This window comes from Chiloscyllium punctatum, chromosome 37, assembly GCF_047496795.1.
Source record: "Chiloscyllium punctatum isolate Juve2018m chromosome 37, sChiPun1.3, whole genome shotgun sequence".
NCBI classification, from domain to species: Eukaryota; Metazoa; Chordata; class Chondrichthyes; order Orectolobiformes; family Hemiscylliidae; genus Chiloscyllium; species Chiloscyllium punctatum.
This window is the reverse complement of record NC_092775.1, coordinates 41,003,699-41,227,022: the sequence shown is the minus strand read 5'-3', so window position 1 is coordinate 41,227,022 and position 223,324 is coordinate 41,003,699. Positions and strand designations below refer to the sequence as shown.

The following is a 223,324-nucleotide window of genomic DNA, read 5'->3' as shown; positions in this document are numbered from 1 at the left end:
AGATATATTGTGAATGCATGCATTTACTGAAATTCACGAGTCTGTGCTTGTGTATTTCCATATATCTTAGTGATATAATAAAATAGCACCCTCTGTTGACAGGCTGAGTTTGCACATGTGAAAAACAAGTTCTCTGGGCATGCACTACTTCTATCATGTGGTGACATCATCACATGCATGCATACACATGTACCTTCGCTTTCATGGTGGCATCATTGGACACACATACCTTTATTTGATGTGTTTTTTGAACTTTTCTCTTGGAAGCTCCATCAAGAGTCAGAAGCCATTGTACATTGCTAAATTAACCAAGAATTATTTCAGTTGTGAATATTTGAGTAATTTTTATTGTGCAGAACAGTTTGAAAGTCAACCTGAAAATTATGTGACAGAGCAGAGGATAATCTCCTGATCAACCAGGACATTGTGATAGCTACAGTACGGTAATCTCCCATTGTTAAACGAAACCATATACAAGCTCTTGCTATGAGCTCTACACCTTGGTAAACTTCTTCCTCACTTGTCAGTGATGAATTTTTACTGTTTATTTAGGAACCCTAACTTTGAATGCTATTTGTGAGAGGCTGCATGTTTCTTAGACTGGTGTGCTCCTTTGTTGTGAATATAAGTTCTTGGGCTTACATTGTCATTCTTTTCCCTTTCTGCTGCTATCTCCTTCTATTGTCTCAGCTCCTCTATCTCTAATGCTTGTGCCACAAGCTCAAAGTTATTTGCAAGATTTCTGACTACATTTAAACCTGTAATCAAAGGAAAATGATATGTTAAATCTGAAATAGAAGTAGAGTTAATGCAAATGTTCTGATAGCATCTATAGGGGAAAAAAAACAGACTAATATTTCAGAGGAAGAGCCTAAACCATCAAGGATAATGGTCTGTTCCTACTTAGTTCACTCTTTTACATCTCATGTCACCCTCATTCTGCAATATGTTGTGATTTACAAGCTGCATTTGTTGAAATTGTGCACCTTTTGCTATTGTCCTCTTTCCTCACCACAATCCTGCCGTTGTACAATTAATGTTTCAGATATCCAACAACTGGAACTTGTCTAGCCAGTGATGCAGAATAACAAAGGCCCAAAGGAATAAAAGACTACTGCAAGAGTTGTCAACACTCAGTTTAATACTGATCGCCCCAGCTAAGATTCTGACACCATATGTACTTTATGGGGTATCACAGAGGCAAGATCTGCATGAGGTAAATCACGAGGCCTAAATGGACTGCAGTCCTGTCAGGAGAAAGGTTGTCACAGGTGTCAGCTTCTGAAAAGGTGAGGTTGCCCATGAGTTCTGCTGCATTGGATTCTGAGAAGTCACGATGTAGTCGTAGGTTGATGGGCACGGACCCAAAAATGCTTAGTCCAATGGATGGCCTGCTAGAAAAGCTGCTGTCACAGTAAAGGTGCACTGAGGTTCTGGCTCCAGCTTGGCTTAGGGCTTCACACAGAGCTTGAAGTCTATCATTTCCAATAGTGAAATGGAGAGCATGCATGAACCCAACCATGATTGGGTACCCGATGGCCAATGTCTCAGCTTCTACTACATAAGCAGACATCACTTAACATCCAAGTGTTTTTGTGGATGCTCAGACTGAGGTTATTAATTCTCAGCTTATAGCCATGCAGGATCAGATTACTGTCACAATGGCTGCAGATACCAAACTAATAGCTCCATGTGTTGTTGCAGTTTGCTTTCCAGAGACTTCAATGTGGGCTGTGAAGTCATTGTCATATTGAAATTCAACATGATCAATAACCGGTATGTCTTTCACAGCAGCATGTATACATTCTCCATGTCTTGACTCTGAAATATTGTGTTCCTATCCCAGGAGAAGACAATGCATTCAGGACAAACTGCAGAAGCCGGAAGAGTTAAGATCTACATCTGTCATTTGCAGTTGTGCAGAAGAAAGCATTTGCATTTCAAAAGAACCTTTCACAACATTCCAAAGTGCACACAGTTGAGTATCAATATTGTCACCATTGAGATGTGGGGTAATTAAAATATATTTATTACAGGGTATTTTATTTAAGATTTACAATTATGTCTCCATGATGAAATTCATGTCCAATACTAGCTGTTGTGTTATAACTAAATGGCACTTTCTCACTAGAATTCTGTTACCTCTGAACTTGCCACAGTTTCACTGACAAATAATATTGCATGAGAAGTAATACTTCAGTATCAGTTGCTACATATTTGGGCTTTCAACTGGTAAAACAAGTGGAAGAATTTAACTTGACCACCATTTTGTTTAATAGTCAAGATTTGCAAAACAAATTGCAATTAGAATTCCCTTCTTTGTGTGTTTCAGTACAGTTCTTAAGTTTGGCATGATGTTGTGAGGGATACATTGAGGGAGGGAGAAGCATTTAACTTAGCTTATTCAGCAACAGCATAATGTTTCATTTATTTAGTTTTAATGTCTTTAATACAGCAGCCCAAGAGCCATATGATTTCTCACAAAAAGCATGAAAAGTTCTAAATGCTACAAATGCAATGAAAAGATAGATAAACTTTCAATTGTGTATTACAGGTAGCTGAGAGAGTGCTGGCTTGTTGTGGTAAAATGCATTTAAGTTGTAGAGCTATGCATGTTGGTCATAGAGGCTCCAATGTTCCTTTCATTACATCTGATTAGGAAAGTCTCCCCTTTTTTGCTATGTGCCATTGGCATGTGATGGAATGAATTGCAGGTTTTTGGCCACATTCTGAAGCTGAGATACTATCCACAGCATTACAAGATTTCCCATTAAATATGTACTGTAAGTCTTCATATCTAAAAGAAATTACTGTTTTACAGATTGTGACTGTGAATAGTTTTTCTCTTTTCTGGACTCTCTGGGTGGAAGGTCCGACATGGAATGGCTCAGTAGTTAGCACTGGTGCCTCACAGCACCAGAGACCTGGATTCAATTCCAGCCTCGGGTGACTGTCTGTGTGGAGTTTGCTCATTCTCCCCGTGTCTGTGTGGGTTTCTGCCAGGTGCTCCAGTTTCCTCCCAGAGTCCAAAAACATGCAAGTTAGGAGGATTGGCCATACTAAATTGACCATATTGTGCAGTCTAGGTGGGGTGAGCCATGGGAAATACAGGGGTGGGAGTGGATAGGATGCTCATTGGAAGATCAGTGCAAACTCAATGTGCTGAATGGACTGCTTCCACACCGTAGAGATTCTGTTTCTCCTATGAAAGATCTAAAGATCACTTGAAATACATTATGTGGGTAAGGAACACTCGTAGAATTCACCGTATAAATGAAAGTGCATGTGCAAGTTCACCAAGCTAGCTCTCTGGGTAGGACATGTGGTTTGTACATCTGAAACCAGACTTCTGGTGAATACTTGATGCAGTAGGAAAATCCCAGGTTGACAGCGGAAATACTTTTAGTAATGTTCTCAGAACATGCCTGAGGAGGTCAAAATTCCCACTGATTCATCCCTTCTGGCTTATGACCAGTCAGAATAAAGGCGATTCATTTCGGAAGGCACTGAAGACATATGAGATGTTGATGGAAACATTTAGAAGTGAAGTTGGGATATCAGAAAGAATGCACATACCTCCAAAGAACTCATCTGTCTGACCCTTCCAGCATCGCCCTACCTGCATGTGGCAGCGTATGCAGATTACATGTTGCACTTACCAGCCATTTGGGAATCTTTGGAACTGGAGTAGAAGTAAATCACTCTTCATCTTGAAGGACTGCCTAAGAAAGAGCCGTGTGTGATGATACCATCACGATGGAACTGTATATCTGGAAAAAAGATTGGATGATCATACACATGAACTCATGCTGATGAGGCCAATAAAAGGAGAACGCCTTTTGATTAACTGACTGAGCTGAATGGAATGCTTAGTTATCTACTCTCCCACTTGTCTGCTCTTTGAGGTGGTTGATGTTCATCATCTGCAATGTTTGGTAGTCGAGAAGTATGACGCTGGAAAAGCACAGCAGGTCAGGGAGCATCCAAGGAGCAGGAGAATTAGTGGTTCAGGCATAAGCCCTTCATTAGGCTCTGATCTCCAGCATCTGCAGTACTCACTATTCTCTTAACTATGGTCGGTAGTGCTCAGGAAGGTATAGAGATGACTGCTATCCAGAAAGTACTTCTCCAAAAGAGACAAGTTACCTCAGACAATTTAGTTGTGGTTGAGTTCCCAACTCAGAATTTCTCTCCTTACATTTGCTCTCTGCTTTTGACGTGACTTGCCTTCAAATGAAGTTATGCTATTTTTTAATTTGGTTGTGTCATATCAAGTAATCCTTGGTGAGCTCTTCCCAGAACTGAAAATAAATATTAAAATAAGTTAAGCCTTCAGCATCTCTTTGTAGACTTTTCCTTGTTCACCATGAGAACACACCCTTGACTCAAATTCTCCATAGTTTTTTTTAAGCAAAAGTCAAGCGTTTTCTCTAAATCACCAGCCTAACTCATTTGTGACTGTCTCAGTGTAGTGTGAATATGTGGTGTTCCCACATGGGTGGACTCTTCAGTATTTACTGATATTTTGATATCTTTTCCTACTATCTGATCTTCAGAAACTTTTGAGGACAGCTGAAGAGAAAGTGGTTGAATTTCTTAGCATTGGTTGAATCTCTCAAATGTTCATGGAAAATGTATCCGTGAGAGTCCTACAATATAATTGGAATATTGTTGGTAAAGACTGCTATTACTGCACAAGTCCAAGGGATGGAGCTGTGAACGAAATTGCAGAATCTGAAAAAAATGTGAATAGCTAAATAACATTTTGACTGTATTTGCCCCTCACTGTTGTTGCCTTGTTAGTAAACAAATGAGCTACATCTAAAGACTGCAGCTAGTAAACATACACTAAAAAGTAGAGCTAGACCTTTTCAGAATAAAATTAAGAAACATATATCTATAGACTAAAGATGACAGAAGTTGAAATTCTCTTTTAAAGAAGGCAATTGATGCTTGATCAATTACATTAGATTCCCTACGGTGTGGAAACAGGTCCTTTGGTCCCACCGACCCTCCAAAGAGTAACCCAACCAGACCCATTTCCCTCTAACTAATGGGCAATTGAGCATGGCCAATTCACCTAACCTGCACATCTTTGGATTGGAGGAGGAAACCCATGCGGACACAGGGAGAATGTGCAAACTCCACACAGACAGTTGTCTGACCCTGGAATTGAACCTAGGTCCCTGGTGCTGTGAGGCAGCAGTGCTAACCACTGAGCCACCATGCCACCTGTCAATTTTATATTTGAAATTGATATATTTCAGGCATGAAGAGGTATTTAAGGATGTCATCAAAGGTAGAGTTAGGTTGTAAGTCAGCCATGGTCTCATTTAATGGCAGAATAGACTTGAGTGACTATATGGAGAAAGTGAGGATTGCAGATGCTGGAGATCAGAGTCAAAAAGTGTGGCTGTAGAAAAGCACAGTCGGTCAGACAGCATCCAAGGAGCAGGAGACTCCTGATGAAGAACTTATGCCTGGAACGTTGACTCTCCTGCTCCTCGGATGCTGCCTGATTGGCTGTGCTTTTCTGTTGCCACACTTTTTGAGTGGCTATGTAGCCTAGACCTTGTGAGCAATGTTCCCTTTAAGATCTGCAGTATGTAAGCTGCTGCTGTGAAGGAGCCTCAGAGAAACTTAGAAGGAACTCTGCTTGTACGTCACAAAATGCCACTGACCACCACTCAGACCTCACACCCCGCCTCCCTGATCTCTCAACAGACAGTTGACTACCACTTTCATTTCTGACTGCCTCTACTCCCAATCCAACCCTCAGCTCTCCACCCCAGCACTCAAGTAGACTGGAAATCACCCTTCCCAAACTCAGACCCCAACTCCCTGGATCTAACATTCCCCCAACAACTGGCCCTAAGTGTAAAACTATCACCTCTAACACCCAGAGACCTAACTGACACCAAATCCCACTCCTGGGCTTTAAATATATAATAATATAGCAATAATCCAAACATGCTGCTACATTATATAGCACTGACGCAGAGCTCTTATCTGCCTCTCTCCTGCTTCAAACCCAAAACACGCCCATCTCTACAAGCTAGGAAATGCTTACATCCCAGCATCAGTCCCAGAAGCAACTCAATCCTGGATAGTTTCCTTAAATCTACTCTGCCAGATTATTTTTCACTATTTCATTCAGACATTCCCTGAAAATTGATCCTATTATCCCACTAATTATTTTAGAAACTATATATGCAAAATATAAGGTATTTGGGAGCATAGAAAACTATTTGATGTATTCAGTTTACACAAATTCCATGGGTAAATATTAAAATTCTGTAAATTCTGCCACTGTTGCTTTAGGAATATTGTTCCTTTCCCTATCTGAAAAATAAATCTAGAAGTGCTATTATTTGCCCTGTAACACCTAATGTCTTCTTCTTCTTCTTGGATATTAGAGCATTTTAAAGGTGTCAGTTGCATAGAATGTGTCACTTGAAGCCAGAACATTATTCTATAGTTTCATTATCCCATTGGGAACATGATTTTATTTCTAACATTAAACTTGCTTCAAGGATGTGAAACTTGTATTGATGTACATCTGCCCTCTAATGCTATGCTCAATGTTTATACTTACTTGAATCTTATCTATTTATTTCATTGTTTTGAAGATATATTATGTCTCCTCTCATTCATTTTTCCTCTGGCAAAAATAAATTCAGGCCATTTGAATCTCTTTGGAAATTAATCTTGTAAGACCTGGACTCATCCTGATTGTTCTTCACTGAATAGTTTCTTAATATACCTCTTTCTCTCTTTGATGTAGGGTCACCAAAAGTGCACATCCAGGATTGTACCTTTAAGCTAAAAAATCTCAGGTATCACAATTTACAAAAAGCAGTAATGTGAAGTCAAAAATTGTGGATTTTGCCCTTTGGGTAAGAACCTTGAGTCGAATGGGTGTTATAAATCTGCACTGCATGGGAAACTGTCACCCAGCACTGATATTTCCTAAATTTGCAAAGGCTGAGCTTGTCATTGAGTTCAGGATGGTGGACAGACTCTGGAAACTGGAGAAACAACAGATGGCCCTCCAGCTTGGAAGAAAATAAAATCTGCATATCGGCTAAGAGAGAGAGAAAGAAAAGGCAGCTTTTCTCCAAATTCTTACATTTTTAAATTCAACAATAGAATCAACAGCTGGGTGACCATTGTGGAGGTATTGCTGCCTGCAGCAGAAGCCAGGTAAGCAGGGAGGGGGCTTCAAAGTCTTCCTACAGCATTGTCTCCCTGGTGTTCTGCTAGTAGGTGACCTCCATGCGGATGGCAAGTAGGATTTAAGGATCCTTTAAGCCAATTTCTGCCCCGAGAGAGGAGGAGACAAAATGTGAAACACAAAAAGAATCCCCCTCCCCAACATTGTTTCATTTGCTGTTCTATTACTCATTGACACATCAACAGTAGCCTATTACACTAGCCAAACTCCTCCCAGCATCCACAACCCAAATCCTGCCTGCAATCCTAGCCAGTTCACTCCTTTGATGGAGTGATAGCAATTTAATCTATTTGATATTGCACAGTGCGATGTTCTTTGATTGTGACTTAATAGGATTTAATTGTGCTCGCAATGGGAGATTTATTCAATATTTATGGTTTGTTTCAAATTTATACATTACTTTACACTTGAGTTTGCTGAGCACTTACATAACATTATATAAAATGTATGACACAAAATTTGTTGATGCTGATGTTAATATTGAACGTGTTTCCTCAGTCCATCCAGCAAATCTCGTCCTTAGACAGTGTCTTTCGATTTCCTTTTCTATCATGTGTTCATCTTGTTTCTGTTTGAAAACATCTAAGCTGTTGTCTTACACATATCCAGCAGTAATGAGTTCCTCAATCTAACCATTCTTAGTAAATACATTTGTCTTTACTTCCTTATTGGATTTATTAGTAATTATCTGGTCTTAATGGCCCTGAGTTGTGAATTGTCCATCAACTGGAAATGTTCTCTCTATATCTACCATGTTCAACATATTCCTAATTTTAAAATATCCAACCATTCACTCAAGTTTTGTTTTCTTATGTGAAAACATAGCTCCATCTTTCCTTGATATTTGTAACCTTCTCGCTCTGCTTTGTTTCATTCTTTCCCCATCTTGTATATGCCTCATTCACGGACTATCTCCACATCCCTTGATACCATCAATCTTCAGAAATCTATTGATTTCTGTCAGAATGGGTTCAATGATTGTGCTTTCACTGCCCTATGAAATTCCAAAAGTTCACCACCCTGAGTAAAAGAATTCTTCTTCGTTACAGACTATAATAGCTGGCTCTCATCCTGAGAATAAAATATGTCTCCCGGCTTTAGACTCACCAGCTAGGAGAAATATCCCATTTATATCCACCCTGTCATGCCCTGTAAGAATTATGTAAATTTAAATGTAGTAATCCCACATTCTTCAAAACTCTAAAGAACACAGATTAAGCTTCTTAATCCATCCTAATGACTTTTCTAACTTGCTTTTATTGGTTTATTCATCTATCTCCCCAGATGCTTTTGCCCTTCTATCAGTTAGTTGCTTCCTTGAAGGTTGAGAGGATGACCTATTGGTATCATTGCTGGACTGTTGATCTAGAGACCCAAATAATGTTCAGGGGACCAAGGTTCAAACCCTGCCATGGCAGACGGTGGAATTTTCTCTCAACTTAAATCTGGAATTAAGAGTCCAATGATAACCATGAGTCCATTACCAATTGTTAGGGAGGAGAAAAATAGCCTCTGGATCACTAATGATGGTTAGGGAAGAAAACTGCCATCCTTATCTGGTCTGGCCTATGTGACTCCAGACCCACGACAATGTGGTTGACTCTTAAGTGCCCTCTGGGCAATTAAGGTTGAGCGATAAATGCATCCACATCCTGTGAAAGAGTGAGAAAAATGTTTCTTTCTAAAGTTACTAATTCATCCATCTGTAGGTTCAGCTGCCACTTTAACTACCCAGTTTGTAAGTTTTAAATAAAAATGTTTTCAGGGTTTTCTCATGTTGTCTTGCGCAATGCATTCATTTACCAAATAGCTTAAGAATATATGTTTGGGAAAATAGTCATTTGGATTGTTTAGGTGAGCTGTTTAGTTCACAATTGAATTGAGTTTTCAGGCATTACAATCATTTCCCTGGGCGGGACTGGTCTTCGAGAATAATATGCGAATTAGTGAAGAAATTAGGATATTTCTGCAGCGGGCCATGTGGTTGCCAGGTTACCGGGTAAAGTCTGTTGAAAACTGTGATCCTTCTGGGAGAGTGTAAATATTGGAAACATCAGAAACGATCAGGAATTATACAAATATCCATTATTACTGTTATTTGCATCCTTAGCAGATGGTTTGTTACACTTCACTAATGTGTCCCATTATGCTTCAGTTTTCTAAACACGTTCGGAAACGATTTCTTTCGCGACATATAGGTTCTTCAGTGTTGAAAGGGTTAATAACCCGCTGATTCGTCACCGAGGGGGCAGATCTACACCAAATGTTATCGAGTGCATGTCACACCCCTATGCATCGTGGTGTGAGGAAAACTTCAGATCATAAATGGAATGATCATTCCGGATTCAAACCTCACTTCAGTAAGTACAGTGTGAGGCATATATCATTGAATAAACGAGCTATGGAAGGAGTTGTGTGAATCTGTCAGCTGCAAATACTCCCTTTGCAGGGGAAGCCGGGTTTATATGTAGCATCAGATCACACAGACACCAGGGAATCATCAGTGCTCCAACAGGTAGAATTGTTTTTGTACCGGAAATTACCCCCAGATTAATAGTAGTTGATTTTTTAAGGGAATAAATTATATGTTTGTAATGGGGTGCAACTATTTTATATATGTAGCAAGTAGCTTTTTTGAAGACAATATTGCAAAAGAATCAAATAAGGAAAAAGAATTGAAACTTTGAATCGAAATGATTATTTCGCATGTAATCTGATTTTTTTTTGTGTACTTTCCAATGTCTTTATGGTAAGAAAAATGACACAAGAACAGTGAAAGTACTTTGTTTCTAAGATGTCGATAGGATGTTGGTACTGTATTTGCATGTTTAAATGAGCGAAATAATGATTTGATGTTGAGCTTTATGGCGTTAGAATTTTCACACGTGTGGTTTTAAATCTGTAATCTCCCTGGCAGCAAACATTTTGTCTTTTCAGTTGTAGAAGTTATGTTTACCAAACAAATTTACCTGAATCTCATCCGAATTACTGTTGGATCAATGGTTCGTGACACACTTGTGACTATTACTTCTTTCCTCTTTCTTAGACTTTAAATAATTTGACTTTTCTCTATTTCATCAAAATGGTGCTCACACAAAAGGCTATCTAAAGTGAGAAATATTTATTAACTAGAACTCTTGACCTATTGAGTGACTTTTTTTCTCAATGTTAAGAGAGGCTGACCAGTGTTGAGTATAGATAAAATCAGATCAAATAATATTTGTCACAATAAATGCTTAATCCTTGTCTTGAAAAGACAATTAAAATTTAGAGTGAAAATAGAAGTTTTATTCAACAAAATGCTTGCAAAGTTATTATTCTATATTTCCCTTGTTAAAATTGAAACTGCTTAAGGATTAATTACACCCTGCCTTATACTTATAAGGCTGTTCCTTTTGACTCATGGCATTTTCCTTTTACAGCTTCCAAATTATGTAATATTGAGATTGGAGCAGCATCCTCATGTTCACTTCAGTTTATAATGCAGGGAGATTGATTGCAGGTGTCAAGTATACTAGACTTGGGAGTTCAGTGAGGTTGTGTATTAGAGTGGAGCCTCATAAAATCATCCCTACATTTCTCAAGTGCATTATCAATTTAGGTTTTACAGCATTCTCAAGATGTGCACTAGACACTTTACAAACATTGAAATGTTTTTGGTCACTATACTGGCTGAGACTGAGTATCTGTGTAGGTTTGTATGCATAGATGTACAGAGCTGTCACTGAGTTAGGAGGAAGGATTCACAGTCAAACCAAATTCTGTGGATTAGGGTGGTGGGATGGATGAGGGAGATTTGGGAATATATAGCAGCATTCCCAATTTTATGAAGTCCTAAAGTCTTTTACCCTCAAATATTTTTGTGTAGTCATTGTACTGTGTAAAATTATAAACTAGATGTTCTGATCTAGAAACAATTGTGTTGCAACAGATTTAGGTAACAGTATCGTTACTTAGTAGCCTGCTTATAAAAAGATATGCTCCAATGTGATAATGAACAGTGGTAATTTTGATTTAACTTGCTCAGCAGGATGACAATGACATCAGGGATGCCCATTCTATACTTAAAGCATTTTACGCTCAACCTGAAGGAAAATTCTATGGCATACTTAATGGAGAAAATGGCTACCTTCAACACATGAGTTTTTCAATTATGTTCTTCATTCAAATGATAACGAGAAAAATCAAAGCCACTTTGGACAATTATTCTGTTTTGCATCAAGTGAATATTTACAGAGTGAAAAATAAGTCAAATTCTTTGTAAGTTTGACTTTTAGCATGGGTTTGTTTATATATAATTAAGATCCACATGTAGGAACATGCTTTAGCTAGAAGCAATAGTCCTATGGTTAGGGAGTTTATTGTATAATGTATAAGCTTTGTTGTTAGTAATCTGTACAGAAAACGTTTGAAATGCAGGTGTTTTTGTAGATTCTGAAATGGAGCATTTCCTTAAATAACTTACTAACCATTTTTAGCTATACGTCTGGAAATGTAATAAGTCAAATTCCCATTAATGTAGTAAAAGCTGAGATGTGAGATCTGTACAATGGTGCCTGAGGAAACAGTAAATGTGAGAAACAGATCTGTTGCCCTTCCCCTTGCTCCTGCTGTAAAACAGTCATTGTGATTAGAGCTTTAGGGAAGTTTTCCAGTAATAAAATGATAAGAGCGTTTAGTGACTATATTATTAGTAAGTACTGTGGCAGATAATGTCCTTTACAAATGTTCACATGCCTCGATTGAAAACACTTACTGATTTATTGTAAGTTTTTTTTAATCTTCCAAAAGTCACTATATATCATAAAAAACCTCAAAGATTCAATATAGCCATACAGGTTACCAGTCAGTCTGCTGCTCTTATCAGTGACCTGTACTTACATAATGTGAGGCTATGTATTGGTGCAGAAAATTGTAAACCAGTGCTTTGCAGTGCTCCACATATTTATAAACCTCCAAATTATTTCTCCTTTCCTGAATGTAATTTATGCCAGGAATTGATTTCAGTAACCCCAAATTCCTTTGCTGACCAGATCCTTTTTGTGTGGGGTTAGCTAGTGAGTATTGAAGGTGGTTAGAATGGAGGTGGAGCAGAGAATAGTGCAGTTGAGCCAGATGTCATATCCATTTCTGGAAGGTGTGTGCACATACTTTCTAGCGGGGGCATCTGATAATTTTCCATGTTCTAAGACAGCAATACTGATTATGGTTATTGTACTTGAGTGTAGATCAGCTTAAGTTGTCTTCCATTTGAATCATTGTTGCACCATACAGCATACTTATGTGATAAAACAGCGCTGGACATGTTTTTAAAAAAAAACAACTTTCTAACATATAAACACTCAAGGAAAGCCCTAGTTTTCCATTTTGAACTGCTTTATTTGGGATGCCTTACTGTTAGAAGAAAGATTGTTGCTTGTTAGTGGAATTGGTAGAAAAAAGCAATCAAAATGAGAATGATTAACCTGAATTTAAAAAGCAACATTTTACTGAAAGCAAGTCTTTTTGTTCACAGTAAGTACTTTGTTTTGCTTTATTGCATCTCAATTTTTTTGATATCATGAATTTCAAACAGTATGTACCTCTCCATGGAGTGAAGTTATAAAATGTCATACAAGTATCATCTCATGATATACACCAGTGAAGTATAACCATTTATCTTAATGCCAATGGTAGCAGTAACAGTTTGTATGCAGCTAGATATCTTTTCAGTAGGTCTTGTTTTCTGCTCCAAGCATGTACAATTTAGCAAAATCAGTTACTTTTTTGATGAAACTTTCTATAATGTTTACAAATTTGCTTGAAAATGATCTTTTAATGGGAATTATTTTTGTAGGAAGTTTTTCATGAGTTTTATTTGAATAATTCTGACACATCACAATTCCAATGAAATAATTATACCTTTTTACATTGTAACATAAATAGAATGTAAAGCTTTATTGCTATACAATACCAATCTGAGTGTAAAGAAATAACATTCCTTACTCCTATGCAAATAAGGAATCCAATTTAATAAATCGGATGATTTTCAATATAAGAACAGATTGGTCTACTTTTCATGTTTATCCTCTTATCTAATCAATTTTAATCCCATAGTCTTAACTAGTTCCACTTGCCCTGTCCCCAGTTCTGGATAACCTTTCTAACCTATTTTAAAATTTTGATCTGGTTTCTGCTTCAACCACTATCTCTGGTGATATATTTCACATAATCTCACAACACTAATGTAAGGAAATATTTCTTCTGAAGAATATCTAATATTGAATAGGTTTGAAGATAGTTCTACATTCAAACTGGACTACTTAATCACTGGAAACTGGCTTAAGAACGCAAATAATATTTTCAGTCAATAAAAGCAATGAAAAATTAAAAACAAGCATGGAAAGAGAAGTTATTAATCATAATATTAATGATTATGCAACAATTGAGTTGTAAGAACCAAAGTGAGCCAAGTTCTTGAAAGCCATGTAGAGATTCTTAATTTATTAAATTGGAGCAACATCAAAGCATCTGAATACTTGAGAGAGAATAAGATGTTCATTCACTATTGTGGAAGAGGTCTCGGTCAGTTTTCCTCAGCCAAATGTCCTTAACAAATGGGCATTATTGTCAATAGGGAAATGTAAGAAATACCACTTATTAATTCTTAATTATGGATATATGAGTAGACCAGGAAAATATGAGAACAAAGTTTTATATTCCAATGTTGAACAGCCGAACAAGCAGAACACAAAGGTTTGCAACAATTAGAATCATACATATGGACTGACTTTTGACCCTCAATAAGTAATGATAAATAAACTGTTGATACATTTGCTATTCAACCAGCAGTACTGCTGAAAATATTTTTATGATAATCATTGATCTATAAAGTTGAAAATGTCATTTTTATGAGTTCTTTTGGTGCATTATATTTTGCTGTTTTTAACTTTTATCCGTGTCATTTTAAAAGATGCGTTGTATTAAGTGATCGACATGCTAGTGAACCAAGGCCCAGAATGAAATTATATTACCAGTTGTCATGTACAGTTCAGAAGCATGCAGACAATGATATTTCCTAAAAATGTGTTCATTTTCGACTAATGCGCGTCTATGATTTTCCACATTCCATAGGCTCTCCGTTCCACTCAAATGAGCTATCCTGCCATGTTTTAAGTATCAACTATTTATTTTAAGTAGAATAGTTTAGCAATTATTTACCAGCCAACTTCTGGTAAACTGAAAAAGGGCACAAATACTCAATAGTGAAGACAATAAATTAAAAAGGACCTCCCCTCCCAATTCACTGTGGTTGAAATCTGTACCCCACTTATTACTTTACGAACTGGATATGCTAGTGAGCCAAGAACCAGGACAACACCACATGACCAACTGCCATCAAGGAGAAACATGCAAAGAGAGGACAAGTGAGAACACACATCTGGTGCAGGTGGGATGTGAACACAGAGGTAAGGATATTACCAGTACACCACAAAATCCCATTTAATGGTAGAAAGGAATGCATACATTGGTACTGGAAATTGCAAGTTGCAGACTGATCTGTTGAAAAGATAAGACTTATTTAAGTGAACTGAATCCACACTACTTAATTTGTAGTTATTGTATAATGCCAATAACACAAGAAATATGACAATCTGTAATCTTAATTCACAGGAAATATATCTTATAGGCAAGACTCTTAATGAATTATAAGTAAGCTTCATGTTCTAACAACAAAGTGCATTATGGTTTGTGGTAAAATCTGAACACAGAGATTAAGGCTGGTGATTGAAGGGTTGTTCCTTAAGAAAACGTTTTCAAACAAAGGATGAAACAAAATAGAGGGAGGGTTTGGACAGAAAATTACTGAATGTAATACAGGGGGTATTGAGGTAATTGTACACACCAAAAGGAAGATTCAAAAAAGTGTAAAAACAGTTTCAGTTATCATCGATTCGGCTCTTAAATTGCTGAATAGCATATCATGTAATGTATTTACTACAGTATTTCTGTATTACAATGATCCATGTTAATATACAAATACACTTTTCCTGAAGTATCAATACATTATTGGCTCAGTTTCAAAAAGCATTTAGGTTTCCTTTTAATTGGGCACGTCTTACAGAGTTTGTAGTGCAGCTGCAGTCCTTTTAAGAAATCAAAGGAGAAACTAACAATGTATTGTAAGATTTTCGTGACTGTGAAGCAAGTAACTGCTGAGAAACAGATACAAAGTGAATTGACATAAGGAAACAACTCAAGGTATTCATAAATCAATAAATATACTGGCGCTACACATTTCTATGCTCTGTATGATTGATGTCATTGAGAGAACCGGCCTAACACTCCACATTAAATGATAAACTACTTTTCAGTAGGAGCAGAAATTTTAAATATTAACAGCAATGGAACTGGTTAATAAAAAGCTGGAAGACAAAATTCAGCTGGTTGAAAGTGTTTTTTTTCTTGTGGACAAAATCTTTTGAAATGTTAGGAGAAATCAACTTTAAAGCTGCAGGAGAATATTACAGGCCAGAAATGAAATGAAGAGTTCAGATGATGTGATAAAGTGAAAATCAGCATCAACTTAAGCCCAACCAAGAGTACAGCATCATTTGGAGGGGAATTCCAGTCTTGGAACACTACAGAGACTTCTCCTGAGCTGAGAGGGATCAATTGATTTAACACTGAGGGTGATTTTGAGACAGTGGAAGGTAATCTGGGACAATTATGGTACTGAGAAATGGGTGTTCAAAGACATCCAATGGTAATTCCTAGGAAGAATCTCAGATAAGAGAACAGAAGGTTAGGAACAGTGGAGAGGCCAGTATCTGGTATATTAAGAGAGATTCTCCGTTCTGGTACTATGAGAATAGCAAGATTTAGAACCTGATGAATGAAACAGGACCCAAATTACCTTGGCACTTTACGTCTGTCTGGGTCCTCTCCACCATGCTCCTGCCTGCCAACTTTAAGTCCTGAATTTTATAACCTCTTTGCTCCATCATGTACTGTCCTGCCATATTCCAGTTTTGCAAGCTATATCTTCTTTGTGTCACCAGTCGACAGGGTTGTTAAGAAAGTGTTTAGCATGCTTGCCTTCATTGCTCAGATCTTTGAGTGAAGAAGTTGGGACATTACGTTGAGGTTGTACAGGACGTTAGTGAGGCCTGGTCTGGAGTACTTTGTGCAGTTCTTGTTGCCCTGTTTTAGGAAGGATATTAGTAAACTGGAGAGGGTTCAGAAAAACAAAATTACCAGGGTGTTGCTGGGAGTGGAGGGTTTGAGGTATAAAAAATAGACTGGAAAGGCTGGGTAAAACTGAAAGAACTGCAGATGCTGTAAATCAGAGACAAAAATAGAAATTGCTAGAAAAGCTTAGCATTTGAAGCTACAGTATTTATATGGCTAGTCTAGTTCAGTTTCTGATCAATGGTAACCCCCAGGATGTTGTTAGTGTGTAATTCATAATGGTGATGTTATTGAATGTCAAAAAGTGGTTAGATTCTCTTTTGTTGGAGATGGTCATTGCCTTGTACCTATGTGGTGTAATGCTACATGTCGCTTATCAGCCTAAATCTGGATATTGTCTGAATCCTGCTGCATTTGGCTGTGGACTGGTCCATTGTTTGAAGAATGTTGAATGGTGCTGAATGTTATGCAATCATTGGTAAACATCCCCACTTCTGATGGAAGGAAGTCATTGATGAAGCAGATGAAGATGGGCCTAGGACATTACTCCTGGAGCTGACATGACTAACCTCCAACAATGACAAGCTTGTTTCTTTGTGCCAAGTAAGACTCCAGAGTATTTTTCCCTGATTCCCATTGACTCTAGTTTTGCTAGAGCCTCTTGATGTCACACTTGATCAAATGTGGCCCTGATGTCAAGGGCAGTCAGTCACACCTCACCTCTGGAATTTAGCTATTTTATCCATTCTTGAAACAAAGCTATAATGAGGTTAGGAGCTGAGTAGCCTTGGCAGAACCCAAACTGAGCATTAGTGGCCAGGTTTATATAAGCAAATGCTGCTTGTTTGCAGTGTTGATGACACTTGCATCACATTACCGATGAACAAGAGTAAACCGATGGGTTAGTAATTGGTGGGTTGAGTATGTCTTGCTTTTTTTTTAACAGGACATACCTGGGCAATTTTCCACATTGCCATATAGAGGTCAGTGAAGTAGCTGTATTGAAACAGCAAGTTCTGCATTATCACAGAAATGTTATCAGGGCCCATACCCGTTACAGTACCTAGTACTTCTAGTCATTTCTATGCATCATGTGGAGTGAATTGTATTGATTGAAGACTGGCAACCTTAATACTGAAGACCTCTGAAGGAGGCCAAGATGGATCATCCATTCAGGACTTCTGGCTGAAAATTTTTACGAATGCTTCAACCTTGTCTTTTGCTGGGTTTTCTTATTATTGAGGATGAGGCTATTTGTGGAGTGTCCTCTTGTTTAATTTCCACCACCATTTGTGACTAGATGTGGGAGGACTGCAGAGCTTAGATCTGATCCCGTTGGTGGTGGAGAAATTGCTTAGCTCTGTTTATTAGTTGCTACTTATATGTTTGGCTGACAAGTAGTCTTGTTTTGTCGCTTCACCAGATTGACACCTCATTTTCGAGTCTGCCTGGTGCTACTCCTAGCATGCCATTCTGCACTTTTCATTAAACCAGGATGGTAATGGTAAAGTGGCGGATATGCCAGACCATGAAGTTGCAGATTGTGTTTAAGTACAGTTAAATTCTAGCTGATGGCTCACAGTGCCTAATAGGTGTCCAGTCTTGATTTGCTGGTCTGTTCCAAGTCTGTCCCCTTTAAGATGGTGATCGTGTCACACAACACAATGAATGGTATTGTCAGTGTGAAGATGGAACTTGGTCTGCACGAGGACTGCGGTGGCCACTCTTAGCAATTCTGTTATGGACAGATGCATCTGCAGCAGGCCAGATGGTGAAGGTAAGGTCAAGTATGTTTTTCCATCTTGTTGGTTCCCTCACCAGCTGCAAGCAGATCCAATTGAGCAACTCTGTACTTTAGGACCTGACCTGACCAGTACTGATACATTAGGGTGATGGTATGTGGTAATCAGCAGGAGGTTTCCTTGTCCATGTTAGACTTGATGTCATGAGACTTCATGGCAGCCAGAGCTAATGTTATGGGAACTCCTAGGGAATACTCCCTCTAATTTTTTTTTAGCGCACAACTTCAACTTCCAAAACTCGAAATCAATACATCGGCAAGTCAATTGGCATGTATGGAACTTCGGAGCAACTCCCTCTTGACCTAATGTCACTGTGCTGGCATTTCTGCTGTGTCTGTCCTGTCAGTGGGGCAGGCCAAATGCAAGGATGGTGATGGTGTTGTCTGAGGCATTGTGTAAGGTATGAATCAGTGAATTGCTGTGAGCTCGTTCTCCCAATTTTGGCGAACTCCCCCAAGATATCAGTGAGAAGTACTTTGTAGGATTGACGTTTTGCCATTTTCATTTCCAGTGCTTCATCAATGCCAGTTTCATTCATTTTTTTCCCCCTTTTGTGCATTTCAGAGAGCAGTTAAGAGTTAAGCAGATTGCACACTTCTCTCGTTGCAAAGGTTGATTATACCTGTGTGTTTTACAAGATTGTACACACTCATTTAAGGGTGAGTGTTGTCTAATGCTCAATTAACTTTCTATCTGCCTCTGTGCAAACATGTCCACTCCACCTCTGCAGACAAAAAAAGAAATCATTCTGCCTTCTGTGAATGTGCTGGCAGTTACCTTCGTTCTAAATGTGCACATGAAATTTGGTAGAAGATGGTATGTGGATCGTGCTCCTGAGCGTATAATCCAGGCTCCACTTGAAAGTCAACATTGCTGTCCACTCTTCATTATGCCTTTTGTATACCTGTCCGTGACACCCCAACAGCTTTGAGGCTTCACATGTTACTGTACAACCCTTTTATTTGACAATCAATATTTTGATTGTCTATTTTGTCCCATGCATTGGTATGCCCACTGTCATTACCCACTGTCCATTGTGAAGTGAGAGTGGTCGCCCCTTTAAAAAATCACCTCTCATGCACTACCTGTGCCTTTCTATCTTATATTAGATCTCACCAATATACTTCGAGTTGAGCCCCATTCACTCTTATTTTCCCCCAGCAGGACACCTCCAATCCCCATGCTTGAGTTTCCCACTTTCTCTGAACCAGCATTGACTGTCCCTGATAGCCCTATTGATGTCTACTGCCAAATCCCAGGACTGACTTATGAGGACAGTCCCAACGAGCATGATCCAATCCCTTGCCCCTCAGCTCCTTGATGGAAGTAGGGGAAGTTGAATAGGCTGGGGTATTTTCTTTGGAGCATTGGAGGCTGAGGGGTGACCTTTTGGAGGTTTTAAAATCATGAGGGGCACGGATAGAGTGAACAATCAAGATCCTTTCCCCGGGCTAAGGGAGTCCAAAATTAGAGGGCATAGGTTTCAGGTGAGAAGGGATAGATTCAAAAAGGAAGTAAGGGGCAACGTTTTTACACAGTGATGCATAAGTGGAACGAACTGCCAGAAAAAGTGATGGAGGCTAATACAATTACAATATTAACAGGCATCTGGATGTATAAACATGAAGTGTTTAGAGGGATATCGGCCAATTGCTGGCAAATGGGACTCAATTAATTTAGGATATCTGGTCGACATGGATGAGTTAGATCAAATGTCTGTTTCTATGCCGTACAACTTTATGATTCTATGACCTGTACTCCTTGGACAGGTAGGGCTTGACCTGGAGCAAATGACTGTGACTGAAGCTCCAGATTAGAAAGACACCGATTCCTAGGACCTGATCACACCAAGTGCCTGAGTGACTGTGGCCAATCCATTGACTGAGCTCGGATGATGCCCCTGACTGAATGTTGCCATGCACCCTGATTGACCATAGCCCCCCCTTCAGACATGGCTATTTGGTCAAAGCATGCAATGTGTTTGCTGCATAAGTTGCTGGCATATGCTGTAGGTGTGCTGTGAATCACACAGTGCCATACACCATCATGTCCACCCATTTGACTTCAGTGCTGGCTGCCATGACAAACTGCCCGGGTTTGTCTGTCTCAAGAAAGTTTAGTATGAAATGCTCTAAAAGGTATGACCGAAATTGTATGAGCATCCAAGTAAGCTCAACGTGAGTGGGAGCCAAGAATGTGAGCTAAGAGCCCTGACATGTATCCTGCACAGATGCATGAGATGGGTTTGTGTTCCTGCATGCAAAGTGAATGGACAGGAACATTGCACAATAAAGTGTTAGTGAGCTCCAAAGTGCAGTAGTGAATTGTTGAAATCCAAGACTGGCTAAACTGATGTGGTGAGGTGGTTGTTTCGCTGCTGTTGACATCCATGAACAGTGGTTGGAGGTGCTTGATGCTCATGGAGTGTAATGTTGGTTAACATGGAGTTCTAGAGAAACAACTACTGAACTTCATCCATCAGGTAGCCACTCTGACTTTTACCTCAGGCATTGGCAACACTTAGTTCTTCACTGCATAGGAGAATGTGAGCTACATTTAAATAAGGTAAGAATTGCAAATAATGAGATGCAGATATATGAGAAATAAGATCATAATGCTTACTGGTGAGATTCTCATAAGCTGCTGAAACTTTAAGGGGAAAATCAAACATTTTTCTCAACATTGTGGATGAGACTTTTTCATGCTTATCACATTCTCACAAATTTCTCACATCATACGACAGCTGAGAAGATTCTATCCATGGAAAAATGCCGATAGAAGTGTCTGCTCAGTTCCGTGTGTCTGCACACATGAACACGTGATGCCAAGGTTACCACTTCACACTTGCTGTACACGATATTTGTGCCAAACCTGCTCTCTGATATGACAATGTGACATCTAAAAGGAACAGCAAAGATAAGCACAATTCAAATGGATGTTGTTCAGATTGCAGAGAGGGCAAATAATTCTGCAACAGCTAAAGAATTCAAGATATTGGAGAAAAAAATTAGGAGTTGGAGAAACTGAGGAAAACATAGCATATGTTTGGAAAGTGAATACATCAATGGAAGTTGTCAGAATGGATGTTAGGTATTTCTGAACTCTGAATCCCTGGGCTAATGCAAGCAGAAAAATTCGGCATTGCAGATGTCAAGGCCAGCTACAGATGCTGTACGAGGTTTACAAAGACGAGTTATTTTGTAATGTGACAGAAGATACAATTTTATTTAAAAATTAAATTATATATACTTTATGCCTTCATTTGCACATCTTCTGGAGACTGGTTGAAAGAGACAATGTTGTGTTTTTGCATTGACCCTGTTGAATTCAAAGACGAAGATGGCCCTAATTTCTGTGCACTGTTAACAAGATTGCCCAAGAACACATTCATTATTGAAATGTTGTAAGTCAACTTCCCATAAGGCATCTTCCAGCCAACAACCTAAGATAAACTCCTGTGTAGACAGTGCAGAAAAAAACCCTTGAGGCCTTCTATTGTTTACTTTGATTATTTCCACCAGACTTTCCTTATTCCAAAGTTAAAAATCACACAACACCAGGTTATAGTCCAACAGGTTTAATTGGAAGCACACTAGCTTTCGGAGCGACGCTCCTTCATCAGGTGATTGTGGAGGGCTCGACCGTAACACAGAATTTATAGCAAAAATTTGCAGTGTGATGTAACTGAAATTATACATTGAAGAATTGATTGTCTGTTAAGCCTTTCATCTGTTAGAATACAGTATTGATCTACACATGAAAGAAGTGAAACTATCACTGTATTCTAACAGATGAAAGGCTTAACAGACAATCAATTCTTCAATGTATAATTTCAGTTACATCACACTGCAAATTTTTGCTATAAATTCTGTGTTACGGTCGAGCCCTCCACAATCACCTGATGAAGGAGCGTCGCTCCGAAAGCTAGTGTGCTTCCAATTAAACCTGTTGGACTATAACCTGGTGTTGTGTGATTTTTAACTTTGTACACCCCAGTCCAACACTGGCATCTCTGAATCATTCCTTATTCCATGTATCTATGTCCCTGATCCCATCCTCTATCCTGCTTTGGATCTAACTTCCATGCTCTAACCCCTCCCCATTGCCACCATACTCCCCATCCCTGACTCATCTTTGGACCTGCACCTCTGTTCTTCTGCTCCTCTCGTGCTGCAGTTTAACACAGAAAACTGTTGACCTCAGGCACAGCTGCACAAAGCTGCCCACCCATCTTTAAATGAATGTGTACCAGGTATTAAGGAATTCTTATGTCATAATTTGAAAGTAGGATATAATTACCGAATGTTTTAATATAATCAGTATTCAAATCATGGCATGCAAATGTTAAGATCTTGCCAAAGAATGGCATTAGGACTAACCATTCATTGATTTCTACATTTGAACCCCCCATTAGGAATCAAAATATCAGTTCCTATCTAGTTATGTAAGTATGCAGTCCTGTTTCTTGTTCATACAGGTGCTGCAAATTTGCCTATTGAAGTTCAAGTCATACATGTATTCGGATTAGTTCAAGTGGTAAGTTTACTCGCTGAGCTGGAAGCCATGTTTTCAGAAGTTTCGTCACCATACTAGGTAACATCATCAGTGAGCCTCCAGTGAAGCACTGGTTTTATGTCCCGTTATGTGTCTTGGTTTCTTAAGGTGGGTGATATCATTTCCATTTCTTTTTCTCAGAGGATGGTAGATAGGGTGCAAATCAATGTGTTTATTAATGAGTTCTAGTTAGAATGCCAGGCCTCTAGGAATTCCCATGCTTGTCTCTGTTTAGCTTGTCCTACGATGGATGCATTGTCCCAGTCAGAGTGGTGTCCCTTTCTCATCTATATGTAAGGATACTAGTGGTAGTGGTCATGTCTTTTGGTGGCTAGTTGGTGTTCATGTATCCTGGTGGCTAGTTTTCTGCCTGTTTGTCTGATGTAGTGTTTGTTAAAGTCCTTGCATTGTAATTTGTAAATAACATTCATTTTGCTGGTTGTTTATATAGAGTCCTTTAGGCTTATTAGCCACTGTTTAAGTGCGTTGGTAGGTTTGTGGGTTACCATGATGCCAAGGGATTTGAGTAGTCTGGAAGTCATTTCAGAAATGCCATTGATGTAAGATAATGTGGCTAGAGTTTCTGGGCACCTTGTATCTGCTTATTTGGGTTTTTTGTTGAAAAATCGGCGGACTGTGTTTATTGAGTACCTGTCCTTCTTCCTGAATATGCTATATAGGTATTTTTCTTTCAGCTGTTCATAGTTCCTGGGTGTGGCAGTGTGTTGTGGCTCATTAAAGTAATGCCCTGATGCATCTCAGTCTGTGGGTATTGAGATAATTGCTTCTGTAGTTAAATATTTGGTCTGTGTATGTTGGTTTTCTATAGACGCTGGTTTGAACCTTTCCATTAACTGTTCATTCTACTGTGACATTGAGGAATGTGAGTTTGTTATTGTTCTCTTCCTCTTTTGTGAATTTTATGCCATTAGGATATTGTTGATGGTGTTGTAGGTTTCCTCTAATTTGTTCTGTTTTGTAATCACGAAGGTGTCATCTACGTAGCAGACCCAAAGTTTGGGCTGGATAGTTGGGAGGGCTGTTTGGTCGAATCTCTGCCTTACTGCTTCTGCTAAGAAGTCTGATATTGGTGATCCCATGGATGTTCCGTTGATTTGTTTGTAGGTCTTGTTATTGAATGTGAAGTGGGTGGTGACGCACAGGTCTACTAGCTTGAGGATGTTGGCTTTGCTGATGACGTTGATGCTGTCTGGTGTTTGTGTCCTTGGTTCCTCTAGTAGTACAGTCAGTGTTTCTTTGGCCAGGTTAGTGTTAATTGATTGTGAACAGGGCTGTTATGTCAAAGAGACCATTATTTCAACCTCTTCTATCTTGGTGTCTTTGGTGTTCAGGAATTCTTTGGTGGATTGATGGAGTGGCATGAATCTCCTACTAGGTATTTCAGTTTTCAGTGTAGTTCCTTGTCTTCTGGTCTCCTTTTGACATAACAGCTCTGTTCACAATCAATTAACACAAACCTGGCCAAAGAACACTTACTGCACTACTAGAGGAACCAAGGACACAAACACCAGACAGCATCAATGTCATCAGCAAAGGCAACATCCTCAAGCTAGTGGACCTGTGCCTCATCACTCACTTCATATTCGATAACAAGACCTACAAACAAATCAACGGAACACCCACGTGATCACCAATATAAGGTTTCCTAGCAGAAGCAGTAATGCAGAGACTTGAACAATAGCCCTCCCAACTATCCAAAACAAACTTTGGGTCCACTATATGGATGACACAAAACGGAACAAATTAGAGGAAACCTACACCAACGCCAACAATATCATTACTGGCATAAAATTCACAAGAGGAGAAGAACAACAACAAACTCTCATTCTTAGATGTCACAGTAGAATGAACAGTTAATGGAAAATTTCAAACCAGCGTCTATAGACAAACAACACACAGACCAAATACTTAACTACAGAAGCAATCATCTCAATAATCCACAATCAGAGCTGCATCAGGACATTATTTCAATGAGCCACAACACACTGCTGCACTCAGGAACTTTGAACAGCTGAAGATAAATACCTAAACAGCATATTCAGGAAGAAAGGGTACCCAATAAACACAGGCAAAAGATGCTGGAGATTAGAGTCAAGAGTGTGGTACTGGAAAAGCACAGCAGGTCAGCAGCATCCGAGGAGCAGGAAAATCAACGTTTTGGGTTGAAGGGCTTATGCCTGAAATGTTGATTTTCCTGTTTCTCGGATGCTGCCTGACCTGCTGTGATTTTCTAGCATCACGCTCTTGACCCAATAAACACAGTCCACTGATTTCTCAACAACAAACCCAAACAAGCAGACACAATGCACCCAGAAACTCTAACCACATTACCTTACATCAAAAACATTTCTGAAATTACTTCCAGACTGCTCAGACCCCTTGGCATCATAGTGGCCCACAAACCTACCAACACACTTAAACAGCTGCTAATGGACCTAAAGGACCCTTTATAAACAACCAGCAAAACAAACATTTTTTACAAAATACCATGCAAAGACTGTAAAAAACACTACATTGGACAAACAGGCAGGAAACCAGCCACTAGGATATGTGAACACCAACCAGCCACCAAACGCCATGACCCTCTCTCACTAGTATCCTTACATATAGACAACAAAGGACACTACTCTGACTGGCACAACACATCCATCATAGGACAAGCTAAACAGAGAAATGCACGGGAATTCCTAGAGGCCTGGCATTCTAACAGGAACTCCATCAGTAAACGCATCAATTTGCACCCCATCTATCATCCTCTGAGAAAAAGACCGGAAATGATATCACCCACCTTAAGAAACCAAGACACATAAAGAGAAAGTGAGACATAAAACACTACTGCTTCACTGAAGGCTTGCTGATGATGTCACCTAGTATAGTGATGACAAGTCTGAAAACAAACCTTCCAGCTCAGTGAGCAAACTTAGAACCAGAACCTGAACCTGAACCTATGCTACAAATCTTCTCAAAAATCGCAAATTCGAATTAATGTTGCAATACTGAATACTGTTGCATTCCACTTAGTACATCTGCCAATCTCCCCTTCTAACCAATGGCTGCTATTTTCTATAATTTGCCTCTTTCTTTATTACCTATACCTTAGTGATTTAGAATCAGGAACGTTAGTGGATGGAAATCTCCATTTTCTGTTAGCAGTAAAGTTATTTATTGCAGGTGACCTATTTGAAAAATCAGATTGTATCTATAAATCTCTTTTATGTATCAATTATCAAGACTTATTAGTCAATTAAAAATTAATTCAATCTATTTCCTTCCTATATATAGGTTTTGGCTGTTTCCTGATTTTGCCATGAACGTAGAAAAGAGCTGTGTTCTTACCTCTGTAATCGTGCTGCTTCATCTGATCAGTCAAGCAGAGGGACAAGGTACTTGTCTTATAAGTATGAGAACAAATAGTTAAGCATAGTTCATGTATAAATGTATTCAGAATTGATTTATGTCAGTGGTTTTCAGATATTTGGTGATACTTTCTCTTTCTTTAAAAGCTATTCGATTTTATGACCAATTGTGTGAGCACTCAGGATGTCTATAGCTGTTTGCAATGTTTGAGTATATGAATTAGCAACAGGGATGAGCCATTCAGTCTTTCAAGCCTGCTCAACTATTCTGTTAGATCTTGGCTAATCTGGGTATTCCACTTTCCTGCTTACCCCGATAATTTATTAAGAACTTATGAACCTCTACATTAGACATATGCCTCTGCTTCTTCACAATTTGAATAGTTTCAAAGATTCACAACTCTCTTAGAGAAAAGAAGTTCCCTGGTCCTTGCCTAAAATGAATTATTTATTTAGACAGTGACCCCATCGTCTTGATTCTTCAAGAGGAAACTTCCTCTCCATATGTAACCTGCAAGTTCCAGGGAATACAATCCTAACCTGTCCAATCTTTCCTCATTAGACAACCTACCCATTTCGAGTATTACTCCAATAAACATTGTTTCCAATGCACCTTTTCATCCTTCCATTAACAAGGAGATCAATACTGTATATAGTACTGCAGATATGGTCTCACAGATTCCATGTATAACTGAAGCATAATCTTCCTGCCTTTGTACTCAATTTCCCTCACAATAAATGCAAACACTATTAATTTTCCAAACTACTCGCTTTACATGCGTATGGTCCTTTTGTGATTTGTGCACATGGATGCTCTGATACCTGTGCATCTCAGAGCTCTGCAAGCCCTTAGCATTTTAATTTTATGCTTTTTATTCTTCCTGTCAAAATGAAAAATTTCATATTTTTCATATTCTGTTCTATTGACCATATCTCTTTGCCCAGTAGTTAACCCATCTTCATCCCTTTGTAGCGTCTTCAGGTCCTTCTTACAACTTCCTTTCCTACCAAACTTCATTTCATCAGCAAATGTAATAAACATACATTTACCCCGTTATCCAAGTTGTTCATATAAATATAATCGAATTCCTGTCACACAACACTTACCATATCTTGCTAACTAGGGGATTACCCATCTAAGCCTGCTATTTTCTATTAGCTAACCAAACATGTTAGCCCCCATACTTTGAGTTTTATTGTCCATGTTAACCTTTGATATGGTACCTCTTAAAATGCATTCAGGAAATCTAAGTAGATAGAGAACATTTATTGGTGGTTCATTATCTAATAAATGGGTTAAATATGATTTGCCTACAAAACCAGGTTGACTGCCTAAATCGGAGGAGTTTTGGAAAATTAAAGCCAACTCATCCAACTATCTTATAAGTTTTCTTGTTGAAGAGCCTAAGATGAAGTTCATTAAGACTTATTTGCCTGCAATTCCAACAATTTGCTCAATACCACTTCCATTGTGATTGTAACCTTATTAAGTCACTTTCTGTCTTCTATTTCCCGATTTATAGGTATATCTGTATTTTCTGTTGCGACGATCAATAAAAAGTATCTATTTCCTCCATCTGGCATTTCCTTGTGTTGCATTATTCTCCCAGGAGCTTTCTATAGGACCAAGATTCACTTTGTTAACTTGTCTTTTTTAAACATCGACAGGAACTTTTACTGTTTGTTTTTATTGTTCGATCTACCTTTTTCACTAATTTTTCCCTCCTTATTAATTGTTTAGCCATTCATTACTGTTTTTAAAATCCCCTCCAGTCTTCTGACCTGCAGTCCTTTGGTGTTTATGCTTTACCTTTAAATTTGACACTACCCTTAACTTTTGTTTAGTTAAGAATAAGTGGTGGATCCTCCCCTTCAATTTTTTTCTTTCACATTTGAATGTAACTATTTTGTGGAACACCCAACTAAATACTTCCTCAAACTGATATGGGAATTAGAGGTACTGGTTTAATTGCATGATGCAGTTTTCCACATAATTTGACATGTATGGCATTCTTTAGAAAAAATTGCAAACTATGGACAACTCTTACAGTTACTAATCCAGGCATCTGGATGCATATGATACAAAGGAATGTGTATATATGCCATTCCATGCCCCCCCCACCCCCCCAACTCTAATATCATCTACTAAACTGGGAATTTGTCTTGCAAACGTTTCGTCCCCTGTCTAGGTGACATCCTCAGTGCTTGGGAGCCTCCTGTGAAGCGCTTCTGTGCTGTTTTCTCCGGCATTTATAGTGGCCTGTCTCTGCCACTTCCGGTTGTCAGTTCGAGCTGTCCGCTATAGTGGCCGGTATATTGGGTCCTGGACACTACTGGCCACTACAGCGGACAGCTCGAACTGACAACCGGAAGCGGCAGAGACAGGCCACTATAAATGCCAAAGAAAACAGCACAGAAGCGCTTCACAGGAGGCTCCCAAGCACTGAGGATGTCACCTAGACAGGGGACGAAACGTTTGCAAGACAAATTCCCAGCTCGGTGAACAGAACCACAACAACGAGCACCCGAGCTACAAATCTTCTCCCAAACTTTGATCATCTACAAAAATCTTGATTTTAGGTTTCAACTCATTGGTTGAAACCTAATGGCCTTCTCCAGCAAAAGGATTTCCTATATTCCTTAATAACACTATCAATCCATCTCCCTCACATAGAGTCATAGAGTCATTGAGATATACAGCATGGAAACAGACCCTTCAGTCCAACTCATCCATGCTGACCAGATAGCCTAGCCTAGTCTAGTCCCGCTGCCAGTACATGGCCCACATCCCTCCAAACCCCTCCTGTTCATATACAGATCGAGATGCCTTTTAAATGTTATAATTGCACCTGCATCCACCACTCCCTCTGGCAGCTCATTCCATACGTGTACCACCCTCTGCGAAAAAGTTGCCCCTTAGATCTCTTTTATATCTTTCCCCTCTCACCCTAAGTCTATGCCCTCTAGTCCTGGACTCCCCTACCCCAGGGAAAAGACTTTGTCTATTTATCCTATTCATGCCCCTCATGATTTTATAAACCTGTATAGCCTCTGACACTCCATGCCTCATTTGAGGAATAAAGTTACTTTTCCTTTTAAGAATAATTCCATGTAACTGACAGTTAACATGCATACCTCCCCCAACCTCTCAGCTACAGTTTTGCTTAGCCTCACAGCTGCTGTTAGAGCTACATCTAGGTCTGGTATGCTGTCAATCAGGGCTCCTTTCTTTGCATTGATCTTGAGTATTCCATTAAGGTCCATGGATGGACCCTGCAACATCAAGAAATCAGGAGAAAGTGAGGACTGCAGAAGCTGGAGATTAGAGTCGAAGAGTGTGGCGCTGGAAAAGCACAGCTGGTGCATCAGTCAGGCAGCATCCGAGGAGCAGGGGAATCGACATTTTGGGCAAAAGCCCTTCATCAGGAGGTCAATTCTCCTGCTTCTCCGATGTTGCCTGGCTGGCTGTGTTTTTCCAGCGCCACACTCTTTGACATCAAGAAATCAGCTGTCCCAAAGCTGTCCACCCTGTGACAATAGAAACGTCTCGGTCTTTGCGCATCACTCCCATCCTCACCTTCTTCCCTCTGGTCTGAAGAAGAGACATTGCCCATTCTCAATTGCCTTTTATCAATCTTGGCTATTTGACTTCCTTCACCATTCCATCTTCTATTGTGTCTGGTTTGTGAGGGTGATGGAGAAAGGGTTAGGATTTATGAAGCAGTTCAGAATCATCAGCATCTCAGCTGCCTGTCTTGCTTTGCAATTTTTTGGTTCTCAGTTTGCATTCTTACTGATACAGGAATTTAGAAATTTATTCCTTCTAAGAGAATTATTTGCATAAGGGTGTCATATGCAGTCTTTACCTTTTAATGTTTGTATCCAATGGTTGTAGTGCCCAGAGGACAGGAAGAGAGAGATCCTTTATTAAATAAACAAGATTAACATGTTTAAATTCTGTTTTTAAAAAATGGACCTTGTCAAATTCTACAAGTGGCTGCTATGCCCAGCAATTGACAGGAAGAGGTAAACTCATCACTTCCTGGAATGTGACACTTTTGGCATTCTAGCCAAGCCAGCACAAATAACTCATTGGCAACATGTTAATCTCACCCGGTTCTGACCAGCATAATGATCAAAATCCATGGCTTGATTTTGTACAAATGACTCCACTGTCACCTACTGCAAAAGCAGAATTGTTTCTGATGAGGGAGCATTAAAACCATCTTGTTATTTTTGTAACCTCTAATATTCTCTGTTAATTTGCCTTTAGATTTGTACAGTGTATCCCTTCCTGTCATTGCCTGCTTATCATTTCCAATATAAATACTTTCTGTCTTCCTTTGTTTCTACTAAGTTAACATCAGTACAAATTTGATCACTTGCTCCCAGTATTTAGTATAAAATCCTTTCCATTTCCTTAGTTTTGTGGTTTGCTTGAATACCAATCCCAGTATCATTCAGGTATTGACGATCCCACTTCCTTCAGTACTGATGGCAATGTCCCCCAAACCACAATCTACTTCTCACACACAATTTTAGGTCACGTTTTCATTTCTTGAATCTTTGCTTACCATTATAGTGAATTGTGAATTGTATAGGTAACATTCCAGACATTCTTGTTCTGCCTGTGTCATTGGTACCTACATGGATCACAATAACTGGATCCTTGTCGTCCCACTGTAAGTTCCCAGCGTGAGCAAGTGTCCTGAGCCCTGTCTCTAAGTAAGCAACAAAGTTGACTGAACTCATGCTCTTTGCTGCAGAGAATAGTGTCAATCCACCTATCTGTTCTATACTCTAATACCACTCCATTTCTTTATGCTCAAATCAGTTAAATAGCTTCTTTTAAAACACTGTCACAGTGCACAAGCTCATCTTTCATCCGTGTAAAATGAAAGAACCTCAAACATTTTGGACAATTGCAAAGGCTGAAGTTCTTGTGCTTCTGCTTTCTGGAGGCCCTTATCTGCTTCACTCCTAGTCACACCCTCTTTTTGTCACAGTTGATCAAATCAGAAGATCCTGTGCAAAGAAATGCAAATAACAGGTGTATTAGCTGGAATAGATTGTGTGAGTAGTTTTTTTTCCTTCCCTGATGTGACATGCTGTCTTTAATTCAACCTCCAGCTCAGCTTGCCACCCAAGCATGTATAATGGTTTCTGGTTAGGATCAGAGTCTTGGTCTGTCTATTACCTAACTACCTGGCCTTGAGCTAGGAACATTTTGCCAAAATATTTTTCGCCAAATTGTTCTCCTGCCTTTTTCATATGTACAGAAAAAAAACTCTCCAGGAAATTCATAAAATCCCTGCAGTGTGGAAACAGACCATTCAGCCCAACACGTCCACACCAACTCTTCAAACAGCATCCTACCCTACTCCCCTACTTATGCGGTGGCACTGTGGCTCAATGGTTAGCACTGCTGCCTCACAGCGCCAGGGATCCACATTCAATTCCAGCCTTGGGTGACTGTATGGAGTTTGCATTGTCTCCCGTGTCTGCGTGTGTTTCCACCGAGTCCTCTGGTTTCCTCCCACAATCCAAAGGTGCATGGGTGAGGTGAATTAGCCATGCTAAATTGCCCATCATGTTCAGGGATGTGCAGGTTAGGTGCATTAGTCAGGGGAAAATACAGAGTAGGGGAATGAGTCTGGGTGGGTTACTCATCGGAAGGTCAGTGTGGACTTGTTGGGCCAAAAGGCCTGTTTCCACACTGTAGGGATTCTAATTCTAAAAACTCCCCCTCTTACCCTATCCCATTAACCCTGCATTTCCCATGGTTAATCCTCCTAATCTACACATCCATGGACACTATGGGCAATTTAGCATGGCCAATTCACCAGCACATCTTTGGATCTTGGGAGGAAAGCAAAATACAAGTTTCAAAGCCATAAAGTCCTTAGCCTTTTATGTATCATTCACTGTAGGTATACAAACTTATATTGTATATGAATCATAATAGCAGACAGAGCATAAGATGTAGGAGCAGAAGTAAGTCTTTCAGTCTTGTTTCGCCATTCAACGAGATCATGGTTTATCTGACAATCCTCAACTCTACTGACTTCTCCCAATAACCCTTGATTCTCTTACTCATTAAAAATTTGTCTATCTCCAGCTTGAATATACCTAATGATCCAGCCTCAACAGTCAACTGTGGAAAAGAATTCCACAGATTCATTCCCATCTGCCAGAAGATATTCCTCCTTTTGTGTGCATTCTTACTGACACAGGAATTTAGAAATTCATTCCCAATAAGGGAATTATTTGCCTAAGGGTGTGATATCAGTCTCTTTTACTGAGATTATGCCCTCTGGTCTTAGATGTTCCCACAAGGGGCAACAATCTTCCTGCATCTATCCTGTCAAGTCTCATAAGATCCTTCTTGTTTCAATAAGGTTGCCGCTCAGACTCCTAAATTCCAATAAGTGCAGGCCCATCCTACTCAACTTCTCCGCATGATATCGTCCCTCCATATCCAATATCAGCCTAGTGAACCTTCTTTGGGCTGCCTCCAATGCCAGTGTATCTTTCCTTGAATAAGTAGCCCAAAACTGTTCACAGTATTTCGGCCATGGTTAGACAATGCCTTGGATAGTTTTAACAAAACTTCCCATATTTATACCCCATTTCATTTGAAATAAAGGCCAACATTCCATTTACCTTCCTTATTACCTGCTGAAATTGGAGGCTGGTTTTTGTAATTCATGGACAACGACTTCCAATTCCCTTTGTTGTGCAGTCTTTCTCTATTTAAATAATATTTAGTGCCTCCAATCTTGCTTCCAAAGTGCAAACATTTTCTCCATATTATATTGCATCTGCCAAGTTTTTGTTCACTCGTTTAACCTGCCAATATTTCTCTGCCAACTCTGTCATTCTCACCAACTGCAACTTTGAATGAATTAAATTGCCTTCTATTTAACAATACTCAATTTTTATTTTGCCTTATAATACAATAAGCAGAATAGTACAATATACATTATACTCCAAATTTTATAAAGTACTGCTAGAATTCTGCTTGACATAATGCTCAAGACAGATTTTAAACCTTTTATGATATTCTAGTTAGGTTAGATTAGATTCCCTACAGTGTGGAAACAGGCCCTTCAGCCCAACTAGTCCACACCGACCCTCCGGAGAGTAACCTACCCAGACTCATTCCCCCTAACTAATGCACTTAACTCCTACAGGCAATTTAGCATGATCAATTCACCTAACCTGCACATCTTTGGACTGTGGGAGGAAACTGGACCACCCAGAGGAAACCTACGCAGACATGAGGAGAATGTGCAAACTCCACACAGACAGTTGCCCAAGGCTGGAATCGAACCCGGGTCTCTGGTGCTGTGAGGCAGCAGTGCTAACCACTGAGCCATTGTGCTGCCCTCCTAGTGGGCTCAAATTTCCCAAAAAAAAAGAAATATTTTCTTAGTATACATTTGATATGTTGTCTCTCTTTACAATTCTGTTAATTTTTTACCATATCCTCCAATTACCATACAGATCAGAGCATGGAAGCACAGTATTTCAAAAGCTTCAATTGCCACATTTTGGTAAACATCAAATATTTGTGTCACACATTGATTAATTTAACGGAAGAAAATCTACAGGAAAATCTTTCCAAGCAACAAAAAATTTTAATTAATTGACTTCATTTTGTTTTAAAATACAAGTAGCCTCAATGATCTCTCAATGCCTAATTAGAGGAGAATAATGTATTGTGTGCGAATTAATACAAGGCAACTTTACTTAAATGGATCAGATAATATAGATGATAGATGATAATGTTCAGTACCAGGGGTGATTGCTGTTTTCTGAAAGAAGTTTTTAAAAAATTAAGGTCAAAAAACACATTTTATTCTGAATCCAGTTTCCTTCAGAATTTCACAACTTAACAAAGTTCAGTCAAGTGTTTAAAGTATTCTAAAGTAAAACGAGAAAATTGTACTGTTAGTCATGCTTTACTTTATTTGTCATTTTTATGGCAAATTCCAATCAAAACAGTATAAAATTTAAAGCGCAATGTATGCATGCTGCATAAGGAATGTGACTATTACCCACAGACAAAATTATTGTTAGTCTGTGTTCAGATCTTATTATGATATAAGAATTCACTGTTGGGCTCACGCTGTTATATTAACAATTTTAGTATCTTAGTGTTGAATAACATCAATTGTTCATAATATCTGTGCAATATTCTCTTGTGCCCTCCAAACCTTTTAACAGCATGACAATTTCTGTATTCATGTACAGGACAAATGTGTCTTATATGTGCAATATGAACTTCTCTTTGTGATCATCACTTTGATTCTGTCATTTGAAAGTTTAGCTGTACAGGAAATAGAAAAATGACTAGCATTTTTGTATAAAATCTATCTTATAATTGTGGATAAAAGTAAATTTAAAGTAAATACCAGTAGTTGTTAATTATTGGTTCCATTCAGTATTCATTTCAATGAGGAATGTGGCAACAAAGCACTTTTTAGATCAACTGCCCCAGCATGTGCCTTTCTTCTTGCGTTATAGTTTCAATACTACAAAGATAATACCAGAAGATGCTAATGAGGTTTATGAAGGTTGAAGCCTTCATCACAGAGCAAAATATAATGATTCCAGGCAGTCTGGTCTTGACCAGCACAGCTGTTCCACTTGGAAGTGATTTGTGGTTGTTCATCATTATCTGCAATGATAAAGATGCTTTTGTTATTTACAGTACAGTATTATATTGTAGGGGCTTTAACTTATTTCTTTAATAATAAGACATCAATTAAAATTAAAAACATCATGAATGAAGTACAGAAAATATTAGACATACATCTTACCGGAAATCAGCTGAGTATCATTTGTAAATTTCACAGAAGGTTTCTTTTTGTGAGACTCAACAATTTTCTTGCGCTATCATTGCAAATTCATCTCTATGTACCATGGTTCTATGGTGTCTGCTTATCTATGCTAGTTTGATTCTCTCACTCACAAAATGCAGGAGTACTTGTCATTGTCAGGACATCTCGGGATTATTGGCATCGGTGTTTTGAGTAAAAGACCAATGTGCACCCGGTCAAGTACTCAGTAGCAGTTTGTAACATTTCCCCAAGACCATTGGTGCCCCACATTATGGACAAGGGCCTGGAAGTCCTGCTGGATTAGCGATATGGTGGAGAGCCAACTTCTTCTCCTGAGGGCCAGCAGAGAATACCATGAACCCCCAGATCCAGCCAGCCTGGTCCAAAGTTGCCAGTTGAGCAGGTGCAGTCTCCACAGCAGTACCATAAGTCGGTCAATGACTTTTATCAGAGAAAGTGCGATTTCCTTCACCTCATGCTTGCTTTACCTCACCTTCTATTCTACATCACACTCTTTTTATGTTACTGCACCCAACTTCCACTAAGGCTTCTGTTCTTCCTCTCTCACTGTTGCATGCAAACATCTTCTCTCACTCACTCTCTGACACCCCGTCCCCCAGCATACTAACTCTGCCCTGCCTCTCACTCCTTGGGTCACTTCACCACTTTTTCCCCTGTATTACTGTGCAACCCAATTTCATCTCACCCAGCTCCATCTTTTCTTTCATTACAGGAGAAAATAGCCCTGGGAGGGGCTAAGGAGAGGGCAATCCTGATGAAGGGCTTATGCCCGAAATGTTGACTTTCCTACTCCTCAGGTGCTGCGCTTTTCCAGCGCCATACGTTTTGAACTTGCAAAGCTGCCTAACACAGTTACTGAGGTCTCAGAGGATACATTAGCCAGATTAGAGCACTTGTTCGTGAGAATGTTACTGCCACGTCTCGCAGCTGGTCACTGACATTTAAGGACTGCTGGAGACGTGGAATTTGATTAGTGCTAGGCAAGTGAGGACCCCATGGTGTCAGCGATTTGCAACTGCAATGCCTGCACTTGCAGACACCAAGCAGCAGGCAACCTGACATAAAGATTCCCTACAGTGTGGAAACCGGCCATTTGGCCCAACAAGTGCACACTGACCCTCTGAATAGTAATCCACCACAATGCACCTGACCAGCACATCTTTTGATTGTGGGAGGAAACCAGAGCACCCAGAGGAATCCCATGCAGACATGGGAGAGTGTCCAAGCTCCACACAGACAGTCGCCCAAAGCTGGAATCGAACTCAGGTCCCTGGTGCTGTGAGGCAGCAGTGCTAACCACTAAGCAACCATGCTCCCCTTAAAGTTGCAGCATTGCAGTAACACTGTTGAGACCCTGCTGCCTTGGGCATGTGATCGTCTGGCTGCCTTCATCTTCTCACCCATTGTACTCTATGCTACTTTCTCCCCACCCCCACCCTCCTCTAGCTTATCTCTCCATGCTTCAGGCTCACTGCCTTTATTTCTGATGAAGGGCTTTTGCCCGAAACGTCGATTTCGAAGCTACTTGGATGCTGCCTGAACTGCTGTGCTCTTCCAGCACCACTAATCCAGAATCTGGTTTCCAGTATCTGCAGTCATTCTTTTTACCGACATGACTGATCTCTGTATAGCTCTCCAGCTGACTTCCAATGACTCCCTGGACTGGTTACACTGGATCCAGAGGGCTGACCATGGTCCATTGCCCAGGCTATAGAGGTTTGAAGCCCCTGACTCTGGTCACCCTGAGCAGTCAACTGACTATGCTGCAGCCCCTGTACTGCCCTTGGATTACTGAGCCAGGACCCTCCTGTCTGAAGGGTATCTCCTTTGATTTGACTAAGGATGACTCCTCTTAGACTCTGAGATATGGCAAGCACATGTGAAGTACGTGTACATAGTTGGCATATGGTGTAGGTGTGATGTCACACATTGCCATACAGCAATGCGTTTACTCCCTTGACTGGTGACTGCTGATAACAATTACAAGCTGCCTGGCTTTGTGACTGAGCTGAAAGACAAAGCAACACTGCAATACTGTGAGCCTTTAAGCTCTGGCTGAGAGGGTGAAGCACAAAAAAAAGGTAAGGCAGGGATGCTGTGAGCATCAAAGTAGGCACAAATTGAGTGAGCGCTAAGAGATGTACACTGGTCCAGTCCATGAGCTGGGTGCTCTAAATGTCCTGGCAACATTCCAATGAAAGGACCCACTGCACTCTGAAGTTCTAGATTGAAGTGCAGAAGTGGATCAGAGACGTGAATGATGATTATGGTGAGATCCGTACATGTCGGGTACCAGTGTTCATAGACATGTGGTTCATGCAGTCACTGCTGATGAAATGTGCCCTGATATACTGATGCTAGATGTTCAAGATGGAGCTTTGGAGGAGCAAGCAGCGAGCTGGAGTCACCAGGTAACTGCTCTAACTTAGGAATTCTCAGCATCTAGTTTCCATTGAACACAGAATGGGAGTCTGTGTATTAACGAGCAAGATTAGATTATAATGAAGCTATTCATAATAATAATCGAAGAGAAGAAGTCTTTCCATGCTCACAAGCGAGATTCTTGGCTTGCTGATCAACACTTAATTGGAAAATGAGACATTTTGCTCTCCGTATTGAAAAGGTTCTTGCTGGATATCTCACCCAATTTCATGACTTTCCCAAAATGTCCCCACTGTTCAGGGGCTGGGAAGATTCCACCAAACAAGTATGTTCGCATTTGAAAGAAAATTAAGAGAGGAAGGTAACCATACATGTCTGCTGCTACAATGGAGTTAGTGGAGGAACAGGTCAGTACTCATATGCGGATATTGGAACTTTCTGCCCGATTTATACCAGAATGTTGATCACTGTAATTTTTAATGCAAAATCTAAGCTATTATAGGTCTGGAATAAAAACAAAGAGATCAAGAAACTCAGCAGTTCTGACTGCATCTGAAGAAAGAAAATAAGTTAATGCTTTGAGTCTAGAATGACTCCTCTTTGGAAATGCTGACTCGTCTGCATTGGAAATAAATTGTAGGGTTTCATCTGCATGACTAAAAGCAAGAGTGAAAAAGAGGATTAGAAGAAGCTTTTAAAGTATAGAGAAGTTTAAAGGCAAGGAAAGCAAAAGGTAAAGGAAGACATTTTGGCGATATGGAAGCAAGATGACTGAATGCTCTGCTGATTGTGGAAGAAGGAAAGGGAAGATTGAAAGATATTGAAAGATAAAGTTAGATAAGAATGTGTATGAATGGAATATAAGTTTGGGGGAACCTGTGATGATACTGTGGCTTTAAGAGCTTATTTTGTCCTTTTTTTTAAAAGAGAAGTTGTAAGACAGAGACACCGAGCAGTCTACCAAGACCACCTGAGTAAGCAGCTTGGAAAGCCTTAGTTTTTTTTAACAACTTGAATAGATGTGACCCGCTCTCTCAGATCCAGATTTCTGAGTTTTGTTTTTTCAGGAGCATCAGGCGCTGTTGGGGTCTCAACAGAATTGAAAGTTTCAGTAAATGTCTTCTGGCTGTTACTTTCTGTGAATTTTCTCTTGATGTCCTTTTCCTCTTGGATTAGAGATCTGCATGTGAGAATCTGTGTCTGAATTTGCCTTTTTACCAAGGGGTGTGTGCATGGGATATTACTAGTTTGGAACAGTTAATTAGTAATAGTTACTGTGTCTATTATTCAGTTAAGTTTTTCAATAGAGTTGTTATTCTATGTTTTGTTTGTATTTTAAGTATGGTGTTTAAATAAATGGTGTTGTTACTTAATGTTTGATCGGTCACATTACATTCTGGAACACAGCTCTTCACATTTGCCTTAAGATAAGAGAAAGTTAGAGTCTGAGCTACCTTCTTAAAATATTTTGAGGGATTCTGGTCTGATGCATAACAAACCTGAGTGAGCACCTGGAAGGGATCTGAGTGTGTGTGTCTCAGCTTTTGAACTTATGGCCAGGCTTAAAGTAGAGTATAATTTCTCTTACCAATACTCAGTTGAATAAAATTCTCACTTATCCAGAGCATGATGTCAGATAGACTCTCTGAGAGTAGAATATTAATTCTGATCACTCAGGTCATTCTCATCAAATCAGCATCGTTATTCTCTTATATTTTTGTTGTTAGGGTCTGACTGGTGACTTCACAGACTGGTGAAGTCACAACAAACACAAAACTGGAACATTTTAATAAGGGAGCTATCACTCTTTTACTGCTTTTCAGATCTCTATCTCAGATTTAAAATTAACAATTTTCAAATTGTTCATCATAATAACATCCACTGTATTTTCTCCCTACGGTTGCAGTCCTAAACTAGAGATTTAACTTTAACTTAGAAGGAACATCTCAGTAATATCAGGTTTTCCCAGTTCCCAGTTAATTGAGTATTCTTTCATTGAAAATTTTAAACAATTATCTTTTCCTTTTTAGCCTCCTCATCTTGCAGTTTTTCTTTTTATTTTCCCCCTCAATTTATAGCTTTTTCATTCCTGCTCTACACTTACACTACCCTCCTTCTTTCCCCTGCAACCTCCTCTCCTCCCCCTTCCCAATTTCACTCCATTTCCTTCCTCATTCCAATCATTACTCACTAATTGCCACCTATTGGTCTATTAGTAGCTCCTGAAAACCAATAAATTGCCTCTCCAGCAAATCTAAGAAGTCCCTAAAATATATTTTGTTATGGTGCCAGTTTCCAAGAAGTTGATCTGATTAAATGATATGAACAAATTATGCAACTATTTGACAACACCATGGTTGTAAAGCCATCATGCTAGAACCTGTACTTTCAATGGCCATTATAAATAGAAACATGAACTACAAAAGTGAAATATTTTTGTTGAACTCATATAAAACAGTTGGATCCCCTGAGATTATGGTTTCTAATTCTTTGGTGGAAGAAGGGTTTGAAGGCTTTGTGGAGACTTTAAAATAATTTTACTAGTGTAGCTGCAGGGTTGAGCAACTACAGGAATTATTCTCCTTCGAACCAAAAAATACAAAGGGACTTGACAGTATTGAATAAAATCATGAATAAATGTGTACATTATTATAGGCTGAATCACAACTGCTTCCAGTGGCTGAAGGTATGATTGAGAATTATACGGACCAGATTTAACTTCAAAGGTTGACTGGCAAGAAAAAACAAACTTAATGGTAAGGTCGTAGGGAGTGCTGCTGCACAAAGAGACCTTGGAGTGCAGGTTCATAGCTCCTTGAAAGTGGAGTCGCAGGAAGATAGGATAGTGAAGAAAACGTTTGGTATGCTTTCCTTTATTGGTCAGAGCATTGAGTACAGGAGTTGGGAGGTCATGTTGCAGCTGTACAGGACGTTGATGCATTTCTGATCTCCTTCCTATCGGAAATATGTTGCGAAACTTGAAAGGGTTCAGAAAAGATTTACAAGGATGTTGCCAGGGTTGGAGGATTTGAGCTATAGGGAGTGGCTGAACAGGCTGGGGGTGACCTTATAGAGGTTTACAAACTCATGAGGGCATGGGTAGGATAAATAGACAAAGTCTTTTCCCTGAGGTGAGGGAGTCCAGAATTAGACAGCATAGAATCAGGGTGAGAAGGGAAAGGTATAAAAAAGACCTAAGGGGCAACTTTTTCCTGCAGAGGGTGGTACATGTATGGAATGAGCTGCCAGAGGAAGTGGTGGAGGCTAGTAAAATTGCAACATTTAAGAGGCATTTGGATGGGCATATGAATAGGAAGGGTTTGGAGGAATATGGGCTGGGTGCTGGCAGGTGGGACTAGATTGGGTTGGGATATCTGGTTGGCATGGACGGGTTGGACCGAAGGATCCGTTTCTGTGCTGTACATCTCTATGACTCTATAAACACAACATGAGGAAAAACGTTCACAAAAAGTGTGGTTTTGGAATAGACTCCCCCACTCAACTTGCAGTAGAAGATACAAACTGGTGTTCGAAAGGAAATTGCATAAAACGTTTAAGACACAGCAGAGCAGGGAAAGATCAGTAGCAGGGAGGAGGTGGTAGGACAAAATGCATTTTTCTTAGAGAAAACTGATGCAGACTCAATACACAGATTGACCTCCTTCTGTGCTGCACCATTCTGTTCTGTTTGATCCAAACATGGGAACAGGGGATGCTAAGGACCCATCTTTTCTGTCCCTTGCTCCGCCCTCTGAAGCACTTTATCATTTTCAAATTATCTTTGTTTTTTTGCTAAGTTTTGTCATCATATCATGAATGGTGGAGCTTAATGCCCAGGCTCTGAAAACTTAGTAACTTTCACATGGGAGCAATTTACTTTGCAGCTTTCAAGTTATCCAGCCGTCCTACAAGTGCAGTGTGGAATAGGTGAATAGAATCCCAAGTTTTGCAACATGATACACTTCTGGACTCAAGACTCATCCTCATGCTTTATTAATATGTTATTCAAGTAACATTTAATCCTCACCATTTATTTACATCTTTAAACATGCTTATATATTTACTTGAAATACTTTGTTTTAATTATTTTGTTTGTACAATTAGGGAGATTGAAATTAACTGTTCTGTCTGAAGATAGACTGCAGATGAAATGGAAAGAGGTTGATGGAAACAGACAGGGGTATAAAGTACGAGTAAAACCATCTGCAGGTAAGGGGACTTTTATTTTTACTCTGGCGAAAAGTAAATTCGACATATGCATTTTTGTAGTTTTCAAATCTAAGTCTCCAGCAGTTTAGCATCTCATGCAAGTTGTTCGTGTGCAGTGAATACCCGTCAGATGTTTGAACATGGAGTGTCGAGTAGATGTGGTCATTAGTCATCTCAAATCTATCCTCACCTTATATTGATGAACGGTGGTCTTCATCTGTCTGTCCTATGCTCTTAGGTCATGGACTTCTGTTCATCTCTGTGTATGGGTAGCATACTACAGAGGATTGCCATTGCCTTGTGTGGGGTGGATGACAAGGAGACTGCCTGCCATCAGGCACATTAGAAGAATTTGCAAGCTGATAATCAATATTGTTGGCAAAGTTATGAATCTACTTTCTGCAGCCATCAAGTCCTGGTGTGGGACTCAAACCTGGACTGCACTACAAGTCAAATACAAAAAAACCAATGACTTTTGTAATTCAGGTCAATGGAGAACAATCAGGATTGGAAATATTTGCTGATATTCTCCGTCCTACCTTAGGGATGCTAAGGCCAATTATAATATTCTTTCTGTTGCCCTGACAAGATCAATTAACAACAATAACCAGTGAGTGAACTGGTGAATGGCCCTTCTGAGGTACATTTCATATTATTACAAGGAATCATGTAGGCACAATAAGATTATTAAAGTAAGATTGCATGGGGTTCAGGATGAGCTTGTTGATTGGATACAAAATTTGCCAAACAACAGGAGACAGAGTGCTGGTGGAGGGTTATTTTCAGATTGGAGGCCTGTGATCAGCGATGTTCCACAGGGCTCAGTGATGGGTCCACTTTTGTTTGTCATTTATGTAAATGATTTAAAGAATATGGTTAGTATGTTTGCGGATGACACCAAATTGGTGGTATAGAGGACAATGAAGGAGGTTATCTAAGATTACAAAGAGATCTTGATCAGTTGGCTCAAAGGGCTGAAAAGAGGCAGATAGAGTTTAATTTGGATAATGTGAGATATTGCATTTTGATAAAACAAAATTTAATACAACTTAAAGTAGGGTAGTGTTGTAGAAAGAGAGACAGGGATTCAGATACATAATTCTTTGAACTTGGCATCACATGTAGACAGGATGGTTAAGAGGGATTTAGCACACTAACCTTCATTGCTCAGGTCTTTGAGTAAAGGAGTTGTGATGTCCTGTTGAAGTTGTACAGGACATTTGTGAGGCCTCTTCTATATTACTGTGTCTAGTTCTAGTCACTTTGTTATGTTAAGAATAGTATTAAGCTGGAGATGGTTCAGAAAAGATTTGCAAGGATGATCTGGGAATGGAGAGTTTGAGTTATAAGCAGAGGCTAGGACATTTTTCACTGGAGATTAGGAGGTTGAGGAGTGACCTCTATAAAGGTTTATAAAATCACGAGGGGCATAGATAAGGTCAATGGCAGGTGTCTTTTCTTTAGGGAAGGGAGATTTCAAGACTAGGGGCATATTTTTAAGGTGAGAGGAGAAAGTTTTTTAAAAAACCATGGGGTTTTGTTTACACCGAATGGTTTGTGTTTGGAATGAATTTCGAGGTGAAGTGGTGGGCACAGGTACAGTTGCAATATTTAAAAGATATTTGGATAATTACATGAATAAGAAATATTTTGAGGGATATGGGCCAGGAGCAGGTAGGTGGGACTGGTTTAATTTGGGATTATGGTCGGCATGGACTGGTTGGACCAAAGTGTCTGTTTCCGTGCTGTATGGCTCTATGAAACTGAGCAAACTAAGATCTTTCATCTTCTTTAGTTTCCTGCCCAAAGGCAGGTTGTACCTAACACCTCCAACATGGGTACTGCAAAAGCTTGCCTAGCTGGAATGAGAAGCTATATCTTGTACTGTTGGCACCATCTGATTCACAATGGCTGTTCAGCCAACTGAACTAACCAGCCTTTCCAACCCCACCCCAATGAACCTTAGTTTGTATGACCACAGTCACTATGTTATATGAGCATCATGTAGCCTGGAGCTATAGATAGATACAAATTGGAGACTCTACTATTTCTATCAGGAAGCTGACCATGTATCTCACCTGCCTTCATTAATATACACTTTTGTCAAATGTTGGAAGTATTTGCAAGTTGTTACTCAACCTGTTCATCTGCAGCATGATGCACTTTCCTTGAGCATCCAAGTCCTGGAGTGAGACTTGAACCCAGAACTTCTAGCTCCAAGGCAGGGGCACAACCACTGCACCACATAATCTCTGCAAGAGTTTTTATATCAAGTTGAAATACCTTAATATTTTCTAAGCTTTCACTCGTTCACAAGAATGGAAAAGTTTATTTGGCAATATTTCATTATCTAGTGAAAAGAAAGCTGAATCAGTGTAGGAATTCTCCTTTCGGCAGTTTAACATTAATTTTCACTGCATTAAACTGGGAGTTTAATGCCCCCCCCAACTCCTTCCAACACTGCCACCCAGCCCCCCAACAATGCCCCCCCCATCTCCGCCCAACACAGCCATCCAGCCCCCCCAACACTGCCCGCCCAACACCGTCCAACACTGCCACCCGGTCCCCAACACCGGTCCCCCCCCAATCTCGTCCAACACTGCCACCCGGCCTCCCAACACTGCCCCGCCAACCCCGTCCAACACTGCCATCTGGCCCCCAACACCGCCCCCCCCAATCCCATCCAACACTGCCACCCGGCCCCCCAACACTGCCCCCCAACACCGTCCAACACTCCCACCCGGCCCCCAACACCGTCCCCCCCCCATTCCTGTCCAACACTGCCACCCGGCCCCCAACACCGCCCCCCCAATCCCGTCCAACACTGCCACCCAGCCCCCCAACACCGTCCCCCCAACCCCGTCCAACACTGCCACCCGGCCCCCAACACCGCCCCCCCCAAACCCATCCAACAGTGCCACCTGGCCCCCCAACACCGCCCCCCTCAACACTGCCACCCAGCCCCCAACACCGCACCCCCAACCCCATCCAACACTGCCACCCGGCCCCTCAACACCGCCCCCCTCCCTGTCCAACACTGCCACCCGGCCCCCCAACACCGCCCCCCCCCAACTCTGTCCAACACTGTCACACGGACGCCCAACATCGCCCCCCCAATCCCATCCAACACTGCCACCCGGCCCCCCAACAACACCCCACCAACACCGTCCAACACTGCCACCCGGCCCCCGACACCGCGTCCCCAAACCCATACAATACCGCCACACGGCCCCCCAATACCGCCCCTCCAACACCGCCACCCGGCCCCCCAACACCGCCCCCCAACCCTGTCCAACACCACAACCCGCCCCCCCCAACCCCGTCCAATACTGCCACCCAGCCCCCCAACACCGCTTCCAACCCCGTCCAACACTGCCACCTGGCCCCCCAACATTGCATCCAACCCCGTCCAAAACGGCCCCCAACCCCGTCCAACATTGCCACCTGGCCCCCCAATATCGCCCCCAACCCCGTCCAACACTGCCACCCGGCTCCCCCATCACTACCCCCCCAGCCCCGTCCAACACTGCCACCCGGCCCCCAACACCGGTCACCCAACCCCGTCCAACGCTGCCACCTGGCCTCCCAACACCGCACCCCCAACCCCGTTCAATACCGCCACCCGGCCCCCCAATACCGCCCCCCCCAAACCTGTCCAACACCACCCCCCCAACCCTGTCCAACACCACAACCCGGCCCCCACAACCCCGTCCAACAGTGCCACTCGGTTCCCCCATCACCGCCTACCCCAACACCGTCCAACACTGCCACCCGGCCCCCAACACTGCTTTCCTAACCTTGTCCAACACTGCCACCTGGCCCCCCAACACTGCCCCCCCAACCCGTCCAACACCGCCACTTGGCTCCCCAACACCGCGCCCCCAACCCCATCCAACACCGCCACCCGGCCCCACAAAACTACCCCCCCGGCCCCCCAACACCAACACCCCAAACCCCGTCCAACACCACCACCCGGCCCCCCAACCCCATTCAACACTGCCACCCGGCTTCCCAACACTGCCCCACCAACCCCGCCCCCCCAACCCCGTCCAACACTGTCACCCGGCGCCCCAACATCGCCCCCAACCCCGTCCAACACTGCCACCCGGCCCCCCCAACGCCACCCTCCCAACCCCGTCCAACACCGCCACCCGGTCCCCAACTCCAACACCCCCAACCCGTCCAACACCGCCTCCCGGCCCCCAACCCCATTCAACACTGCCACATGGCCCCCCAACACCGCCCCCCAATCCCATCCAACACCGCCACCCAACTCCCCAACACTGCCCCACCAACCCCATCCAACCCCGCCCCACCAACCCCATCCAACCCCACCCCCCCAACCCCATCCAACACTGTCACCCGGTGCCCCAACATCGCCCCCAACCCCGTCCAACACTGCCACCCAGCCCCCCAACACCACCCCCCAACCCGTCCAACACTGCCAACCGGCCCCCCCAACACTGCCTCCAATCCAATCCCGTCCAACACTGCCACCCGGCCCCCCAACACTGCCCCCAACCCCGTCCAACACTGCCACACGGCCCGCCCAACCCCACCCCCCAACGCCGTCCAACACCGCCACCGGGCCCCCCCACCCCGCCTCCAACCCTGTCCAACACTGCCACCCGGCCCCCCAAATCTGCCCTCCCAGCCTCGTCCAACACTGCCACCCGGCCCCCCCAACACCACCTCCAACCCCATCCAACACCGCCATCTGGCCCCCCAACATCGCCCTGAACCCTGTCCAACACTGCCACGCGGCCCCCCAACACTGCCTCCAACCCTGTCCTACACTGCCACCTGGCCCCCCAACACTACCTCCCCAACCCTGTCCAACACTGCCACCTGGCCCCCCAACACCACCTCCCCAACCCCGTCCAACACTGCCACCCAGCCCTCCAACACCACCCTCCCAACCACGTCCAACACTGCCACCTGGCCCCCCCAACACCACCCTCCCAACCACGTCCAACACTTCCACCTGGCCCCCCCCAACACCGCCCCCCAACCCTGTCCAACAATGACACCCGGCCCCCTAACAACGTTCCCCCCCCCAACACCGTCCTACACTGCCACCCGGCCCCCCCCAATACCGCCCCCCCAATCCCATCCAACACTGCCCCCCACCCGCTCCCCAACCCCGTCCAACACCGCTTTTTATGGGGTAAGTCTCCAAATAGCACACACACGCACAAACACACAGCCACACACACAACGTTTTACTGCAACGTTTTGGCAGGTTCCACGTTTGTCCTGTACACGACAATGTTGGAGAGATTATCTGGAGAAGTGGTGTTTAAGGTACACCCCTCTGTAGAACTCCAGGGAAAGTGTGTTGAGAGAGAGAGGGCAGGAGGTCAGTCATTTGGAGACGGTGCCTGTTTAATCACTGTAAACAAATGACATGATCACCGTTGGAAACACGTCTTTGATATAATGTTTCTATCGGGACCTCGAGATCTCCTTCGGATAATCCGATTTTTAGGTAATTTGTATTCGGATAATTGAGGTTCCTCTGGAGTAAGCATTGACAATGGTAAGTATAGCACTAGCATACTGTTCACTACCTTCAGTGACAGGGTCGAGCCCATTGAAACTAAAATATGAACTTCATTAGGAGGGATGGGGTTTAATATTTGTTGTCTTTAGCTTCCTTTTCAGAGCTGTATATGATCAATGGTTGGATGTTCCTCTAGTTTTGTGGTCAAAAAGAATATTTCCATCCAACAATGCTTGAATTTAAGCTGAACATTAAAAAGATGGCCTGACACTAGAGTTTTTTTTTGTGTTATCATAGCTTATTCATTTAGCATCAGCTTTAACTTCCTTCAGAGTACCAATCTGCTAGTTACAGAAAGATACAGTATTAGAAATTCTACTACTGATTTGTAGTTATATAATCTCACAATCTTTAACTTTATTATTGATTTGGGCTTCTCATCCATAATTCTGCTGCTTCCTGCTTACCCTTCAGCCCTGTGTTCACTGATATTCAATAGTAACTGATCTACCAATACAGGTGTTCATCTCACACATTTAATTCCCACTCTGTGCAATGAAAGAACAAATAACACAACTTAATGGATCAATCCAAATTTCTCACAATTCATATTAATCTCTGTTTTCAAAGTAGTTCCATGCTCTTTTTTTCTTATCTGTCTCTCCTCATCTCTGTAATCTCCTCCAACACTGCACTCGTACTTCTTCCACTTAAAATGCCCTATCATTGATCGCTGTCCCTTTAGCCAAGGTATCAGACCATGGAATTTGCTTCCTACCATTCTCCATCTTAAAGATGCTCCAGCCAAATCTTTGGCCTCAGTTTTAATGCTTCCTGCTTAGGTTCAGTGTCAGTTTGCATCTGATTATACTCCTGTGGAATGCCTTGGACATTTTAAAAGTGCTGTATAAATTCAATTCACTAATGTTTATAAATCGTTAATGAAAATAATGAGATTGCTCTTACATATAAACTGGTAAATGTAGATTTTTTGAGAATTTACAGTTTTGCTGTCTGACTAACAACTGGCTTCAGCAATTTAACTGCAAGAAACTGTCATGTGGACATAGCAATTCTTGATCAAAGTTATTGAACGGTTCAACATCAAAGTGTCTTTGAAATTGTAATGAAATTAATTGCTGTGATCAAAGAATTTTCTCAATCGGTTTTATTTTATGCACAAAAAACCCACAAAAATTGCGTTCTCAAGAATTGAACATCTTGACGCCAAGTATTCCCTGATTTTGTTAGCAAATTAATCATTGAGAAAAACAGACATTTTCTTGCTTTTCATTAAAAGAGGAATTTCATCCCATAAATATGTTCCTGAACATTTTAGTTTATAAAGCTGAAGTAGCTGTTCCATTTTTTAAACATGAAGTCAGTTACAAGTTGTATTCCTATGTATGTGAGGAGCTGCAGCATGCAAAAAGAAGCAAACCTGATTTGAATACCTTTCATATCAAGTATGTTCTCTGGCTGCTTGCCAAAATAGTACTACATGTCTGTACAGATTAGTTACTATAGAAAAGACATCAATATACTGATGGAAGAGTGCCAAAAACATTTTTAAAGTGCTTTGGCTGATTGATAAAATGGTCAAACTTTGGTTTGTTCCCTCAAGGGTTCATCTGATAGAATATCTCTACATACACTTTAACCTGCATATTTCCAAGCCATTATAAACCACTTGTTGCATGCAGTATTGTTGTGCTCACATACACTAATATTTATTTATTAAGTCTTCAAAAGTAGCAGTTACTATTCCAGATATGGCAGTTTGCAGTAGTGAACAATATCTGCCAGTTGTGGAGTCTCACAAAATAATGGCTTGTTCTCTGCTTATTTTGAATCAGTTCTTTGCTGTCTATCCCATTGGCAGCTGATAACTCAGCATGGTGCTAATTTCTCCACACTTGCATGATACTGACTTGCTGCATTTAATCCTGCAGCTTTCCACTTCATTGTTTTTCCAAACATTACTATGAAGTACCAGCTAATCAAAACTTCAACAGTGATAGATGTATACATATAAAGTTGTATACATATAAAGATCTCAATTGATCTTTCAAATTTTCCCCTCTCAGCTGATGAATAAATCATTAATGTTCCAGAATTTTTCAAATATTATCCATCACAAATTTATATTGTTGATTAAATTTGCTGTCTTGTTGTAAAAAGATAGTAAAGATGATATTTCATGCTACCACAGTTTATGCTTTTAAAGAGGCTGAAGCTGGGAAGTTGCTCTAGAATGCTATTATATCAAAATAAGGAGCCTTGATTTCATTTTAGTGATGGCAAATGCCTCAATCAGTAACCATGATGATACTTTCGCACATTTTGCCTTGTTTATTTAACAGGTACCTTAGACCGGGAAATAATCTTGAAGACAAATATAGCAAAAGCAACGGTTGTTGGCCTTTCTCCCACTCAAGAGTACACACTGCAAATATTACTATTAAATGGAACACGGGAACATCACTATGCCAAAAGGAAATTCATTTGTAAGAATGTAGTTTGCAATCTCCTATTGTGTTCTATCACTTTTCTATAGTCTGGTCAGTAGAAATATTGAAACTTTGTATACAAGAGTAAAATGAATGTAAATATATTCTTTCTTGAAGAACTAACAGTTCTTTTTTACTTATTTATGAGATGTGGGCATCCTAATTGCCCTCCAGAAGTTGGAAGTAAGCTGCCTTTTTGAAACACTGCAATCCATTTAGTCGAGGTAGACCCACAACTGTGAAGGAGGGAGTTCCAGGATTTTGACCCAGTGACACTAAAGGAACAGAGATATGTTTCCAAGTCAGGATGCTGAGTGCCTTGAAGGGGAACGTGTTGGTGGTGTTTGCATGTATCTGCTACCCTTGTCCATCCAGATAATAGTGGTCATGGGTTTGGAAGATGCTCCCCAAGGAGCCTTGGTGAATCTTGTAGGTGATACACATTGCTGCGACTGAGCATTGATGGTGGAGAGAGTGAATGTTTGTGGATGTGGTGCGAATCAAGTGAGCTGTTTTGACCTGGATGGTGTCACGCTTCTTGAGTATTGTTGGAGCTGCACTCACCCAGCATAGTGGTTAGCATTCTATCACATTACTGATTTGTGTCTTTATAAATGATGGGCAGTCTTTGAGGAGTTAGGAGGTGAATTATTCGCTGCAGGATTGCTAGCATCTTACTTACTTTTGTAGCCACAGCATTTGTATGACTAGTACAGAATAGTTTCTGGACAATGGTAACTCCCCAGGATGTTGATAGACTTTTCTCAACCAGTATTCTTTTATAGTGTAGGATTGAGCAATGGTAATTCCATTGAGTACCAAGTGACAGTTGATAGATTCTCTCTTATTGAAGATGGCATAAAGGTCACACCCTGTAGATTTTCTTTATTTTGGACTGTGGATCAAAACCAGTTGTGGAGGCTAGGAGTCATCAAAATGACAACAACTCTCTAATTCGCCACTGGGAAGGTGAACAGAGTGCATGAAAAATACAGGGCATTATCCTTCAGACTGCAACAGAGAAAGGGTCTCTCACTCTCTTTCTCTCTGGTGAAGTAAAACTTGAAAGGTAGCTAGCTATTCTCCCCAGTCAGTTGTTCTAAGCCATTGCCTTTTACCAGTGACTGAAGGACTGAACAATTAATGTGCTACTTTCTCTGTGTCTGCAGTAAAACTCTGAAGGACCTTATTAAAGAATAAGAAACTCAGAGATCAGAAGGACCTGGGAAGCAAAAGGCTACCTCATTGAATCTTATAAATTGGTGCCATTGAACTATGTTTCATCATATCTTTTCCTTTTATACCGAACAGTCATGTTTGTTTGTTTGTCTGTATGGGTAAATAGGGATTTAAGAAAGGGTTTAGAGATTCAGGTCACAGAGTTATATGTTGATAATTCATAATATTGCTTGGTTTTGATCACAATTGATTTCTTTTCAATAAATATTAGTTTCCCGTTAAATCCAAAAACCTGGTCAGAGTTTTCTGTTAACCTGAGATCACCAGACATGAAAATTCAGGACTTTGAGTAATTTAATTAATTAAATATTTAACTCGTATGATTGTCCTGGGAGTAGTAAGGCTCCAATAGCAGTGCACCTTCCTAAGTTTTTTTAATTGACTTCTTGTGGGAAGTGAGCATTGTGGCTGGCCAACATTTATGGCCTGTCCCTAGTGGCCCATGAGAAGATTGTAGTTAGCTGCTTTCTTGAACTATTACAGCCCATCTGCTGCGAGTTGACCCATAATGCCATTAGGGAGGGAATTCCAGGATTTCGACCCAGGGACAGTGATTGAACAGCAATAGATTTCCAAGTCAGGATGGTGACTGACTTGGAGGGGTATTGAAAGTAGTGGTATTCCCATGTACCTGCTGCCCTTGTACTTCAAGATGGAAGTGGTTATGAGTTTGGAAGATGCTGTCTGAGAATCTTTGGTGAATTTCTGCAGTGCATCTTGTAGATAGTATACACTGCTGCTACTGAGGGTTGATGGTGGAGGAAGTGGATGCTCGTGGATGTAGTGCCAGTCAAACTGGCTGCTTTGTCCTGGATGGTGTCAAAATTCTTGAGTGTTCTTGGAGCTGCACCGATTTGCTATTTCTAGAAACAATTACTATTGAAATAACCTCAGTATATAGGTAAAAACAATGACTGCAGATGCTGGAAACCAGACTCTGGATTAGTGGTGCTGGAAGAGCACAGCAGTTCAGGCAGCATCCGAGGAGCAGTAAAACCGATGTTTCGGGCAAAAGTCCTTCATCAGGAATAAAGGCAGTGAGCCTGAAGCATGGAGAGATAAGTGAGAGGAGGGTGGGGGTGGGGAGAAAATAGCATAGAGTACAATAGGTGAGTGGGGGAGGGGATGAAGGTGATAGGTCAGGGGGGAGGGTGGAGTGGATAGGTGGAAAAGAAGATAGGCAGGTAGTTCTTGTAGAGAGAGGAGTTTCCTCATTTCCCCTTCCCCCACCTCACCCCAGTTCCAAATTTCCAGCTCAGCACTGTCCCCATGATTTGTCCTACCTGCCTATCTTCTTTTCCACCTATCCACTCCACCCTCCCCCCCCCCCCCGCCCTATTACTTTCATCCCTCCCCCACTCACCTATTGTACTCTATGCTACTTTCTCCCCACCCCCACCCTCCTCTAGCTTATCTCTCCACCCTTCAGGCTCTCTGCCTGTATTCCTGATGAAGGGCTTTTGCCTGAAATGTCGATTTTGCTGCTCCTCGGATGCTGCCTGAACTGCTGTGCTCTTCCAGCACCACTAATCCAGACATGAGAATCTGTCAATATTGAGTTACAGTTGAAGCAGTTTGAGCATGAGAAGTGAATGAAGAAGTTAGAGCTGGCAGACGAAGTCAAACAAAAAGCAGGAAAAAAATAAGGAAAAGGAGATGAAAATGAAAAGAATGAAAATGGGATATTAAATTTCATATTGCCAAAGGAAAAAGAAGAGGAAGGGACAATTCACAAATATAAGCTTTAAACAAGCAATATAATTTTATAAACTCCTGTTACACATACGTAGACAAACAAATGGGGAACTTAGGTTATTGATCGAGACTGAAAAACTGGATAGTTAGTTCAGTGATCTTCATTTCCTGATTCTGATGTTGAGATGATCTTAGATTAGATAGCCAAGCCTTTGGTGTTCAGCTGTCTTTCTCTGGAAAATTCCACTGGTTTTTAAGTACAGACTGATTCACTTGGGAAGCGTCTCTGATTTAACAATTCAAAGATCACAGCTCACGGCAACAGTGCAGGAAAGGTAACTGGTTTTCTTCAAGACTAAACAGCAGAGAACAGGCAGCTTCTGCTCAGAAGAAAGTAGCACACCCTTCCATGTCTTTCTCTGTCTCTGTATCTCTGTAACTTGCTTCTAATTCCATCCTGTTCAGTTAGCTGAGAAGCAATGAACTTCACTTTTAAGCAAGTCCTTAGCTCCCGATTGTCAGCAATTGCCAGAGCCCATAGCCGCAAAACAGAGTTCACATAGGTATCAACTTTCTTGTTGTGAAATTATGCCGCCAACCTGGTAAATCCTTGTGTTTTGTAAAGTAATGGTTCTTTTTCCGTGCAGGCCACAGTTTTTAAAGACACAGAAATAAAAGACATGATTCTTATAAATTATAGTCCTTAAAATATCAGTAGAATATTACCACCTTCTCAAAGGCAATAAGGAATGGACAGTAAATGCTGACCCTACCAGTATTGTTTAAATTGCATTGTAAGAACATAATGGTACTGTGACACCCCAAGGACTGCAGTGATTCAATAAGACAGCTCACAGTCACCTTGCGCAAGGCGCAAGTGATGCTGGCCTTGCCAACACTATCTATATACCTTGAACAAATAATAAAACACTCTTTGTTTTACATTTTGATATTTAAAATACTCAATTTTTCTGTAACTTGGGTTAGCACTTAACATTGTTTACTTGGTCATCTTATTTTAATGTGATGCATATTATGGTTTTCATTTCAGTAAATGTTCTGAAACAACAACATTTAGAAAAAGTTCTCAAACGTAAACAAGACAAAAAGAAGATTTTAGGTATAGCAGGAGAGAATGGGACTCAATTGGACTTTAGTTTCTCTGAAAGCAATTCAACAGAGTTGCATCAAATAGAAACATTGCATGGACTACAATCAAAAAAAGGTAAGGTGACAAAATATCCTCTGTGTGTAACAAAAATGTAATAGAAATGTAGTTAAAGTAAACAAGTATGTTTATAATTTTATCATTCTGCTCTGCCACCACCCCAAAGAGGGGTACATTTTTAACTCACGGAAATAGGGTAAATGAAGTTCTGAAAAGCATTCTGATTTATTGACTGCCCCATTCCAACTAGTATCCATTCCCCATCAATTTGGTTGAGTCCTTTGAATTGGTAGCCATGGTCTTGCTGTTAGTATACTGATTGGAATCCTGTGATTTACACAGAAATTAAGATAATATTGAAATACTGTAGGGTTCTAGTTTGTGATCAGTAATTGCTGATTTTTCAAATCACTCCCAGATCCCTGGTTCTGACACTGGACTTACCTAGAAATGAGAAATTCAGGGAAAAAAAAATCTTACATTTAATTAGATAATTATATACAGTATCAAATTAAACAGAGATTAAGACATTATTAGAAGCTAAACAGCAGTTTTAACACTTTACTCAGACTTCCTACCCTTGGGGTTTCCTGTTCTATCACCATTCACCATTCCGTCCTGTCTAGCTAGGTTGGATGCTTTGGGGTCTGGGAATTTAAGCTCACCACTGGGGTAAATGTAATTTTGAAATATAACTGGCCATTCCCACTTGCCATACCCGGTATTTCAGTGAAGACTCCGGACTGTGTAGGCGATCAGGCTGAGACTGCTGATGCGGTAGGATGTGTTTTGGATTTATTGGGTGAGTGCTTGGTTTTCCTTTCTTTCTGCTGGTTTTACAAGCCAGTTTTCTGAGGCCTTGTGGTATCAATCGGGTTAGTGGTTTTTGGAGCTTGTCAGTTCTCAGGTCTGCCGGTCATTGTCGGTTGCTGTTGGTTCCCCTTGTATGGAACAGGTCTGTGTCGGTAGGTTTCGGGATTGCCATCAGGATCCCCCTTCTAGAGATAGCTGTGCAGATAGTTCTTTGGGAGACAACTTTCTCAGGTGAGATTGGGGCCTGCAATTATATTAATTTCTTGCTGTGAAATTATGCAGCCATCCTGGTAAATCCTTATGTTTTGTAAAGTAATAGTTCTTTTTCTTTGCAGGCCGCAGTTTTTAAAGACAAAAATAAAAGACATGATTGTGACAAACTACAGTCCTTAAAAATTCATCAGGATATTACCACCTTCTCAAAGGCAATTAGGGATGGACAATATAGAATTATACTAATTGCACGTCCTTTATCTTTGCCATTGTATAACTGGTGTTCCCTTTGAGGAGAGTTGGCTTCCTGACAGTTAAGAGTATGTGTGAATGTATTTTGATTGAAGTTGAATATGTAATATCTCTGTGAATGAATATTGATTGAAGTTGAACATTTCGTATCTGTCGAAGCCCCATTTAGTCTGTGTGTTGGGTAGCCTGAATTGTAAAGAGGTCACTTTCAGTCTGGAGTGCTATGTCTGGTGATTTTTCTCTTAGATCCATGGTGTGAATTTGATTTTCAGGGTGAACAAAGGTTCCAAGCAGCCACCTCTGTTACTGTTTATTTTTCCCAGAGTGTAGCCCAGCTGCCTTTTTACTTTTAAAAGTTTTTTGAAAACTCCAGGATTTTGGTGCAGCGTTTTAGATGGGAGGGAGTTTTGCTTAATCCTACAATACCAAGGACAGCTTGTGCTACACGCACTCCATATATGAGTAGTTAGTAGTGAGCACTCTACCTGGTGGTTTGTGAAGGAAGCTCTGCAGCCCCTGCTTAAAAAAATGGTTTTGATAATGTAAAGCATTTCTGTGATCAGATAGGGTATAAGAATCCATCTGATCCCACAGACTCACTGGGACCCAGTTACCCTCCCCTCTCCACCTCTGTCAGTTTCCTCAACTCTAGTTATGTAAATGACATGGGTCTTTCACTGAAGAAATTGGATAATCAACACGATCATCCTGAATATTGCTTGTCTAACATCCGTCCAGGGTTAAACATGACTCCGGGAAATCTTTGCTTGTGATTTTGCCTCAAATACTTTTGGATTGGAGAAAAAGATGTAGAATAAATCGCAGTCTTGGCTTCTTTTAAATGATTGCAGTGAAAAGTCCAGAACGGAAAAAATCATCTGATAAGACGATGGAGAATAAAATGAAAGGGAGATTGAGCATCACTGCAAATGAAAGTGGAAGAATATCGCAGGTGAAAAATACGACACAAACTTTGCCTAAAAATAAAAGAAAAATAGTCCAAGACAAACGAAAGGAAGAACCAGTATTTGAAGAATTTCCTGCCAAGGGTGAGGAATTCCTGTAACATTTATTAATGCTGAAATACATCACATCATTATAGCAATGAGGTTTCATATGATATGTGAGATAGATTTTACACACCCAAACCGGTGTGTTTGAAGTTGTACAGCACATAACATTGAGCAGGTCATTCAACAATCCTGCCACCTATTTGCCATTCTATCTGAAATGTTGGGGGAGATGTGAGCGGCACAGTGGTTAGCACTGCTGCCTCACAGCACCAGAGACCTGGGTTCAATTCCCGCCTCAGGCGACTCTCTGTGTGGAGTTTGTACATTCTCCCTGTGTCTGTGTGGGTTTCCTCCAGGTGCTCTGGTTTCTCCCACAATCCAAAAATGTGCAGGTTAGGTGAATTGGCCATGCTAAATTGCCCGCAGTGTTAGGTGAAGGGGTAAATGTAGGGGAATGGGTCTGGATGGGTTGCGCTTCGGCGGGTCGGTGTGGACTTGTTGGGCCGAAGGGCCTGTTTCCACACTGTAAGTAATCTAATCTAATCTAATCTACACATGTGGTCTTGGGGCCTCTGGCCCTTAAATGACCAGTTGAGGGTTATTTAAGGGCCTCCTCCTGACTCTGCCAGTTTTTTTTAGATTACTTACAGTGTGGAAACAGGCCCTTCGGCCCAAAAAGTCCACACCGATCCAACGAAGAGCAACCACCCAGACCCATTCACCTACATTTACCCCTTCACCGAACTCTATGGGTGACTTAGCATGGCCAATTCACCTAACCTGTACATTTTTGGACTGTGGGAGGAAGCCGGAGCACCCGGAGGAAAGCCACGCAGACACGGGGAGAATGTGCAAACTCCACATGGTGGGATAGACCCATGCCATGCAAGAAGCATTAGTTCCGGAAACTGGTGTTGGGCAAAGGTCATTGGCTGAGTTTCGACATCTGTACTTCAACACAGCTGCAGATGTGAACCCTGCTGACCCCAACCTCTATGTATGTTGATTTGCTTTTGATACAGCTTTCCAAACGTATCTTCAATTTATCATTATGAAGCTGAGAACATTTTGAGAAACACATTGCTCAGGCAAGATAAAGTTCCAAGCTTTTTCTGTTTTGTAATTTAAATATATGTTATTTCATTGAGTTGAATTTTCTGATTCATCACAGCTAATCACACATAGCATTATGAATTGAGTGGATGGGACTTTGGGCACAGAAACAATATGCCTCTATGGTCTTCTGTCTATTCATGTTACATAATGTATGTTACATAATAATGTATAAAGTTTATCAGCAAGGAGAATTCTAAACTATAAAATTATCTTCTACATATTTTTTATGTACAGATTGATATTTTTACGCTCTAAAGAAAGTGGATATGGTGTTTACTGTATCATTTCATGTTTCTGGTTTCGTCTTGTTTCGGGCTATTTTCCCAAAACCCATGATGGCTCTCCCCTAACGGGATGGCAATGTGCGATGGCTGCTCCCCTCCAAGTGACAGTTTGTCAGTTCGATTGTATGAAAGACTAAATGGGACTTAGTTTGAGTTGCCAGAAGCAGTTTTGGAACAGGGTATCTGGCTGGGTGGCAGAATGAGTAGGTCAATGGCCAGTCAGGCTATCGGCCATCTCTGTCAGTCTGATTTCAGTCTAGCCTGTCCTGTGGAGGAGCAACCTTTCACTGAAAATGTGGCAAATTGCCAATTCTATTCAAATTACATTTTTGAAAGTTTTTGAGAGGCCATCATTAACTTGTGCTGCCCTGTCCTTCAGAAACCTGTAATATATCCTACTGCTGCTTTGGAGCTCAAGGTCCTCCTGTCCATTGTCCTTAAATAACAAGCCTAGCATTTGGTCATTAATGGGCCAATTCGGGGAAAATCACAGAATAGTGATTGTTCTCCATACATTGCAAGTTTTTGATGTCATTTTGAGTAGTCATACTGAACCTGAAGACGATAAAATTGCACTGCATCTTTATAGTGAATTCTGAATTATTTTTGTAATAGTAAGCTAAATACCATTAGCAGCTCATGAATACTGAACACATTCTGATGATGTTCTTCTGTCTAGAGGTTTAATCTTTGTTAATGCTTCTTCCTGTAGTAGTGGCTGAATTGTTTCAATACATTGTTAAAATAATAACGATTGTTATGACATTGCAGGATCTCAGTTCAAGTGCCAGTTGAGTACTGCTGCTGATATCATAATTCTAATCGATGGGTCCTGGAGTATTGGCAGAGTAAACTTCCGATTGGTGCGTCAGTTTTTGATAAACTTAATTACACCTTTTCATGTTGATATGAATGGAATTAGAATTGGTAAGTACTGCACTGTTGCTTAACTTTTAATGCTCTGGTTTGGCTAGTTTTCCTCTGCCGTCTGTGCTATTTAATTAAAGGGAAGACTTAATTTACACATATAATCAGAGACAAGTAATAGTTTCAAAAGAAGGAATGTTCCCCCGAGCTTCATAAAGGTAGACTGGAAGTGATGTCTGTCATGCAAATGTAGTCCTAGTGGTCCCACTCCTCAGAGTGAATCATGATTTATGATCAGACCGAGGGGGAGGTGGCCTCGTTTAGTGTAAGAAGCACTTGATCCATCTGTTTGAAATTTCATAAAAATAATCAACAGGACGTAGTGATAACTGCTCCAGTCCAAATTTTTCCCCACCCCCAGCTGCATTCCTGTATCAAGCTGATGCTTCTCATGCTGTGTCAGTAGCTGGTTGGATGGAAATCTAGGCAACTGATGCTGCTGTAATTTTCATTGCTTTTAATACCCACCTCCATGGGCAGTAACAGTTAGCAATATGCAGACATTGCTGCTATAATGAGTTCTAAGAAACTCCTTTCACAATTATAGCACCCTTTGTTTACATTTTATTCCTGAGCTTACGCAATCTAATAATGATAAATTCTTTTCTAAACCTACAGCTATGTTCTATGCTCAAGTTTCATAGGGTAATCCATTATGACCTTTCAATCTCGTTGGAGGGGAAGGTAGCAATGTGGGATGCGGGGGAACCCAAAACAATGTTAAGCTATTAGTAATTTGTGAATTCAAAAAAATCCTCTTCTAGTCTGTGCTTAATTAATAACTGGGACTGCAGTACTGATGCTAAAGTTGTCCTCAGCAGCTTTGAGTGAGAGTAGAGAGAAAGTAGCAGGATACTTTCTCTCAGCCTTAAATTATTTAAGAATAAGTATTCAGTGAGGACAAGGTCAGATTTAACTGTAGTATCTTGCTGCATTCATTCGCAGGAAGAGTACTTAACTGAGATATTGGAGAACTACTGGCAGACATGGAATGGTATCCTAATTAGGATGCTTTCAGGAGATGGTAACTTATGAAGAAAAGACAAAATGATCTCTACGCACTGACTTGAGGCATAGGAACATTTTAAATTCCTTCAGGCAATGGTAATATAGTGGTGATGTTACTGGACTAGTAATCATGATACGTGGACTAATGACCTACAGATGCAAGTTTACAATCCCATTGTGGCAGCAAGGGAATTTAAATTTGGTTAATTTATTACATTTGCAATAAAAAAATTAGTAGCAGAAATGATGTAACTTGCAGATTACATTGAAGATTAATCTTATTCACTAATGTTCTTCAGGAAAGAGAATCTACTGTCCTTTCCCCTCTTAGTTCGATACACGATTATGTGATCTACACATGACTGACTTATATGTGACTTTCTGATCTCTGTATGACCCTGAGTCAACAGAAATGGAAACAGAAAGTTCTGGGAAAATTCAGTAGATCTGGTAGCATCTGGGATTAGAGAAACAGAGTTAAAGTTTTGAGACCAATGCCCTTTCTTTGGAATGGTTCTAATAAGTTTTTCCAGCAATCTGTTTTTATTTCAGATCTCCAGAATTCACAGTGTTTTTCTTTTATTTCAGGATCAATAAAATTGTGATAGATTCTGAACCCCTTTATGAAATGGCTAGTAAGCTACTCATTAAGGGAAAATCACAATGGCCAGTGACATCCATAAGTGTCTTATGTCTCTAAGTTAATATAGTGAGGAAAGTTGCTCTCCACCAGCTCTTGTAGGAGCTGGACAATAAACGCTGGTCCAGCCAGTGACACCCACATCCCATGAAATAATTTTTAAAATGCAAGATAGCATGTGATTGCCAGTGACATGCACCCTGATTATTCAAGATGATTATTCTTAAAACAGGATTAACTCAGTACAGTGGTGAACCAAGGACAGAGTGGGACCTGAATACTTACTCAAGCACAAATGAGGTGCTAGAAGCAGTTCAAAAAATACGCTACAAGGGAGGCAATACTTACACAGGTACATAATGGCTTATAATACAATAAAGGCAATTTGAATGCTTATTGTACATTAAATATTTGGCAAGTTACAAAAATCTTTGAAGACAAGACTTCTTTTGCTTTGGTTATGACTTTAATATCACTAATATTATTTACGCTAACACATAATAAAGGTTAGGCACTTTAGCCATCTTCAAAGCCTGAAGGGCTCTCTGCCTGTATTCCTGATGAAGGGCTTTTGCCCGAAACATCGATTTTACTGCTCCTCGGATGCTGCCTGAACTGCTGTGTTTTTCCAGCACCACTCTAATCTAGATAACTAACTTGTTTGGAATAATGTCAGCAGCATGGTTTTGATTCTTAGTCTGCTTGAGGTAGATGTGGCCCATATCTCCGTGCCCTGTGTGCCTGGAACGCAATGGCAGTACACCACCAAATAAAAATGTCCAAGAAACTAGCTCATGATGAAAAGTCAAGAGTCATTGGCCAAGGGCCTGACTTCAGGTAGCGTATCTATACCAGTACTGTCATTTGGTGCAGTATATTTTTGGGTCTTCCTCACTGTTCCTATTTAGTTGTTTCTGAAGCCTCTAGAAGTTACTTCCACCTTGAGCTCCTCTTGCGGTCTCTCACCTACATCGGCAATATCCACCACTCCAGGTGGGACACCCAGAACCTTAACTTTCTAATTGGTTCTTGCTCTTGAAAAGCCCTCCACCATCCCTATTTTAAAATATTGTGCAAGTAGGTAGGACTCAGACACCACTGGTGAGAGCCCATTGTGGTTCAAATGCCCAAGAATTGTCTAAATTGGTATGGTTTCCATTTACAGTGTGCTTGTGCACAGGTCATTACATTAGGTAATTCAACATTATCAATGCGAGCAAACCTAAAATTGCTGCCCAACTCTCTTTCATTGAGATCAGCCTCTAGGCTAATCATTGTAAATCTCCATGTTTTGTGACTCACCAGCACAATTTATCTGTAAATGACGCCAGCATCAAAATTATACTTAGGTTCAGCAGAGAATATTTGGATTAAGTGGAAGAACTATCACACCAAAGGTGTACACCAGCTGGTTAAATGAATGAGGAGATGTCTCAGTAACCTCTTGACTTGTAGTAAAGCAGTCTCTTAAAATGACAGCAAATCATTAACCTAAAATGTTAACCATACATTCATTTTCCCTACCTAAAGTGTTACCCATTTATTTCTCTGCAAAGATGCTGCCTGACTTTCCAAGTGTTCCCAACATTTTATGTTTTGGTATCGGATTTCCAAAATAGTATTTTGCTTTAATTGCTGAGCTATCTTTGTGCGATTTGCCATACTCTGTCCATTATTCTTATTCAGCTCACGAGAGCCACCTTTTCTGCCACCTGTCACAATATGAATGCTCAGCAGCACTGACCGATTTCATTTTTAAGCTGTCCTGATAGTTAACTCCATTTCGTCCTGACCTTATTGGATGCTTTAACAAGTAAATGTATTTCTTCCTTTAAGTTAGAAAAAAACTGTAAGCATCAATGATTATTACATGCCAATATCTCTCCTGGTCTCCTTTCCCTGTCAGCCTCTTCTGCTTCCATTACTGTTAATAATTTCCTGTCTTCTTGTAATGTTCACTCTCCCCTCCTTTGCCTATCTTACCATGAACATTTTTTGATGAATTTCAATCGAGACATGATGCTGAAGTCTTCTGCTGCCTTCACCTCCAATAGTTTGAACTTCTCTCACTTCCCTACAGTGGATATGTTTTCCTGTCTTTACAATTCCTATTCCCTGTGCACTTCTGTTCCTTGCTGTTTGCCCTCTCTCTATAGTTCTGATGAAAGATCGACTTGAGACATTATCCCAATCTTCCTCTCGCTAGCATTGCTATCTGACTTCCTCAATTTTTGCTATATTCTCTCGTTCTATTTCTAATGATCCTTTGTCTGATTTGATGCTGTAGTGATAAGCCCAAGTCTATGCTTTCGACTTATCAATTCTGTGCTATTAGTATTTGACACTCATGCATATATATTTATCTGTTTCAATGAATGGATTTCACAACTTTTGTTTCTTTAGCTCTTGCCTTGAATCATATTTTCAAAAACACCCTAAAACCTTCAGCTGGTGCTAGGCCAAAAACAGCAAAATATTTGATTCTGCTTACCGATGGGAAGTCACAGGATGATGTCAACTCATCAGCACAAAGCCTGAAGAATGCTGGTGTTGAAATATTTGCGATTGGTGGGTCTAAATAATTTGTAACTTGTACTGCTTGGGTAAATTTGGCATTGCATAAGTAGACTTCAATTGTATGGCACCTTACACTAACTCTGAGTGAGATTGTGGCTCATTCATCACCGCATAATCTATGATGGTCTGAAAGAAAAGCTGACTAAACAGTTTTAGAACTGTGTGACTTTTTATTTTCCATTTTTTTGACTGTTTAAGTCATCTCATACGTTTATTAAATTATGCTTTAAATTGCACAACTGACTAGCTCAAACTCTGATTTTAACTCAGAGTGGGAACTGGACGGGATGGGGCAAGGTAAGGGAGAGGCAAACCATAAGTGACATTGCAGCCAATATCGTGAAATTATACTTCCATCCGCTTGATTTTCTTTTTGCCTTGCTGGAAGAAGGATCAGATGGGTACGTCCCGCCAGGTCAAGGCAATTACCTCACACACAATGGAGTATCCCCAAGAAGAATAATATATTTGGACAGAGGTAGCTGCAAGGGTGAGTGCTTGCAGCAGCATTCCCAAGATATAGGGTCAGTGTAGCTAGGGTGTAGGCTGTTTCAAAACTGTTTTTTGCCTCTGTTAAGTTTATTTTTAGTGGTTTGTGAAATGCTGTTTTTTTTTGCCATTGTAACGTATTTTCTCTGGTGTAATATTGTTGGAGAGAAAATTTAAACTGAGGCATTATGTAATACAATAGGAGAACAGGAGATCAAGTTAAAATAGAAAGTAACCAGGCTGCTTGGGCATTTGCATCATCTGGATGAAACACAGAGTGGAAAAAATAGGTGGGGGATTGAACAGACTCTTTCTGGTCCTTTTTTCATTTAAATTACAGAATATCAGAGACTATTTTGCAGCATGTGACTTTCCCAGCGAATTGACCGGTCCTAGACTTCCTCCACATAATGCTTAATGTTCAGGCCTTAAATATTTCTTCTCATACCATAGAGACTTAACTTGGGTAGAGAGTACATCAGATGTTGTGAGCTATGGATTGAAACACCACTGAATAATTTGGATGTGAATGTGCATTTGGATTTGAATGTGCAAATTGATATTTCATTTCAGGACTGAAGGAGTATTGCATTATCGTATGAGCCACCACAGGATTGAGATATTAAACTGAGGTACTTTCTAATTCTCTAGGTGGATGTAAAATGTCTTAGGCAACTATTTGAAGAAGGTTGATGCAATCCTTACTGTATTTTGGCCAACATCAATACATAGAACAACACTAGCAACCTGCTCCTGCCCATTCAAAGGCAGACATTTGGGAATTTGTTTGTTTTAGCGAGTAACAGCAAGACACTGCAATATTGAATGATTAACTAGACACTTTCTCTTTTCCCTAAAAATGTTTGTTTTCTTTTTAGGTGTAAAAAATGCAGATGTAGCTGAGCTGAAACAAATTGCATCTGATCCGCTTGAACTTCATGTGCACAATGTACTTGAGTTTAGTCTTCTTGACTCACTTAGTAACCGACTCACAAAGATTCTTTGTGGACAGATCAAGACAAAGGCAATCAAAGTGAAAAGTAATGATTTAAATTAATTGTGTTTCTCAAAAGATATATCTTATTCTCCTTTGCTGCACAAACCTGCTGTCAATGAGATGCCTTCTGGTAAACATGAATCGCTGTAATGCTTAGATTGAGTGCAAGAATTCTACTCTGACCTTCTCATTATTCAAATCCCAATCTTAAACCCAGTGCAGCTGTCTCATTTGCATTGAAAGCTCTCAATAGGGTCTTTCAAATATCATTGCACTTCAGTATGTAAAAGGAAGTCATTACTTAATTCGAAAATATGGCCTGCAAATGACAAAATGACATGACTTCTGTGCAGTGTTCTTTGTTATTAGCAGTACAAAGTACAGAGAAGGATAGTGGCTACTTGGATTGTTAGCTCGGCAGCAAATTCTTTCATCCCAAATTCTGACAAGGGCAAGTCCTGATGCTATTCTGGATCAAGTGCCAGAGAAAGGATAAAACTTTGGTTCTGCTGGAATATCATCTTCTGCAGAAAGGGAAAGGCCATATCTTTCTGTGACAATGGGTTTTGTTGGGGCATTCCCAGGTTCTCTTTTAAATTTAATCCTTTATTTATTGCCAAACCTTTTGCTAAATTTATGGTGGTGAGAGTCTGATTCTGGCCTCCAAGAAAGCATCAAAAAGGAGATTAACTTGAAAGGGAACCTCATTCTATGGGTCTCTTACAGAATTGAAGAAGCATGTCACATTATCAATTTCTGGATATTTCAAGGCACACTTTATTGACGCACCTGCCCTGGTCATGCAGGTAGCCTTGTGTCTAAAACTTAGGGCGCAGTCTCTGGTCTAAGTCTGTGGTGGATGAGGAGGAGTGCATCTGCTGGAATATTGGGTTTCATTCAGTTTTGCACTTCACTATCCTTGGATCAAGAATGATACTTAGTGTGAAGGTTAGTATTCTTAATGCTGTGACTAGATGCATATTAAAAGTGTCATTTGGTTTTTTTCCTTTTGGCCATTCCTGATGAAGGGCTTATGCCTGAAACATCAAATCTCTTGCTCCTCAGATGCTGCTTGACCTGCTGTGCTTCTCCAGTGCCACACTTTTCGACTCTGATCTCCAGCATGTGCAGTCCTCAGTTTCTCCCGACCTTAATTTAGAGCTGTGTGACAAGCCGCTAAATAAGCTAAATTGTGAAGAGGACAAAGCATTTGACCAAGATATTCCTCGGGGTCTTTGAAATGCAAAACTGGGATAGAATAGATCTGCTATCCACTGATGTTGTCCTTTGCACTTTTGGGAATCCCATGAACAGGCCACTTTGCCAATCCTGAGATGTCACTTCTTACTTCAGGCACAACTGGCCTGTTCCCTTAGTGAGGCAGGAGGAGTTTTGAGCTGCATCATGTCATGCAGGTAATACGTTTTAAGAACTTTGGTAATATTTCAAACCTGTAATTGAATGAAGTGCAAAATCACTCACAAATGATTTAAATACTCCCATCCTCATCACAGGCAACACCAGTGTCAGACATTTATGACATTCCTACCATCTGTTGTTGCCAAATGCAAAACTGAAAGAAATATGTATTATGCAGCAGTGGATAATTTGCAATTTGCAAGTGCATTATGCGTCCATCTTGAAAGTGCTGGAATTTGTGATATTAGTGAAAAGGGACAGAACCCTGGAAGGTCTAAATTGCACTATTAATCAGGTGGGCCTGTTTGAAAATTACACACACCATAAATTAGAAAAAAAATCAATTGTTAAGTGCAGGGATTACAGGAGATTTACATAGTTGAGTGTTTCATGAAGTTATAAATAATCAGAATAGATTTGTGATGTCAGTGAGCATATAGTATAAACCATTATGTAAGAGATCACATTAAGGAACCATCAGGAGAATATCATAAAATTATATTTTTAATGCAGTTGTTTGCCCTATTAACAAATAATGTAAACACTATTTAACACCTTTTCATTGACAAGGAGAGAAGTTATTGCGGCTAATGTTAACAATTTGCCATGTATTGCTTTCAAGCATAATTTCTCTGTCAAATATTAATTGGGTAATATTCCTAGTTATGGGCTCAAAGTATTCTAAAGACACCACACTTTAGTGAGATAATTACTTATCTCCACAGTTGGGAAAAGTATTCACAGATCTATCGGATGAAGGCCAAGTTATGGCCAGAGTAATGACGAGAGGTATGCATGGCATTTATTTGAAACCGTAAACCTGCAATGCAGTGGCAACAGGTCATTCCTGATTCAACCAGTTTCTCCATATCTGTTTGTAGTTAGGGACCTTGAAATTGTTGAAAAGGAGAAGGGTGAATGAGGTTATTGTAAATGATTTAGTGTATTTTGGTTGCACAAGCATTGAAGGCAGCAGAGAAAAAAATAACGTTATAGTTTGAATTTTTTTCTGATGTTGTTTCTTATTTCTACTGTTAGGTGAAAATGAGAAGCCTGACAGTGGTACCATTTTATACCCAACTCCGACAAATCTAGTTATTTCTGATGTAACAGCCAGAAGTTTCAAGGTCAGCTGGACACATGGACCAAAGAAAGCAAAACAGTACCGTGTTGTTTATTATCCAACTAAAGGAGAAATACCAAAAGAGGTAATAACTCATATTACCTTACTGAGGATAGAGTACAGATAACAGAACTGAATAAGCTAATGTCAATAGAGGGTGATAGATTGTCAAGGGCTTTGGAAAGATCAAGTTTAGAGATGTCAAAGTAATGAGAGGAGAGGTTTCAGTAGCAAAAAGCTAAATTGGAGATTAGACATCTGATATTGCAGAAATGAAAGTAGGCAGTCTTAATGATAGGATACATAAGGTTACCAGCTCAATTTAAGGACAAATAGAATGTCAAAAAAGCAAATCATTATATATTTAGCCTGCGAATGATTGTCAGGAAGGAGAATGGTTACAACTGGGAGTATACAGAATGTTCTGTGGGATCAACAATAATGGCTATAATTTAGCCAGTGTTTGGCTAGAAGATATCATGGTTCATCCAAAACCAACTGTTAAAGAGGCAGCAACTGGACTGTATGAAGTGATGGAGAAATAAAGTAAGATGTCATCGCTGTGCTGGTGAAAGTTAACTCTATGGCTTTGGTTGATGTTAAATGTAGAGGTGGCATGTGGTTGAGAAAACAGTGAGGACCCAAAATGAATTATTGCCAAACTCCTGCAACAATGATAGGTAATGAGAAGCGAAGTCATTGTTGGAGTTCAAGAATCTCACTATATGAAATAGGCATGAAGGGAACTAAGTGAGGTGAACACAACCAAGGAGAGGTGTTGAGGCAGTTTAGTATTTGCTAACTGTGTCGAAGCTGCTGAGGGATAAGGAATAATAAAGCACTGTGGTCATTGTCGTAGAGAATATTATTTATAAATTTCATTTTAGGTAGTTTGGTGCTGTGGCATGGATTGAATCTTGATTTTGAGGGATGAAATTTACTTCAAATAAAGAGAAAACACTTTTTGAACTGAAACATACCTGAACTGAATTAGACAGCAATAGTAAAGAAAAAGAAATGGGGAATTTATGCTTTTTAAAATAAGTTATGAGATACTCAAAATTAGTTTTAAAAAACCATATGCAAACATAATTTTTTTCTGTAGATATGAGATTAATTATCCAGATGACAAATGTTTTTCTGATGAGGGTACTCATAAGCTAAGGAGCTGGCCAGCCTCTGTCTGGTCCAGTCAAATACAGGATGGTTAGATTATAGTGGGTTGAGATGGGTCATAGACATGGAACGGGGAAATAGTAACCAAATCATTAACTAGCAGCCTTCCTTGTGGTAGTACAGATCAAAATAGAACTTTACAGTCATATGTAAATGGAGATTTGAAATGACTGATAGATTTTTAATTTTGATTTGTGAAGTATTTTTGTATTTCAGGTGATCGTGGATGGAACAGTTTCATCTGTAATTCTGGAGGATTTACACTCTCTCACTGAATACCAAATGGCAGTATTTCCTATCTATGAAGATTTTGTTGGTGAAGGTCTCCGGGGCATTGGAAATACATGTATGTTATAGAAGTACTTTGAGCAAAAGAGTTCTTTTATGAGATATTATTTAGATTGTAAGTAGGGCACCATATTGATGGATGCTATCTTGCATTGAGAAGAAATTTTAAGAGATTAAGTAAAAGCAAATTCTTCATATGATCTGTAAACCACTTCAGCTTATTAATTTGAAGGCATTCTCCACATCTCCATCAGTAAGAAGACCCCTAGTTGTGAACATGGAGAAAGTGAGGACTGCAAATGCTGAAGATCAGAGTTGAAGAGTGTGGTGCTGGAAAAGCACAGTCGGTCAGGCAACATCCGAGGAGCAGCTTTTCTGGCTGTGCTTTTCCAGCACCACACTCGAGTTCTGAGTATGCCCTGATAACCTTCAGTTAAACAGAAAGATAATCGGGACAATGCACATTTTTTCATGATATCACCACTTCCCTGGAAACCAGTAGCATTAATCCTATAAATCAGACTCTTATTTTTTTTATGTCTTAGTTTATTTCTTTTTTCTTTACTTGATATTTTCTCTATATCTTTGAAAATTACTTTGAGGATGCTGGGCTGTATTGTTTACGACAATGTTGAATAAAATTAGCAGTTTTACCTTACATTTCTTTAGTAAATCTTCTATCGTTCAGCTGGGATCCATCAGAATTAAACAAGACACAAACGCCTCACGGTGCCCATAGTCTCTCCTGTCCTCATACTTAAGGATTGACCTTTCCATAAGATTTAGTATTCCCTGTGATTCTTTGTGCAGCATGTCATGCTACTTCTATTTTAATTTTCTCAGGGTGGTTATAAACTTTTGTTACAACATTTCCTTAAATCTCTTAACAATGTAAGTTGTCCCTTAAGTTGTATGAGTTTTACATTGGGGAATGCTAATGAATCCTGCAACATGATGATGTAAAACAACAGACCATGTTACTATGGGAGATGATATGCTGTTAGGCCATTCAGCAATTGAGCTTGATTACATTTGGTGGTATTCTACAGAACATAATTTTCATCCTTAACTCTTGCATTCAAATCCTGAATTACCAGTGACAGATTAGAAAGAGTTAAAGTAGTCTAACAGTCCCAATTCCTTTGATACTAAAACAGACTACATGTCCCATCTGAACTCTGTGTTTGACTATGATACATTCTTTTACAACCTATCAATAATATGCTAGCTAATTCACTGAATCCTTCTTTAACCTCCAACCAGCTAACAGCCCCCTTCTACCAAGATTAAAAATGGTTGGATGAACCTTAACACTCATTTAGGTATAATTACATCAAACTTTATACCATTGTCCAGTATCTTTAACTCTCTCTGCAATAACTCAGAGCAAGTCTCGGATTGAGTCTACAGGATTCTTAAGGGGGGAGGGTAAGCAACCAGAAGGTGTGTGGTATACATTGGTACCAATGACATAGCTAGGAAAAGGGATGAGGATCTGCAAAGCGAATATAGGGAGTTGGGTTGGAAGCTGAAAGAGCAGAGTAGTAGTCTCAGGATTGCTACCGGTGCCACGGGTTAGTGAAGCTAGGAACAGAGAGTGAGTGCAGCTGAACACGACTGGTGTAGAGGGGAAGGCATCAGATATGTGGAATTGGGTTACCTTCTGGGAAAGATAGGATTTGAGGAAAGAGAATGAGTTGCATCTGAACTGGAGGGATATCAATGTCCTGCGTGGGAGGTTTGCTACAGCTCTTTGAGAGGGTTTAAACTAGTTTAAACTAGGGCCTGGGAAATGAATATTCAAGGCTATACATGCTATCGTAAGGACAGACTAACGGGCAGAGGGGGTGGGGTGGTCCTGTTGGTAAAGGATGATATTCAGTCCCTTGCGCGGGGGGACCTAGAATTAGGGGATGTAGAAGATGTTACTACAGTTGTTATGGGGGTTTTCAACATGCAGGTAAACTGGGAGAATCAGGATGGTATTGGACCTCAAGAAAGAGACTTTGTGGAGTGCCTCCAAGATGGATTCTTAGAACAGCTGGTGCTGGAGCCTACCAGGGAGAAGGCAATTCTGGATCTGGTATTGTGCAACGAACCAGAATTGATCAGGGACCTCGAAGTGAAGGAGCCATTAGGAAGTAGTGACCATAATACAATAAGCTTCAATCTGCAATTTGAAAAGGAGAGGGTACAATCAGGAGTGACAATATTTCAGTTGAATAAAGAGAACTATGGAGCTATGAGGGAGGAGCTGGCCAAAGTTCAATGGTGCAATACCTTAGCAGGGATGACAGGGGAGGAACAATGGCAGATGTTTCTGGGTATAATGCAGAAGATGCAGGATCAGTTCATTCCAAAAAGGAAGAAAGATCCTATGAGGAGGCAGGGGTTGCCATGGCTGATGAAGGAAGTTAAGAAACATATAAAGTCAAAAGAGAAAAAGTATAACATAGCAAAGATGAGTGGGAAAACGGAGGACTGGGAAGCTTTTAAAGAACAACCGAGGATTACTAAGAAGGAAATACGCAGAGAAAAAATGACGTACGAAGGTAAACTGGCCAAAAATATAAAAGAGGATAGTAAAAGCTTTTTTAGGTATGTGAAAGGCAAAAAAATGGTTAAGACTAAAATTGGGCCCTTGAAGACAGAAACAGGGGAATATATTACAGGGAACAAAGAAATGGCAGAAGAGTTGAATTGGTACTTCAGATCTGTGTTCGCTGGGGAAGACACAAGCAATCTCCCAGAGGTTACAGTGGCTGAAGGACATGAACTGAAGGGAATTTATATTTGCCAGGAATTGGTGATTGGAGAGACTGTTAGGTCTGAAGGCTGATAAGTCCCCAGGGCATGATGGTCTACATCCCAGGGTACTGAAGGAGGTGGATCTAAAAATTGTGGATGCGTTGGTGATTATTTTCCTGAGTTTGATAGATTCGGGATCAGTTCCTGCGCATTGGAGGGTGGCTAGTGTTGTACCACTTTTTAAGAAAGGAGCGAGAGAGAAAGCAGGAAATTATAGACCAGTTAGTCTGGCCTCAGTGGTGGGAAAGATGCTGGAGTCAATTATAAAGGATGAAATTACGACACATCTGGATATCAGTAACAGGATAGGTCAGAGTCAGCATGGATTTATAAAGGGGAAATCATGCTTGACTAATCTTCTGGAATTTTTTGAGGATGTAACTCTGAAGATGGACAAGGGAGATTCAGTGGATGTAGTGTACCTGGACTTTCAGAAAGCCTTTGATAAAGTCCCACATAGGAGGTTAGTGAGCAAAATTAGGGTGCATAGTATGGGGGGGGCAAAGTACTGACTTGGATTGAAAATTGGTTGGCTGACAGGAAACAAAGAGTAGTGAGAAACGGCTCCCTTTCCGGATGGCAGGCGGTGACCAGTGGGGTACCGCAGGGATCAGTGCTGGGACCGCAGCTTTTTACAATATATGTTAATGATATAAAAGATAGTATTAATAGTAACATTAGCAAATTTGCTGATGATACAAAGCTGGGTGGCAGGGTGAAATGTGAGAAGGATGTTAGGAGATTACATGGTGACCTGGACAAGTTAGGTGAGTGGACAGATGTATGGCAGATGCAGTTTAATGTGGATAAATGTATGGTTATCCACTTTGGCAAGAACAGGAAGGCAGATTACTACCTAAATGGAGTCAAGTTAGGTAAAGGGGCAGTACAAAGAGATCTGGGTGTTTTTGTACACCAGTCAATGAAGGCAAGCATGCAGGGCAGCAGGTTGTGAAGAAAGCTAATAGCATGCTGGCCTTCATAACAAGAGGGATTGAGTATAGAAGCAAAGAGGTGCTTCTGCAGCTGTACAGGGTCCTGGTGAGACCGCACCTGGAATATTGTGTGCAGTTCTGGTCTCCAAATTTGAGGAAAGATAGTCTGGCTGGAGTGCAGTGTCGGTTCACAAGGTCAATTACTGGAATGGCGGGACTATCTTATGTTGAAAGACTGGAGCGACTGGGCTTATATACCCTTGAGTTTCGAAGACTGAGAGGGAATCTGATTGAGATGTATAAGATTATTAAAGGATTGTACACTCTGGAGGCAGGAAACATGTTTCTGCTGATGGGTGAGTCCCGAACCAGAGGACACAGCTTAAAAATACGGAGTAGGCCATTTAGGACAGAGATGAGTAGAAACTTCTTCACCCAGAGAGTGGTGGGTGTGTGGAATACTCTGCCCCAGAAGGCAGTGGAGGCCCAGTCTCTGGATTCGTTTAAGAAAGAGTTGGATAGAGCTCTCAAGGATAGTGGAATCAAGGGTTATGGAGATAAGGCAGGAACAGGATGCTGATTGAGGATGGTCAGCCATGATCATAATGAATGGTGGTGCAGGCTCGAAGGGCAGAATGGCCTACTCCTGCACCTATTGTCTATTGTCTATTGTTTGGCAGGAGGATGGAAACCAGAGCTACAGATAAGAGGATGGGGTGGCTGGTGAACCAGCAGAAACAGTGCATAGAGAACCTGTGAGGAAGGATAGAAAGTTGTTCGGGCAAAGTTGCAGCCATGGTGATGGGTTGAAGTCTGTATATTTTAACGCAGGAAGTGTCAGCAATAAGGGTGACGAATTCAGATTGATGTTCCGGGTAAAAGCCCTTCATCAGGAATGCCTGGAATGCCTTCATCTGGATGCTGCCTGGACTGGAGGGCATGTCTTCTGAAGAAAGGTTGAAGTAGCTAGGGCTTTTGTCATTGGAGTGAAGAAGGATGAGAAGTGACTTGATAGAGGTGCAAAAGATGATGAGAGGTATAGATAGAGTGGATAGCCAGAGACCTTTTCCAAGGGTGGAAATTGCTATCAGGAGGGAGCAAAATTAAAGTGATTGGAGGAAGGTTTAGGGAAGATATCAGAGGTAGGTTCTTTGCACAGAGTGGTGTGTGTGTGGAATGCACTGCCAGGGTGGTCGTAGAGTCAGACACATTTGGGACATTTTCTATGTTGGATAGGCATGTGGATGATAGTAAAATGAAGGGCATGTAGGTGAGTATGATCGTAGAGTAGGATAAATGATCGGCACAACATCGAGGGCTGAAGGGCCTGTTCTGTGCTGTACTGTTCAATGTTCTATATAAGTAAAAAAGAACCTAATGGTTTTTAATGACTAATTCTCAAAACTTTTGTATACAGGATTGTCTCCTTCGTATGATTTATTTATCAAGGATTGTACCTTGGAAATTATTGTTGCTGATATTTGTTCAAAAACAAAAGTCTGAGCATTTTTTTACCAATGCTTCATCAAAAGCATTATTTCATTTGAAATAGATGGATTAGCTCCTGCAGTAAATAAAGATTCAAAATGTCATATAGATATTTTAAATATTTAATGTTGATAAGTCATTTGAAATTTATGAAGATTACCTAATTGATTTTAATTTTGAAAATTTGTCATTTTTAGCATCTTTTCCATCACTGAATAATCTTACAATCTATGATGTTACACATGACAGTATGAGAATTAAATGGGATCCTCAAGAAGGAGCCACTCAGTATATGATCCTGTATGAGCAAGTTTCTAATGATGGAATGGATGATGGAAAAGAGGTATTTTCTTTAAAGCAATGGAGTCACTATGTTCTGCTTTTATGTTATTAGAATGTATTTCATATTTTACTTGTAAAAGTTTTTATAAAGTAAGCTCACATCTTAATGAAAATGCTCATTTAAATTAGGATCTGAACTAAGTTTGAAGTTTTGAAACTGAAATAACTCAGACTGATGAATATATATTTAGACTAGTTTCCTGGAGGGTGGAGTTTTGAGCTCAGCTTGCTGACAGAGTGGGGAGGAGGCCTTCCCATTTTGATAGATAGCAGAATTTGAAGCTAAATTATTGTGCCCTGTTTTTACACATTTACTTGTTGATGATTCACCTGTCCACGGTGGCGGTAGATTTGGAAAGAGCTCCTATTACTTTGCTTCAATCTTAATAATATCAAAGTGTGGACTTATATTATGCCTTTAATGTCGGAAAGTATCTGAAGGTATTTCACTGAAGAAATAAGATTGATCCCAATCAGTCTATGTTAGTGATACTGGTTGACAAAGGAACATTCACCATGAGATAAAGAAGACTTTGTATTCTTCCTTGTATAAATATCCATCAGTACCACACTGGAATATCATATTAAAATGGAAGGAAAGATAGGAACAGGTTTAGTGTGCAAAATCCCCGACACTTGTTCTGCTATTTAATTTAGTCATGCTGTCAACACTTCAACTCTAAATTTTAATGTTTATTTACATTTAACAACTAATTTTTAAAAAACTGTTCAAAAGAGACAAGTCTCTGTGTAAGAAAAGTAAGTTATTCTTCTTGTAGTCTTAAACAGATCTGTACATGCTCCCTGAGAGAAATTGTCGCTAGTTAATAACTTAACTAGCTTAACCTTGTTCCTCTTTGCGAGCAGAGTTTTTCACAGAGTTCAATTTCTGGGCTCTTGTAGTGTAGTGGTGGTGTCCCTACCAAAGAGCTCGGAAGCCCAGGTTTAAGTGCCACCTGTTCTGGTTGTGTGTAACAATATCCCAGAGCAGGTTGATTAGAAAATATTTATAAGTACAGAGATAGGGCTTTTGTGACACAGTGTTCCTGTCCCTATCTCCAGATCAGAAGGCCTGGTTCAAGCCCCACCTGCTCCACAGGTGAGTCCTGACATGTCTGAACAGATTGATTATAAATATCTGTAAATACAGTGCTGTTTGGTTACAGTGACCTTTTAGTGGGAGAGGAGGATCCAGTTATTGAGGTCCATGTAAGTACCACTGACCTCGGAAAAACTGGGAAAGAAAGGTTCTACATAGGCAGCAAGAGGAACCACACACCAAATTCAAAATCAAAACCTGAAATCTCCAGATTATTATTTGAGATATGTGTAAATTTCTGTAGGGTAAAGAAGATTGGGGAGATAAATCCATGGCTTAAAGTTGTGTGAGAAGTGGGTTTGAGTTCAAGAAGCACTAAGCATCAGTAGCTGGGAAGATGGGGACTCGTATGTTGAAATGGACATTACCTGAACAAGACTGGGCCAGTGTTCTAGAGAGTCCTGTAACTACTATAGGGAAGTAGAGAAGGCATAAAACCTTAAGATATATGAGAAATTAGGACATTCAGCCCATCGGGTGTACTCTGCCATTCAATCAAAGTTGATATCTTTCTCAACCCCATATTCTTGACATTTTTCTTCCTCCCCAGAATGCTTTTTCCCCCTTACTAAACAAGAAACTATCTATCTCTGTCTTAAATACATTCAATGACTTGGCCTCCATAGCCTTCTGCAGGAATGCAGTCCACAGATTCACCACCCTCTGGCTGAAGAAATACCTCCTCATCTAAAGAATCATCCCCTGACTTTGAGGCCCTAAACACTCTTACTAATGGAAATATCTTGTTCGTGTGCACTTAGTCCAGGCCTTTCAGAATTCTGTAAGTTTCAATGAGATTCCCCCCCTTACTTATAAATACCATCGAATAGAGACCCAGAGTCCTCAACGGCTGTTCATATCATAATCCCTTTATTTGCACATTCTTGTGAACCTCCTCTGGACCCCTTCCAAGACCAACACATCCTTCCTTACATGATTGATGAGGGCAGGGTAGTGAACGTCATCTTCATGGACTTCAACAAGGCCTTTGACAGTGTTCCTCATGGCAATCTAATCTTGAAGGTGAAGTCACATAAGATCCATGGTGAGCTGGTAATGTGGATACAGAGCTGGCTTGGTCATAGAAGGCAGAGAATAGTGGTGATTTTCTGACTAAAGTTTTGTGATCATTGGTGTTCCACAGGGATCAATATTGGGACCCTATTGTTTGTATTACATATAAATGATTTGGAGGAGAATGTGGGTAGTCTGATTAGTAAACTTACTGATGGAGCTGAGGATAGTGAGGAGGATTGCCAGAGGTACAGCAGGACATAGCTAGGCTGGAGACTTGGACGGTGAAATGACAGATTGAATTTTATCCAGGCAAGTGTGAGGTGACGGATTTTGGAAGATCGAATGAAGGTAAGAAATATACAGTAATTGGCAGAACTCTTAATAGCATCGATATACAGAAAGATCTAAGTGTACAGATCCACAGTTCAGTTCAGTTCAGTACAAAAACAGTTTAAGACAAATGCTGAATACAAAATGAGGTGCATTATGGCATTAAGGCATTTAACAAGCAGTGATCCATCATAACTGGCAACACACCACTGCTGAGTGAAAAATTTATCTTGCAGCCCATCAAAAGCATAAATGATAAAGCGAGATTCTTCTGATCTTGAGATAGGCCTCTCTGAACTTGTTGTCTGATTTTGCTACAAATCTTGTGATAGCCCATGTTGCTCAGACCTCGACAAGATTCCACCCATACTGCGCCACCTTCTCTTTCCTGTGACCAGTGTATTTATTTCTACATATTACTATTTCCCTCCCCCTCTGGAATGCCAGAGGAAGTTCCTCATAGGCCTCCACACAGCAGTGATGATGAAAATCAGGAAATTAGATGTATGTAGCAAGGGTTATACAATAAGGACAGGAAATCTCAGTCTATATATAGATAAAACTTATTAGCACTGTTGTTTTGGAGACAAATTCTTGCAATGTATGTAAGGTGGTTTTCCAGAACAAGACATTAAGGAACAAACTAAGGAATGGGTTTTTTAGATGTTGTATTGTGAAATGAGAGAGGAGCTTACTGATAAATTTTGATGTAAAGGAGTCTTTTGGAAAGAGTGATCCAGTTCAGTGAGAAACGAGGAGCTTATATCTGCAAATTCTTAAACATAGCACTGGGAGGCTAGGTTATGAATTTCTGCTTCCTTTCTGACAGATCGCAGAACACTGAGGGGGGGGGGGGGGTCCTTTAAACATCTAGCCTTGGGCCTCTGCTCAGGGATGGAAAGCCTGTCTCCACCCTACATCCAATGCCTTTCCAGCCCATAATTTTGTGCGTTAGGCTGGAATAATCGGTGAAAATGCATAGTTTGAAAAGCCATGGATTTATATAAGTTTGTTATATTTACGGACTACAATATTGAGTTGACTGTAGCTTCTAAAGCATGACAGAAATATCATGAATTGCTTTCAATGTTTAAAATAATAATCTGCCAGAGACTAGAGAAAGATTGTCTACTCTTTAATAATAAGTTACTCCTGTTATGTGAAAATCCATTATCCTGTTCTGTATTGACAGGTGAGAGTTGATGCTCAGGACACAGATATTGAAATAGAAGGTCTCTCTGCAAGTGCAGAGTACGTTGTAACAGCTTATGCTTTATATGGAGAGGAAACAAGTGAACCAGTAACTGCACAGCAAGCAACATGTGAGTTGAATCATGCTTGTTTTTGGTACAGCTTGTAGATTGTGTCAGTGGTTTGCACAACATTTTGTACTATCCCTGCTGTTTTGCTACATTTTCTCTTATACCTTGATGTTTTCCTGGATGCAGTTCAATGGGTAGAATATCCCATTCCAATATTCTGACAGTCCCAGGAATGGGTCTGGGCGAAGTGAAATAGTAACACTGCTGGATCACCACAAAATGTCCCTCATTCTTAGATATTAGCTTTGAGAAAATCTTTTGCAGTTCATGTAGTCAAAAGATGCACTTATCATGTGGGGAGAGTATCATTCATTTGTTTGGTGGTACAGGTCAGTGTATAAATGTTCTGCATGCATAAATGATTTTATTTGTCTCTTGGAACACACAATGTTTGACAATAATCCAATTTTTCAATTTATAACAATTGGGATCTAGGTAGTTTGATTGTTGGTTTGACAAGTTCAGTTGTTCGAGATTGAAGATTGTTTAATTGTTAAAGAAAGTGCAAGATGGAGAGATTAGCAGCAACCTGTGTGCTGACAGTGGATAGACAGTGAGCTTCCACAATCTCAGAGAAGTGTTGAGAATGCCAGGTTCTAATAAGACGTGTTTTACACAGTCCACTAAATTCCAAGATAAATTAGAGTTGATTATCAGCATTTCTACCTGCGTATGTGGGCCTTGTAATTCATACTAGTTTGGTAATGAACTTGAGACAGGAAAGTAGAGAAGAAGACATTGTGATATCATATTACAGTCATTGCTAACATACCACTGAATATAATAGACAAGATTTGGAGGGGCAGGTGTTGGAGTGGCGTGGACAAAGTTAAAATCACACAACACCAGGTTATAGTCCAACAGGTTTATTTGGAAGCACTAGCTTTTGAGGCGCTGCCTCTTCAGGTGGTTGCCTCGAAAGATAGTACTTCCAAACAAAATTGTTGGACTATAACCTGGTTTTGTGTAACTTATAACAGACAAGTTAGTCTTCCAGCATCCAGTAGAGGGAGCAGTGTGGGCTTGAAAGTCTCTACAAATTGCTATGCTGGAATGTGATAGGAATCTCATGCGCAGATCGAAAAGACCCAAGTTTACCAGGAGTTAAAGTGAAGCTGAAAGATTCACCTGATGTGCAACAGAGGGACAGTTTACAGTAAAACCTCCATTAAAGGAGAATTCTGGTGAAAAGAACAGAAATAAAACCTTCGGAGCTAACAATCATTTTGAAATGATTTCAGGAGAATTGAATATCTACTTAGAGTCATAGAGATGTACAGCATGGAAATAGACCCTTCAGTCCAACCCATCCATGCTGACCAGGTATCCCAACCCAATCTAGTCCCACCTCCCAGCACCCGGCCCATATCCCTCCAAACCCTTCCTATTCATATACCCATCCATATGCCTCTTAACTGTTGCAATTATACCAGTCTCCACTACTTCCTCTGGCAGCTCATTCCATTCATGTACCACCCTCTGTGTGAAAAAGTTGCCCCTTAGGCCTCTTTTATATCTTTCCCCTCTCAGCCTAAACCTATGCCCTCTAGTTCTGGACTCCCCCACCCCAGGGAAAAGACTTTGTCTATTTATCCTAGCCATGCCTCTCATAATTTTGTAAACCTCTATAAGGTCACCCGTCAGCCTCCAACACTCCAGTGAAAACAGCCCCAGCCTGTTCAGCCTCTCCCTATAGCTCAAATCCTCTAACCCTGGCAACATCCTTGTAAATCTTTTCTGAACCCTTTCAAGTTTCACAACATCTTTCCGATAGGAAGGAGACCAGAGTTGCATGCAATATTCCAACAGTGGCCTAACCAATGTCCGGTACAGCCGCAACATGACCTCCCAACTCCTGTACTTAGTACTCTGACCAATAAAGGAAAGCATGCCAAATGCCTTCTTCATTATCCTATCTACCTGTGACTCCACTTTCAAGGAGCAATGAACCTGCACTCCAACATCTTTGTTCAGCAGCACTCCCTAGGACCGTACCATTAAATGGTGTTCGTCCTACTAAGATTTGCTTTCCTAAAATGCAGCACCTTGCATTTGTCTGAATTAAACTCCATCTGCCACTTCTCAGCCCATTGGCCCATCTGGTCAAGATCCTGTTTTAATCTGAGGTAACTCTCTTCGCTGTCCACTACACCTCTAATTTTGGTGTCATCTGCAAACTTACTAACTATACCTCTTATGCTCGCATCCAAATCATTTATGTAAATGACAAAAAGTCATTTTAAAAGACACTGTAATGTATCTCTATCAAGTGAGTTTACCAGTCATGCTGAAATTAAGCAGGAAATATTCTACAATTTTAAAGTACAAGCTGTCTATGAAGATAAGGGGTCGGGGAGTCCAGAACTAGATGGCATAGGTTTAGGGTGAGAGGAGAAAAATATAAAAGAGACCTAAGGGACAACGTTTTCACACAGAGGGTGGTACAGGTATGGAATGAGCTACCAGAGGAAGTGGTGGAGGCTGGTACAATTGCAACATTAAAGAGGCATTTGGATGGGTATATGAATAGGAAGGGTTTGGAGGGATGTGGGCCAGGTGCTGGGAGGTGGGACTAGATTGGGTTGGGATATCTGGTCGGCATGGACGGGTTGGACCGAAGGGTCTGTTTCCATGCTATACATCTCTATGACTCTATAACATATAATCAATAGGACTTTTAGTCTTTTCACACTGGAAAGTTCTAAAATGTAATATATTGGTGGGGTGGGGGGTAATCTTTTATAAGCTACAAACTGAAAGTTCACATTTATTTTCAAAAGTTATTTCTTTTTATGGAGGTTGTACTCTTGTCTATTATCTCTTTATAGTTTGTTATGGTTTTGATTAATTATATTTAGCTTCCTTTCCCAACAGTATTGGAAAATGGATATAGAAACGTTTTTAATAGTGATGAAAATCATAGCATTTACATAATTCAGAGTCTTACCTCTTGTTTGTCACATCTGTCACATATGAAAAATGCCTATATGTTAAAAAACCTAAAACTTTTGTACTAATATCTTTTGCCAATCATGCTACCTTTTGAGCAATTATGTGAGACTACAGAAAGGGAGCAAAGAGTAAGAATCTAAAAGGCTTTGGGATTGAGTGGGAAGAGGTTTACAGAGCTATTGGAGTGAATGGCTTTTGCTGCAAACTGCAGTTAATTTTATAATGTGATATACTCACCTTAAATAATTATATAAGAAATCATTAAACTTTGCTAGGAACTGAATCATTTTGTAAATGAAATTCTTGATATAACTTGCATGGGACTTGAATTCTACCTGTTAAGGTTAGCTGTCTTGCCACTGTTTGATGGTCTCTGAGCACATTCCAACTTAGTTTATATTCTGTGGTAGTTAGAAATTTTATGCTGGAAAATAAATTCTCACAGTCCCGTGATGCAATAAAAATTAAGGTATCAGTTTATGTAGGCTGACCTTCACCTTGTTTAGTCTCCCTGTTTTGTTTGTTTTCTGGCGTCATTTCCTCCAGGTCACAGGATCCCTCTCCTTTATTCCATAATGTGTCCCAGTGTTCTTCAAAAGCTTCATTAGCAGTGGTTTTTATATTCTAGGGCTCCTGTCCCAGCATCTCTGGATTTTGGTACCGCCTCTCCTCCCCACCCCCCCGCCCACCGAAAGTGCTTCTATTCTGTAAGATTCCATCCTAGCATAGCCAGATCCTTAGGTTTCTTTTTAGTACACGTAATTATCAGGGCTAACTTCATTGCTAACACATAAATGTGTTCCTTCGCATAACACTCTTCTTATAAAACATCCAACTTACTATGAGCAATGTCACAGAAGCCCAATTATTCATTTTATTGTGTAACAATGCTGTTGTTATAAGCAGTGCTTTGGATGGTTTGCTAGTTTTTAAAAATCCTACTAGCATTTAGATAGTATCATTAGGATAGACAATATCCTGCAATGGTTTACAGAGATATAAAGAAGTTGGATACTGAGCTAAATAAGGGCAGACTGGGAGGCTTATCCAAAACTTTGATCAAAGCAGTGAATTTTAAAGAACATTAAAGGGAAAGACAGAAGTGAAGGAGATTCGGGATAAGATTCTGGTGAATATGACCCAGTCAGTGTAAGGTGTAATAGGGGATGGAGAGTTCAGTGATGCACTCAAGCTCAAGGGAGCAGAGAACACCAAAGGTCACATCCTGTGTAACCAGCGACAAGCCAAGCGTAAGACTGCTTGGGTTCAAGTCCCATCTGCTCCATGAGGTGTGTCATAACATCTCTGAATTGGTTGATTAGAAAATATCTAAAACCGCTTGGAAACTGTTAAGGCTGCAGAAGACCATCTGTTCTGTTTTTGTTGGCTTTTGAAATGTTTTTTTTATTTGTAGTTTCACTTCAAGCCCCAGCAAATGTGCGCCTCACTGAACTTCGTCACAGTAGTGTTAAAGTAAACTGGGAGACAGCTTCAAGGAAAGTGAGGGGTCATCGTATCACTTATGTGGCAGCCAATGGGAATGATCCCAAACAGGTAAAATTCATGTTAGGCCTACTCAATCATATGTGGTTAGTGCAGCATGATGTATACAAATGTCATGGATCTAGAAATTACTAAGATCTGGGTTATGTGTTAATCACACAAATAATGAATATTTGGGATGCAACACAACTGATCAGATATTGGAATGCTTTAAATTGCAGGTGGGAAGCCTTGGAATTCTTATCCGATATTAATAGTTCTTGTTACTCATTCAGTTGATGTGGACATCCTTGACTCAGCCAGTGTTTATTTCTCAACCTTAATTGCTTCTTGAAAGGTGGTAGACAAGCAGAAGGCTGGAAGAACACAGCAAGCCAGGCAGCATCAGGAAGTGGGGAAGTCAAAAGTTCAGGTGGAACCCTTCTTCAGGACCCGAAACGTTGACTTCTCCACCCCCTGATGCTGCCTGATTTGCTGTTCTTCCAGCCTCCTGCTTGTCTACCTTGGATTCCAGCATCTGCAGTTTTTTTTTGTCTCTTGAAAGGTGGTGGTGAGCTTCTTTTTGAACCACTGCACTCCATTTTGTACAAGCATATCCACAATACTATTGAGGAGAGTATTCCAGGAGTTTGCCTTGGCCACAGTGAATGAATGCTAAAATGTTGCAAGGTACATTTCATGATGATGAGTGACTTGGAACTTTCCGCTGAGGATGTTCCTGTGTATCTGCTGCTTTTGTTGTTTAGGTGGTAGAGGTCTTTGGTTTGGAAGGAATTGCCTAAGGAATCTTGGAGAATTTCTGCTGTGCCCCTTGTAGATGGTACTCAATGCTGCTACTAAGAAGGATGGAGGGATGTTTGTAGTGCAAACCAAGCAAGCTATTTTGAATTGGATTGTGTTGTGCCCCTTGCATTTGTTGGAATTGGAGTCCTCCAGCAAAATGCAAAATATTCTATCACACGCCTGACTTGTGCCTTGTAGATAGTGGACAGGCTGTGGAGATTAGAGATGAGTTACTCATTATAGATTCATAGCCTCTGACCTGCTCCTCTAGCCACAGTACTTATATAGCTGGTCCAGTTTAGTTTCTGGTCAGTGGCAATGTCCAGGGTATTTTTAATGTCTCAGTGATGGTAATACCATTGAATATTATATTTGTCATTTCTCAGTCCAAGCCTGGATATCATCCAAGTCCTGTTGTATTTTGACTTGGTCAGCTTCAGCCTCTGAGAAGTTGTGAAAGATGCTGAACATTGTACAATCATCAGTGACCATCAACACTTCTTACCTTAGGATAGAGGAAAGATGATGAAGTAGCTGAAGATGGTTGAGCCTACGATGCTACCCTGAGGAACTCCTGCAAAGATGTCCTAGGGCTGAAAGAACTGACCTCCAACAACCATAACCATTTTTCTTTATGCTGGTTGTGATTGCAACTGTTAGAGAGTTTTCCCACTAATTCCTATTGACTTTAGTTTTGCTCAGGCTCCCTGGTTCTACACTCAATCAGCTGCAGCCTTGATGTCAAAGGCAATCACTTTCGTATCATCTCTGGAATTCAGCTCTTTAGTCCATGTTTGAACTAAGGTTGTAATGAGGTCAGTAGCAGAATTCCTTCTAATTTTCTTAATGGGTCTCCCAGTTCCATGCATGGCATTGACCTCTGGAACTTGCAGTCAATGTTGTGATTACCATGCCAATGCTGAATGCCACATATGGAACCTTGGGGTGCCATGCTTGTGAACAGCTTGGAGGGAACATTGGTCAGGAGCTAAATGGCCAAATGGAACCAAAGTATCCTTAGGCAATTTGTTGCTGAACAAGTGCTGTTTGGTAGCACTGTTGATGACCCCTTCAATTACTTTGCTATTATGAACTGATGGAGAGGTAATTAGCCAAGGTGGATTTGTTCTACCCTTTGTGTTTAGGACATAACTGAGCAATTTCCTACATCGTTGGGGAGGTACTTGTGATGTAGCCATATTGGAATAACTTATTTAGGGGCTCAACACATTCTCGAGCACAGGTCTTCAGTATTGTTGCCAAAATGTTGTCAGGATTTGTAGCCTTTGTAGTATCAATTGCTTTAAGCCATTCCTTAATATCACGCAAAGTGAATTGAATTGGCTGAAAACTGGCATTTGTGATGCATGGGACCTCTGGAAGAGGCCAAGATAGATCATTGACTTTGCATTTCTGACTGAAGATTGTTGAGAATACTTCCCTGTTATCTTTGCACTGATGTGCTTGGCTCCCCCATTTTTGAGGGATGGAACATTTGCAGAGGCTTCTCCCCAGAAAGTAGTTTAATTGACCTCTACCATTTGCAACTGGTGGGACTGCAGAGCTTGGGTCTGATCCATTGGTTAAAGAATTACTTAGCTCTATTTATCACTTGGCATGTAAGTAGTTCAGTGTTGTGGCTACACAGGTTTGCTCTCTCATTTTGGGTATTGCTGATGCTGCTCCTGTCATGTCTTCACACACACTCTACATCGAACTAGGGAGATCTGCTGGCTTGATCATAATAATAAAGTGGGGATATGTCAGGCTATGAGGTTGCAGGTTGTTGCTGCTAATGGTTCACAGCAGCTCCTGGATGCTCCGTTCTGATTTGCCAAATTTGTTCAAAATCCACACAATTTAACTTGGTGGAAGTGCCATACAACACAATAGTCTCAATGTGAAGACCAGATTTCATTTTCAAAATGTGACATGAGATTTAAACAAGCAGAAGGCCCAAAGATCAAGATGCAAGTATTCTGAATGCCATTGGTATCACATCAGTACAAACAAAGAGGAAAATTAGAATAAACAAGGAAACCATGAAACCACTATTAATTGTCATAAAATCCCATCTGGCTCACTGATATGCTTTAGGGTAGGAAATCTGCCATCCTTACTTGGTCTGGCCCACATGTGACACCAGACCCATATCAGTGTGGTTAATTCTTAAGAGCCCTCTGAAATGACCACTCTTGTTCATCAAATTGCTCAAGAGATCAAAACGTTCTTATCACACTTACTACATGTTATGATCATATGGGCTAGCATTGGACTGCAGAATTCCTTTGTCTGTGTACTCCCACTTTGTATCAGCCCTCTCACTACCAAAGACACCCTTTTTATTTACTTGCTCCAACTGTTATCCTTTGCCATTGCCTCCTGTTGGTAGAGGCTGCGGAGAATTGTTTAGCTCTCTTGCTCACTGCCATCCATCACCGTCACCATGTGTTGCTGGACGTTCTGTTACCACAAGGACTGTGCAGTAGTCATTCTTATCAATGCGGTCATTCACAGATGTATATGTGCAGGCAGTTTGGTGAGGCAGAAATCAACTATGTTTTTCCCTCATTCACCTACTGCAGACACAGCCTAGCAGCTACGTCCTTTGTAACTCAACCAACTTGCTCAGTTGTACTGCTGCTGAACCACTCTTGGCAATGGGATTTGAAGACCCCCATCTAGCGTACATTCTGCTCCCTTTCCACTGTTTCCTCCAAGTTGTTCCACAAAAAACAGCATTGATTTATGAGCTGAGGTAGGTGCAGTATGTGCTAATCAGCTGGAGATTTCCTTGCCCATTTTCAATATGATGCCATGAGAATTCATTAGATCCAGAGTCAGTGGTGAGGCCAACCTATGGTTACTCCCTCCTAATTGTGTACCGCCATGTTGCCAACTCAGCTAGGTCTGTACCAGGGATGATGATGGTGGTTCTGGGACATTTTCTGTTGGGTATGATTATGGGAATATAACTGTGACAATTGCTTGACGAATCTGAGATATTCTCCCAATTTTAGTGTTAGCGATTGGTTATTAATTGGTAAGACTTTACATGATTGACAAGGCTGGGTTTGCCAAGTTTGATGCTAGGTGGTTAGAACGTTTTTGATCTCTTGAGCAATTTGATGAACAAGAGTGGTCATTTCAGAGGGCTCTTAAGAATTAACCACACTGATATGGGTCTGGTGTCACATGTGGGCCAGACCAAGTAAGGATGGCAGATTTCCTACCCTAAAGCATATCAGTGAGCCAGATGGGATTTTATGACAATTAATAGTGGTTTCATGGTCATCATGAAAATTTTAATTCCAGATTCTTTGAACTCTGATTCCACCATCTGCCACAGTGGGATTTGAACCTTGGTTGCCCAAGGCATTACCTGGGTCTCTGGATTACTAATTCATTACAATAGCTTTACACCATTCTCTTCCCCCCACCTTGGCTTTATTAATTTTCTGAACTGAGTACCTGCCAGTTCAAAATGTGAAATAACCAGCTGTAGGAGCAGGTGATATTTGATCAGTTTTTGAATCATATACTGACACATGGGTTGTTGAGAGAGCTATGGGGCATGTCTGTTGTGGATTGACAACAATTGAGTGGGAACAATGGGACATGACAACTTAGTGATATTATCGCTGGACTGTTAATCCAGGGACATAGTCAATCTTCTGAGAACCTCATTTCGAATTCTGCCATGGCAGATGGTCGAATTTGAATTCAATAAAAATCTGGAATTCAGAGTCTACTGATGACTGTGAATCCATTTTCAATTGATGGAAAAAAACCATTTGGTTTACTAATGTCCTTTAGGGAAGAAAGCTGCCATCCTTACCTTGGTTAGCCTTCATGTGACTTCAGCAATGTGGGTTATTCTTAACTGCCACCTGGGCACTTAAGGATGGGTAATAAATGCTGGCCAACAATACCCTCATTCTGTGAATGAATATAAAATAAACTGATAAGCAGAAGCCCAGATGTTCCAACCAACATAAGCATTATGATAAATGACAAATCTAAGCTTGCATTCTTTGATTCCAATCATTTCTAATATTAAACCTACTTTAATCACTCTGTATGATGATTCCTCAAGGTTCTTATTGATTATAGAGATTTCAACTTGGCATTAGCATTTTTTAAACCTGCTGCAAATGTTGGTAACTCTGACTGTCATGATGAAGTTCTGATCGTTTTAGTTTAGCATCTTTTCTGGATTTACACAATCATGCAATATTGACTTTTTTGCATAATGCTATCCCCAGTGGCATAAATAGAGGAGGATTAAAATAGCATCAGGAGGAATTAGACACGAGTGTGGAGGTTTTCAGAGAACTCATCTTTTCTAGCCAACATTCTGTCTTCTACCCATCCCAAAAATAGATGTTAAATATTGTATTGCTGATTAGATCCACAGACAGTAAATTGTCCAAACTCTCTCTTCATTCACATATGAACCTGATAATAAGCGATTTTTGTTGAGGAAAACCTGAACATGATGTCCACTTGTACACACTTCTGTCAAGGGTTTGTAGGATAGTCATCAGGGGCAAAGTCCCTGGTAGGATGATTCTTATTCTCCCCTTCTTCCTGACTGAGTGCAGATGAGAGGTTGAAGCTAGAATCTTCATAATCCATTTTGCTCAGTCATTCACTGGATAAATGCAGTTAGCTTTAATGTGCAATCTTTGTGGTTGGGTATTCAATTTTGACTTCTTTTTATTCCAGGTTGAAGTTGCTGGGGATGTTGAAAACGTACTACTGAAAAACCTAACTTCATTGACAAAATATGTAATCACTGTACTTTCTATTTATGACACTGGGACCTCTTTGCCTGTTACCATTACTGGAGAAACAAGTATGTGTTTTCATATTGGACATTCATTGCTTATAATTTTGTTTGTTTGATTTAAAAAGAACATGTTCTATTTGAATAGAAATAATATTCAAAGTGTTTTTGATCTCAGTCAAGGTTCCACCTCCATCAGATCTGAAAGTTACTGAGTTTTTAGGCACCAATTTAACGATTATGTGGAAACACGCTGCCAGCGATGTTGTTCTGTACAAAATAAAATGGATTCCCCTTAGCGGAGGAAAATTAAAAGAGGTCTGTGTGATATATTCAGTCAAATACTTTGTCAATATAGTCTGTAATTATGAAAAATTATATATGTTAACATTGTGCAACTGTGAATGCATTTAAATAATATAGGTTATAAGGTCTCATTTTTGTTGGTCATTGAATTGAAGAGCAACTTTAGAGATACAAGTGATTGACTCAAAGATCAAACCAATAGTGACATTCTTAGTATTGCACATAATGAGTAGCAACTAGGTTGCAACTGAATTCTACGAAGACAATTTTGGATATCCTGAAGCCTCTGTAGATGACAAAATATCTCGCAAAAGTTTGTGGCTGTGAAATGACTCTGTGGAGTAATAAGTGTAAAGAATTAACACATTTGTTTGAAGTTCCTCCCAAGATGAGAGTATCTGCTTTTGGGTTGGGTGAATGTTCTACAAATCAGCAACTTGCCTTTCTAACAGTTCGTAACAAAAGGCAGAAAGTCAATATTTATTTGTTTTAAGAAGTTTCTACTTTTATAGCATCATAGAAGGTGGCACAGTGGTTAGCACTGCTGCCTCACAGCGCCAGAGACCCGGGTTCAATTCCCGCCTCAGGCGACTGACTGTGTGGAGTTTGCACGTTCTCCCCGTGTCTGCGTGGGTTTCCTCCGGGTACTCCGGTTTCCTCCCACAGTCCAAAGAAGTGCAGGTCAGGTGAATTGGCCATGCTAAATTGCCCGTAGTGTTAGGTAAGGGGTAGATGTAGGGGTATGGGTGGGTTACGCTTCGGCGGGGCGGTGTGGACTTGTTGGGCCGAAGGGCCTGTTTCCACACTGTAAGTAATCTAATCTAATAGAAAGGTTATGCTAAAGAAGAAAGCTATTGAGCCTGTTAAGTTCATGTGATTCTTTGCAATAATAATTTTCTTATTCTCCATTTCCTTGTTGACTGACGTATTTTTCTCTTTAGGTCCTTATCCAATTTCCTTTCAAAAATGTCCACCATACTCTGAGGCTGTGCATTTAAGATCCTAACCACTCACTATCTGAAAGAAAAATTCCTCATGTCACCATTCCTGCTTCTTCCAATCACCTTAAAGCTGTGACCTCTGAACCTAGGCCTTTCTGTCTCGGTTTTTCCTTTCTATTCTGTCTAGACTTAATAATTTTGAATACTTTTATCAAATCTCTTCTGAACTTTAACTCCTGTAAGGAGAACAATGTCAGCTTCCCCAGTGTATCCACATACCTGAAGTCCCTCATCTAACTTCATAAAAAATGTCTACAACCTCTCTAAAGTTTTATATATTCTTCGTAAAGTGTGGTGACAAGAGTGGAGCACAGTACTCTACTTGAAGCCAAACCAGTGTTTGTTTCATCATAACTTCCTTGCTTTGGTACTCTCAAAAAGATATACTTGTGATCAATCTGTTCAGACAGGATGGGCAGGTGGAATTTGAACATAGACCTTCTGACCCATAGGTAAGGACACAACCACCGTGCCAAAAGAACCTCTTAAGATTGGTGCCCAGCTCAGGGATTGGTCTCATGGCCCTAAGATTAAGAGTCACTTGCTATACTGACTGAGCTAGCCAAACATACAATGCGCCTTGATTTATAAATTCCATCACTGTGTCTGCTCTTTTAGCAATGTTCTCTTCAGTGATTTGTACATGTTTGCTCACAGGTCCCTCTGTTGCTTCACCCACTTTAGTATTGTTTATTTTACTTAGCATCTCTCCATTTTATAAGTACAAAAATGTATCACTTCACACTTGTACGCATTAAAATTCATCAGCCACATGCCTGCCCATTCCATCTCTACATATGTATATCCACTTGGCTCACAATACTTCCAAGTTTTGAACCATCTACAACTTTTTGATTTATATCACTCAAGACTTAGTTTTTAATTTATAACAAGATACAGCATGATTATAGTACTGCCTGATTATAGTACCCCACTGTATGCCTTCCGGCAGTCTATCAACTAACTTAGTATTCTTCTTACCTTCTATTCCACCAGTTTTGTCATCGCTGGAAAACCTGGTGCATGACAATGAATTGCCTTTTGGAAGTCTCTCACTCCACATCAATGCATTACCTCATCAAGTTTCTGCGTTAATAAATGAAATCAGTTTGGTTAAACATGATTAGCTTTGAAGAAATCCATGCTGACTTTCCCCAATAAATCCTGTTAATTTTGCTCCAGACTTTCATTTCTAAATGTTCTCTTTCTCTGAATCAGTTAAACTGTCTATTCCGTAGTTGCTGGTTTACTGTTACTCAGGGCTCAAACTTGTCCAGCTGATAACACTTTACACAGATGTGGTTGGCCAGGACACCACAGCCCCTTCAGACTTTAACATCATGCATGGAAAACAATGTTTACCCAGTTAAATAACCTGCATCATATTAAGGTGAGGGTGAAAATGCCAAACTCAAAAAAAAGTGTATGAACCACAATATGAAATAAATTGTCCAAGTTCCTACAAGAATGATACTTTCTTGGCATTTAATCATTTTTCTGTTTTCTTTGTTTTTTTTCCCCCCCCAAAATGTATATATTCTCCTACCTTCCACCTTTTCAGTTTTTTTCCTTTTCTTTCTGCAACTTAATTTGCTTTGGAAGTTTCTTTTATTTCATCCAACGCTGAGAGCTGGCTCAAAGAAGCAAATGAAAATATCCCTTTAAGGGTATTGAAAATAAATCATTCAGCACTTGTAAAGTTAATCTGTTAGGCAATATGCATTAAGCATAGTAGATGCATTTATTGACACTATATCAGTTACATTTTACATAAAACAGTTGTCATCATCTTGGACTGTTCTGCATAATTTAGCTAAATTTTTATTGTTTTGTCACTAATCAATATTAATTTGTTTGTATCTTTTACTAAGCAGTGACTTTACTAATTTGTTATTAAAAGTTTATTAATAAGCAACAATAACTTGTGGGTCTTCGGTGAAAAAAGTGAAAAATTAGCAGATGCTAGGAGTGCAAAGTTAAAAAAAAATGAAAATATTAGAAATGTAGAACAGAACTGTCAGCATTTGAAATTAAGACTCCTGAGAAATGTCCCCACTGAAAATGTTCATCTGTCTTTTCTTTTTACAGTATGTAGCTGGTAAACCTGCTTTCATTATCTGCCTTGTTACTTTGCTTACAGCTTGATGTCAAAGGAAATATGGACACAACAGTGTTACAAGGTCTAGAGAAGAACGTCGAATATCAAGTATCGCTGTCTGCACTGTACAATGACACAGCAAAAAGCAATGCCATTGTTCTCCGCTATAACACATGTAGGTGGTTACCTTTAAAGAGATTGTGTTCACAGCCTAACACAAACATTCATATATTTGCTTGGATTGAAATAAATGTTGCTGTCAGCACAAAATCATTACCATGGGATCTCATTACTTTACAGAAGAATCTGTTGTTGTTTCGATAATTTAAACCATAATGCAGGGCAACATTTTATGCAATCATTTCACTAATAATTAGCTTCACTTGTCCAACATGATATTAATACAAAAATATTTGGCTACGAAAAGCTTTTGATAGCCTGAGGTAGTGAAAGGCACTATACAAATTACACCTGGCTCTTTGAGCTGAATTTTTCCAGGCTAATAGAGGCAGCTTTGGAGTTGGAGGCATGAGCATATTTGGAATCATGTGTCAGACTGGTTCCCCAATGTTTACTCATCTCCAAGCATTCTCTCAAAAGGCTAACTATTGTGTTCCAATAAAGATGGTACAGAGCCAGATCGTCAATCTTTGGGGCCAAAAGAGATTTTCCCAAAGGTGTACAGGACCCATAATGTGTCACAAATCCAAGGATGGATCAGAGTGGTTGTGTAGTGAGAGGTCTGATTGCAATGCATTTGATGTTTGAATTTATTTGTCAGTGATAATTTATAAAGGGGCTTTATTGCGAAGCAACAGATCTCCCCACTTCATGGGCATTGATTATTTGCTCTGCTTCAATGACACCCACCTCCCTGCTCCACAAGGTGCTTCCATTATGTGTTGCCACCATGTAAAGATAGCCAATGGCTGTAACCCAGTGGAGATCCAGATTGGAACTCTCGATACTGGAAACTGACCACTATCCCCAAGTGGAGTGGGCCTCTAGACACGGCTTCTTATTTGGCTAACCTTGGGCACATTATGCCTGCATCTACAATGGCTACTGTGGACTTATGATCTGCAATTCATCTCTACACTGGGAATCTGAAACCTCTGGAAAATTTCAGCCCAAATAAAGTCGGTTCTGATACAACGTGACAATTCTGTTCTCATGTGATCTCATGAAAATCGCACAATAGCTTTATCATTTAAACTAATGGGGCTGGAATCACATTATAGCAAATGCAGGTAAGGAAAGTTTGCATTCTACAAATAATGATCTAAATTCTTCAATTGCATAAACACCAATTGGCATTGAAGAAACGTGCGTTATAGTGTGAACTGATTGTAGTTTAAAAATATTCTAACAGGTCCAAGCACAGCCCTTTTTAAAGAAAAATTAGAATCCTCAAATCTGTCATCAGATTTCTGAATTTTATAGTTTTGCTAACACATTGGTGTTGCCTCACACCCCTTATGGATTTTAGAGGTGATAGAAGGCATAGGTTTAAATTTGCTAATACCTCGTGCTGAACCTACGAATTTCTGAAATATGTTCTAAAGAAGTGAAGTTCAGATTTTAGAATTTGCTGAGCTAATATAAAGTTGCTTTTGTTTAGTCTTTGAATGTGCTACAAAAAGTGCTCTAGCCCTAAGGACTGATGATGATGGTGCTAATGATTTGTATTGATTTGATTTTCTACAAAGAAATTGATTTGAACATGTCACTTTAGAGTGGATTGAAAATAATGCAGAAAACAATAGACTATAGACTTTTTTTCTGTTCCTAAATAGTTTTGCAGTTTCTGTATTATTGTCTTCAGATAACGGAATGAGTACAAGCTAGTAACCAAGAGAGCTGATCTCCTAATCATTGCTGAAAGTGTGCATGTTTTATGATCATTACCTTCAGTGGAATGTTGACTTCATCATAAACCATATCTTGGACATTGTAAAAATTATAAATGTGAATTTTACATAAGAATGGAATGTTGTAGAAGTTGTTGCTGGGCTTTGTTCTTTTGTCTATCTTGCTCAGTTTCATCTGTGAAATCAGCTCCATGAAATTTGGGAGAAAAATGAATATAAGATATTTTAGAATAATGCATAGTTTGCCCTCAATTTTCCAATTGAATTTAATTTGTTGCTCTGTGTTGCTTGTTGTTTTAGTTTCCAGAGATCCACCATCAAACCTTCTCATAGAAACCAAGACACCGACCAGCCTCCAAATCAGCTGGAGTCATTCAAGTGCAAATGTTCAACATTACAAGATATCATATATGGATGTCAAAGGTGGCCATGCTAGGGAAATGGTGAGTTACATTTACTTTTTACATCATGATGCAAATTCTGTCTAGTAGATTTCTGTCAATTTCTGTTCTGTCTCAGAACATTATCACCGTACTACTTGAAATTATTTTAAAATTTGTTTTGCTGAGATTAAAAAATGTTAAATACAAACTAGAATGATAGGACAGGATACTTGTAGTATTTATCTATCAATAAAGCAATTATTGCTATTCATGCCTCTTCTTGCCATAAAATATGAAGGTGAACCTCTTAAAGGAACTGACTAATATTTTTACGTAAATTTTTCCAATACATAATTTGATTTCTTTGAATACTATATTAGTGAATTGTCATTTCATTCCATTTACTTCATCAGAAGTTAACCCTTTCTGTAACATGAACCCTCTAAACTCTAAGCAAATGTCCATCACTTTCCTATCGCAAACTATAGTCAACAGTGCAGCCCACCTTTTACACTTTTCTTTGCTTATCTCTTTCAATATCTTTCTTTCCCTCATCATTTACCTTCTATCTTACTTCTTTTGTCTCACTTACTCTTTCCTACAAAATATGTTTCCTTCACTGTTTCCACTCCCAAAGGAATTGTTTTCCCCACAGTTTCTAACAGGATTTCTCATTCTCATTCTTTCCCCTTCCTCATCATGATGAATTTTATTTATCTCCATCCATCAGAATGTGGCTTCCTTCTCCACCTTCTCTCCAACTAATAGTTTTTAAAGTCTTCCTCACTCAAAAATATCTATGCTTCTGTATTAGTATATCAGGTCTGTGAACTTTTCTATTTGTATTTCTGTGTCTGTCTCCTTTCCCATCTTTCTGATTCCACAACAGCCCTGATGGGTGAGTGAATGGAGGACAGTAGAAGCTAAAAGTAGCATTGCCAGTGGAATGTCTCTTCCTGCTGTGAACTGTTTTGCTCAGCTGAGAAGAAAGCAAGCCTTGAAAACTCTCTCCATTTCCAATGAGGCTAATTCATCCAATTAGTAAGCTCATTGCCAACCTGTAAAGAGCAGTTTGAGATTTAGCCATGCTGGGTCAGAGACCAGGTCATAGAAGCACGTGCACAGTGAGGAGCCAGTCATAGCTGCACAATGATATTAGGTGGATCCATAAAAAGGAACATGGCTGTGAGGGGCACAGATGTAAGCACACAGGTAGCATCGGGTGTATTCAGTTTGAGGAGAGCATTGTCTTTACATCCTTGGGCACTGGATGGGGTATCACTCTCCTAGTATCTCTGGTAGTATAAGAGAAGGGGATAAGGAATCCAGACACTATTGAGAGATCATAATTACGGCATCAGCAGGAGTTGGCCTGTGGTTCTTGAATTGTAGCTGTTGTCATGTTGGGGATTTTGATTCTAAGCAGCAGAGGCTGGGAAAGGGAAAAGCCGAGGAGAGAGATAGGGTCAGCAAGGCTACGAAGGTAAACTGTAAAACTGCCTTGTCTGCTTTTGTCTCACAAAGTGGCCTCACTTGTCAGGTCATATAGGTGGTCAGATTATATCGAGAGATCAGGGATGAACAATTTCAGCAGAAAATGAATCTTAGCCAACTCTGCACGTTTGTTGGGATTTGTGTTTACAATGAGTTTAACTTTCTGTGAATGAGGTGATAGCTATTCACCACTGAACACATTTCATTGAACTGGCACTTGCCTTTGTTCAAGGTGAGGTTTCATTTTCCAAGATATAGATAGGCATGCAGGAAATATAATTCAGCATATATGAGAATGTCATCACTGAGGGTTTGTAGTCATTGACAAGATCAGTAGAGATAAATGAGCTGCTGCTGAAAGCAGTCATCTTTTGTCATGCAAATATTTAAAGATGAGATTTTGTTGAGTATGGGTGAAGCAAGAGAGACATCTATTAATATTTTTCAAAAGCTCACAGCTATGTGTCAGGCAATTAGAATGGAAGACCACATGTCTGCAATGGAAAACATTTTGTTTCCCTGTCATTATTTTCAAAGAAAAGCACATCAGATGGATTCAGTTTGTTCAACCAAATTTCCCTTTCTCCAAACCAACTGAATAATGCTTAATGTCATGAAGGAAAAAATAAAACTCCTTCTGGTTTTCATGCCACGAACCCAAATTCCGCTTATTCTTTATTTTATTTGTTCATGGGATGCCAGTGTCAATCAATGGGCAAGCGTGTATTGTTTATCTTTAATTTCCCAGAAGGCAGTTGAGTTATTTGTTGGCCAGACCAGGTAATGATGGCAGATTTCCTTCCCTACAGGACATCAAGGAAGCAGATTTGGTTTCATGGCAATCGTTAGTTGTATATTCTGAAACACATGCATGTGAGAAGAATGATAAACTGCTTCAGTTGAATTGTTCCTTGTTAGACTATCACCTTACAGTTTTCTATTCATGCTGGCATTATTAAAAAACAAAACAATACTTTTTTTAAAAAAGTATTCTAGTAGATCTCCTATGGATTACTCACTAAGGGAGATGATATTTTGTTTTTAAAGATAGGGCTGGATTTTATGAGACATTCTGGAGATAAGAATAGTGGTGACCAAGTAGAAAGTATTGATGGGGATAGTCCACCCTTGCTGATTCATCATTAGAACTATAGAACAGCATGTCTACCTGGCTGAATAAAGTAACCACCCATTCCATTTCCACTTGGCTTACAGACTTCAGATACAGATTCATATTTCTTATAAATGAATTAAGGGTTTTTACCTCAGCCACGAGACTGGACAGCGAATTCCCGACACCCACAACCCTCTAGGTGGAAAGCTTTTCCTCATGCTATTTCTAATCCTTTTATTAATTACTATTGATGCTCTGCATTAGCCAAAGTCCTGGATACATATGGTATTGGGCACTTCTCTCCACTGGGCCACCTATGAGCTAATACTATGCAGGTGCCATATGGGGAGACATCACATGTCAATACCAGATCTTGCTTCGGATCATAGTGTGTGTAAACACCTTTGAGGACGATAGCTGTTTCTTCAACTCCCTGAAAGCTATGGCGTAGCAACAGAACTATTTCCAAGGCTGACCCTTTATGTGTTGACGCAAAGGCGCCAGGATGGAGGCCAGGTTATTTATGGACTTGCCATAATTATTCACCAGCCCAAGGAAAAGCCTAATCTTTGGTATAGTTGTGTGCGCCAGGGCATTTTTGATCACTCTCACTTTATCTTCCAACATGTGTAACCCAGCCTTGCCTGGAATACACTTTTCCCCTTCTGAGGCATACACCCGCCTGGGAGAAAACATCTAAGGACAATATCCGAGTTCTTGAAGTGCTCCTTATTGGTCTTCCGTGTTTTTACAAGCTTTTGGAGTGCTGCTCCTTCATCAGGTTGTGAAGTGGAGGGCAGCGCACAGGCACAGAATTTATAGGCAGAGAGATAATTGCAAGATAATTTTAGATAATTAAGAGTGTCAAAAGCTAATACAAATGGTGTGAATGGAGTGTTGACAGGCTACATAACCAGCCTTTGCAGGTGATCAGAAGTGTCAAACAGTTTGGGTAAAATGTGAATAGAAAGTGAAGGGATGACCTATATCTGATTAATTAAAGCAGAGGGATAATTACAAGCAATCAAAAGATGATCCAGCAACCAACCAAATGGCTGGAATAAAATGATAGATATAAAAGTCACTTAACGAGGGTCTTACCAAAGTAACAAGTAATCCAAAACTGTACAACCTAATTAAGGTAGAGAGATTATAAGTTATTAAGGTTTTGGTGTCAAAACAGAACAGTAAGGAAGATTTTACAAACAGACCAGTATGGTGCGGTTAAGTGTAGCACAGCATGAATCCAAGATCATGGATGAGGCATTCTTTATGGGTATGGAACTTGGCTATCAGTTTCTGATCGGTAATTCTACATTGTCGAAGACCACTTTGGAGGACATTTATCTGAAAATCGGAGGCTGAATGTGCTTGGCCGCTGAAGTGTCCCCTGATTGGGAAGGAACACTCCTGCCTGGCGATTGTTGTGTGGTGTCTATTCATCCATTCCTCCTCATCTGAGCAGATCCTGTGTATGTGTGAACTGCTCAGAAGAGGAAGAATGTGACAGACATCTACAGATGTTGAAAGATGCCCTCATAAGAATGAGATATGATGCTCAACTCATCAATCGCCAATTCCAATGTGCCTCAGCAAAAAACTGTAACAACCTCCTCAGAAGGCAAACATGGCACACAACTGATAGAGTACCCTTCATCCATCTCATAGTGTACAGTTCCAGCATACAAATTAATTATCATATGTTACAGAATATCTGATCCTTCACTGTGTAGGATTGATTTGAAAACTAGTCAATGCATAACTCTCAATCCCAAATTGCCACTAGGCCTAACTTCAGTTGAGAGTGTTGAATGTTTGGACCCTGATTTGCTCTCTAATGCTCAATTGTTGCAATGGTTTGCCTGTCTTGTTAAATTGAAATTTGTCTTCTCATTCTTTCACCTTGATTTTGTCACTCACGCCTATTACTATTCTGGCTTTTATGCTATTCAAGTGTGGTTTGGTACAGCGAAATTATTAATATAATAATTCATAATTTACATTGATATAGTGGAAGTGGGATTTCCCTGTCAGGCACAGGGAGACCCAGAGAGCTGCCACTAATGCACTCAGAGTTTGTGGAGATGAGTGGGTAGGGTCTTGAAGCATTTGGGATCTTGCCAGATGCCAAGTTGGCAAGCCTGAATAAGGGCTATGGAGGTCAGAGTTTGAGAGGCCTGGAATGGAGAAAATGGTGGGGATGATGACACTTTTGAGACCTCTACTGTGGGCTTCGGACCTACTGCCCAATTTTATATGTCCACTTAGTCTTCAAACCTGCTGGTGGGGGAGTATCAAATCCAACTCATTTACCATTTACCATATAACACAAAATATATTGTACTGATAACATCCTGAATTTGTGATTGTTTTCAGCCCAACAAGTCTAATTGCTCGATTCACAGTTAAATGCTTCATTATTATTGTTTTAAGACATTGGTAAGTTAAAGGCTGTTGGTAATTTTATGGCTACCCTGAGAAGCAACCAGAAGGAAATAATTTTTTTAATGATTACTATTAAGCTAGGAAGTGTGATCGAGAGCAACATTTTATATCTTAATGGTACAAAGAAAATTACAATACAGGAACAGGCCCATCGGTCCTCCAAGCCTGCTCTGATCCAGATCCTCGATCTAAACCTGTCACCTATTTCCTAAGGATGTGTTCCTCTGCTCCCTGCCCATTCATGCATCTGTCTGGATACATCTGAAATGACGCTATCGTGCTTGCCTTTACCACATCCACTGGCAACGTGCTCCAGGCACCTACCACACTCTGCGTAAAGAACTTTCCACATATATCTCCCTTAAACTTTTCCTCTCTCACGTTGAACTTGTGACCCCTAGTAATTGAGTCCCTCACTCTGGGGAAAAAGCTTTTTGCTATCCACCCTGTCTATGCTTCTCATGATTTTGTAGACCTCAATCAGGTCTCCCTTCAACCTCCGTCTTTCTAATGAAAGTAATGCTAATCTGCTCAACCTCTCTTCATAGCTAGGACCCTCCATACCAGGCAACATCCTGGTGAACCTCCTCTGCACCCTCTTCAAAGTGTCCACATCCTTTTGGTAATGTGGCGACCAGAACTGTGCACAGTATTCTAAATGTGGCCGAACCAAAGTCCTATACAACTGTAACATGACCTGCAAACTCCTGTACTCAATACCCTGTCTGATGAAGGAAAGCATGCCATTTTCCTTCTTGACCACTCTATCGACCTGCTTTGCCACCTTTAGGGTATAATGGACTTCAACACCCAGATCTCTCTGTAGTCAATTTTTCCAGGATATTTCCATTTCCTGTATAGTTCACTCTTGAATTGGATCTTCCAAAATGTATCACCGCGCATTTGCCGGATTGAACTTCATCTGCCATTTCTCTGCCCAACTCTCCAATCTATCTATATTCAGCTGCATTCTCTGGAAGTCCCCTTCACAATCTGCTACTCCATCAATCTTGGTGTCATCTGCAAACTTGCTAATTAGACCACCTGGACCTTCATCCAGATCATTTATGTATATCACAAACAACAGTGGTCCCAACACGGATCCCTGTAAAACACCATTGGTCACAGTTCTCCATTTTAAGAAACTCCCTTCCACTACAACACTCTGTCTCCTGCTGCCCAGCCAGTTCTCTATCCATTTAGCTAGTACACCCTGGACCCCATACGATTTTGTTTTCTCCATCAGCCTACGATCGGAACCTTATCAAATGCCTTACTGAAGTTCATGTATATGACACCTGCAGTCCTTCCCTCAGCAATCAGCTTTGTCACTTCCTCAAAGAATTCTATTAAGTAGGTAAGACATGACCTTCCCTGCACAAAACTATGTTGCCTATCACTAATAAGCCCATTTTCTTCCAAATATAAATAGGTCCTATCCTTCAGTATCTTCTCCAGCAGCTTCCCTACCACTGACGTCAGGCTCACCAGTCTATAATTACCTGGATTATCCCTGTTACCCGCCTTAAACAAGGGGACAACTTTAGCAATTCTCTAGTCCTCCGGGACCTCACCCATGTTCAAGGATGCTGCAAAGATATCTGTTAAGGCCCCAGCTATTTCCTATCTCACTTCCCACAGTAGCATGGGATAGATCCGATCCAGACCTAAGGACTTGTCCACCTTAATGTCTTTTAGAATACACAATACTTACTCCCTCCTCATGCCAACCTGACTTAGAATAATCAAACATCTATCCCTAATCTCAACATTCTCCTCGGTCAATACTGATACAAAGTATTCATTAAGAATCTCATCCGTTTTCTCTGACTCCATGCATGACTTTCCTCCTTTGTCCGAGAATGGACCAACCCTTTCTCTAGTTACCCTGTTGCTCCTTATATATGAATGTATTTGAATATTTTATACACACAAATGAGGCAAGTGCTCTTCAGGTTCACCATTAAGAACTCTCACTTAAAAGTCAGGTTGATTTGCCTCAAATTAAAATCTAATCTCATGAGTTTTAAATATAGATTTAAATCTAAGTTTAAAAATAACATGTCTCACTTTTCTTTAGTTTAACTACATGGTTGCTATCAGAAAGTCCAGCGATTTTTTTTTATCTGCTGAGACGTTTCAATTGAATTGACAATTGAATTCAAACTTTCACACTGAGTACATCATGAGCTATGTATTACTGGAACACCATCATCATTATAAAGCTGCTTAATAGTTTTCAACAGCAATTAACACACACAAACAAAGGGAGAGGATTTGATTTCATTTTATACAGCTTTCTAAATGATCAAAACTTGAGCATTAGTTAAGTGAAAATTTTGTAATTTTTCAGATCGTACCTGTTAAGAGAAACAACATCGTAATACAGGCACTAACTGCAGACACTGTGTATGAGGTCACAGTCACTGCCGTCTATACTTCAGGTGATGACGCCAGTATATCCAGAGAGGGCAAAACCTGTAAGTATAATTGATGTAATTTGCAGTTTGTCAGCTTTCTCACCATTTTGGACACACTGAATGGTTATTAATGGAGACATTGGGGTTCTAGTCCATCAGCTGGAGAGCTGATGAAAGTCCCGCATCACCTCTTTTTCAGGGAAGGCATGCTAAATTAAGAGCTGCTCAGGTACTGACTAGGGAAGCAGTGTGTCTTGCCCAAGATTAAAGAGCCAAAATTCTATTGAGTTGCAATGTCACTGGGTGGCAGATACTGCTACTGGTACGACTCATTTCTGAGGCTAGCACCACCCGTAGATTGCAGGCCACAGATGAGTGACTGGGAGGAATTGTGGTTGTGGGGTGAGGGATGGGGGAAGAGTACATCTGCACGAAGAGTCCTCTCCGTAGCCCCCCTCCAACTCTCCAGTGTTGATTGCCTTTGAATGAAGGACACCCCCCATTTGCATGCACACGCACACGCACGCACACACACAGACACAAACGTCCCAGGTTAGGTTGTGTTTCTTAACATGGTGAGACTTATTGCCAATTAATATCAGCAGTGACAAGATTAGCCACTTAAGTCATCTTTAACTGTCCTAAGGGCCTAAATTGGTGATGAGATGGGAAGGCCTGCTGAGCATTCTGCTACAGGCTTAATCCAGTTGGAGACAGGATGTGGCGTGCTCCCTGCCACCATCCTCCCATCTGATTAATAACCACCAAATGCCCAATAGAATAGTACATTAGAGTCTATCCAATGTTTCACAATGAACAAGAACACAGTAAATTATGTATTATGCTATGTAAGGTATGGGAAGCTGCAGTCATTCCTTTCATAATAAAATAATTGGTGAACAAGACAAGCGGTTTAAGAGCCATTTTCCTGGAAATAGTGCACAAAGATACAGTTTCTACTTTACATTGTGTTTTGTTAAATCCACAACTCTGCTCTTTTCAGAATTCTTTGGCTGATTCCAAAACAATCAGATTAGCATAAAATGTGCATATATTTCCATGTTAATTTTAATATTCGTCTGTTTAATGTTCTGCTCACATTTCTACACTTTATTTGAATGCTATTTGTTATTTGATAAGGCAGAAATCAAAATAGTAAATAAGGTTAGGTTTCTAAGTTTCATACAATAAGGATAATTTGTGACACTGTGGAATACTAACATAGGAACACCTGACAGAGTTGACCTAAATCACTTTCTTCAAAAATATTCATGCATCTACTTTTAAGAAATTAGCCTTGTGAAGGGACAAAGGATTTAATACTAGATTTAAATTAAAACATGCTTTGAAATAAGTGCTGTGGCTATGCTTAAACAAAACCAAGAACTATGGATGCTGAAAATGTGTAACAAAAACAGAAATTACTAGAGAAACTCAACAAATCTATCAGGATATGTGGAGAAGAATGAGAATTAATGTTTCAGGTAGGGGGCTTCTGAGCTTCTCCAGCAATTTCTGTTTTTGTAGCTATGCTTGATTTCTTCCATTTTGTAACAATATCAGCCTGTGTAAGCATATTATTCATTGCTATACAGAACAAAAAGATAAGGGAAGAGCATAATCCAGTAAACACGGTTGAATTATTACAGAAGTGAGCAGACCAAAAGCTGACAGTTGACATTACAGGGTCTTTCTGGTTTTGAATGTGTGCTGAAAACTCTGCTTTTGAAAACTACTTTGGGTAACCAAGATGAGATTATCCTTTGTATCAAATAAAACTTTGCTCGCTTAAACCATGCAGGCTCAAGAGTGTTCATTTGTTTTTACCAGATCAAGAATGAGAATAGTAGAGAGGTGCATTTGTGACTGGTGTCCCACAGTCAAATTCCAAACTTAAATTTCCACTGACCTCAGAACAAGTGAAACCAGCAAATCCCTTTTAGCAAATAATGCCATTTGTTTAAATGTTAAAGGTCTCTAAAAGCATTCTGTGCAAATGTTTATTAATATAAAGGTTCCAAGAATTCAGTGTTCATATTAAAACCATTAACATTCAAGAAGACAGAAATTGGCACGATGAAAACGTGGCATCAGTCTGGTATGGAAATATGTTATCATAGGAGAGAAGGTTAGTTCTTGAAGGAAAGCAAATACAAGGAAGTTTGAGTACAAAATTACCAATTAAGGCCCTATGATATCAAATGCAAAAGCTTTCCTTTTATATATATGATTATTGTGTAGCTTTATTTCATTAGCAATTATATACACCATTTCATACTATATTAATTTCTATCCCTGCAGTACCATTTAATCCACCAACTAACCTGCGTATCTCAGAAGTTTGGTACAATCATTTCCGAGTTATGTGGGATAAAGCTGACACACAACCACTAGGATATGCTGTGATTTATCAGGCAGCTCCTGGTAAGTGAAGATTTACCTTAATTTTGTGGAAGGGTTCCCTCCGGAGTTAGGATTTCACCTTGAATACAGGGTTAGGATTGTGAATGGAAGTTCACTTTGCATGTGATGCCTACTTGAACTTATGAAAAAGAGTCATGTGAAATTACTTCTAATATAAGTTGTTTAGACTAGTTTCACTTTTCAACACCTTTTATTCATAAAGGGGTTGACAGAAAATAAGGGGATGAAAAACGTGCAAAATCTGTACCTCAACCTCATAAACCTGCCATGTGATTCATAACACTTCATATTTTTAATTAAAGCAAAGTACTGGAAATGCTGGAGTATTGGGAAAATGCAACAGGCTTGAAAGAAAGAGAAAGAAGAAAATAAATGTTTCAAATTGAATGGGATTTTTCTTCAAAATGAGACACCCTGGAGGCTTTTGCTGAAAAAAGTTATCTGATTCAATTGACTCATCATTCAGTTATTTTTAAAATGAGACAATTCCAGATTTCTATTACCCCAGTTTGCTTTTTGATGCATTCCTGAATGGTAGCTTTAGTGGGAGGGAATGGCCGAGTGGCATTATCGCTAGCCAAGTAATCCAGAAGCCTAGATAATGTTTTGGGACCTGAGTTTGAATCCTACCATAGCAGATAGTGGGATTTGAGTTCAATTTTTAACGAAAGTCTGAAATTAGGAATCTAATAATGACCATGAAACCATGCTGATTGTAGGGAAAACCCATCCTTGTTCACTAATGTTATTCAAGGAAGGAAACTGCCATCTTTATGTGGTATGGTTTACACGTGACTCCAGACCCACAGCAACATGATTGATTTTTAACTGCCCTCTGGGCAGTAAATGCTGGCCTAGCTAGTGATGCCCAGATCTAGTGAATGAATAAAAAAACTGTAGTTTTAAATTTGTTACTCTGCCACCTTGTTTTGTATTCTCCCAATAGTTTAGATTAGATGACTCATCAATATGTTAGATTAGATGACTCATCAAAAGAACAAAATTAAGTTTATACAATTTGTCCTCAGAGTTTAACTGTGGTTTTATTCTGCTGAATCTGAAATGTAAACTACTGATGACCAGTATGTACTGCCAGACATATGGTGGAGAAAAATGAATGCAGTACTCCAGATGTGATCTAACCAAGGCTCCACACAACTGAAACATGTCTTATCCCAGCTCCAGTGGGATAAAGGATATTATTCTATTTGCAATTTTAATTATATTTTTTAATCATGTGAATTAGCTTATTAATGAGCTGTGCACTTGAAAATCTAAATCCTATTTGCTGGGGCTACAATAATCACTATGAATAGTCACTTCCCTGACTATTTACTTCAGTTGCAGATGGAAATATTTTATGTGGTTAAATAATAGCTCCTTTAAAAAAAGGAACATGCTTGAAGATCATCCATCTGAACTATCAGAGTACTTTGATTTCAAAACACGAGGCTACTCTGAGTCTTAACTGTTATTGTGCTTGCAATCAGATCTTTGTTGTCTCATCTTTTATTGTTCAGAATTAAGCTTTGGTGTCATCTTTAATAATCAATATGGCTTTAGCTGCCAATTTCTTTAACTCATTCTTTAGTGTTACTTTGTTCGATATATTGTAGATGAGGAGAATTATGGTGTTTCTTTTGTTTACAGATCAAACCATGGAAGTGATGACAGGAGAGGATGCAGATTCAATAGTAATTAAGAATCTGCAGCCTGGCCTAGAATATAATGTTGAAGTATTTGCAGTCTATCCAAATGGCAACAGCACAACTGTTACAGGAAAAGCTACAACTTGTAAGTTCCTATGGCTTGCATACAGGGCTCTTGATAGGCAAGAAGAAATGACAAATTCACAATTATCAGAAAGTTTATATTCTATTATCAATAAATCCGTTCAATTGATAACATTCCTGCTTCTGAGCTAGAAGGTTGAGGGATCAGTCATGGCTCCAGTGATTGAGCATATAATCTAGGCTGGAAGATCAAAGGACAATTTGCATTTATTTCACGCCTTTCATGACCATTGGACAGCTCAAACGTTTCCCAGCCAATGAAGTATAATTACTGTTATGATGTCGGAAATATGGAAACAAATTAGCACACAGCATGTCCCAGAAACCGAATTTGAATATTGGATGGAATGCTAGGTGTTAACCCATCTGTTCTTCTTCAAAATAGTGCTATGGGATCTTTAACAAGTACCTAAAAGGTTAGATGCCTAAACCATTGGTTTCAAACAAAATTGGCATCTCCTGCAAATGTTTTGGATCAGTGGATACTAAAGGAATATTGCATTGTCAAAACTGAGGTGTTAAACTAGTACCTCTGCCTATGAGATGAAAATTAAAGATCCTGCTGTGCTGCTTGAAACATGAAGAGTTCTCCTGATATCTTTGTGACTTTATTAATGTAACAGAAATTCTAAGGGGACTACTGTAATGTCAGCTGTCATCAACTGAATTTACTGTGTTATCTGAATATGGGTGTTACAAGTAATTACCCAGGGCCCACCAATCTATTCCATCAGCTCTCTTGATTGGAGCAAGTTTCCGTAGCTACAAAATGTTATGAATACCACTCTTTATATATCTTCAAAGAACATCGAGGTAAATATTTTAGTTTAATTTTGACTGTGTGTGAATGAGCAAGACAAAGAAATCTAAATTCCTGATATTAATGTGAATGGCAGTTGTGCAGGAGAAAGCTGAGGCAATCAACAAGTTATCCTGACCATGGGATTGTGTAAGTAGATTTTAAACTCAGCCCTGGGGCCAAAACTGACAAGAAATGTCGGAAAGAAATTCAGGGGGTCAATACATTCGGGGAGCGAGGATGCGCTAAACTTTTTTGTGAGTTAAAAATCACACGACACCATGTTATAGTCCAACACCTTTATTTGGAAGCACTAGCTTTCGAGGCGCTGCCTCTTCATCAGGTGGTTTTGGTAGGGTTAGGGTTAGGGCTTTTGTGAGGGCTTTCTAAGCATGTTTACTTCTAACTCTACAAAGAAATCAAAAATACATAAAATCTCAAACTTTAAGTTTCTTCTCGTATTGACTCATCTTCCCACTATGTTGGTCTAATGGGAGAGCTTCTCCTACAAGCTTTTGGTTAAATCAGCAATTGAGCTTTCAAGATGAATTCCATCAGTTTACAGGTGGTACATTGTTTTTTGATCAGAAAAACAAGTTAAAATGTAAACCCTCGTAGAAGGACAAGAACACCATGACATTGACTCCCATTAGCGACTTTATCTGCCAACCATTCAAAGTTAAAATTGTCTTTCAAATATCCTAATGAATTTGAAGTGAAAGCACTTCCACTCAGAAGTTGGACTGTCATCAAGTGCCAAAGGCAGAACTGACTCCACATTGGAATAGATTGTGATTATTTCCTGCAGAAAGAGTCCTTTTGTTTCAGCTGAAAGAGAAAATGCTGGAAAATCTCAGCAGGTCTGGAGTCATACAGTCAAAGGGTCAGTTAGACTCGAAACGTCAGCTCCTTTCTCCCCTTACAGATGCTGCCAGACCTGCTGAGATTTTCCAGCATTTTCTCTTTTGGTTTCAGATTCCAGCATCCGCAGTAATTTGCTTTTATCTTTTGTTTCAGCTATTTAGATTTTGTTTTGCATTCATTATATCCTACTGGAGTTTGACAACTTGTTGCAGGTTTATTTGAATGTTTTCAGTTGCTTCAATAACTTCAGTCATAAGTCTCTCACTCAATTGCATTAAATTATTTCAACTTTGTGGCTTAAAGCTAAGGAGAAAGTTCAGGAGAGGCAGAGCTAGTAAAGTTTGAAAGTAGCAGGGAGCAGAGGAGGAAAATGCATACTGCATCATGATGTGAAATGCTGCTAGATTTTCTGGCAATCGGGCAGGTAAGTGGATGCTAGCAGGCTTTTGACCTGTATGAGTAACTGCTGGCCAGAGGCTGGTCAATCCACAATTCAGCAGCATGTTGGTGGAGATCATGTCTGCTGCTGCTAAAACGCCCTGGAATCCTGGAGAGGATCATCCTTGGAAATGAAAGTTAATGTTTGCCATATGTCTCTCAGGGTAGGGGTCTAGGGAGTGGGAAGTATGGGAGTCAGAAGCAAGAACAAAGGTGCTTCTTGAATTGAACTGAATTTGGGATCATGGCAATGTGAGAGCTGAGGTAAAATTATATAATAAATTATAAAATTATACAATAAATTATAAAATTATTTACTACTATTGCTGGAAGCCTAACATAAACAACAATTACAATTCAACTAATTCCATTTCTCATACATTTTTCAGAATACTACCATCTAGCATTGGAAGCAGCACTGTCCATTCTAACTATTTATTCTTTAAGGGCTGTTATAAGATTTTGCTAATCTCTCATGACCTAAAGCAGTTGTTTTGTTTTGCAGTGTACTTGAATGTAACTGATCTTCATACATATCAGGTCCAGTTGACCAGCATGTGTGCTAAGTGGGAAGGACACCCTCAATCCTCAACTTTCAGGATTGTCTTAGAGTCCATGAAAGGTACATTTGCTCAGAGAATTCACTGGATATATTTAAACTGAAGCTTGTAATTAACATTTTTTACTGTTTAGAATTTTTTCCAAGCAAGTTCCTTTGCCTCGTTAACTGTTTTTCTTATAAATGTAGACACACCTTTGAAAGTGGTAGCACTTGCTTCATTTGTTCACAAAGATTTGGAGTCATGGAGTCATACAGTATGGAAGCAGACCCTTTGGTCCAACTCGTTCATGCTGACCAGGTTTCCCCACACTGAACGAGTTCCATTTGCCTGCATTTTACCCATATCTCTCTAAACCTTTCCTATTCAGGTACCTGTCCAAATGTCTTTTAAACGTGTAATTGTGCCTGCCTCTATCACTTCCTCTGACAATTTGTTCTAAATACACACTATCCTCTGTGTGAAAATGTTGTCTCCTACCCGTCCGCCTCCTATGCTCCAGGCAAAATGTCCAAGCCTATTTAGCTTCTCCTTATTACTCAAATGCTCTACTTTTGATAGCAATCTTCTAAACCTTTTCTGCACCCTTTCCAATTTAATAACATCCTTCCTATAGCAGGGTGATCAGAATTGTACTCAGTACGCTTTGTGTGGTCTTACCAATGTCTTGTTGCTCAACATGATGTGGAGGAGCCAGTGTTGGACTGGGATGGACAAAGTTAAAAATCACACAACATCCGATTATAGTCCAACAGGTTTATTTGAAAGCACTAGCTTTCGAAGCGCTGCTCCTTCATCAGGTGGTTGTGACAACACGTTCTTCCAGGGGTGCAGTGATAGTTTGGCGCACCTACATCTACACTGCTGACACCTCCTCCGACTGCACCCTCAACCATAACCTCACCTCCCATCACCAAACTGTTATCTCCCAGACCATCCACAACGTCATCACCTATGTGGATCTCCCAGCAACAACCTCCAACCTCAGAGTCTGGGAACCCCACACCACCTGGTTTAACCTCCTACCCAAAATTCATAAACCTGACTGCCCCGGTTGACCCATCATCTCAGCATGCTCCTGTTCCACCAAACTTATCTCTGCATAGCTTGACAAGGTCCTGTCCCCCTTGGTTCAGGATCTCCCCAAATACGTTTGGGACACTAGTCATGCCCTTTATCTCTTCCATAACTTTCATTTCCCCGGTTCCCAATGCCTCATCTTCACCATGGACATCCAGTTCCTGTACATATCTGTCTGCCATGAGAAAAGTCTCCAAGCCCTCCATTTTTTCCTCTCCTGCTGACCCAACCAGTACCCTTCCACTGACACCCTCATCCGATTGGCTGAACCCTCAACAATTTCTCCTTCGAATCCTCCCACTCCCTCCAGACCAAAGTGGTAGCCATGTGCACCTGGATGGGCCCCAACAGTATTCCCCACCTCTTCCTCTGCTACGATGATGACTGTATCGGTGCCAACTTGTGCTCCCACAAAGAGGCTGAACACTTCATCAACTTCAGAACACCTTCCACTTCGACTTCAAGTTTACCTGGACCATCTCAGATATCTCCCTTTCCTTGATGGACCTCTCCATCCCAATTTCCGGCGACTGACTCAATACAGACATGTACTACAAACTCCAGACTCCCAGAGCTACCTGGACTACACCTGCTCCCACCCTGCCTCTTGTAAAACGTGCTATCCCTTATTCCCAACACCTCCGCCTCTGCCGCATCTGCTCCCAGGAGGACCAGTTCCACTATAGATTATCCCAGATAGCCTCCTTCTGCAATTTCCTCTGCCACATGGTCGGTGATGCCCTCCAGCACATCTCCTCTACTTCCCGCAGCTTTGCCATTGAACCCTACCCCTCCAATCATAACAAGGACAGGACCCCCCAGTCCTCACCTTTCACCCCACCAACCTCCAGATACATTGCATCATCCTGTGCCACCCAGAAACAGACCCCACCACCAGGGATATATTTCCCTCCCCATCCCTATTTGCATTCCGGACAGGCCATTCCCTCCATGACTCCCTTGTTCGGTCCATGCCACCTACCAACTCACTCTCCATTCCCGGCATGTTCTCCTGCCATCACAAGAAGTGCAGAACCTGCGCCCATACCTCTCCCCTCACCGTCATCCAATGCCCCAAAGGATCCTTCCACATCCAATACAGATTTACCTGCATTTCTCCACATGTCGTCTACTATGTCTGTTGCTCTCAATGTGGTCTCCTCTCCATTGGGGAGACAGGACGCCCACACAGAACGCTTCAGAGAACATCTCCGGGACACCTGCACCCATCAACCCCACCATCCCGTGGCTGAACACTTCAACTCCCCCTCCCACTCTGCCGAGGACATGCAGGTCCTGGGCCTCTTCCACCGCCTCTCCCTCACCACCCGATGCCAGGAGCAAGAAAGCTTCATTTTCTGCCTCGGGAACCTCCAACCCCATGGCGTCAATGTGGATTTCACCAGTTTCCTCATTTCCCCTCCCCCACCTTATCACAGTTCCAACCTTTCAGCTCAGCACAGTCCTCATGACTTGTCCCACCTGTCAATCTTCCTTCCCACCTATACATTCACCCTCCCCTCCGACCTATCACCTTGACCTCCATCTCCATCCACCTCTTGCATTCTCAGCTACCTTCCCCCTAGCCCTATCCCCTCCCATTTATCTCTCTACCCCCAAGGCTCTCAGCCTCATTCCTGACAAAGGGCTTTTGCCTGAAACATCGATTCTTCTGATCCTCGGATGCTGTCTGACCTGCTGTGCTTTTCCAGCACCAGACTCTCAACTCTGATCTCTAGCATCTGCAGTCCTCACTTTCGCCTGCTAAAAATACAAGGCAATTGAATACTCAAGCTAAAAAACTGATGCTCGGAGTGAAATTCTGATAATACAGTCACACTGCATTCCTGTTACCCAATGCTTCAATTTGAAAAGCGCCTAGCCTCTGAAGAACACACTCTCATTTGTCAGAATTAGAAACACAAAAGGCTAGAAATACTTAGCTGCACAAATGGAGAGAAAGTGGGTTAGTGTTTCCCAGTCAAGGACCCTGCATCAGAACTGAGCATAGAAAGAAATGAAATAGGGGTTTTGAGCAAGTGGAGAGGGGAATGAAGGAGCAAATAGAAGAAGTATGATAGATGTGTAACATTCAGTCACTTGGTATTTAATGTGTGTCTTTGTTATGCATATTCTGTTCTCTGTGTACGATAGTCAAGTTTAGGTGTGATTACAGACAGAAACAAAAGTAAAACCGAATCCAACAGTAAAAGGGAACATCAAGAGGTTCTTTATCCTCAAAGGTGTCCAGGAGGCGAGAGAGAGGCGGGGAAAACTGTCCCAGCTCCAGGAAAGTATGCAGAACCTGCTCCTGCTGCAGACGATGGGGGTCGATGTCACGGAGGACCTCAAGGAGGTGAAGGGCCAGCAAGCCTCGCTCTTTGCCCCGGAGGCCTCCAGGATAGTCTTCCGGTCCAGGGTCCGCTCGGTGGAGCAGGACGAGACATGCTCACGTTTCTTCTTCCAGAAGGTGCACAAAGAGAGCTCCGTGCTCAGCAGCCTGAAGGAAGAAGATGGCTCGGTAACCTCATCTCAGGCTGACGTCATGAGGATCAGCAAATCCTTCTACGCCAGCCTGTATGACTCGAAGCCAACCGACAGCGCGGCCTCCCAGTCGTTCCTGTCCTCTATCACGGAGGTCCTAGATGACGGAACACGAGAGAGGCTGGACCAGCCGCTATCTCTGGATGAACTGACCAAGGCCCTCGAGTCCTTCGAAAAGAATAAAACTCCCGGAAGCGACGGCTTACCGGTCGAGGTTTATTCCGCTCTTTGGGACTTGATCGGCCAGGACCTGCTGGAGGTGTACGTCAGTATGCTTCGGGCAGGTACCATGAGTGAATCCATGAGGAAAGGCATCATCACCCTCATCTACAAGCGGAAGGGGGAGAGGGAGGAAATTAGAAATTGGAGACTGATCTCACTGTTAAATGCAGACTACAAAATCTTGTCAAAGGTCATCGCCAACCGGGTCAGGTCTGCTCTGGGATCGGTGATCTACCCGGACCAAACCTGTGCTGTACCGGGCAGGAAGATCTCTGAGAGTCTTGCACTCCTCAGGGATACGATCGCCTACGTGCAGGACAGGGGGGTGGACACCTGCCTCATCAGCCTGGACCAGGAGAAAGCCTTTGACAGGATATCGCATACATATATGAGGGATGTCCTCTCCAAAATGGGCTTTGGGGAGGGAATCGGAAATTGGATCAGACTGCTCTACACCAACATTGTCAGTGCAGTCTCAATCAATGGGTGGGAATCAGATAGCTTCCCTGTAAGATCTGGAGTCAGGCAGGGATGCCCCCTCTCACCTGCCTTGTTTGTGTGTTGCATAGAGCCTTTTGCCGAATCCATCAGGAAGGATGCGAGCCTGAGAGGGGTGACTATTCCTGGCAGTGGGGGCCTGCAGGTTAAGGCCTCCCTGTACATGGATGACGTCGCTGTTTTCTGCTCGGATCCGCTATCCGTGCACAGACTCGTGTGCATCTGTGACCAGTTCGAACGGGCCTCGGGGGCCAAGGTAAACCGAGGCAAGAGCGAGGCCATGCTCTTCGGGAACTGGGCCGACCAATCCTCTGTCCCCTTCACCGTCAGGACTGACCACCTGAAGGTGCTGGGTATTTGGTTCGGGGGGGCTGGGGCGTGCGCCAAGACCTGGGAGGAGCAGATCAGGAAGATGAGACAGAAACTAGGCAGATGGGGGCAACGGTCGCTCTCCATCGCGGGAAAAAACCTGGTCATCAGGTGTGAGGTACTCTCAGTATTGCTATATGTGGCACAGGTCTGGCCTATCCCCAGGACCTGTGCCGCCGCAGTCACCCGGGCCATCTTCCAATTCATTTGGAGATCAAAGATGGACCGGGTCCGAAGAGACTCAATGTACAAAGACCGGTGCAATGGGGGAGAAAACACGCCCAATGCCACCCTCACCCTGATGGCCACCTTTGTGTGTGGCTGCATCAAGCTGTGCGTGGATCCCCGGTACGCAAACACCAAGTGTCACTACGTACTGAGGTTCTACCTGTCCCCGGTGTTGCGAAGGATGGGCCTGGCCTCGCTGCCGCGGAATGCTCCGAGTAGTTGGACCGTTCCGTATCACCTGTCCTTCGTGGAGAAATTTATGAGGAAAAACACCTTTGGCCACAAGTCCATCAGGAAGTGGTCAGCACGTAGTGTCCTTGAGACCCTTCGGGAAAAGGAGAGGGCGGATCCTGTCGAGCGGTTCCCTGAGCAGACTGTCAAAGCCATTTGGCAGAATGCCTCATCGCCAGAACTTTCCAACAAGCACCAAGACGTGGCTTGGCTGGTGGTGAGAAGGGCTCTGCCTGTGAGATCCTTTATGCACGCCCGCACTCTCTGCCGCACCGCCGCTGCCCTCGAAGTGGCTGCGGGGGGGACGAGACTGTCACACACCTCCTTCTGGAATGTGCCTATGCAGAGGAAGTCTGGAGAAGAATGCAGTGGTGCTTGTCGAGGTTCGTCCCGAGCAGCGCCGTGATGCGGGACTCCGTGCTCTACGGCCTGTTCCCCGGGACTCACACCGAGACGAACATTAACTGCGCTTGGAGGATCATCAACTCGGTGAAGGACGCTCTCTGGACGGTCCGAAACCTGTTGATCTTCCAGCTGAAGGAGTTGACCCCGACCGAGTGTTGCAGACTGGCACATTCCAAGGTCCAAGACTACGTGTTGAGGGACGCGCTGAAGCTTGGGGCAGCTGCCGCCAAGGCGCGGTGGGGAAAGACCACCGTGTAAGATCGGCCTGCCTAAAGAAGAACAGGGGGCCCATGTGGACGTTTTTTTGGGCTCTGCTGATGCCTCAGCCAAATATATGTACAAGATTGAAAAATGCACAGGATTGTAAATGACAAGGATAAATTCGAATCTGTGTTTGTAACATATGTATGGCATGATCAAATGTACAGACCATCAAATCATTTTATGAATAAAGTATATTTTTGAAATAAAAAAAACCGAATCCAACAGCTGGAAGCATGAAAATGAAGATATTTTAACAGTCCTGTAACAAGGTTCTTAATTACACACAGAAACTGGTGTTATTACAGTAAAAATGAGACAGCGTTCCTCCAGGACCGAGGGTGCTACATGGACAGCACAAACTACACAGTTGTATACAGTATAAAGTGCACAAGAAGTGTAAAACACACAAGTTACAGTGTAACAGAAGAATGATGAATAATAGACCTTTTCCTAGCAGCGGTCGGTAATTATGTGACAAAAGGTTTCACAATACAAAAACCAAAATGAATGGTAATGGGGATAGAAAAGAACAAAAACAGTGTCTACATCAGGTGTGAATGGCTATAAATTGTATATATAAATGAAACAATGAAGCAAAAATGAGACAAAACTGAATCATCAAACAAAAAAGAAAGTAGAGGCAGAGATTATGGGTGGAATTTTAAATTTATCTGCTGGTTGATTTGCAATTGCAAGTGAGGTTTGGTGGGGCTGGTAAGAGTGTAAGAATGTAAGATTAGATTTCCTTTTCCCTCCACCCCTCCCTGACCACTCCACAATTTTATGGTCGGACTGACAATGCCTAGGTCTGAATTCGCTCCAATTGAGGCCTTTAATGACCACTTGTGAACCATTTCCCACCAGCCACAATTTAATGTGGCTTGGTCAAAATCTTGGAACTCACTCCCTAAGAGCATTATGGATATAGTATACCAAATGGATTGTAGCAGTTCAAGAAGGCAACTCGCCACCATTTTCAATAGCTGGGTAATAAATTCTGGTCCAACTCACTATGCTGACATCCCATAAATAAATAATTTTAAAATGCCATCTGAAGGAGCCTACCATAATAACTTAATGTTGTTCAAGTCATTGTTGAGGTCAGAAGGTTTTAGAATGCTGAGGTGAAAGAGATGGTACTGCACCTTGAGCTTACATTGAACTTCACCTGAACACTGTAGCAAGCCATGGCTGCAAAGATCAGAGTGGGAGCAAGTGGAAATTTGAAATGACAAGTGACATCTTTAGCTCGTGTTGAATTTCCACAGAAGTTATCATTATAATGTCCCTGATGATATTTGTCAAAATAATATCCATCAGAAACTGAAAATTACAAGATAAACTAACTCATCAATGTTGTTGCCTTAGACAAGCAACATCTTTATCTTTAATATCCTCTCTGTTCAATTATAGGTGAAAAGACACAGGAAAACACTTTGCATGCAGGCCAAGACACATATTGTTTCAGACTACTCTTTCCCAATACTCTGTACAAGATTACTGTGTACCCACGCCTACAAGATATGGAGGGACCTGCTGCTTCAGTTCTTCAATCCACATGTAAGTTCCGTTGTTTAATAGATTTTGGCTTTTAGGTTTCATCAGTAAAAGATCCACACACAAAGAATTAATGCAGCTCACAATAGCACAGTTTCTGCCAAAATAGTTTACTTTGAGCAATATAAAGCCCATGTAGATAAGCCCAGTGACTATAGTATTAAAATATGAATTATAGAATCCATACAGTGTAGAAACAGGTCATTTGGCCCAACAAGTCTACCCTGACCCTCGGAGGAGTATCCTATCCAGACCCATTCCCCTAACTAATGCACCTAATCTACACATCCCTGAACACTATGGACAATTTAGCACAGCCAGTTCACCTAACCTGCACCTCCTTTGGACTGTGAGAGGAAACCAGAACACTCAGAGGAAACCCATGAAGACACGGAAAATGTGCAAACTCCACATTGACAGTCGCCCGAGGCTGGAATTGAACCTGGGCCCCTGGCGCCATGAGGCAGTAGTACTAACTACTGAGCCACTATGCCAACTGGCTTATTGTTTTATTAACCATTTACATTAGGTTGGCAAATTCTTCCAAAGGAGCTTTCCAAACATGCATAAGTGATCTCTTTTCAGGTTCCTCTGAAATTTCCTTGTAAATTGTCGAACTAATCTCCCAGGATATGTCCTGACAGAATTCTTCATGCGACAGTCTCCTAGTTCATATTTTGGCACTTCCATCGTTCCCATTTAAACCTTGACCTCAATTCAGTGTCGGTTTTATGAATTTTTACTTTCTGCAGAGAGGCACATAACTGGTGTACAGTTTAGGAATTGAGCTGCACATTTCCCACAACTTCCCACTGTAATTATGTCTTACCATTGACTGTATACTCATTTTTCCCTCATTTACCTTGTCCTTTTTATTGCAGCCACAGGATTAGTTACCACAGTACAACTGCCCCCTGACATAATATGGAAGTGGCAGCTGCTATGTCATCTAGCGTCCAATCCCTAGCAGGAATCGTGTAAATTTTACCTTTCTGTCCAATGGTCCTCTTGCCAGTTGTAGCTCTTCAAATCTTTGAATGGCTGAAATTAGTTGAGTATAGATCAGGAATTGAATCTTAGGTAGAAAGTTCTGTATGATCATTAATCACTTAGTTATTGGTGAATTCTCACAGGTAGAATTACATTGCAAGTGCATTTTGGTGCTGTTAAATTACACTTGAATCACAATGAATACATTTGAGTCATTCCTTTCATCTAAAGGTAGTTATATGTTCAAAGACAGCATATCCTGCATGTTTGCCGCTCATTAGGAAAAAAAATGTGCAAAGTAGGCTGATCTTTATGCTGAAATTTCTGACTTCTACGTCCACCATTAGGAGCTAGGAGTGCTATTTCATTAAATGGACTGCAGTAATATCATCAACAGTAAATCCAACTAAAATCAATTGGCATGTTAAGCAGGTAGATATGACATATAGGCTGGTGAGACTATTTGCCATTTTGCTGGTCATTGACTTATTGGAGATCAATCCTGAGGAGCATGTTCAAATGAACTTCTAATTTCCTGTTTTACAGACATCTTGAATGATTTTCACTGATGAAATCACAGGATAATTAGGTTTATCTAATGTGGTTTATTAATATCTGAATGGCAAAGCTGTGGCAGCATTTAGTGCTACCATCTTGTAGGGAGTGAATACAGATTCTGTTTAAAAGGCATTGCATCTTTGTGACAGGATGTTGTATTTTCTTTAAATTTGGTAGATATAACAGGCCATATATCATTGCTTTCACAATAACATTGAGTATGAAAGGTGCTGTAATAATTCACTGAGATTAATGTCATGATATCATGTCACCATATGCAGGTGTTTTGCTTTGAAGTTGTGGAGTAATTCTGAAGTTAACAGATTACACTCATCTGATTAATACACTCATTGTTTAATTTTCAATATAGTTTGAAGTGTAAAACCCAACTGATTTCTACTATGGTGCATAATCTTTATACCTGTAAAAAATGTGGTTAGATAAAGTTTTTTTATTAAAGCCTACTTCTTAGAATAGCTTTACTCTGTGCCCTACAGACATGTTACAACTGAATAATGCCTGCAAATCGAGAATTCCTAAGTTATTACAGATATCTTGAGTGCTGGGCTATATGAAGAAATTAAAACAAATTACAAACAATTCTCAGTTGTGTAGAGGATGGATTAGAGTTTGAGGTTGAAAAACGTGAAGAATTGTCAGATCATTTTCTGACAGAGGGCCTATTATGTTGGAGGAAAACTAGAGTCATAGAACATAGAGCATAGAAAGTACAGCACAGAACAGGCCCTTCAGCCCACAATGTTGTGCTGAAGATTATTCCTAATCTAAGATAACATGATCTAACCTACGCACCCCTCAATTCACTGCTGTCCATGTGCATGTCCAGCAGTCTCTTAATAGAGATGTACAGCACAGAAACAGACCCTTCAGTCCAAGTTGTCCATGCCGACCAGATATTCTAAATTAATCCAGTCCCATTTTCCAGCATTTGGCCCATATCCCTTTAAACCTTCCTATTCATATTCCCATCGCAATGCCTTTTAAATGTAATTGTATCAGTCTCCACCACTTCCTCTAACAGCTCATTCCATACACACACCATCCTCTGTGTGAAAAAATTGCCCCTTAGGTCACTTTTAAATCTTTCCCACCTCACCCTAAACCAATGCCCTGTAGTTCTGGCCTCCCCCACCTCAGGAAGAGACCTTATCCATAGCCCTCATGAATACAGAGTAGTATTTTTGTGTTTTGGTAGACAGACGTTCCTAAAGAATTGATAAATTCAACACTAGACTCAGCCCTGATAATCCTATTTTCCTTAATCTGTTATCAGATTCATGACCCTGGTGTAGCAGTTTGTTCAAAGCAGTAACATGGCCAATTTTCTGTCTTCCCCCTTATGTTCTGAATTCACTAAAGCAGTACCTCATTAAACACATGATGCAGCTACAGATCAGGCTGCAGTTTTGCAAGATATCAGAAAAGAATTCTGCTTGCTAATTCATCATGGAATACAGTTACAGTTCATACGAATGACCAGTATTGTTTTATTAATTATTGAATGTGTTACTGGAAGATATGAGAATGCCAAGGATTATCATTCTGTAAAACTTGCATCACTTGTGTGACTTAATTCAATGAGATTATTCAGTTGGCTAGATCGCTAGTTTGCAATGCAGAGTGATGCCAGCAGTGTAGGTTCCATTCCTGTTTTGACTGAGGTTACCATGAAGGACTCTCCTTCTCGACCTCTCTGCTCACCTGAGGCAGAGTGACCCTCAGGCTAAACTACTATCAGTCTTTAATAAGAGAGCAGCCCTTTGACTTGGTAAGAGAGTGGCAAGTTTATTTTTTTTAGTTCAATAAAATTAAGAATGAAAACATTTTGATACTTCAATGCAATTTTTACTGCTGTTTTCCAGTTGACATCGGGGAATAATAAATGGTGCCCAAAGCTTTCAAACAAATTGAATGCTACATCATGATGAAATTCAGTACCACAAATTGTTTTACTGAAATTCATGTTTGTTAGGTTTTTGCAGTAGCTGAAAAGCATGCACACAGTGAATCAAAAGTTATGTCACATGGCTGTGAAAGTATTAAAATTTCATACTCACCAATATTCGCCATTACTATTAGGAAGAAAAAAACTATAAAGACTTCTTGGAGTCAATAGTACAAAGAATATTCTGTTGAGTTGAATTTTAATGTGTGCCGCTGAAGGGATTAGATGGTACAAGCACCAGCTTGTACCTGACATTGTTCCTGGTCCTGGCCAGTTTCACTAAGGTCAGGAATAGAAATGGCCCATTATTCTTCCTGATCCATATGAAGGTCAATTAACATTGTTAAATAGCTCATTGTAGGGATGTTCAGATCTTCATAGAAGGCCACATAGGTTGCATGAAACAAGGAAAACTTTCCCAGAGAAAGTAGGGCTCGCTTGTTGGAAAATAGGTTGCTATGGCATAGCATAAATAGTGAGGAGAACCCAGTCAGTGCTCAGCCTGTACATGGATTCCATCCTCCTGGGGTATAAGCAAAGGGCACGACTGCAGACCATATTTGCATGGCAGGGGAAACTGAACACACAGAAGGCACTAGCTGTCAGTGGAAGTATGGTCACAATGGGGAGTATTTTCCTTTGAGGAAGGGAACATCACTGAATATTTGCATGAGAGAGGAGATGCATAAAGGGCTGGGAAAGGCAAAGGAAGGCTGTATCCTCAGCATAAAGTTTACCTTGACATGATGGGACACAGTGCAGCAGGAGAATGTGACTATCCGAATAGAGGGTCACTGACCCCTCTGCCCTTGTTGTCAAAGATGTCACACCTCACAGCACTGCTCACTGTGTCAGTGGCTTTCAAGGTCCTCTGACCTTGAAATTTGACACTTCTGCATCATTCCAGTGATTAGTTGCACATTTTAGTTGGATCTCACAAACAGCTGTTCACCATTGTGTCCCTTCATTCAATTTATAACAGATGCATTTTTTTAAGGACAGAGGGTGGTGTGATTTTCCCATCTTGCTAACTTACCCCAGGTCAATATTCAGTATTCAGTAACCAGTCAATATTTCCCTTCAGCTGGGAGGGCACATCTGCCTTAACTTCCATTAGGTCAGTGACCACAGCAAGTGCTCTCTCTATGTGACACTCATTCTGCTGGCAACTGTTATGATTCCTTCACTCCCTTGCAGTCAACTTGCTACAATGCTTCACTCTGACCCCCAAAGTCCATGGTTATCTGAAAGGACAAAGGCATGAAGACTTGACCACTACTCTGAGTGCCTCAGAGAGGGCGGCACAGTGGCTCAGTGGTTAGCACTGCTGCCTTACAGCCCAAAGGACCTGGGTTCAATTCCAGCCTCAAACTCTGTGTGGAGTTTGCACATTCTCCCGGTATCTGCGTGGGTTTCCTCTGCGTCTTCCGGTTTCCTCCCACAATGCAAAGATGTGCAGGTTAGGAGAATTGGCCATGCTAAATTGCCCATAGTGTTCAGGGATGTGTTCAGGGTGCATTCGTCAGGGATAAATGTAGAGTAGTAGGGTAGGGAAATGGGTCTGAGTGGGATACTCTTTGGAGGGTTGGTGTGGATTTGTTGGGCTGAATGGCCTGTTTCCACATTGTAGGGATTCTGATATAAACATCAAAGTATCCTCTCACCAAGACCATCAATGAACTGACCTCTCAAGGTGCTGTTCTAGTACCTGGACTGATCAAGTGGCATGTGTTAGTGGTCTGCTGAACTCTCGACAATGTGGTCCTTCAGCAATACATGGAGTTTGAGGATGGTGAGGCCCTGGAAGGTGACAACTCATTGGAGGAGGAGGAGAAGGTAAATGATAAAGATACAGAACATCCCATCTGCTGATGAAGATAGCCAGATCTGATGTGGGGTTCCAAGGTCATTTCAAAATGTTACAAATGTCCGAGATAATCTTATTCAGGAGTGCTTTCATTGATATTCCCATTGGGATGTATGACACTGTCAAATACCTTATGTTAACAGACACAGCCCAGAATGTGTAAACACAATAATGAAGGATGTTCATCTGCCCAGAGGTCTTATAGTCACCATTGAGAAACCCTTGATCTCCTTATCCCTCTTTCCTTGTCCTGCCATCAACAAAAGGAGTCTCACAAGACTCTTCAACCCACTGCTTCCACTAGGACATCAAAGGGAGTGGAGACGATTTGTTCAACTTGGCTCAGCTTATGGCTAAAATTTATTTGTTGGCCGTCCTCATCATAGGAGCATCTGCAGAAACTGCTAAACTGGAAGGCTCTCCCCTCCGAGATGACCCTGTGCCATTTGTGCCACTGAAGATCCATTTTACCAGAGGTCAATGTGCAGATCCTGCAGGCAGTCCAAGTGCTTTTGCGTGTTGATGTCAGTGAGGTTGGCCACTCCATTAATAGAGGACCTAATTTGCTCAAGGCCCTGAGCCAACATGGTGAATGTGAGTCGGTTGGACTCCTCCATTTTGGTCAATGATTATATACTTGCTGAATGAACTCTAACATGTGGGTGCACATGTAACAGCTGCACTGGGTAGAACCTCCTGTCCAGTTCAGGGTCTTTGCCTCTGTGTCTGTTCTCCATCCTCCAAGACAAACTGTCCACAGCTGCCTCTAGCACTCCTTCTGCTCACTAGCACTGTATACCTCAGCTAGTGCCAGCCTTTCTAATCTATCACAGTGCCACTCTTGGTGTGGATCCGTCCATTACATCAGCCCCTTTGTTCACATCGCCAAAACTTAATACTTGAATCACCCTTGGATAGTTTATCAAAAATATATGTAAAACCTTCATGGTAAAACTTCTTATTTCCACGTTTACTAATAATTTCTGTTTCTATACGAAAAATTCCTGTTCCAAATATACAAGCTTAAAAAAAACTCTCCTGTAACAAAAATAAGTTGTTACTGAAACAACACAAACACTACCTTAACCAATATAACGACAATTTTATATACCACCAATATTCAAAATATACGACTTATTTGCAGTGGCGAATCGTCTTCAGTGCCCAATGGGCGGTGGCTAAGCGTCCTCAGTGGTCAAAGGGCAGTGGCTAATTGTCGGTGGTGAATCTGCTGTGGTGAATGGTCCCATCCCGATTATTTCATGGTGACCTGTTAGCATTAAGCTTCTCACATATAAAAGAAAAGTATTAGGAATAACTTAAATGTAGATGTTTACATTTCAAATATCAAAATGAGAAATAATACCTTAAATCTTATGCAGTCCACACTGCTGAAGTATTACTGTATTTGGCTGTTGTAGGAGTAGGACCCAAATTGTGTAATATGACAAATCCATTACACTATTATTTTCAGTCAATTTTGAGAGCTGTATTCACGTTTAGTAAACTAAACACTTTACACATGGAGATCTTTCAAAAATATGCATATGTTACCATTATTTAATATACGCCATGATTCTTTTCTTGTTGCTAGTGCCACTTCCGACAAGATCTACATTTGTTTCAAGTACTGCTCCTGTGGCCTTCAAAGGTAGGATTATCATTGGTTCAAATTGTCTTTCAGCACTAAAGGAACATGAAAGTGTTATCACTAGCTTTACTTGTACAGGAGCTAGATTTAATAGCCTAGATTTTTCTCTCAAGAATGGCCATTCATTACATTTATATTTGCCATTCAACTAGTTATGAGATCTGACACTCAATTTCTGTAAACGAGAAAACTAAAAAAAAACTCTGCCTTCTACAAATCATCTAGGATCTTTGTGAATAGTGCAAGCAACTTTATCTTTAACAAATCAGACTGAGAATGGTTAATGAGTAACTCAAAATCTGACCTTGGAAGTGCAAATTGGAATATGGAATTGAATGTGAAATCAGTCACAAAAATTGAAATAAAAGGGAAACAACCTGTCTCCTTTTGAAAACATTTAATTTTACTGTACTAGACCCTAATTGCTGTTGTAGATTTTAAAAATGTGATTTTGCTTTTACGTTTTGAGTCTGTGGTTTATTTATGTTTTTTTCACATTTTTTCATGGAATATGGGTACCGCCAGCTAAGCTAGAATTTATCGCTGTCTCTAATTGCTCTTGAGAAAGGAGTGATTCGCACTAGGAGGAAGATACATGTACAGTACACGAAGGAAGGGAGTTCCAGCATTGTGACCGCCTTCATTCAATCAATCCTTCACTCTCATTAGTTCTTATTCTGTACTTAGTGTGACATTGAATTCAGCAACTCTAATTTATACTTCCTTCTCAATCCTGGCACTGTTCATTTCACAATCTTTCAATCTATCTGGTTAACGAGCTTCACAATTGATTGTCTTATTTGCTCAGGTCCCAGATGCTATTTTCCTTGCTTGCATATTGTCAGTTTGCCACACAAAATCTGAAATCCTAAACTTGCGATGGCAAAGCAACTAACTGAAAACACTGGATATAGGTTTGCTTGCTGAGCTGGAAGGTTCAATTTCAGACGTTTCGTCACCATAGTAGGTAAGATCTTTAGTGAGCCTCCGAATGAAGCACTGGTGGTGTAGCCCACTTTCTGTTTATATGTTTGAGTGTCCTAGGGTTGGTGACGTAATTTCCTGTGGTGACGTCATTTCTGGTTCTTTTTCTCAGAAGGTGGTAAATGGGATTTACCCCCAAGAAAATGTACAGGAAATGATATCACTACAGGAAATGACATCACCAATCCTAGGAAACTCAAACATATAAATAGAAAGCAGCCTATACCACCAGTGCTTCATTCGGAGTCTCACTGAAGATGTTACCTAGTATGGTGATGAAACGTCTGAAAGCAAAACTTCCAGCTCAGCGAGCAAACCTACATCCAGAATCTCAACCTGAGCTACAAATCTTCTCAAAACTCGCTAACTAGAAACACTGTTAATTGCCTTCCCATGGCATGTTCAACTATAGTCCTTCATTTAGAAACTAAAATAATTTACAGTCAAACCTGCAGCAGATAGAATTAACAGTTTGTGTTGATGCGGGTCATTCTGCCTTTAAAGAAGAAGAAATATTATCAGTCAAATTGTTTTCAACATTTTCGATAGTCTGCAAAATTAGCAATGAAATAAATGTGATTTTGCAAAAGTGGGACAGATGTTCAACCCACCGTTTAGATATCAATCTATATTTTTGCACATCAGCTGCTGTCATAAGAACGTCTCATTGAAAATCTCAAACCTGCAGCTGTACCATTCAAGTTGTGTTCAAAAGTGCTTTTTCAGCCATTTGAACCACTAGGTGGTGACGTTGCTCTTTGGAGGCCATGATTTGACTGAGCCAGAAGCTTATTATGATTCGTTTTGCTCAAATAATAGTTATCTGTTGCCAGTGATTCAGCAAATTTAGTTCTGATCAATCAACAGAAACAAATCACCAAGAAAATTAAGAAGCAATATCTTTGAAATGCCTGTTGGCTTTCCTAATGTTAATGGTACTTAATCTCCTGGGTTACAGATCATTGGAACCAACAGCTCACACTGAGAGCTGTCAGTACTTTATGGGAACTCTTTCCTGCCTTGATGTGCAGCACTTAAATATCCAAAGTGGCAAATTCACCAGGGCCATGAATCTGCCATTGGTATTAGATAAACTTTGGAAAATATATCAATGAGGAATGCCATTCAGCCTATTTTATCCCCGATCCAGGAAGACCTTATGATGCCCCAGTTGTTGTCCATTTGTGTCCTCAACAAAACTTGGGATTTTTTTCATGTCAGTCAGTAACAATTTTCTTGTGAGGAAGAACTCCTGGCCATTAGTCCCATGTTAGATGAGTTGTTATCAAATCCACACATTTACCCTGAGTTCCCACAGCTTTGAAATTGTCACCGTTACTATGTGAAAGGCCTTTGGAATCTGATGGAAGACCCAAAGTTGGGCCTCCCCACCCCCACTGGCATTTGGCATGTCACAGGTTCAAATATGTCAGGATGTACTTGTTTGAATGTATGTTAAAAGCTGTTATTGCAAAGGTAATCCTCACATTTACTTATACAGTTGCATCCATTATTTTACTGCCCCTTTGAAATTAGGCAGTGAATCAGCCTATTCCAAGAACATTAGTATCTTCATTTGAGTCCAATTCTCTCATAATGACCTTCAATGATTCAAGAATCATTATCAGCTTTAATACTTCGAGATTAATACAATCCATCCCCCTACTGTTATTTGTTTTGAGCTGTTTTAGCTTCTCAAGGATTTCCATCTCATTTGTATCAAAGCCATTAATTCTCCTTGGATTATCCTTATTGCTGCAGCAATGCTGAAATCTGCACAAACACATGCAGTGTATCTGATAATGTTAAACGTTCTCAACACCATCACCAGAATTAGACAGTGTTGAGGTCTAATTGACTTTATTTGACTTCGTACTGACTTTCAAACTGACTGACTCCTCAAAATTAAAGCTCGGTTGTTTGTTAATAAATGTATATCTGAAGCAGTTAATAGCTTTCACAATTGAAGAATGCACACTTAAAATTTATATTCCATTCCAATGATCATCCATTGAGTCTGCTCCACCATTCACTATGGTAATTGCTTATCCTCTGTCTTAAATCATACTCTTGTGCTCTCCTCATACCCCTTGACACTTTGTATCTTGCAATTTATTTCTTTATTAAGTGTATTCTGAGAGTTGGCTTCTGTAACCTTTTGTAGTAGAGGACTACAAAGGTTCACCATCCTCTGAGCGAAAAGGTTTCTCCTTGGTTGAGGCCTAAATAGCTTACTCAGCATCCTGAAAATGTGACTCCTCGTTCTAGATGCCTCCACAATATCACCAGCCCCATAGGGGAATCATTTTCCCTACATCCAGTCTGCCTGCCCTGTCAGAATTTTATGTTTCAATGAGATCACCTCTTCTCAACTCCAGTAAATACATGCCTTATGGATCCCATCTGTCTTCATAAGACAAGCTTGCCATTCCATCATTAATAGTGGAGCTCTGTACATCAGTGCGAAACATAAGGCTGGTATATGCACAACAAACTTCAGCCAGAAGTGGATAATCCATCTTGGCCTCCTCTAGAACTCCCCTGTATCATAGATATCGTTCTTCAGCCAATTTCACTCACTCCACATAACATCAAGAAACGGTTTCAGGCATTGGATACTGCAAACGTTATGGGCTCTGCCAATGTTACCCACTAGCACTGAAAACTTGTGCCCCAGAACTTGCGCTCCCCTATCCAAGCTCTTCCAGTCCAGTTACAATACTGGCATCTACCTGACAATATTGAAAATTGCACAGGTATGTCCTGTATGCAAAAAGCAGGACAAATCCATCTCAGCCAGTTATGCACCATCAGTCTGCTCTTGATCATCAGTAAAGTGATGGAGGCTGTCATCAACAGTGCTGTCAAGCAGCACCTGCTCAGCAATAACCTGCTCAGTGACGCCCAGTTTGAGTTCCACTCAGCTCCTGACTTCATTACAGCCTTGGTTCAAACATGGATAAAAGAGCCAGATTCCAGAGGGGAAATGAGAGGGACAGGCTACATTTGTTGGACTGTAGCATCAAGGAGCTCTAACAAAACTGGAGTTAGTGGAAATCAGGGGGAAAACTCTCTGGGGAAAATACACCTGGCACAAAGGAAGATGGTTGTGGTGGTTGGTCAGCTCTAGGACATCTCTGTGCGAGTTTGTCAAGGTAGTTTCCCCAATCCAACCATCCTCAGCTCCTTCATCATAAGGTCAGATTGGGAATGTTTGCTGTTGATTGCCCAATGTTCAGCACCATTCAGGACTCCTCAGATGTTTACACCCACCCCCAGTCCTAAAGAAGGGTTACACCCAAAACATTGACTTCTCCACCTTCTGATGCAGACTGGATTGTTGTGTTCTTCCAGCCTCCTGCTTGTTTATCTTGGATTCCAGCATCTGTAGGATTTTATTTCTCTCTCATAGAGTCATAGAGATGTACAGTATGGAAACTTGTCCATACTGACCAGATATCTCAACCCAATCTAGTCCCACCTGCCAGCACCTGGCCCATATCCCTCCAAACCATTCCTATTCATATACCCATCCATATGCTTTTTAAATGTTGCAATTGTACCAGCCTCCACCATCTCCTCTGGCAGCTCATTCCATACATGTACCACCTTCTCTGTGAATAATTTGCCCCTTAGGTCTCTTTTATATCTATACTCCCTCACTCTAAACCTATGCCCTCTAGTTCTGGACTCCCCCCATCCTAGGGAAAAGAATTTGTGTATTTATCCTATCTATGCCCCTCATGATTTTGTAAACCTTTATAAGGCCACCCCTCAGCCTCCGATGCTCCAGGGAAAACAGCCCCAGCCTTTTCAACCTCTCCCTGTAGCTCAAATCCTCCAACCCTGGCAACATCCTTGTAAGTCTTTTCTGAACCCTTTCAAGTTTACCAACATCTTTCCGATAGGAAGGAGACCAGAATTGCATTCAGTATTCCAACAGTGGCCTAACCAATGTCCTGTACAGCCGCAACATGACTTCCAAACTCCTGTACTCAATACTGTGACTAAAACCTCAGATATTGAAGCAGTGAATGCCCAAATGCAGCAAGTCCTGGACAATGTTCAGGCTTGAGATGATAGGTGGCAAGTGACATTCGTGTCACACAAGTGCCAAGCAATGACCACCTTCAAAAGATAGTATTTATCATCTGTTGAAAAATGTGGTGCTGGAAAAACACAGCAGGCCAGGCAGCATCCGAGGAGCAGGGGGATTGATGTTTCGGGCATAAGCCCTTCTTCAGGAATGAGGCTGGTGTGCCAAGCGGGCTGAGATAAAGGGTAAGGGGAGGGAATTTGGGGGAGGGGCGCTGGGATTAGCTTCAGGGCAGAGGAGATGACCTGGGGGGTGCAGTGAGAGAGGGACTCACTGAGATCCTTGTAGAGGGAGGAGGAGAGCTTCTTCAAGGTAGGTATCCTTGCAAGAGGATTCGCAGTAGATTAAGATCAACTAGGAGAAAGTGAGGACTGCAGATGCTGGAGTATTCTGTTCAACTCTGGTACCCCAGCATTTGCAGTCCTCAATTTCTCCTAGTTGATCTTAACCTACTGCGAATCCTCTTGCAAGGATACCTACCTTAAGAAGCTCTCCTCCTCCCTCTACAAGGATCTCAGTGAGTCCGTTTCTCACTGCACCCCCCAGGTAATCTCCTCTGCCCTGAAGCTATTCCTAGCACTCCTCCCCCAAATTCCCTCCCCCCTACCCTTTATCTCAGCCCGCTTGGCACACCAGCCTCATTCCTGAAGAAGGGTTAATGCCCGAAACGTCGATTCCCCTGTTCCTCGGATGCTGCCTGGCCTGCTGTGTTTTTCCAGCACCACATTTTTCAACTCTGGTACTCCAGCATCTGCAGTCGTCACTTTCTCCTTGTATTTATCATCCCTTGACTATCAATGGTATAACCATCACTGAGTTCACCACAATCAACATCCTGGGAATTACCATTGACCCAAAATTAAGCTGGACTTGCCATATATTGTTTACAAAAGCAGGTCAGAGGCTGGGAATCATGCAGTCAGTGTGCAGCAAGGCTGGTTGGGTCACTTTTTATTTTGTGCCTAAAACAAATGATGTTTACTTCACATGTGCTTCTTCCATAAATATCAGTCATTACATATTCACAGTTTTGCCTTTTGATTCGGTCGCCAACACACCCCTCACGTAGTCATTGTTTCAATTTAGGACCTTAGTTTTAGACTAGACTACTTCACTTCCCATTGCAGTGAAGAATTACACCATGTAAAAGGTCACCCTTCCTAAAAGGTTCCTGTACGACAAAATGACTAACTCACCATTCTAATGCTCAATTCCAAATCTAAGCGAGCTTGTTCCCTAGTTCATTCCTCAGTGCATTTGATCTTGAAAATAATCTTGTACATACAACAGGAATTTATCGATTACAGAATTATTGTTAATGTTGTTTGTCCAGTGTATATGTCGATTAAAGTCACCCATAATTACTTTAGAACCCCTGTTAACTGCAATTCCATTTTCCTGTTAAATACCATTATTGGTTGGAGGCAAGTAGAGAACTCAAAATGTTTTTTGTCTCTTGATGCTTCTTAGCTCCACACTGCTTCTGCATTTTCTGAATTGATATCCTTTCTCATTATTACATAGATTGTCCTTTACTAAAAATGGCATCTCAATTTTCCTTTATCCCTGTTTTTCCAAAAAATTGAATACTCACTTGGATACTCATTCACAGCCTTGATCACCTTGCAGTCTGTCTTCATAATTGTAGTTATATTGTAAGAGCTTTCAGGTTTTTGCATTGTTAATTTATCTATGTTTGTTCCATGCGGTCAGGTATGTAACCTTTAGATTTGTCTCCTTTAACATGTTCATCCAGTCAGTTGTTCTGTTCCTGTTCGCCCCAGCACTGGGAGTAGTCCTGAGATTCTTGCTTTTAAATTTATTTCTTAGCCCTGTCTATTTTGTTTGCAGGACATAATTTCTCATTTTTTTAATCATTGGTTTTGTCATGAACAACAAACTCTAGCTAATTATCCTCCCGCTTCAGAATGTCCTGCAGCCACTCAGTGATGTCCTTACTGCGGCACCAGGGAGGCAATGTATCCTGCTAATGTTGCATCTATGGCCCCAGAAACAAATGTCTATTGCCCTTACAATAGAACCTCTATCACTATTGATTCCGTCTGCACCTCCCCTGTGCATCTGAGCCATTCACGGTGCCATGGACTTGGGTCTCATTGCACTCACATGAGAAGCTATTGTTCCCAGCAGTATTCAAAATGGAAAATCTATTGGAGAGGGTGTGGATACCCTGAATTACATGTCTGGTGCTTTTCCACTCTTTGATGGTCTCTCACTCCCTTTCTGCTTGTGAACTATATACCTGCAGTATGATCTCCTTTCTATATCTGCAAACCACAAAGACCTCAGTCTGCGGATACTTCACAGTGACTCCAGCCACTTCTCTGGATCCAAAATATAGAATTTGATTAGTTACAGCTGGAGACACTTCCTGCACATGTGGTCACCCTGGACATTGGAAATATCACTGACCTCCCATATGACACAGCTGAAACATTCCATGTGGCTGTGCTACTCTGATGTGATTAACTGTTAAATTACTCTCCTTAGATTTACTTTCTCTAATTTCAAGAATATTGCATTTTTAACCAGGATTTTAGATAACGTTTTGTATTTTAAACACTACTTAATTCAAATGTTAAAGACTGGACGGTGAAATATTTACCTGGCCATACTTTGCAAGGTCATTACTCATATAGCACTGGCCCACAGTTCCACTGAACAAAAACATTTTTCCCCTGTTTCACTCTTGGATGTTTCAAAATTCACACCTCCTTGTACAACGTTACACCTCCAGGTTGTACCTTGAGGCAACAATAACTTTCATCTTTCTTTGTAATGTCGCTGTTTATTTTTTTCTGAATGTGGTTGATTCATAGTCCCAGCTCCAGCCCCAGTTCTCATTCCACTTTCCCTCTCACACAACCTTCAAGCTCTTGGCCCTGTCCTCTCTGTAGTGATTGTAATGAGATCAGTCAGGTGGATCTTGGAGTTTCCTGGTTGGGCCAGGTTAACAGTCCCTATCAGGGAGCTCTGACTGACAGATATCAGCAGGAGTGCCACAGGTCCTATTGATTCTGGGCCAGAAGGAACTGGAACAGTGTCAAGGATTTTCCATGTGTAAATATGAGGTGACTTGGTGATGGGATACCAGCCTCTGTGGAGTTATGTCACCATGTTGGTGTGTTGAACTCTCAGACACCTCCCCTTTAGTGCTGTTCTAATCTCGCAAATGCTCACCCCCCCTCCCTCACCCCACCATATCTGTATGTAGAATTTCCAATGCTTTTTTAAAAGCATCAAAATGAATGAAATGAATATAAAATTGCAGACAAATAACGCACAGTGGAAGGGTGGTGGGAATTTTATGGGACCTCCCTACCAGACTTGCAAATGCATGGGGAGGTTTCTGTTAAATTTGTGACAGAAGAGTTTCTGTTTTTCCCTCTCTCATTTTTATTCCCTTTTCTCATTCTACATTTGTGTCTCTTTTCTTTTTACGTCTTCCCCTCTCTTATTGTCACAGTCAATTTACCTCCCTGTCTCCAGGCTCCACTGTTTCTGATTCTTTTTCTTCTGTAAGTTTACAGTCAACAGGTTTTACTTCCCGTTGTATTGTGCATGTTTGTTCGAGCAGTGGGGAGGAGGGGAATGAAATCAGATGGGCAGCAGGCCAATGTGTAAGTCATGTATTTTGGGAAAAGTTGTTTTAAACAGGATGTAACTGTTTATATGAAGTCAGCATGGTAAAATCTCTCCAAAGTAATTTTTCATTAAAAATGAAGGCAAACTGTTACTTGTCATTCCTATTATTATTGTTCAGTAATATGAAAAGGGATGGCTTGCTTGCTGGAAATTTATGGCTGCAAAGTAAGCTTGTTAATGCAGAAACTGAATTTGAAACACTGAGGTTGTTTTTTTTAAGTAATGAAGACATTCCATTGTGATTTTGTGAAGAATTTGAAGGTTATGAAAGGATGGGAGAGATTAGACAGAAACTGCAGAGGGGAAATTGGTTTCTCCCTATAAATTCTGGGTTTAATTGAATAGGCCTCCGACATTAGGCCCTAAGCCTTAGGTCCGAGAAAGAAAAATCAGTAAAATTGGCTGTCAGATATACTGGTCTCCCTTGTGTACTTTAAAATAGAGGTCCAGCATGACAGCTACTTTCATTTCAAAATATTGTAATTTTCTTTCTGATTTTCTTCTCTCTGCAATATTTAAGGTAAGGCGGTATGCCAACAAAGCATGAATTTAAATTTTGGACCATTGGTGTCACCAAAAATAGCCCTTCATGTGGGTGTTGTGGGAGGTACATGGAGAATCTGGAGTGATCAGAGGATGGGGAGAACTGATAGGGTGGGGGGAGGGTGAAGGGAAGGGTACAGTATACAGCTGTGCACTTCTGTTCCTCCTGGCTCACATTCAGGCAAGCAACCTTTTTTAAAAAATGCTTTGTAAATTAAATATCAGACGTGCTTGTGTTTTTTCTGGCAATGATCTTGTCTATTGCCAGATTTCACTTAGAGTTCCAGCGCTGAGCCCATGTCCTGATTAGCCGTCAAATCTTGCCAGGAAGAGAATGATATCCTTGGACCTTTAAATTTATGGTTTATACAATTTTAATCATCGTCCCTCCCCTATCTGTCAAATAGGCAGGATTATAATCAGGTCATTCATTTTTACAGTCGAAAATCTAAACCCACTCACGTTAAATAAGCAAAATTGACAACGATTTGAAGGCAGTAATTGAGTTTTGTGTTTGCTGTTACCTCTACAGTGACATCATGCCAATAATTACAAAGATTCCTTTGTCTAGTATTTCTAGCAAAATTTTAAACGTGCCTTTGAAAATTCATTATAATCAATGTTTGGTTTTAATTGGCCACAAAATGGATGAAGATATCCTTCAAATCTTCAGTCTAATCCAAGTCAGCAATCTTTTTCTATATTAACCTGCTGGCTCTAGGTCAATAAAATAAACCTTCAAGCTTTTGATTTTGTAAGTGTTTTGTGACTTTGTTTAATTATGCCTGGTAGCATACCATAATTCTTCCTTTCTTCAATAGCTTGCCATGATATTACAGCCGATTTAAACTTTATAATCGATGGATCCAGGTCTGTAGGAGGAATGAATTTCAAGAAGATCATTGCATTTTTGTACGATAGCATTAGTGTTTTTGACAAAATTGGCCCAGATGGAATACAGGTAATGTTTGCTATCGGACTCCAAAATGTTCTGATTTCTTGTGCATTTCTTTTGTATATTATGTTCTCTGTTCTAAGTTTGTTCACAAGCTTCATTGAAATTGCAGTCACGTTTTCTGTATAAAGCTCTTACACTAAAATTGTTAATAGCAGGAGAACAGGAAATTGTTAGCTTATGCCCATTAAGAACAAAAATAATTAAATAGCATGTATAACTGTTTATCAACATTGCACGTCTTTTATTTCTATATCAAACACGAGAAACATAGAATTTTATTTCCAGTGCACTGATGGTTTTTACAGGTGTCGGTGAATCAGTTTAATGATCGCATGAGGAATGAAATTCAGTATGGCTCCTTTGGCAGTAAAGAGAAGTTACTGGGAGCAATCTATGACATACCTTACAGAGGAACTGATTCTAATACAGGTAAAAACACTGTAGATAGGTCACAATAATAGATCCATGACTTAAAATTGTCTGAGTTACTGTTTTGTGTACTTATAAAAATTAAATAGTTAATTATAACATTGCGTTTGAAAATCTTTGTTTTTGGAATGAGGAAATATAGAAATTTTATTTTATCATCCAGTGTCATTAGAATGATATTGTAAAGAAGGCCGTTAAGTCCATTCTGCCTGTGTCATGGAATTCACAGAGAAAAGTATGATGTAATACATTTCGGGTGGGTTAATAGGTAAGAGATTACACCATAATTCGTATGACCTTGGAAAGTGCTGAAGATCAGAGGGTGCATATCCACAAATGACTGAAGGTAGCAGGGCAGATGGGTAAGGTGATTAAGGAGGCATAAGGTATACTTGTTTTAGTAGCCAAAGCATGGAGTACAAGAGCAAGACGTTTATGCTGGAACTGTATAAAATGCTCATTAGACCTTAACTGAAGTACTGTGTACAGTTCAGGTTACCACTTTATAGGAAGGATATGATTGCACTAGAGAGGGTGCAGATGAGATTTTCCATTGTGTTGCCTGGGCTGGAGGGTGTGAGTTAGGAAGAAAATTGGATATGCTGAGGTTACTTGGAGCAGAGAAGGCAGAGAATGGACCTGACAGACATGAACAAAGTTTGAAAGGCATAGGATAGATAGGAAGGCACTTTATCCATTTGGAGAGGGGTCAATAACTCAGGGATATAGATTTAAGGTCAGAGGTCAGAAGAGAGTTGAGAAGAATTTATTTTTCATCCAGAAGGTGTTGGGAGTTTGAAACTCACTATCTGAAAGGGGATTGAGTTAGAAACTGTCAACGCTGCAGATTATTTAGATATTCTTTTACATTACAATAGCCTCCAAAACTATGGGCCAAAATTTGAAAAATGGGATCAGAGTAGTCATATCTTTGTTGACCCATGTAGACATGATGGGCTAAATGGGCTCCTTCTGTGCTGTAGATATCTGAGTGTGAGTCTTTGAGTCTGTGCTGAAGCAACCCAATTAATACTGTTTCCTGTAGACTCAAAATGTGTTTCTTCCAATGATGTATCTAACGACATTCTAAATGTTATTACTGAATCTGCTTCTATTAGGTGAGTTAATTTTGATGGTCCCAACACCTTTTATATTCCTTACATGATCTATTAAAGAACCTGACTAATTTTTTGCCAGATGCTTTTTCATTCAGGAGTACAATCATGGTACCAATCCTACACTCTGGCTGAAATATATCAGTATATCTGACAGAAAAATTAGTGTTGTATCCAGAAAGTACAATTAAAGGAATTATTTTATGCTTTTATGAATCATAGATTATGATGTGTTTAATTTTAGTAGATTTAGATAAACTGAAATTTTTACCTCGGACAGATACCCTTAATAAGTTGAGAGTCTAATCCAATGCTTTACTTTCAGAAAATGTTTTTTATTCCCATTTTGAAATTGGGAACTTGTCTCTTTTTAACCCAAATTCACTAACCTTCATTCTCTTTTAATATCTTTACTCTCTAATAGGTACCTCTGTCATATGAAAACACTTTATTTGTCTTCGCGTGTGTGACCTTCTGAGACATTGTCTTCCTTGCTCTCTTAAACTTCTTAACTTCTCATTCACATGCTATTTAATTTTCTTTTATAGTCAAAGGTAGCAGACCATCCAATGATCCTTTTTCCAAAGAAGAAACACTGAGGAGGCGCGGTGTTCACAAAATTTTGATTGTGATCACTCGTGGGACCATACTGGATGAAATACATCAAACGCTGCAGGAGTTAGGATTGAAAGGTGATGTGACAGACAACCATCACTCAGTGATGTGAATTGTGTGTACTAAGATCATGTCTGGGTTATTGATAGAAGGTAGTTCACATCCTGATGTTCAGTGAACTTTGCCAACTTTTATGAAGTATATGTATACTATATAGAGGCAAGTGTAATGGTGGACACCTCTAAAACCAAACATTCAGGTTCGCGTTTCATGTGATCTGGTAGCATCATGCTACACAGCATGATAATTATGCTCATAATTATCAGTTGTCATTAAAAATGTAAAGTTACCATACTCCTACCAAGCCATTGGGCTTCCCTCTTGTTAGAGAGGGATGGCTGGTGGTGGTTTAACCTGAAGGTCACCACACCTCAAGTGAGGGAAGAGATTGAGAAGGAAAGTCCTTCCTTGTTATCTCAGCCAATGTTGGAATTGAACTCACACTGTTGGCATCACTCTGCATCTCAAACCAGCCATCCAGCCAACTCAGCTAACTGAAGAATTATTATTCCTCCTTGAATCAGCCAATGTGAACTCAGTGTGTGTTACTAGATCCCATGTGATGTTATTTATGAGATGTATGGCATCTGATGCACGATTCCAATATTTAGTTAATTACCTGTTCTGTCCCTTTAAAGCCACTATTCAAGTAGGACGATGGTCTAAGTGGATAATGCCAAGTAATTATTGACATAGCAGGGGCACTGCTGTCAGCTTGTACATTTCAGGCTGCAGATTTCTGATGGGTTTTTTTAATCTTCATCGTTAACATTATTTTGCTTCTGTAAAATGTGTGGCACCTGGCTTGTGATAGATATTAACAATATTTGTATCCAGTTTGTTATAAATGACAAGTCATTTAATTTGTACTAAGGATAATGTAGGTAGTGCACGGTTGGCATCAGAGAATATCTGTGTCGTTAGTTATATCATTGTAAAGTTCATTTCAATGTTTTTATACAGGCTTCTTTACCTTTATTCTTGGCGTCGATGATGCTGATGAGGACAAAATTAATGAAATTGCAGTCACACCTAGCATGAGAACTGTATGGCATGTAAATGATTTTGATGATTTAAGTGCTGTTGGAAACAAATTTATCTCATCCATTTGTCAGATTGTCTCTACAAGTAAGTACTTTCCCACACTGCATGTGTGTTACCATGACAGGAGACACAAAACTTTGGAACCTTTAAGAAAGTTGAGTTCACCACTTTAAGATGATCTGTGATACATATTTAACTATTAAAGGCTTAATGCAGTTTTACTTGGCATATTCAGATTAACTTGTATCTATTCCGATATTTACAAATTGGTTCTCCGCGTGTAAAGCTTCCCATTTAATAATTCAGAGTATGTCTTTGTATCTTGTGCAATCTTCTACCTACAAGTTGAGTGCATTGAGGTTGTATCTGAGGTTGTGATGTGAAGTCCCATTGACTGAAGTTCCAGACTGTGGATATTAAATCACATATGATGAGCTGGATTTCATAGTTTGCAGGAAAGTAATGGTGCTCATCAATAAGCTAATTGAAACTCCCCTCACTGAGCCAGTAACCTCTGAAGAGCAGCTTTATCATTTCTTGATGACTATTTGAATACAATGACCTGTCAAAGGGGCCTCCAAGTGTTCAGTGGCAATGATGTCAAAGGGGGTAAACAGCCAAACTCACTGAAGTGACATAGACAGAAAACCAGAAAGTGAAACCCACTGAATCCGTTTTCTTCTAATATTTTATATTTAAGTAAGTTATATTTTATAAGTGAAGTAATTGAGTGGGTTATACACATGAATCAGATAGAAAGAATCAGAAAGTATTACAGCGGTGGAAAGGAAGATGGACGAGGATTTGCCATCTGAGGTAGTTTGGGTTGAGGTTAGGAATAGAAGAGGTGAGGTCACCCTGTTAGGAGTCTTTTACAGGCCTCCTAATAGTCCTAGAATCGTTGAAGAAAGGATTGCGAAGATGATTCAGGAGAAGAGTGACAGTAATAGGGTGATTGTTATGGGAGACTTTAACTTTCCTGATATTGATTGGGAAAGCTATAGCTCAAGTTCGTTAGATGGTTCAGTGTTTGTGCAATGTGTGCAGGAGAGTTTCCTGACACAATATGTAGATAAGCCAACAAGAGGTGAGGCCATACTGGATTTGGTTCTGGGTAACGAACCAGGCCAGGTATTAGAACTAGAGGTAGGTGAGCACTTTGGGGACAGTGACCACAATTCGGTGATTTTTACTCTAGTGATGGAGAGGGATAAGTGTGTACTACAGGGCAAGAGTTATAGCTGGGGGCAGGGAAATTATGATGCGTTGAGGCATGACTTAGGATGTGTGGATTGGAAAAGTAGATTCCAAGGCAAGAGCGTAATTGATATGTGGAACTTGTTCAAGGAGCAACTATTGAGTGTCCTTGACAAGTACGTACCTATCAGGCAGGGAGGAAAGGGTCGTGTGAGGGAGCCGTGGTTTAATAAGGAGTTGGAATCCCTTGTTAAATGGAAGAGGGCGGCCTTTGTAAAGATGAGGCGTGAAGGTTCAATAGGGGCGATTGAGAGTTATAAGGTAGCCCGGAAGGACCTGAAGAGAGAGCTAAGAGCAGCAAGGAGGGGACATGAAAGGTCCTTAGTTGGTAGGATTAGGGAAAACCCAAAGGCTTTCTATAGGTATGTTAGGAATAAAAGAATGACTAGGAAAGGAATAGGTCCAATCAAGGATAGTAATGGGAAGTTGCGTGTGGAGGCTGAAGAGATTGGGGAGGCGCTGAATGAATACTTTTCGTCAGTATTCACTCAGGAACAGGACATTGTTGTCGATATGAATACTGAGGCACGAATAAGTAGAATGGATGGCTTTGAGATATGTAGAGAAGAGGTGTTGGAAATTCTGGCAAGGGTGAAAATAGATAAGTCCCCTGGGCCTGATGGCATTTATCCTAGGATTCTCTGGGAAGCAAGGGAGGAGATTGCAGAGCCATTGGCCTTGATTTTTGTGTCCTCTTTGTCGACAGGAGTAGTGCCAGAGGACTGGAGGCTAGCAAACGTGGTTCCCTTGTTCAAGAAGGGGAGTAGGGATAATCCTAGTAACTATAGGCCAGTGAGTCTCACTTCTGTTGTGGGCAAAGTCTTAGAGAGAATTGTAAGGGATAGGATTTATGCACATCTGGATAAGAATGATGTGATCAAGGATAGTCAGCATGGTTTTGTGAAGGGCAGGTCGTGCCTCACAAACCTTATTGAATTCTTTGAGAAGGTGACTAAGGAGGTAGATGAGGGGAAAGCGGTAGAAGTGGTATATATGGATTTTAGTAAGGCGTTTGATAAGGTCCCCCATGGTAGGCTACTGCAGAAAATACAGAGATATGGCATTGAGGGTGAGTTGGAGGTTTGGATTAGGAATTGGCTCTCTGGAAGAAGACAGAGGGTAGTAGTTGATGGCAAAGGTTCATCTTGGAGTGCCGTCACTAGCGGTGTTCCGCAAGGATCTGTTTTGGGACCATTGCTGTTTGTCATTTTTATAAATGACCTGGAGGAAGGGTTAGAAGGTTGGGTGAGCAAGTTTGCGGATGATACGAAAGTCGGAGGAGTTGTAGACAGTGAGGAAGGATATGGCAGGTTACAGCAGGATATAAAGAAGCTGCAGAGCTGGGCAGAAAGGTGGCAAATGGAGTTCAATGTAGCTAAGTGTAAGAGTAACTTTGGTAAGAGTAACAAAAAGATGGATTACTGGGCTAATGGTCGGATACTTGGTAGTGTGGAAGAGCAGAGGGATCTTGGTGTCCATGTACACAGATCTCTGAAAGTTGCCACCCAGGTAAATAGTGCAGTGAAGAAGGCATATGGCGTACTGGATTTTATTGGTAGAGGAATTGAGTTCCGGAGTCCTGAGGTCATGCTGCAGTTGTATAAGACTCTGGTGCAGCCGCATCTGGAATATTGTGTGCAGTTTTGGTCGCCATACTATAGGAAGGATGTGGAGGCACTGGAACGGGTGCAGAGGAAGTTTACCAGGATGTTGCCTGGTATGGTAGGAAGATCCTATGAGGAAAGGCTGAGGCACTTGGGGTTGTTTTCATTGGAGAAAAGAAGGTTTAGGGGTGATTTGATAGAGGTGTACAAGATGATTAGGGGGTTAGATAGGGTTGACAGTGAGAACCTTTTTCCACGTATGGAGTCAGCTATTACAAGGGGGCATAGCTTTAAATTAAGGGGGGGTAGATATAGGACTGATGTTAGGGGTAGGTTCTTCACTCAGCGAGTCGTAAGTTCATGGAATGCCCTGCCAGTAGCAGTAGTGGACTCTCCCTCTTTATGGGTATTTAAGCGGGCATTGGATAGGTATATGGAGGATAGTGGGTTAGTGTAGGTTAGGTGGGCTTTGATCGGCGCAACATCGAGGGCCGAAGGGCCTGTACTGCGCTGTATTCTTCTATGTTCTATGTTCTATAAAGCTAAAATATTTATAACGTTAACACTTGACCTACTTGCACAATCTTGAAAGGGCTTCCCTTTTTTTTGCTTGATTTCTATAAGTTTGTGTTACTAATTCTTCCAACCTAAAAAATTCATTATCGGAGTGGCAATTAAAACTGGTGGTTAATGAAAGATATGTATGATTATTGAATCAGTTTTCTAACTCCTACCACGGCACGGTGGCACAGTGGTTAGCACTGCTGCCTCACAGCGCCAGAGACCCGGGTTCAATTCCCACCTCAGGCAACTGACTGTGTGGAGTTTGCACATTCTCCCCGTGTCTGTGTGGGTTTCCTCCGGGTGCTCCGGTTTCCTCCCACAATCCAAAAATGTGCAGGTCAGGTGAATTGGCTATGCAAACTATGCTAAATAGTGTGAGCTGTAGGGGAATGGGTGTGGGTGGGTGTGCTTTGGCGGGTCGGTGTGGACTTGTTGGGCCGAAGGGCCTGTTTCCATGCTGTAAGTAATCTAATCTCTTTCAATTGATTATTATTTCCGGTTTATTTAGATAAGTGTGGGTTCAATTTCAGGACTTCACCAACTTTTCGGTGGATACTTTAAAGATTGTATTTAGCTGCTATCCTTTAAATGAAGTGTTGTAATACTGTTCATTTGTTCGGCTGACTGCCAAAAATCCAACAGAGGTTTTCAAAGAACAGAGAATCCACTCACTATACTGGCCATGTTTTCTTTCCTTAGCAAGTCATACTAAATTCATAGTAACTGGTCATATATTTGATAGATGATGTGGTTGTAAGTAAAATTGTTGAGTTGATCTACATAGCAAAAGCAACTTAATTTTGTGTGAATCATTCGCAAATATTTTTGAAGGATGTCATTTTTGATTAATTGATCTTTCATGCTTATTTTCAGCTTGTCCCTTAATAAATATTAAGGACACAGTCGTGCCAGGTATGAAGTCTATGTAATTTATTTTGATTCAGCTGTTTTCAGTTCTACAGAAGTGAAAATGCTAACATTCTGGAATTAATAATGATTATTTGTCGGATAAAATGCTGATGGTTTCTCAAATTTATTATGGACCAAAATTGGTTTTGTATCACAATTATAGTTTGATATATCTTTTATAGGAATTAACATGATGGAGGCATTTGGCTTAGATGTCAGGGAATATTCAGAACTTGAAGGAGTTTCTATGCAGTTTGACATCTTTACAGGCTTACCATCATATATCATTTTTGAAAATGCGCAGCTTACACAGACCACCAGGTAAGTATGAGAGTCTAATTCCATCTATGCCCAAGAGCACATTTACACATCTTATTGTTGTTCACCTCCAATCCCTTCCCAGCACACAAATCGTTGAAACCCTCACTCACATCTTTGTCACTGCTCGTCTGAACGATGCTTTATGCCTAACTGATTGGCTTTCTCTTCTTCACCTTTGATAAACTTTATGTAATTTCCATTGAACAGAAAACATTGAAGTCTCAATATCTTCAAGCAAAGCATTGATTTTCTCACTAACAAAGTAGTTATGATTTTCATTATCAATAGCAATTACCCTTTTCACTCCAGTAGAATTGCTAGCCTTAAAAGGGGGGGCGCTTACACATGAACAACAAAATAACACATTGTGTTGTACAGCAGTGTTCCTTCTTCCTTTGAACTTGTATTAAACACCACCTTCTGCTCTGATCTATCACCATCACCCACCTCTTTCATCTACCTATCACCTTCCAAGCTATCTTACCCCCAGCCCCACCCCCGTCCTATTTATCTCTCAGTCCCCTTGGGCCCCCACCCCACCACATTCCTGATGAAAGGTTTATGCCCAAAACGTTGACTCTCCTACTCCTTGGATGCTACCTGACCTTCTGTGCTTTTCCAGCACCACACTTTTTGACTCATAGAAGCACAGCCAGATTTTTAAAATATATTGTAACACTGCATGTGGTACACTCCCTATTCACAATTCTTTCTTCCTGCTTTTTTAAATGCTAAAATGTACATTGGAAACTGCCTATATTAATTGTGACATGGTTTTTCAAATACTAATGATGAAAAATATATATGCAAACAGTTTATCATCAATTGATTGGTAAACCAGTTAAGATTTTTAAAATTATCATTTCAATACGTTTTTCTTCATAACAAACATTTCTGAGACCTAACATAACATTTTGAACAGTTAAGAAATAACACACAATTTAAGATAACAATATTACATTTAAATATTGCTGAATAAAAGACAAGACGTTAAAGGTTTATGTCATGCACTCATCAGGACTGACAGGCAAAAAACCAAGAATGCATCATGTTAGACTGTATGAAAACAGAGTGTATACTAATTGGAACATATTTGACATGGAAATGCAGCAGAAAGGGTTTGTTCAGTTTTAATTAAATAAATTCAGACCAAGCTGGTTGATTTTGATTGGTCATGGCATAGCTATGGCAAATGCAGCAAGAATTGGCAATTTCCATAATGCTTCCCTCAACAAAAATAGTACAGTGTAGGATCCAACTCCTTTAGCCTACTAGGAACAGGGTCTTCTGTGTTAATGTTTGTAGCTTCTATGCTACCCAGTTGAATGACACAGCGAACGTGACAGATCAATTAAATTGGATGTTGGAGGACAAAACACTTTGATTTCTTTTCTCTTTTTTTAACAATGCTTTGTTCACCACTATCAAAGAATAGATTTAGTGTGTTGATTTTGTTATAATGTAAGGTCTCAGCCCATCTCAAAGTCTAGATTTTGAACAGAGGCTTTTACATCATAATCGATAGAAACAGCTCTCAACTACATGCAATTATTTCTGTTCATATGTATCGGTTTCAATTTGTATGTGATTTCTCATGCTTTTTTATATTAATTTATACTTTAACCAGCATCTCCACTTAAATCTAATCATTGCTAAATATACCCCATTTTTAATACCAAGTTTATTAAACCATGCAGTTCTTATTGCCTTGTCAAATACTAATTGCTTCTAAAGAAAAGCCCAAATTTAAAACTATATAATGATTGCAGTCAAGGTTCAATGTAATGTGCAAGTGCCAATAGTTACCATTGCTTTCAGAAATTATAATGGAGCGTTTACATTAGTTGACATCAATTGGAATTTTCTTAAAAATTGTCTATGTGTGATATGCCAATGTCATCATTTTATCATCTATATAGAATCTGGAAGTAGCATTTACCAGGTTAAAAATTTCAAGGCACAGTTAGTCGTAACATCTTGGAGTCATAGAGTTATACTGCATGGAAGTAGAGGCTTCTCATCAACCCGTCCATGCCAACCAGGTATCCTAAACTGATGTTGTCCCATTTGCCAGCATTTGGCCCATATTCTTCTAAACTATTGTAGTAATTGTACCAATCTCCACCTCCTCTTCTGACAGCTTGTTCCATGCATGCACCACCCTCTGCGTGATAAAGTTGCCCTTCAGATCTCTTTTAAACCTTTTTTCTCTCACCTCTAGTTTTGGACTCCCCTATCCTGGGAAAAAAGACTTCAGCTATTCACCTTACCTATGCCTCTCATGATTTTAAAAAACTTCATAAGGTCACCCATCAGTCCCCAGAAATGCTTGCTTTCATTAGCCTTGTGAGAATTTCTTGAGATGCACTGGGGCAAAATTGGATGGGGCCTGAAAACAAAAGTGAGTTTGCCAGTAAGATTGCCCATTGCTTCTGACATGACAAAACTGCGTGCACTGCCTGCTCATTGAAATGTTTGCGGCTAAGCTTCCTGTTGAGTAGAAAAAACAGGGTCACCATGTCACAGATGAGGGTAGAGGTTGGGAAGGAGAGTAACCTCAGCCTTGAGAAAGAGACTAAACTCATGGCAACCTCAGCCAATGTTAGTCTGCTTTGCAAATCAGCCATCCAGCCAACTAAGCTAACTGATCTCCAGTTACAGTGTAGCATACACCAGAAGTTTGCATGTGCATTCTGAATGCCATGTTGCCCCCAAACAAAAACGCACATTGTGCAAAGAACTGGATGCTGTGAAGGCATGTTTTATGGCTGTTGAATCCATGTCGTATCAAAGGTTATGTATGTTCCTTATTGGCTAAATTCAGCCACTGGCTGCCCTGAAGCTTGAATCAATCAATATTCCCAACAACAAAAGTCAAGAATGTTGAAATTTTATGGATGTGCAATGAACACTTGCCATTTGTTAATGAGACTATGTTGAACAGGAATAAAGGAATTTAATGAAAAAAACTTTCAGAAAGAACTCCCTAGCAAGTTAACACACATTGTAAAATTATTGTATCAATAACAATCACGATGCAGTCTGGAGAGTATTTCCACCTTTATATGTATCTCCTTCAATCCTCTGCACAACTAGCTGGAATTAGCAGAACCTTGATTGAAATGATGAGTTCACTGTGGTGTGCAGAACTTAGTTGCATCATTTCATGCCATGATATTCTTGAGTATGGATTTTCCATAAGACTGAGCATTGTTGGGAATTGGACTTGGCAAAAGTTAATCGGGCAAATACTTCATATTTCTCCTCCATTTGTAAGTTAAAATACAACTGTTAAAAAACATAATCAAAGAACATTTACTTCTGAGTTCTTCTTTTGAATTTATCTTTTTTTTTAATGTAGGAATATCCACCCCACAGGACTACCTCCAGAGTACACGATTACATTGCTCTTCCGATTACTGCATAATACTCCAAAAGAACCATATGCCATTTGGCAGATAGTAGATGAAGATTTTCAGCCTCTTGTTGGAGTGGTGCTTAACTGTAAGGCTTTTGAACTCAAATTAAACAAGTAATTTTTTTTTAAAGATTCACTTATACTTCCAGCAGGGAACCATTTAATAAAAGGGACCCTTCCCTGTTGGGAGAGTAAACAGAAATTCATGAAGAGATGAATCAGAATGAAAAAAAAGAGTAACATGGCTCAAATTTGCAGAACACCTTTTCATAGAGTAACGTTTGCAGCTGGGTGTACAATTTTGTGAAATAAACATCTCAAAAATATTGACAATTGATATTAATTAGCACCAATTTTACATTAAAAGTAATATAATTTTAATTCGTTATTCCATGTAACTTACAGGTAACCAACAAACTCTGAAGTACTTTCATCTTGATTATAAGAGTGAATTACAAGAAGTTACTTTTAATCAACCCGAAGTTAAAAAAGTTTTCTTTGGAAGTTTTCATAAGGTACATCCATTATTTTTAAAGCCCGATTAGAACTCAGTACTTATGTAATGTTTGATTTCTGATATTTGTATGTGTACCAAAGTATGTTGTTGGTGCTTTGATTATCCATATGTATATGCTTCCCAGCAGTCATATCATTTTTAATCAATTAACACATGAAATCAAAATGGTAAATGAAGATATTATGCAGCAAACATTAATGCTTTATGATTCCTTTGCTTGGGAACAAGATATTAACCCATGTCAAATAATGAATCAAAATAGATGGATTTATTGTTCTCACATCTTTAGTCACACAATAACAACAAAACTAATATGGGGAATAAGGTGAAAAGACGATTGGTTTCAAAAGGGCAAGTCTGCCTGGATAGCAGATGGACAAAGAGAATTCTGAAGTAAGTTAGAGGCAATGGACAATGTACTTAGAAGTGTAAAGTAGAAAGTTAGGGTAGGATTGCAGGTAAACTTACAAGAAACAACTAACAGTGGGATTAAAGAGTCACAGTCATACAGCACGGAAATGACCCTTTGGTCCAACTTGTCCATGCCGACCAGTTATCCCAACCCAATCTAGTCCCACCTCCCAGCACCCGGCCCATGTCCCTCCAAATCCTTCCTATTCATATACTCATCCAAAAGCCTTTTAAATGCTGCAATTGTACCAGCGTCCACCACTTCCTCTGGCCGCTCATTCCATACACTTACCATCCTCTGAGTGAAAAAATTGCCCCTTAGATCTCTTTTATATCTTTCCCCTCTCACCCTAAACCTATGCCCTCTAGTTCTGGACTCCTCCACCCCAGGGAAAAGACTTTGTCTATTTACCCTATCCATGTCCCTCATAATTTTGTAAACCTCTATAAGGTCAGTCCTCAGCCTCCGACACTTCCGGGAAAACAGCCCCAGCCTATTCAGCCTCTCCATATAGCTCAAATCCTCCTTCCAACCCTGGCAACATCCTTGTAAGTCTTTTCTGAACCCTTTCAAATTTCACAACATCTTTACAATAGGAAGGAGACCAGAATTGCACTCAATATTCCAACAGTGGCCTAACCAATGTCCTGTACAGCCGCAACATGACCTTCCAACTCCTGTACTCAATACTCTGACCAATAAAGGAAAGCATACCAAACGCCTTCTTCACTATCCTATCTACCTGTGACTCCGCTTTCAAGGAGCAATGAACCTGCACTCCAAGGTCTCTTTGTTCAGCAACACTCCCTAGTACCTTATATTAAGTGTATAAATCCTGCTAAGATTTGCTTTCCCAAAATGCAGCTCCTCACATTCATCTAAATTAAACTCCATCTGCCACTTCTCAGCCCATTGACCCACCTGATCAAGATCCCGTTGTAAACTGAGGTAATCTTCTTTGCTGTCCACTTCACCTCCAATTTTAGTGTCATCTGCCAACTTACTAACCATACCTCATATGCTCCCATCCAAATCATTTACATAAATGATGAAACGTAGTGGACTGATCCTTGTGGCACTCCACTAGTCACAGGCCTCCAGTCTGAAAAACAACCCTCCACCACCACCACCACCACCCTCTGTCTTCTACCTTTGAGGCAGTTCTGTATCTCAGTGGCTAGTTCTGCCTGTATTACGTAAAGATTTCCAAGGTGACAGAACATCACATGACCAAAGACACGCAAGTACACTGAGTAATTACTCCCTATGTTTACAGAAAGTACCGGCATATACACCTGAATTTCTAGAGGTAGAGACACCATAGATGCATCTGAGGACATTAAAGGAGTTGAAAAAGGCACCAAATTGCGTGAGAAAAGGGTTCATTCAATAAGGAATAGGCAAACTAAATCCAAACAGATCTGTAGACATTAGAAATGTGTGCTCCTGAGTGCAAATGACCTTTAATGTGAGTAAATGTAAAGACTGAAAGTGAAGTAAACAATTGGGAATTTAAACTAAATAGTTTTAGGCAAAAGGACACATCAGAGACAAGGAATGTAGGACTAATGGTTGATAGTTTGCTGTTGACAATAGTGCAGTATGCAGCAGTAGTGAGGAAAGCTAGCCTCATCCTGGTATGTATGACTATAGGGGTAAAAGATTCATCACATCCAAGCAGAATGCAGCAATCAATTTAGTTTGAGGAATGTTAGAAGAGCCATACTGTTTAATATGTAGAAGGCTTAGGGAGATACCACAAGGTTTTGAAGAATAGGTTAGTTTGGTGTTGATAATATGTTTAAGATTGTTACGCTTTCCATGACTAAACAAAAAGCAAATATTTGGAAGAAGGAAGGTGTACAGGCAATTTAGACTCAACAACTTGGTGAACTTTTGAAGTATCAGTTTTTGTTTCAAACACAGGTTCATTATTTGACAAAGGGTTTAACTGGTTGGAACTGGCCAGATTAACCACAGGGTTGTTTCCAGTTCTACATTTATTTTAGTGATATCTAAGCCTCTCGTGATAGCACTTAAAGAGCCTTTATCCTATTGCAAATGGAATATTGATGACAAATAATACAAATGTAAAACTAGTTTTTCTTGTTTCTTTAGGTCCATATAGCAGTGAGTAGGACAACGGTCAAACTTTATATTGACTGCATGGAGATTGGAGAGAAATCCATGAATGTTCTTGGGAAAATCTCCACACAAGGTTTTGAGATTCTAGGGAAACTGGTAAATACGAAGGGCCCTGGCAGTCAATCAATGCCAGTAAGTTATTGCTGATTAGATCTCTTCATTTCTTTGACAGATTTTTATTTTTTAATTCTGCTCAATGCTTTGTTTAGTTTCAGTTACAAGCATTTGAAATGGTTTGTAATACATCATGGGCTGACATGGACAACTGCTGTGATCTACCTGCACTGGTGAGTTTCATGTCGAACTATCACATTGAAGCCTTAAAAGTAAACCATAGAATCTGTGTGTGCAGATTTTTAACTTGGTACATAGGAAAAAGTGGCAAGCAGTTACCCAAACTAAAGTTTAACAAAAATAAAATAACTGGTTGAACGTTGGTGGAAGAATAAATATTGATTAGGAATTGGAAAAATTGTCTTCTATTGAATGCTACGATGGAATACATTTTGTGTATTAGAACAAAGTAACTGCAGCTCATCTGAAAGGAGACACCTTCGGTGATGTAACATTCTTTCAGTACTTCTCTAGAGCATCAGTCTGAATTATGCAGCTTTGTTGAACACATAACCGATAAAGGAAAACTTGTTCTGAACTGATCAAAGTTATGTCATTGGGATGTAACATATACAATTGGCCTCGGTGGATAAGACACAATTAGAAAATGGCCTTGTAAAGTTATAACTCTTTTTAAATTAATGCTGAGCTTTATTTAACTCTACATTTCAACCTTGCTTGGTCAATAATATCCATGATGATTTAATTAAAGCTCTCATACATTTCTACAAATTTCATTGGAGTGAAAGCTAGTCACCTAATTTAAGCTTAAGAATCTGATCATATTTAAAAAGTCAGCATAGGGATAGAAACTGATGGTAATAAATTCAAATAGACAAGAGAAGCCATGCTGATTGAACCTACAACTTTAGCATTATTAGCACTAAATACTAACCAACTATTTAATGCTAAGATAAACATATCCACTGCAGATTAGGAGACATTCTTGGCTAATCATTCATGGGATGTGGGTATGCCCAGGTACCTTCCTTTGTTCTAGGTATGTCTCCAACCAACTGTTATGAGCACAGCTGATGTTCTTCCTGGCTAAGTTTGATCCGAGTCTGAAATCTGACTTGATGAATCATGTTTTGTTTTTATTTAACAAAATGATCTTTCACAGAAACATTGGACACAATGTTGTAGATTTGGTTTTAACAATAAAAAAGTTTATTGTACAAAAGAAATGAGGAAAAAATTGAATAAACCAAGTCATTTGCCCATACCACATTTGACAGATTATATTAAAAATATAATCATATCCATCCAAGCATCATCATATTGCAGGACTCAAACACCAGAGAGTCTGCTTCCCTATCACATCTCTTGGTTCAACTTAAACATTTCTTCCATTTCCTGCTGGAGATTTTAAGAATCTTTTCATTGGGCTTAAATGTTAAATATTAAATATTGAGCTTAGATATACTCAGCTTTGACTAATCAAACCAAATACTACTGTTCTAGGAAGCCCTTACACTGAGGTAGCCTATTTCCTAATATTTCTCAATTTCTGTAGGAGAACTGTTTCACCCATCTAATGACAACAAGGACTCCTGCAAACTGAAAACAAAAGCATTCCAAGCTCTTTCCCTCAGTTTTCTTCCCTCAGCAAACAAACTTTCCTGGATTAGTGGTGCTGGAAGAGCACAGCAGTTCAGGCAGCATCCGAGGAGCAGTTAAATCGACGTTTCGGGCAAAAGCCCTTCATCAGGAATAAAGGCAGAGAGCCTGAAGCGTGGAGAGATAAGCTAGAGGAGAGTGGGGTGGGGAGAAAATAGCATAGAGTAAGAGCTTCAGGGCAGAGGAAATGACCTGGGAGTTGCAGTGGGAGAGGGACTCCCTGAGATTCTTGTAGAGAGAGGAGGAAAACTTCTTCAAGGCAGGCATCCTTGCAAGAGGATTCGCAGTAGGGTTAAAATCAACTAGGTAAAAACAATGACTGCAGATGCTGGAAACTAGATTCTGGATTAGTGGTGCTGGAAGAGCACAGCAGTTCAGGCAGCATACGAGGAGCAGTAAAATCGATGTTTCGGGCAAAAGCCCTTCATCAGGAATAAAGGCAGACAGCCTGAAGGGTGGAGAAATAAGCTAGAGGAGGGTGGGGTACCTAAACAAATTTTCCTACTGAGCTGAAAGCTCCTTAATTTTTTTTTCATTTATAAAGCTTTCTCAACACAAATGAATTCCCATTATCTCATTGATCATTAAATCTCTTCATACACACAGACCATAACCCACATGCCACTCGTTCAAAGAGCAAACTCTAAAGTAAATGGTATTTTTCTGGCAGGGATGTTTCCTCCCAATTCATATGTGTCTGGTTTTGGTCGGGCTCCTTAATGTCACACTGCATTTGCAACTTTGCTGTCAGGGCAGTCAGTCTTGTCACTGGAATTCAGCTGTTTTGTTCCATGATTGAACCAAGGCTGTAATGAGATCAGGTGCTAAGTAGCCCTGTCAGAACTGGAGCTGAGTGTCCAGCTGGTTATTGCTAAGGAAGTGCTGCTTGATACCACGGTTGCTGATTCCTTCCATCACTTTACCGATGATCAAGAGTAGACTGATGAGACGGTAATGGCCAGGTTGGATTTGTCTTGCTTTTTGTATATAGGACATACCTGGATGATTTTCAAACTTGTTCGACAGATGCCAATGTTGTATTATGTCCTGGATAGCTTGGCTAAGGGTTCAGCAAGTTCTAGAACACATGTCTTTAATATTATTGCGAAAATGTTGACAGGGTCTATACCTTTGCAGTATCCTGTGCCTTCAGCCATTTTTTGGAGTGAATTGAACTGACAGAAGACTGGCATCTGTGATGCTGGGGACCACTGGAGGAGGACAAGGTAGATGAGCTGTTGGGCACTCCTTGCTGATGATTGTTTATCGCTGGCAGCAAAATGTACCATATACAGGATGCACTGCAGACGTTCACCAGTGCTCCTTAGACAGCATCTTCCTAATCAATGACCACTACCATCTAGAAGGACAAGAGCAGTAGATACATGGGAACGTCATCACCTGCAAGTTCCCCTCCAGCCCACTCACCATCCCGTCTTGGAAATATATTGCCATTTCTTCAGTGTCACTGAGTGAAAATCCTGCAGAATATCCTCTCTAATAGCATTGTGGATCTACACCAAATGGACTATAATGATTACAAACACTGCTCACCACCAACTAGTGATGAATAATGAGATTGCTGCCTTATCTTTTACACTTCTGTTACATTATTGAGGATGGGGATATTTATACAGCCTGTTTCTTCAGTGAATTGTGTAATAGTCCATCACCATTCATAACTAAACGTGGGAGGACTGCAGAGCTTAAATCTGATCCATTGATTGTGACATTGCTTAGCCCTGGTTATCACTTTACATGTCCTGCATGTGTTTCATAAATTGTACTAATGAAAATGTTTTCTTGGTTTTAGAGAGATGAAGTGGCGTGTCCTCCTCTTATCCGTGCTTGTACTTGTTCATCAACTGTCCAAAGACGACTTGGGCCTTTAGGACTCCCAGTAAGTAGATCATTTTATCATACAAAACACAATGCAGAATGACTATAATTCTATTGACAACATGGGAAGTATTACAGTTAAATCAGTGCATGGAGTCACAAAATCTGATAGATATAATTAAGCAATGTACTAGATAAAATAATTATCACTATTGAAAAATGAGCCATTAAAGTAGAATGGAGTAGCTTTTATTTGTCATTTCTACCATATGCACCTGATTGAATGCAATGAACATTACAATAATACACTGAGGCCACCTCAGTTACTGACCTGGTGTGGGGCTGCTAATTATGTGAATTAATCTGAAACATGTTGGACCCTTTAAGGCTCTACATTCCAGACCAATTTCCAGCAAACCCATCCAAAGTTCTGCTGCCTGTGTTCTAAATCACGTCAAGTTCTATTCACCCTCACACCTGTTTTCTTTGAGCTACATTGGCTTGCAGCTTGGCAAACCTAATTTTCAAAATTCTCAATCTTCTTTCCAAATCTCCACATAGCTTGACCCCTGTCTGTCAACTCTTACACCTCTGTGCTGTTACATGTCTAGCCCTGATGTGTATTCACAAATTTCTTTTCTGTATCTTTAGTAGCTAAACCTGCAGCCCTGGAATTCTGTTTGCAAATCTCTACCTATTAAAACACTCCTGAAAATCTGCTTCTACTACTAAGTTTTTGGGTACTTGATCTAAAATTGCGTGGTTCGGTGTCAAACTTTGACTGGTTGTGTTCCTCTGTGGGCTGTTTCATTTTGTCAATGATGCTATATAAATACAAATATTGCTGGAGGAACTCAGCATATCTTGTAGTGTCTGTAGGGAAATCTACAAAGGAGTTGAAATCGGGCACATGTCACGTCTGCAAACATTTCCCATGTTTCTCTGAAATGCTTCTTAAAATCAATACTTTGCCTTTTATGATCTTAAGATGGTGCATGGAATTTTACAAGTAGTAGAGGAAATCATTTTAAAGTATAATCATTGAAGCATATCCTGTAATGATAAGTCTGCATTATTGAGAACATGAACATGACCATGGACTAACTTGACTTATGTGAACATAAGCCCCTTCATAAGACCGAGTCTGCAATAAGGTGATCTCGGTTTTGCTCAATTTCTGTGAAGAGTTGGAGTGTATTTATTCATTATTTCTATCTAAATAATACATTCAAAATACTCTCAATTATATTTCTTAATCCTGCACTTTGTAACCAATTCTTCAGGGTCCTCCTGGTTTAAGAGGAGCCCAGGGTGAGCGTGGGGAACCAGGATCACGGGTAAGTATAGAAATGTGTTAAAAATGATATTTTACCGAAAAACTGATTTCCAGTAATGCAGAGCTTGGTTCTGTGTCCTGTTGGTAGCATCTCTGCCTCTAAATGAGAAACTCCAGCGCCAAATCCCACTTAATAGTGATAGCTGCCATTCAGGTTGATGAATGGTCTGCTAATCCTACCAATGTTTCCCTGTTAATCCCCAAAGGCAGGGAAAAGTGGGTAAAGATGCAAAATAAAGGAAGAACAAACAATGTCTCAACTTTCAGAGAAGTCCTATAGTGTGACATTTGTCTTGCAGGGTCCAGAAGGTCCAATTGGTAGTCCAGGGCCTAGGGGGTCAGAAGGCCAACCAGGACCTCCAGGACCGAGAGGACTCAGTATCCGTGGACCTTCAGTACGTATGTGTTGTTCATGAATACTAAACATCACCAAAATAAATTATATAATGTATCATTTGTTATCAATGGAGGATAAAATATGATTAACATATTGGGAACAATTTGAAATAGTTTACTGATGTATCTACTTTTCTTTCCTTTAAAAAAGGGTCCTCCTGGTGAAAAAGGTCAGAAAGGTGACTCTGGACAAAGAAATAGCCAGGTGAAGACTCAAAGAGAAATATCCTCTTTAATTTTATAATTAATTATTTACCTTTTTGCAACCTTGATCTAAAGATGGACAAACATGCTGAATTGCACTTTGTGAAGTGTACTTCCATTTATAAATAATGAAGCCATGAGAAATTCTGATGTCTTAGATTATTGTAAAGCTCACCACTGATATATCTAATCAGGACCGTGTGTAATTTGAATGGGAAGAGGTGTCTGAGCTTGCCTTTGTCCTTCTAGACAGCGTTGGGAGGTGCTTTTGAAGAAACATTGCTGTTGTATAGCACTAAATCTTGTAAATGGTCCATGCTTTTATCATTTTACATGGATGATGAAGGTGATGAATATTTAAGGTATTGGATGGGATGCAAATCAGTGGGCAGCTTTGTTTTGGATAATATCAAGGTTCTTGTGTGTTTTTAAACACATCCAAGCAAGTAAGAAATATTCCATAATTTTCATAACCTGTGTCTTGGCAATTGTAGTAAGACATTAAGTGGTCAGAGGGTGAAACACTCACCAGAGAATACCCAGCCTTAAAACCTACTTGCATAAGCACGTAATAGAGGCACTGGCCCAGTTATATTTCTGATTGTGCTGACTCACAGGATTTTAATGGTGGGAAATTTGATGATGATAATATCATTGAAGAAGATGTGATTAGTTTCTTGTTTATAGACGGTAAATAATCCCCAACCCTTATGTATTGTGAATGCATCACGAATACTAAACCCGAGTAGAATATTGCCCAAGAGGTTGGCACATGAGTGCAGACCTCTTCATTATTTATGAATGGAACTGTACACTTTTCAATTTGTAAAATTCATTCATGAGATGAGGGCGTCATCGGCCAGCATTTATTGCCCATCCCAAGACAGCAGTTAGGAGTCTATAGAATGCTGTGGGTCTGGGGTCACGTGTAGGCCAGACCAGGTAAGGATGGCAGTTTCCTTCTCTAAAGGACATTAATGAACCCAAATGGAATATTTCCAACTATGGATTTGTGGTCACCATCCAGATTTTTATTGAATTTGAATCCAACCATCTGATGTGCTGAGATTTGAATCTTGGTCCCCAGAACACTACCTGGGTCTCTGGATTAACAGTCCAGTGATAATACCACTAAGCCATTGCCTCCCCTTTTTTGTCCTTATGCTTGTCCATATTCATGGACTGGAGTTTGACATTACCCAACACTTTGCTGGGGATTGAGAATAAACTGATAGGTCAGTAATTGGCCAGAATAGATAGTTTCTGCCTGCAGTGGGCAGGGAATAATGGAGCAACTATACTGTAAGAGCTTGACTGGAAATGCAGCCATTTCTGGAGCAGAAACCTTCAGAACCACAGCCACATAGAATGTAGCTAAAATGAGAGATTGAAGAAGTTGGAGTTGTTTTCCTTGGAACAGAGAAGGCTGAGGGTGACATGATGGAGGTATGCAAAATCATAGGAACCTGTTTTCCTTGGCAGAGTGTTCAAAAACCAAAGGACATCAAGCTAAGTGGCAGAAATATTAGAAGGAATGTGGGGGAAAGCTTTTTTTACACAGAGGGTGTGGATGTGTGGAAGTCACTGTCTGAGTTGGTGGTGGAGGCAGACCGTAAACACTTTTAAAAAGTACCCGGATCTGCATCTTAAATGTTATAAGCTGCAGGGCTATGGCCGTGTGCAGAAACATGAGATTAGAAAGGGCATCTTGGGCCAGCTTGGACAAGATGGGCTGATGGCCCCCTTCTGTGCTGTATCATTTCTATGGTTCTGTCCTTGGTCTTTGGAAAATCCATTGCATTCAGTCATTTCTTGATAGCATGTGAAGAATGGTGGGAACCTCAAACAGAGATCAAACTGATTCATCAGTTCATAAACCTGTGCATCAGGAAGATTAATGAAAATGACTGTTGATACTAAAATGTTTCCACCTTATGGAAACTGAATCTGAATGCTCTGTGTTTATCTGTCAACTTTAGTTGGAAACCAGAATGGGTTTGATTGTGATAAGGTGATAACCATCAATAGTCAGAGTATGGGGACTCACAGATGAAAACTGATCACAAAAGGGATATCAGCTTAAACTTTGGTAAAGAGAGAATTTCTGGGAATGGGAAGATAAAGTCATGACATAGCTTACTTTTTAAAGAATAACCTGACTGCATATGATCAAATGTAAATGATTTAATTTCTCCACAGGGTCCTCCGGGTCCTCCAGGTCCTCCAGGGGCTGAAGGCCTTCAAGGACCAAAGGTAAAACAAAAGTTATATGAACAGAGGTAAACAGCAACATGACGTAATTAGGCCTATGTCACTTACAAAATGTAAAGAAAGACCTGCATTTATATGCCACCTTTCACAACTTCAGGATGTTCCAAAATGTTCTTGTGATTTTTTTGCCATGAGGCCGAATGGGATTTCTCACCATCTCTTTCCAAACTCACCTCGTTAAGTACCTACCCACCCTATCATATCCCTCACACCAAACTCTAGTCCCATTTTACCATGTGCCATTCCTGGAACAACTAGCATATCACCAGATTTGCCAGAAGATTAGCATCCCTGACAGCTTCAGTGTACTTAAAAGGCTGCAGTGCACCCAGACACGCAATGTCATCTTGAAATTGCCCTGCTCATTGATGGACAATTTCTGACCATGATGGAAAAGGAGACGATGCTGCCATGATTCTCTAACAGAGCCCTGGCTTTCCTGGTGGACAGGGTGGTGCAAAGGAAGAGCATCCTCTTCATGAAGGACTGGCAGATGAGGCCATGACACCAGACCCTGGCAGCCCAGTCCAAAGTTACTAGCCAGGTCAAAGTGGTCTCGGTGCAGAGGAACAGGCAACGGTGCTGCTCTGCTAGGGTAAGCACCACACTCTTTTCCCTGCAACCTCACACACACACTTTCTCTGCCAGGGCACCCTCCAAGGCTCATGCTGTGCTATTCTAACTATTGCCTGCAACATCTTCCCTCACTTGCTCTTGTTTCACCCCAACCTCCCACATTCCTAACTATTAACTCTGTATGGCCTCTGTGCTGCCTTCGAATCCTGCTGTCAGTGTCATTCATTGCACACCGTTTCTAACCACTGGCTGTCATGTCTTCTCTTTCGTTTGTCTCACAGGTACCAGTGGGAGGTCCATCATCTGGGTGGAGAAACAGCCTTCTCCATCATATACCTCCTGCTTGACCTCTGAGGAGAAGAGTACTGAGGCCTCTTGCACCGCCCCCCCCCCCCCCCCCCCACCCCAGTTCAGATACTGACACCTCAGTGAGATGTTCTGCTGAGAAAGTCTGGAGGCACCTAGCAGTGAGCACATCACTGTGGCAGCTCTGTAACTGCCCGATGAAGAAACATTCCAGGCAGCTTGCATTTGAAGGACTGCTGGAGACCAAGCACTGACTGAGGCCCAAGCAGAAGAGGAGCCTTTGGGTGTCGGCCATTAGGGAGTTTTTCCGCATGCAGGGAGGAATAGGAGGACTGACCTCATTGCCCAGAAGTGGCAGCAGTGTTGCGAAGTATACCAGCATTTAACTGCTTCCTATGGAGACATAAGCATCTGCCATGGAGAGACAAGTCCAGCAACCACAGGATCTGCTGGAGAAGTGCACATGTTTGCACTCCATTGCCCCAGCCACTGGTTCCCATCACTAAAGGCATGGCGATAGGGGAACAGGAAACCTGACACACTCCACATCACCTTCCTTCACAAGGAGATAGAGCAATGCCAGGGATCACTCAGCCAGAGAAGGAAGCACACAAGGCCCTTTAGCAGTCTCCTCTCGAGACGCTTGAAAAGTGGCTATGCCCTTCATCTCACCTTGTCTGCTGTTCCCCATCGCTTGGAAGTCCTAGTCCAAGAGGGTTAATATGCCTCTAGCAAGAAGCCATGAGCAAGTCTGCGCTCCAGACTCAAATGTCCCAGGGTCATCAAACCAAACCTGATTAGCAACTGTTGGTTGACAATGTCCACAGACGCGGGTTGCTTTATGACTGGTATCTATAGATCAAGCCAGGATGCTGAGCAAGATGGAAGTTGGTCACAGCCAGTGGCATACTAAAGTTGCTGAGGACTCATTCTGTCTTTCATGTCGAGAATTCTCAACTTCTAGATTGTTCAGGAGATTTAGAAGTTACTCTCACCTCACATTGAGATAGGTCATGCCAAACTTCTTGCGTGATGCTGCATACACATTCTTCCACAAATCTTGCTCAGGCCTGTATAGGATTCTGTCATTTTTTAAAATGATAAACCTTCATAAAACACTGGTTTGGCTCAAATGCATTATTGTGGCCATTTCTAGTCATCACATCCAGACGGGATGCAAAGACTTCAGAATGTGTGAATGAACTACGAACATGAACAGTTCCAGAGATCAGGGCTTCACTCCTGTGAATGGACTGGAGAGGTTAGGGCTGTTCTCTTTACAGAAGAGATGATTGAATGGCGATTTAATAGAGGTGTTCAAATTATGAGGTGTCTAGGTGGAGAAAAACTTTCTATTGGCAGAAGAGTCAAGATTCAGAGAATATCAATCTAAAATGACTGGCTGAAAAATGAAAGAGACAAGAGGAAAATCTTTTTTAATGCAGCAAATTGTTCAGATCTGAAATTCACTATCTGAGAATATATATTAAATTGTAGCTTTCAAAAGAAAATTGGATAAGTACGTAAACAAAATCTTTGGCTGGGCTGCACAGAACTAAGTGACTGGGATGAGCTAAGTTGTACCAACACAATGAGCTAAGTGATCTCTTTCAATACTGTAGCCATTCCAAGGTTCAAGACTCAGCCCAGTGGACGTAACAATGCCTAGAATGGATTCATGTCCATGATTTTCCATACTTATTAATTACTATATACTGAAGAAGATTGCCTGTCTTCTATTGAACTCTGCCAAACCAAGTTTGAATTTTGTTTGGTGCAGGTGAAACATTTCACATGTAGCCCAGAAATATTGAAACAGAATCTGGGATGCCTTCATTCTTTCAAAATAGATAGTTTTTTTTTGTTTTTCTTCACCTAATGTAGAAGCAATTGGATCTCATTCCAGTAGATGTGTTAATTTGCAGAGGAAACAAATCCAGTCTTGCCAGCATAACCTTGAGCAGCCTTCCTACTCACTCTCGGATGAGAGGCAGGATGAGATAGATCTGCAGTCTTTAATTCGGGATCTCAAATAAATAAATATTCAGTGTTATAGGTTGTTAATTGATGTCAATGTTTTAGGGTACAAGAGGACTGGAAGGTGCAATGGGACCCCCAGGACTTCCTGGACCAAGGGTAAGTTTGATTTAAAAAGAATTTGATTACAAAATATACTTTACCATCTTTGAGGACAATATGGTCAAGTTGTTTTTGACCAGTTACTCACAAAACAAGAATATTTCTTTAAATAATGAATTTTTCAGATGTTGTTTAAATGCTCTTCTATTGTTAAGTTAGAATTGAACTCATTATCAATGTTCCATCCAAACTGTACGAATACATAGTTGTCCAGCAACCTAGGAGCTCGCAGGCAGGCTAATCAGAAATTGCCCCTTTCAAGTTACTGTATCTGTGCAGCCATGACAGCAAGAAAAATGCGAAAGAACTTTGCTCCTTAATTTTTATTTTATTCGTTCATGGACTGTGTGTGTGTCACGGACAGGGCTGATGTTATGGAGTCACATGGTCATACAGCATGGAAATAGACCCTTCAGTCCAACTTGTACATGCTGACTAATTTTCCAAAACCAAACTAGACCCACTTGTCTTCATTTGGCCCATATCTCTCTGAACATTTTCTATTCATGTGCCTGTCCAAATATCTTTTAAATATTGTAACTCCACCCGCATCTATCACTTCCTGTGGCAGTTCATTCCACATACAAACCATCTTCTGTGTGAAATACGTTGTCCCTCAAATTGCTTTTAAATCTTTCTCTTCTCACCTTAAAATTATGCCCTCTAGTTTTTATCTACCCAGCCATAGGGAAAAGACCTTTGGTGTGCATCTTATCAATGCCCATCATGATTTTATAAACTTCTATAAAATCACCCCTCAACCTCCTATGCTCCAGTGAAAAAAACTCCCAACTTATCTAGCCTCTCCTTAAAACCTAACCCTTCAGTTCTTTCCTGAACTTTCTCCAGCTTAATTATATCCTTCCTATAATGAGGCATCCAGAACTGCAAACATTATTCCAGAAGAGGCCTCACCATGACTTCCCAACTCCAATACTCAAAGGTCTGAGCAATGAAAGCAAGCTTGCTAATTGCCTTCCTAACCACCCTTTTATATGTGATGCAAACTTCAAGGAATTGCATGCCTGAACCCCTAGGTCTCTCTATTATACAGCATGACCCAAGGCTCTACTTTTAACTGAATGAGTCTTACCTTTGTTTTGATATCTTGCTTTTCTCCAAATAAACTCCAACAGCCACTCTTCAGCCCATTGACCCAATTGATCAAGATCTCTTTGTAATCTTAGATAACCTTTCTCACTTTTGGTGTCATCTACAAACTTACTATCTATGCTTCCAAAACTATCATCCAATTTGTTTATATAAATGACAAACAGCAGTACAACCAGCACAGATCCCTGCTTAAATTTTAATTTTGAATCAAGTTTTAATGTTTAATTTCCCATCCTTAAATGTCCTTAGGAAAGTGATATTGAACTATTGTGGTCTGTATGGTGTAAATGTACCCATGTTGTTGTCAGGGAGGGAATTCCAGGATTTTATCTTGATGACAAAGAGGCAATGACAATATTTTTTCATGACACAATGGTTCATGACAGGGAGAAGAACCTGCAGGATGTACATCCAATGCATCTGCTGGTCTTTCCCTTCTAGGTGATAGAGAACATGGGTTTGGAATTTAATGTTAAATAATTCTTAGTGAAGTGCTGCAGAGCACCTTGGAGATGGTACACACTGTTGTCACTATGTACTGGTGATCAAAGGAACAGATGTTTGGGCCTGAAATCATGTGTTTTGTGAGTGTTGCTGGAAGAGTACTCACTTGGGCAAGTGGAGAGGATTTCATCACACGCTTAACTAGGAGGTCGATTCATACTTGTAGCTGTGAATAAATCTCTTAAATATCTTTCATATTCGGCTATGAATGATATAATTATGAGTGCCACAATATATATTAGATTATATTATAGAGAATAATGGTTTGTAAAATGCCTTGATCGTTTTTCTGGAATACTTTGACTTCAATGTTCTCTTTGTCTCTACCACCTGTTATGGCAGTTATAAACCTAGACATGACTGTTGGAAATATTATCAGAAAGCACTCTTATTCAGTTCTTCTATCCATGATATTTTTTCAGAAATGTTTACCCATCTAAAATATATCAGATAATGCCTCCACTAAACTGTGGAAAGACATAGCTCATATAAATGCATGCAGGGCTCAGGCAATAGGAACAAATGAATAACTGAATAGAAGAAGCCCCAAATTCTACTTCCCAACATCCTAATGGTCACAAGATGCAACAACAATGAAGTGTTTAACTAATCAAGGTAATAAATTCCTATCAATTCATAAATAGCAGGCCAGGGCCATGGCTTACATTATTAATTAGTGTTGGTTAGGTCTACAGGTGCTAGTGTGACACCTGCAGAAGAACATAATTCTTATTTCAAGGATTCTGCTTCGAGATTTTGCTCAGTCATGGATGCTGTAGTTTATTTCCTTTTCGGCCTGCAGCATATCAGGGGAAATGAACAGAAATGACACATGGGGGTAACTTATTCAATGAGAGAGAAGGAGAGAGAGATGTGCTCCCATCCAGAGACTATGTCTTTGAGGATCTTCAGGGATCCTTTTTTCCGAAACCAACCTAAATGAAGAACAGTATGGCTTCTACTTCAGTAAGAAGGTGCTCAGTGAAATCTTCCACTCTTGGAGGTAGAGCTGCCATCTCAGATTGGGGCAAGACTAGCAATATCAGTTGCTTTACAGATAACCATGGCCATGAGCCTCTTGGAATGAGGAGAGCTTCAGTCTCAACCAGGACATATCTCCAAAATCTTTCATTGTTGTGTAGTGGTGGTGACTGAGGCACTGTAGGGGAAGCAAGGAGAAAATTTTGACTGATCGCCCTCTGTAGAAAAGTAGATAGAACCAACATGATGCTGCCATGATGCAGGCATTATTGACAGCTGCATATTGCTTCTCAGGCACTCTATATATCATCAGAGATTGACGTGAATCAGAAGGGTGTCCATTCACAGTATGCAGTTTGTCTAACCATACTCATCATGCAAGCCATTGTCCTGCAAGTCATCCTGATGCTTTTATTCGTACTAGTCAGCCATACCTTTAACATTAAGGCAGCATGAGAGAGCAAAGAGTGATTAGTGGATAACAAGGCAATCTGCTGATCAGCTGGCTCATAACTTTGCTGTTCAATCCTGGCACATGTCCTGTCAATGATAGAAGACGAGTCAAGCTGCAACACAAGGTATTATTGAGGAGATCATTACAGTGCTTAAACCGTGCCTGAATCACTCAAATGGAGCGCTGCAGAACTCTCCCAAGGGTGTGTCATGATTGTTTATGGTCTGCTGCCTCCTGTACAACTATCTCATCATGCCACCAGCAAGCCCTGAAGATCAGGATGACAAAGAAGAGAATAGTCTGGCTCATTCTGACAGGAGTGTCAATGATCAGCTTGATTGTAGTACGAGTGAATGTCACCCAAATTCCCTATTGAAAATAGTCCCTTAAACCTCACCTTTCCTCTGGCATGATCATCATGTCATTTCCTGAGCCACAATGCAACCATAAAAGCCAAAAATAACAATTATAACCCAACTTTATTAAACCAACCATGCAATATTCCTTGTAAAGCCAACTAATCACCTTTACGCATTCCCTTATTGCCGTCTGTCAGGTTCCCGTGTCGGATTTAGTCTTCATTGGCAAGGTTTCCCCTGTCCATCACAGAAGTGTTATGGTACAGAAGAAGATTATTCAGCCCATCATGCCTGAACTGTCTCATTAAATGATCATTATTGCCTAGTGCCAATTTCTTGCTTTTACACCATACCCTTGGAAATTGCTTTTATCCAAACAAACATCCAACTGAAGCTGCCTCCACCACAATTCCAGGCAATGCATTCTCTATTCCAACTATTTGCTGAATAAAAACCTTTCATCACTTCATCTTTCCTTCTTTTGCAAATTTAAAATTATACCCTCTTTATCTGTTCACTGCATAGTTGACATCTTAAAGTGTAAGCCCTTTAAATATATCTGTGTCACAATACAGTGAGATAATTCAAGGAAACTGACTTGTGAACTTTCATGTGCATGTGCTTTTGAAGACAACATTGCCCAGTGGCTGCAAAGTAGCTGACAGAAGGATACTCGCTTTCAGTGTGGAGGCTATAGATGGTTTTGCACCATGACCTAAAACAGCTCTGACTCTAGGAGTCCTGTTTTCAGAATGTATTGTCATGACATGCTAACGACAATCTGGGCTGGCTAGTGAAGTGGTAGTGGTGAAGGGACAAACATTAGGCATCAGGTTTATATTGCACAGAGCACTGCCACTCCTCCAGATAGTGACACAGTAACCTGTTGGAGCACAGAAAGTTGTCTGTTGTGAGAACCTGCAAGCCTTTGAGCATTAGTATTTCAACCATGTAAGCATGCGTATCAGCAATCTGCACATTGCAATAAGCTGAGCCTGCATGGCTTCAGTCTGAACTTCTATTGTTCGAAGTCTTCTGTTTGTGCTGCAATGGAAGCTGAAGTATTGGCCATCAGATTCCACATCACAGTTGGTTCTCCAATTGTTTTCATGAAGTTGACACTATTTCCACACTGGAAAGGATGGATTGTCAGCTCTTCCTAAAGGCATATGTAAGTTTGGTAGTGAACTCCTAGTGGGTTCTTCACCCAGAGAGTGGTGGGGGCATGGAATGCGCTGCCCGTGGGAGTGGTAGAGTCAGATTCATTGGCGACCTTTAAGCGGCATTTAGATAGGTACATGGATGGGTGCTTAATCTAGGATAGAAGTTCGGCACAACATCGTGGGCCGAAGGGCCTGTTCTGTGCTGTATTGTTCTATGTTCTATGTTCTATGTTCTATGCTCCTTGATTGTAACAGCATGCATTCTGACAGTTCCGTAAGTGCACCAAATAACTCTCTGAAGACATTGCAATCCTGCCCTGGCAAAGACCTCAACCAAGTCTCCTGCAGCAAAACAAATACATGATCTGATTTGAGTGAGCTGAGACCTGCACCATCCTTTCCCCTGTCCTTGCTACCAGGAGAAGATCCTTTGCTTGGCTACCCTCAGACAAACGGACCCTCCTTAGGATGTGCAGCAACTCAGTGCATTCAATACTAGGCTCAGCACCACCATCATTGGAATGAGCAAGGACCATGCAGTCTCAAAGCTCCCTACATTAGAAGGAACTAATGCAGATGAATCCCTCATGACAATCCTCATTTTCAGAGGCTATTGAATTTTATCCTGACATGTCTTCTTGAAAAATTACTACAGTTTGTGATCAGTGATGGTGCTGAACACTAAACTAGTTTGCAGTTTTGTGTGTTGACCCTCTATATAGGAATACTGAAAGATTGAATTCTTTAAAAGATGTAGTTTTCAAATGATTCTACTTTCTTCTTTAAATTTAAGCAACTTTGAAATCATGGCGTGGTATTACAAGAAGTGCCTTTCAGAAGTAACAAAGTCACAACTGAGCATACTTTACGAATTACTTGTGAATGTGTTGTATCAAAAGCAACACATTTTATTAATTAAGAAAGTTGTTTGGAAATAAATTGTAAAATACCAGAACTGTTTCTAGATCTTGGCCCTCAAATGTTGCTGTGGCATATTTATGTGTGAACTGTGAATGCATTCAGCTGGAAATCTAATCTCTACTGTTTGATATGAAGCATTGGTTAATACAACCTCTAAAAGGTCAGACAGAACAATTTTTTTTAAAAGTCTTCAATGTTGGTACATTTGTATGCCTTGATAGTAGTTTAGAGTCTTTGGCTTTGATTTCAGAACTGATGCTGATTCAAATCTGCTCTGGTTTCTTAGGGGCCACCTGGTATCACAGGGCCATCAGGTTATCCAGGGGACCGAGGTTCACCAGGAAAAGTGGGACCATCAGTAAGTGTCTTATCGCTAATTCATTAGTTTCTTGTGTGAAACAATGATTTTTTTTACAATTTTTACAATCAATCCAAGCCAATGTTCCAGAATTAGAGTATAAAATAATTTGCTAATTCATTCATGGATGTTGGCAATGTTAGCATTTGTCATTCATCCTTAATTGGCTTTAAACAAGTGACTTGTGAGGCCATTACTGAGGGCAATTAGAAGTTACTAACATTGCTTTGGCTCTAGAGCCATCTTCCTCACAGGGCATTAATAAACCAGATGAAATTTTACAATATTTGATATTGGCTTCATGGTTGCCATACTGAGACAAGTTTTATATTCCAAATGTATTGCTGTCCCAAAAACATAGCCCACGGCCCAGTGGTACAAGCCCAATTAACATTGGCATTATTCCATTAACTCCCTTAATTAATGTTGCTGTCTAAGTATGAAATTTGTGTGGTTCAGTTGTTCATGTTTTTAATGATTTTGCAGGGTCTCCCTGGTGCAAAAGGAGAAAAAGGTGAAAAGGTGAGTGTTCTGGTTTCATTTGCTTTCTCTTGTGTTTTTATTTATAATATCAAGGAATGTACTCCACTAAAAGATCAATGAATTAAACAAAACATTGGTTGTATTTTAATTTTCAGGGAGAACTTCAGCCGCTTGCTACAGTTTATCAGCTGGTTACCCAAGCCTGTGAGGAGCTTGTTCAGAGTAAGTATCAATAACAAGATTCCAGATTCTGCTGGCCAAATTGCAATTTTTTTTGGCTAAGTGCAAGTTATAAGTCGAATGTTTTGGAGGGATCCTTTCCACGAAGCACAGCGAGATTTCTTGCCACATCTTACTAAATGTGCCTCATTAACTAACATGAGCGTGGCATCGCTCGCATCTGATTTTAGCTCCATTTTATCATGTGCCAAACCCACAAGAATGCACCACTCAGTTAATATTCATTGAAAGAAAGTCATATCTTAAAAGTCATCTTAAAATGCTGCTGAGTGAGGCAGAGGGCTGCTGACAACCTTCCTGGCATTGCAAGACAAAAGTAATATGAGCCTGGGAGCTCTGGCAGATGGGCAAAGCACAATGCAAGATGGGGATTTTGTAAGCATCCAGGTAAGCTCAGAGTGAGTGACCTGTGACAGTGAGTGAAGAGCCTGAAGTTGCAGCTTGGTTCAGACCACAAGCTATGTGCATGTCCCTTGGTGCACTGTGTCCTTAGAGCAACAGTACACTGCTAATTGCCAGTGCAGCATTGAAGTGCAATGTGCCTTGTAAGTGGATGTGTTATGGGGATTCCCAGATGGTGGCACACATTAAATCCAATGTGTGTGGATGTCGGGTGCATGCCCATGGAGTGTACTCTGAGATGTCAATGTCTTGTGTCCAACATGGAGGTCCTTTGGAGCAAGCAACAAGCTGAAGTAAGCAGGTATGGGCTCTGATTTCTATTTTGAGGTTTCTTGATGTCCAGCTTGCTTGGTGTATTTGATCAGTAGGGAAGTTGAATATTGAAATGGTGAGTTGTGACAGTAATGAGACATTTAACAAAGAACAATTCCTCTTAACTGGTAGTTGTTGCTGCTTGGTGAGAAACTCATCTCATTGTTTGTCAAAAAGTGGCATGAGGCACCCATGACTTTGAGATAGACCTCACTGGAGTTTTCACCTGATTCTAGCACAAATCTTTCCATTTCCCATATCACTCAGACATTGTAAGATTCCAGCATCTGCAATCATTGTTTTTACCTCATTGTAAGATTCCATCCAAAGGGGAAAGACCAGGGCCCCACTGGATTTGATACTTTTTAAAAAAGCAACTTGTTTGAATTTGCATAAAATTTCAGAGCACTTTATGGTTTCAGTCTACTTGTTATGAGTGTTATGATTCAGTGGACTATGAACATTTGATTTTGTTATCAATCTTGATTTTGAAGAAACTTCCTTAAAAATGTTTTCATTATTATTAAGAATCGTATAATGGCTTGCAAATTCATGCATTTGTACATTTTTATGTCTGATATGATGATATATATAGCAAACGTTAGGATCAGGGAAGCCTTGTGAAGTTGGTGGATTCTACTTGTGTTATGCAACAATTTTATAAGTGGAAAATGTGAGAATATCAATAACCTTGCTACTATTTGTTCAACATACTTGAGCATTATAATTAAAATTAGGGCAGGGAAATATTTATGTAGACTCCCTGTTGGAATTGAATTAATTAATTAGTTTAAGCTGACATTCTATATGTATCTGTAACAAGACAAAACTAATATGTGCAAAAGTTATGTCCTCCAGACCCAGAGCAATTTGTAAGATATTTATTGTACACTTTTGCAACAACTGGCTGGACGATGCAGAATGATGCCAACCATGTGAGTTCATTTCTCATACTGCCTGAGATTACTGACTCTCTTTCTCAACCATATCCATCCCCTGAGGCATGGTGATCCTCTGGTTAAACCAAATCCAATCATCTCTCTCGCTCTCTCTCTCTCTCCCTCTTTTTCTCAGACCTATGGCCAAGTACTACTATAGTGCTTTATCTTTATATCACAAAGAAGTGCAATGTTTTCTAAATTATACATTCAATTTTCAATTCGTTCTTGTAAGATTTATACATGATAATGGTATTTCCATATAGGGTTAGTCATCTGAAACAGGAATTCCCATGCTATACACCATAGATGGACACCACAGAGTCTTAGGAGCTACATATGGAGTTTAACTTTGTGTTCCCTTCAATTTGCAGATATTTCAAGTTATTGACACTAACAGATTTCACGATACTGATTCACCATTTGTTTATCAATGAAACACCAAAGAGAAAAATAATTCCTTCCAAGTCTCCAGAATCTCAAAATTCAAACAAGATACACAAACATAAATTCAAGCAGAAAGTAGCCACTTCCAGATTGTGCGGCCTCTCCAATCATATTTGGTCTGAGATTTAAGCCAAGGGTAAATTGGGAGTTATTGTAGTATTTTAAAAAAATGTTTTGATATGAATCATACATAGCACAGTATTATATTGCAAAAAGAACAACTTTATAACAGTTTGCGATTGGAATTTATTATCTTTAATGTCACACAATTGATTTGATAATGACTTCAGTTCCATTGCAGTTGCAGATCCTCCCAATGAATAATTTTACAGAATGTGGAGCTCAGAAAGAGACCATTCGGTCCTACCTGTCCATTGCTTATGCTCAGCTTAAGCTTCTTCCCATCTTTTACCATCTAAATGTATCATTATGACAATATATTTCCTTCTCCCTCAAATGTTTATCTAGTGTTTCTTTAAATGGATTGATACCACTTGTTTGAAGTACTCCCTATGGTAATAAGTTCCACATTCTTGCGCTAACAGGGTGAAGAGGTGAATTCCCTATTGGATATTTTGGTGACTATTACATTATAGGACCATGGGAAAAGGAATAGTTCATTCAGTCCTTCAAACCCATTCCACGATTCAATGACATCATGGCTGATATGTGGCCTAACTCCATATATCTGTTTTTGGCCCAAATTCCTTAATACCTTTGCTTAACAAAAATGTATCTATCTCATTTAAAATAAACAACTGACCCAGCATCCACTGCCATTGTAGAAGTAAGTTCCAAATATCTGTCACCTTTTGTGTGTAGAGGTGCTTCCGAACATCTTTCCTGAACGGTCTGACCCTTATTCTCAGATTATGTCTCACATTATAGAATCCCCAACTAGTAGAAAGTAGTTTGTCTTTATCTACCCTGTCTTTTCCTTGAAGACTTTGATCAGATCTCCCTTTGACCTTGTAAACTCTAGAGAAAACAGGCCTAATTTGTACAATTTCTCCTCATAACAACAGCTGATTCTTATAAATCTACATTGTGCAGGTACACAATCCTTTATCCGAAACCTTCAGGGCCAGCTGGTTTACGGAATTCAGAATTTTTGGATTCCAGAATAAGTGACAATTTCACAGTGAAATTAAAAAAAATTACTGAACAGCCGTCGCACCTATGAGCGTTGAGACAGAATTGACGCCTGCCAGTGCTGGACCACGCTGCCAAGTCACATCTGAATGATGTGGGTCAAATTGGTGTGGAGTTGGGTTAACTGTTTGCACACCAAACAACCTTGTTATGGAGAGAAAAACCTCACGAAGCATTCGGATTTCAGAACTTTTTGGATACTTGGATTTCAGATAAAGCATTATGTATCTGTACTCCCTCCAGGGCCAATATATCCTTTCCAAGGTGTGGTCTTACATCTGCTCAGAGTACTTAAAGTGTGGATTAACTAGGGATTTGCATAAGTACAGCATAATATCTGCATCCTGGTTCTCTAGTCATACAGTTATAGTGACATAGAGCTGTATAGCATGGAAACAGACCCTTCAGTCCAAGCCAATCAGATATCCTAAATTAATCTAGTCCCATTTGTCAGCATTTCACCCATAGTCCTCTAAACCTTCCTATTCATGTCCCCATCCAGATGCCTTTAAATTTTGTAATTGTACCAGCCTCCACTACTTATCCAGCAACTCACTCCATACATGCGCCACCATCTGTGTGAAAAAAGTAGTCCTCTAGATATAAAGGCCAGCATTCTATTAGCTTTCTTGATTATTTTCTGCACCTGCTGGTGTCATTTTAAAGATATATGCACTCAAACCTCAAAGTTTCTCTGGACATCCACTGTATTTAACATCACACTGGTAATGTTCTCCATAACCCTGTTCTATCATTTCTAGGTCAAGATAACCTCACACTTATAATGAAGTCCATCTGCCACAATTTTGCCTATGCACTTAATTTATCAATATCCCTTTGTAATTTTATGCTATCATCTAAAATGTATACCATGCTGTCTAACTTTATGTAATCAGTAAATTTAGATGTATGACTTTCTATGCCATTAACCAGTTCATTAATAAATAATGTAAATAATTGAAACCCTAATGCAGATCCTTGTGGGACACCACTGGTCACATCCTGCCAAATTGAGTAGCTATCCATTATCCCTACTTTCTATCAGCTGCCATGCAACCAATTTCCCAGCCGTGTCAGTAATTGGCCCTCAGTTCTCTGGGCTTCTGTCTTAGTTACACAATGTCTATAGACAATTCCCTGTCCACTACCTCAATCACTTCTTCAAAATACTCAGTGAGGTTTGTCAAGCATGACCTACCTGTCATGAGTCCATGATGGTACTCCCTGATTAACTGAAAAGTTTCTAGGTGTTCAGTTACCCCATCCTTGATTACAGACTCCAACAGTTTCCTAAACACAGATGTTAGGTTAATTTTTCATAATTCCCTAGTTTTCTCCTTTTACCCTTCTTAAAAGGCAGAGTGACATATACAACTTTCCAATCCAAAGGGACGACTCCTGTATCTAGCAAACTCTGTAAAATTATAGGCAGAGTGTCAGCAATGTGCTCTCCTACTTCCTTTAACACTGTTGGATGGAAACTGTCAAGGCTTTAATTCTATTCATTTCCTCACTGCTGATCTTTTATTTACGTTAATTTTATTCTATTCCTGTTCCTGACCAACTAGTAATTTCTCAAGACTTCTGGCAAGCTGTCCTCTTTTTCTACTATAAATACTGAGGCAAAGTAATTATTCAGCATTGTTTCCCTTTTCCCCATAGTCGTCGATGATATCCTCACTTTCAATCTTTAGTGGGCCAACATTGCTTCTGACTACCTGCTTTCCTTTTATGTAACTATAAAAAAAATTTTCAATGATTTTGATGTCCCTTGCATGTTTCATTCAATAATCCCTTTTGGTATCTCCTATTAGGCTGCTTTGTGGCTCTTTGCTGGTCTTTGTAACTTACCCAGTGAGCAGGATCTGTGCTGTTCATTTGCATTTTGTAAGCCCTTTCTTTTAGTTTTATAATGTCCATTATCTCTTCAATTGTCCATGGCTGCCTTTTTTTCTGTGAAGTGGAACTTTTCCCTCTCAGAGCATAAACTAATTTTGTATTTTGTTAAATGTCTCTTTAAACATCCTCCATTATTCTTCAGTTGTTTTACCCATTAGCAGATTTTCCCATTTACTAAGTCTTTGCCTCATCTCATTAATGTTGGCCTTACCTAAATCTAAAACTTTAGTCGCTGATTCATGCTTTTCACTTTCAAACAATGAATTGAACTTGATTATGTTATGATCGCTATTTGATAAATGTTCATGCACAATTAGGCTACAAATTAAAACTGACTGATTACTGAATCTAATTTCCTTATCCCTTTGTTGCATAGGACATATTGCTGTAGGAAATTATCTATGTTCACATTAAAAGCTGCAATTATTCATGACCTCTCATAATGATCTTCCCCACAAGTTGAAGGATTCTCTCTGTATCCACTCTATCAAACCATTTCTTAATGTTAAAGGCTTCTATTAGGTCATATCTTCAGCTTGTTTGTTCAAGCAGAAGGACATCCAACCGGCTAATCCATTGCAGATATATATATAGTAAAGATTCCTGACACCATCATCTCTGCATCCTGTTCAATGCTTATATATCCTGTTTATAATATGATGACCAAAATGCATCAATGTTAATTTTACAATTAAATTCGAATTAAAACTATAGTACATTTCTGTGAAGGTAATGCGAGATATATAACAACAAGTTTAGAGACTATCTGCCCCAACAGCAAGATCAGTTGTTTTTATTTATATGGCATCTTTACTTCGGATGTTCTTCACAGAAGGTGGTGGTCATGTCATGCAGTGGGTTGCATCCCTACCTCTGGCCCAGAACTCTGGATTTGAGTTTCATTCTAAGACTTCATGGCGATGGAAGGTACAATCATAATATGGCCAAAGTTATTGATGACAAACTTGTAAATCCTTCCAATATGGCTAGGGCAGTAGCAGCAGCAGAAATGTCTCCTGGTCAGCCATGCTAGATGCAGAGTGGAATCCCTTAAACTACCACCTCTGGCAACAGGGTGGCAGCCTGTTACAGAGAGAAAAAAAACTAGCAATGGAAACAGATGAAAACACATGCTTTGTCAGGTCAGCAATCGCTGAACATGGGGAAATTGTTGTATCTAAATCTCTTTGCAAAGAGAATACAAATGCAAAGCAATCATGAAAAATATAGGGTGGCAAGTGTGATTGAAAAGATGCATATTTAGGAGATCTCAGAAGGCAGAAAGAAGATATCACTGGGGACAGAAGAACTTGCCCAATGGCTGAGGGCTCAGGATCTGATAATGGACTGGTAAAAGATTGCAATGCAAAGAATATTTTAAAGAATGGAAAAACATAAAAAATGAATATACCACAGCATTAATTTGGAAAGGATGGATGAGGAAAGACCCGGGAATGACTTATAAATGAGAATTTTATATTCAGTCCTTTGTTTGAATGTAGACAATGGCAACCAATGATGCCATAGAGTGATGGGTGAGCAAGACCAGTGCCATTATAGAGTAATGACAAGACCATATGATGAGACAGTAATTTTTGAATACATGACAAAACCATTGAAATTCTTCTATTACTTTCGAAAGCTTTTAACCCTAAATTATTTTTAAAAGATGAAGTTATAGACTGGAATTTCAAAAATCACCATAAGAGCTAAATTGAGCAGCCTCCAAAAGCAGGTGTCAGATTACCGTATGCAATTAACCCCCATATGTTTATTGAATGCAGGCCAATAATACATCTTCAATGACCACACCCCACCAATTGTACCTCTAATCTGTCATGATATTAGTAAAATGGACTATCGGTTTTCAACTTCCATCAACTGACTTTAGTATCTAGGACCTTTCATGGACTAAAATGACTTAAAAAAAGGTTAAACACCACCTTAAGTTAGCTGCAGTAGTCACATGATCAGCTTCAGCCAAGTCCATGAGATGCTCGAAAAACACAAATTAGTCTCAGCTAGAATAAATATTGTTGTGGAAAGTATTAAAACATATCACACTTTTCTGAAAGTAACCTGCAGATTATCCATTCGGAAAAGAGAACAAGGGAAAGATATAAAAGAGACCTCATGGGCAACATTTTCACGCAGAGGGTGATACGTGTATGGAATGAGCTGCCAGAGGATGTGGTGGAGGCTAGTGTGATTGCAACATTTAACAGGCATCTGGATGGGTATATGAATAGGAAGAGTTTGGAGGGATATGGGCCAGGTGCTGGCAGGTGGGACTAGATTAGGTTGTGATATCTGGTCGGCATGAATGAGGTGGACCGAAGGGTCTGTTTCTGTGCTCATATCTCTATGACTCAGTGACATGGGAATACAGAGGAACTTCAATTATCTGAATATCAGTTATCCAAATTTCAGATTATCTGAACAAGATCTCAAGGTCCCGACAGAAACATTACATCAAAGAGGTGTTTCTAACACTGATCGCATCTTTTCTTTACTGTGATTAAAAGAGAACTCGGCTTACTCAAATGATTAGATTAGATTAGATCACTTACAGTGTGGAAACAGGCCCTTCGGCCCAACAAGTCCACACCGACCCACCGAAGCGCAACCCACCCATACCCCTACATTTACCCCTTACCTAACACTACGGGCAATTTAGCATGGCCAAATCACCTGATCTGCACATCTTTGGACTGTGGGAGGAAACCGGAGTACCCGGAGAAAACCCACACAGACACTGGGAGAACGTGCAAACTCCACACAGTCAGTCACCTGAGGCGGGAATTGAACCCGGGTCTCTGGCACTGTGAGGCAGCAGTGCTAGCCACTGTGCCACCGTGCCACCCACTAAATGCTGTAGAGAACAGTCTTGGACATCAATGGGAGCCCAGACGCCATCTCCAAATGACTAACCACCCACCCTCTCTCTCTCCCCCAACACTTTCACTGAGAGTTCTACATAGAGGTGTACCCTAAACCCCTCTTCCCTAGATAATCTCTCCAACATTGTCCTGTACAGGGCAAAGATGGAACTTGTCAAAACATTGCAGTAAAAAGTTTGTGCACACGTGCTATTTTGAGACTCACCCCCCCCAAAGGCAACAGCAGTCTTACTGTTGGTGTGCAGTCCGGCTGCCCCGGAGGGGAAGGGGTGTAGACAGGGGCGAGGGTTGGACGGGGGTGTACAGATGGTGGACTGGGGCCGGGGTTGGACAAGGTTGAGGGGCAGACGTGGGACGGGGGCCCGCACATGGTGTGCTGCTGCCTTATCTCCTGAGCAGGGAGCGGACTTAGCTAGTGCTCACTGTATCGATCCCATTGAACTAATGGATAGGCTTCAGCAATGCTGCAGGTTCCTTACACACTAGTGTGTGCTCAGAAACAAACTCTGAGACAGAGAGAGAGAGAACAAGGCAGGCAGAGCGAGGAAAAAGGAAACTTCAGAGTCCCAGATGAGAGGCGTTGAATCAGTTGTCCAAATAATCAATTATCCAAATGAAATACTGCCTGCCCGTCTCATTCGGATAATCGAGGTGCCTCTGTACACAAGTGAACTGTATATGAGACAACTGTCTTTGGGGCAAAGGAGGGAGAAGAAAATGAATTGCTAACAGGAGAAGTGGCAGGCTTGTGCTCTCTTTTTCCTGGTTTTTCTCAGTCAGTTGAGAAATAGCACTCAGTGACAAAGCAAATTGGAGAAACATCTAATTACTGATAAGTCAAAGACATTTGCAAGCGAGGATACCAGACATCACTTAAGCAAGTGTGGTCTCAGGTTAAAATCTAAGTTGATGGAGGATACAGACTTTCTTTTTAAGCTTGCTATTCTTGATCTTTTTATTGCTCTGGACACTTTAGTTTTAAAACTTTATGCTTGTGTGCCTGATGCCACATTTTGTTATATTTTTTAGGATTAGTAAGTAATAAAATTGCAAGAAAACCTTGTAATTAGCTCTTTAATAATGACTAGTGCTATGTTTTAATTGAAATATGATATAGCATTATGCTAAAAGGAATTAAAAATACTTGTGCAGCCAAATGGGGGTTGAATAGGAGAGGAGCTGACTCCCTTTACCTTAGCACATAAGCCTTGAAGGTGCCTCAATGCAGCACAAATTCATTGTCAACTTCTATGTTTGACTATGCTTGTCAGCTCTCTGTGTGACCATAGTTGATTGCTTAAACCTCCAGGTGGAGCTAGAGCATTAATTTAACAGAGAAAGTTCCAGAGAGAAGACCTGAGTTCTGACTGAGACCAAGGATGGACTCTTTCCAGCCCCTGAACAATAGGTGTCATGTTAAAAAGTTAAAAACATTGGGTGCAGCGTCCATCAATGTCCTGCTCAATGTTGAGATCAAAAAGTCCCATTTTCAGTCCAAGTATTGGATTGGCAAGATGTGATTCTCACCAGTAAGTAGGAGAGTTCTATTTCATGAATTATTGCTCCTTAACAGGAGCAGTATCAACACAGACTATGGATGCCCTGGGACACTGTCACAGAGATGTGCCAGATGTTAGAGTGGGGCCAGCAACATGAAGGAGTAGGTGGTCATACTATTTCAGTGGGAATCAAAGTGACAATTGCATAGGACTTCAGGCCACCAGCTCCTTTCATGGAGGCACTGGACACATGTATGGGCACTCTTCTCATCCACCAACAATTGCATCAACATTGTTACTGGATGCCATTTGCATCAGATGACACTACTTCCTGTGGTTGCCCAGCCTGGACAGTACACTTTGGTAATGTAGCTAGCTTCTCTCAGCTGTAGGGCATGATGTACACATGTCATATTGAGATGGTCATGTTATCATACAGTTGAGTTCATTGATGGAATAGAATCCATTTAAATTAATGTGCAAGCCATCTGTGATCATTGGTATCACTTCTCAGAGATAGCCTGAGAGCTGCCATGATGTCAATCTTCCTGAGAACACTTATATTCTTGTTTTGTTGGAGGGGCTAGAAGCTTGGCAAGAATGGTTCCTGGGGAACAAGTGCAACCCACTGCGACCTGAGCTGATGACTCCATTATGCAACTCCTGACTGAAGACTGAAGCATAGATACAGTGTAGCCCATTGTTCAACCAGGGCCATGGTGAAGTATTCAACAGGCCTTGAGTGATGGGTTTCTAATGCTTGGGCCTTGCAGTTCACTGCAGATGGAGGGTGCCACACAATCCAAGCATGCCGTGCTCTACACAACTGGAGCAGTCAAAGAGGGGATGTGATGAAGGCTGGCAAGCAGGGAGAAAAGCCACAATCTTCAACAAAGGAAGATGAAGACATTGAGCAGGAAGAACGTCACCCTCAGCATGGTAGAGTGGTGCAGCATTGGACGCAACAAGCCAGACAGGATTTAATTCACACCTGGTTCCAATGTAATTGAGCTGGGTTCTGTGACCATGCACTGACTGTTAAATTATTGCTTGAAAGGTAAGCAGCCTGTTTCTGTTCTGAGAAGGAATGCAGCCTCCGTTTGTTTATTTCTTATTAAATTTTGGTGGTTTTGAAGGTGAATAACAGTCTTAACATGTTCAAAGCCTTGCCTTTATGTGATGGCCCCACATTAAACAATGATGAGATGCTGGGCTATAATGGGTTGACAAAAGAGATCAGTGACTGAGAGATGGATCGAAGGAAATTCAAGCTATGTGTTTTGGTGTTGAAACAGTGATGGGTGTATGAATGTACATTTCTATATACAAGAAAGGGTCAGTCATGCCACCTATATGCCCTGAGAGGCATTGATTTGTTGCTGCTGTCCCACAACGTACATGGTGATGAGCATTTCTGGATTAACAGTGCTTGACTGGGTTCACAGCTAGTGCTGTTCAAAGATTGTGCCAAGCCAGAGATCCCAGGATATCCTGGCAGTAATGAGTACTTCCACCTTCAATGAGTGGGAGAATTGGGTTGGCACTGACATGTGGGGCCCATAGGGGTTTGATACCTAGTTGATGAGATGAGTTTGGGATAAAAGTGAGAGAAAAATCGCTTGGCCTCACAGAGAGAAACCCTCCATAAAACTTGAAAAATTACAATTAGCTAGTTTTTGGTAAGTTTCAACTGAAATGATATAAGATTTGAGTTATTTTCAGTGCTGTAGGTAAACTTGTTGGTTTGAAACTGAAATAATCTCTGCATTACACTGAGAAAATTCAACCCTACTGCGAAGTCTCTTCCAAGGATGCCTACCTTGAAGAAGTTCTCCTCTCTCTATAAGGATCTCAGTGAGTCTCTCTCTCACTGCACCCCCAGGTCATCTCCTTTGTCCTGAAGCTCTTCAGCCACGTCCTGAAGCAGACTCGCTACCACAGCCACATCTCCTTCCTCGGTGCCTGCTTGCAGAACCAACATAGACTTCGGACCACATTCAGGCTAGCACATTTTTGGACCAGAACAGGAAAACCTTCCAAAACAGTTCTTTCGGGTCCTCTGCTCCACACTCCCAGCCATGCACTGGCACCTACTCTCTCTACAGTCAGCCTTGCCTCAGCTCAGGGCCACACTCTCCTAGACCTACAAAGGACCTCTTCTGTTTTACATCCTCAGAAGAATTGACACGCTCAACAAACACTTTTTCTCCACCATATCAGACATAAAAGAACGTAAGTTAAACAAACTTTCATACATGGGTTTCCTTGACCATTCCAGAACCTTCTCCTGGCCTCTGGAACTGCTCAGACGCCATTAGCTGCACGACCTTTCCAGCCGCAACAACTTATGACATCACTTCCACTCCCGCTGCCTGACTGACCGCAGCCATTGCCGACCATGCTGCCTCCATGATCTCCTTCCAGACAACCACCTCCGTGATCGCAGGGAAGGCGATCGCGTCCGCAACCAACACAAGATCCACCACAGACACGATACCTACTCTTAACGTCACCTCCATCACTGCGGTTGTCGCTGCCCCAGCCACTTCCACCCCCAGTGACATCACGCTCTGAAACGCAGCCAGTGATGTCACTGACTTCATATGTTACTTCACTTCCACCCCCGCGGGCACCACCGTAGGCCCCACTTCCACCCCCATGATGACCGACACTTCCATTGGTAACGTCACTCCTGACCCCATACCCATGCCCACTTGAGTGGCAGTCTCTGCCCCCACCCCCAGCTCTAACCCACCCCCAGGTCCGAGCACCCAGCCCTGATGTTTTTTTTCCTCGTCTCCCAGACCTCCCCCTCACTGAGGATGAACGTTCAGTCTTCAGAAAAGGCCTCACCTTCATCCCTCTACACTCCTGGATCAATGAGTTTGACATGCATTGCGAGATTGAATATTTTTTCCACCACCTCCGGGCCCACTTTATCAATCAAGACTCCTGCCCTCCCACCGAGGACCCCTTATCTCACCTCAAACACACTCCATCCACCCGGACGCCCTGTGCTGGCCTGTTACCCACCCTTGACCTCTTCATTTCTAACTGCCGCCATGACATACACCGCCTCAAACTATCTACTCCCACTCACTCCAAGCTCCCATCCTCGCAACATGCAGCCCTCCACTCCCACTGCTCAAACCAACATCACCATCAAACTGTCAGACAAGGGGGACACTGTGGTAGTTTGGCGCAGCGACCTCTACATTGCTGAAGCCAGGCACCAACTTGCAGATACCATCTCCTACTGGCCCCTCGACCACAACCTCACCTCCCATCACCAAACCATCATCTCCAAGATCATTCACAGCCTCATCACCTCTGGGGATCTCCCATCCACAGCCTCCAACCTCCATCATCCGCAAACCCTGCAGCGCCTACCTCCTAATGAAGATTCACAAATCTGACTTCCTTGGTCGACCCATTGTCTCAGCCTGCTCCTGTCCCACTGAACTCATCTCTGCATAGCTTGACACCATCCTGTCCCCCTTAGTCAAGGAGCTCCCAACCTACGTTTGGGACACTACCCATACCCTTCACCTCCTCCAAGACTAGTTTCCCTGCTTTCCATGTCTTATCTTCATCATGGGCATCCAATCACTCTCTACACATCTATCTACCATGACAAAGGCCTCCAAGCCCTCCATTTCTGCCTCTTATGCTATCCCACTGACCCCCTCCCACTGACCCCCTCATCCACCTTGTTGAACTGGTCTTCACCCTTATCAACTTGTCCTTCCAATCCTCCCACTTCCTCCAGACTAAAGGAGTAGCCATGGGCACCCACATGGGCCCAGCTGTGCCTGCCTCTTTGTCGGTTACATGGAACAGTCCATTGTCTGCAGCTACACTGGCACCATACCGTACTTTTTCCTCCATTACGTAGATGACTTTCCCGGCAGTACCTCGTGCTCCCACGAGGAGATTAACAATTCATCAACTTCACTAACACCTTTCACCCTGACCTCAAATTCACCTGGATTATCTCAGACACCTCCCTCCCCTTCCTGGACCTCTCCATCTCCAGTGACCAACTAACCATGGACAACTACTACAAACCCACCGACTCCCACAGCTACCTGGACTACACCACCTCCCACCCAGCCTCCTTATTCCCAATTTCTCCACCACATCCCAGGATGACTAATTTCACCCTAGAAAATCCCAGATGGCTTCCTTCTTCAAAAGTCACAATTTCTTCTCCCAAGTGGTCTGCTGATGCTCTCCAGTGCATTTCCTCTACTTCCCACACCTCTGCTCTTAAACCTCACCCCTCCCAACGCAACATGGACAGAACCACCCTGGTCCTCACCTTCCACCTCACCAACCTCCGTATCCATTGCATCATTCTCCGCCATCAACAAACAGACTCCACCACCAGGGATATATTTCCCTCGTCACCCCTATCTGTGTTTCAGAGAGACCATTCCCCCCACGACTCCCTTGTCAGATCTCTCGCTCCCCCCCCCCACCAGCCCTCACCCCACTCCTAGCACTTTCCCCTGTCACTGCAGGAAGTGGGGTGGCACGGTGGCACAGTGGTTAGCACTGCTGCCTCACAGCGCCAGAGACCTGGGTTCAATTCCCGACTCAGGTGACTGTGTGGAGTTTGCACATTCTCCCCGTGTCTGCGTGGGTTTCCTCCGGGTGCTCTGGTTTCCTCCCACAGTCCAAAGATGTGCAGGTTAGGGTGAATTGGCCATGCTAAATTGCCCGTAGTGTTAGGTAAGGGATAAATGTAGGGGTATGGGTGGGTTGCGCTTTGGCGGGTCGGTGTGGACTTGTTGGGCCGAAGGGCCTGTTTCCACACTGTCATGTAATCTAATCTAATAAAAGAAGTGCAAAATCTGCACCCACCTCCCCCCTCACCTCCATCCAAGGCCCCAAAGGATCCTTTCATATCTGACAGAAATTTAACTGCACGTCCACAAATGTCATCTACTCTATCTGTTATACCCAATGTGGTCTCCTCTACATCGGGGACACAGGATGCCAACTTGCGGATCATTTCAGAGACTATCTCTGGGACACTTGCACTAACCAACCCCACTGACCTGTGGCCGAACACTTCAGCTCCCCCTCCCTCTCCGCCAAGGATATGCAGGTCGTGGGCTTCCTCCACCGTCAAACCCCTACCACCTGATGCCTGGAGGAAGATTCCTCATCTTCCACCTTGGGACCCTGCAACCACACGGGATAATGTGGATTTTATCAGTTTCCTCAATTCTCCTGCCCCAACTTATCCCAGTCCGAAGCTTCCAACTCAGTACCGCTGTCTTGACCTGTCCATCCTCTTTCCCATCTATCTGCTCCACCCTCCTCTCCAACCTATCACCTTCTCCATCACCCTCATCTACCTATTGCATTCTCAGCTACCTTACCCCCAGCTCCACCCCCTCCCTCCCATTTATCTCTCAGCCCTCTGGCCCACAAGCCTCATTCCTGATGAAGGGCTTATGCCCGAAACGTCGATTCTCTTCTTCGGATGCTGCCTGACCAGCTGTGCTTTTCCAGCACCACACTCTCAAAACTGAGAAAAGTCAAACAGCTAAGATGTATAGTAAATTGGTGAACACATTAATCAAAAATAGTGCAAGGATGGTTTAGAAATGTTTAATTTTCCCAGATTCAGAACCATTTCTTTAATCACTGGAAGATTTTCCCATGTTGTGGAAGTGATGGATTCTGAGTTATAAGACCTACTTGCTCACTACAGGAATGGACTGTAATAAAGTAATACTTGTACATTTTCACAGAATAGGACTATGCATATTTGAGCATCCCATTCATTATTGTGAACAGAAATATTCTTGAAAAAATTTAAGGCCAAAGAAAAATGTGATAATCAAAATGATATACATTGTATTAGAGGTGCCAGGTCAATGATGATTAGAGTTGAAAAACGCTTCAATTCAAGAATGTTGCCTCAAAGAAGATGATTTAAACTTGGGAGCGGGGGGGGAGGTGGAAATACTATGGCGTTGACAGACCAAATTGAATCTGCCTTGTTCATTTCAAAAAGGCTGCACAGCAACAAGCACTTAAACTAAGGGTCACAGGCACAGCCTGCCCAACCAGCTCAAGTACAAGTGTTAAAGTGATTTCAACAGTCAGATGTCAAACATGCCTAATTTGTAGAAAAAACTACAAAGATATGCAAGTCATCAAAAAAGATTATTTGACACATGGAACAATCTCTTCCTGGGAGTCAGGTGCAACATGTACATACCATTGTAAAAGGAAACTCAGCTTTCAAATGGCTGATACAAGTGGTTGCACATAAAATTATCCTCAGTGAGGACAAAACCTGCAGATGAGAATTTGTATACAGAAATGTGTACAAGTGTCCAAAAGACACATTTAGAAGGGAGACTATTGCAGTCTAAGAAAGACTTTGTTACAGATGTCCCTCTCCGTGCAGAGACAGCTACTGATTGTTTGCATTTTAAGTTTGTTCAATGTTGTCAATGTGACAAAATCTTTGTGACTCCCTCAATGATTATGTCATAAAAGACACAGGCTGAAGATGAGACAATTTTCCCAAAATGTGGCCAGAAATTTCAGCAATGGAACATAGTGCGTATATTTGAAGCCACATAGGTGGCAGCCCCTACCACTGTCTCTGTTGTGACAATACTTTAAGCTGGTATGTTGAGTTAAAATGTATATTAGAACACACACATCAGGCTATCCTTACCCCAATGGACGACATATTGCTGGTGATTAATGAAATGGCTATTGCCAAGGGTTGTGGTTGAAATGTGGTTGAAACCTTCAAAAATGGCAAAATCTCATGGCTAATCCTTCTTCCTCTTTCCTGCTTGCCCTTCATTCCAAAATCTCTTCCGCTTAACAAGTGTAGATGGTATAAACATGCACCTCCTGATTTGTTCACCATTTCTCACTGGTTCAACATATCTTTATGAAATGCAACCTCCAACAAAAGGTGGCGATTGTGAGGGAGGACACTGAACAGGAGAGCTCAAATAGTTGTACTGAAACCTCCAGCAAAAGGTGATGATGGTGAGGGAGGGAAATTGGAGCAATTAAATAAGTTTTCTCTGGAAAAAACATAACTCTTTAGAGGAAGGAAGCCTCATGGGAAGACGAAGCCGACAAACAAATAATTCATTAACCCAATATAAGCCTCAAGGTTCAAATCCATGTAACCACTAAATATTGAACCTTAATTAAACTCAATGTATGTAATGAACTGAAGCCAGTAGAATATCAGATCTTTGCTTCATTATCTTTGGGTGTTAGATTTAGACACCCAAGGGCTCTAGCCTGGTCAGACAATGACGGAAACCCAGAAGAGAATGATGACGCAGATGCACTATTATGTAATTTCACACTAGAAGCCACCAAGTCAGGGTATCACAGCTGTCCACCAATTCTGCCCCTTAGTAGATTACTAGGAGTATTAGGACAATTGAGGTTTGATGTGGTAAATAACAGCTGCTCCATGCAACACCCTCTCTCAGAAAAAAAGCTTTCGTACTCAGTCCCCTGCGGCCATCTTCATGCCCTTGCTGCTTGATATATATCAGCAAGCCAGCCCAGATTGCTATTGAGTTGGTGCAGTCTGAAATAAGGCTGGTCAGTGGGCTTAGAGCAGCATGAGATTGTTTGAAAAGGCCATCTGCAGTCTCCTGCCTAAGATCTGCAGCCATCCATTCGCAATACTGCAGCTCTGTGTAGCACATCGAAGGAACCCACAAGATGGATATTAAAAAATGAACAAACGTGGTTAGTTTAATTATGCACCATTTATTGTTTGTTGGTTTATACATTTTGTTTAGGATATTTATTTTTTCTGTGGTTTGTTACATACTGTGGGGAAGAGTTCAGTGACAGAGGGAAGGTAAGGAGTGTACAACTTTTGGTGAATTGGAATTTGGGATTACAGTTTGTGGTATTACAATGGAATCAGTTATTTGTAGAGTGCCCAGACTGAATTTGTCTAAGCAAGTCTCTTCCTTTTTCCTTCTCTTCCTTTGTTTTTTCTTCTTCATTCTCCTGTCAATCATCTCTTCAGGCCCGAGCTGATATCAGTGGTAGTTTTTTCATGATTGTGGAGTATACAGCAGACCACTATCATGAGATACAATTTTTAAAGTATTTTAGGGCTTCTCCAGTGTGGCTCTGAAGCAGAATCATTATTTTTACGTGTTAGTTCCCTGGTCTATCACATTTCTCATGGTAACATGGCTGCACACACACATTCAGATTGCAAACTAAAATTGATCTCTTCTGACTGTCCTTCAAAGCCAGGAGGGCAGATGCCATGGCGTACAACCCTGGCAAGAACCTGATTGTGGAGGTTTTTTTGACATGGGAGGTTCTGGCAGACCTACAAGCTGTCCGGCCTTTAGCACTTAAACCTTTCCCATTCATGAGCCTATCCAATGTATTTAAATATTGTAACTGTATCAGCATCTACCACTTGCTCTGGTAGTTTATTCCACATATGAATACCTTCTGTGTGCAAAGGTTTCCCCTCAAGTTAGTTTTAAATCTTTCTCCTCTCACCTTAAAAATATGCCTGCAATTTTTGAACTCAACCGCTCTAGGAAAAAGACCTATGCTATTCACCTTATCTATGCCCCTCATGATTACAAAAATCTCTATAAAGTCACCCCTCAACTTCATATGCTCCAGTGGAAAAAATCCAAACCTATCCTGATAACTCAAACACTTCAGTACTGGCAACATCCTGGCTAATATTTTCTGAACTCTCTCCAAGTTGATAATATCCTTCCTTTAGCAGGGTGACCCAAACTGTATTCTAATAGTAGTATTATCAAGGTCCTGAACAACCTCAACGTGACATTCCAACTCCTATACTTAGTGGTCTGAGGAGTGAAGGCAAGTGTGCCAAGATACAACTTTCAAAGAACAATGTACCTGAACCGTTAGGTTAGACATCACTACCCTGGGCCCGACCATGAATTGTATAAGTCCTGAACTTGTTTCTTTTACCAAAATGCAATGCCTCGTATTTACCCAAATTTATCTCCATCTGCCACCCCTCATCCCATTGGCCCAATTGATAAAGATCCCTTTGTAATCTTAGATAACCTTTTCACTGTAAACTGTACCACCAATTTTGATGTCATCTGCAAACTTACTTATAATACCTCATAAATTCTCACATGTAAATCGTTTATATAAATTATAAACAAAAGTGGACCCAGCACTGATTCCTGCGCAACACCGCTGATCATGAAAATGGCGTATCAGTATTCAACATTCAATCATTTGACTTTAATACCTGAGATTTTCATTGACAAAATAGTTTAAAAATGAACACTACTGACCTAAAACGGCTGCTGTGATCACCTGACAAGCACAGGCAGCTCATGTGGAATATGCAAAACTGATTCCAGTGGAATTATTATTTTAATCAAGAGACACTGAAACTCAGTCATGCATCAATAATTTTGCATCTCTCTTTTACTCACGCTTTTATCATACATTCACATTTTGAGAGATGCAAGGTTACTTAGAACTATCCAGTTTGGAATGGAACTGTGACACAAGCATCAGAATTCACAAAGGAACTGTATATCAGCTTTTCTGCAACAAAGAAGAGAGAAAGCAACATGAACTGATTACGGCAAGAATACTGAAAGTGCTTTTCTCTCTTTCTCTTTCTCTCTCAGAAATGAGTACCAGCGAGAAAGCATCTTCAGAAAATCTGTGTGGAGTTTGCACGTTCTCCCCGTGTCTGCGTGGGTTTCCTCCGGGTGCTCCGGTTTCCTCCCACCGTCCAAAGATGTGCAGGTCAGGTGAATTGGCCATGCTAAATTGCCCGTAGTGTTAGGTAAGGGGTAAATGTAGGGGTATGGGTGGGTTGCGCTTCGGCGGGTCGGTGTGGACTTGTTGGGCCGAAGGGCCTGTTTCCACACTGTAATGTAATCTTAAAAAATCCATCCCGAGGAAACCAGAAAGCAGCTAAATAGTTAGGACTCCAGTTTCACTCTTGCAACTCTGAAAACTTTAAATTTCAACTACTTTTACCTTCTTGTCCATATAGACACCCACCCTCCCCATTTTTACACTTCTTATCTGTGTTTATGTGTATCTTATGCTATATTTTTATTACTACTTTCAGCGTAGTACATAATAAAATTCTAAAATTCCAGAAAACATTGGTTTTGGAGTTTTCAATTTGGCATATGCCATTTTATTGGGTGTGACAGTTATGTACCAGCCCTGGATTATGAGCAAATTCTGTTGAGTCGATTTATAAGTTTATTTTTATGTAAGTTGGAACACAATGCAGGACAATATCAATTAGCTGTTCGTAAGTACAGGAAACATTTATTGTTAGGTTTTAAAGTTACACCCTTGTATGGAATCAACACTCATGAGTGAGGGTTTTCATGAGTCAGACATTCTTATCCCTATATTCCAAAGGTGTTGGAACCAACTGAGAGGGTTTAAAAGAAAGGAGCTGAACATTTTCCTCACCAGGTCATAACATACATTCCAAAAGCAGTTTGAAAGGATTTGCAGCTTGATGATTAACCTGTTTGAGCACATTGTGAGCGCACTTTCTGTGGGGCTTAAATCAGAGCTTTTGGTTTAGAAGTTGAGATACTACCCACTCAAACAAAAAACTATGATTGTTGTTTTCAGTGGACAGTGTGCATCACTTAGTAATCACCCTTTAGTTTGCTGTATTGCTTCATGAGAGACTGAACAGGTTGGGGCTGTTTTCCCTGGAGCGTCGGAGGTTGAGGGGTGACCTTATAGAGGTTTACAAAATTATGTGGGGCATTGGTAGGTTAAATAGACAAAGTCTTTTTCCTGGGGTGGGGGAGTCCACAACTAGAGGGCATAGGTTTAGGGTGAGAGGGGAAAGATATAAAAGTGGTGGAGGCTAGTACAATTGCAACATTTAAAAGACATCTGGATGGGTATATGAATAGGAAAGGTTTGGAAGGATATGGGCCGGATACTGACAGGTGGGACTAGATTGGATTGGGATATCAGCACAGACAGGTTGGACCAAAGAGTCTGTTTTCATGACATACATCGCTATGACTCTATGGCATGCATTTGTCACAATGACTGCTGCAGAATGAAGACATCCAGAATGACGACTTTCTCCTGCAGGATATGCCTTGTATGGTGACAAGTCAGCTGCATATTGAAGAACTGGAATCAGTAGAGTGCACAAAACAATCTTAGAAAACTCCTTGCTTTTTCTACCTGCTTTCACTGGCAATTCAATGTGAAAAGTAGTCAACTCACTTTGATTCGAAAGCCTCAATAACCTCCCTTATACAAGTGTGAGATGTTTCACATTTCTCCAGTTCCAGTCTGGAAAGAATCAAATACATGAAAGTACAGTACCACCAGCAGTCATCTTTCTCTTTCTCTCTTGCACACTCTCTCTCTCTCTCTAATGAGAAAGCAACCCTGTGGGCTGGTAACTATGATGTGGAGATGCTGGTGTTGGACCGAGCTGAACAAAGTCAGAAGTCACATGACACTAGTTTATAGTCAAACAGGTTTATTTGAAATCGCAAACTTTCGTAGCACTGCTCCTTCATCAGGTGAAGTGAAGAACTTCATACACAGAACTTATAAGCAGATAGATCAAAAGAGCATACAAATGGTGTGAGTGGAGTGTCAGTCTCTGCAGGTGGTCATGGTGGGGTTACATGTCACACTGTATGTAATCCCACCATATTGTTCTGTATTAGTAAAATCTTCCTTACTGTCCTATTTTGACATCATCACTTGTTAGGATCTCTTTTCCTTAATTAGTTTGTACAGTTTTGGATTACTTGTCACTTTGGTTAGACCCTCGACATGGGTCTGTTATCCTACCATGTTATTCCAGCCATTTGGTTTGTCTCCAGCACAACTTCATTTTTAATTTTTTGCAGTTATCTCTCTGCCTCAATTAATCAAATTGTAGGTTATACTGTGACTCGCTATTCAGCTGTTGACACTTTACTCACACGGTCTGACATTTTTGATCACCTGCAAAGACGTATTATTCAGCCTGTCAACACTCACTCACACCATTTGTATGATCTTTTGATCTATCTGCCGATAATTTCTGTGCCTGTGTGCTTTTCTTCACTTCACCTGATGAAGGAGCAGCACTCAGAAGGCTTGTGATTCCAAATAAACCTGTTGGACTATAACCTGGTGTTGAGTGACTTCTGACCTGTGGTCTGCAGAGACTATGGAGATTTTACCTTTTGATTTTGTGGTTGTGACTGCATCAATTTGACACGTTTCAATGTGGATCTTCTTGATGTCTGGAAATAGGAGAGTTTATGTAGAAGACATTTTTGTTCAATCATGGGATGTGGGTCTTGCTGCTCATTCCTAATTGCCCAGGGGCAGTTAGGAGTCAGCCACGTTGCTGTGGAGTCACACGTAGACCAGACCTAGTAAGAATGGCAAATTTCCTTCCCTAAAACCATGAGTGAGTAAGATGAGTTTTTGCAACAATTTATAGTGGTCACACAGATGCCGTTAGGCCAGCTTTTTAATTCTATTTTTGTTTGTTCAAATTTTACCATCTCCCATGATATGATTTGAACCCCTGTCTCTAACCTAAACCACTGATATTGCCATTATGCTACAACCTCCCCATAGTCAGCTAAAGCTTCTATGCTACTTGTTATACTATTAAATTTTGATAACACTGAATGTTTATGGAAAGCAACAAATACATGTAGAATTAAAGCAACAGCCAGTAGAAACAGCCAGGCAACTAATTTGTAAGTAGCTGATGATCACTGTAACTAGCATTGGTTGGTCAATAGTCCTGCTTTCCGCTGTCCTGTGAAAGTTGAAGAGGGTTAAGCTAGAGTGTGAGAGCTTCAAAATTACACCACTGACATCAAGACAGCAATATATGTTGACTGCAATAGAACTGAACATCAGGTATTACATATATCGGGACACTAAACAAAAAAGCCTATTCTGTGCCACCATTGGAACAAATATTCATCTCCTGTTGTATAGAACATCAGTTGAATCCTATGCTTAGATTGTAATTTAGCAATTTCCCAGGTAATTTGTTGTATAAAACCTAAAGAATCCATCAAAAAGTTAATATCCCTCAAAATTGGGAAAGTCTGCATTACCACTGAATAAAACTTCATTCTAGACAATCATCTCACAATTTCAGGGATAAAATACCTGTTAGCCAGAGAGCTAAGTGCATTTTAACTCTATGTTTACAGACAACTATAAAAGTTACCATTATTTTGTTGGAGTAATTCTCATGGTCTTTTAATTATTGACTCCTAGATCACATGATGAAATTTGATTCGATTCTGACTGAGTTTACAAGGAACCCAGCACCTGTCCGAATCATACAGGGGCCAGCAGGAGAAATAGGGCGCCCAGGGAAACCAGGACCACCGGGAAGTAGAGGGCCTCCCGGAATACCAGGCATGCCAGGAGATGATGGCAAGGCTGGCTACCCAGGAGAAATAGGTATTTTAAATCTTCTTGTTTATATTTTTAACAATAGCTTAATCCCATTACTGGAAAATAGTCCCAGCATACAGAATTAGATAATTCCTTCCCAGACTTAAGTTAGCAAACAAAGATATTTGTTCTCATTTCATGTACAGTAAGATCATTGAGTAAAGGAGCTGGGGGGTCATGTTGTGGCTGTACAGGACATTGTTTAGGCCACTTTTGGAATAGTGTGTGCAATTCTGGTCTCCCTCCTATAGGAAGGATGTTATGAAACTTGAAAGGGTTCAGAAAAGATTGACAATGATGTTGCCAGGGTTGGAGGGTTTTGAGCTATAGGGAGAGGCTGAACAGGCTGGGGCTGTTTTCCCTGGAGCGTCGGAGGCTGAGGAGTGACCTTATAGTGGTTTATAAAATCACAACAGGTATGGATAGGGTAAATAGACAAGGTCTTTTCCATGCCTTGGGGGAGTCCAAAACTAGAAGGCATAGGTTAGGGTGAGAGGGGAAAAATTTGAAAGGGACATGAGGAATAACTTTTTCATGTGCAGAGTGGTGAGTGTATGGAATGAGCTGCAGCGAAAATGATGGAGGCTGGTACAATTGTATCATTTAAAAGACACCTGAATAGGTGCATGAATAGGAAGGGTTTAGAGGGATATGGGTCAAGTGCTGGCAAATGGAACTAGATTTATCTAGGATATCTGGTCGGCATGGACAAGTTAACCAAATGGTCTGTTTCTGTGCTGTACATCTCTATGACTCTATTACTCAAATCTGCAGGATGGATAACATAAAATCAGAATATTCTGGAAGTACTTAGTGGGTCTTGCAGCATATGTAATCAGAGGAACAAAGTGAGCGTTTCAGTTGTATGACTTTTATCAATATCCTAGATTGTGTGCTTGCTGCAGAACAAACCTGAATTTTTTTTCAATAGTGAGGAGGGGAAAGAAATTGCCAAGTTAATTTAGATGGAGCAGGGCAATGAAGAGATTTTTGGGTCCATTTGAGTTCACTGCTTACCTTCAAGCTTATAGTGTCTTTCAAGTGCTTGGTAGGCCAGAGGGCTCCATGATGAATGCTCATCTGCGATATCATATTAACAAGCTATTCTTCAGCTCTAAAATGTGAATGTAATGATTTATCTCAATTGCTGCAAAGGACAGAATCATCCAGTTTTCTAATTCCTATGTGATATCTGTGACAATCCTTGAAATATATTGTGTGCGTGGCTGATGAATGCAGCACTAGATCACACGGAACAAGGACTGAATTAAGAGTTCGAGAGATGTCCTCCCTTACCATTTATTGTAAATAATTAATAAAATTTGTTGACTTTCACTTACATAGGTGTGGATCACCTTCTGTCAGCAACCCAGAACTGATTTTATAAATCTACTGACTTCATGCAAAATTGTCCCTGCTGTAAAAGGTGTCTCCTTTGCTACTAATTCTTAGTTGATTAGTTAAAAGAAATCTTGAGATTGGATTGTATTTAGTGACTACATGAGTGTATCATAAAATCACCCTGCTCAGAAATGTGATGTCAAATGGCAGCACGGCTGCCTCACAGCGCCAGGGACCCAGGTTCGATTCCAGTTTGCACATTCTCCCTGCGTCTGCGTGGGTTTCCTCCAGGTGCTCTGGTTTCCTCCCACAATCCAAAGATGTATAGGTTAGGTGGATTGGCCATGCTAAATTGCCCATAGTGTCCAAGAATATGTAGGTTAAGTGGATAAGCCATGGGAAATGCAGGGTTGGAGGGGGAGGGGGTGGGGGGTGGGGGGAAGGGGGTGTGGGGCAGGGCGGGATGTGTGAGTCTGGGTGGAAAGCTCTTCGGAGAGTTAGTGTGAACTTGTTGGGTTGAATGGCCTGTTTCCACACTGCAGGGATTCTATGACTCTGTTTCACTCGCAGGTAAACCTGGGCCTTCTGGCCAAGTGGTATAAATGTTATTACTGCACCACAACACCCTTTGGATTATGATTATACCATATACCATACTTAACTAGAGAAGCAGAATTGGATGCACCTGCAGATTCCCCTCTGCTGCTAGAAGTGCTGCAGGCACGGGATTCAGTGGGATAGTTTGGGAAATTCAAAGATGGGCTTTAATGGGAGAGTGAGGCTACAAATGAAATGAACTCGAAGTAGCTGAATTGGTCTTTCTCGTCCTTGATTTTTTTTCTTACTGAGTTAAGTTACTGTCCCCTCAACCAGGGTTTGCACAATGGGCATACTTAACTGACTTCAGGCACTGAAATTATCAAGTCCCTCCTTATTAGAGAGCAATTGTGTCCATGTTAAACGTCAGTTGCACAATACACAATGTTTTATGTAGATTGTTAATTTGTGAAATCTACACTATGGTGTTCATGCAAAATGATTATTTGCCTCATACAGATGTCAAACAAACTGGATCGTTTACGTTTGGCGAGGTACCAGTTTTTGCCAATTTGTGTAATTTTAAATTTGTCTGAACATATTTTTATTTTCAACAGGTAAACCAGGTGATAAAGGAGAGAAAGGTAGCCCAGGAGTCAGTGCTCCAGGGTCTGAGGGACCAAGAGGGTCTCCAGGTAATGAAATTAAGGTTTGCAAAGCTTGGCTAAAATTCATACTGAAAGTACATGGAAATTGTGGGGTTTATGACATTATTCAGATTTAGAGAGTTCATACAGATGAATGGACATACAAACAAATTAGGAGCAAGAATAGATCATTTGGCTCTTTGAACCTGCTCTGCTGTTTAATAAGAACATTACTGATCTGATTGTGGCCTTAATTCCACTTTCCTGCCTACTCCCTATATTCTTTGGCTCCCTTGTTAGTCACGTATCTATATATATCTGCTTTAAAAATATTCATCGACCCTGCCTCCACCACTCTCTGGGGAAGAAAGTTCCACAGACATATGATTGTCTGAGAGAGAAAAAACAAGTTTTTTGATTAGATTAGATTACTTACAGTGTGGAAACAGGTCCTTCGGCCCAATAAGTCCACACTGACCCGCAACCCACCCAGACCTATTCCCCTACATTTACCCTAAACACTACGGGCAATTTAGCGTGGCCAATTTTCCTAATCTGCACATTTTTGGACTGTGGGAGGAAACTGAAGCACCCGGAGGAAACCCACGCAGGCACGGGGAGAATGTGTAAACTCCTCACAGACAGTCACCTGAGTCTCATCATTTAAAATGTGATACCCTTACTTTTAAATAGTGGAGTCTGATTCTACCCTTTCAGTACATGCATCTTTTAACATCTGCCTTAACAGGACCTCTCAGGATTTTGTAGTTTACAATAAAATCACCTCTCATTCTTCTAACTTCAATGAAAAGAGATGCAATCTTCGCACATAATATTACCTTCCAACCCCAGAAATTAGTCAAGTTAATCCTTCTAATTCAATCTGCTTCTAATTCAATCGCATTCTTTCTTAAATAAGAACATCAACATTGTACAGAACACCCTAGATTCTAGTTACAACTAAAAGCCTTTCCTTCCCTTAATCAACCTGCTCAGAACTGTTATACACATCCCTGGGAGCAGGTGGGACTTGAATCCAGGCCTCCAGGCATTACCACTCACAAGCAAACTGCTTTTTATGCCACCACCAAGTCACCCATACAATGAAGTGCTTTTTATTACTTCTATCTGGAAGTGCTTTCCCATGCAACCAAAAGGTTTTTCCACCACCAAATCACCTGTGCAATTAAAAGCTTTGCTTTTCAAAATGGAAAGATTTTATTTTAGATTTTAATAACTCAAGCAGAATTAATTCACCGGTGCCTTTGCTACAGTATTAAATATGAATAATTGAGTCTTTTAGCTCTAGATTACTCCAGATAACTACAAGAAGAGCTTTACCAATTTAATTACGTCAACTGATTACTGAATCTCATTTGGTTTAATTGCTATATAAGCTTACTGCATATTTAAATATGAATGAATTAATGCTAGATGAGGAGAGAAAATACATTCAGCAAGCAGTGCCACCAGGTAAGTTAGATGAGGAAGAATATTTAGCTGATTTAAATCATCCACCCAGAAAAGTTTTACAGTTTCCCCCCCCCCAGCCCTGCATTGTGTCATCCAGTAATCTGGGTTTTATTAATTAATTTTTAAAAAAATTGTATTAATTAATCTGGGTTTTGCATCTACCTAACATAGAATGGTATATGTGCAATCCTTACTTTGTTGTATTAAACTGCCTGTATTATTGCTCAACGTGGGGTTACTTGGTCCCATCCGTCTCATTTTAGGATAGAGGAAGAATGCTATTAGTCTCATGAAAAGAGACTCTTGTCTTTAAAAAGATTCTTTTTTGCATGCCACCTGCTAACTACAGTATTACAAAGTTAAAAATCACACAACACCAGATTATAGTCCAGCAGGTTTATTTGGAAGCACTAGCTTTTGGAGCACTGCTCCTTTGTCAGGTAGGTAGTGGAGGAGGATCATAAGACACTGAATTTATAGCACAAGATCATAGTTGCATGGTGGATGATGCTTAAGACATTCTTTAGCTTTAATTTCGTCAGGACACTTAAGTCACTGATATCCTTCTGAACGTAGGCCAGCTTTTCTAGATCTAACTGATTGGACCTGCTCTAACAATTACATTTCTGCCTTGGGTTCAAATCATGGCAAAAGCCCTAAATTTGTTGTGACCAGATCCTTGGTAAGGTTCACAATTTAACTTAGATCCAGACATGATATCTCAACCTGATCAGCTTTCAGGTGAGGAGGAATTTACTGGCTCCCATTCTTTATTCACCCGTGACCCCAAGGCTGGTAGCAACAAGATTATTTTGAATAGCATCCATTTCTTTAGAGATACCTTTCTTTCAAGTTTTATATGGAGCCAATTTAATTGGCTTCCTAATGATGATGAGATTATTAATTACTGTGTCAAGAATTTGTAATGCAGTGCTCATACATGCGCAATAGAAATATGAGACAAATGCAAAGAATAAAGGTTTAAAAACCATAAATATATGAGACTGTCGTGGAATCATTTGTGAAGAGAGGATCATTGTATGTCACCCCTGTTACAATGGAGCATTGATGTTCATAGGTGGATAGTCAGCTTCGCAATGCTTTATTGTGCAGATTGGTTAAGATTTGGTAATTCTAATGCCTTTTAACAATAATTGAAATTCATTTCTTAGGGTATGAGAGAATCTATTGTTGTCCTATTTCCTTTTTAACTGGTTTGTATCATTTGGAGTTATAAAGGATCTTAACCTGCAACACAGCATAACTGAGGGATAGTTCCTTGACTGTGACCTTCATAACACACTAATGCTCAATAGAGTTGAAGCGGATTTGAAGTCCTCTCCTTGTTAGTCACCCAAAAGCAAGATATAAAATGTGTTTGCATTTTGGACTGTAATCCACATTGCTTGCTGTTGAACAGGGAGTCATCAGCCCTCATTATCTTTGTAGGTAAGTCTCTCCTGTTTTGAAGTTTCCCTGATAAATTACATGCTGGAAAAGCGCAGCAGGTCAGGCAGCATCCAAGGAAAAGGAGAATTGACGTTTCGAGCATGAGCCCTTCTTCAGGAAGAAGGGCTTATGCCCGAAACGTCGATTCTCCTGTTCCTTGGATGTTGCCTGACCTGCTGCGCTTTTCCAGCAACACATTTTCAGCTTTGATCTCCATCTGCAGTCCTCACTTTCTCCTGATAAATTACATGTATGACATTCCATTGGCTTCACACAGGACTTTTCCAGGTAGTTACTGAATTTAAATCTTCAGTTTTTTAATATATTGTAATCCTTCTCTTTAAAAAAACAGACAACACATTTTGAAGTTAAATGTAAGGAATGTCCACATCTATTGTCATAGCACTAAAATAACCAGTCTTCCCTCATACACCAGTAAGTTGCCCATGATTGTGAAAACCTGTCAGTGCTCAAAACATTTTCATAGTCAACCCACTGGATCTTTGGATTGTCCAACTTTGACACAGCTCCAATGAGTGCTGAAATATTCTTGGTCACTTGTGTTCATGTTATATTTTGTTAAGCCAATCATTGCTTGCTGGCCACCATCGCTTTTCTTGATAAAAAGAAACCCAACTTCTTAAGCCAATATGGCCAACTGCAGTGGCACCTGTCTTCTGTTTGGATTCCACCATGAGTTTAGTGTATCCTATGGAATCTTCTATCAGTTGACCGATTGCTCCATGGCCAGTTGTTTCTTAACTAGTTTGACTCATTTTGCTATTTGGAACTGTTTGAAACAAGATATATATTCCTCCTCAAGAGTGAAAATTCTTGATTGGAGTCAGGAGAGGTTTTATACTATATGATGCTCCTTTAGTTAAGAGTTACTCGTAGCATAACTTTAATTTTAAATTATATGCACTGTTGTTAGCTGTATGACACCTGTGTGGTTTTCGTTGCGGTTAACTTTTTAATAAATTCACATTCACTCATCTGTCAAACTTGAAAAGTCTAGGACTGGATCAGCTATTTCCCTGAAGAATATTTTAGGCATTTTCTCAATTGTGGACTATTTTACCTATTACCTTTTTTGTGTGGGTACATATTTGAATTTATTTCTTTTCTGTGACTGTGTCCTAATTGCATGTTTTCTGGAAGTGATCCGTTGTGTCACAGATCAAGCATTCCTTTGTAATAGCTGGCCACTCTCTATGATTGCTCCACAGTATTGACATGGACCTTTAAAATCTGGTGTCTGTCCTACTCATTGTATTAGTTTCTCAAGTGCGGCTTTTGTGGATTTGTATCTGAAGAATTAATGCATTCTGCTGATCCCCTGTGATAAAGTTGATCTTCTCCTCTCCTTCCAAGCTTAAGCTTCATTCTCTACCTGTATGGCTTTCTCTGGAGTGAAATCCTCAGTTGACTATCATAGCTGTGACATAACCTCATAAGCAATTCGAATGACAATTCTGTATTTTCTGAACTCTGACATTAAATTATCATAGTCATGTTTCTCCACTAATCTGTACAGATCATAAAATAAATGATCTATGCGTTCTCCTCGATGGTGACCTCCTCTATTCTATCTTCCTCTTCATTCTGAGAAGAAAATACTTGTCGACAGTTTTCACTGTTTTGTACAATGAATACATTTCTGCCAGTTTAATTCAAAATAGTTACTGTATATGCAATGGTTAATTTGACTGAGATTCAGCGAGAAAAGGGAAGTACTGATGACACAACTGTTTGCTCCTCTTGTCCAGTGCCAGCATCAAATGCATACCTAAATTCAAGAGAGGCTGAATTTAAGATTCAAGAGGGAATTTCAGAAAAAATATCCTTTATTCAGCAGTTCAAACTTTACTCCTTCCTATATTAGAGCTGAAAATGTGTTGCTGGAAAAGTGCAACACTTTCCTCATTCCTGAAGAAGGGCTGATGCCCGAAACGTCAATTCTCCTGTTCCTTGGATGCTGCCTGACCTGCTGCGCTTTTCTAGCAACACATTTTCAGTTCTGATCTCCAGCATCTGCAGTCCTCACTTTCTCCTTCCTATATTAGCCACTCTTGTCACCTGTCTGAAAGAGTTTGTCAATTTGTGTCAATTAGTTTCCTCTCCACCCAAGATTTGGAATTAAAATAGCAACATTAATATCCTGTTTATTTCTGAGAACCAATAGAGAAGGGACAATCCATACTGTCAATCTGAAATTGGATTTGATCTGTAGACTCTGAGGTTTCTTTTTGATTAGATTAGATTCCCTACAGTGTGGAAACAGGCCCTTCGGCCCAACAAGTCCACACTGACCCTCCGAAGGTTAACCCACTCAAACCCATTTCCCACTGACTAATGCACCAAACACTACGGGCAATGTTAGAATGGCAATTCACCTGACCTGCACATCTTTAGACTGTGGGAGGAAACTGGTGCACGCGGAGGAAACCCACGCAGACAATGGGAGAATGTGCAATCTCCACACAGACAGTCAACCAAGGCTGGAATTGAACCTGGGTCCCTGGCGGTGTGAGGCAGCAGTGCTAACCACTGAGCCACCGTGCCACCCAGGACGTATCTGTAAAACAAGTGAAACAGACTCTTACTTCACAATAACATACAGTCACTCTTTTTTTGACTGAATGAAGTTCTTGTATTTATGTTTGTATAGGTTCTCAAGGTGAGGGAAAACGTGGAAAACAAGGACCACAGGGCTTGCCTGGCCCACCAGGCCGTCCTGGGCTACCAGGTCTTCCTGGAACCACTGGGCCACCAGGTCCTGCAGGACATTGTGATGTCTCTACCTGCAGCACATTTAACCCAGGAGGTAAGTCTGAATACCCTTTAGTGTTATTAGTGAGAACAGTTACTGGGATTTTATTTTAGATTCCTTACAGTGTGGAAACAGGCCCTTCGGCCCACCCAGTCCACACTGACCCTCCAAAGTGCAACCCACCCAGACCTATTCCCCTACACTTACCCCTGACTAATCCACCTAACACTACGGCAATTTAGAATGGCCAATTCACCTAACCTGCACATCTTTGGACTGTGGGAGGAAACCCACACAGAGAATGTGCAAACTCCACACAGATAGTTGCCCGAGGTGGGAATTGAACCTGGCTCCCTGTCGCTGTGAGGTAGCAGTGCTAACCACTGAGCCACCGTGTATCATTCCACATAAAGCCATTTTATAAGAAATGTTTAATCTGATTTCTGGTTCCTGTTGTTGCTATTAATGTTTTAAAATTTTTGTTTTAACTAGGAGAATCAGAATTTGAATCTGAGGTTGAATCAGAATTTGAATCTGACGGTGAATTGCAATACCTGCCTTAAATAATTTACAGTTATGGAAGAAACTTTTTTAATTTGTAAGAATAATTTAAAATAACTAAACCGAAGTCCATTTCAATTTGATCAAGAACAGAAGCATTTTTACATTTCATAGTTATGGTAGTGTAAGTTCTGGTGTGCACTATTCCATGAAGAATGCTTATGTATTACTAAAGACTGAAAGTGTTTACTATTAAGGCAGAGTTCCAATTATTTGTCAAATGAATTTTTTTATACCTTTTTGGTTTATGGCAACTTCATTCTTAAATCAATATGAATAGATGAGTACTGTACTTTGGTATTTTGCCTCTATGCATAATTAATTGAGATTTTAAGAAGTACCCTTTGGATGCAAGGGCAAATTTTGTCATGTCGCTCAATGTAATCCTGGGAGATGTAGATATTAGAATCTGAATATTTCTCATTCAACATCATTTAATACATGAATATATTCACAAAATAATTGTACTAAATGCCCAGAATTAAATATGGTTTAATATTATAAATGTACTTATTAATTGTAGCATACTGTTTATTTTGAGTTTGATTAATACTACCAGACTAACTTTAATGAGTGAGCAGTCTGTCTAATTATTTAAGGATTTACGACTGTGTTTCAAATTATGTTTACATTTTGATTGTATTCCAAAAACATCAATAAATATATTTAAATCAAAAGTAGAAATGATTATATTTGTTCATGTCATTTAGAATGGAATTAATATTAACAACAGTTTGGGACAAGCTGTTATCCTGTTTGGGAAGGTGCTGTGATGACTCTTTTGGGGAATATTGAGAGATGAGTTTATAGCAGTGAGTTTAAAATAAGGGGAATTGAAACTCAATAGCATCAAAACAGTAGCTTCATTGACAGATAGCTAAACCAGTTGTGCACCAGATATGCTCAAGTCTAAACTTCTTATCAGGAAGGAGCAACAATCAAGGCCACATCAGAGAGAATGACTAAGTTAGGTCTTGGCAGTGTCAGTCATGGAGTCCACTAACTTATATAAGTAACCACAAGAATTCCGTGCATCTTCTCTAACAGCAGCAAGTAAAACGTTCTACCACTTAAAGATGTAATGGCAGATCTGGAGGAAATGGTTACTAAAAAAGGACAGTCAGATCTTAGAATTGAGCAACAGATTGTTGACAACCAGACCTGTGTGTCTTTGCAGCAGTTAGGACTGAGTATCATTCTTGGTTCCAAGGGGGTCCGAAGATTCCTGGCCCTCAGCAATCATCCTAATGCAGCAATAATGGTTATATGAACAGTATCAAGATGTGAGGTACCAACCATCTTAATAAGAAACTTTTGTTAAATACATATGCATGTTCAACTAAGGCATGAAGTTCAGACAGGAGTTAAGCAATGGGCAGCTGAATTTCTGAGTTCATGTTCATGAAGGGTGAAACTTGGGAAACTGCCCTGCAAAGAATTGAGTAACATAGAGCAGAATCTTCTATCCCCCCTCATGGTGGTCTGATAGTGTGGAAACATTTATATGGTAGGAGAGTGGTGAATTGGCACTGTACCAATTGCCTCCACTCCAAAGCTAGTTGGTGGAAGGTCTGTGAACAACTATCCCACTCTGCTATAAATTGACTCTTTAAATGGATAATTAACAAATGAGGGTGGTGGTTCAAGGGGGGTGTGGTGTAGTTCATTCAAAGACTCACGGTTTGATAAGAAAAACAACATTGAGAACTGGATGCCCATTGTAAGGCAACTAATCCTTTGTTGCTGACTGTTACAATCCACCTCCTTCCATCATTCAACTTCAGCTTGGGATTCAGCAATGAACCTCGACTCCTATCAAACTAGCAACCATCAAATTGTCATTGGTGCTGTGATTTGGTAGAGCTTCCAGCCTCTGAGGGGCAAGAACCTTTGCCACCCAGAAGGAGGCTGGTTGCTGGCCAGTCAGGTGCCTGAGTGTCACAAGATATGGTGGCCCTTCCAAAACAAGAGGCGCACAGGGCTTAGAACAGAAGTTCGATCACCTCCACATGATTCCATCTGAATTATGAAAGTAATAAAATCATGATTGAGAGCTGAGCAGTAGATGAGCTGAGATATGGATATAGATAAATAGATAGGTAATGTTAGAGATGGAATTAGGCAGTTTTGGTGATGGAGTGGATGTCTGTGTCTCATCTCAATGAAATTTAGGATTCAAAAGTAGCTAACTAATCGATTGAGCCTCAGACCAGAGAGAGTAGGGTTTGTGATGGACAATAAAGGCTTTCAGACTATCCAACACAGAACTGAAGGAAATTTCTGCTTAGACAGCCTTCTAGATGATATCCAGCAGCATTACATATTGGAAATCAAGGACAGTATTTAGGTCAGATCAGATTAGCAGGCAAGAGGGAATAGTTGAAACTATGTGAGAGAGGAATAAAGTGAGTGAGGATGTAAGGGTAAAATGAAAAAGGGAAGTGGAAGAGTAGGGGTGGGAATGCTGACTGGAAAAGAAGCTCGTTGTCAGAGTTCTGAAAATCACTGTATATGGCTCCAGGGGACACTGGGTGTGCGCATGGGCTTTGAGTTCACTGAGATTCTTCAATTCAAAACAATCCAATTAAACATTTCTGAGGCTTTCAAAACATTGGGGATTGGCTGATTATGAATGCCTTCTAATGGATTGAAAGGTGAGACTTCAAGAGAAAACCTGACCAGCACATTAAGTTAATTTAGTTTAAATTCATAATTTCAGTTTGCCAATTTATATAAAAGACTTTTTGTCACTCATATGATTAACAGGCAGAAAGCACCTTCTTGCTATAAAAGAGCTCAGTGAAGGGAGGGAAATCTGTTAAGCACAGGTAAGTATTTTCTGTATTTACAATTGACGACAAGATAACATTAATAGTTGAGCTTTAACTTTGGGTACCAGAGGTCTAATGAAGCAACAACCATTAGTCTAAATAGGAGTCAGACAGGCTGGGATGTGATCAAGTTGCTAAGAGTTAAAATGGCTCAGCGCCCAGCATTAACATTTAACATTAAAATAAAACAACGAACTGTGGATGCTAAAAATCCTAAAACAAAAATAGAAATTACTGGAAAAACCCCAGCATGTCTGGCAGCATCTGTAGAAAGTGAGCAGAGTTAATAATTCAGGTTCAGTGACTCTTCTATAGAACAGAAGTGATAAGTTCCTGGGGCAGGAAAGGCAGAGACAATTCATCTGCCTATGAAGTCTTGCTTGTGGCTTTTTTTGGAAGAAGGGAGAGACGGCCAAAAGAGGTTGAGGAACTATGAGCAGTTGGGAGGATATCCCCAGATGAGATTAATGTCCATTGTGGACACAGTGGTCTGATGGTCAATGGTGAGGTCACAGTCCATGGGGAGATAGCAGGAGGTGTCTGACAACTGGAACTCAGACTCTGCAGTGTAGAGGTCAGTACACCAGTCAACAACAGCACCACCCTTGTCAGTAGGCTTGATGACAAAGTCAGGGTTAGATCTGAGAGCACGGAGTGCAGTCAGTTCAGAGGAAGAAGTTCGAATGGGTAAGTTGGGGTAGACAAATTAAGGCAACCAATGTCATGTCAACAGTTCTCAGTGATCAGGTCAAATGCAGATAAAAGGCCTGAGGGAGGGTCCAAGTGGAGGGAGAGTGTTGGAGATGGGTAAAGGGGTCTGTGGGGTAAGGAGAGACCTCTTGTCCAAAGAAATAGACACAGAGGCATAGGTGAAGGAAGAAGAGGTGAGCATCATGTTGTGTCCAAAATCATTGAGATGGGGTTGCAGGGACATAAAACTAAGATCTTTGCTGAGTACAGAAGGTTCAGCATCAGAGAGCAGAAGGTCAGAAGGGGTAGCAAAGACCCGACAAGAGGTGAGTTCAGGAGAAGGGATGGAGACAGAGGGAAGGGAAAGGGAGGAAGGTTCCAGAAGGTTGTGCGAATCTGAGTTGTTGCAGATTGTGTTCCTGAATGCCTGAAAGGAAGAGAAAATATTTCTTGTTAGAATGTTGAACAAGCTGGGGAATAAAGTGGAACTGGGGGACAGGGCAGCTCTGAGAATAGCGTAAGGCAGTGCAGATGGCAAGAGAGAGGTTGAGAGTGTGCATTATAGTAACACATTGCATTGAGTGTGGATCTCATGATACGGCAAGAACAGTGTTCTGAGGAGTGTTGAACATCACGGAGATATCTGTGATGTTGATGGATTCAAAACCCAAAGGCTGAAACTTCACTTAGAATCTACATGTGGTGAGTCTGAGCTAGAGGCAGACACTAAGGAATGTGATGTGGCTGTTGAAGCAAGTTATGGCGAATACCTTGTCAAACAGAAGAAGCGACGATGAAAGTAATGCTGGTGACCAAGAAGAAAGGTTGGAATGGAAATCTTTTTAGAGGAAAGAACTTCTTCAAGTTGAGCATACCTGGAAGAGATGTGGCTGTGAGTTAACCACTACAATAAAACAAAGAACTGCAGATGCAGAAAATCTGAAACAAAAACAGGAAATGCTAGAAAAACTCAGCTTGTCTGGCAGCCTCTGTGGAGAGAAAGCAGAGTTAATATTTCCTTCCTTAGAACAATTGTGGTATTTCAAAGCAGTGACTAGATTATTAGAAAATTACAGATACAGTTCTATTTTTATGTCTGCAATAAAATGTTTAATCAGTTGATATAAAATGAAGGTCAATGCACCTAATTTCCTGTATTGAAAACTCACTTGTTGATTTGGGTTGTGAAAACACTCTTCCCCAGTGAGCTATTAGTATTGTTCAGGAGGGTGATGGTGATTTTCTTTCCCTCCACTAGGGTATTTGACGCTTCAATGTGTATGTATTCCCTCATTAGAGATCAAATTAGGCTTAAATATTGTGGTATTGAAGAATCTAACTGATTTTTTTAACAGCTAACTTTATGTGCAAACATGACATCCACAGGCAAATCCAGTTGTTAAACTACACAGAGCAACACGTTTCAAGTTCATTTGCTATGATACAGGGATCAGAATGTCGCTTCAAGACACACTGACATACTGACTATGAGACAAAACACAACATCTGCCTTTCCTCCAAAGATTAAAAATTATTGAAAACTCATATAAATGTTGTACTTAGACATACATTGTCAATTTGGTCATTATACAAACAGATAAAACAGAGTTTACAGAAATTTCAAAGCTTGCAAAGGTTCAATCTGAGCTGGATGAGTCTGCTTTTGGGCAGGAGACTCTTGGTGGGACTGGGCTGCCTAGCTGTGATCTCTTTCTACATTCTTCTTGGAATTGAACTATGGCTGCAAGGACTCCAGCCATGGTGACCTCTGTGTGAAATGAGTGAGCAAATAATCTGTGGGGAATTCCAGAAGGATAACTCAATTTTATTGAAGGAACTCCTGAGCCCTTACATTCCATAACAACGAAGCCTCACAGTGTATTCTGACACAGTGAAACATGGATGCTTCCCAAGGAGGTCATTGTCATGCCTTAAGAAAACCCTCTGAAATATTATCATCTTACCCAAATGTAGATTGCACAGCGACGGTTTTCATGGTACAGAGGAAAAAATTCTGCAGTCAGCTATCATAATAGCCCTTCTCCCCCAAAGAAAAGTTTTCTACATCACAGACTATGTCCTTGCATACTTACAGTTCAGTATGCAAGAGTATCAGCTGTGAAACACTGTCTTCCAGAACTGGCCAGTGTACGTGTTAGTGAAGCAGAAACCTCAGGTGTCACATTTCAATGTCTTTGATTATATTTGCTTAACTGGCATGAGAAGGAGACGGTTGATTCACACACTAATGATCATGATTGCTTGAGGTCATAAATAGTAAAGTGCATTCTCCTACTAATGAAATGCAATTTGAAGTCAGTTAGATTGCGTTACTGAGACAGTGGAGGTATGATTACTAATATTGTCCATAGCTGGGTTCAAATTCCAAGAGTTTTACTCCGCCCTCGAAGGAAGAAATGGAAACCTACTCTTCCCACTTTGGATGGAGAGTCTGACATTTTTGTAATTATTGTGCTGTTGACTGTTGATCTGAAATTGCAATATTCTAACTTTGTTTTATTGGGCGTGAGTTGTAGGCTCCACCTGAGAGACATAAATATACCCCCATTCTTCATTTTCTCTTTTATATCGCTGTCTCTGCAGCTCCATATCTTCACTGTTTCCCTGCTTCCATTCAGTCCCTTTATATAATTATTAAGTCCACAATCCAGAATACATGATGATCAATACTTTCTTGAATGTCTCAATTGAAAGTGAGGAATGCAGTTGTTGGAGATTACAGTCAAGAGTGTGGTGCTGGAAGAGCACAGCAAGTCAGGCAGCATCTGAGGAGCAGGAAAATCGGCTTTTGCCCGAAACATCAATTTTCTTGCTCCTTCGATGCTGCCTGACCTGCAGTGCTCTTTCAGCACCTCACTCTTGACTCAATTGAATCTACCTCTAACACAATGTCAGGCAATGTATCCCAGATCCTAACTACTCACTGAGTGAAAATATTTCTCCTTACTTTACCTTTGCGTCTTTTGCAGATCTCTTTAAGTCTATGCCCCCTTTTTCTTGTTCCTTTTATGTGTAGGAACAAAACATAGCCATTTGCTTGAAATACATGTAGTGCCTTTGCCTCTTCAACCTCTGACAGATGCTGTAGGTATAACTTTGATATGTCCACTCCTTGAATGTTCAGTGCTTCTCACTGGGACAAGCTATCGGCCTCCTCCTCTGCATCAAAATGCAAACCATGGGGACTGACAGCCTGAACAGAAAACTAAAGACCCGGTGTGAGAAGAAAACAATGCCAGCAGCAGAGGCTGGTAGTTTGTAGGTCAGTGCTAAAGTCAGTTTTCTCAGATTTTAGAACATACAATCACACAATTTGTTTAAAGAGAATTGCTTTTCCAAAATTCCTATTTTTCAAGAGCATCATTTCATTATGTTAACATAATATTTGGAAGTTCACTCTGGCCAGAAAATGAAAGTACAAAAATGATAATTCAATAATGAAAGTTCTGAAATTAACCATTTATCCAGTACACTCTCCTCAAACTAAATTCATTATAGATAAATTCAATGTTTAAAGGAAAGAGGAAATAAATTTTCATTTAACTTGATTTTTCTTTCTTCAGTTGATTTTATTTGACCGTAATTAGTTATGTGGTTTTGCAAGTACCCTGTACTAATAGTTTCTTAGAGGGACATTAACTTAACCATATGTGTTCCAAACTGATACAGCTACACACCATACTTTTACATCACCATACACTCTCAAAATATAAGTGAAACTCAGTATCTCCTCATCTTAAGCTCCAGGGAAGAAAAATACACAAATCACACAAGGCAACAATTAACAACCAACAAATAATGACTCATACAAACCACAAAGGGTTAACATTTAGTTCAGGGACTATGGACACTCAAATTCATAAACACATAGGAAAAATTCACAAAACTCTGGTGGTCTCTCTCTCTCTCTTACAATTTGTGAACACTTCCTTCCAATATCAGTTTTTAACTTTCTGCTTATTCTTTACTCGTAATGAGAGTGAAATGTACAAATAGTTTCACATCCAATGATTCATACACCAGAACAGCAGATAAAGGACACAGTCGCAATATAGAAATTGCCTCTGCACATCTCAGCTCTGATAAATATCCACTGCCCAAGTAATTTCTCTTTTAATTATTTCTACTTGCTTCATGGGTTGCTAATGTTGGTCCAGCCAGCATTCCTTTGGACATCTTTTGTTTTTCTATCAACTGATTTGTGCACTTTGTTAGTTCTACATGAGTTCAATGGACTAATACTAAGGCCTTGCCCTTTCTTTCATCTCTTTTTCCTACCACTCTCTTTGTGCCCTTTTTCTCCCACATTAGTGGGAGAAAATAGTGCTTATTTTATATCAGCATCCATGTCGTGTGTGTGCAGGTGTAGTACACAGTGAAGAACAACAAATGTGTAAATCTTTATTTGTATTCCACTACCAGGAAGAAAGGAAACACCAGCGTGGCCAGGGACTAGCAGTGTCCTTCTCGACAAAGGGCAATGATGCATGATCAAAAAGAAGTGAAGGGGAGGACAGGGATTAAATCACCACTCTCTTTGTATGTTGGATGGGTCCTGGGATTCCAATTAGTTTTAATCATTTAGTCAAGCAGGATCATTTAAGGGATCCCTCTGATCCCCAAACTAGTTTCTGAACTTCCATGGCTATCTTTTGTTGTTTGTTCTCCTTGTAGTATTGTGTCTTTATTTTCTTTTGTTTCACTACCGATCACACAGCCTGTCTGTTCCAATTAAATTTTACCCGGGGGTGACCACTCAATCTATTACTTATGATTCGTAGTTGTTGCACCTAGTTAACTTTAACTGTCCAAGAGGTCACCAGCCTTCAGGTGGCCCATGACTCTACGTCATAATCATAGCGATCTGGAAAAAGCATGTAACTGTTAGGTGTCCCTGAGCTCCAAAGTAAGATGTTGAAGCAGTGCGCAGGTTGAACGAGAGCAGCCATAATGATATGCTGATGTTCATGTAAGTGGTGCTGCAAGACCTAAGTGGAGCATGTAAGTGGAACATTGATGGGAAGAAACAGTGGATGATGACTAGGACAGGCAGCTGGTGAGCTACAGCCACTAGGCATCTGCTCTGATTCACATGTTAACTTTCTCAGGGAAGGATAGGCGAATTGGATGTGGTTGTAGAGTAAAAAAAAACAAGTAGTTTCAATGAGATGCAATCTCACCATGTCTCACACACACCAGGGAGGGATAAATTCCATCAATTATATTATTTGTATTTGCGGAAATATAAATATTTAGCTACAGTTCTGATGAAAGGTCACTGACGTGAAACACTGGGCTGAACTTTAAGTTTTCTTTGGCTAAGTCGGAATTGTATTGCTATGTTTTGGAGAATTTCTTGCTGTGAAACCCAGCAAAAGTTCCCACTGTGAATCTTACTAAAAGCACCTCATTACCTAACTACCCGCCCCTGTACTGTCCCTCATGTCCAATATCCACCCTATTTGCCAGTACTATTCTCAGAACATGCCACTCAATGGATACCTGTTGAAAGACCAGCATTCTTGCATCTGCGCCATCTCTGAAAGGACATTGTGCACCAATACAATCTGGTGACAATTCAGTTTTACCCCTCAGTGGCAGCCTAGTCCAATAGCAGACATGCTCAGTGACTTCCACCACCCCTACTGCCCCCACCAGCGCCACACACCTGCATTCTGCTGACATGCCCCCCACAGACCCCACTGTCACTATCCCCACCCCCCAGAACCCTGAGGGGAACATTACCCCTGCTCATGACTCCACCCCCATTCCCCTCACCATCACACCCACTCCAGTTACAGGTTCCGCCCCTACTCCCAGCTCCTCACCCACACCAGATCCCAGCTCCCAGCCCTACTGAGTTTTCACCATCCTCCCAGACCTCCCCCTCACTAAGGACGAACGATCAGTCCTCAGCAAAGGACTCCCCTTCATCCCCCTCCGTCCACGCATCAATGAAATTAATACACGCCGTGATGTCGAACAATTCTTCTGTCGCCTCCACCTCCGAGCTTATTTTCTCAATCAGGACTCCCAAGGACCCCTTCGCCCACCTCCAACACACTGCATCCACCTGGACACCCCACACTGGCCTATTACCTGCCCTCGACCTCTTCATTTCCAACTGTCGCTGGGACATTAACCGCCTCAACCTGTCTACCTCCCTCCCCCACTCCAACCTGTCACCCTCACAACGCGCAGCCCTCCAATCCCTCTGCTCCAATCCCAACCTCACGATCAAGCCAGCGGATAAAGGAGGCGCAGTGGTAGTCTGGCGCACTGACCCCTACACCGCTGAAGCCAAACGTCAACTTGAGGACACCTCTTCCTACTGCTCCCTCGACCATGACCCCACCCCCCATCACCAAACCATCATCTCCCAGACCTTACAGAACCTCATCACCTCAGGAGATCTCCCACCCACAGCTTCCAACCTCATAGTCTGGGAACCCTGCACTGCCCGGTTCTACCTCCTTCCCAAGATCCATAAGCCTGACCACCCTGGCCGACCCATTGTCTCAGCATGCTCCTGCCCCACTGAACTCATCTCTACCTACCTCGACACTGTCCTATCCCCCCTAGTCCAGGAACTCCCCACATACGTTCGAGACACCACCCACACCCTCCACCTCCTCCAAGACTTCCGTTTCCCTCGTCCCCAACGCCTCATCTTCACCATGGATATCCAATCCCTCTACACCTCCATCCGCCATGACCAGGGCCTCCAAGCCCTCCGTTTTTTTCCTCTCCAGACGTCTCCAACAGTACCCTTCCACCGACACTCTGATTCCTTTGGCCGAACTGGTCCTCACCCTTAACAATTTCTCCTTTGAATCCTCCCACTTCCTCCAGACCAAAGGGGTAGCCATGGGCAACCCTATGGACCCCAGCTATGCCTGTCTCTTTGTTGGCTACGTAGAACAGTCCATCTTCCCTAGTCACACCGGCACCACTCCCCACCTCTTCCTCCACTACATTGATGATTGCATTGGCGCCACCTCGTGCTCCGGCGAGGAGGTTGAGCAATTCATCAACTTCACCAACACATTCCACCCTGACCTTAAATTTGCTTGGACCATCTCTGACACCTCCCTCTCCTTCCTGGACCTCTCCATCTCCATTAATGATGACCGACTTGACACTGACATTTTTTACAAACCCACCGACTCTGACAGCTACCTGAATTACACCTCTTCCCACGCTACCTCCTGCAAAAATGCCACCCCGTATTCCCAATTCCTCCGCCTCTGCCGTATCTACTCCCAGGTGGACCAGTTCCGCCACAGACCACACCAGATTGCCTCCTTCTTTAGAGACTGCAATTTCCCTTCCCATGTGGTTAAAGATGCCCTCCAACACATCTTGTCCACATCCCACACCTCCGCCCTCAGACCCCACCCCTCCAGCCGTGACAAGGACAGAACCCCCCGGTGCTCACCTTCCACCCTACCAATCTTCGCATAAACCAAATCATCCGACGACATTTCTGCCACCTCCAAAAAGAGCCCACCACCAGGGAAGTATTTCCCTCCCCACCCCTTTCTGCCTTCCGCAAAGACCATTCCCTCCGTGACTACCTGGTCAGGTTCATGCTCCCCAACAACCCACTCTCCCCCTGCCACCGCAGGAATGACAAAACCTGTGCCCACACCTCCTCCCTCACCTCCATCCAAGGCCCCAAAGGAGCCTTTCACATCCATCAAAGTCTTACTTGCATATCCACCAATATCATTTATTGTATCCGTTGCTCCTGATGTGGTCTCCTCTACATTGGGGAGACTGGACGCCTCCTAGCAGAGTGTTTTAGGGAACATCTCCAGGACACCCGCACCAATCAACCCCACTGCCCTGTGGCCCAACATTTCAACCACCCCTCCCACTCTGCTGAGGACATGGAGGTCCTGGGCCTCCTTCACCGCCACTCCCTAACCACCCGACGTTTGGAGGAAGAACGCCTCATCTTTCCACCTCTGAACATTTCAAGCCCAGGGCATCAATGTGGACTTCGCCAGTTTCCTCATTTCCCCTTCCCCCACCTCACCCCAGTTCCAAACTTCCAGCTCAGCACTGTACCCATGACCTGTCCTACCTGTCAATCTTCCTTTCCACCTATCCTCTCCATCCTCCTCTCTGACCTATCACCTTCATTACCACCCCCATTCACCCATTGTACTCTTTGCTACCTTCTCCCACCCTTCTCCCTAACCTATCACCTCTATCCCCACCCCCACTTACCTATTGTACTCTATGCTACTTTCTCCCCACCCCCACCCTCCTCTTATTTATCTCTCCCCCCTTCAAGCTCTCTGCCTGTATTCCTGATGAAGGGCTTTTGCCCAAAATATCGATTTTCCTGCTCCTTGGATGCTGCCTGAACTGCTGTGCTTTTCCAGCACCACTTATCCAGAATCTGGTTTCCAGCATCTGCAGTCATTGTTTTTATCTACACAATATCCAGGCTTGGGCTGACAACTGGCAAGTAACGTGCGCCACACAAATGCCAGGCAATGACCATCTCTAATAGAAGAAAATCACCACCTTTGACAATACAATTACTGAAATAACTCCACAAAGGCCAGTATCCAATCTCCAAGTCACTCCTTATTTATAAATGGAGACCCCTTAACACTGATCCAGCTCCCTCAGGGCCAGCTCTCAGAGTGAGCAGAATCTCTGACAGGCCTGTGTTTTTTATTGAACAGTACAGTTTACAAATAAACAATTGACATTAACAGCTGTATACAGAGGAACAGCAATTTACAGTGGAGAGGGGCAGCAAAGCCAGGCCCCCAAACATTATCGTTCAACCAGTTTTTAGGGAAATGAGGACAAACCTCAAGTCCCAGTTTCACTCATCACAAAACAGTAACAGTGACAAATACATACAAGACAGAAACTCTTGTTCTTTTTTGTCATTTTATTAAACAGTACCAAATACAATTAACAATAAATAGAAAGCAGTTCACAAAAAACCCCACTATATACAGGGGAAAAGGCAGCAAAGCCAAACCCCAAACCCCACTGTTCAACCAGTTTTCAGGGAGATGAGGAAAACCTCAAATTCTATTTTCAGTCAAAGGTAACAATAACAAACACAGACAAGGCAGACACTACTGTTCTTTTCTTTTAAATTTTATTAAACCATTCACAGTTTACAAAACAATTAACATTAACAGCTGAATACAGAGAAACAGCAATTTTACAAGGGAGAGAATCAGCAAAGCCAGGCCCCAAACCCTACCATTCAACCAATTTTCAGGGAAATGGGGAACCACAAATCCCAGTTTCAAACATTACAAAACAGTAACAATGACATTTGCACAAACAAGACTGTCCAATTACATAAAGAAACAGTGCATACAATACAGACCCCCAGCATACCAGCAGCCCCCCCATCCCTCCCACCTTCCGGCCACTCTAAGGCAGCCCGCTCCTACGCACCTTCCGGCTCTCGGTCCACCCCACGCCCCTTCCAGTTCTCGGTCCGTCCTGGCACAGACACTCCTGTTTATTTTTGTTCAACCCAAAAATGAGTAGTTTATTTATAGTTGGTACATTGAAGGGCTTTTACCCAAAACGTCAATTTCGAAGCTACTTGGATGCTGCCTGAACTGCTGTGCTCTTCCAGCATCACTAATCCAGAATCTGGTTTCCAGCATCTGCAGTCATTGTTTTTACCACATTCCATAAGCAAGCCCAGAACAGTGAGCTACCTCTACAGATCTCATTCTGAGGAAAATACCAAAGTTTTGCTCCCTGCAGTCTATTCAGTCACTCTCCCACAGGGTGAGCCTGTCAAACAGGTACTCTCCCAGGCCATTCTCACGGGCTCCCAGTCTCTTCAGATTGGTGATGTGACTTCCCAGCTTCTTGGTCAGCTTCATTTGCTCATCCAAGTAGTTCCTCTCCAGGAAGTCACACAGATGAGGGTCATTGTGGCCAGAGGAGAGTTTGTGCAAATCCAGCAGACTCAGATTCACATCCTTCTCTACCTGTCAAGCTGTCTGCATTACCTCCAGACCATTGCCCCACTCATCCTGCTCTGGCTTCTTGACATCCTTCAGGAGGACCCGGCCTCCACGTTTATTCTGGAATTCCATCAGTTTCTTAGCATGTTCCCGTTCCTCATGGGACTGGTCCTTGAAGAACTCAGCAAAGTGACGCAGGGCAACATCATCCCGGTCAAAGTAAGAGGACATGGAGCGGTAAACATGGGAGGAATAGAGCTCCAGGTTGATCTGTTTGTTAACAGCAGCATCTCAATCCTGGTGGTAATTCTGACACACTTGGGAGGCCATCTTCACTATTCCTGCTTACTATCACCTAGACAACTCTAGAACTGACACTCCTGTTCTTTTTTTTTCTTTCTTCTTTTTTTTTTCTTCTTTTTTTTCTCTCATGGGAAGGAAACACTCAAGTGGCCAGTCACAACTCCAGGGTGTTGGTGGACACCGCGTGCTCCTTCTCCAAGGACACCCGGGCCCACACTCCTGTTTATTTTATTTTTTTTTAAGGACACCCGGGCCACAATTCTGTTTATTTTTTTTTTTTATTTTTTTTTTAACCCCCACACTACCGCCTAATTGCGATAGTGCTTATTTTTTTCCCCAGCACCCATGGTGTGTGTGTGTGTGTAGATGTGAGACACAGTGAAAGACACAAAGTGCACGAATCTTTATTCAATTTTCACCACCAGGAAGATAGGAAAGACACCCGAGTGGCCAGTGACAAGCACTGCCCTTCAAACCACAGGGCAATGCTGTGTGAGCAAAACAGTGAAGGGGAGGGTAGGGACTAAATCAAAATAGAGTTGGAGGGAACACTCCTGTTCTTAGCTATCAGTCAGGGCTCTCTGATTGGACCAGATTAATAGCCTCATACAGTGAACTCATATCCTATAAAGGACCATCTAGCTGACCTTGTTACAATCACTACGTCTATTCCGCTTAAAGTCTGAGGACACAGGCCAGTTCTTTTCTATTGTAGCTCCTCCTGGGTGTTCTAGCATTGTGTCACGTTCCTCCAATTTTGCCTCTGATACTGGAGATGTGTAATGCACAGCAGCTTATCTTTTGCTCCAGCAGCTTCTTGGAAGAAATTCATTCTCCTCTTCACACGGCAACATCTGCTGTGTCAATCGCAGTTCCAAAGTCTCTTCAATGCTTGGCAGAGTGGGAACAGGCTCTGAAACAGTCAGAAAGGCAGCCAAGGAGCCTGGCACATTTTGTTTCTGTACCATTTGTGCATTTGCAGCTTTCATATGATCCACACTCTTGTTCAGGACATCGCTCCTACCCAAACTTTATATACAGATTTAATCACAAAATAAAGATCTGCTTGGTATTTTATCAGGAATCCTGCCTGCAGCAGGATAACAGGAGAATTCTTGCCAAGAATTCCCCCACTGCCTTCCAAACCAGTTCATTACTTGAATGATCCACAGTTGTTCCTCAAGCCTCCAGTTGTGGCTTCTGTGTCTGGCATTGCCTACCAATAGCTGGGACAGTTTGCTGACAACCAGCTACACTCCTGACTGCTCTAGACTATTGTCCCACACTAAAATTGAAATTATTGAAAGAAGTGAATGACCCTCCCCTCCCCTCCCCTTCCTTTTAGACATGTTCAGAAATGGGTATGAGGGGAGGGATGATGGGGAGATCCCATCATCTTTCTTCTTTCACTGATGAAATGTCGCATGGAAACAGTTGTTGTTAGTTTCCATTTTGGAGGTCTATTGAAAACCTTCCTGACAACTTAAAGGCCACATTTCATTGCAGTTGACTTTAAGCTACTGGCATTGGGGTGCTTGCAGTGGGGGGGTGGGGGGGGGGATGCATGAAATAACCCATCACACCCCACTTCCTTGATTTTGGTCCCAGTACAATACTGACAGTGGTTGCAAGATGTGGGCCTCACGAACAGAAGAGACACCCCATGTGTCTGTGATTTAATGAGGGAACGACTAGCTCTGGCACAATGTCCGTACTGCCAATTCGAATATACAGAGATCTAGTCAACACAGTGCAATCAACCTTTTGTCCCATGTCTTTTACAGTTTCTCACAGTTTCCAAAATCAAAACCATGCACTTGCTTAAATATTTCTGAATTCTACCAGTTGCATCTTCAATCTGTGTTGGGACAGAATATTGGAGGCGAAAGTGAGCACTGCAGATGCTGCAGATTAGAGTTGAGAGGGTGGTGCTGGAAAAGCACAGTAGGTCAGGCAGCATCCGAGGAGCAGGAAAATTGAGGTTTCAGGCAAAAGCCCTTCATCAGGAATGAGGCTGGGACCGTCGTGGGTGGAGGGATAAATAGGAGCTGGGGGAAAGTAGCTAAGAGTGCGATAGGTGGATGGAGGTGGGGATAATGGTGATAGGGCAGAGTGGATGGTGAAGCGGCACCAGTTTCCTCATTTCCCCTCTCCCCACCTTATTCCAAATCCAACCTTCCACCTCAGCACCACCCTCATGACATGCCCCACCTATCCACCTTCCTTCCCATCTATAAGCTCCACCATCCTCTCCAACTTATCGCCATTACCCCCACCTCCATCCACCTATTGCACTCTCAGCTACCTTTGCCCCCAGCCCCACCCCCTCCCATTATCTCTCCACCCCCGAGGCTCCCAGCCTCATTCCTGATGAAGGGCTTTTGCCTGAAATGTCGATTTTCCCGCTCCTCAGATGCTGCCTGACCTGCGGTGCCATTCCAGAACCATACTCTCAATAGATAATGTTGTATCCAGCAAAATACATCACTTATAATGAAGATATTCATTGCAATGACATTCCGTCTGCCTAGATGTAAAGATCCCACAGAACTGTTCAAAAGAAGAAGAAAGATTTTTTTCTGGTATCCTAGCCAAAATTCTTTATCAATATCACCCAGCCAGCTTTATACTCACATTTTCATATGCAGTGAAATTATTTAATGTGCTTTTTACTGTATGGGCATTTAATAGCTAAATGCAGCTAGATAGCCCTAATGTATAATTTCAACGCTGTTGATATAATTAAGCTTTATTGCATGTTACATCACTTTACAAGTGTTCATTTTGTCGAAATAAATGAAATGCGACGTTGAAACATTTTTTTGTAATTTGATGCCCTGGAGGTTATTCATTGTTGTCTAAACTTTATGTGGTTGCTAAGAGAGAGCACTTCTAATATTTTCCATTGCATAGTTTGTTTGCATGTGACGCTTTAATATATTATGGATGTTGTAATTGTTAATTTGTTTAAATGGGTTGCTAAGTTTATGAAACCACAAAATTTTCAATTGGATAACCTGTGCTGATATGTACAACTGTAAACTATACACGTTTACAAACCTTGAGTGAACAATTTCTCCACTCGAATTCACATCTGACTCTCTTCCCATTCAATTTCCAGATGTCAGACTCACTTGCTATCCTGTACCAACCTATCTTAATTCAAGGTAATTACCTTTTCCCCATCAATCCTCTCATTCTCACTACTCTGTTTTCTATTTCCAAAGCAGACTAATTTTGCTAAGTGCTGGGTAGAATGACGAAATGATCACTCAACACTCACAGTCCTTTTCCAGTATCAAAACGTTTATCAATGGTACACCAATGGGAAGAAAACCCTAGTGGTCCAGACACTTCTTCACTGAAGAAGAGAAAGACATAAACATTAACCATTTGTTTCAGCCTGCCTTAGCACTTACAAATCCTAGATTTGCCAGCCATGTTATTTGTTGATTTCATATGACTGCATGATCAGTTAATAGACAGTTATAGGTCTTGCCATGATCTCATGATGTTTGCCAGACATCTTTACCACCTGCCCTTGGACTTTCACAATGCATTTTCTTCAACCACATTCCAATGTTGCTGACTTTGTACCTGTTATTCAATCTTCCCTGCCAACAGCCTCGGGCTCCTCCCTATCGTTTAAGGCTGTCTGGCTGCAGAAATTCAGTTAAATCCCTTAATGCCTGTTACCTCCTAAATTCCCTTATTTTTATATATATGTGTGTATGCATATGTGGTTACAATCACCGAAAGGATCCTAATTAATGTGAGTCCACTTTGTCCCTTCTATCCCATATGAATAGCAAACTTTGAATTAGCTTGCAAGAGGGGCTTCTGTCTACGCTTCTTAAGGATGTCCCTTATCAAAACTGTCTCTGTGTAAACAGTGGCTTAATAAGATCCCATTATGGTTTTTACACAACACTTTATATCTTATCTAGTTGCTATGAGTGTGAGGGCCAAGATTCTGACTCTAAATTACTGCTTCAGCTCACAGCCTTTTACAGCCATTCTTTTGTCAACTAAAAACCAAGGGTAGCCATTACACGTATAAAGAGAAGGGAAGAATAAGAGTGCCAATAATGAAGGAAATATTTATGTTTGGGCAGAATTAAAGGAACTGTTGTAAACTTTCAGAAGGGCAGTAGTCTCCTTATCTTAATTTATTTTTCACAGTTTTTTCTTTCATTGTTGCCCTAACAATCCTCATTTTGGGAAGGGCGGACAAGGGGAAAGGTCTTATCACTACTTGTTGTAATTCTCTTATTACATCCTGTTTATTTTTCATTTCTACTGAACTTACAGGGCATTATTTGGCTCATAAAAGCCAGTACTAGTTGTGTTCCTATTACCACGTGTGATATTATCCTGATCTAGAGGTGCTTTTCAATGTTCATATTTTTACTATTTTTGTTCCTGAAATTGCTGTTGCATATCCTGTTCAAGAGTCATGGTTTGGAGATGCTGGTGTTGGACTGGGGTGTACAAAGTTAAAAATCATACAACTTTAGGTTATAGTCCTGGGAGTGGGGGGAATGCGTGGGGGTGGGGGGAAGTGCACATATTTTTCTACGGCACATCCTTCAATGTGGTTGAATCTCATTCATCTAGGTCTCTCTATCCTCTTAGGCTTATTTAGTGGTGGCAGCTATATGCCATTAATCCAGTCACATACCTTTACACTTTGGACCTGGCTGAGGCTGTGCCATATCTGGCTTACCCTCCATGGCCCATATGTGTAATACAATTGCCCCTCTCAAACATTCAGTATCAACTTGTTTCCCATCAATGAGATGATTGATTATTTTAGCATGAGCTTCCATCACCACTACCCTATCTGGTTGTGTTCCCGAAGCTCTCTTTCCCATAGAAACCAGGGGCTTTGTCAGTTTGGATTATGAGGTCCTTCAGAATTCTCTGAGCTCTTCCACACTCTCGTCTCTTCAGCCAATTCATCAAGTATCCACTACAGGTCTTCATTTCCCCCTCCCTTTTGAGCTACACCTACTATTTTAATTTTATCAAGCCTCATGCTTCAGTCCGAACTTAATTGAAGTTCCCATCGATTCCCTATAACTAATAACTTTTTTAAAATTCTGCTCTGCATTAATAGCAGTAAAAGTAGTGCAGCCAGTATTACTTTGGATATTTTTTGTTTCTCTATCAGTTGATTTACGTGTTTTGTTAGTTCTAGATGAGTTCAGAGTGCTATTACTAAGGCCTTATCTTCTCAACTTTCTGTTTTTCCCACTAGCCTCTTTGCATGCTGGAGGTTCCAATTAGTTTTAATCAGTCAGTCAATTAATTTCATACATTTTTCTGCTCAAAATTGTGTGAAGAATCCTTTCGGTCCCCAGTCTAGTTTCTTTTCTTCTGTGGGGGCCATCCCTGTTGCCTGTTCTTTTTGTAGGGTTAGTAAGTAGGCAGTTGAGTCTTTAGCTTATTTTATTTTGCTATTGATCACAACAGCCCATCTGTTTCGGTCAAGTCCTACCTATGGGCAACAACTCTCAGAGGTCTGTCACTTATGATTTGTAATTGTACGCCTAGTTAACTTTAACTGTCCAAGCAGTGTTCTGCCTCAAGGTGACCCATGACTATGTGTCATAGTCCCTAATTCTTAACTATCGATCTTGACAACCCATCCATTTCGGTCAAGTCCTACCGTGGGCGACAACTCTGAGATCCGTGACTTTTGACTTGCAGTTGTCACGCCTAGTTAACTTTAACATCCAGGAAGTCTCCTGCCTCAAGGTACCTGTGACTTTGAATTGTAGTCACAACACTGAGCTAATCTATTACCTACTGACTTTTGGTACCGAGTGGATATCTTTTTAAAAGATGCAGGAACAAGACTGTAAGGTAACATTGAATGAGCCAATAGTCCACACCTCTCATAATCTGTTGTTTATGCCAAATTGTTGTGGTAGAATGACTAAATGAATTGCTCAACTCTTCCAGTATCAAAGAGTTTATTGATGTTACACTGACGGGAAAAAAACCTCTGGAGATCCAGAAGCTTCTTCACTGAAGAAAGAAATGATATAAACTTTATACATTTGTTTTCAGCCTGTCTTAGCGTTTACAAACCAATTGAGCAATCAGGGTAAATACAGCCAATGATGGACAACCCTAGGGGTCTTACCATGATCTCATGATGTTTGCCAGACATCCTTAACACATATGCTTGAGCTTTTAGAATGCATCTTCTTCACACATTCCAATACTGCTGACTTCTTCCCCTGTTATTCAGTACTCCCTGCCAACAGCCTGGGGCTTCTCCCTACTGTCTAAGGCTGTTTGGCCGCAGAAACTCAGTTAAATCCCTTACGCCTGTTACATTTTAAACTGCATTATTTATAAATGTACATGTATGTGTGTAGTTATAATCATCTAAAGGATCTCTAGTTATGTGAGCTGAAAATGTGTTGCTGGAAAAGTGCAGCAGGTCAGGCAGCATCCAAGGAACAGGAGAATTGACGTTTCGGGCATCAAGCCCAAAACGTCAATTCTCCTGTTCCTTGGATGCTGCCTGACCTGCTGCACTTTTCCAGCAACACATTTTCAGCTCTGATACTCCAGCATCTGCAGTCCTCACTTTCTCCTCTAGTTGTGTGAGTCAAGGTTTTCCCCTTGTATCCCATATCAAATAGCAAACTTTGAATTAGCTTGCAGAAGGAAGTAATTCAGCTCATTCATTCTGCACCGACCCTCCAAAGAGCAGCCCATCCAGAACACCTCCCCCCGACTCTATCCCCATGATCCCATCCATTTTATTCTTAACATAGCATAGTGTTAAAGGTTTAGATGGAGTGGAATTTCTTAAGTGTGTACAAGACAATTTTCTGATTCAGTATGTGCATGTACCTACGAGAGAAGGTGCAAAACTCGACCTACTCTTGGGAAATAAGGCAGGGCAGGTGACTGAGGTGGCAGTGGGGAGTACTTTGGAGCCAGCAACCATAATTCTATCCGTTTTAAAATAATGGTGGAAAAGGATAGACCAGATCTAAAAGCTGAAGTTCTAAATTGGAGAAAGGCCAATTTTGACGGTTTTAGGCAAGAACTTTCAAAAGCTGATTGGGGGCAGATGTTCACAGGTAAAAGGATGGCTGGAACATGGGAAGCCTTCAGAAATGAGATAACAAGAATCCAGAGAAAGTATATTGCTGCCAGGGTGAAAGGGAAGGCTGGTAGGTATAGGGAATGCTGGATGACTAAAGAAATTGAGGGTTTGGTTAAGAAAAAGAAGGAAGCATATGTCAGGTATAGACAGGATAGATCGAGTGAATCCTTAGAAGAGTATAAAGAAAGTAGGAGTATACTTAAGAGGGAAATCAGGAGGGCAAAAACAGGGGCATGAGATAGCTTTGGCAAATAGAATTAAGGAGAATCCAAAGGGTTTTTATAAATGTATTAAGTACAAAAGGGTAACTAGGGAGAGAATAGGGCCCCTCAAAGATCAGCAAGGTGGCCTTTGTGTGGAGCCACAGAAAATGGGGGAGATACTAAATGAATATTAGTGGAAAAGGATATGGAAGATATAGACTGTAGGGAAATAGATGGTGACATCTTGAAAACTGTTCAGATTACAGAGGAGGAAGTGCTGGATGTCTTGAAATGGTTAAAGGTGAATAAATCCCAGGACCTGATCAGGTGTACCCGAGAACTCTGTGGGAAGCTAGAGAGGTGATTGCTGGGCCTCTTGCTGAGATATTTGTATCATTGATAGTCACAGGTGAGGTGCCGGAAGACTGGAGGTTGGCAAACGTGGTGCCACTCTTTAAGAAGGGCAGTAAAGACAAGCCAGGGAACTATAGACCGGTGAGCCTGACCTCGGGGGTGGGCAAGTTGTTGGAGGGAATCCTGAGGGACAGGATGTACATGTATTTGGAAAGGCAAGGACTGATTTGGGATAGTCAACATGGCTTTGTGTGTGGGAAATCATGTCTCACAAACTTGATTGAGTTTTTTGAAGAAATAACAAAGAGGTTTGATGAGGGCAGAGCAGTAGATGTGATCTATATGGACTTCAGTAAGGCACTCGACAAGGTTCCCCATGGGAGACTGATTAGCAAGGTTAGATCTCATGGAATACGGGGAGAACTAGCTATTTGGATACAGAACTGGCTCAAAGGTAGAAGACAGAGGATGGTGGTGGAGGGTCTCATTTCAGACTGGAGACCTGTGACCAGTGGAGTGCCACAAGGATTGGTGCTGGGCCCTCTACTTGTTGTCATTTACATAAATGATTTGGATGCGAGCATAAGAGGTACAGTTAGTAAGTTTGCTGATTACACCAAAATTGGAGGTGTAGTGGACAGCAAAGAGAGTCACCTCAGATTACAACAGGATCTGGACCAGATGGGCCAATGGGCTGAGAAGTGGCAGATGGAGTTTAATTCAGATAAATGCAAGGTGTTGCATTTTGGGAAAGCAAATCTTTGCAGGACTTATACACTTAATGGTAAGGTCCTAGGGAGTGTTGCTGAACAAAGAGACCTTGGAGTGCAGGTTCATAGCTCCTTAAAAGTGGAGTCACAGGTAGATAGGATAGTGAAGAAGGCGTTTGGAATGCTTTCCTTTATTGGTCAGAATATTGAGTACAGGAGTTGGGAGGTCATATTGCGGCTGTACAGGACATTGGTTAGGCCACTGTTGGAATATTGCGTGCAATTTTGGTCTCCTTCCTATTGGAAAGATGTTGTGAAACTTGAAAGGGTTCAGAAAAGATTTACAAGGCTGTTGCCAGGGTTAGAGGATCTGAGCTGCAGGGAGAGGCTAAACAGGCTGGGGTTGTTTTTCCTGGAGCATCGGAGGCTGAGGGGTGAACTTTTAGAGATTTACAAAATTATGAGGGACATGGATAGGATAAATAGACAAAGTCTTTTCCCTGGGGTCAGGGGGTCCAGAACTAGAGGGCATAGGTTTAGGGTGAGAGAGGAAAGATATAAAAGAGACCTAAGGGGCAACATTTTCACACAGAGGGTGGTACGTGTATGGAATGAACTGCCAGAGGAAGTGGTGGAGGCTGGTACAATTGCAACATTTAAGAGGCATTTGGATGGGTATACGAACATGAAGGGTTTGGAGGGATATGGACCGGGTGCTGGCAGGTGGGACTAGATTGAGTTGGGATATCTGGTTGGCATGGATGGGTTGGACTGAAGGGTCTGTTTCCATGCTGTACATCTCTATGCCTCTATAGCTAATCCACCTAACCAACACATCCCTGGATACTATGGGCAATTTATCATAGTCAATCCACCTAACTTGCATGTTGTGGACTGTGGGAGGAAACCAGACCACCTTAGAGAAAACTCCACATAGACAGTCACCAAGGCTGAAATTGAACCTGGATCCCTGGCACTGAGGCAGCAGTGCTAACCAGTGTGCTGTCCTGATTCATCTCAAGTAATTTTACTTAATCATCCCTATGTTGGTCAATCTACACGTTATTGATTTTTAAAATTCTCATCATTGTTTTCAAATCCCTTTGTGATATTATGCCCCTTTATGGGGAGGCAATGGCCGAGTGGTATTATCACTGGACTGTCAATCCAGAGACCCAGGTAATGTTCTGGTGACCAGGGTTTGAATGCCACCATGGCAAAAGGTGATATTTGAATTCCATAAGTATCTGGAATTAAGAATCTAATGACTGCTATAAAAATCCATTGCCAATTGTTGGGAAAAACCCATCTGGTTCACTAATGTCCTTTAGGGAAACACACTGCCATCCTTACCAGGTCTGGTTGACATGTGACTCCAGACCTATAACAAAGTGGTTGACTGTCAATTGCCCTCTGGGCAATTAGGACAATAAATGCTGTATAGTCAGTGTTAAAGAATGAAGAAAAGTGTCCCTCCCTACTTCTTTAACATGCTGCAGCCCTACAACCTTCTGAGGTATCTGCTTTTCTAATTTGGTCTTTTGTACATGCATGATTTTAATGGCTGTAGAGGCCTTAAGCTCTGAAATTAACTCTTAGAAAACTTACATCACTTTCATCTCCTTTAAGATGCTCCTTTTAACTCTTTACTCAAGATTTCAGCCATCTGCCTTAATATCTCTATGTGGCTTGGTGTCAAATTTTATTTAATAATGATCCTACAGGATATTTTACCATGTAAAGGGTACTATATATGAATGCAAGTTGTTATTGAATTAACAATCCCAATCAGACCGGTGTGAAAAATTTGACTTGAATAGCTTTTAAAATGTCCAATAATTACCATGGCTTTTTAAAATGCTATTCTTGGAGTTTTAGGCATTAGATAATTGGCAAAGCAACTGCTGTGTTCATGGGAACTTATTTTGTTTTGTCTGAATTTGGAAACTCTTATCATTTGAATGCTGTTTGTTTTAAAATGTTCTGATTGTTATATCTCTTTGCAGAACTAGTTCAGTTTATTCTTGAATCAGATTTTTGGATTCAACAGAGTCTCCGGATATCCTGTCAACTGTTATTCTTAAACTATTGAAAAAATGAAAAACACCAGAATTTACAGCAAAAGCTGGTCACATAATATTGAGCTGAAGAAAATAAGGAAGTTTTTGATTTTTCAATTCTAGCTATATTGCAGGGCCTTCGTTTACAAATATGTTTGTTATATTTTGATCCTTTTGTGACTGATGGTTAGTAAATGGGAGGGTTAGATGGAATCAATTGAAGAGCTAGCAAAGTCACATTGATTTGAATAACTATCTGGGTGGTATCATTCTATTGATTCCATATTACTTAAAGTGAACTTGTGTCAAGATGATACATATTATCATCTCAGGCCGCATAATAAAGAGCTGTACTGGTGCTGGAAACGCAGAAGCTTATAGTTTGGGTTTATCTTCTGGCTGTGTTGAACAAAGCAGAATCAGGGGACCCCCAAACCAGTAATACTGTCATTAGGATTAAGAAACGATAAAGCTTGTGATTTTTAAGTTGTAACCATAATATACCTTGTCAATTTACAACTGATTTCTCTTTTCTGTTAATAAAGATTCGATACCTTCACAAGTTTTATGCTGATAAAGTGGAGGAGTTTTACATTTTAGGAATACAACAAAAAAGTGACTAAAACCATCAGATTTGACCACACACGTACAAAATTAATGCAAGGACTAAACTGTGCACTGACCCTGTGCTAAATACAGTTTTCACCTCACTTAAATTCCACATATGAGCTGTGGGCAAGAAACAGGTAGTGAGTTGCAACTTATTAGTTAATAATGCTGGTAAATTGGCTGTTGTACATGCAGAAACAACCAGAAAAACAAATATGCTGAAGGTATGGGGCCAGGTAATATTGGAATGGTGGCAAAGCCTTGAACAAGCCAGCACAGAGCTGAAATTTTGATAAGCCTTTACCCTTTCACCTTGTGTATTAGTAATAACTCTGACATGTGTTCCAGTGTATTGTTGGATTTTAGTCAACACTTTATATATTTAAAAACTTAACAAACTCTGTAGCTACCTGAAGGATACCTGATCTCTTTTCTTAATTGAAACTATTTCCCTGTCTCAAAGGGAAACTAAGAAATCCTCTAGATTGATGTTGAACTGATAGCTTTCCTGAAACTAATTCAAAAGGGTAATTTCAAAATTGAATGCCTTATTCTAAAACACAGATGGTGGCTATCTCAAACTTTCAAAACATCAAATGATAAAGGATAGTTGGCATCAAGTGGTACATCAACATTTTGTTTGTAAATAGGACTTTGAGCTTATGGCTATACCATTATATGATTTATATGTTTTTTTGTTTGCTCTTAAAACTAGAAAAAGCTGCCTGCAACCAGAGGATTCCATCAAAACCCATTGATTCAACTGCAGCCAAGCTAATGTGCAACAATAATCAAATGAAGGACTGCCCTTCCCTCCTCACTACAAGCCTTATCCAAATTTGACTTCAACTGAGAAATACTTTGGGGCAATAAATATTGCGGCTGACAATATTTCACTGTCAGATTTTTGTGTCAATCTTAAAACATCATCATTGTCGAAGAAATTACAGATTGGGATAATTATACACTGCAACCATATCTTCATCTGAGTCTAAACTTTGTGTTTTTATGTGAGAAGAGTGAGTGAGACACCACATTTTAAAATCTGGGGCAAATGTTATTGTAAATGGACTTTATTAAAAACTTACAAAAATTTAGTATTGGACTTGTTTTAATTAAGAGAGTCAGAAGAGGGAGAGAGAGAGAGTCAGACAGAGGGAGAGGGGGAAAGAGAGAGAGAGAGATTCGGACAGAGGAAGAGGGAAAGATTCAGAGTCAGACAAATAAAATCTGGGACAAGTGTTATAGTAAATGGGCTTTATTAAAAACTTGCAAAAATTTAGAATTGGACTTGTTTTAATTAAAAGACTCATATGTAGCTGTGATGCCAACAACTACTAGCTTATTGTTGGGGTGATTTGCTGTCACCACCCTCTATACTTGACTGGATCGAAGAGTCTATTTCATTTAAAGTGGTAGAGGAAACCATTTTGAACTTAAATATTAACAAGCAGAGGCTCATGTCTTAAACAAGAAGTAGCTTTTTGCATGCTAGTACATGGGCAAAACCTGCATGAGTAAGTTAGGAATTGTTACGAAGACAATTGGGAAATGTAGATTTAAGTTTTCACTCTACAAGTCCCAAAATTTTCCCGAACAATGCCAGTGACACCATCAGATTAACTGGTGTCTCTGACATTAATCCTTCCAAAACCATTACTTCTAATAACAATCTGAGAAAACACAAACTGTACTTATGTACAAAAAACAAACTGATTACAGACAGTGAAAAGGAATGCATAAATTCCAGCTGTGACATATAACTGAAAATGGATTTGGTCTTTTCTCAAGCAGCTTTCAGCAGAATATATAGGGACAGCTGATCAAGCCATTCCAATTTAGCTGAATCTCTTATTGAAACTCCTCTAACCAGCACCAGTTCCTGATTGGCTTATTTAAGAAGCCTCATGCTTGTTTCTAGCAGATACTGTGGAAGACTAAAGGTTTTATAAATTAATATGGCCCAGATCTGGCTACCTGTAGATAGTGAGTTGAAATTCTGAAATTTTATTTTACAAGTGGAAACAGACAGCAATATATTTAGTTCCTCCCCATCTTGAGTATCATCCTACTTGTTAATTGCAATTGCGAACATATTTAATGAAATTCAGGTTATATCATAATGCCTATAACATTGATCAAAATCTTAAAAGACGTGTCATAACCTATTACTTTCTTTGGAGCCATATATTATCAGTTATCATTTGTTCCTCCTACATAGATTCAGCAATTACTCCTTGGATGAAATCTTTTTTTTGTGAGAATAATATCAAAATAATTGAAAAGTACATGATAAAATGAGATAAAAAATTGCTGTAGGAGGTGGGTGTAGTTTCTGACTAAGCAGTATTTTTATGCAGAGCAGTGAAACTGTTCTGAAAATTGGAGTAGTCTCAGAATAGGATTCAAACACATCTACAATACTCCAATTTGTGATGTAAATGAAAACATTATGATTTATACTTAAGTTAGCATTTTTTTCTGGTGTCATTCAGTAATCCTTTAGCTGATATTAAACAAAACTTAGTTTTAAAACATCACACTTAGAGAAACAACATTAATTTTGTTCACCTTCTTTGCTTGGTTTAAACAATAAAATATATTCCCAAGAACATAAGAAATGAGAGGAGGAGACAATTCAGCCCCTGCTATTCAACTGTTACGGGCCAGGACAGACCCCCTCAAAATATTTTAAGGAGGTAGCCTATATCCTAACTTTTTTTTATTTTAAAGGCAGATGTGAGTG

The 223,324-nt window shown here is 40.7% G+C and overlaps 1 protein-coding gene and 1 pseudogene across 2 annotated transcripts; one reads left to right on the top strand and one right to left on the bottom strand.

Annotated features, from left to right (window-relative positions):
- Window positions 1–9,603: 9,603 nt before the first annotated feature.
- LOC140463034 (collagen alpha-1(XIV) chain-like) lies at window positions 9,604–196,294 on the top strand. Of its 2 annotated transcripts, none has more exons than XM_072556643.1 (48): window positions 9,604–9,749; window positions 26,065–26,165; window positions 41,492–41,596; window positions 49,463–49,606; window positions 53,595–53,768; window positions 55,841–56,038; window positions 58,174–58,329; window positions 60,210–60,329; window positions 62,381–62,545; window positions 63,922–64,083; window positions 66,498–66,667; window positions 67,975–68,104; window positions 73,475–73,620; window positions 77,258–77,387; window positions 81,754–81,893; window positions 87,354–87,483; window positions 87,593–87,732; window positions 90,862–90,994; window positions 92,991–93,133; window positions 100,480–100,606; window positions 102,848–102,970; window positions 104,621–104,764; window positions 107,370–107,486; window positions 114,679–114,825; window positions 121,798–121,854; window positions 131,965–132,104; window positions 132,407–132,530; window positions 134,194–134,337; window positions 135,284–135,448; window positions 139,663–139,701; window positions 139,881–140,019; window positions 143,381–143,523; window positions 143,843–143,952; window positions 146,485–146,643; window positions 146,721–146,798; window positions 150,059–150,145; window positions 151,368–151,421; window positions 151,720–151,815; window positions 151,968–152,021; window positions 154,220–154,273; window positions 157,256–157,309; window positions 163,094–163,165; window positions 163,652–163,687; window positions 163,804–163,870; window positions 186,734–186,922; window positions 189,412–189,489; window positions 195,035–195,190; window positions 195,629–196,294. In XM_072556643.1, exons 2-48 carry the CDS (start codon window positions 26,090–26,092, stop codon window positions 195,697–195,699), a joined length of 5,586 nt encoding a protein of 1,861 aa, XP_072412744.1. In that variant the 5' UTR covers window positions 9,604–9,749; window positions 26,065–26,089; the 3' UTR covers window positions 195,700–196,294. The 2 variants fall into 2 exon arrangements, with proteins under 2 accessions (XP_072412744.1, XP_072412745.1); XM_072556644.1 differs by lacking the exon at window positions 9,604–9,749 and adding an exon at window positions 14,664–14,682.
- Window positions 196,295–209,006: 12,712 nt separating this feature from the next.
- On the bottom strand, window positions 209,007–209,537 carry LOC140462779 (ferritin heavy chain, oocyte isoform-like; annotated as a pseudogene).
- Window positions 209,538–223,324: the final 13,787 nt, after the last annotated feature.

Excerpts from the sequence above, each read along its gene's own strand:
- LOC140463034 (XM_072556643.1), top strand. The coding sequence starts at position 26,090 with ATGAACGTAGAAAAGAGCTGTGTTCTTACCTCTGTAATCGTGCTGCTT. Across the intron at positions 58,330-60,209 it reads TATGAATGGAATTAGAATTG|GATTAACTCAGTACAGTGGT; the intron begins GTAAGTACTGCA and ends TTCTTAAAACAG. Across the intron at positions 151,816-151,967 it reads TCAGTATCCGTGGACCTTCA|GGTCCTCCTGGTGAAAAAGG; the intron begins GTACGTATGTGT and ends CCTTTAAAAAAG.